We start from the raw sequence: 287,552 nt of genomic DNA, 5'->3' as shown, positions 1-287,552 counted from the left end.
TCTAGCCTCCAGTGTGCCATGTAGTCAGGCCCTGATCTTCTGATCCTCTTGCCTCTCTCTCTCTCTAGTGCTTGGACTACAGGTGTGTTTTGTTACCCCTGATCATATGTTTTACTAGGGATCTGGGATTGTTAAGTGCTATTGTGAAGTTGATCCAATTAGGAATCAAGACAATGGCCTCTCGGGCAGGTCTGTAAAGTTGTTGAGGGAGGAAGCCCTTCCTCCAGAGGGGGAGGCCCTCCCCATGGTGGGTTATTTATAAAGGAGCACTGAGAGAACACAGACCCCTTCCGCCTGCCTGCCTTCTCTTTTCATTCGTACATGTATCCACCCTGTTTTCACTATCTTCTGCGGATTCTGGAACCGAATTTCCCCAGCTTTCCAACGTGGACTGAAGGCCAGAAACTCCCTAGGAATCCTCCAGGCATTCAGTGACAGATTGCAAATGCCGAGGCCTCCAGCTTTGTGAGCTGAGCTCCTAGTGGGTTCCCCGATGCCCAAGGCTGTGGATGGCCATTGTTGGGCTGCTCAGCTCACTCTCTTGCTGCAGCGGCTGTGGCAAGGAGGGATGCCCTACCTCTGCTCTGCCATGCTTTCCTGCCATGACGAAGCTTCCTCTCAAGACTGAAAGCCACTACCAACCCTTTCCTCCCAACAGCTGCTTTTGGCCAGTGGTTTGTCCCAGCCACATGATGCTAACTACAGTAGGATCGAGCCCAGGGCTTCATGCATGCTAGGTAGGGACCCATTGAGCCACATCCCTGCCAGCATCATCATTTTTATATATTGGTCTAGTTTCTCCAGAGGTCCCTGCATAAGGATATCTATGGGCCAATTACTGTAAACATGTGGAATATGCCTTAATGGATTTATGCTACCCAGTTGGTTTGCACACTTGCACGGAGCTAGTGTGAGCATACCAAACTGAGTTCATGGGGGGATGGTAAACTCATTGAGAATCAAATACAGAATAAGCCAGTTATACATAGCTGTGATCATTCACAGGCGCTGTGAGAAGTCAAGGTTGATTTACACTTACTACCAGGTGGTGTGGCCCCTCTGGCTAAACCATCTATTAATATCCTGTCTGTGGCTCTCCAGGAGTAAAAGGAGGAGGCCTTTCATCAGATGGGTCTAAGATCATCATTTGCTTTCCCCTCACATCCAGTAGCTGATGACAACCCTATTCTTCCAAGACTGCCAGAGTGCTGTGTGCCCTCCCTCAGAGCCATGCGTATTGTACAAGAGTCGGGTTTGGCTGAGACAAACCCTCACCCCACTTATTGCTCCTAGGAGTCTGCATCAGTCCACACCTCAGGTGGGGGGCTTCTCTCCTACATCACCCCCCTTCGGTTGGTGGTAAAGATTACCCTGGAATTGCTAAGTTTAGCTATTCCTTCCTGAGGCTGTCACCTTGTTATGAGCAGAGATGTAAGCTGGCTTGGACTAAGAAAGCTGACTGCAGAGTTGATGTATTTAGCTGTTCAATCAAATACCTTATATGCGGCAAATGTCATTACACCTGAAATAATACACGAGGCTTCAAGGTCTGAAGAGGGCACGCTATATCCTTAGACATCTGCCAGCACCTGTAAATTGGTAGAAATGCTGGGTAAGTCAACTATTTGAGCACGGGGTCAAGACTCAATTGATTTTCATGAACAAAGAAAATAAGATCACTGGCAAGATCCAAGTGATGGATGTTGGTCCTGGTGCCTGAGCCCACTGGTACCCTCTGCTAATGATATTTCCAGGTGGCGAGATGTGAGGCATCAGTGCCTTCAGAACACCCGAGTCCTCCAGTGTCTCCCTATTTGTAACTGGTATCAATCTATTTCCTTGACCTATGGGCTCTTGGGTCCATTTCAAATTGGTTTATAAATTCACCATGTTCCTTCTGGAAGAAAAGCAACAAATCCATGCCAAATTGTATGGTTAAACACTGGATGGGTTGATAGATCTGATATCTTTTCTTAAACTACATATCAATTGTATGGATATATCAATTTTATCAAAAGTGACATATCATTTTTTGTTTTTGTTCCTACCAACTCAGGACTCAGGTGCAAAACCAGAACAAAGGCCCCTGCTCAAGTCCACGCATTTTCTCCATTGGCCAGAACCCCAGAGCCACTCATTACTATTCTGTCTGCTCTTAATTTACCATGGTTCTAACAAAAGTGGTATCTGGCTTCTAAGTCCGCAGCAGACGAAGGAAGCTGAGTGAAGGGACCAGACAGTGCCTGTTGGCAGAAGAACTAAGGGAATTTGACAGCCTGTCAGATGGGCACTGGACCAGAGGAACGGATCACTTTCAGAGCATACTTCAAGGAGGCAGGAAGGTATTGTACTTAGGAAAATCCTTTATTTGCTCTAAATGATACAGCATAAAATAGTTCTCCATAAGCTGCCAGATGCATGAAGCATTGCCGACTTTGATACAGGATAATTATGCATTCATAGCTTTGAAAGTTTTTTTGTGTATTCACTTATTGAAATATTCTGCCACTGGAATATTTTTAATAAACTAGTCATCGACGAGGTCCGTGAATGAGTTACTTTCTCATTGCTGTTAAGAGACACCTAGCCAGAAGCAACTTAAGGAAGGAAAGGGTTCACTTTAGCTTACACCTTGAAGGGATATAGTCCAGTTACCGTCTCATTGCTAGGACAACACACCCATCCAGAAGGAACTTGTGAGAAGAAAGGCTTAATTTTCTCTCACAGTCTCAAGGGGAAATTTCATATTGGTGGAGAAAGCATGGCAGAGCAGAGGCTGGACATCACATCTTGTCACAGGAGCTGAGAGGTAGCAGCAAGAGTGACTGAGCTGGCCGATACCCGGTGTTATGACTAATAACCCTCAAGGTCTGACCCCAGGGAGGATGGCGCCACTTCCCAAATTGCCACCAGCTGGGGACCACGCGTTCAGATCACTCGAGGCCACGGAGGACATTTTTCACTCAGACTGCCACAGGCAGGGAGCAGACAGCGGGTCAGCTTGGCGCGTTGCAGCCAGAATCAGGAAGCAGAGGGCAGACAGGAGGCGAAGCCAAGCTGTCTAAAACCACAAGGACGGCGCTTACTGACCCATTTCTTCCAGCAAGGCCCAGCTTCCTAAACGTGCCACAACCTTTTCAAATAAGCACCTGCATCTGGTGTCAGTGTGTTCGAACACATAAATCTACAGGGGGGCATTTTACATCCAAGTCACCACAGTCTACAAGTGAAGTCTTTTATAATTCTGGGCCATGGCAGATGAGCATGATCCCACGTTCCCATTCATGACTCTCAGATGACAACGCGCTGGCCACACATGAGGCAGAGGCATGTGTCACCGAGCTGGGTCCATCTGAGAGAGCCCGCCTGGCTTCCGGTGGTCAGCATTGCCCTCCTATGTCTCTCTTATGTCACTTTCACTGCCCCGCAGTCCACGCCTCACTAGGGAAAATCCGAGATAACCTACTGTGCTTGGCTGACTCCTCCTCCCCATTGTCCTCAAAGCAAGTACTGGAGGTCAGAAAGCAGAGCCGTCTCCCCTTCCCGACCTCCCCGCCTCCTTCCCTGTCACTCCACCGCATGGAAGGAGCAGGAGTGTGGGACAGGCAGGCTGGACGAGGGTCAGGGTGAAGGTCTGGAAGGTGGACACCAGCCATTCTGCAAAACAACACAAAAATAAATGGAGTGCAAGCATCAGGAAACCCCAAAGTTTGTCTCTTCCTCCAGACCTCCAAACAGTACATCATAATGCTCTCCACTCTTGCCTGTAAAATTTTAGGGGAAAAAAAAAAAAAAACACTCTTGTACAAGAAAAGGACTTTCTTCTTCTTTCCTTATTTCATGGTTTGTATAAAAACTCAGCCATCAAAAAGAACCTTCTAGATTCCAGATGGTGCCCAGAGCAGGCCAGTCAGTGCTGAATGTAAATAGCACTGGTTTCCTGCTATCACCATGCTGGGAAAAATGATTTTAGCCTCCAGGATGTTCAATCTGATGTTTCTCCAAGGAAATGTATGTATTTATAATAGGAAAAAAAAAGGAGAGAGCACGCGGTGGGGCTTGAATGAGGAAAAGCAGGCTGGCTCCCAGGCTTCGGGAGGCGTGGGCTGAAGGCTGAGCTCCCAGGAAGCTATAGAAAGAAGACATGCTGGGGTCTCTGGCCTCAGATCCTCAGTTAATATCTCCTTCCCAGTGTCCCGAAGACAGGCAGGAACAAAATCCAACAAGACTGAAAGCAAGAAAGGTCTCTGGAGGAACATTCTAGCTATGTGACATTGGATCTCGGTTTATTCATTTGTAAAATGGATCCCAGAATGCCTACATCACGGGGTCATTATGAAGATTAAATATTGCCAGCATGCTGCATAAATGAAGCCCCACTTCCCCCCTTCAGGCAGTACAAGTATTTTATGACTCTTGGTATTTATTTTTATTTTCATCTTGAACGTGATCACTCTCCGGAAACACCGGAGGCTTAGCATTATAGTTTCCTGTCCCTCTGCATTCCCTCTCTGAGTGTATCAAACCACAGTCCTGTGTACGGCCACAGGGGCTGCTCCAGTCTCCAATACAGGGACTCAGCTTCAGGACTGCAGAGAAAGCATCTGTCTGCATATTAAAATACCTTTTGAGTTCAACAGAGAAGGACTTGGCCTTCTGCTCAGCTGTATCTCAGACATAGGTTCTTTCCACATCGCCCTGGTCATCAACCAGTGCATTTCTGGGTAGTAGACCAGTCCGATCTGGGATTCTGAACACTGACTAATAATTGCTCCAGAAACGGCTGGGCAGGCAGCAGTCCCCTAGAACTGGCCTGACTTAATACTGGAAAACCACGGCAAGAAATGCAGTGTGGAATGCAGTGGGTCTCCTCCTGGTGTCACGACAGCACCCTGCCTGCACTGGCTGCTGGTGAGCTCGGCTGGAGGGTGTGCACAGTGTTCTGCAAGCCAGGAAATGCTCACGCCGCTTGGACAATGAATGCTCATCCCATCCACGGGTCCCTCCATCAGCTATCCAAATGCTCGTTGGCCCATTTGAAGATGTTTATCATGCATGTGCCATAGGTGAGGCACGTGGTAGGCTCTGGTAGAGCTCAGTTTACTGAGTGACAGATGATCGACAGGTGGTGTGACCGAGGGACTCAGAGGGCCAGGGGTGCTTCGTACAAGACGATGATGAGTGGGCTTGAAATGAAGAGGCAACAGATAAGAAAATAAAGGTAGAACGATGTTCCGGGCTGAGAGTACCAAGTCCTGGCCCAAAAGACGTGAAAACAAGCGTCAGAATGCTGCTTGGAAAACAAGTGGCTCGGAGGGGCCGGCACTTTACGCTGTCGCGAGGGACAGCACTCTGGACTGGAATGCTCGGCCAGGAGGGGCTGGCCTCCACACCCTCTGTCACAGCCCTGGGGCTCTGCTCAGCAGCCACAAAATTTGCAGGGCACAGGCTGAACTGTGGCAGATTCCTGCCTTGCCCTTGCTTCAGGGGTCTCTGGTCCAATAATTCATCCTCTCTGACCTCATAGGGCATCCATGAAGTCTACAGGGCAACGTCTGTAAGCAGTTCTGGCATTTGACACTTAACTGTGAGCTGCACCCATGTACCTGCAGGAGGGCACCTGCCGCTCCGCAGGCCAATACCAAACGCTGGGTGGCGCTCTGTCTCCACACAAAGGCTCCAGGAATTTGACAGCCGAGGACAGCTTCAGAGAGACCAATGGGGGGAAAGTCTGCCAGCCTGACTCAGTCCTTAGAAGGCTAGCTTCAGTCTGCAGGGACTCACTCTCCTGGCCTCACCTCTTTTCTTTTTTTTCTGCTTAGTTTTTACTTGATGCTTTACCTTGCATTTGTGTCTGGAGAAGAGCAAGCCACTTACTCAAGGGTTCATTCTAGATACACCCACTAGGTATGCCAGGTCCTCCTTGAGTGCTTAGTGCACATTCAGTATTTATGAGTTTAATATATTAAAGGGTTTAAAAGAAATTCAGGTGGATCCTATCATTTTAGAAGCCAGGCTCTGTTCAGATTACTAATGGAAAATATCAATATGTAAGATTTACTTAAGAAGGGCTGGAGAGATAACTCAGTCGCTAAAGTGCTTGCCTTGCAAGTATAAGGACCTGAATTTGATTCTCAAACCTCCACTTTATAAAAAATAAGGGCACAGGGGCACCTGCTTGTAATCAGCCCTGGGGAGGCAGAGACAATGGAATCTGTGGGCCTCCGTGGACAGGCCAGTGTAGCCTACTTGGCGAGTTCTTGACCAGAGTGAGACCTCAAAACAAACAAAGAAACAAACCAAAAGGTGAACAATTCCTGAGGAAAACATGCAAGGTTGTCTTCTGGCGTCCATACGTACATGTGCACAGACACCCAATGCGCACGAGCGTGTGCTCACATGGAACATTTACTTGAGGAGGCAACAACGTCTCTCTGCAAAGCTCCCTCTCATGGGGTTGCAGTAGAGCTGCGTGCCATTTTGAAGCCAGAATCAGGCCCCTTAGAGACTAACGATGTTCAGCATCATTCAAGACACTGGGCATCATTTGCTCTTACACACCCTGAATTGTTAGGAGGATTGACCACTTGGGTCAAGCTCCAGAGCCTTTTGTTTTGTTTTGTTTTGTTGAGGTACATTCTTACTCTAGCTAGCCCAGGCTGACCTGGAATTCACTATGTAGTCTCAGGGTGGCCTCGAACTCATGGAGATCCTCCTACCTCTGCCTCCCGAGTGCTGGGATTAAAGGCTTGTGCCACCCCACTTGGCTAAGTTCCAGAGCCTTTTTGCTTTTAGGTTGCAAGTCAGAGTGGACATGTGGCCTACTGGGCCACACCCAGGTGGAGGCGAGGCGCTTGTCCAGCTATGGGGACCCATGTATTCATCTGAGACAACCCAGCCAGCAGCAGCTTATGCTCAGGTGACCCAGTGATGTGGGTTGTGAGACCCTGGCTTAGTCCCCTTCCATGGGTTCACTTGGCATTGCTCACACTCAGAACAAATGGGCCTGGGTCCTGCCATGCTAAGGCCATTTTATGTACTGAAACAGGACCCATTTTGTGCAGCTCCTGGCTCTCTGGGCGGGTCCTTGAAGATCGTTCCTAACTGGCGCTGGTTTCCTTGATGAGTAAGGACACGGAAACATTGAGAGGACCAGGTTTTCACGCCGAGGGGCCCGGGCCTGTGGGGCAGACAGTACTCTCCTCACATCGCCCCACTCTCCTTTGGCCACGGCGGGTGAGCTGCTGCAGGGGCTTTGCTCAGAAGAACCTTCCGCGGTCTCTTGCCGTGGACGAAGGACCATGCAGTGGGGCTCAAAGGACGGCTTGGAAATGAACTTTGAGACTCTGCAGACATGTTGATGGAAGCAAGGCTTTTCTCTGTGAGGGGTGATGTGCTCACGCAGTGGTGCGTGCGTGTGTACGTGGGCATGAGAGCGTGTGTGCATTCCACGCTGAAAACTAGGTCTCCAGCGGCGATGGCGACTTCCGAGGCCTGAATTCTGTGAGAGTCGGAGGTCCTCAGGGAGTGGACATGACCCAGGGCAGGGCCTGTGAAAGAAGAAACACAGTGACCCGAAGATGAATGCCTGTGTCCCTTGTGCCACTATGGGGTGGATGGCCATGGCCCTAGGGTCACTTAACCGCTGAGTCCAGGGTTACTCATCCTATGTTGGGAGGTTGATTCTTGCCTCACAGGAGGGCAAAGATGCAATGAGGTTATAAGGGGGGGAAGACATTTGCAAGTTGTAGGGGAGGGTGAGGACTAAGGGGTAGTGTTCTGAGAGATAGATCTGGAACAATATGCTTTTGAGAAAATATTTATGTATTTTCAAGTAGAGAGAGATAAAGAGAAGAGAGACAGACAGAATGGGCACACCTGGGCCTCCAGCCACCGCAGGTCAATTCCAGAAGCATGCGCCCCCTGTGTGCATCTGGCTTTATGTGGGTAAGGGGAGTTGAACCTAGGTTGTTAGGCTTTGCAGGCAAGTACCTTAACTGCTGAGCTGTCTCTCCAGCACTGAATAAGCGTTTGCTGAATGTTAAGTTCTCTAGGAACTAAGATAAACAAATAAGGGCAGTTAAAGCTGAGTATAGAAGCAAGTGGCTGTGAGACCTGGGTAACGGAAGGGAAACCCATATGAGAGACCTGCATAATGGAAGTGAAGCCCAGATGTGTGACTGCAGATAAAGCAGGATGAAGGAGCTGAAGAGTCGCTGAATATTCATGATCCACACTAAATATACATGAGGCGCAAGAGGCACAAAATATTCATGACACGCCAACCATTCGCGAAATGCATGAAGTACTCAATATTTAATTAGCCTCTCAGAGAGGATGCTAGGGTGGTCCTGCTTCAGCCTCTAGAATGCAGATAAATCCCCATGGCCTTTAGGAGACTAGCTCATAAGCTAAATAGGAGCAAGATTCTCTATGATGGAGAGCATATAGGATTGGACCTGAGGCAGCACCTTCTGCCATTTGGGCCCCTTGGCAAGTTTTACCTTAGGGCTCATGACCACAGCAGCGGCAGGAAGGTTTGCGAGGGACAGGACACCAGAGCAACATGTGCCCTGAGAGTCATAGATCACTCTTCCATATTCTCACAATACTGGGGGCAGGTTCCCTACACTATTTCTTTATACAAATATTTTATTTTTACTTATTTGAGAGAGATAGAGACAGAGGAAGAGGGAGGGAGGGAGGGAGGGAGGGAGAGAGAGAGGGAGGGAGGGAGGGAGGGAGGGAGGGAGGGAGGGAGGGAGGGAAAATGAATATGTCAGGGCATTCAGCTGCTGCAAATCAACTCCAGATGCATGTACCACCTTGTGTATCTGGCTTATGCGGGTCCTGGGGAATCAAACCTGAGTCCTATGGCTTTGCAGGCAGGTGCCTTAACCACTAAGCTATTTCTCCAGCTCCTTAAAAGTAGTTTATTTTTATTTATTAGAGATATAGAAAGAGGCAGAGAGAGGGAAAGAGAGAGAGAGAATGGGCCACTCTGTCTCTTTTGCCTTGGTTCTTGTTGTTTCTGAGTGGACTTAATCAGCTGTGCCATCTGAGCCCCTTACCTTGGTCCGTAAATCACTAGCAGTGGTTCAGATGCTGCCATTACAGCCAGATGATTTCCTTCAGCACATTTGGGCTAGAAAAACAGAGCCAGAAATAGAGCAGAGGCTTAGACCCCGGCGTATCGGTGCAGCATCTGTGGGGGGATTAGGGGCGCACCATGCTGACCCTCAGACGCCTCTCTGTCAGTCCTCCTCAAAGTGGACCAAATTCCAGGCAGAAAACTGAGCAGTGTTTCTGTTTCTGATCACATGCCATAGGCAGTTTCTTAGGGCTCCTGGTCCCACTTCCTGGTCCTACAGGCACAGGGTAAGGATAGTTCAGCAGGCGCCCAGCAGACTGACACTTGCCTGGTTCAAGAGCATTTTCATTATCACTTTCCTGTGGCCCTCCAAATAGCATCCATGGGAGACCAATGTCAGAGTGTCACCTATTAAGTATGTAACTTAAGCAAGTCACTAAGGTGCCTTAATAGTACACATTTATTGGATAAGGTCAAAGGAAGTTTTTATTTTTTTCTCTCCTTCTTGTTTCATTCATATATATAGATATAGATAGATAGATAGACATGCATATATATACATATACATACATATATATGCATATCTATCTATCTATATACATACATATATACATATATATATATATGCATGTCTGTCTATCTATCTATCTATCTATCTATCTATCTATCTATCTATCTATCTATCTATCTATCACTGGACTATATCCTAATGCTGGAAATGAAAATCCAGTTCTTCAGGTCATAGAGGTCTGGTTGGAGAAAAAGATAACACAAGCAGCTAGGGAAAGAAAGCGGAAAGAGTGTGGGAAACCGTAGGTGGCAGGACATATCAGGACATCGACAACTGATTCTGAAGACATGTGGCTATCTATGGCCAGGAGATGGGGTACTTGGGAGACATTGTTCTGGGAGTTTAGTAAGGGGAAATGTTGGCAGACAGAGAAATGGGAGGAAACTCAGGGGATGTAAGTGACCCCTTATAGGAAGTGACAGGCCCTCGTGCTTCACTCGTGGTCCCTCTCCTGAGGCTTGCTGGAACGCAGAGGGCCTTGAAAGGTGTCTTTCTTGCCATGTCTCCACCCCTTATGGCTGCACATCCCACCTCACGTCATCAGGGACCCAGACAAAGCCCGTACTGAGAGAGGGACGGGGGCAGGACAGCTCGAGGACAGGCGCAGGCGGAGGCCGGCCTCCCCAGGCCACTTCCTGGCTTCGGGCACTTGTGCTCAGGGCCCAGGAGAGGAAGGCGGAGAGGAGAGGGAAGAGGGGGCTTGCTTATCAACTTCAAAGCAGCTGCTCAGCCCCAGCTGGTCCCCACTCAGCTGCTAAGGCGTTTTCGTTCCGCCCGTCTTGTGAGAAGAGCCAGAGAGGAGGATAACAGAGCCAGCCAAAGAAATAACTGGAGCGTTCAAAGACCCAGACAGGCTGCTTCTTCGACTCACTCGATTCAAGATCAGGGCTCTGGACAGGGGCTTAGACCCCACCCCCGTTTAATTTCTTTTTTTTAATTTAGAGGGAGAGAGAGTGTGACAGAGAGAAAGAATTGGTGTGCCAGGGCCTCAGCCACTGTAATCAAACTCCGGATGCTTGCTCCACCTAGTGGGCATGTGCAACCTTGCACTTGCCTCACCTTTGTGCGTCTGGCTTACGTGGGATCTAGAGACTAGAACATGGGTCCTTAGGCTTCACAGGCAAGCACCTTAACCACTAAGCCATCCACCCAGCCCTAAGAAAGCCCCTTTGCTGCCATGAGATTTTAATGAAATTTTAGTAGGCTTGTTGAACAGGATGGGGTGGTTTTGGAAGCTCCTTTTAGAGGGAGCCATCTCTATCTTAATAGAGTTTCTATCAGGGGCAAGACACCATACAGGAAGTTGAATAGGGAAGTTTCATACAAATGTCTGTAAATTACAATAGGACATTGGAGTAGAGAAGGTGTCAGTAGTAAGAACTAGACAATATGAGAGCATTTATAAGGGCATCGGTGCCCAGGGGTACTGAGGTAGAATGACCCAAGGAAAGCCTCCCTCTCTCCACCCAGCATGGTCCTGACCTTATTGGAGAGGTCACTGCTGTGGCTCATATGTGGCCGAGAAGTCACTGTGGCGCCATGCTGCAGTGGTTGCTTGAAGTCCCCCCGGGGCACCCGGTGAAGCTGCTCACGGGAGCGCTTCTTATCAGAGGCTTTCTGATAATAGGTGGCTCACTTTCTAAAGTGCAATTCCCTCAGAAAATGGTGAAAATACATGTATTCACGGGTTGAGATTTAATAAAATTAATCACTTTTACTGCTTCATTGAAGACATTCTTAAACGAAATTGGCTCTTTCTTCTTTTTCTTACTGTGAGTAATATGGTAATAAAGCACTTGGGTGGCTTAGTAGCTGGGCTGGGTGTCACTGCCTTGATTCACGCTGAGGATCCCACAGTTTTGCCCACCACAGCTTTTGCACTCTCAACATAAACGTCAACACTAGAAGAAAGGAAAGTAATACCTTAGACCTTTTATTAAGATAGCTTTGATAGTGCTGCTCCCCCCGGGTTCTGCACATCTCTAAGACGGCTGTGGTTTTAATGACCTGCCCAAATTCCTAGACTAGGAAGCGAAAAGAAAAATGAGAACTCAGACACTGGACTCCTAGCTTCAAACTCTGCGACTTTCCCACCAAACCTGTTGCAGTCACCAATAAATAGCTCATCCCTTCCTTGTCCACATTACGTAAGTTGAAGCAGAGTTCTAAATGTCACTTTTACTTGTGATGGGGATGAGGCTGGAGGTTGGAACATTAGGTCTGCTAATCAAGTGGGCTCAATAATGCCACACTGACCTGGAAGAGGATTGGAATAGGTGAAGGGGGAGCATTGCCCCCCATAGAGGTGGAACAGAACTGGGGTCTCTATTGCATGTGACCCCACAAGGAGGGAGGGCGGAGCCAAGCATGACCAGAGTTACTCCTATCCTGTCCTGTTTTGCTTTCACGAAGTAAAGGAGAAAACGCAGGCAGAGTAGTGACTCTGAGACTGCCACGTTCTCAAACTCCATACTTGACATCTTTTCCCTCCACCTCACCTCTGTGTCCTTAGGTTGCCCTGACAAAGTGACCTCCAAAGTGAGTTTCCAGGCATTTCTTCGACTTGTTCAGCATTTCCCTTCTCGTTCCTTGGCAGCTTTCCACCTCAGCAGCCAGTGGTCCTCCCAAGTGTGCTGGGACAGGTAAGCAAGCTGGAAGGCCACCATGACCCCACCTTGATTATAGTGGACAGTTTCAGCATTGCTGGGGACGGACATCCAACCAGACACAGCTTTGTGGGAGGAAAGCGTTTATTTCAGGTTTCCAGATCCAGGGGAGTTCCACGAATGGTGGCAGAAGCTGGTTCCCTTTCACAAACCTCAGCAGAGAGAGAAACCACCAGCCAGCAAACACTGAAAGTGGAAAGCAGGACCCCGGAGCTGAGGCCTCTCTGCTCACCTTTGGACTAGAATTCAGATCGGGACTCCAGTGGCACCTTAAGGCTCCACCTCCAGTGACGCCTCCTCCAGTCGGGCGGCTGGAGGTCCAAGTTGCAAGTTTAATTTTCACACCTGACTCAGTGGGGGTTGCACATTCAAACTACCACACTTACTAAGGGGTAGAGGTGAGGTGGGCAAGAGGAGAGGCCAGAGCCAGCGTTCACTCAGGCCTCTGCAAGACCATCCTGAGACAAGGCTCTTGGCTCAGCTAGTCAGAAATGCCCGGGGTCTCTGAAACTGGATCCCTTTTTCAGTCCCCTTCATGTCTTTGCAATGTATCCTGGGAATTCAATCCATGCCCGTGGAGGGTGCCTTTTTTACAGTGACCAGAAATTTAAATCTGTTGGCTTGGAAGGACCACCTCTGGACACTCGGAGAAGCACACAGATGATTAGATGGCTGGACAGACTCAGCCTGTGGTACCTGGTCAGACCTGATCCGCTGCCGAATAGGGTCACTGTGGTGACTGAATATTGATGCTGCCAGATGGGTACTGCCCCCGTCCCCAGGGCAGCCCTCTGCCAGCAGCCGCCTCAGACCCACAGCGGCTGTCAGCTGCCAGGGCTTCCCAGCCGTCTGCTTCTGCTTGTCGCGGCGTCGCCTTCTTTGCCCTTACATGCGGCCACGCTCTCCAGACGTGCACATCGTTTTTTGAGTGGCTGCTTCCTGGGGAATTTTTTCCCCCCTTGGTTTCTCTCACAGCCCGGTTTACCCCTGGGAAGGTCTCCATTGAGACGGTTAATCCCCATCAGGAGTGTGTCTTCCCATGAGGCCTGATCAAAGAGCTTCCCACAACCTGCCCTTCCCTGAAAATGCCACATGTGTGGATTTCTGTAACGAACAATAGCTGCCTTGAATGTTGCTAGGAGCTCATGGGAGTTTTATAAATATCCTTTAAGTCAAAACCAACAGATAGCATGTAGGGGACTTAAGGAGTGCTAATCCTCAGAATTTGAGAGTTTGGGATTTTGAAATTGAAATCTTTTTCCATCCCTTTAAAAACAAAGAATTTTTTTTTAAAGATAAGCAAACAATTAAATGGTATGAATAGGCATTTAAAAGCTAATCTTCAGAAGAAACAAAGTTTTAAAAACCCATATATATACTTCCTATATATGGTCCCTGTCGTAAATTCTCACATTTGAGAAGCTTTCTTTGGAGATCATTTACCTGACCCTTGTAAGCTCGGTGCCTGGTTGGTAGGAACTTTCACTATAAAACCCCGCTCCTAAAGCAAGTGGCCTTTGAAGGGGACAGGCTGCTTTGAAAAAGGTGGTTTAGTCCCGTTTTATAGGATCCTGGATCCCTCCTAAATCCCCTGGCAGGGTGCTTAGAGCTGGACCACCCGCGTATTAGTCGCTGTGGCCTCAGCCATGACCAAACACCTGCGCGAGCCGCCGCTCAAAGGAGGCAGTTTGCTCTAGCTAATGGTTATGGACGGTTCTGGTTCAATTCACGGTCTCTCGACCCCGAGAGCTTGGGCAGGACATGACCGTGGCAGGAGTGAGCGGAGAGGAAAGCTCTTCACCTCCTGCCCAGCCGGAAGCAGAACAAGTGGGGAGCATATTTGCTTATGGGTATAGCCCCCAAAGGCACACCCGTTGGCAGCCAGTTTCTTCTAACTAGGGCCCACCTCCCCAGCTTCCTGCAGCTTCCCAAGGTAGCACCCCAATGCTTGGGAACCAGGTGTTCACTACACCAGCCTGTGCAGGACATTTCATACCCATGCCAGGTGTTACCTGGGAAGGTTTTGAACTTAGTTTCTGGCCACAGGGAGCTTTCACAGCAAGGGACAGTCCTGGAGCTTGACGGATGATTTTGTGTTGTTCCATTTCATAGCCACCTGCTCCCTGGCTGTGCAGAGGGGCGTCTTAATCACAGGAACTCCTCCAGTGGTTCTGACCTGTGCACACACCAACGCTTCGGAAGATCCCAGTTTTTTTAAAGCACTTTTTGTTATTTCCATCTCTCCTCAAAATGGGTCCCAGTCATACTTTCCATATCATGCCAGGCTTCTTAAAGGCACCTATCAGATGGGCATGGGCAACGTTCACCCCTCGGAATAATAGAAAACATCAAGCAGTTTGTACACTTCTGTATTCTTCCCCCAACTTTACCCTTTGACACTGTCTCTTTCTACAGGGTCCCTCCAAATCCTGAAACAGGATCTGAAGATGCCAAGTTTGACGGGGGGTGGGGGTCAACATGTGGGTGGTATGGAGAAGTGAGTAAAAGAATGTTTGCTTTACAGTGCTTGTATATCTGCGTTAACTTCAGGCTCTTCATCTGTTTTGGTAGAAAAGTCACAAACATTTCCATGAATAACCACGTCTGTTATGCAAATTGATTTCCTGTCTGCTGGTCTGTTGAGAATAATCTTCCATAATTACAGCAGTTATTTACTTATGGGCAAATCAGCTTTCTTACCACCTTCTCTATTCAAGGGAGACTTCCACCTGCTGCAGGAGCCCACGGGTCTGGAGGGCCTGCGGGCTGGCTGGACCAGTCTGCGGGCCAGGATAGGGGGGTCTGCGGTAGCCTCGGGCCGTGGGCAGAGATCAGCTGGCAGTGCACTCCACAGCAAGGTGTCTAGGACACAGTCCTCCAGGGCTTCACAGCTAGTTGAGGAAACAAGTCACATGGAACAAATGGAAGATAATTAAACTCTCAAATGTCTTGTTGTACTTAGGGTCGAGTGCAGTGAACACAAGGCAGTGGCTGGAAGGATCCTTAGATGTCTTTCTGGAGGGATCTTGCCCTGAGTTTATGAGGAGGGGAAAGATTCCTGGAGAGGCCTCCGTTGGGAAGTCCCACAGCCGAACTGGACTGGCAGAAGGAATTAGTTTAATAACACCTGTCTGGTCCAAGGCGGGTAGGAATTCAGGGCTGGACTGACCTAGGCAAGCCAGCTACACATAGTTATCTGCTCACAAGAGTGAGGCATGCAGAAAAGCCAAGGCAAGGATGGGTTAAAGCAGATTGCCCAAGGTAACAAAACCAGAAAGGTTGAGACTCCATGTTGGAAACGGCATCCAAAGCAGAAGACAACAGAAGTTTAGGAATCAAGAGCAAGTACAGTCAGCCCGCTGCCTCTGCGGGCTCTGCATCTGCAGAGGCAGCAAGCGGACCAAAATGCTCAAAAAGAAATTCATCTGGGAGCTAGAGAGATGGTTCAGTGGTTAAAGGTGCTTGCTCGCAAGGCCTGATGGCCTGGATTTGATTCCCTAGTACACACGTAAAGCCAGATACACAAAGGGCTTCATGCATTTGGGGTTTGCTTGCAGTGGCAAGAGGTCCTGGTATGCCTATTCCCTCTTTCTTTCATTGTCTCTCTGCTTGAAAATAAATAAATAAAAATATTTTAAAAAAAACAAATGTTGTATATGTCCGGTATTCATCTGAAGTGACAAGAGACCCTAAGGAGCTCATATGCATGCATGCGTATGCATGCACACACACACACACACACACACACACAACGGAATAAATACACAAATAGATAAATAAATAAGAGGTTTAAAAACAAAACCAATCAACCAAACAAAAAAATTTATCTGAACCAAATATATATATGTATATATATATATGGAGAGAGAGAGAGACTTTTTTCATCATTAATTACTAAGAATAATGCAGTGTAACAACTATATTATGCATTATAAGTAATTAAAAAGTACTTAATTATGTAGGAGAAAGTATACAAGTACACAGGTTATATACAATGCAACACCATTTTATTTCTAGGTCTTGAGCATCTATGGATTTTGGCATCCACGGGGGAATCCTGAAACCAGTTTTCCCTGGGTCAGCTGTACGCGGGACATGACCGTAGGAGCTTTCTCTGTGGTAACATGAACTGTGATGAGAGGAGGAACCAGATAAGAGGTGTGGAGGTGGGGGAGGGAGCTGAGCTTTCTCTTCTGGATCTTTCAACTTCTCTCCCTAGATGTGATCTTATTCCTTTGATTTTTGCAAATTGAATTCCATAACAATGTCACCAATAGAACAGGACAGAGCTCATTTTTCTTATTTTACAGAAAAGGAGAACGAGACCAATAAAACTGCATCATTAGTCATCTGATTGGGTCACGAGGGGCTCACTTTCTTGGGATGTGATCTGTCACTCTTAGTTGTAATTGGCAGTCGTATTGATAATGCAGGAAACTAGAGGTTTCTACTGGAGGTAGAGAGTGGAGCATCCCTGTCTTGTGGGGAGGAGATGCCAAGGGTTATCTGGGAGATCCATGTTGACCCTAGGAATCTGAGGAACAGGAGGTGGCTTGATGGCAGGAAGAAAGACTTGAAGATGGTATGCACTTGACCTTGAAAATGGAGGGGAGTCCCAGAAAAAAAGAACCCCAAGTTGGAAGAGGCAGGACGCAGATCTCCCTGGGAGCCTTCAGAAGCCTCCTTCCTCCTGAAACTGATTTCGCCCTGCAAGACTCATCTTGGAGTTCCAACTTCCAGAATTTTTGGAGAAAACAGTTGTAGATAGGCCTCTGAATGTCAGTAAATTGTTATAGCAGCACTAGGAAACTAATATATGTAGGGATTAAATAAGATAATGCGCTAGAAGATGCCCGGAAAACACAAAGCCTGCAATCATAAGCCGATGGCTTGTTTATTCTCTTTCTGCACAGCGCTGTGTGAGCTCGACTCCCACAAGAAGAAGACATGCTTGAATAATCGCCTGCGCCCCGAGGAAGGGCACTTTTTCCTGGTTTACAATTGCTGGTGAGCTTGAAAACCCTCTAGGTCTTATAGTTCTTAATTACATTCTCATGCATGTGAGTCAATTACCCACATGTTCCTACCTAGCTTGTTACCACAAAAAAGAAACTTAAACATATATATTTGGGAAGGTTTCCTCTGCATGCATCTCCCACTGAAAATATCCTATGAAATAGCTCCCCCCGTCCCCCACAATCATCTACTCCAGTTGGGACTTGCTCACCAACCTCCACTAGCACGACACAATTACGCTTCCTTTTTCATCTTATCTAGGCCTAGTACCGGTTTATTCGACCTGGCATTTTCCTCTTTATGGCTCCCACATTGGAGACGAGGCCATGTGTGCTTTGCTGAGTCTGACCTGCAATCCAAGAAGGACCAGCGACTGTCTGACTCAGGAGTTGGTATTTTAATGACAGTGGAAGAAGGAACCGGTGTTGACATCTTTGCTCCCTGTCTGTCCCTGTTAGGAGTGGTTTTTGTCTGGTCTGTCCTTCTGGTCCTCTGAATTTCTCTTAGTGCTAGAGAAGCAGTGTTACCAGCAAGTCATGACTGTGCCCGCTGAGAGCATGTGAATTTCTCACGTGGCCCTTCTGGTGACTTTCAGTCCCTGTGTGGCTCCGTTTATCTGGAAGGCCATCGTCTCCTGTCTGTTCCTGACCTGCTGTAGAGGGGGTTGTGGGAGCTCAACCTCTGGCTTGTGTTGGGGAAATGATGGTCATACTTCACGATGGCTTCTTCCTCAAAGAGACCAATGTTGCTCTTCTGGGTAACTGTGTGGTCACACCTAAGGTTTTGCATGTAAACCTGGATTTTAAAAATTTCAGGGCTGGGGAGATGGCGCGCAGATTCCCGAGTTTGGATCCCCAGCACCCATATAAAACCCAGGCATCCCAGCACTTGGGAGAAGACAGAGAGTCCTGGGGCTTGCTGGCTGGCCAGTCTACCCAAATCATGAGCTCCAGGTGCAGTGAGAGCCCCTGATTCAAAACCTCAGGTGGATAGTGACACACACACACACACACACACACACACACACACACGCACGCACGCACACATACACAGGGAGAGAGAGAGGGAGGGAGAGAGAGAGGGAGGGAGAGAGAGAGAGAGAGAGAGAGAGAGAGAGAGAGAGACAGACAGAGAGAGAGAGAGAGAAAATATCTTTTATGAAAGAAGAGATTCCTCCTTTGGAAACTCCACTGTATTATTAGGTGAATCCTGAAACTTGTGGTTAGGCAAAATGGATACAATAATATCAGCATGAAATCATGAAGATTGGTGCATTCATCTGAACCGTCACTCTGAACTTCCCCTTCCTCCAACCTTCATGCATGAGGGGGCCTCTGTACCCCCTGATGTGTTTCCTTTAAAGAGAATCAGAATCCAATCTCAGGAGAGGTCCGGCTGGACGCGCTTGTGAACAAGCTGCCTGTGTGACATTGACACCAGGGCTTATCACATTCTACTCTGAGCACTGGCCCCCTGGGCTCTGAAGATGGCGATCTGTCTTTGGGCATCCCCTCTGTGACATTACCTGTGTATATTCACAGTGTCTGTTGCAGAAGACACACAAATACATCTTGGCCAATGTCAAGTGAGTACCTCTGTGCACTTTCAGCACTGCCTGGCTAATGTACACCTTTGTGTCTTACCAGGCAGCTAGAAGACTATGTCTAATGACTTTGTGGCGTAACCAACCCAGCGTCTGAACCTTGATGCAACTTCCAGTGGGAATTCAAAGTTTCTACTCCTCTGTTCCAGAAGGTCCAAACCTAACTGTCTTTCAGCAAGACCCAGCAAATGCCATGTTCCACATGAAGCCTTTCCCACGTAGAGCTGGCAGTGCCTTCTTCTCTGACCCAATCCTCTGAGTCACTAAACCCTCTTATGCTTGTGAACTAACTCTGAGCAGCATGCCATCTCCTGATGGCCTTCCTTTAGTATCTTACAAATCCATTCCCTTTTCTCATCTCAGCCACGGTTGGGCCAGTCCCACCTCCATTTTGTACTTCCTATACGAAACTTATTTTTTTATTTTTTGGTCTGCCCACACCATTCTTGTCTCATCCAGAAAATTACCCCCCACCCCACATAAGGTAGACAACAGGAACAGAAGAGTGTGCCAAACAATGGCATGGGGAAACTGGCTATAACACCCATAAGCACGCCCCCAACAATACACTGTCTCTAGCAGGCATGAATTCCCAAATCTCCATCAGCTGGGAACCTGGCATTTAGAACACCTAAGTTTATGGGGGACACCTGAATCAAACTACCACATTCCACCCCTGGCCCCCATAAACTGATAAGCATACATGATGTAAAATACAATGCACTCAGTTCAACTTTAAAAGTCCCCATGGTTTTTATCAGTTCCTGTTGCAGTCCGGTTCGCATTGCTGGTAGAAATCACCCAACCAAGAGCAGCTTCTGGGAAAAAGAGGTTTATTTGGCTTACAGGCTCGAGGGGAAGCTCCACGATGTCAGCGGAAAACGATGGCATGAGCAGAGGGTGGACATCACCCCCTGGCCAACATAAGGTGGACTACAGCAACAGGAGGGTGTGCCAAACACTGGCATGGGGAAACTGGCTATAAAGCCCTTAAGCCTGCCCCCAACAATACACTCCCTCCAGGAGACATTAATTCCCAAATATCCATCAGCTGGGAACCTAGCATTCAGAACACCTAAGTTTATGGGGGACACCTGAATCAAACCACCACATTCCGCCCCTGGCCCCCATAAACTGATATCCATACATGATGTAAAATACAATGCATTCAGTCTGACTTTAAAAGTCCCCATAGTTTTTATCAATCCCAATGATGTTCATACATCCCCATAGTTCAAGATCTTTTAACTGAGCCATAATACCAAAATATAACCTCAAAAAACCCAGAATGGCACAGAATAAATATTCACACTGCAATAGATGGCATTGGGCATAGCAAAGAAACATTCAACCAATACAAGATTTAAAACAACCAGGGCAAACATCAAACTCTGTAGCTTCAAGTCCAGCAGCTCAAACCAGTGACAAATCTTCAAGTCCGATAATTCTAACCAGCAACAAGTCTCTGGCATTCCAATTCCGCCCCTCCAGCTAGGCTACTCACAGTCCTGGAAAACTTCATCGGGGCCGGCAGCTCCTTGGCAGCCATCTCATGGTCCCGGCATCTCCACTGGGTCTCCACTGCAAGCCACGGTTCATCCTCATGGCCCCATGGGGTCTCTATGCAGGCAACCAGCAAACCCGCTTCACACTGCCCATGGCCATTTCCAAAACACAAGACCGTGTTGCAAACTCAATGACCCTCTTTCCAGCATTTCTTATACTCCACGATACCAGGTAGGGTGCCAATTTGTTAATCCAGGGGGGAATAAAGCAGACTTTGAAGAACAGGACTCCTTGAGCACTCAGGCCCTTTCAAAAGAGTTGACATTCTTCTTATTGCCCCAGCGCAGGTCAGCTAGCCCAGTCTCAAAGGTTGTAATCTCTCAGTTGCAGCTGAACGGGCAGCAGTTCACCCAAAGATTTTTCTTTCTGTGCCATATCCCTCTGCACACACCAGTTCATTTCTACGCAAAGCAACCCTGCAGAACTTCTCAGGACATGGGCATAAGAGCAAGCTTCTCACACAAACTGCTAGCCCAGTCCAAGCAAAGCTCTTTCTCACCCTCATGAGCCAAACCTCACAGTCCATAGTTCTTACTGCATTCAGGTCTTTCAGCTCTGACCGGGATAGACCATCAAGCTGTACTTACAGCACTGCAAGGCATCTCTTAGGCCAAGGTTCAACTCCTTCCACATTCCTCTTGAAATTCAGCTACAAAAGGCTGAAGCCACATAGTCAGGTGTCTAGCAGCAACCCCACTCCTCGGTACCACTTTACTGTTGCAGTCCGGTTCGCATTGCTGGTAGAAATCACCCAATCAAGAGCAGCTTCTGGGAAAAAGAGGTTTATTTGGCTTACAGGCTCGAGGGGAAGCTCCACGATGGCAGGGGAAAACGATGGCATGAGCAGAGGGTGGACATCACCCCCTGGCCAACATAAGGTGGACTACAGCAACAGGAGGGTGTGCCAAACACTGGCATGGGGAAACTGGCTATAAAGCCCTTAAGCCTGCCCCCAACAATACACTCCCTCCAGGAGGCGCTAATTCCCAAATCTCCATCAGCTGGGAACCTAGCATTCAGAACACCTAAGTTTATGGGGGACACCTGAATCAAACCACCACAGTTCCAATGATGTTGATACATCCCCATAGCACAAGATCTTCCAACTGAGCCATAATACCTAAAAATCCCCCCAAACCCATAATGGCACAGAATAAATACTCAAACTGAAAAAGATGGCACTGGGCATAGCAAAGAAATATTCAACCAATATAAGATTTAAACATCAAAGTCTAACTCCAATTCCAACAACTCTAGCCAGTGACAAACCTCCAAGTCCAATAATTCTAACCAGCAACAAGTCTCTGGAGTTTCAATTCTGCCCCTCCAGCTAGGCTACTCACAGTCCTGGAAAACTTCATCTGGGGCTGGAAGCTCTCTTTGGCAGCCATATTGTGATCCCAGCTTCTCCACTGGGTCTCCACTGTAACCCATGGTTGGTTCATCCTCATGGCCCATGGGGTCTCCATGCAGGCATCCAGGAAACCTGCTTTACACTGCCCATGGCCATTTCCAAAACACAAGACCATGTTGCAAAGTCAATGACCCTCTCTTTCCTGAAATTCTTATACTCCACAATACCAGGTAGGGTGCAAATTTGTCAATCCATAGGGGAATAAAACACACTTTGAAGAACAGGGCAGTCCTTGAACACTCAGGCCCCTTCAAAAGAGTCTACATTCTTCCTGTTGCCCCAGTGCAGGTCAGCTGGCCCAATCTCAAAGATTGTAATCTCTCAATTGCAGATGAACAGGCAGCAGTTCACTCAAAGATTTTTCTTTCTGTGCCATATTCCTCTGCTCACACCAGTTCATTTCTACACAAAGCAACCCTGCACAACTTCTCAGGACATGGGTATAATAGCAAGCTTCCCACACAAACTGCTAGCCCAGTCCAGGCAAAGCTCTTTTTCACCCTCATTAGCCAAACCTCACAGTCCATAGTTCTTACTGCATTCAGGTCTTTCAACTCTGACCAGAATAGTCCATCAAGCTGTACTTACAGCACTGCAAGGCATCTCTTAGGCCAAGGTTAAAATCCTTCCACATTCCTCTTGGGAATCAGCTCCAAAAGGCCAAAGCCACATAGGATGTCTAGCAGCAATCCCACTCCTCGGTACCATTTTACTGTTGCAGTCTGGTTCACATTGCTGGTAGAAATGACCCAACCAAGAGCAGCTCGTGGGAAAAAGAGGTTTATTTTGGCTTACAGGCTCAAGGGGAAGCCCCACAATGGCAAGGGAAAACGATGGCATGAGCAGAGGGTGGACATCACCCTCTGGCCCACATAAGGTGGACAACAGGATCAGGAGAGTGCGCCAAAAACTGGCATGGGGAAACTGGCTATAACACCCATAAGCCCACCCCCAATAATACACTGCCTCCTGGAGGTGTTAATTCCCAAATGTCCATCAGCTGGGAACCTAGCATTCAGAACACCTAAGTTTATGGGGGACACCTGAATCGAAGCACCACAGAAGCAGATTCTCCAATGGACAGTGAAGTCAGCACCAGTTAAATGGGGTAACCTTTATTAATTTAGAGAGAACTTATAGGGTGTAGACCCTCTAATAGCCCAAGGTTAGTGAGAGCTTGACAATGGAAAGCAGAGTCATTATCTGGATATGAGTCTGACTTGTTTCCCATTTCCAGATATGGTTTCTTTTCCACTGAGCAGATCTATTAGCCAATTCAAGAGCATTTGGTTGCCCCCCATGGGTGTGTGACACTATTGCACTTGTGTGAGCATCAGGTTGTTTGCTTCTGAGTTGCTTAGATTTTGAGTTGCTCAGATAGATGTTGGCCACTTTTCCCCAGCAGCTCACGGAGCGACTTCCAGCACTGGATGAAAGTTCATAATTTTTACCATCTCCTCAAGAGTCGGTGGCACCTGCTATTCTCGCTTGTGTCTCCTCTGTATTATGACCCCTTTCTCAGGTCTATTTGCAGTTCTACAAATGTAACATACCTCTTATGGCCATTGGACTTTTGCTTATGCCTGGAATTATTTTCCCATCCTATCTCATTAACCTGGATAGCTTTGTATTCTGCACTGAGTAAAAAAAAAGAAAAAAAAAACATCATTTCTTCCACAAAGTCCCCTCTTGGGCCTCCAGGTCTAGTTTATATTTCTTTGTCACATGGTCTCCCAAGTTCTGACTTGCCCTCATTGTCCTTGTCTAGCTTTATAATTCTTTACAAATGACACAAGAACTTGATTAAGGTTGTTTAGTCACCCTGTGATTCCTCCTGCACCTTAGCTAGTGAGAACACTTAACACATACCAGACACTCAGGGTATGTTTGGTGAATGAAGGAGTAGATGTATGTTGTTTTCTTTGAGTTGGGACTGTTTTTTATTTCTGAGAGAGACTGAGAGAGAAAGAGGGAGAGAGAGAGAGAAAGAGAGAGAGAGAGAGAGAGAGAGAGAGAGAGGGTGCACCAAGGCCTTTCAGCAGATGTGAATGAACTCCAGACATGTGTGTCCCGTTGTGTGCATGTGAGACATTGCACACTTGTGTCACCATGCATCTGGCTTATGTGGGACCTGGAGATTGGAACATGCATTCTTAGTCTTGGCAGGCAAGCACCTTAACCGCTAAGCCATCTCTCCATCCCTGAGTTGGAACTTTTGAACCCACCTAGAAAACACCTGGATTCACTAAACTCTGGGAATCAGAATTAGGCCATTGGTCCCTAATTAATAAGTTGGAACTGAAATTTTTGTGAAAACCATTGAAAATAGCTTAACTTGGACTTGGGAGCTACTCAGGTTAATTATGGTATGACAATCTTCATTAGGCTCAAGTTCTCAGAGTTCTCTAAGGAAGTAGATTTTACTAACTAAATGATTTATAGAGCATTATTAGACTGATTGTTATAGTATCCTAGGTCAATGTGAATTTTGGAGAGAATTGTTTTAAAATGAGCAATAAGGTGATGGTTGTGATTAAGTAAATACAGCAGGGTAGGTGAAACAGGGAGACTGGGAGGATATGAAATCTCTGGATTGAGACCACATAGCCTCCACCCAACCCAGACATGTAGCAATTGAATTCAAAGGTAGATAAGGCCAGGGTGGGGCATGGGAGAATAAAGGACACGGGAGAGGATGCTTCACAGGGTATATAACAGTGGAGAAGGCCAAGACAATGTATTGTCTGAAGAGCTGCAGTGCACAGAAGCTGCAGAATGAAAAGGCTCCGGAAACTCTGGTGATGGAAGCTGATGACTGGGGTGCCTGGCCCCTGCTCCCAAAGTTTCCTCTGAGGAGGTTGGCCAAGATTGTCTAAGGCATTTGCCACGGGAGCCTGCTCTCCTCCTTGGCTCCTCATACCACTATTTGGTCTTAAGCAGGTTCCTAAGCAAAGCTGAGCCAATCAGGTCCTTTTCTTAAAACCTGGAATGAGTAACCATTTATGACAGCTCCCAAGACTGGAGTTCAAGTCGGGCCTCTGTGTTCTTCAGAGGAGGCAGCTGGAGTCAACAGCTGGGAGAAGAACGATCTAGGCTTTTTGTCTCTCCCCCTAGAGGTAATCTAGTCAAGCAAGACTTGCAGACGTCTCTGGTTTTCTAGATTCTTGCTTTTCTTTTTGAGAGAGAGAGAGAGAGAGAGAGAGACAGAGAGAGAGAGAGAGAGAGAGAGAGAGGGAGGGAGAGAATGGGCATCCCAGGGTCTTCAGCCACCGCAACTGAACTCCAGATGTGTGCGCCCCCTTGTGCACAGGTGGCACTGCATGCTTGTGGCACTGTGTGTCTGGCTCACATGGGATCTGGAGATTCGAACATGAGTTCTTAGGCTTCATAGGCAAACACCGTGACCACTAAGTCATCTCTCCAGTCCTTTTTATTTATTTATTTATTTATTTATTTATTTATTTATTTATTTATTGAGAGAGAGGAGGCATAGGTTCTTTCTGGGACGTTGGTGTTATACTGCTCTTATAGAGTCTCATGGGCTGCCAGTTCCCCTTGGATAGGGTCTCAGCCCCCAGCTACATGCCTTCAGATGCCCAAGGGTGCAGATTCAGCATTCACCTCACTGGCCTCACCGAGCACGCCCTGGGTACTTGTTTCCGAGGCGGGTTTTCTGTGCATGAGGCCCGTGCGTGTGAAGGGAACAGTTAATTGACTGCTCCGTGTGCTGCTCTGTTGGAAGGGCCCAGCTGCTTTGGTGGGTATTGCCGGGGCAACCACACCACAAGTTCAGCCACTAATTAATGCTGCAGAGACTGCACCCAGCCTTCACAGAACAGAAGAGGAAACAGGTTGCAATGATTTTCTCCTCGGTGAGGGGAGGGTCAAAGAGAAACATAGTTGAAGAGGCTTGATCTCATTTTAAAGCTACCCAAAGAGGACATGGAGAAAAAAAAAGAACCTGATGTGGAGAAGAGATACAGGAGAAAACAGCTCACCTCATAACCAAGCAGACAGCCGGTAGCACTGGGGTTGGATATTTTCTTAGGGCAGAGGGAAAACACAGCACCAATGGTCCATCTAGGGCAAAGCTTAATTGGTGAGCTAGGGCCCAGGTTCATGGGAAGATTGGCTGTCTAATAAGGGCTCCAAAGAAGACCTGCATAGAAGGACTTTTATAAAGGCAGCTGGGAAATCATGAGCTAAAGCATGCATGTGTGATCTCTAATTCTTGATTGTTGTTGTGTGTGCGTTGCCCTTGGGGGTCATGAGATACCCTGCTATAAACGTAATGAATTCTCCCTTTTTTTTTTTTTTTTTTTGCTTAAGCAAGTTTAACATTCTTTCCCTTTGCACTTAATGGATTTCATTTCTCAATCCACAAGGCGTATCTTAAACAGTTATGAGCTACCCAGAATGCCAGTCAAGGCTTTCCTCTGTGCCTCTGGCTCCCTACCGCCACCTAGTGGTACTCCTCTTAAGTTGCAGGGCCCTTCACAAGGCAAACGCCAGGGTGGGAGGAAGATGTCAAAAGCCTGGTGAACTCTGCACACTGTCTCTTCTTCCAGCTCCCCCACATTTTGAAGTTGGAAAGAATTATTTTTCTTGAAAGCGGTAAAGAACATTTGTTTGTTCCAAGTCTACTCCATTCCAGCTACAGGGCTCAGGGAAATTTGGAAAAACGAGTTGTGATTTCTTGACTCAAGAGCCAGGATTGGTCTTGTCCTGGCTTCACAATATCCCGATCACTCTGATGGTTCTGAGGACTCCACCTGCCGTCCCAGGGAAGGATTTATTCTAGCCCTTTTTAGCTCCCTCTGGCCAAAAATCAACAAATAAAATAGGATCTTACCAGAACTGAATGAATCCTTGAGGCACACAAAGACTCAAACATAGTCCAGGAGTACAAAGAACCCTGTAACTTGAGGCTGTGAGTATTGATGGGTTTGTGTTTGAGGGAACCAATATTTATTGAGCACCTGGTGTCAGTCACTTGACATGCATTGTATCCTTCTACACCCAATGTAATGAGTTTCATTCTAAAGATTATAAAACAGAACCATAAGGGAGATTAAATACCTTTTTGTTTATTTGGGTATAGGTGGAGGGTGAGCACGTGCCATGATGCATGTATGCACATGTCAGGGTGTCTGAATTCTTTTGCCTTCTTTCAGACAGGGTCTCTTGCTGTTCAAACAAATGCCAGCCAGGCTGGTCCATGAGCTTCTGATTCTCCTGGCTTTGCCTCCCACTACAGGGGTGTTGGGATCGCAGATGCATGCACCATTTGTGCATCCAGCTTTATATGGGTCCTGGAGAGGATAAACTTCTTGGTAGGCTATGCAAACAAGTGCCTTTAACCACTGAGCAATTTCCCCCACCCCGGGATTAAATACTTTTGAAGGATCAAAATAATTCTGAATTGCAAGATACTGAAGATTAGTCTGGTGATAGATGAAAAAGGACTCACGTAGGATCAGGGATAAACTTCCAGAGGCAATCCTAACACTGTGCTGTGAAACTAGTGCGTTTGGAAACCTGGTTGGCAGGTGTGGTGGTTTGGTTCAGGTGTCCTCCATAAACTCAGGTGTTCGGAATGCTAGGTTCCCAGCTGATGGAGATTTGGGAATTAACACCTCCAGGAGGCAGTGTATTATTGGGAGTGGGCTTATGGGTGTTATGGCCAGTTTTCCCATGCCAATGTTTGGCACACTCTCCTGTTCCTGTTGTCCATCTTACATGGGCCAGGGGGTAATGTCCACCCTCTGCTCATGCCACCATTTTCCCCTGTCATCGTGGAGCTTCCCCTTGAGCCTGTAAGCCAAAATAAACCTTTTTTTTTCCCACAAACTGATCTTGGTTAGGTCATTTCTATCAGCAATGCAAACCTGACTGCAACAGTAAAGTGGTACCAAGGAGTGGGATTGCTGCTAGACATTGGACTGTGTGGCTTTGGTCTTTTGGAGCTGATTTGCAAAAGGAATGTAGAAGGATTTGAAACCTTGGCCTAACAGATGCCTTGCAGTGCAGTAAGAACAGCTTGATGGACTATTCTGGTCAGAGTCAAAAGACCTGAATGCAGTAAGAACTATGGACTGTGAGGTTTGGCTTATGAGGGTGAGAAAAAGCTTTGCCTGGATGGGGCTAGCAGTTTGTGTGGGAATCTTGCTGTTATGCCTGTGTTCTGAGAAGTTGTGCAGGGTTGCCTTGTGTAGAAATGGACTGCTGTGAGCAGAGGGATATGGCACAGACAAAATAAATCTTTGGGTGAACTGCTGCCTGTTCATCTGCAACTGAGAGATTACAACCTTTGAGATTGGGCCTGCTGACCTGCACTGGGGCAAAAGGAAGAATGTAGACTCTTTTGAAGGGGTCTGAGTGCTCAAGAAGTGTTATGTTCTTCAAAGTGTGTTTTATTCCCCCCTGGATTACAAATTGGCACTCTACCTGATATTATGGAATATAAGAAATGCAGGAAAGAGAGGGTCATTGAGTTTGTCACATGGTCTTGTGTTTTGGAAATGGCCATGGGCAGTGTGAGCAGGTTTGCTGGATGCCTGCATGGAGACCCCATGGGGCCATGAGGATGAACCATGGATTGCAGTGGAGACCCAGTGGAGATGCCAGGACCATGAGATGGCTGCCAAGGAAAGCTGCAGGCACTGGATGAAGTTTCCCAGGACTGTGAGAGCCTAGCTGGAGGGGCAGAATTGGAATGCCAGAGACTTGTTGCTGGTTAGAATTATCAGACTTGGAGACTTGTCATTTACTAGAGTTGTTGGACTTGGAGCTAGAGTTTGTCCTGTTTAAATCATGTATTGCTTGAGTATTTCTTTGCTATGACCAATGCCATTGTTTGCAGCATGAATGTTTATTCTGTGCCATTATGGGTTTTTTTAAGTTATTTTTGGTATTATGGTTCAGTTAAAAGATCTTGGACTGTGGGGATATATGAACATCATTGGAGTTGATAAAAACTATGGGGACTTTTTTTTTTTTTTTTTTTTTTTTTTTGGTTTTTCAAGGTAGGGTCTCACTCTGGCTCAGGCTAACCTGGAATTCAGTATGTAGTCTCAGGATGGCCTAGAACTCACAGCGATCCTCCTACCTCTGCCTCCCAAGTGCTGGGATTAAAGGCGTGTGCCACCACACCCAGCTATGGGGACTTTTAAAGTTGAACCGAAGGCATCATATTTTACATCATGTATGAGTATCAGTTTATGGGGCCAGGGGCAGAATGTTGTGGTTTGATTCAGGTGTTCCCCATAAATTTAGGTGTTCTTAGGTGATTGAGATTTGGGAATTAACACCTTCAGGAGGCAGTGTATTGTTGGGGGTATGGTTATGGCTGTTGTAGCCTGTTTCCCCATGCCATTGTTTGGCATACTCTCCCATTCCTGTCGTCCATGTGATATTGGCCAGGAGGTGATGTTCAGCCTCTGCTCATGCCATCATTTCCCCTGCTATCATGGAGCTTCCCTTCGAGTCTTTAAGCCAAAATAAACCTCTTTTCCCCACAAGCTGCTCTTGGTTGGGTCATTTCTGCCAGCAATGCGAACCGGACTGCAATAGCAGGATAGAAAACCTGGACTCTAGCTGCAAGGGAGGCTTGAAGGAATTAGTTGACGTTCCCAACCCTGCTGGGAAAACCTGTTTCAACCCTTCATAAAAGGGTCTTGTCATGTGAAACTTTTTCCCCTGGGGAGACATAAGCACACAGGGGCTCACCCCAGATAGTGTTGCTGGTTCTGGGAGCAGCAGAGCCTTTCTTAGCTCTGCATGGATTTAGATTAGCAGGCAGACACTCAGCCATAACTAAAACTCCCCCAAGCCAGTAGCTCTTGAGTTCTTGTCTTTTGTGACCCATAAAGACTGACAAGTGGAGACACAGAAGAAGGACAGGTTAAACAAAGCTTCATTAGAGAACAGAAAGAAGAGTGAGGCGGAAAGAGAGAGTAAGGTAGAGAGCCCCAGAGCAGGGAGGAGCCTGAGCTGGCAGCCCCAGCGACTTGGACCACAGCTATCTGTACCCCTGGGGTGTACTGAAGCCTTGAGCTGGGCTAGACTGTGCTAGACAGAGGAGTGGGTGCTTGGTATGTGTGGGTCATCTGGCATTCTGGTGGTTCAGCAGAAATCAGGGCTTTTGACCTTTTAGAAGTCATAAGTTTCTGGATTTCAGTTCCCACTCTGTTCCCTTGAAAACCTGTGGTCATCGACTCTGTCAGAACAAACAGATTGTCTGTTTATTCCTTTTGTGCCTATAACTAGCTGCCTTACCCCTAATCCCTATCACTGAGGCACAATGACAGATCTAAGCCTGACTGTACCCAAGCCAATGAGTTCACAGGAGTTGCTTATAGGAGCATGGGTGACTCAAAGGCAGCTAGCTGATCACTGACAAAAGCCCATCCCAGCACAGGCGACAGCTCAGCCAGGCTTCTCTGTGGAGCTCACTGCGTGACTTGCAGGCAGCTGGGCTAGTTGGAGTCTCCCCGGCAGTTGTTCAAGGTTTCTGCACCCGTGGGGAGGGGAGGGGTCTCCTGATGTTTTAAGTTTCAGCTTTCTTAGCCTTACCTCCTGAGCCTCCCTCTGGGAGGGAATGTCTCAATTTAATGTTTTAATTGGGAGACAATTGCAACCCAACAGGTCTCCAGTGGTCAGAAGCAAAAGAGGGGAAGAAAGAGAAAAGGAGGAAGAGGAGCAAGAGGAGGTAAGATGAAGAAGAGGAGAGGACGTTAGTGTGGACATTACTCCACGTTTGTCTCTCCCACCTTCGGCCATTTTCCCAGGTGCTACCATGGCCATATAGCTTTAATTTATTAGTTTTCAAAGTGCCCTTTAATATGCACATGGTCAATATCCGAGAGGCTAAGTTATTACTGTATTGGCATCAAGTGGCCCTGTTCTTTCCGTTTTGCAAATGGAATCTCATACCACCTTCCTGTCCACGCCCCCCCCCACCCCAGCATTGCAAACTTCAGAGCCATTTCCTGCACCCTGGAGATTCCTCTGCCTCTGTGAGACCGAAAAGGAGAAAAAAAAAAAAAACCAAAAAACCATCAGCCGTCAAGGATTTTAATTATTTATTTTTAATTACACAGCAATGCTTGAGTATGCTTCAGTAGTAAAACAGTCACACAATACATATAAAGTGGAAGTCTCCCCAAGTGGTGAATTTTAAGAAGCTCTGGTCCTCAGCCTGTGAGGTCCCAGTGGACCAGGGGGCCGTTGTTCTGTGGAACAGTAGACCAGTTCTGGGGAGAGTCAGTGAACCAGGTCTGGGTCATGAAAAGTCAGGAAGGATGGGGAAACCCCTGTCATTTGGGAAATGAGATGGGGGTCTTTAAAGAACTTTGTTTAGAAGTTGATGGATTTTTGGGGTGTGTGTGTCTGGTGCTGTCTCTGAGATTAGGGGTGAGTTTGTTCCTTAGGGTGGGAACAAAGAATTGCATGCTCTGGGAACAGAACAGGAACACAGAGATTCAGAGAAATGGCAGGTAACTGGTTTGTTATGAACAAAAACAACCATAGCAATGGGAGGGGTCCCAGTGCTGAGAATTCCTCTAACCTTGCTCCTGGTAGGGAGGCTTTTATAAGGTCACCCACTTCCCTCCTTCCTCCCTTAAGGCTAATGATGGATCCAGCTCCCTGGCTTCTCAGTGGTTCCTCTTGTCAAGGATTGTCTCTCCTCTTCCTCTGGCCCAGTCTATGTTTCAGGCAGGTCTACCTGATATAGGGCGGCTTCCTTGATGCCCCCCCTCATTTCCTCCAGCACATCCAAGTCAGCTCTCTTTTCAGGCAAGTGGGCAACAGGATGCCTTTCTTCCACTCTCCCAATTTCTAGATGCCCACTAAGCCTGCCCAGAGACAGCAGGGCCATTCACCCTGGACTGCCGGGCACTGGGGCTGTGCTGCCAGGGTAGTCACTGCCATGGCCAGGGTCTCTGCGAATGATGCGTCTTGAGGGCCATGCCTTCATGGCAGACCCTCCCAGCAGGAAGCCAGCTCCAGGGCAGGGGAAGGGGGATGCTGTGCCATCTGCCTGCCTTGGGCTGAGCTGTGCTCTGGGCAGTGGAGGTGATGAGGGCATGATCGCTCCTCAGCTCCGTGGACCCTCTCAGCTTGGTCAGCAATGCGCTCTTAGAATTTGTTATTCTTGTAAAGGATCCAAGAGACAGAGGGGCACAGGCTCACAGCTCTGTGGAGACCCACCCCTCTCTCTCACCCATGCACAAGCATTCCAGGCAGATACTCTGCATTCTGACTGTGTTGGCTGTACCAAGTGGGAAGATTCTTGTCATGTTCATCTCTCTCTCTCAACATCCTAATAGTGGGTATTTACCTTATGACTCAATAAGCCCCTGGATAAATTTGCTGCGGAGCCAAATGGAGATGAATAGAAAGAGAATGAGAAAAGGAGCCATGAGTGCATTGCATGAAAGATAGAGACCGAAGGGCTCTTAGAGTCCACGGGCTCAACTTGACACTTGCAGATGGAGACATGGCCCTCCAGAGAAGTTTGGTCTTCTGACGGGAGTCACACAGCTGTGTCTGAAGCAGAGTGAAAGTGCCCGCCCCAGTGAGTGCACTGGGCTCTGGGACACCGCTGTGAGCTACCTCGAGGACATGCGCACGAGACAGTCATTCTTGCTTCCAGTTTCCTTACCACTCCTATCTATGGTAGGGGAACGTTGATAATAGCATCTTATGAATGAATGAATGCTGTATCATGCATTGGCCCAGCAATTTTCATGTACAAAAAGGTGAACTTTTAGTTATTGCAAAAATAAACATTCTCAGATCTATAGTGCTGTTTCTTAAAGCACGATCATCACTTAACTGAATAAACACATGTGCCACCTAGTGCATCTGGCTAACGTGGTTACTGGGGAATCGAACCTTGGTTCTTGGGTTTTTCAGGCAAGTGTCTTAACTGCTAAGCCATCTCTCCAGCCCTGTATCTTACCTTTTAAAAAAGTTATTTTCTTTTTTTATTTGTGTATGTATGCATGTTCCCCTGTGTGTGCGTAGGTCAGAGGACAGCTTTCACGTTGGTCTTTGCCTGTCCACGCCGTTTTGGTGTGGCATCACTCTCTGTGGGACCAGGGATCCCACACCAGCAGCTCTCAAGTCTCGTGTTCTTGTTCACCTCAACGCAGGATTGAGAAGGCAGTGTCAGAGGAGGGTAAATTACCAAATTTAACTTAGGGAGAGTAAGGAGTCACAGGGAAAGCAAAGCAGGAAAACCCAAGAAGACCCTGTTCCGATGGGGAAAGTTCTCTCTCTGGGGAAGGGGCACACACACAGGGAAAGCAAAGTAAGAAGTGCCCAAGTAAGAAGAAATTCTCACGCCCGGCTGGGAATGGGGTGGGCAGAATGAGAACGTCCTCCTCACTCCGGAAAGAAGCAAAGAAGGGCGAGGGTGAGAAGTTAAGAGGGCTGAGAAAGAGGTCAGAGAGAGAGCTAAGAGGAGTCAAGAGCTCAGACACGTGGCTCAGGCCCAATTATGTGAACCTGGCATCCAATCAGAATGAGCTTCATCACCAGATTCAGGTGTGTAAGGGAGGGACCTGACTGGTTGGTGGGCTCTAGGGGCTGCTGAGAAAGGGCCAGCCATAGTGGTTAAGCACGGGAAAATGGAGGAGGAAGCTGGACACCTATGTGAGAGCTGGTGCTGGCAATCATCTTGGATGAGACTGGATGAGGCGCGAGTTCTAGTCTTGCCAGAGCAGGCAAGGTGGCACCCATGTTTCTGGGGCCCAGTCCCTAGTTAACTTTCTACCAGAAGAAAAGCTACCTTGCTCCTAAACCGTGTTCATTTGAGGCAGTATTTCTCGTTCTAGATTCTCACTGTGCTTCTCGTGTGCACACCACGAGCTTCCAGGAAATTCTCCTTCCTTCTCGCCATCAGAGCCCATGTGGTACAATTACAGAACCCTCACCGCTTCTGGCGTTTTAGGAGTTGGGTTTGGTAGGCAGCTTGAGCAACTGCACACACTGCCTTCTTCCCAGCCCCGCGTTTTTCCTTGTCACGGCTTAGCAATTGCACGTACATTCCTGGAAATGCTGGAAAATGCCAACTGTTTTTTGTATCTAGGTTGTAGATAAATAGAGTGCATGTGTTGAGAGTACCACCCTTTTCCATAATATTTTGGATCTTTCTAACATTTTGAGAATCACTGATGTAGAGTTGTGAGCAACTGACCAACGGCAGTGAGTGAGGGTCTCTTTCTTCATAGCTGATATAATGTAAGATTGACTATGCTTCTGGTCCCAGTGAATAAAATTTTAAAAAGTCTGTTCATTTCCTTCCTTGACATCTCCTCAGAATTGAGGCCCCTCTCCTCAGCAATACTGTGAGGTTCCTTTTGCCTTATTTTAACTATCTAAGACGCCCGTCGGACCAAACTATAGAGGCAGTGGGCTGTCCTCTCCACCTCCAGGCAAACCTGCAGGTGGCACTGACTTGAAGGCATCTTTTGATGAGTGATTTGCAAACTTGGGTGTGCCTAGAAATGCCACTTATAAAATTTCAGCCAGAATATGTGAGGTAGAGGCAATTGATATTATTAATTTATTTTTAAGATCTATTTTTAAAAATTTGTTTATTTATTTATTTATTGAGAGTAAGGGAGGGAGAATGGGCACCAGGGCCTCCAGCCACTACAAACAAACTCCAGATGCATGCGCCACCATGTGCATTTGGCTTACATGGGACCTGGAGAATCGAATCTGGGTCCTTAGGCTTTGAAGTCATGCGCCTTAACCGCTAAGCCATCTGTCCAGCCGGAAGCAGTTGATTTTTAATAATTAGGTGAGTGCGTTGCAATGGGCATCTAGGTTTGAGAGCTGTTACTTTAGACCACGATGTCAACAAAGACAATCCCATGGGTTCGATTCCCAACCTAAGAGCTTTGTATGAAGAACTTTGTATGAAGTAAGGTCTGTTTTTTAGACACATCTTCTACACCTTACCCTGTGGGCCATTTCAAAAGAGGGGCCCAGGAGAGCGAAGGTGAATCAATCACCCTGTTTTGTCAGTATCCGCGAACTGTGATCAAAATGAATGATGTTTTTAATGAGAAGTACTTGATGAGCACTTACCAGGCAAATCTAAAGGAGAAATGGAAACACAGGAAGCAGGAACATCACCTGCCCCCTCCCTAATCACCAACACTTTCTGGAACCTTACACAGGGAAAGGAAGAGGTCAAGAGCCGCTCCTCGGCAGAGCGGGTTTCCGCTGCAGCGATCAGCGGGATCCTTCACTGGCGTGCCTGCCATAAAGCAGCTTCCCTTGTTCTTATGTAATACGTCTTTGCAGCTTAAACCTTTAATTAACCAGAGATGTCATCAAGAAAAGTTTGCCAAGGAAGAGGATGCCTGGTTTAATTAAAAAGATCTTTAATAGTTATTAGGGAAATCAATTTGGAATTCAGGCCTGAGAGCAGCGACGGGGAAGAAATCACTGAGAGGAACTTGCTGTCTTCTCCGGGAAATGGATTTTAACCCTGTGGTCCGCACTGCCTCCGAGTCCCCCAAGCAGGTGCCCCAGCACATGGAGAGAGATGCGTGTCACTTGTCATTTTTGAATCTGCATCACACATCCAAGAGGTAGGTGTGTCTCACACAGGAGAAGCCAAACCTTTCTGGAATTCACTTATTCCTGCCATCCAAAGGAATAGGAAGCCTTCATAAATTGAACATCTCCTACCTCATAAGTATAAGCGATTTCTTTTCCCCAAAGAGATGCCTCATTTCTCCCCGGGGATTTGTGCTGGGCTGCTCATTGCTTCTTGCCATTACTGCTCCAGCTGGCCTCTGTCGGATCAAGCCACAGAGGGGATTTGTCTCTTTGGAGCACCAGAGAAATATTATTTTTGCTTGTCTCAATGAAAATGATGACATAAAAGGTGAGATAGCCAGAGGATGGACAAAATAAATTGTCTGCATAGAGCAAACTAAAAAAGGGAAGGAGTTTTCTTTTTTAAAGCAATCTGCCAACATGGGTATGTTATTAATATCATTTTTTTTTCTGATGCAGCCCAGTTAAGTTCAAATGCTAAAAGCACTTTATAAACAACCCGTGTTTAATTAGTATTTGTACTACACTTAGCAAGGGAAATGGAAGACAGGAGCAGAGCATGGCTTCCAAAGTTATCTTCCTGTCGTGCTGTAGCTATTTCTCAGGTGGACCATGGTGCCTCTGTCTAGGAGCCCTGTGTTAACCCAATGAACACACAAGAAGAGGGACCAGGTCTCTTAACACTCAAACCCACGTTCAAATTTTTTTTAATTTAAACTTTTTTATTTATTTTTATTTATTTAAGAGTGGCAGACAGAGAGAAAGAGGAAGAGAGAAAGCGAGAGAGAGAGAGAGAGAGAGAGAGAGAAAGGGAGGGAGGGAGGGAGGGAGGGAGGGAGAGAGAGGGAGAGGGAGAGGGAGAGGGAGAGGGAGAGGGAGAGGGAGAGGGAGAGGGAGAGGGAGAGGGAGAATGGCCAGGGCCCCCAGCCATTGCAAAAGAACTCCAGACACGTGTGCCCCCTGTGCATCTGGCTAACGTGGGCCCTGGGGAATGGAGCCTTGAACAAGGGTCCTTAGGCTTCACAGGCAAGCTCTTAACCGCTAAGCCATCTTTCCAGCCCCCCATGTTCAAATTCTTAGCTCATGTTTTCTGAAATAGCTGGGGAGAGCCTTTGTATTTATTTGTATTTCTCAGAGCAAATTGCTCAGAGTGTGTGCTTACAATGTCTTTGTGGATTCTCCTACTGATTGTGTGGAACTTTCTGGGTTTTGTAGCTCTCCCTAGCCCCATCCCTGGAAATATCTCAGCTCCCAGTTCCACTGGGCCTGTGAAACCTAGGGAGGGATGTCATTTGGAAACGTGTGTGTGTTGGGGGCAGGGCAGATATGGCACAATCTAAGTGTGACCATGAACGTGTTGCCTGGTTATAGGTGGATCATGCAGTTTCTCTGGACTATGCTTTCTTCAATTACAAAATGAAGAGCATTGAACTGATTTCCATGACCTGTCCTTCGACCCTAAGGCAGTCTGCTCCATTTTCTCCTTTGTCTAGATAGGAATACCTATTCCCATGTAGCAAGTAGTATTCAGGAACATCTCAGGTTTTATTTTTATTTTTATGTGTGGTGTGCATGTGTGTATGAGTGTTCACGTGTGTGTATGTGTGTTCACATGTATGCATAGTGTCCACACTTGTGTGAGTGTTCACACACGTGTATGAGTGTTCACATGTTTGTATGATTGTTCACATGTTTGTATGATTGTTCACATGTATGTATGTGTGTGAGTTTTTGTATGTATGCATGAGTGTACACATGAGTGTATGAGTGTTCACATGTATGCATGAGTCTTCATGTGTGAGTGTTTACATGAGTGTATGAGTGCTCACATGTGTGCATGAGTCTTCATGTATGAGTATGAGTGTTCACACATGTGCATGAGTGTTCACATGTATGAGTGTTCACATGTGTGCATGAGTCTTCACGTGGGTGTATGAGTGTTCACATGTGTGCATGAGTCTTCATGTGTGAGTGTTTACATGAGTGTATGAGTGTTCACATGTATGCATGAGTCTTCATGTGTGAGTGTTTACATGAGTGTATGAGTGTTCACATGTGTGCATGAGTCTTCATGTGTGAGTGTTTACATGAGTGTATGAGTGCTCACATGTGTGCATGAGTCTTCATGTATGAGTATGAGTGTTCACACATGTGCATGAGTGTTCACATGTATGAGTGTTCACATGTGTGCATGAGTCTTCACGTGGGTGTATGAGTGTTCACATGTGTGCATGAGTCTTCATGTGTGAGTGTTTACATGAGTGTATGAGTGTTCACATGTATGCATGAGTCTTCATGTGTGAGTGTTTACATGAGTGTATGAGTGTTCACATGTGTGCATGAGTCTTCATGTGTGTGTGTTTACATGAGTGTATGAGTGTTCACGTGTATGCATGAGTCTTCATGTGTGAGTATGAATGTTCACACATGTGTATGAGTATTCACATGTATGCATGAGTCCTCACGTGTATATCAGTGTTCACATGTATGCATGAGTTCACCTGTGTGTATGAGCATTTACATGCATATATGAGTTCATACATGTGTATGAGTGTTCACGTGCATGTATCAGTGTTCACATGTGTCTCTGTGTGTTCACATGTATATGAATATTCACATGTGTCTATGCATGTTCACGTGTGTGTGTTCACATGTGTGTAGGTGCACATGTGTACAGGTGCATATGCATGTGCACATACGTGGAGTCTAGAGATTGACTTTTTGTGTCTTTATCAAGCACTTCCATCTTGTTTATTGAGATCGGGTCTCTCTCCTGAGCCCAGCATTCACTGAATAGGCTAGTCTAGCTAGCCAGCTTGCCCTGGGTACCCCCGTTCTCCACCTCCCAATCACGGGGACTATAGGTGGGCCACCATGTCCACCAGGAATTTATGTGGATGTTGGGGATTAGAACTAAGGTCCACAGCAATGACCAGGTGCCAGTGACCACAGCTACATTATGGTGAGCCCCAGCATTCCTCACTGGTCCTCTGCATGCAGGCTGAGTGTAGCTATGTTGTTCTCGCTGTTATTTTCTTCCGTTTCACCCATTCATGCAGGCATATGCATGACAGGTCAGGGTAGTTGGGAGAGTAATTCGCGTCTTCTGAGTTCAGGAACAGTTTGGCCTCTGAAGGAACCTGGCAGCTTCTAAGGACATGTGAGCTGCTGTTGAGTGAAACCTCTTCATTTGGGTGATGGGACAAAATCCATTGGCTGATGGGTGCAACACAATTATCTTACTTAAAGCCAGCTTCATCTGTCCACAACACCGCTTCTTTGAATAAATGTCTTGACTGTAATCTACTCAGGACAGTAAATGATAATGTGAATGGTTAGGGCATCTCAAACTTTGCAAGCACAGTAACAACTTAGGAAGCAAAGAGTCCCATGTGTATTCATCTAAGGGAAACAGTCTTTCTTCTAGACCCTTCACTGGAAATCTTCATGTTGACCATCTAATTTATTGTCTAAAGTAGGAATTTCTTGTGTGTGTGTGTGTGTGTGTGTGTGTGTGTGTGAACATGTATGTGCCATGACATGCTTATGAAGGCCACAGAACATCTTTAGGGTGTCTGTCCATCCTTGCCTTCCACCTTGTTCGAGGTGACGTCTCTCTTGTTTGCTGTTTCAAATGTCAGGCAGGCTGACCCATAAGCTTCTGAATTCTCCTGACTCTGCCTCCCATTCTGGCTTTATGTGGCTTCTCAGGATCCGAACTCCAGTGGTCAGTTTTGCATAGCAAGTGTTTATGACCATTGAATCATATCTTCAACCCATGAAATAGGAATTCTTGAATATGAAAGTGGACATTAGTAATTACATTAGAAAAAAAAAGAGTAGAAAACACTTTACCCAGCAAATGGAGGCCTGTGGTAATCCTACTCAATGTGCCACACTGCTAGAGACTTTATACCAAATGTGCCCTTGGCTTCCAGAGGTTGTCCTGTTTTTGTTGATGTCTTCCCCATTGGCATGTTCAAGCCCTTTCTCCTTGGAAGTTCTGGGCAAACGAGAGAGGCCACACACATCTAGTTTCTTCTCGGAGGCAACTCTACTGTCCACTTCGGCCCTTTGCTTGCTCATGGCTCCACGCTGAGGTGCAAGCCTGAAGGGCTTCCTTTGGTGCCAGAGGTGAGACGGATGCCTAGGGCGTGACATCTGTCGCTGGGTCCGCCTCTGATTGTGTCTTCCCTGTTTAGACTCCCCACCAGATAATTCAGGTTAAAGAGCTTCTGTTTTTCCTCAAGTGGAGTCACTCCTTCATGCTAGAACTTTGCATTTTCAATGAAAAGTGCCCCAGATCACAGGGCAGGACATTATCCTTGAAAATCAAGCCAGCTGCCACAGCTAGGAAAGGCCTGCCATCACGGCCATGGCTGATTTCACACGTGGCATTTGGATAAGGGACAAAGAAAGCTAGGGGGCATTTCAAAATAATGCAAAAATAAGATTTTTGAAATGCAGAGATATGAACCCCTTTTAAGAAAGCAAATTATACTGTAGTACAGAAGTAAAAAGGTGGAGAGAAGGGTTGAGAGTAATGGGAAAGGAAAATGTTTAATAGCTAGAGAAAGATCTAGAAAGGTGACTGTTAGATGCTTTACCTCTTAGATACAACCACTCATGCACTTGTCAAAGATGAGAAGAAAAGCCTGCTGGCTTTATTCTTTTGACAAAGATGTGCCCGTGTGGTGGAATGAGTGGGTATGGGGTTGGTAAAAGCTTATCCTCATTTAGCACCCAGCCTGGAGGACTGTCATTCATTGCACTCACTGCAGAAAAAGAGCCCTTGCAGGGGACCCAGGACACGTGGTTTTGACAGGATCCATGAGGGAAGAAAAGGGAGGAGAACAGAAGGAAAGGAGGCTGGTGTATTATTTACAGTTGGAGAACTTGAACGGAGCCCTTGTCAGGGGTTGGTTCAAAGCCTTGCGCCTGTAGGGCCATGAAATAGCGACAGACATCTTTGTGTTCATGCTACGGCTCTTTTTTCTTTTTCTTGTTTTTCTTTTTGTTGGGCAATCCTGCCAGGGCTGGGCCAGCGTGCGCGCGCGCCATCTCACTGGGCTGCCATCTGCCCGGCCACCGTTCACCTGCCCCTGTGGCCTGCAAGGGGTAAAGGCGTCCACAGAGGACAGTCTCGTCCCCAGGGGTGAAATTTTGTGTGGCTCTCATCAAGGGCATCTTACTGGTTGTGTGTGACAGGTCTAGTAAGTGTGCAGATGGCAAGATATGCACACACGCACACACGCCCTGAAGTCTCACAGTGGGCAGAGAGGAGGGACTTGGAGGCTCTCGCCGAGAAGGAGCAAAGGCTGCAGCTTGCGCAGTGAGCTGGGTAACAGCGACATGAGGGCACAAAGGAAGCGCAAGGCCAAGAGCGAGGAGCCGGGCACCCCCCCCCCCCCGCATCGGACTTCACCGCTTCCTCCTGCTTCCAGCTCCCATTCGCTCCATATGCTGCCGCACGCAGCCTTCCGGGCCAGAATGGGTTTTATGCCATCGTTTTTATACTAACATGAATGACTCACATCTGTTCCAGTCCCAATTTGCTCTCTAATGTCTTTGGCTGTGAGGAGAGAAACAACTTACCCAGGACTCACCAGTGATGAGAGTGGGGCAGAGTCCACAGCCAGGGACAAGGAAGGTTAGCCCGCCCCGAACGGTGTGAGCTGGGCGGGCCTTTGCAGGAACGTGACATCACACAAGGGAGAACTGAGACCCGGAGGCATGAGGAACCGGCTTACGAGTTGTGATCAGGAAGCAGACCCATTGTAGGACTGCAGGGTGGTCCTAATTCAAGCATGTTGATTCTTCCCATTTCCTGCCATGTCAAATCTTTCCTCGGAGCTTTTCCTCCCCATATTGGTGGCAATGAGGTAAGAGTGGTTTGGATTAATCACCGATGGTAGCTAATCCCCCAGGGGGATCAACCATGTTCTCTATTACTAGGCTGGTTATTAAAATTTTAAATAATTTTTCTGAGCATGGGAACCCCTAGATAGGTTGGGTCCAAGGAGAGATTTACAGGGCCGGACTTTGCATGGAGACCCAACGGCCTTCCAGATGTTTGAACACCCACCCGGAATCGATTTCAATGCTGATTACCCTTACTGGTTTGACAACCCAGGCCGACAGGCCCTTCGGCTGGTTCAGGTAATGATGCACCCCCAGATTCCCTGGACAGTTTTCATAGGCCTACAGACTCTTCCCCATGTGAGTGGAGGACAAAATTAATAATTCGAGAAGCAAGCACCTTGGAAGGAAATCTTCAGTCTCTGCCCAGCATTGCAGACCTTGCATGGCACGGCCTCACCCTGGGGCCTCGGTTTCCCCACATGCCAACCAGTCAGAACGAGGCAGCTCGGCAGCAGGCAGTGCGAGGCTGCGCCGCGTCGGATGCTTTGGCGGTGGTGTTGTGTAACTGTCTGCCATCTGTTACACAGAGGCAGCGTCACAAAGAGCTGAGCAATGGACTCGGCGCTGCAGCTCCTGCCTGGAGCTCACAGCTGCTCCGAGGCTTGCCTGGGCGGCCCCTGCGGAGCCTGCCTCAGAAACTCTGCGCAGGCCAAGGTCTGGAGGCCTGGGCGAGGCACCCTGGAGGAGGTTCAGGGAACTCAGTAGGCTGCAGGGGTGGGGACTCCTGCCACCCCATCACCCCCCTCCCATAATAGCAATCTACCTGTGCCTTTGCACACCCAGCCCAAAGCAGTGATTGGAGAACCTCAGCATCCTTTCAGCAGCTAGGAAACTACCACAGGCAAGCACGGACCACCCCCGGGAGGGCTCTGTGGTTTGCAAGCTCAATTCCATTTTGAACTGCACTGGGAAATACCCCCCCCCCCCCCCGCCAGCAGTTTGATCTCCTCAGCTGTTCCCAATCAAAATCTTTTTTTTTTTTTTTTTTTTTTTTTTTTTTTAGCTGGGTGTGGCGGCGCACGCTTTTAATCCCAGCACTGGGGAGGCAGAGGTAGGAGGATCGCTGTGAGTTCGAGGCCAGCCTGAGACTGCATAGTGAATTACAGGCCAGCCTGGGCTACAGTGAGACCCTACCTCGAAAAACAAAACAAAAAAAATCTTTTTTTTTTCTCAATTTTTATTAACATCTTCCATGATTATAAAAAATACCTCATGGTAGTACCCTCCCTCCCCCCACTTTCCCCTTTGAAATTCCATTCTCCATCATATCCCCCCCCATCTCAATCAGTCTCTCTTTTACTTTGATGTCATGATCTTTTCCTCCTCTCATGATGGTCTTGTGTAGGGAGTGTCAGGCACCGTGAGGTCATGGGTCAAGCACTCTTCAGGGCTGGGGGGGGGGGGCGCAGAGTTGTCCAGTGGCTGAAAGACAAGGCACCACACCCGGGAGGCTTTGGGTGGGAGCTTTTAATTCTGAGCTCATGCTTTGGGGGCTCCGCAGTGTTGGTGACATTTTTTTTTTACCCACCTATAGTCAGGTGTGGGAGCCTCCCCTTACTGAGCTCCGGGAGAGGAGAGGCAGGCGATGCTGGCAGCTGCAGTTCTGGTCGCATCAATGCCACCTCCACAAGAAGCTCCTAGGAACTTGCTTACATCCCTCCCACTAATGTGACCCGGGTCGCTGCTGCCCAGCTCGTGCTGGTGTTCCTGGGACCAGCACCTTGCAGTCCACGCTCTCAGCCAGTTTGCAGATGAGGAATGGAAGGTCTCGGGAAGGGACAAGGCCTGTGCTTCTGGTATAGCTGGCCCAGGTCAGGAACTGCGAAGCCACCATCCCACATCACTCAAGGCCTGAGGGAACTCCATGCAGAATTCTTTCTCGGCTCGAAATCCAAATGCAAGTAGAAGGAAGGTGCGTTTCCAAAAGGCACTCAAGAAGGGGGCTTAAAAAATATTTTTTAAAAAAATTATTTTTCGCGGTAGAGTCTCGCTCTAGCTGAGGCTGTGCGGAATTCACCCTGAGTCTCAGCGTGCCCTCGAACTCACTGCAATCCTCCTACCTCTGCCTCCTGAGTGCTGGGACTAAAGACATGCACCACCACGCCCAGCTAGAAGAAAGATCATCCTTTAGCACCCACTGTCGCCCTGACAGGAATCACTTTCCCACAGTCTCCCAGTGGTCAATCTAACTTTAGCCCCTCCTTTTGGCAAGTTCAAAGCCCTGAAACGCTTATGTGGAGAGAAAAATCCCTCAGGGAGATAATTGTGCCTTAATTTTTAAAAGGACACCTTTAAAGTTAAATTTAGACCAGCTCAGTTTTCCATTAAGCAGAGGGGAAAAAAAAGTTCCCATGCACCTGCAGGAAGGCTTAGAACCCCCCGGGGCGTTGGCTGAACACGGTGTTGGGCCTGATTAGCCAGACAAGCGAACTTCCACCCGGCCGGCTAGCTGGCGGACCCTGGTGCGCGGGCCACGTGTAGCCCCCCACCTCCTTGGGTGAGCCGAGACTCCTCCCAGCCAATGCCCCGCCCAGGGCAGGTTAGCCCTCCGGTGCCCAGCTTGCGGGTGGAGTAGAGGGCATCCCAGGCAAAGCGTTCGAGTCCTGCCGGCGCCCCAAACCAGGGATGGTCTCCGGGGTGTTCGCTTCGGCAGCACCGTGCTCCTCGGCAGCGCCCCCTCTCCGAGCACGGCTCGCTAGCACCGGGGCTCTCCGAGTCAGTCTGTCTGTCGGGCCCGCCCTCCCGAGCCTCGCCCCCCCTCCCTCCTCCCGGGGTGCCCGGCACAGCCTCGGGTTCCGCCGCCGCCGCCGCCGCCGCTCCAGCCAGTTTCCCTGGCGGTGGCGCGCGGAGCATCTCGCCGGCCGCCGCGGTCCTCCGGCCGGAGCGCGCGCCCAGCTCCGTGGGCCCCTCGCCGCCGCCCGCTTCCCGGGCGCTCCTGACGCCCTCCTCCCCTCCCCAGCCCCGGCTCGCAGCTCTCCTAAGCGGGCCGGGCATCTCTCCTGGCATCCAACGCCCGGATCCCCAGGAACAGCGCTGCCCGGAGGAGTGAAGCGTCCCGGACGACCGGAGCCCCTGGCCGCAGGGGGGTGCCCCAGGGCCGCCGCTGCGAGGAGGAGGAGGACGCGGGGGGACCATGCGGCGCCTCACTCGCCGCCTGGCTCTGCCCATCTTCGGGGTGCTGTGGATCACTGTGCTGCTCTTCTTCTGGGTCACCAAGAGGAAGTTGGAGGTGCGGTTGGGACCCGAAGTGCAGACCCCTAAGGTAGGCTGGTTGGAGGCTCGGGGCGCGCGGGAAGGCGCGCGTCCTCTTGAAGCTGGGGCGGGCGGGCGAGGGGTCTGGGTACCCGGAGCAGGTGAATGCGGCTCGCTGGGAGGGAACGGTGGGACATCCGATCGGCGCCAGGCTAAGGCTGTGGGTGGTGGGCACGCTCCTGGGCACAGCCGTGCGCCCAACTTCGGCGGGCGCGCCGGGGTCCCGCGGCCGAGGGGGCGCTGCGCACCCGCAGCCCGAAACAGCCTCGGACGGAGGGCGCCGCGTGAGGTCGCCAGCGGCGGGGCGTGTGGCACCACGGGCTGGGGAAGGGGGTGCGGGTTGGAGGTGGTGGATGTCAGAGTCTGTCACTCAGAAGTCTGGCAGCTGCCAGGCCCGAGCAGAGGATGCTGATGGCTGGCCGGGGTGCACCGAGCTCCTGAGCATCGCAGCTCCTTACAGCCTCCTGGGCGAGTGGGTGCCCTCCTGGCCTGGCTGGTCTGTTGCCATCTGGCTCTATAACCAGCCCCGTAGCCACGTTGCAGGTTGCATGTGCCCAAACACCACGCAGGAGCCCGTGGGGAGCTGAGGACACGGGAATCCAAGTGGAGTTTTCGACTCCTGTCCTGTAGGAGAGGAAGGTTTCCCCTACCGGCTCCCTTCAGATGCGGATCCCTGTGCGTCTCCTCCACAGACTTGGTCATGGGACACCGAGGGAGGCCTTTCTGGGGCAAGTTGGCAGTCAGGCCACCTTTATGAACTGGGTTTAGTCCCCCAGGGTGTGGGAGAAAGTCTGAGAAGATGTTATTGCTGGAAGGGGGAAACTGAGAAATGCCTTCAAGCAGGAGTGAGTCTCTTTAGTTAAGTATGGCAGGGATGGCCTACTATGTGCTGGGCACATAGTGGGTGGACGCATTCTTCCTATTAGTTGTATGAATTGTGGATTGGCCTTATTTTGTACACTGAGAAGCAGGTTGAGGCTCTTTAACTTGCCTTAGGTTTGAACTCAAACTTCCACACTCAGGATTTTCCTAGTAGGGTTGGTTCCCTTTTCACCACGTGCATGGGTCCTTAGGTTTTGGAATCTTGCCAGTGCTCACAACAAACATTTACTTAGCAACTGTGTGCGCACACCAGCTTGTGTGCTAGGTGCTACGGGATGTAGAAATGCAGAGCTTGTTTCCTGGGGAGGTGGATTGGCCCAGGAATGGGCCAGGATCCTCAGGGTGGAGAAGCCAGGAGGGTTGGCCACACTGGTGCCGCAGAGGCCTGGAGCTCAGGGGAGGGCAGTCCAGTTGTACCGCCCCAGCCCCAGGTAGAGGTTAAGGCAGGTTTGAAGGAGTGACACAGCGTGACATGTTGAGGCCAGAGGGATGAAGTGGTGGTGGTGGGGGGCAGCGTGTAAGGGTCCAATCAGAAGGGCTGTGGGAATCTGGGGGGGGGGGTGCGGGGGAAGCAGGGACGTGCTGGTCAGTCAGCCTTTATAGCACTAGGTCCATTTTCTCCTGCAGACCCTGACCACCGATCTCTAGGGATTTTTTTTTTCTTTCCTTTTCCCTAGGTGGTGCTGCTCCTTGTGATGCAGTTAATGATGCCTGCAGGGACACGAACTTTCTCTTTTGTGTTTTGTGTTGAATCTCATTACCTTGACCTCACTTATTCTTAGTTCGCCCCAGGGATCTAGGACAAGAGATCTGTTTCCTCGGGGTGCACCGTCTTTCCTCCTTTGCTGACTCTTCTCATCCTGGTGTGTGCTCAACACGCAGTTAGTGATGGATGTGCCAGGCTCTGTGCTGGGTTTAGGGACTGTTGTCTCTCTGCCGTGTCTCTGTCCTTTGTCTAGGTTGTGAGGACTCTGGAATTCCTTGCTGAAGCCACAGTATAAACAAATGAGTGATGTCATGTCAGGAGCCTGTCACGGAGTTGATCAGTCACCAAATGCCTCTTGCTATTTGGAAATTTTACTCCTCATTTTTTTGTATCCTTCTAAAACTATAAGTTCTAGAGATATTTTGAGATCTTGACAGGTTTTGCTATTACATTTTAAGAATGTTTTATTGATTGATTTGCATGTGTGTGCACACACACGTGTGTTTGTACAGATGCCCCAGGGCCTGTGGCAGCTGCTCACAAACACCAGCACGGGCACCACGTTTTGCCTCAGCCTTATGCAGGCACCAAAGACTACACTTTCAGGGATCATTTCTACAGTTCCTTGTGAAGGCAGCATGGGCATTGAACTTGGGCCAGCAGAATTTGCCAGCAAGTGCCTTTAACAGCCGAGCCATCTTCCCAGCCCATATATTTTGTTTCTTCTGTCAGTGTTTTTCTCCTTTGTATGACTGTATATATGTGTGTGACATGTGTGTTGTATGTACTTATGGGTGTATTCGTGTCTGGTGGCTGAATCCCTCTGTCTCTGTCTCTCTCTCTCTCTCTCTCTCTCTCTCTCTCTCTCTCTCTCTCGCTATCTCTGTGTACACTTCAGGAAAGGGGATGAAGAACAGTTTTATTTTCCATGTTTGGTATGAACAGAAATTGTAAGACACGTCTGAGGGAGTACAATGTTCCCCTGCATGCCAGGATCACCTGGAGAGCTCAGTGAACACACAGAACCTTGGGTCTGTTGTGGAGACTGGGGATTTGGGAGGTCCTTGGGCATTCTCCGTATGATTGTGAAGCAGTCTTTTGGTGGGTGGCCTTTGGGAACTAGATGAGGAATGTCAAGTCTGCTGCTGGTCTGTGGTTTGGCTGGCTAGTGTGAACATGGCCAGATGATGATGTTGTTGGTGTGTTCACAGACCTGGGTTTGTGGGAGTCTTCACACTCATACCAAGTATCAGTTATTCATGCTTTACACCTCTCAGACTTGTACACTTCATGTACACTAGCTTCACAACACACACAAGGGAGATGATATTTTTATGCAACTGAGATCGAAGAATTAGCTCTTTGGTCCAAGATAACCAGGGCCACACACAACAGCATCAGGACAAGAAGAAAATGGCCTTGTTTGGGGCACTGCCTGCCCCATGCATCTTCCTCGCTGCTCACTGTCCGATCTCCCCTTGCAGACAAGGAAGTGGGGTTGAAGGTGTGCTCGGCATGAGCTCTCCACCGACTTTACTTCCTCACCTTTGGATGACTCCCAGGGGAAGACACGTGTGATTATGGAGGTGCTAAGATAGGACCGGCATCAGAAGGAGGTCCACTCTGTCTTATGAGGGCTTCACAGGGACCCAGAAGGTTCTTTGGGTATCTGGAATGCACCAGGTGGTGAGATCTTCCTATGCGTGGTTATAACCAGTGGAAACATTTTCCAGGGCAGAGAATGTTTGCTCAACAGTAAGACTTCAGATGGGACCTGTGTCCATCGGTGGGAAAAATTGATTAAAAAAATATTTTTAAAGGGTCACATATTGATATGTGCCTTTTATCTTTATTTTTTTAAATGGTTTTGTTTATTTATTTATTTGAGAGTGACAGAGCGAGAAAGAGGCAGAGAGAGAGAAAGACACAGAGAGAATGGGCGTGCCAGGGCCTTCAGCCGCTGCAAACGAACTCCAGACGCGTGCGCCCTCTTGTGCATCTGGCTAACGTGGGTCCTGGGGATTTGAGCCTTGAACCGGGGTCCTTAGGCTTCACAGGCAAGCGCTTAACCGCTAAGCCGTCTCCTCCAGTCCCTGATTTAAAAAATTTTAAATGTATTTGTTTATTTTCAAGCAGCAACACACACACACAAGCACACACACACACACACACACACGGGGAGGGAGAGGGAGACAGAGAATATGAGAGTGGGCACAGCAGGGCCTCCAGCTGCTGCAAATGAGCTCCAGGCGCATGTGCCAGGTTGTTAGACCATTGAGCAATCTCTCCAGCCCCAAATTTGGTCTTTGAATGTGTTCATTGCATAGGTTTGTGTAGGAACTACTGAGGCACAATCACGAGTTAAGCTCTTGAGTGTATATGCAGAAGCCTGGGGGGAGTTTTCATGCTTCTGAGATTTCTTCCCAGTGAAGGCATGGAAAAAAGGTAGATGTTTTTCCCCTCCTACTCATCATAGAAGATCATAGTATATATACCTGTAACAAAAGACATGTTGCCATGAGAAAAGCAAAATAAATTCAGTTGATTATAGTTCGGTATGAGATGGGAGCCTTCGGGTTGAGGATTCGAAGACCCAGGGATAAAGAACCTGTGATAGACGTGATGGAGAATAGACAGAAACACAGCGGGATGGGCCGCTTGTCAGCATTAACTTGATTATGTATCTTTAGGTTCGTGTGTGTGTGTATGTGTGTGTTTAGGTGCACATGCATATGGATGCCAGAGATTAGCACTGGTGTCTTCTTTTTATAAAAATATTTTGTTTATTTTTGATTTATTTATTTGAGAGCAACAGACAGAGAGAGAGGGGGAGAGAGAAAGAGAGGGTGGGGGGAGAATATGGGCGCGCCAGGGCCTCCAGCCACTGCAGACAAACTCCAGACGCGTGCGCCCCCTTGTGCATCTGGCTAACGTGGGTCCTGGGGAGTCGAGCCTCGAACCGGGGTCCTTAGGCTTCCCAGGTGAGCTCTTAACCGCTAAGCCATCTCTCCAGCCCCATTAGTGTCTTCTTTAATCCCGTTCCACTGTAATACTGAGGCGGGTTCTCTCACATGCACCCAGAGCTCGCCAACCTGGCTGCTCCGGCTGGTCGCCTTGCCCTGGGCGTCCTTGTCTTTGTCTCTGGAGTGCTGGTGCACTGGGTCGCAGGTGACTGTCGCGCTCGCCTGGCACTTAGGGCGTGTGCATGTGTGCAGAGACCCTAGCTCCCGTCCTCACGTGTTGTCCACCGAGCCATCTCGCCAGCTCCTCTTTAGGCCCTTCGTACGTAGGTCCATGCACCACGCGGGGATGCGGCAGGGTCCTGTCGGGAATAAGGGTCTTATGACCATACGAGGTAGGTCAGAGGATTTTATGGCCAGCTCCAAGGCACAAAAAGTAGGGAGAATATGAAAACAACACAAATAAATAAACTTTATGGCTTGTTCAGGGGAAAGGAGTTATTCTGTGGTCTGCCTTGGAGAAGAAGAATTCTAGGCTCTTTGCCTTGCCCTTGATGGGGAAGAAAGGGGCCATGAAATGGTGCGTGTGGGGGTTCTTAGACACACTTTGCCTCTGGGGTCTTCGCTCTGGGGTATCACTTTTTGAGCTCAACAATATGGTGGAGAGGGTCAGCTTATTCTTCAGAAGTGAGAGTAGTGAGTTTCCTTCTAGTATCTTCTTCAGAGAAGTTAATAATCGTGTATATATGAGAGAGGACTGTTGGCTGGGAACCCTCCAACACTCAGACTCGGCGGGGCCAGCTGCCGCCTCTGGGGTCAGGTTCCGGTCTGCTCCTATGCTCCCGGGCCCTTGTCCTCCTTTCCTTACTGTGCTGGAAAATGTCCCCCAAACTGAGATCACCTGTGCACAATGGGTCACATCCAAGTGACGTGGACAAGGACAAGGCATGCTGCTGTCTTCTCGATTTAAGAAAAAGAACTGGGGGGCTTGGTCAGTGATTAAGATCACTTGCTGCTTAAGTCTGAGGGTCTCTCAACTGGAGACCACCAAGTTTGATTCCCCAGATCCCCGGCAAATAGCTGAGTGTGGCCATACTCATCTGTAATCCCAGTCCACAGTGGGCAGAGACCTGAGAGTCACTGGAACTCCCTGAGAGGCAGCAGCTCCAGGTTGAGGGAGAAAGCCTGTCTCCAGGAAATACAATGTTGAGTAATGAAAGGACAACTGAGGTTTCCTCTGGTCTCTGCACAGACACAGGGCACACACATCTATTCACACATGTGCATATGCCACTCATCACACAGAACATACACACATGCACACACACATACACATGCAAAGTAATTGGATTGGATTTCTTTCTTAGTTTCAAAAAGGGCTGGTTCTATTAATAGCTCAAGTAAAGATTTCTTTAAACTTGACTTTCTAATGTGGATTTGATTTTAATACAGGTTCCTCATCCTTAAATTATTCAGCAAAGCTCTGATTTCTAAATGAAAATCATGGGACACGTTTAATGTTTCAATTCAAACTGTATTTTAATAGTATAAATGCTATATCACTTAAAAGGACTGGAAAACGTTTATTTCTTTTCTTCTCACTTGTTTTCCATTTGGAAAATTATACAATAACTGACAGATTTTTTTCTTAAGTAGCAAAATTGTCTCTTATTTCTAAAAAACTAAATTCAGTGCAAGGGCTTAGTCAAAGTAAAAAGAGTTTTAGGCTTGAGGGAATTTTTAAAAACATATTTTAAATATTTTATTTATTTATTTATTGGAGAGAGAGAGAGGAAGAGGTGGGGGGGATGGGTGTGCCAGGGTCTCCAGCCACTGTAAATGAAATCCAGACACATGTGCCGCTTAGTGTATCTGGCTTACATGGGTACTGCAGAATCAAAACTGGGTCCTTAGGCTCCACAGACAAGTGCCTTAACTGCTATGCTATCTCTAGCCCCTTTAAAAATATTTTATTTTTTTATTTGAGAGAAAGGGAGAGAGAAAGAGAGAGATCAGGCAAACCATGGCCTCTAGCTACTGCAGACAAACTTTAGATACATGTGCCACCTTGTTATCTGAATTATGTGGGTACTGGGTAATCAAATCTGGGTCCTTAGGCTTTACAGGCAAGTGCCTTAACTACTAAGCCATATCTCCAGCCCTTTTAAAATGTATTATTTGTTTGTTTAAGAGAGAGAGAGAGAATAGGTGTGCCAGGGCTTCTAGCCACTGCACATGAACTCCAGACACATATGCCACCTTGTGCATCTGGATTAGGTGGGTACTGGGGAATTGAACCTGAGTACTTAGGCTTCTCAGGCAAGCACTTTAACTAACAGGCAATCTCTTCAGAACTTAAAATATATTTATTTATTTGCAAGCAGAGAGAGAGAGAGAGAGAGAGAGAGAGAGAGAGAGAGAGAGAGAGAGAGAGAGAATGGTTGTACCAGGGCCACTTGCCATTGCAAACAAACTCCAGATGCATGCGCCATTTTGTGCACCTGACTTTAAGTAGATACTGGGGAATCGAACCCAGGCCATTAGCCTTGCTGGCAAGTTTCTTAACTGCTGAACCATTTCTTCAGGCACCCTGAGGGTAGTTTTTAAGGCAGATATTAGAAATGTAAAGGCTTTGAATAAAGTGCCTCCAGCCCCTATGAATATATTGGGTTTGCGCTGAAAATATAGCAAATGCTATTAGAAAATAGCTTGTCTTCCTGTGGCATTTGCCTACCACCAATGACTTAAGTATATGACATTGTTATTTTCCATTTAGTAGAAAATTCCTCCCATTAAAGAAAATTATGAATTTTACAGAGAGCCGCTATTAATCTGGCAATTCTTGGTTCATGCACACTGGACTCTGTCCAGGGGGCTTCGACCATGGCTCCACCCACAGCAGCCCGGTAGCTATGCACATTGGCATTCCGTTTGCCACACTGGCGGCAGAGCAGGGTGTTGTGTTCATGCCCCTTCTGAGGTGAGCCTTGGAGCAGGGACCGTGGGTGGTATTACCTGCTACTTCCGAGCACTGCTTGCTTTTACAGCTGGCAGAAATGCGCATTAGGATCTTAAGGCACAGCATATAGCCTATTTTTACTTTCTGGCTATCACACATGCACACACACACCCCCAAAAGTCTTGAGCCCTCATGCCATCGGACTGACTACAGAGTTTGCCCGGGGTTGACTTTTTGGCCCACCCTGGCTTGCCCCGCTTGGTGGTCCTCAGCACCCAATCTGTGGTCACGTCACAGCTGTCTTCAACTGTCTTGGTTCCCGCTTTGCCCGGGTCCAGCAGGACGCTCTTGTCTTGCCGACTGTGTTCTTGGGGAATCTCTGAGCTAGCTTGGCAAAGGCCAGCTCACCTTAACCCTTGTTCCCTGGTGGTGTCTGGCCTTTTTTTTTTGGCGGGGGGGAGGAAGGGGATGGGGCTTATCAGGAATTCTCACCTCATACCTCCTTCCCAGAGGCAAGAGTGACATCTGCTCAGGTCAGCGAGTCAGAGGGTCAAAGCAGGCAGGTGGATGTGGGGAGGCCCTGTCCCCGTCTCTCTGTGGGCAGAGGGTGCTGCTCTTCAGGCATCTGTTTTCAGCATCCAAAGCTGCTGATGTCTGCTCGGTGGAGGTCGTTTATAATCAGAACGGGGATAGACTAATGTTGCTACTGGCTGACGTGTAAAGCCCAGGATTTCGCGCACGTCTCCATTGCTTCTCCTCCCCACCGTGCACGGGCAGGAGGCTGATCCTTTCTCAGGCTCCCAGGAACCAGTTTGGAAGAGATGTGTTCCTTGTGCTGTTGTTTGGTTTCTAATGTTTACAGTTGTGTCCTTCATCTGGAGCATCACAAAGTCCCTGATGTGTTTTTCTTTCTTTCCTTTTTTTTGTTCATTTTTATTTATTTATTTATTTGAGAGCAACAGACACAGAGAGAAAGACAGATAGAGGGAGAGAGAGAGAATGAGCGCGCCAGGGCTTCCAGCCTCTGCAAATGAACTCCAGACGCGTGCGCCCCCTTGTGCATCTGGCTAACGTGGGTCCTGGGGAACCGAGCCTTGAACCGGGGTCCTTAGGCTTCACAGGCAAGCACTTAACCGCTAAGCCATCTCTCCAGCCTGAAAGTATGCTTTATTTTTTATTTTATTATTTATTTATTTGAGAGTGATAGAGAAAGAGGGAGAGAGAGAAGGAATGAGCGTGCCAGGGCTTCCAGCCACTGCAAACGAACTCCAGACACATGTGCCCCCTTGTGCATCTGGCTAATGTGGGACCTGGGGAACCGAGCCGCGAACCGGGGTCCTTAGGCTTCACAGGCAAGCGCTTAACCGCTAAGCCATCTCTCCAGCCCTTTTTTTTTTCTTTTTTTTTTTTTAATTTAAACAATCTGAATTAAAAAGCAAGGGCAGTTCCCCAACTCTGCCCTTAGGGGCAGAGTGTGGTGATCCCCTCTATAGCTTTTGCAGGTCCCACCCTGGAGGCCTGGCATGACGGTCTGGCCATCTGTTTAGGGGAGTGAGTCTGATGTGCCCTGTGCCCTCTGTAGCCTGAAGCCGGCTCTTCCTGTGGCCTGAGCGTCCCGAGCTGGGCGGCTGGCTTGCTCCTGGGCTGGCTTGCTCCTGCCGTGTCTCTCAGGCACTCGCTGCTCTTTGGAGCCATCAGATAAGGTCTGACCCTTAGAAGCTCCTATCGTGCCAAAATCAGGTTTCACTTTACCCTCTGGCCTTCCTTATCGATGTGGCAGCCTGGGTATCTCTTTCTGCTCTCCATGGTGCCAGGGATAGCTTAGCTTCCTCTGCCCCTGGCTCAGGCTCCTCAGCTGTGAAATGGGGAGAGCGTGCTGCAGCATGGCAAGCACCCCAGAGCCTGCCTGCAGTGAGGGCCCCTTTCTGTTAGGTACGAGTGGCTCTGCAGGGAGACCTTATGGGCATAAATAATTATACCACAGATACTGGGCCTATTACTTATCTTTTAATTATTTTACGCGAAATGCTAGATTAACCAAAAAGAATAAATCATTCTCTGAGTCCTCAGATGTTGAGCTGATTAAGATAGAATCCCTTTAGGGTACTAAAGAACACACACACACACACACACACACACACACACACACGCAGAGGCACCTTGGGAGTTCTGTAATGGCTCCTGGAATTTGCTGGCTCTAGTATTTTGGTATTTTAGAATAAATGGCCTGAAATGACCTTGTGTGGCAGCAGCCTTTGCATTGGCAGCATCTGCTGCCACCGCAGGTCCTAATGAGCGCGAGAAACCTGCTGGGGGCACACAGGAGGAGAGAGCTATGGTGAGAGAAACACCGATGCCACCCAGGGTGTCTTTTTCGCTGCTACTCTTTTTTTTTTTTTTCTTGCCACTTCTGCGCTTGCTTCCGCCACGATCGTCCCCCTTTCTCCCGCTCAGCTCCTGAAACGCCAGCGGGGCTGTAGGGCCAAGAGTCCCTGGTCCTTGGTCAGGAGCTCCAAGGAGAAGTCTGGAGGGTCAGTGGTGCCTGGCCCCATGTCCTGGGCTCTGCAGGACAGAGCTTGTGCTTGCCCTGCCCAAGGTCAGGGACAGCGTGTCTCTCTGGTCCCTGGAGACACAGAACCACGCTGGACCCAAGAGCAGTTCTGTCTGAGGGCGGGAAGCTGTGCTGTGGGCAGCCGCTGTGTGCCATTCAGCCTGTGTCCGTGGGAGCCTTCTCATTGGAAATGGAGAACATCTGATCCTCTGCCTCCGGACAATGCTGAGCTCAAGTACAAAGCCTGTTCTGCATACCATTTCCTGGAGACAAGATTAGACACTTAAAAAAATAATAATCAAATTCACCTCGTGTCACTTGTCTCCCTAACTGTGAGCACTACAGAGGTCCTTCAAGGAAATGCGGGTGAGCAGAGCGCTTGCACGTGTTCCTGCCATTGGGTTGGAAAGTCGGGTGGTGACATTTGAAGCTACCTCAGCCAGCTTCTCTCTGGGGGCTTGACCCTGCAGTTCCACCCGCTCCACATCTCATTCCAGGGCAGGGGACCAGGGCGAGATGTTAATAGAGGTGGTGGGACCATTCCCAAGTTGACAAGCTCTCACAATAGAGGTCTCTTGTCTCTTGTCTCTGTCCTCCATAGTGGGTTGGACATTAAGATTTTCTTCTCTGGTTATTGGGCCCAACGATTGCTATAGTGTCTCTCACTCCTCTGAGAACATTCTAGCTATTCCTGATCCCATCTTAACCATAGAGAAACTGGTCCAATCAATATTTATGTGCCCATCCCTTGCAGCTGCGACGTGCAGGCATAATGGCTGCCAAATTCCTTGATGGCCATTGAAAAATTAACGGGTGTGTGTATTTCAAGCCCATTGTTTTTCCAGGATCTCAGGAAGATCAGACCACATGTGCATGAATTAATTAAACCACCCAGATAATTGGCTATTAATAGATAGCCAATTGATGGCTGCCAGCTGGGTGCTGAATTGACTAATGTCTTTATGGTGGGCAAGTGGTTGACAGACATTGGAAGAGAAGCTGCCTGAATGACCTGACTAAGGAGAGGCTGGATCAGAAGAAGGCAGACAAGAGCTAGCTCCTCTGCCCCACCCTGCCTAGGGCGCTTTATAGTCTACAAAGCATTTCTATGCATCAGCGCTTCATTTGGTCCTTACTGTACCCCTGTGAGGTGAATGTGACCATTCTTGTTTTCTGAAATGTGAGGAATCCGAGGTTATAGAAGGGGGGAGACTTTGGCCTGAGCTTTCTTCTAGACTACAAAGCATGTGCTATTTCTGTTACAGCCATGCTCAACCTCTGGTTAGGTTTTTTTCCCCCCAGGGGAAAATGGAAAATATGCCGTATATGTGAATATATATGTGTGTGATGTGTATATTCTCATATGGGCAAGAAGTTAGTACTTTTTTTTTTTCGGTTTTATGAGGCAGGGTCTCACTCTAGCCCAGGCTGACCTGGAATTCACTATGGAGCATCAGGGTGGCCTCAAACTCATGGTGATCCTCCTACCTCTGCCTCCCAAGTGCTGGGATTAAAGGCGTGAGCCACTACGCCCGGCAAGAAGTTAGTACTTTTGCTAAGAAATGATGCTCATCTTCTTTTTTTTTTTTTTGTTTTGAGGTAGAGTTTCCTACTAGCCCAGGCTGACCTGGAATTCACTATGTAGTCTCTGGGTGGCCTCAAACTCACAGCAATCCTCCTATCTCTGCCTCCCGAGTGCTGGGATTAAAGGCATGTGCCTCCACACCTGGCTTGATGCTCTTTTCCATGAAACACCAGCATGGCTTTTCTGCCTACTGGAGAGACCCGAGGAAGAGATCAAGGGAAATGCAGAGCTTTTTTCCAGAGCGCCATGGAGAACCAGGGGAGGTCAAGTTAAATATACCTCTGTGCTGTGGGAAGATGTGGGCTGAAGTTACAGACTTGGTGGAGTTAGGACAGGAGAGAAGGGCATGGAAACAGGCATCAGCATTAACATAGGAAGGAAGCCAGTTGGCAGGAACACTGGAACCCCTTCCCAGCAGGACAGCTTGTTAGGCATGAGGACGAACAGCTCAGGGCCTCCGGAGGCTAGAGAAGGTGGCGACGTGTAAAAGACCCAAGACCCTGAAGTCCCACCAGGATCTGGTGACGGTGGTGGCTGCGGGCCGAGAGACCGGTTACCTTTCCCATCTCTCGGGTCCATTCCCACTTCTGGGAATGGCTTCTCTTTCTTCAACTATCTCTATTTCTATCACCACCCTTGGTCTAATTATTTGTCCAGGGACACAGAAGCCTGGAAACCTCCCTGGGTGCTCTCTGGACTCAGATGCAGAAGTTGGAGAAAGGCTGTTACACCCCCAATGCCTGCCGTTCCTTTCGGGGTACGGGTCCTGTGCTCCTGCTGGGGGCCCACACTGCTCCTAGGCACCTCCTCCCCCGGTCTGTGAGATGACTAAAGGAAACAAGGCTGTGTCAGTCCTTCCCGAGGCCACCTCAGCTCAGGGCAGAGCTGTGGGGCTAAGACAGGCGCTGTTGACTTGATTCCTTTCATGATGAATCTGCTCCTTAAACCATCAGAAGCAATTCCCATCGAAGAGGGAAAATGTCATTTGAAAGAAGTTACCGCATTCTGTTTGAAGTGCAAGGCAGGTAGGTGCAGGGGGAATGACTCCAAGGGGGTCCCCTCCCACCTCCCCTTAGCTCCCGCCTTCTCTGTAGCAGAGGGCTTCTTGCATATGCCTGTTTTGCTGGTTAGTTCAGCAGGTGTGCTGGCAACCTCTCCATTCTGCCTGGCCAATGGACTGCTGGTTCTCTACCCTGTCTTGGAGGCTAGGTATGAGCAATGGGTAGGCATGAACTCTGGGAAGCACAAAGACAGAATTTTGACCACACCTTGGGTAAGCCGCGGAAGGGCTCACGGTGGTACTTTTGCCTAAATAACATGGCAGCACATGCTGTGTCCCAAGATCCTGAGCTAAAAACATGGCCTTGTCACTCTTGTCTGCTCCTCCTGAACCTGGAAACCCTCAGGGGCTCTGCATTTTTGAAAGACAGACATGGAACAAGGGTGAGCAGACATGTAAATGGAGAGGAGTCCTGTGCCCTGACCCCTCTCTGCTCAGAGGCCCTGACGCCCTGCGGGTCATTCGCGCAGTTCCTGGCCCGACGGAGCCTGCAGTTAGCTCTCCAATGTGAGGTTGCAGGATGTGTTGCCGGGCTTTGCTTTTCTCTTAAAACTGAGCATATATCTCGGGAAACTTGTCGGCAGCATCTCCCAGAGAGGAACATGTGTGCGTACCTAGCACCCTGTAATTTCCCACCCACCCGGAATGTATCTGCTCGGAAGTTCAGACTGCCATGTGCTCCTACTGGAGTTGGCACACATTTTTTTTTTTTTTTGGTCAAGGGCCAAATAATATATTTTTTAATTTTCAGGTTACATGCAATTGCTTATCCCTGAAGTTGCAGTGGGAAAGGATGCAAATAAGTTAGTGTGGCTGTGTTCCAACAAGACTATTTGCAGACACTGAAATTTGACTTTCATGTATTCTTCATAGCTTGTGAGATGTTTTCTTCTGTTGGTATTATTTTGAGATAGTCTTGAATGTATATCCCATTCTTAGTGTGTAGGATGTGCTAAGCCAGGAGGCATGCCACATTTGGCCTGAGGACTGTGGGGGTTCTACTTATTAGGGTACAACCCTGAAGGTAGTGCCCCATGTTGGACGTCACTGTCATGGTTACCCTTGGCTGGAGTTAGGCTGTAAGCAGGAAGGGAGCAGTTGGGGGACCTGAGCATGTTCAGGTTCATGACTTGGGTACAGTTACACAGGCATGTTTACTTTGTAAAAAAAAAAAAGTCATCAAACACCTATTCCTTTCTCGTTCCATGCCTATGTAAAATTGAAGAGAAAAAAAAAATTCTGAACTGTGTGGCTGGAGTGTGACTTCAGGTTTTAGCTCCTCGTTTAGAGGCTGAGCTTAGAAGTGATCGCTATTCTTTTTATAAATATTTAATTGGGGCTGGAGAGATGACATAGCGGTTTAAGGCCTTTGCCTGCAAAGCCCAAGGGATCCCGGTTCGACTCTCCAGGACCCACGTTAGCCAGATGCACAAGGGGGCGCACGCGTCTGGAGTTCATTTGCAGTGGCTGGAGACCCTAGCGCGCCCACTCTCTCTCACTGCCTCTTTCTCTCTCTCAAATAAATAAGTAAAATTAAAAAATATATTTATTTGTTTATTTATGAGAGAGAGGAAGATAAAGAGAGAAGGAGAGAGAGAGAATATAGAGATCCAAGTTCATTGTCAAGCGATTTACTGAAGGCCGGACTCCCGTAGACAATCAGGGACAGAGAATCCAGAGCAGACCCCGCTTCCCCCCCCGCCCCTCCCCCCCGATCTTCCGCTTCCCCGTCATTTCATTCTGTCGTGCTAACCTCACTCCCTGCTCTCTCACTGTGGCGTCGGTTCGAGTCTCGGGAAAGTGAGCCCTTGAACATACTTTTTTTTGGCAACCAGCCTCCAGAGCCTGCATTTGTTCTGCCCCTACCCATCACACACATCTCATTTAGCTCGGTGACACAGTCTGTGTCGGAAGCTGCCTCTTCCGGGATGGGTCATTTCAGAGCAGAAAGCTTCAAAGGGTTTCAGAGAGAGACATGTTGCGCGGTCACCACCGCCTGACATCCCCTCTGTACACATGGGCGGCAGGACGCTGGGGTGTTTCTGCTCCTCAGCTCTGAGAGGGCTAAGGTGCTCCAAGCCTATCTCAAGCGTGATTACAGAGGGGACAGTGAGGAATTTGTCAACAGGTGCTCAACATACAAAGGCTGTAGCAGACAGCTAGAGAGTTCCCCTCAGAGAGGAATCGTCCTATATCTTGCATAATAACACCAATTATTTGGTTGTTTGTGCTGAGAAGTTGAAAGCTATCATGTGCCGGGAAAATACTCAGCATGGAGCAGTAATTATAGATCAGCTGATAATAGAGGATGCCTTGGTTTGACTGCTAATTAGATTATTAGTACTCCAAACAAATACCTGCTATTAGCCATAAATAAGCTGCCTTTGTGAACCTTTCTCCTTCCTTTTACACTTATTTCTGGTGACGGTGCGCTATCTCCTTTCTCCTCTGTGTGTCGTGACTCCCCATCTTCCCATCGTAGGACGCATATCTGCGTATCGAACTGCCGTCGAACGTTTTCTGTTTCCTTTCAGTTTCAGGAGGAGGAGGAGGAGAGTGAGCGCGTGCGCACTGGTGTGTGCTGTTACATGCTGAGCCCTTGATGGACTGTGGGTCTTAGGGCCGAGGTGGGGCTAGTTGGGGGATGGACGCCAGTCTTTCCAGCATGGGTGCAGAGTCTTTGTGGGGTTTATAGGATTTTCTCTGAAATTATACTGGGGTTCATTGCCAAGGAGATGACTGGCTTGCTATCACCGTGGCACACAAGGTGTGGCCCTTGTGGACTCAAGGAGGATGGCAGTGGGTGATTGGGCTTTTCAGGGGTCTGCATTCTCCCGCTCCTCCCCACCAGCGAGAACAGCTACCAGAGGGTGCACTGCTTGTGCCTCTGCTCTGAGGGATGTTGGCACTTCCTGCCCCAGGTGAGGTGGTCTCGGGGGGGGGGGGGGGAAGGTAATCTAGAGTAGTCTGGGTTCACTGGGACTTGGGAATTCTCTGGGTGTTCTGATACTGGGAAGTACTTCTGGTGAGTCAAACTAGGTCTGAGAGATACTGAGGGACGCTCCAGCTATGTCCTCTGTAAATAGTGACTGCCAGCTGTCCGGTGTGAAACCTAAAAAGGGTACTGAAGAACCCCCCCCCCCCCACCCCGTATATGCCTGGTGTCCCTGCCCAAGGAAGAGCTCTCCAGAGGAGAGAGCCTGTGACTGTCTTCTAGAGTGCTAGGCGCTTTAACCTTGGTAGCCATTGCTTTTGACAACCCCTTCATGAGGTGGGAAGGGTGATAGTTAGCTGATGTGTGTCAAGATAGTCACTAATTACTTAAGGTTAGAACTTTCCATTAAAGCAGTGTAGGAGCCAGAAAATGTATTGGTCATCCTTATTTTTACACAGGGGCCTGAGGTTCCAGAGGGTATGGTAACTTGCCCAAAATAACACGGGTTGGCTATGACAGACCAGGCCAAGCTAGAACCCAGGGTGGACTACAACTGCGGCCTTTTTTTTTTTTTAGGTGAAAAATATCAGTGAGCTCCTTGAAAGAGCTTCCTTTACCCCACTTGGGGAAAGAGTGGGCAAATCCACCTGCACCAGCCCCTGGTTGTCAAGTTTGCCACTGCTGAGCGTGAGAGCTTGTGCAGGGTAAGGGTGGGGCGGAGGAGGGCCTGAGCCAGGGTTCTGCTCTCCTCATCCAGGGAAGGTTCCGAGGGAACACTGGAGGTGGCACCGTGGCTCTCTGCTGGTCCGTGTCCATGTCTGCCCCTAGCACTCTTTCTCCCTCTTGGACCTGGGAGGCTCTGTTGTATTACTGGAAAGAGAACTGTGTCCCAGAGATATTTTATTTATTTGTTTATTTGAGGGAGATACAGAAGGAGGAAGGAGGGGGTAGAGAGAGAGAAAGAGAGAAAACAGGCATTCAGGGCCTCTATCCACTGCAAATGAACTCCAAACTCACGCACCACCTTGTGCATCTGGCTTATGTGGGTCCTGGAGAATCAAATCTGGGTCCTTAGACTTCGCAGACAAGCATCTTAACCACTAATCCATCTCTTTACCCCCTTTTCTCTCTTTTCAGTCAAAGTGGAATATGAGGCTAAGAGGAAGGGGAGAACCTTTTCAGGTCTTCCTGGGGATAAAAGTTGGTGACGACTGCATTTGAGTTTCCTTGATGTTGCTCTGCAAGGTCGACTTTCTTCCCCTGGTCATGTCGCTCTTCTGTTTGCTGAGAAAACTGTGGTTGAAGTTTAATCTTGGCCTTAAAGCCATTGCACTAAAACAGGTGCCTGGTATTCCACGGGTCTCTTACTAGGAGAAGAAGAATTTCGGGCAGTCTTTTAAAATCATTTTAGTGACTCTTGAAGAAGCATTTGCCAGGATCCTCTTGTCCCCAGAGTGTCTGCTGTCTCAGAAGCACAGTACAGGGACAAGGGGACAGGAGCTTCAAGTCCAGGAGAGAGCACAGTGTGAGTGCACAGCCCACTCATTAGAACTGGTCTTGCCAGCCAAAGGGGCTTGACCTGGCACTGGTGCTTTTATGGGCGTCCTGGACTAGGGGCGTCCCATTAACCAAATCTAGCCCCAGTTCCTCCACTGGTTTCGTATGTCCTGTGAGCTAAGAATACTTGTTACGTTTTTTTCTTTAGCTTTTTTTATGTATTTATTTATTTAAGAGAGAGACAGACAGACACAGAGAAAGTAAGTATGGGTGTGCCAGGGCCTCCTGCCACTACTAAGGAAATCCCAGTTTACCCTCCTCCTGCCTCAGGCTTCCAGGTGCCAGGAGAGCAGCGTGGTCACTACGCCTGGAGCTCCACTTTGTTTTTGTTCTTCTCCCCTTAAGAAATTATTGATCTTTGATTGTTGATTTCACATAGGGCATTTTCTCTGTTCCATAGATGGTGAATCTCCCTCTTTTCCTTTTTTACAGCTGGTTTGCATCTAACTTTGATCTTTCATGTGTAGAAAAAGCTACCCGGGAGTATGTTTCTTAATTTCCAAGTCATTAGATTTTTGATCATTTAAAATTATTTTAGCTTTTATGAATTACATAAAGAGAATATGGACTATCAGGTTTCTATTTTTCAAGTTTCTTTTTGTTTGTTTTGTTTTTCGAGGTAGGATTTCTTTCTAGTTCTATATTTTTAGAGTTAATTGCATTATCAAGTTTAAGTGTTTTGGAGCACTTTTGTAAAGCTCCTGAATATTCTTTATTTGATAGTTATGAAATTTTCTCCCTCTTTCTCTCTCTCTCTCTCTGTACATACACACATTTTTCTGGATCCAATTTATCATTCTCTTTCTTTGTTGATGTCATTTTTTTGGTCTATTAGCTCTGTCCAGATTTAAAATCACAAACTATAATTTATGGTATCAGAATCTGCTGCCATTAGAAGTTCTGGCTTTATAACATTTTAGTGCCATGTTTTAGTTCTTAGAAACTAGTGCTTCAAATTGTACCTTCATTTTCTATCTTATATTAATATTCTGTTATGCTTTTTATTTGCATTGCTCTATCAGTCAGTCTTTATTATTTAAAATATGCTTCCAAATACATCAACCAATACCTATTTTTATTTTCCTAGTCCAATTAGTATGGACCTTGTTTTTATGATCGTATTTTATTATTATGCTTTTGTGTGTTTGGTGCCGGGGAATCCCTTTTAGGACTGCACAGTGCTTTGCAAATACTGTGCCTCCAAGCTACAGCCCAGCCCTTGTCCTTGAGTGTCAATGGGGGTGTTTCCCTTATTATGGATAGTACATAATTGACACTAAATTTGCTCTCCTCTTTTTTATTTTTCTCCATTTTATTACTTTCACTGATTTAGTCAACAACTAATTTTATGTTTTATCTTTTTGAAATTTATTTATTTGTGTGTGTGTGAGAGAGAGAGATGGGGGGGCAGAGAGAGAGAGAGAGAGAAAGGGCACTCCAGGGGCTCTAGCCACATGGAAATGAACTCCAAACACATGTGCCAACTTGTGCATTTGGCTTTACATGGTACTTGGGAATTGAACCTGGGTCCTTTGGCTTTGTCAGCAAGCACCTTCACTGCTGAGCCATCTCTCCAGCCTGGGTTCTTCCTTTTGAAGTTTGCACATCTTACTTCACTCTCTCTGCTGATGCTTTTCTTTCTTTTCACAACATTCAAATAAAGGCGCTGTTTGGAGGTAGGGTCTCACTAATGTGGACTCAGGCTGCTCTCGAACCCATGGTGATCCTCCTACCTCAGCCTCCCGAGTGCTGGGATTAAAGGCGTGCACCATGCCTGGCTCGCATTTTTTTTACACAGGTCAGATGTTATGCTCAGCCCAGGTTTTACTCATCCATCATCACCCTGCTGAGCTTCTGTTAGGAAAACTTTTCGTTCTTCCTGCTTCTTCCACTGCCAACAGATGAACCCTTCGAAGCCCTTGACTCCCTCTACCTTGGCAGCACCCAGATCTCCAGGCTTTGTTGTGGCCATTTCTGGACGTAAATGTCAAGGTTTTCGGTGTAGAATTCTCCTTGTGTTCCTCCCAGGTGTTCCCACTAGTCACTTACAATTCCCATTTCTGGTCATTTTAACACTTCCTAGCTAAACTTAACAGTGTACACTGCAAGGTTCACCACGGCTGTTTAATCTTCTCTCTCAGTTCTGGGTTTCTGTGTAGATTCATGTGTGGGGGAGGGGTTGCAACATGTTCCTCAGATGGTGTCATGCGAGTTATATGTTCTGTGAGCTCTGCTCGTGTTTCCACAAATATGTACAGACGAGGCAGGTGGACGGCACCTGCCTTGGCTGTCTAGTAGTCTGTGGGTGGTTCTCCATTGTCTCCTGGGTCCCAGATTGGCAGATAGGCTTAGAGTCTCATGACCTGTGTAAGTTACCTGTTCTCTCTGTGGGGGGCGCTGTGTGCAAAGTTTTTCTTCTGATCCTTGGAACTTTGGTTGGACCCCATGGGGTATGTCTTTGCCTGTCATTCCTGCTTGGTGTTGAATTCCAATCACAAATTCAAACCTTTCTTCTAGCCTGGGGAAATTTCTCCTTCCATTAGTCTGCCATCCCTTTTGTTTGTTCTTTTCCCTCTTTCTGGAATTACTGCCACACCCACATGTTAGATTTTCAGGATCTGTTCTCCGAAGTTCTTTTTGTCCCACCACCGCTTCTATTTCTTTGTATTTCTGTTCTTGCACTGTTTGGCTTCCGCTTGAACTTCTGAGCCACTAATTTAGGTCTCTACAGCAACTGCCCTTTCATCAGCTTGTCTGCTGTGCTCTTGCCTTTGAAAACCACGAATTACAGTCCTAGAAAGGCTTTCTGGTTCTTGAATATCACTGAACGTTGCTGCTGCTTGGAGTTCCGCGCTGTCTTCTAGAGCAGCTCCGCTCCTCCGGTGGCTTCCCCTCTTGAGTGTTTGGTTCTTTTTCTGGCGTCTCTCTCAAGAGTTTCCTTTGATCCGTGAACGGTTAATCTTGGTGGTCAATTTAACAGGATTTAGAATTGCCATGGAAACAAGTCCCTGGTCATGTCTGTGAGGGACTTTCAAGATTAGGGTCACAGAGGTGGGACGAGCCATGCATATGGGGCGGCACCGTTCCAAGGGATGAGTGTCCTGGACTGCTCAGAAAGGAGAGAGCAGCGAGAGCTCAGCACCCAGCATCCAGCACACCTGCTTCCTCTCCGTGCAGGCAGCACGGCTCCCTGTCTACAACCATGTCTGCCCCGTGGTGACCAGGTGGCCCTTCCTGCTTACGTTGCTTTGTTAAGCCCTTTGCTGCAGCGATGAGAAAGGTCGCTGACGCGGTCCATGTGACGGACCTCGAACCGTCATGGCTGCCTTGAGGTGAGAAGCACGGAGGGTGGGGGTGGCGCTGCAGCCCAGCTCCCTGTCCTGGGCCTGGGGGCGTCATAATGGTAATGTGGCAGGTGGGAGCTCTCCAAGGTGCCAGAAAGAAAGGCTGAGCTACCCTAGCTCTAGGCCCGGAAGGACTTACAGGCTCACATGGCTTCCTTCAGGCCCAGGGACAGGACATCCTCTAGAATGTTCATGTCAGCCCGAGCTGCCTTCTGCCCGTGGGGCTGTCGTCCATTCTGGGCGAAGCTGTCCCCCGATTCAGGGATATCTGCCTTTGTGAGGCTGCTCCCTGCGGCTGCTCTCGGTGCGACAGTGGACTTCTCCATCCAGCCGGCAGCTCCTCGGCTTGTCTCAACCATGTAAGCCTGCGTGTGGCCTCAGCCAGCCAGCAATCTCCTTACAGAAACGTGCAGTCAGCGCGGGGTGACTCACACAGCTTCAGTTGTCCCCGAGGCCACCTAGAAGCCACCATTGTCAGAGCTGCCTCATTGATTTCTGAGATTTCAACAGAGAATTTTCAGAAACTTCTAAGCGAACCCTTAAGAGGCTGGCAGGAAAATGACGAGGTAGAAACGCTGCATTGATGTTGGATCCTGCCACATTCTGAGAGAGAAACTTTGGTTTTAGTCGAAAGGACTTTTATTCACTGGGAAGAATTAGTATGGTGCTTTTAGAAGCTGCACTTTCTTCTGGGGTCACTTGAGGAACTTTTAGGTTCAATCCACCGCAAAGGAAGAATTCCAGAAGCATGGAGTTAGTAGACTGTAGGATTGGGAAAAGGATTTGAGAGTCATAGGGAAAAACTCTGGATCGCAAGTAGAAGGTCTAAAGTCAAGCCAGGGACAGCAGACTGCCGCGGGCCAGGGAAGGTGCACCAGGTTGTCTTCCACAGAGGAAAATGAGGGTCTGCTGGTCACAGGGTGCCAGCTACCGTGATTCACTGGGAAATTACTTGGCAACAAGCTATCTGATGTTCTTTCAAGTGAGCACAGCTGCAGTGCCACCTAGGCCAAGGGAGACCATGACCTGTGGCGGTGATTAGCTTGTGAAGAAGCCCACAGGCTCTTAATCACCTCACACGAAAGCATCTGCCAGCTGCTGAGTTGCGCAGCTCCCGTGAGGTCCCCACCCTGAATATCAGGCCGCATTTCTCACGGTTCACAAGGAGATGCTACGGCACTTCCTCCCTTTAGTGTTAATAAATACCTGGAGAATTCAGGAGCTGGTCAGGAGCCTTGCACAGATGTGAGTGTTGGACACACAGGTTCTGCTCACAGCATGCTTGGGTTCAGAAGGCATCAGAAGTTTGCTTGTCCTCCTGCTTCCTGAGGTTGGCCTCAGGCTACTGCCCAGGTAGGAGTAAGAACATGGAAGCGTGACCACTGGCCTCTCCCAGAGGACAGTCTTTTATGGCATTGGTGATTGAGATGGGATACCAGAGCTTGGACAGCTGGAGAAGATGCAAAGAATGTCAAATGCGTGGATCTGCAGAAGGAGAAGGCACCCAGCCCCACCATATGGGCCATGGCTCTATGAGAGATTTTTCTCTTGACCACACTCTATCTGATAGCCTAATCATTAAAAAAGTCAGAGAACACTCAACTCCTACCAAACCAGTTACCCAGAGACCCAGAGGCTCCCAAGATCTCACTGAAGCAGACCTAAAATGAACCCAACATGGCTCAGGGAAATTCGCGGAAGAGGGGGTGGAAAGATTGTTAGAGCCACACATTGGGTCATTATGCACAGAGACATTGTCTCTTACCCCTAACTGATGGCTACCCGCACAATGCACAACCCACATTCCCCAAGGAGGAGGGTCCCTGCAGAGGGGGGAGGACAGGGAGGAGGCTAACAATTTTATCAACATGACTGTATACACACTATGTACATAACTAATTTAAAAAGATTTCAAACAATAAAATAAATAACAATAAAAAATCAAAACACTAAAAAATATTACAAAGAAGAAAATTAGACACAATAAATGGTGAAGATCAAACTGAAATTCATAATGCACAGAAAAAATGGCTTATATCAGGTAAAGACATTTGTTTCAAAAACAAAAAGTTTGAAGCAAGTATCTATTTACTTGTAGTGTCTCACTTCATTTTCAAAGCAAAATGCCTTTATGGTGCACTTTAGACTGTCACAGTGATGAAGCCAGGATTCCCATAGGGGTTGGTTCAAGGCTGAGCCTTTGTGCAGTTTGAAGTAGTTTGTTATAGCTTATGTTTGGTTTGATGGGCTGCAGTTTGAAGTCAGGAGTAAAAGCCACATGGGGACTTATAGGAAAGGCGTCTCCTTTCAAACCAGCCTGGAGAATAAAGCAGTTAGTCCTCCTTGCCCTTGCTTTTGAGCTTTCTTGCTGTTAATAATGATTAAATTGACTTTCACAAATATTTAGAGACTAGCTTGCGTGTGTCCATCACCATACTTGACATCAGGGGAACAGAAATAGAAGCTATGCCTTTTGCTCTGAGGGGGAGGGGAGCCACCCTGATGCTTCCTGCACCGGTGTCCTTGGGGCTTGCGAATGCAGAATCCTTGGAACTTTGCCCTTGATCTATGCAGGCTTGTGCCCTGCATGCTGGGCACTTCAGTATGAGGGCATTCCCCATCTCTACCCTGGGGCTTCAGAATGGAAGCAGGCAGCCTGTGTCCTCTGCCTGAGCTGGTTTGCTGTGCTAGAGACTCCTCTAGTCTCCCAGGCTTCAGGCTCTCCGACAGGCCACTGGGACGGAGACAGTCTGATCTTGGAGATGGGGTATGTAAGTGAGGGAAGACCAAAAACGTGCTTTAGCAACCTCAGATCATTCAAGGACTTAGGGTTATAATTCATATTCCTACCTTTTCCCTAATACACCCAAGTCAGCATGAATCATATCTTTGTAAATCTGACCTTTAAGAATTCTTTTTACTTGAAGCTAATACATGAGAGTCTATAGGAATTCTTATAGAGCCAGTCTCTCATGCTCAGAGAAGAAGACGAATCAGCTTGACACGACTTCCCCAAAATTTTGGAACAGATGGTTTTTTGAGTGGTAAGGGGGAAAGTGTACGAATCTCCACAGAGTTAGCCCGACTCCCCGAGGAGCCAAGCATGCTGTGTGATCCTCAGTTCTCCTTTCCTGTACCAATTCTGCTGGGAGGCCAGGCGAAGGAGGTGGAAAGGGAAGGGAAGGCCAGTGCTGGCCACTCCCTCCGCTGAGCATGCTTCTGTTGTCCACGGTGCCAGAGGTGTCCTGGCTTTTCTCGCCACAGCCCTGTGTTTTCCCATGGTGTCTTAGTTTCTGATCCTTGGCAGTTGTGTTCTGGATCAGAGAGATGTTTCTTTGTTCCTGTGGCTTTTTAAACCTTTGGCCTATTTAATTTCCAAGATGCCTGCTACTGGGGAGACATGTTTCTTATAATGACTGTGTCTAGAGGCAGGATACACCAGGGCTGGTTACCAGTCAATAGATTGCCCAGAAGTGGAGGCTGGGAGAAATGTGTATGTCTCCGCATTCATAGAGAATGAAGGAAGTAAGAAGGTAAGAAAGGAGATGGAAAGACTTGGTATGGCTATTCGGATACCTGGAATCTTGTTTTTAGAAAAAGACGGTGCAGGAATTAAACTGGTGTTTGAAAGATGGGGCTCAAAGACAAGGAAAGAATGGATTTGTTTTTAATGATTTCAAATGGAATTGAGGCTGTTCTTGCGATTGTTGGAAGTAAAATTGGTTAGAAAATGATGTCAGCAGAATGGGGACTGTGAACCAGGAAAATAAATGAGCTCTGAAATCACCTTCTATTTTACAAATATTGTTTCTGGAGCTGAGAAAAAATTGAGATAGATTATTTCTTTTTCTCTCTCCCGAGCCATGGGCGTAAGAAGCCCAGAGAATCCCATTTGGACCTTGTGAGGAACATCTCATCTTGTTCTGGTGTGCTAAGTAGCTTTGTCTGCATTTAGATACACTCCATTTCCCTCTCAAGGACCACTATCAGCAGTAGCAATTACAAACACACCTCATAGCACATTATTGAGACACTGCACGCAAATAAGCTGGAGAGATGCTTAATGGTTGTACCGTATCATGTCCATTGTAATCTGTCCTCTGCCATAGGACAGAGAGGCCAATTTCTGGGTGAGATTTTCTGTACTTGTTTGTTTCTGTGTATTTCATTTTCGCTGCATCTTAATTATATGTAACTCAAGGCAGACCAGTTTAGACTTTCAAGAAGTAAACAGAGCATCACTTCCTGTTCTGGCAGGCCCCTTCTGAAGCTGGACACTCCTCATCTTTGATTTTCTAAAAGTATCAGGTACTATTAGCAGCAGAATTCATGGGAGAGCGAGGCTTGATGTATTCTCTGACTCCTTGGGTGGCTCCTTTGTGCTGTGTATTTCTCATGAAGAGGCAAAAGGTAGGCAGCCTGGGTGGTATGGTAGCTGATTGATCAAACGCAAGGCCTTCTCTTAGGATGTGAGCGGAATGGGATCTGGGAAGGAGATAATGGCTAGGCTCGGGGGATAAACCAGCACCCTTCCTTACTGAGGACAAAAGTCTATGGATCTGTCTGATGTATTTGCTATGAGCATGGCAGCTGCTGAGACTCGTACTGAAGAGTGCCTTGCTGGTCACTGGTAGATTCTAGCCTCTCAGTCCCTAGTCCAAGCTCTTTGCCAAGGCGAGCTTTGCTACATTTGCTTCTGTCAAATGCAAAGCTCAGTAGAGGGGCAGGAAGCTGCCAGGAGGGATGCGGGGAGCCTACTGGACCCTCGAGCCATGACAACCACCACAGAGAAGGCAAATGAGGGACATGTACAGTCCTCGTTCTCCCGGGACGCCGTTTCCCTCCACAGAGGTTTTGGACAGAGGACATTCCATTTCAAAGGATTATTTTATCAAAGGATTGATTTTACCCTTATTCTTTTAGAAAAATGGAATTCCCTGTGTTTCTTTTAGTGTGGCCTCCAGCCACTGCAAATGAACTCCAGATACCTGTACCCCCTTGTAAATCTGGCTTATGTGAGTCCTGGAGAGTTGAACTGGAATCCATTGGCTTTGCAAGCAAACGTCTTAACTGCTAAGCCATCTCTACAGCCCCTATGTTTCATTCTTATGGTTCTGGGCTTCCTGGAAGAGGAGAGAACAGACCCTTGTGTCGGCCTTTTAGTCAGGCAGAAATGTTTTCAGCCTAAGGAAAACCCGCTTGGAGCCCATTTGTGTAGTTGAGCCATGATCTGTCCAGCCTCCTAATCCTGGAAGACCTTACTGTTCATACTCCATTCATGTGCTCCATGGTCTTTGGCAAGCAGGTCTTTTTTGAAGAACTTTTTCCCCCATCTATTGCTTCTATTAGTAAAGAAAGATGATATTTGTGAGTAGGGTAGTGATGGCCAGAGTCCTGGGGACCCAGTGACCTGACATTGTCCTTCTGCAGCCTGAAACGTCAGAGTTCACATGGGGTTTGAGGAAGGAGTCTGGGCTTGGTATTCCCCAAATCATACTGCCTGTCTGAGAGAGCCTGTGTTTGCTCACAGCCGGGCAGATGGTGCCAAGAGTGGCATGCTCCACTGCTACTTTTGCAGCCAGTAGAGAAATGAGACAGGGCAGCCAACAAATTGGTATTTTGGAGAATCCGGTAAGTCTTTGTGTGTGAGCATGTGGGGTAGGCAGTGAAAGTCTGAGCCATATGATAAGATTCTTGTCCCAAGGAACCTGCTGCCCAAGCTGTAGTGATTGGCACCACAGACAGCACCAAGAGTTCTGGTAGGGTCCTTGTAGCTTACAGACAGTTTTGGCTTCGTCTCTCCCTTCTATACTCCCCTGGGATAATTTCAGAAGAAGCTGACAAGCACAGAAACTCCCTTTTACCCACTCTTCAGTGGAAGGGGGTACTGAATCTGCTTTAAGATGCAGCAATCCTGGTGGGCGAGCAAGCAGCAGCTCTGCATCATATGGCTTTTGGTACAAACAACTAATTTTTGCTTTTCTCCTCTTAGACTCTGTTACAAGAATATGAAAATAATTGCAATCCCCCTGTATTAGTTATTTTCTTGTCTCTGTGAACAAATACTTGACGAGAAGCCACTTAAGGAAGAGAAAGACTTGTTTGCAGCTGACAGTTTCAAGGGGAGGGTTCATGGCAGGGAAAACACAGTGTTTGAAGCAGGCTTGTCACACTGCAGGCAAGAAGCGGAGAATGAACAGGAATGGGGCCATGCTACAAAACCCTGGGGTCCACCCCATGTGACCCACCTCCTCCACAGCGTCCCCACCTCCCAGGGTTTCATGACCTTCCCAAAAGGTGTCATCAGCTGGGGACTAAGTGTTCCAACTCATGGTCCTGTGGGGAACATCTCACATTTAAACCACAGTGCTCCCCAAATGCCATTTTCAGTGGAATCAGATTACAAATATTATTTGTGGAATCTAACATAAATGCAAAGGCTGTGCTGAGCATCTAGGGTAGAGAGAAGCCACAAGGGGGCCAGTGGAGAGATTTAGGAGAGTGACCAATAGACCTAGGGACAGCAGAATGTTGGTCTGTGGGTGACAGGTGAGGGTGCATGTGATGCTGAAGAGATACAGCTTTGTTACCTGTCTGTGAACAACGAGCAGGAATTGGTGTGGACAGAACCGAAGGAAGGCATGTTCTGTGAACAACAAGCAGGAATTGGGGTGACCAGAACTGAAGGAAGGCATGTTCTGTGAACAACAAGCAGGAATTGGGGTGACCAGAACTGAAGGAAGGCATGTTCTGGGGCTTTAGCTTCGCAGATGCAGAGGAGTGTGCAGAGCCATGAAGGACTGTCCATCAGAGACCTGTTTACAGGAAATAACATGTTGTCAGCAAAAAGAAAGCCCCACTCCTTCCTCTTTCATTCCTCCCTAACCTTCTTTCTTCCTAAACATGTTTATTGAAGCATTAAAATGTCTCATCATGGTGAAATTTTACATATGTATACCCCATGAAGCCACCACTAGGTCATGGTGTAGAAGTTTGGAACCTTCCACATGCTCCTCCAGACATCAGTTTTCTCTGTAAAAAAAAAGTCATTCTGAGTAACAAAGGTCTTCCCTAGTCCCTTTCCCATCATAGGAACTTCATGCCAAGAGGTGCACCAAGAAAGCCTTCCCCATACAAAGCAACCGTTTGTACAAAGAAAGAGCACAGAATAGAGGCACACATTCTGGAAGGGCTGACAAGATGGCACAAGCCAGTGAAAATTGAGTTGGCAAAACTCAAAGGTGAAGGAAGAGGGAAAAGGCACATCTCTCTGAGAAGTGAGGATAAAGCTGCAAGAATCTCAAGGAAGAACAGACTCTGGAGAATGCAGTGTGAACATAGATGACCCAAATAAGAAAGGTGACTAAATGCAATTAAAATAAGGAAAGCATTAATATAGACTGGAGGGAATCTGGAAGATATAGAAAATAGGAATTGGAGCTTTAACATTAGCATAATTTTAGTTCTTGGTAGGCATAATTTTGGTTTCCAAAATAATATAGTAGAATAGAAATTTAAAATATTAATTAGGAGATGTTTCATGGAAAAGTATGCAAAGCTAAATGCTGAGAAGAAGTACATTTGGGTGTCAGGGGAAGTTATCCATACCAGCTAGCACCAACATAGCCATGAAGTTATTTTCACTAATGAAATATAGAGAAGAATCCTTTTCCTGCCCACCATACATTTCTCATGGAAGCGAGGTAGAAGAATGAATGTGGAGCTCTGACTTTTTTATGAGGAGAGAAAGAGAGAGGGGGGGGGGGGGGAGAGAATTGGCCTGTCAGGGCCTCTAGCCACTGCAATTGAACTCCAGATATGTGTGCCATCTTGTGTGCATGTACAACCTTGTACACTTTTGTCACCTTGTACATCTGACTTATGTGGGATCTGGAGAGTTAAACTTGGGTCCTTAGGCTTGGCAGATAAGCACCTTAACCCCTAAGTCATCTCTCCATCCCAGCTCTGACTTTTAACAAGGATGGGTCTGTGGTGATAATATAGGAGGAAGTTTCTTATCTCTGGGAGGCATGCACTGGGATGTATGGTGGTAAGAGGCGTCATTCCAAAAATAAAGAAATCTCTATCTGTACCAGTCTGTCTATTTGTGCATGTTTTACTCTCTGCAAAAATGGGGAAATATAGTAAAATATCACCATCTAGGGAATTGGTATCTAGGGAGTCTAAGAATTTGTACTTCTCTTGTAACTTTTCTTTGAAGTTTGAACTTACTTCAGAAGTAATAAGAAGATGCTGAAAAAGTTCAATAAATAAAAAAGAAAGAATCCACTGGGAACCCAGGCAGAGATGAAGCCACTTACAAGGAGAAACTGTCACGCTGGCCCCAGTTTCCTTCACAGTAGCAGCCAATGCCCAGAAGACAGCAGCAGAGCATCTGTAAGATAAGCAAGGAAAGAGAAGGCAGAGCAGTGATTTATATCCGTCGTGGCCATCTTCTAAGGACAAAGACAATTCGAGGCATGTGATAACTCAGGGAATATTGTTCTCCAGAGCCCTTCCTGAGCAAACGAGTAGAGGATGAGCTTCAGAAGGAGGAGCATGTGCAGGGGGTGTTTACAGCCGAAGCACTAAAGTGAACGCAGGAGTAAGAGGAAGAGAAGGGTTAGAACAACAGAGAGGGTGTCAACGTGCTAATGATGCAAAAACCACACTACCAGCGAATATTGCAGGGGCATGGAGGGAAAAGAGGAAGCTCTCCAAACGTGTGATTTTTACAACAGCAGGGAGTCGAGGGATATAACCGAGAGCTGACAGATGTGGTAATAGCAGCATAATTATATTTAACAATAAATGATGAACACTTAGAAAGATAATCTTATCAACTACAATCAGGCGGTGGGAGAGACAGCAGCATAGCCAGTCAGCGGTGCCCAGAGGCCTTGCAATGTGTCACTGCCTCCCTCTCTGCACAAGGCACCTGTCTGTCAACGTCTCTGATAACTCGTTTGTAGGGACACATGTCTCTTTTTTGTCCCATCCCAATCATGCCTTTGCCAAGCCTCTACAGAAAAGAAAGTAAAGGAGAACAAGACAAAACGCATCAGTTCATATCTTCGCTTGTATCATAGAATTGATGCCCCGTCTACAGACATAGGTTAAGATTATTATGTAGTGTGTAGTTATGAATGTAACCACTAGAATCAAAACATAAAGCTTTCTAGGAGAATCGCACAGGAGAAACAACTACAGAAACCGTAAAAATAATGTCTGAAAACCCCAGAAGACAGATTATGAAATGAGAGCTAGGAATTAGACTGTTTGCCTTATTGCTAAGCATAAATGAGTTTAACTTCTTAAAAATATGTTAAGATTGCATCACAAATCAAAGTCCAATTCCATGCTGTTTACAGACACATCCCTGAAGGAAAGCCATACAGGTTGAAAATAAAAGGGTGAGTAAAAAAATCTACCAGGTAAATGCTTAACAAGGCTAATAAAAAGTAAATGTAGTCATAAAAATGTAGTAGTCATGGACTTACATGAGACAAAGTAGAATTCAGCTGCAATGTATTAAATAAGATAAAGGATAACATTAAAGGGTACATTTCACAGTGAAAAAAATAGCAAGATTGAGAAGAACAGAAACTTCTGGAGACGTGAAAAGAAATAGACAAATGCATGCTGGAAACAGACCGCTTTAATTTACAGGGTTTGGTCTCCAGATAATTGGACAAAAGATAAAAAATCAATATTGAAGACCTAATTAACATAAGTAATAAAGTAGATCTGATGGATAAATATCAAATCCTGTAGACTAAATGAAGAAAATATATCTTTCCAAGTCCCATGAAGCATCCTCAAATATTGACCATCTATTAAGCAACAAAGATAACCTCAACAAATCCTCAAGGAGAGGAAAAATACAGGCAATATCCTCTAATTATAGTGCAATTTAATTAGAAATTAATTCTAGATCAGAAAAGACTATTGGATTGAAAGTGAAGTCAAAATAAAGTGAAATAAGCACTCAGTGCATGGCTCAAAGATGAAAATAGAAACTGAGATTGAGGCTTTTCTGGAAAATGACAATTAATGAAAACACTAAATATCAAATAGATGTGATATAGCAAAGCACTCCTCAGAGGAAAACAGATGGTTTTAAATATTTACTTGAAAAAAATGATGAAACATGAAGGAGTTCTCTACTTCAGGGAGTCGTAACAGAATGAAACAAAATTTGGCAAAGGGAAAACAGAGAGAAGAAATAGCTAAGAGTAGAAATTAACGAGGTAGAAAATACATTTCAAAGTTCTGTTTTAGGGGAAAGACAATAGATAAGCTACTAGTTAACATAATCAATAAGACATGGGCGCTTGTGCAGGGAGTAATGAAATAAATAGAAACTTAAGGAATCATGAGGCTGCTTTGCTGAGCTCTATGCAATTCCATTTGCAAACCTGATGATGTGGATTATTTCCCAAGAAAATAAATCTTCTCAAGTGATACTGAAAAAGAATCTACAGTTTTCAAGACAGAAACTTAAAAATTTTAAACAGGTTTATCTTGCTCCAAAGGTTAAAAAAAAAAACAAACAAACAAAAACCCTACAATAATACAGATTGCTTTCCAGTGAAAATTTATCAAACTTTCAAGGGATAGATAATTCTGGTATTTATCTGCTTGGTTGTTTTGTTTTTGTTGAGACAGAGTTTCATGTATTCAATTCAAGACTCATATTGGTCTTAAATTACTAATGTAGCTGTAGTTGGCCTTGAACTCCTGGTCTAACCTCCCCCACCAGCCTCCCAAGTGCTGGGATTATAGGTGTGCACTGCCATGCTCTCCTTCCCGAATGTTCTAATAAAGCAAAGAAGCAAGTTTGTTGGTTTCCAATACCTGACAAATAAAGTACAAATAGAAAACCAGCAAGTACCTTTAGTCATTTTTAAAACTAGGAAATCAGTCCATTTGAAGATGAATGGAACATGATAGAGTATCATTCCTGGGGTGCATGTGTATGTCTAGTAAGTGAGAAAGTAATGGTCTCTACGATGCCCTTTTTCAGTATTGGCGATCAAACCTAGGACCTCGTGCATGCCAGGAAAGTGGTCTACCATGGAGTTATACCTCTAGCCCTCATTTTTTGAGATGGGGAGGGGGTCTCGCCACGGAGCATACAGCTCTCAGTCCTCCAACACCAGCCTTTACTACTCAAACGTTCGGATGATAGGTGCGGCCACACGGCTTGTGGTGGCTTGAGTGTAAAATACCCGCACAGGTGCACGTGTTTGAACATCTTTGTTCCCAGTGAGTGGTGCTGTTGGGAAGGGCCTGGAACCTTTTGGAGATGGAGCCTTGCCAGAGGAAGTGGGTTGCTGGATTGTGGCCCCACTCTCTTCTTCCCCTGCTTCCTCCCTGGCCATGGTGACAAGCTGGTGCCTACCCTGTCACACCTGTCCCGCCATGATAAACTGTGCCCTCTGGAACTGTAAGCCAGGATGACCTCTCGCTGTCCTTACTTTGCTCTTGTCAGTTTTGTGTTCACAGCAATTAGAAAGTAATTGACACGGGCTCAATGGCCATTTTTAAAAACTTTTTCGATAATTTTTATTCATTTATTTGAGAGCTTGTTTGGAGATTCTAGCAGGGGAGCGCAGCTACCCGCACACTCTTGACCGAAGACCGGTCCTCCTCTATTCGGGGAAGGTCGTCCTGTTCGACCGAGCGCGCAGCTTCGGGAGGGACGCACCAGGAGCGGTGAGGGAGGAAGGGGACACCCGCCCAGCCAGCCAGCTCAGCCGAATCAACCCTGGCGATCAATGTGTTGACAGATGTCGCAGCCAGATCGTCCTCACATCCTATTTATTTATTTGAGAGAAAGAGAGAGAGAGAGAGAGAGAGAGAAAGAGGCAGAGAGAGGGAGAGAGACAGAATGGGTGCACCAGGGCCTCCAGCCACTGCAAAGGAACTCCAGATGCATGCGTCCTTGTGCATCTGGTTTACATGGGTCATGGGGAATCGAACGGAAGTCCTTTGGCTTTGCAGGCAAACACCTTAACCACTAAGCCATCTTTCCAGCCCATTTTTATTTATTGATTGATTTACTTTTAAAAATATTTATTTATGGCCACTTTTTTTTAAGAATTAAAAATACAATCAAGAAATAGGAGTAGCTAGGGTTCTTTAGTTAAGATATTTCATTGTTTGATGTGCTAAAACAGATCTATTCAGACAAAAGTCAGCATTATGGAGTGTGGAAACATGGAAGAAAGTCTCAATGAAGCCCAAGAATCAATGTTATTCATATTTGTGTTCATCCAGTGCAATGTGACAAGATAAAATAATTAGAAAAGAGAAATGGGAAGAAGGCAGTTGTTGCTATATGGAGATATTGTTGCTTCAGGGTTGGGAAGCATTAAGAGTACACTAAAAATATTTCACATAATAGAATAATCCACCAAATTTGCAAATATGTAAAATTTAGCAAGCAAGCAGAATTTGACACCTTTCATAAATATAGACAAAAAAACAAAATTTAGTACAGGAAGAAGGGTCCAAGTTGATAGTAAACTTCTCAAAAAGGCATGTAAGCTTCTATGAGGATTTAAATCCTACTGAAGAATATAAAAGGAACATAGAGAAAATGAAGAGATATATCCTGTTCATAGACAGAAAAACAATGGTATCATTGTCTTCAAGTTAACTTACAAATTTTGTACAATTGCAACAAAAGTTCTCATGAACTGAAAAAAAAAACTATGTATTTATTTTAAAATATCAAATAAAAGGAAGAATATTTAGGAAATTCTGAAACAGGAAAATATTTTGGATGGATTGGTTTTGCTAGCTATTGGAAATTATTATGATTGTTTCTTTATTAAAATTGTGCTATTGGAAAATACATAGATAGTTAAAATGAACATAATGGGAAGTTCAGAAATGATCCACATACATATGATCATTTGGCACTTGATACTTAAATCAAAAGATTCAAGAACCATACAATATATACACCAGCATCAGGTTCAAAATGAAAATACAAATATTAAATGTAGACACAAAACTTGAGCAGGGCCCAAATAAAGCACAGAGGAGAACTTTCAAACTAAGACTTAAGTCTTAAGACTTAAAATTAAATCCTGGTATATTTGACAGGATAAAATTTGGAGAAAATAATCTGGGTGGAAAAGGGCTCTTCATAAACTGGAAAGGAAGATGATGAAAGACAATCCTCTTAATAGGTAAAGAGTTCCAAAGAGCCAGTGAGAAAAATTTCCATCTAATAGGAAAAAAAAAACCCCACATAAAATGATATCACCAGGAAATTCACAAAAAGAGAAATGTTAATTCCCTTAAGTGTGCCAATAGATACACTCTAGAACAAACTACAACTGGATTGAACTATTATTGTTAGAGATAATTTCACCTATCTGCTTGCTCAGTAAAAACGTAAAGCAAGATACCGAACAGTGTATATGCTTTATGAACTTCTGTACAAAAGGTGATTAGGGACATGGGGAGGTTGTAGAACTGGAATAACCATTCATATTTATCTTTAATCATGTAAACAATTCAAGAAGGACAGACTAGGCTCGATTCCCCAGGACCCACGTTAGCCAGATGCACAGGGGGCGCACGCGTCTGGAGTTCGTTTGCAGTGGCTGGTGGCCCTGGCGCGCCCATTCTCTCTCTCTCTCTCTCTGCTTCTTTCTCTCTGTCTGTCGCTCTCAAATAAATAAATAAAAATAATTAAAAAAATAAAAGAAGGACAGAAACTAACCATGCCTTACCTGTAGAAACAATGATGTAAACTGAGGATGGGCAAGAATATAAGCCATATGATGTGTTTGGATTTTTAAAGGAATTACTATATCAATACAATTCTGATATTCCTGTCATATGATACTCATCCCTGTGTCCCCCACCTATAGATGAGTGCTTCTGTTTCTAACTAAATGTGCTTTACCCAGAGCCTTCTTCATTCACTAGTCATAAGTAATAGAGGCAGAGCGCCTCACAGTCCACTGTGAGTTTTCCCAGGTAAAATCAGCATCATCTCGAATCACTAACTTTTATTAGGCACTGGAGTGTTTGTTTGCAGAGTGGCAGTGCCTTTGCTGAGTGTGCAGTTTGCTTCTCCCGTGAGGATATGGAATGGATCCGGATCGAGCGCTAGATGCTTGTTCTGCAGGTTTGTAAATAGAGTTATACAAAGTGATTGATATAGCTCAAGACTTCTCATTCCTGATTATAGCATTGCTCTGAGAAGTTCTGTTTATATAGAAGCCTAGACATAAATTGTTGAAGGTGGAAGGGATTAAGAAGAATAACCAGTAAGCCTCCCCATTTCACCAGGGGTCATGGAGACTAACCACGGATGTCCCCATTTCACCAGGGGTCATGGAGACGAACCACGAGTGTCCCCATTTCACCAGGGGTCATGGAGAGTAACCATGAAGATCCCCACTTCACCAGGGGTCATGGAGACTAACCATAAATGTCCCCACTTCACCAGGGGTTATGGAGACTAACCATGAAGGTCCCCACTTCACCAGTGAGGACTCTCCTCAGACTGAGAAGGTCATCTGCTATTTCATGCTTAGTCCAACAACAAGCTGAGGTCCTGAGCACAAATTCTGGGTTCTTTTCTATCTGATATTTTGCCTACATAAATGATCATGGCCCACTTAATACCTTACTATTCTATCGGTAAAATGGTGTTGAGAGACTCAGCATTAGAAGCTACTTGTTTTAGGGTGTGAACACAGGAAAACTTACCCAACAGCCCTAAATAAAGTAAGAATTAGGTAACATAAGTAAAAGGTCCAGATAACAGTTTGGCTCTTACTGTGGAGTAAAATCCAAATTTTGTCTTATTTATGAGTCTTCCATGCATAAAGCATGTGCACCAAGGTACTCAACAGACACCCGTGGGAGGAGCCAGCTGTCCACACGGGAGTGGAGGGTGAACAGTGAGGCAAGCACATGGCTTGTGAGCAGCAAGAGGGATTCTTTGCCTCAATGACATAGAGATGTGACAGCTGATGTCAGTGCAAAAAGTTGGCAAATGTCCAGTCTACTGCCAAGACTTTCAAGATAGCTATGTATCTCCCTCTCCCTTCTACCCTCCTTTCTTTCTTCCCTCTCATTCATGAGAATAGTGTGTGTGTGTGTGTGTGTGTGTGCGCATGTTTTCCAAGCACACATGTACAGGTAAGAGAACGACTTTCAGGTATCGGTTCTCACCTTCCACCTTTTTTTTTTGAGGTAGGGTCTCACATTGTTCATGACCCCCGAGCTTCCAGAGGATTCTCCTGTCTCTATCTTACTTCTCATCCACAGGCGCAGTTGGGGTGACCAATACCTGCCTTGCACCAGTGTCTGGCTTTTTATGGAACGGAGTCACCCACATTTAGGGTGGGGTCTTCCCATTTTGGTTCACCTGGTATGGAAACTCTCTCACAGACATGCCCAGAAGTTTCTCTCCTAGATGATTCTAGACCCTGTGAAGCTGGCATCACAGAGCACAAGGGGTCCAACACAGAGACCCCGTGTTCCAGGCTGTCTTCAGAGACCAGCATCCACTGGTGCCAAGACACTGCACCTCAGGCAAGGTGATTTGGCTGGGTGGTGCCTCTGCTGCTGCTGCTGGTGGAGACCTTGTACCTGTGTGGACATTTGCATGGTATTCAGGAGAGGTGCTTTATCAGAAGACGATAATGGAAAACTAGAACCATGACATGCTTGTTGTGTGATCTTGGGTAAATCTCTTAACTTCTTGTCAAATTACAGTTCTGTGAAGTAGAAGTAAGTGGGAACGTATTCCTTGTATGTCTCCCAGGTTTGGTGTGGGGATCAACTATAGCAAAGCCTGGACAAGTGCTTTGAAGATTGTCATGCACAAGACAGAGTTTAAAGTGATAATGTTTTAACTCCACAAAATTGGAGATCTTAAAGGTCTTTATAGATGAAAGTTCTCCATTTCTGAGGAAGAAAGCAAAGTGACAAGACACCTGGCCTGGTGCTTAGATAGTAGAGGAAATTGTTTTTCAGCTTTTCTGAGAGAGTTGCTGTGTTACACAGAATGCCCCACCCCCGTGGACAGGTATTCATGTGCATGTTCTGGTTCCCAGAAACTATGAATGATGTCATAGGTCAGAGGGAAACAAATGGAATTAAGTTGCTAACCAACTGATCTTAAAACGAGGGGCGTCTCCTGGGTTACCCAGGTGAGTCTATTATAATCACACGAGTCCTAAGGTAGAAGAGGATGTCAGGCAGATTTGATAGGAGAAAAAGTTGACCCATTATTGCTGGCGAGAGAGAGAGAGAGAGAGAGAGAGAGAGGGAGGGAGGGAGGGAGGGAGGGAGAGAAAAGAGGCTATGAGCCAAAGAATAGGGCAGCCTTCTATAGAAGGTGGAAAATGGAGGAATGAGATTTCCCCACAGAGCCCTAGAAAACAACACAGCCCTTGACTTAGCTTAGCGGGATTCATGGTGACTTCTGGCCTACAGATCTCAAGGATAATACATGTGTGCCTGTCTAAGCTACCAGTCTAAGGGCTGGAGAGATGGCTGAGTGGTTAAGGCACTTGCCTGTAAAACTGAAGGGCCTGGGTTCTATTCCCCAGTACTCATGTAAAGCCAGATACACAAAGTGGCACATGTGTCTGAAGTACATTTGCTCTGGCGTACCCATTCTTTCTATCTGTCTCTCCCTCTCTCCTGTGGTTCCTGGTTGTCCTGGGGCCACAGCACCTTGGTGCCACAGGGGTGTCCAGGCAGCAGTAGAACAGGGTCTTGAGCAGCCGTGAGGGCAATGGGAAGAAACACCTGAGAGACAGCTTCAGAGAACAGCTTGTTTATTTGGCAGGGGTATGAGTTTATAAGTATTTGTGAATGAGCGTGAAGAGGTATGGGTAGGTACAGGCCATAAAGGGATTGGTTATTTCAAAGGTCTTGCTGATGCCTAATTAGCATGTAGGGACTTTCCGGGTGAGCGGGGAAAGGGTCACATGGCCTAAGCAGTGGTGGGAAAAGGTGCAGGGTACGGGGTGCAGGGGGATTGGTTGTGCAAAGGCTGCTGGCTGACACCTCATTAGCATATGGGGACGTGCTAGGCAAGAGGTCACAGGGCTCTGGGGAAAGTAGAACCTATGTCTTATCAGGACTCCCAGGCACCCCAGGCTGTGGGGAGGGAGCAGCCTCACTCCTGCTGCCCCTGGGGGCCCCAGGTTATCTGGGTCTAGGCTTGGTGCACCCTCCTGTAGCCCTGGGCCCTAAGCCATGCCTAGCAGCTCAGGCTCCCTATGAACCTCAGTGGCCACGGGCCCTTACCTGTGCTTGAGACACTGTCTCTCTCTGCTTGCAAATAAGTTAAGCTACCGAGTATGGCCATGTATTGTAGCAATGAGAGAAAACAAATGCAGGTACTATTGTTCCTACTTGACAGGTATGAACCCAGGCACACGGAGGTAGGAGGCCTTTTTCAGTCATAGTTCTCTCCGTTCCTGTGGAGGATTTCCTGGAGAAAGGAACTGACCTATAAAAGTGCTGAATAACTGTCCCTTGGGCCATAGCCTAGGAAAGATGATTGGGATAACTGATCTTGGAAATAAAGTTTCCTTTCTTTTTAGCTAGTCTGCATTCTCCCCAAGGGGGTCCAGCTCCTGAAAATGTTGTTTTCAGTGACTTGGTGTCAGTAATATTTGTGCTGATGAGTGGGCGGTGGCATTATCAGACCCGGGAACACCCTAGAGGAAGAGAAATGTGGGAGGCCGTGGTAGAGCTCATTTTCTGTGTCTGTGGAGATGGAGGCTGTCCTTGAATACAAGCTTGTCAAGGAAGGAGTGGCTTACGCAGAACCCATGGGGTGTTGCATACGCAGCTTGCAACTGCTCTCTTGTCAGAGAGGAGACCTGTTTAGGGGCGCAGCGGAGCAAGGTTGAAATTCATAGGCTTTGAGAGCTGGCTGGGATCCTTCCGTCCTTCAACAAGTCTCTACCAAGGTTTTCTCATCTCTGTTTTGCCATTTCTGGACTTTTGTCACCTTTCCTAGCAGATGTGACATTTACCTGGTAGGTTTTTCTCTTTTTTGGGTATCAACTCAGTCTTTTTCTGATTGCGACCTGGCTGCTCTTCCCTTGTGGCTCTGGCCTGACATCTGGACCAATCTGCTTATTAGATAGAGAGGGCTGTGGGCTTCCTATGTCACTGAGGTAGTAAAGGGTCCAGAGTCCAATTCTCCTGTCTTATCTCCCACTTGACTGTCCCCTCCCCTCCCACTGCAGTGAGTCTCCATTGAGGCAATATAGCTGGACCAGAGATAGCCCATGCCTTCCGGTCTTAGGACTAGACTCACAGTCTCTGGCAAACTTAATGATGCACTTTTATTCTCAAAAGCCAAACATAGCTGAGAAGAAGCCGAGCAACTTGCAGTGGAGAGTGAAGATTAGCATATGGAACAGACTGGAGCGAGGGCAGCCTCAGGCCGTCTTCTTGCTGGGGCAAAGCGGACCACGGAGAACATTTGTCTGCCTACTGCTCTTGTCCAGTTTCTGTGGCACTGATTAGGCTGCTGTGGTCTCCCAGTGAGGCCAGGTTAAAGCTACAGCTGGAGTGGATCTTACTGCACCAAAACATGCGAATGGCCTGGATTCATTGGCTTCCCAGCAAATCACATGCTTGAGAGAGCAAACCCTGCCCAGGGCTTTTCCCGTCTAGGACTTAAGATGAACTTGAGGGGAGTAGTCCTCTGCGTCCCCAGAGCTTTCTCCTGGCAGAAGTCTGCCAGTCTGCCAAGGTGGGTCTCAGTCCCTTTGCACTCAATGCCTGCTGGGTTCTGTGGAGATCAGGTGATGTGTACGTGATAGATAATGTGAAGAGGAAATGGAGCGCTTGTCACTTGTTGACCATGCGGTTCCTTATCTGTCACTGCGGTGGCATGACAGGGGAGACGCAGACACGGTGTGTGCTCACTGACGCGCCACACGCATGGTCCGTGCTCGGGGGGTGCTACATCCGACTCCCCAGATACTGTGTGTGGAGGGGCTGGGACCTCGCACTCGTGTGACTAATAGGCTCTTAGACCCCCAGGTTGGAAAGGCACCCAGACTACTGCCTGGCTTGTGAAGAGTTTTAGTCTCCTTCCTCCAGAACGACATTACTTAAAGGTCTCTGAGCTGTAAGCGGGAGAATCCATTTTAGGCCAGCTTCTGTAAAGTGACACTTCCTGTAGAGTGACCTTGAAGTATTGTCATGAAGCATTTGGAGCCAGAGGCTGCAAAGGCGCTGGGAGTCCAGAGAGAACTTTCTCCATCATCCCTTCTCCTCACATGCATCTGCCTTCTTCCTCTTTCCTCAGAGAAGCCGGCTCTGTCAGCTTCATTGACACATGTCAGCCTGTGTGGGCAGTAATGCTATATACGCGCAGCCACACGCAGAACGCCCTTCTCTCTCCCTTGGTTCTAAACGCTCAAGGTCTTAGACAAAGGGACTCCACGGGACCCTGCCTCAGACAGGATACACTTCTGGTCCAGCGAACCGTGCTCACGTTGGATTGTACGCACGTGGTACCCAGCACTCCTCTGCTGCGGACGCTCACGCGGGCATTTGCAAGATGAGTCATCTCCTAACAGATACCCACCTCACTGCCTCTGCCAACCAGTCTTCTGGTACCTGATCCCACAGTTCATCCTGTAGCTCTCCCTCCTTTGCATATCCGTAACGACAGGCACCTCCTCTCTTGTGACAGCGCAGGCAGTCAGGGTGCTTCTTTCTGTTGGGCAGGTTCTCAGTTCATGGCATCCTTACGCTTCCTCATTACGATGACTGTTTTTTTTAATTAATTAATTAATTTATTTATTTGAGAGTGACAGACACAGAGAGAAAGACAGATAGAGGGAGAGAGAGAGAATGGATGTGCCAGGGCTTCCAGCCTCTGCAAACGAACTCCAGACGCGTGCGCCCCCTTGTGCATCTGGCTAACGTGGGACCTGGGGAACCGAGCCTCGAACCGGGGTCCTTAGGCTTCACAGGCAAGCGCTTAACCGCTACGCCATCTCTCCAGCCCATGATGACTGTTTTGATCACTGAAGGCACCCACCCCCGACCTGTCTTGTTTCACCAGTAACACACGTCCGTCCGAGTCTCAGCATATTTCTGGCTCTCCTCTCGAGTGCGATCCTTGCCAGCGCCCTACTGCTATTGATTGTTTGTTTCCCACCACCAAGATCATGTATGGAAATCCTAAGTGCCAGTGGGATGGTACCCAGCAGGTGAGGTCTTTGATGTGATTGGAGCATGAGAGTAGAGCCATTAGAACTCATGAATGGATTAGTGCTGTTGCAAAGCCCTGGAGAGCCTCCTCACCCTTCCATCCTGTGAGAAGAGGGTGCTGTAGGAACAAGCAGATCTGTGAAGCGATGTCACAGAGTCCGTGATTGTGAAGGATACATTTTTGCTGTTTTCTGGCTCCCTAGTTATGTTATTCTGTGATAGCAGCCCAGCGGACTAAGGCGTCCTCTTCAGGAGGGACTGGGAGACACAGATCTGGATTCACTCAAGGTCTTTTCCCAGGAGTAATCTTAGGACAAGTGAAGAGATGGTCCATATCGGAGATTGGCTTTTTTTTTTTTTTTTTTTCATGGAAGAACCAGGGAAACACCTTTGGTTTTCCAGGTCTATAGTCTCCGTGCAATGGTTTAGCTCTGCTGGTACAGTAGTCAGTATGTGGAAAAAGTGAGTATGGCTGTGTTTCAATAAAGCTTTACTTATGGACACTGTAGTTTGAATTTTATATAATTTTTATGTGTCAAAATATTCTTCAGATGATTTTTTTTCCCCAACCATTTAAGAATGTTAAAACAACTCTCTGCTCATATGTCGCACAAAGCCAGGTGGTGGCTTGGGTTTGGAATGCGGGTCATGGTTTGCTGACCCCTGGCTAGTCTTCCGTAGTTAAGAGCCAGGAGCATGTGTCTGAGTCCAAACAGATGTGGCTACTTTTGCCAGGCCTGGGACACCTTCACTGCTGAAGGTGGAGGACAATGCCCCCGCAGAGAGGGAAGGAAGAAGCTGTAGGATCTGTTCATAATACTTTTGGGAGAGGTATTGTGGTCTTTAAAATTTAGATCTGAATTAGCACTGACTTTCTTATCTTTCTAAAATACTTGACAGGTTGTAAAGCATACATGTTTTAATTTCATTCTTTTTTTCTAAATTTTTAAAATATTGTATTTATTTATTTGAGAGAGGGGAGAGAGAGAGATAGATAGGTAGATATTTATATATATATATATATATATATATATATATATATATATATATATATATAGAGAGAGAGAGAGAGAGAGAGAGAGAGAGAGAGAGAGAGAGAATGGGCAGTTCAGGTCCCCTAGCCACTGCAAATAATCTCCAGACACATGCCACCTTGTGCTTCTGGCTTGTGTGGGTCCTGGGGAATCAAACCTGAGTCCTTAGGCTTCACAGATTTAATACTGTAGCAGACAGCTTCAGGTGCACTGAGATGAACTTTCATAGCAGCCACAGTTATGAAGGGAGGGATTTATTGAAGCTTACAGATCCAGGGGAAGTTCCATAATGGCAGAAGAAGCTGGCCTGCCTTCACAGGCCCAAGAAGACAGAGAGAGAGAAGCACAAGCCAAAAGCCACAGCACACTTCAGGAACTCCAGCTGGGCACACTTTGCATATCTTTAGATTGAAATCTGAAACCCACCACCACAATTTAAGATCACCCAGTGACATTGCCTCCAGCAGGTGGCTACAGATGCAAACTACAAACAAACAACTGAATATATTGGGGGCCATCTATTCTATTCAAACCACCACAAATACTTTAACAGCTAAGTCATCTGACCAGCCCTTCATTTCGTTCTTGTAGCACTGGGAGGTAGGTTCTCTTTATAGGTGAAGAGAACATTCCTAGGGGCTGAGGCACAGTGTGAGGGCTCACTGTTTTGGAAGAGCTGGCATCTTCCCAGGTGGACCCTAGGCTCTGTGTACTTGTGCCATTTGAGTATAGAACCAATTGTTGGGAGGGCCACATGTGCCCAGCATGCTGCTGCAGAAAAAAAGAAATGCAGGGAATGAGATGCAGCCCCAAGTTCAGGGAGCCCAGAGGCCAGTGAGGGAAATACCAAAGGAGAATGTCTTCTTGGCTAGAATAAGAGAGTAAGGTGCTTCCAGGAGCTAGACAATGAACCTTATTCCACACGGCCCATGGGCTAGGTGGTCTATTGTGGGGTGCTTGGAGAAGGAGGTGCAGGTGTGATACTTTTTATTGGAGGCAAACCCAGCGGACTGGACTTTCTTAATGAGAAAGCAAGAGTGAGAGTGAGCGAGAGAGCGAGAGAAAGAGAGAAAGAGAGGGAGAGAGAATTATATTGTCAGCGCCTCCAGCCACTGTAATTGAACTCCAGATGCATGTACCACCTTGTACCTATGTCACCTTGTGCATCGGGCTTACGTGGGATCTGGGGAGGTGAACCGGGGTCCTTAGGCTTTGCCAGTAGAAGCCATTTCTCCAGCCCCCAGGTGTGATATTTCTGGTGACTAACTGACGGGAACTTGGGACAGGGAACCTGATCCTTTGAGGGGTGGAGGACTGGGTGACCTCACCTGCTTCACTGGTCTGCCTGCTGTGGCCCTGTTGCCAGGCAACAGTGTTCTCTGTACCAGCCCTGTTTCCTCTGCTTAGAACTGTGTTGGGTGTTGGAGATGGTGACTCAAGAGGAACTGTCGGCTGAGTCTGCAAGGTCCACCCAGCTGCCTCGACTCAGGCTGGCAGAGCCCTGGAGGACACATTCTCTTTGCTCACTCAAGCATCAATCAGACCTGCAGAGTCGGAGTGGAATGAACGCACCAACTGCTTGTTATTTCTGGGACCCCTTGCATGAAATAAATACAGGCTGCCTAGCATCGCCTGTCAGATAGGGTGCTTTTTGTTTCATTAAAAATAAAACAGAAAAACCCTTTGAGCAATGGCATTAAAGAACATCTGGAAAATAACCCTTCTGCCTTTCCAGGGAGGGTGTCAGTATGTCCAAGGCAGAATTGATGAAAGAATTTTCTGAGGCAGTCAAGAAAAGGAAATGGATCAGGCTTCAGGGAAGTTGGCATAAGCAGTGAGAAGAAAAAAAAAAAATATAACCACTTCAAACCAAAAAGACAAAAAAAAAAAAGTCTGCTTTCAGAAACTATAGTTCTGATGGCTAAGTCTTAACAGCTGGTTTTGAGTGATTTGGTCCAACTCCGCCACTCTACAGGAGGAAATGGTGACTTTAACTTCTTGAGCCACTTAACAAGTAATTTTTAAGCCTCCTCTGTGTGACCATCACGGTGTCGTCGGTGGTGTGGGGGACTCCAAGGAAGCAAATGACGACTCCCATATGTCTCAAGCTCCAATCCAGTGGGAGTGCAAGGCATTGAACAAGCACTGGGCTGGGAGATGACAGATGCCATCCATAAGGGAGGCATCCTGGTCGACTGTCTTAGTAGGAGACGCTTTCTAGGAGGAGGAGGTGGAGGAGGAGGAGAGCTCAGAATCTGCATGAGCAGACCCTTAGAGAGACATTTAGGGACCGGCAAGCAGCCGGCAGCGAGCCCCCCCTCACCACTGCTGGCAGACAGCCCCCATTGAGGATCTCGCTTCACTGTTCTGTTCATTGAGAAGGAGGAGTCTACCTAACCTGAATTACTTCTCTTTGCTCTACTAAACCTTCAAACTTCTGGCATTCCCACACAACTCTCTCTCTCTTTCGTTTGATGGAGACAAAACACTTCTCTTACTTCTCACCTCGAGCCACCCCTCCCTTCCTCCCTAGAGCCTCATTCTGTTTTGTTTTTCTCATGGGCGTCACCCTTCCACAGATGTCTCCCCTCCCCCAGGCCTCCCGTGCTCTTGTCCTTCAGTGCACCGTTCTCACTCACATGTAACTGTACCCCAGTGTCACCCCTTCTCAGATAACCCATCCTGGTGGCTTGCTTCCCAGTATAGGTCAGCTCTTTTCACAGTAATGCTTTGTACCGAGCAGCCACTGTCTCTCAGTGGTGTCTGGTGAGCATTTGCGGGGTTCTGCTGGGTTTGTTGGCTAAGATTCCACAGCCCGAAGTAGGGTTGAAGTTGTGAGTTGCAGATACAGCTGCTTCTTTGTGCACAGGCTACCCAAAATTGGTTCTTCTCACAGAGAAATGTGTAACAAGGAGGGCAAACACAGTCGGGTGAGCAGTTTTAAGCTCTGTTCGGGAATATCTGCACTGCCATGAAGTTAGATGGAGTTCCTGAGCCCAACCTGATATTGGGGGTGGGAAATACGGTCTCCCTGTGGAGCTTGAGGAGTCCTTGCTGGATAATAACTGGGTCACATTTTTCACTCCTATGCCCCTTTTCTGTTTCTCTTGATAGCCAGCTTCCAGAAAGGATTCCCCTCACATGATGCCCCTTATTCTTCACCCCTCAATCTCTGTTCATCCCATTCCAGTGGTTTCTGTACCAACTATGCCTGGACCAGACTTTTATCCCTCTTTGTCTGCTCAGGCTCCTGTAAGAGAGCACCACGGAGCAGGCGTTGGGATGTGACCGTTCTCTTACAGCACCGAAGGCTGGGAAACGCATGATCAAGGCACCAGTGGATTCAGTGTTGGTGAGGCCTTACCTTCTCACTGTATCCTCACATGGTGGAGGAGATGAGAAATGGAGGGTTAGCTTTCAGTGTAATGTTTAGGGGGCTGGGAGTGGTGGCACATGCCTGTGATGCCAGCCTTTGGGAGGCCGAGGCAGGTGATCACCCACAAGCTCAAAACCAGTCAGAGTTTTGGAGTAAGTTCCAGGAAAGCTTGGAATACAGTCTGAGACTCTATCTCAATAAAACTCCCAGGACAACAAAAGTAATTTGGGGGTGCAATGCAGTCTCCAGCGTCATCTGTGTTGTCCACGCAGTTGCTGGGTCCTCCCTAACCCCACCTTGTCCATTTCTCAGAATATTCCAGAGCTCCTCCTGACTCCTGGGGTTAGTGTAGATTTTATTTTATTTCTCAGTAATATTCTAGAGCTCCTCCTGACTCCTGGGGTTAGTGTAGATTTTATTTTATTTCTCAGTAATATTTCAGAGCTCCTCCTAACTCCTGGGGTTATTCTAGATTTTATACCCTGGTTTTCCCCTGTCCTACCATGACCATGCATACTTTTCTGCTTTCTGAAGAAAACTCCCCTGGTACTGCCTAGGAGCCTTTGGGAAGGTTGTCTCTGCTTCCTGGAGAGTTTCTTTCTTTCTTTTTTTTTTTTTGAAGGGGCTTTCAACCCACCCCACCTCCTTCCCATGATTGGTGCCTTGTCATCTTCCACGTGATAGGCTCAGATTCTGTTGCCCCAGAGATGGCATTCCCCACGCTGCCTCATCCTTTACATATCTGACCATTCTTTTATTCTCTTGGACTTTACCCACCTTCCAACTAGTATGTGACCTTCCCAGCAGGTTCTCAGTGCGGCTTGGTTGAATTAAGACCTTGGATGTCTGGGGAGGTTGTCCGGTGGGCCCATGAGGGACCGTGTCACTTCTACCTTGGATCCAAGAGTCCACAGTGCACCAGTCATTGTTTGGAAGGAGAAATAAATCCCACCCTGTGTACCATAGGCCTCACGTTTTCTGTGGTTCTGGAGACTTGCTATGGGATCATTTGTACTCTAGGTAAGCTCTCTCACAGAGCTATATCCCCGACCTAACTAGCCTCTTTTATCTACACTGATACATTCCAAGATTCCCCCAATAGGTGCATGAACTCTTGAGTAGTTCTGCTATCATTTAACTTATATATTGGGTCCAATAAGAAATCAACAACAAGTGTTTACTTATGGATCTTAACCACCTCAATACATAATGCTTTTCTTTAACAACTTGTACCTTTTCACTTAAAGACACCCCCTTTTCAGAGCCTTTCTTTGGCATATTAGAATTGCCAGCACATGGTCCATTATTGACTGAAATAAGAGTTCTGAAAACAAACACTGTAATCCCAGGGCAGCCCAGCCACGTAACTGCAGTGCTGGCTACTCACTCTCTAGCAGGCAGAAGACTCATATGTGCTGGTGCTCTGGATGAAGGAGTGGCATGCAGCAGAATGCCACAAGATGCTATTGTGCCACACAGAACAGCACACAGTTTAAAACTTACAAATTTATTTATTATTTGCAAGCAATGAAAGATAGACAGAACGACAGAAAATGGGCCCGCCAGGACTCTAACCACTGCAAATGAACTCCAGATGCATGCGTGCCACTCTGTGCATCTGGCTCTATGTGCATGCTGGGGAACTGAACCCAAGTCGGCAGTCTTTGCAAGCAAGAGCCTTTAGCCATTGGATATCTCCCCAGCCCTACAACTTGTAAGTTCCTTATGTCTTAACTTTTCCATCTAATGTTTTCAGAACTTACATTAGCTACTTTTCTTGTTGCTGTGATAAGATATCTGACACAAAGCAACTTGAGTGAGGGTTTATTTTGGCATAGAGGTTAAGAATCAATATAGTCCAGCCTGAAGAGATGGCTCAGCAATCAATGTACTTGTCTGCAAAGCCTAATGTCCTGGGTTTGATTCCTCAGTACCCATGTAAAGCCAGATACACAAAGTGGCACATGCATCTGGAGTTTATTTGTGGTGGCTGGAGGTCTGTTCTTTTTTTAAAACAATTTTTTGGTTTATTTTTATTTATTTATTTTAAAGTGACAGAAAGAGAGGGAGAGAGAGAGAGAGAGAGAGAGAGAGAGAGAGAGAGAGGGAGAGAATGGGCGTGCCAGGGCCTCCAGCCACTGCAAACAAACTCCAGATGCATGCGCCCCCTTGTGCATCTGGCTAACGTGGGTCCTGGGGAATCGAGCCTCAAACCGGGGTCCTTAGGCTTCACAGGCAAGCGCTTAACTGCTAGGCCATCTCCCCAGCCTCTGTCTGTTCATAAAAATAAATATATAAATAAATTTTTTTAAAGAAGAGATACAGTCCATGATAGCAGTGAAGGTGTGACCACAGGAGGTTGAGGCAGTTGGTCCCATTGTGTCCACAGTGAGGAAGCAGTGGTCTGGCCAGAAGTTGATCCAGGCTCTAAAACTCCAAAGCCAGCTCTGCTCTTAGTGACCCACTTCCTCAAGTGAGGCTCTGCCTCCTGAAGGTTCCACAGCCGTCAAAATTATTTAGGGACCAAGTATTTAATCATATGAGGCCATGAGGGACATTTTCCATTCAACAAAAAGCCTTTACCGGTAGGGGCAACTTGAAGCGCAGGACATGACAGTTAATAAGGCGGGTTCTCCCGGGTTAGCGCTTTTCACATGACGTTAGAAACAAAACAGATTCATTTGAAAGCATGACTCCATGCAAAGTACCTTTTGATTTTCATTTATTGTCCTGGTTAAGATAGGTAAAAGTTTGCTCTACATATATTTTTTTTTCTACATTCAAAGGTGCTAACACAATTCACACAGCTCCTCTGTTTATGGCTGTTAAGGCTGAGGTTGGGAGGGCTGAGGTCACACGCTCAAGGCCACGTCCTCAAGGTATGCAAGGGCCTGGGGAGACAGGAAGAAAGAGATCAGGTAGAGAGCTAAGTCACATGTTGATGAGAGCCATGGCTGTGAGGCCACCACAGGGATTTGGGCAACGGGGGCTTCCTGGCCATGGGTGTTCCTTGACCATGGACCTGGGCTGATTGTCATGGGTAAAAAGCAGTGATTTCCTGAGCCATGCCAAGCCTGTGGGCAGTCTGATTTAGTGGTGAGATCTCTGTAGGCTCTGGACTTTTGCTCTGATAGGTTTTGCTTGATCACTGTGTCTGCCACCATCACCCTGGAGCTGGGTGTCAGGCGAGCAGTAACAGCAGCGTTCATGGCAGGGCTTCCACTGTGATTTCAGCTGGGCCCCAGCAGATGTGGAAGAGGTGGCACGTCTGGAACCATACCATGAGCTTTCTCGGGTCTCTAGTTGGCTGACTGTAGATGTGGGGTTTTCTCAGTCTTCACAACGTTGAGCCAATTAGTTATAATAAATAAATCCCTGTCTTTCACTGTAAAAAGAAGAAGGAGGAGGAGGAGGAGAAGAGGAAGAAATCCAGTGATTTCTGAGAAGGTAGCACTTGAAAATCAACGTCTACCCTGAGGGAGTGTGCTTCCAGTCCAAGACCCTGGGTTGTAGGGAAAGCCTGATGGCCATGTGAGGGTGACGGTGGTGGAGCCGTTGTCATGCGTGGGCAGGAAGTGAGTGTTTCAACTAGAGAAACAAGGGAAGGGAGAGGAGCTGTCCAGGGAACCCTTTTCTGCCCGTCTCCTCCTCCGCAGAGCTTGGATTACAAGTGCTGCTACCACTCCTGGCTAAAAACAAACAAACAAAGATTCTGGGGCTTGAACTCAGGTCCTTATGCTTGCAAGTACTTTGCTGACTGCGGTAACTGCCAGGCCCTCCCTTGCTTCTTGGGTGCATTTTGGGGGGGGGAGTTAGGAGTTAGGCTTCAATACTGGCTCCTTTCTGCTTTGGGCTCCTCTTCACTGTCCTGTTAGCCCTTAGGATGTCTGCTGCCCCTTGGATCTGCAGTGTTGAGGTGGTCCTGGCTCAGCTTTCCAGATGCCTAGGAGACATGGGAGACAGTGAGGCCTGGAGCCCTGGGGTCAAATCCCTTGTTAGGCAAATTAGTCTGCCCTGACCGCGTGGCACAGGAAGGGGAGCATGGCATCTGCGTAGCTGGGCTTCTGACGGACGAGCACATGTTGACTTGAATAATGTCCCTAGTTTCATCCTAGACGGCTGGACGTGGAGGGCTCTTCAACCCTGAGGGTCCTTGTTTTTGCACCAGCCTTCAGTCAGTGTGTGTTCTCACTCCACACCCTGACCCACATCTACGCGGTTTAATCGTTTCCTATTTTGTGAACCTATTGGTTCACAGCCAATGCGCTGGCCTTGTACATTACTGCTGTCTTGTCTTGAACCCTCATCAACTCCGTCCACCTCAGTTCTTCCTCTTGCAGACTCTTTTCTCTTGCCGTAGGATGGGAGTCAAACAATGCCGATGGCTGACTTTCTGTTGAGAATCAAATGGGCTCCGCATATGAGGATGCACCTTGTGCAACGACCCGTCCTAGGGCTTATGCAACATTCGCCACCTGTGAATTTCTCCAATGGCTGAGGCGAGAGAAACATCCGGTTTCTTTCTCCTGTGCTCTGCTACATGTGAATAGCCTTTAGAAATCATGTTCCTAACTGCATCCCGGAATCTCCAAGGAGCTCCAAGCCACTTTCCCAAACCTCCAAGTATTTTCAGTGTCCTCTTGCTTTCTCTGTCTTGAGGTTCTCCAGCTTGTGTGGTAGAGGCACAAAGTGCGCAACTGCTCAGCATTCAGGTGACCCGTGGGAAGTGGGGTGACCCAGCCTGGAGAGCAGTGCCTGCCCACGAACCAGGCTGCATGACGGTGGTTCCTCGCCAGGCCCCTCGCCTCCCCATGTATGCCAAGGCAGGCAGCAAACTGGCTCTGTCATACCCGCGTGCAGTGCATGTGGACGGAGTCCCCAGCTCATGCTGGGCTCACTGTACGATGCTGAGCAGAGATGAGACCTGGGGGGAACATGAGCTCAGCTGAGCCCCTGTGACCTCAACCCCAGCAACCCCATCTCCTCACCATCTTCCCATTCCCCGTATGTTTTCTTTAACTGGATCTGACAGCAGGAAGTGATTACACCAGGCAGCTTGTTAGTGATCATCGATTGCCTATGTTCCCATCATCAGGTGCCTTGAAGGGAAAAGGCAGCCCATGAGGCCCATAGAGAAGCACTCAGCTTTCCCTCCAAGGACGTATGGTGCCTGGCTCTCTGCCTTTCCTGGCTACTCATCTTCATGGCTGAAGGCACTTAAGCCTGCCTGTGGGTTCTATCCCACCCATGCCATGATGAGGCTGGATACACAGGCCGGAGTAAGACAGACAACCGTCTCCGGCAGCCGGGCCTTTTCCAGAGTTATCACCGAATATTCTGCACTCTCTGGTCCCGGGCAGGCTGTTAGCTCTCCTCGTCTTCCTTCTCCCTCTTCATTTGACTTTTCCTCATCCTTCCTTAGACTTCCATATGCGGAGATATTTGCCACACACTTCAATCTTCATGAAGCAGATCAGACCCTCCATGAGGCGGAGGCAGAAAGCTGACTTGGTAGATCAGTCTCATGCCAGGGCTGCCTTAATCGCCTGGTTCTAGAAGCTGGCTTCCTTCAAGCCTCTACTTGATCCTGGTCTCTGGCTTTAGCTCCTTCTGGGATGGGGACTCACTGAACTTCAAAGCCCTGGGTGATTGAGGCCAGCCTTGTTCATAACCTCTTTCATGCCAGAATTCTTCAAAAGCCTGGAGTATTGAACTTGACTTCCTGCCACTGAGGCTCAGCCTTGACGTGTGCCCTCTGAATCCCATGATGCCACAGCGACCGCTCCATGCTGTCTGTAACCCAGTGCCACTTTGTGGCACATTCCCCTCCAGACAACAAGCGTTCCTTATCCCCTCTGCTTAGATCTTCTGCAGTTTCCTGCCTGCCCAGAAACTTGTCTGATCCCAGGGCCTGGCATCCCCAGGACTGCTGGTCTCTTATTAATTACTGTTGATGCTTGATGGCCTTATCAAAACTGCCTGCAACTGGTCTAAGTTTACAGAACTCTTTGCTCCCTGCCCAGCTACCATGACACAGGTTGTACAACCTTTTCCATATCAGTTGGGGCATCTGATAGCTGGCAAGTCAGATAGACCATTGAGAATGACATCTTGCACACTGAAGGCGTGTATAAATGACTTTTGGATAGGGTGGGCTTGATTAAAATCAAATTGATTCGAATCAAGATTTGAATCACTAGTCAGAAAGAGTCGATTAAATCAATACTTTCCCTTCAGAAATGCATTCGTTTTTGATATAATTTTAATGCACAGACTTCATAACTCTGACAGAGATAGATGCAGTTTTCATTTTTAGAAGTCACATACCATGCATTTTTAAGCTCTGATTTATTTTGACATTTCATTGAATCAATTTTGCAGCCACATCTGAGTCTTGAGTGATGACTTGGTTATTTTATTTACCAAAGCTAATCAAACAAATGTGTATAATTTTCCCAACAAAATAAGCATGTGCATTTTTTGAATGTTTAACTGCTTTTTGCTGTAAATGTAAAAATGTGTTTCTGCTGAGATAAATTAGACTGTTTCAGGCAGATCCAACCCCAAACACTTGCACTGGTGTATTTTGGGAGTTAACTCAGTTGCTACTGTCCTGTGCTGCTTTTTCACAAGTTAGGAAGTTTTTCCTCTCTACTTGTTTTCCCAAGCCATTTTTAAGTGTAGACTAAATTGCAGCAGTCTTGTATGGAGAAGAAATAGCTGTCATTGCAAACCGGGCATTCATCTTAATCATTGCTGGACACCCATGTGCTTGACTTCTGCCAGCTCCTGGAGTGGCCTTCCTGCAGCGGTATCCACGTGTCCTCTGACTAACTGGGCCTCACCATGTCGCAGGCAAATTTTTCTTCACTGGGATGAGTTGACTTTTATTTTTGGAAAGTATTTTTACAATAGCCCCAAATATTTGGACTCAGATTGGGTCTTAGGTAGGGCAGTGCCCCTAACGGGGGTGCTTCTCCTCCATTACGTCACAGACAGGCTGTTGGAGGGGCTTCCCTCTGCACCCCAGGCCTCTCTCTCCACCGTCCAGGTCTTGGCGCAACAGTGCCCAGAGATGAGGTCTGTGCAGTGAGTTTTCAAAGGGCCCTGAACTTGCCATCCAGGTCCAGGACTCCTGCTGTCCAGGAGCCCAGTTTAGCTAAGTGTCCAGTGCCTGACGCCCCCGCACCCCGCCGGCGTTCCACCCCATGCCGCCGTTCCTCAAGCTTGTGGCCTCCCATGTTGGCCTCCAACCTGAGGCCTCACCAGGTTGTCTGGCCTACATGTTCCCTCTTCTGTCCCAAGTAGGCAGTTTAGCCTCCAGGACCCAAGAGCCCCTGTCTCGGCGCTCCTCCAAGGCAGATCCTCAGAAAGCCTCTACCAAACAGCCTAGTACCGGGGGAATAGGACTGGCTGATCATCCGGAAGGCAGGGAAAAAGAAACCTTCTATAGGCTGAATCCACAGAAGATCTCTCTCTCTCCCTCCACCCCCCTTCTTTTTGCTTTTTGAGGTAGAGTCTCCCACTAGCCCAGGCTGAATTCACTATGTAGTCTCAGGGTGGCCTTGAACTCACAGTGAGCCACCTACCTCTGCCTCCCGAGTGCTGGGATTAAAGGCGTGTGCCACCATGCCCGGCTCAGACTTTCATCTTTTAATATAATGCTTTAACTCTAAACAGTTTCCATATAACCTTCTTTAATGAGGAAAAGGCTCATTAATCAGAAGGTGGGGCCAGGCCAGGTGAGTTTTGGATTGTCTACTATTATCAGACCTAATTACCATTTCCCAAGTCTTTCTGGAATGCTAAAAGTTGTCCATGAGGATCATTCCATCCACGCCTTCTCTTCCTAATGAGCCTGAACTTTCCCCACCACAGCTTAAGCCAGGTACTTTTTACTGTGGTCCCTGTCCATTAATGTCCATAATTGGTCCTGGGCTTTTTTCCAACCTCCTTGATTCAAAACCAGCACTATCTTCAGGGGAGCCAGTCCTTTCTCAAAAACAACCTGCCCTTTGCTTCTCTCCAGTGTTTTTGCCTCGCTCTTACCTGGAGCTGTTTTCCTCTGTGGCTCTAGGCTCTGCCGGCCCAGCTCTCCCTCCTGTGAGGATTGGGCTGCACAGCTCCGCAGGGAACCTGAGACCTGGTTGACAGTATGAGGTAAATCTTGATCAGGGGCCTCACCAGCCCACAACTGCCCTTGAACTTTGACTGTAACTGGGGAGCTGTATGTTTGCGACAGGCACTAGGGAAGGCTAGGACTGCCCTGCTAATCATGGGGTGAAACCCAAAGGCAACAGCATTGAGTGAGAAATGTGCGTATTTGCTTGTGCTCAGGGAAAAAGCTGTTTAATTAGAGATCAATAAGGAGGCAAAGGAGGAATTCTGGCTGCTGAAAGGAGACTTCTGGGCATTATCAATGTCATTATTGGGTGATAGAACTGTTTATCATGAATTTGAGTGTACAACTTGGGCTTTCACTTGATAGTGGGATCCTTTGACTTTGGAGGTTGGGAACAAGAGTGGAGACGGGGAATAACATTCAAGGGAAGAGAAGAATATGTTCTGAGATAATAAAAAGGACAAGAAAGACAGAGACCGGAGAGGGAGATGGATGACAAAATGGACAGAGAAACTGATACGGCCAGAGACAAGCTGGGCAGCTGGGTGTCATCAAAATGGGAGGATATGGGCTAAAGAAACATTGAGGAGATCCATGGCTAATAACCAAGATAAGGCTCTTTAGAATTGTAGAGTCCTAGGTTGGAATCTTGATTCTTTTGGCGTTGAACATCTCACTTAGCCAAACTCTTTGTACCCATTTCACTCATCTGTAAAATGGACGAAGTGAGGGTGTGTCTGTCATGGTGAGAACCAAGCAAGATGATGTCTGTAATGCCCTTGCACATTTTCTGCAGTGTCCAATAACCAATAACCAGATGCTGTCATGACAGAGGATCATGACTACATGAATAGAAATAACAATAGTGACCCACCATTCGTGTTCCTTAGAACTTCTGGAATTCATGCGGTTGTCACACGGGATGCAGTGACATTGTGAAACTTTCAGCATACACATTGGACACTCAAAAGCTGAGTGTGAGTGATGTTGTCTGGGTTTGTGGCCCTGCAGCCACAGTGGGCTGGACTCCTGGTTCATCTATGCCAACTTCAGTTTACACCTGCTGCTCCAGGGCACGGCTGCTCTTCAGACTTAGACGTGTTCCTATTTGGATGGTAAGCCATGCCATTCCTTCACTGTCTAAATCAGTGCGACACTATTACACCGCTATTCATGGTTTCTCAAATAGATTATGAATTTGTCGATGCCACTATAGATGTGTGTGCACACGTGGATGTAAGCGTGTGAGCACTCCGTCCGCCTCACACTCCTTTTGCTTAGGTAAACAGTGCTTCAACACACTTCATCACAAAAATGTTTGTGGCCTTTTCCTATAGAGGTCATCTTTGTGTTATCTGTCCCCTGCCACTGTTTGCTGAGGGGTGGGCCTTGCGCAGGAAAGAGAGGGGGTCTCCTGTGCCAGTGAATGAAAGAAGCAGAGACTGTGTCGTGGGAGCAGAGCTGGCTCTGAGGCATGGTGCTGCGGCTCAGCCTGGCCGAGACTTGCTTGCACACGACTTAGCTACCTGCATACCGGAGCAGTCCCAGAATTCTGAGCTGCGTTCTTCTCATGCAGAAAAAGTGGCTGATAAGATAGGCACTGCAGTGAAGGAGACACTGAGGACACTCAACACCTACCGAACCAGAGAACCAGAGCCTCCTAAGTGCCCATCACTGAAGTAGACTTAAAATGCTCCCAGCATGGCTCAGGGAGTTTTGTGGAAGAAGGGACAGAAAGATTGTTAGAGCCACAAGTTGGGACATTTTGCACAGAGACATTGCCTGTCCCCCAAAACCAACTGCTGCCCCCACAATGCATGACCCATAGTCCCCATGGGGTTGACCTGCACCCCCAACGAGACAGGCCTCTTCAGAAAAGGGGCAGGGAGGAGGAAAAGGATGGTAACAACGTGGGTTGCTTACATACTAAATATGTCAATATCTAATAAATGTTTTTTAAAAATTATAAAAAAAGATTATAAAATTATTTTAAAAAGGTGCTAAAGACTGCCTGGTAAGATTTCATTGCATCTAAGGAGTTTGGGAAATGCTGTCTCAAAACACAATGCTTATGTATGTTGATTGCTTTTGATCAAGGGCATGCCAGTCCGGGACAACAGGTGTGGGTGGTGGCTTACTCAGAGCCCCCGACCTGCCTAAATGGATTCCCCCCAAAGGGACCCAGCCATCACTGGGATCGACACACTGCTCAGACCCATGATGCTGAGGCTCTCCTTACCTCTTCCCACATCATATTCAACTCTAAATTTTCTACTTTCAACTTTGTCTCTCTCCTAGAAAGTGAGTGGATGACCTTCTAGATCTTTCTGACTTTTTCTGGACGTTCACTATTTACGTCTTCATGTAGCAGTTGTGCATAAGACACATTCACCTGTTCTTTTCCAGTGGACCTGCCAAGTGTCAAGTTTATTTCATGTGCATGCAAACATGCATACATACATTAGGTCATACACACACACACACACACAAGATTTCTTTCCCTAACTCACTCAAATGTCTACAGAACCTGCCAGAATCGCAGAGACCAGCATTGTGGAAGGGCCTGTGTGGGTGTGGTGCTGGGAATTAAACAAACTAAGGGCCTTTTGCATGCCAAGCAAACACTACCACTGAGCTATGTCTGTAGCCCTATTGTGGGCTTGGGACTTCTGGCTGCTTTGAAGTGAAAACACGTTATTCAAACAGAATATTTGTGATTCAATAACGAGTGCAAGAGCGAAAGGGAATGGTGAGGCCTGTCCTTCCTGGAGGAGGGAGTCACCAGGAGGAGCAGCGTCCCCTAAGAGCTCTCGAAACGTGCTCTGTGCTCTCGTTCTCAGGACTGGCCCGGCCAGCCCAGCCTCTCCTGTCTCCTCTCTGACTTCTCAGAAGTGAGGCTCTATCCGGCTGTGACATGCATTCTGCATCAATCAAGAGATACTTTTCAGGGCTGGAGAGATGGCTTAGCGGTTAAGCGCTTGCCTATGAAGCCTAAGGACCCTGGCCCAAGGCTCAATTCCCCAGGACCCACGTTAGCCAGATGCACAAGGGGGCTCACGCGTCTGGAGTTCGTTTGCAGTGGCTCAGGCCCTGGCACGACCATTCTCTCTCTCTATCTGCCTCTTTCTCTTTCTGTCTGTCAATAAATAAATAAAAATAATGAAAAAGAGAGATACTTTTCAGTCTTTGATGATTGTCCTGAGACACCTGGGAGGAGTCTGATGGCCTGTCCTGAGACAGCTGGACATGAAGGCTCTGACCCAATGGACGGTCATAGTACACTGATGGATTCTAAATTTTCGTTCACTATGGAGAGGCTGTAAAACTGCAAAGTGGAGCCTCACTGGAGGAAGCAGAATGCTGAGGGAATGAATTTAAGAGTATGCCTTAGCCAGATGTGGTGGCGCAAGCCTTTAATCTCATTACTCTCGGGAGGAAGGGGTAGGAAGGTCTCCATGAGTTCGAGGCCACCCTGAGACTGCATAGCGAGTTTCCGGTCAGCCTGGGCTAGAGCAAAACTCTACCTCCAAAAATAAAAAATAAATAGACTTTCTAAGGCCCTAGTCTCCAAGACCCAGAGATCCTGCCTGATTGTTTCCAGATCAATTAACAAACCTTTTAAGAGGCTTCTGGGTGGCTGGCCACTCTAAGATGCCTGAGGTGCATTTGCATATGAAGAGGCATGGTGACAGTCAGTGGAGTCACCCCTGGTGTGCTCAGGCTACCCCGTGCCTGTTGCCAGTGTCCCCTGCATCTGTTCCTTGTTAGCTCCCCAAGGTCAAAGGCCACACAGCTTAGAGGGGGTGGGAGGCTGACTGTGGTGCTGCTAGGGGAAAACATCCTCCCCTGCAGCGAGCTCCAAGGTCCTACATGACCTACTTCCCCTTCAGGCCAGGGTCATTCCTTCTCTACCTTGATCTCCACCAGGTCCCCATCCTGTGAGCAGCTTGCTGTGTGGAGCCTAACTGATAGTTAGCACGTGCCGAGGACCTGGGCCCCAGTCAAATGCAGGTAGATAAGTAGCCACGCAACAACAAAGCCAAAGTGTGGTGGTTGGTGTGTGTGTGTGTGGGAAGCTGAAAGACTGAGAGGCAATGGAAAGCCCTTCAAAGTCACTGTCATCTCCCCCACCTGCCCCGAGCTGTCCCAGGGGTGTAACTGGTATCCAGTCTTTCTTTTGGCCATAAACACCACTGATGCTTTACCATGTGACTCAGATCAAATCTACTTCACAGCCCTGCAGTGGCTGGAGAATAACATGCATGGTCCTCCAGGGCCACACAGGCTGGTCCCTCTCGCCTGCCCTCCCTCCCTCTCCCCACTCACTTCGTCTCTTTTTTCCTTTCTCACTCTTGACTGCATATTCCAGTTTTCCCATTCTGTAGATCACTTTCATGATGGCTTCATGTGTATTACACATCTCTTTCAGTGCTAGTTTATCCTTCCGACATGTATTTTCTTTACTGACAATTTTTATTTATGTATATAATGTATGCATGTATAAATTTATGTATATTATTGCCTCCGATTGCCTTCTTTTGTTCCCTGTCCCCCTTCTGGTGATCCCCCTTTTATCCCAAATAGTCTCTCTTTGATTTTGTTTTGGGGTGTGTGGGGGGGGCCCTCACTGAGTTTAATTAGGGTTGCTGTGGGAGGGGGATTATTTACCAGAACATGTGCATTTGATCAGTGGCTACTTTTCCCAGCAGCCACTAGCTGCCAGTTACTCCTCTAGGTGTGAGACCCTCTCCACCATCCGTGACCGAAGCTGATGGACCCACATTTTGCCAGTTGGGTGTAGATAATGACGGTTGCTGTGAGGTCACATGACGACGTAATGCCCGGAAGACAAAGGCTAGAAAGTGAATGAAGAGAGGAGAGGCCAGGAAACCAGAGGGAGATGAAGACACAAAGAGACGAAAGTAACAAAGGAACCACAAAGAAATGAGAGGGCGAGAGAGAGAGAGAGAGAGAGAGAGAGAGAAAGGCTTCAGGAGGAAAAATAGTTGATGTATATATGCATTTATGTATGCATGCATGCATGTATGTATGTTTGTGGTGGATAGGGGGCTGCAAAAATAACCACGGGAGAGGAAAGTGCTTAGAAGAGAGGGAGAAGAAGAGGGATGGAGGGAGGTGAATTACTGCTCCCTGAAGTGGGGTTCACAACTACGCCTTCCCCCTTCCACTTTGGGCAATCCATGCTTTTGTGTTCATCCACATGTCTCTACCACTTCCCTTTTTAGCTTGCTCCCACTGTACCTGGGCACTGTCCCCACCTGTGGCGGGCTGGCACCCCGACAGTGCGGCCATGCCGTGACCCAGGGGCTGCTCTTGAGTTCACGCTGCACTCTTGCGTCTGGAAATGTTTCATGAGTTTGGAACAGATAGCTTGCATTTTCACTTTGTACCGTTCCCTGTAAATTCTGTCACTAGTCCTGCCCCAGAGCCCAGAATCTCTCTGCAGGAGAGCAAAAGGAAGGGAGGGGTAGACAAGGGAGGCATGTTGGGAACCTTGGGGCACACTCCTGGAAGCAGGCGACCCAGGTAACTAAGCAAGGCAGAAGCAGGCCAGGGGCACCCAGTGTCATGGGGGTCTGGCTGCGTGACAGTTCCTTCTCTCCTGGGAGCTGAACAGTGGAGGAGAGGATGGCACTTACGCCAGCTTGCAGATGAAGCTTCTCAATCCATCTTTGAGTTCAGATCCAAATCGCCCTCCTCCAAGCCCCTGGCTCTCCTTCATCCTTTGGATGGTCTGGTGTCCTCTGGACTTCGTTCAAGAACCAGCTGGAAAAGGTCACATCCAGGGAGGACACAGACTGATGGTGGGCATATCCTTAGTTGACCCTGGTTCTAATTCCATCTTTTTTTTCAAGTTCAAGGAGGCCCCTGGTAGATCTCTGCTAATAAAGACGCACGGCTCTCACTGCTCTTACAAGCACAGTGGCTGTGCCCACATTGCGCCAGGCACTGCTTGGCTACAAAATCCCACACCTTTAATCCCAGCACTCAGGAGGCAGAGGTAGGAGGATCACTGTGAGTTTGGGGCCACCCTGAGACTACATAGTGAATCCCAGGTCAGCCTGGGCTAGGGTAAGACCCTACCTCGAAAAACCAAAAAAAAAAAAAAAAAAAAAAAAAAAAAAAAAACCCAAAAAACACTATCCAAACTTCTGAGTTTGCATTTTCGCAATTAGACAAGAGCTCCTGGATCATCCCATTGCCTCTGAGATTTGGCATTTGCTCAGGCATCAATATTTGGATGAACCTGAAAAGAACTCAGCCTGTAGCATGCAGGGTTTCAAATTACAACTGCAAGTTCGATTCTCAGCCCTGTCCTTGCTTGCCTGGGCTGCGGACTGGGGCTCACGCTGTCCGCTTAGCTGCCTCTTCCCTGGCGCTGATGGATTGCTGCGGAGTCGTAGAAAATGGATGAGTCCCAGGGCTTTTTTGGAGCCTAGCTGCCAGCTTGTTTGCATTCAAGGTAAAATGGGCAGGTGGCAGAAGCTGTCCTTCCCATCAAGAGCTTGCCCAGGGGCCATGAGCATCTCTGTGTCAGAGGACGGGCCGGCCTGGCCTGGTCCAAGACTGGATGACGCTGCAAGTCTAAGTTCCTTGCAGGAGGACGGTGGCACCTGCGTGGTCCCTTTCCCAACTCCCAGACTGACCTTGCGGGTTTGTTTATTGGCTCCTTTGGAAGCCTGACGGGTGCGGTGCTCTGTCCTGACTTCCTAACAGGCACCTGGTGAGTGAGCCCCGGTGGAACAGCCCAGGTGAAGCCAGGGAGAGGGCTGTGCTGGTAGGGTTCAAATGTACCCCTGCAGCGGCATGGTGCGGCTTCCCTAGGGCTTCCAGCTCAGCTCTTCCCTGTCCGAGGGGCCAGGAAGCTGCTCTGCTGGGCTCTGAGGAGAAGGAGGACTGGGAAGTACAACTGCTGGCGGATCAAGCTGTTTTGGACCAGTCTGTGGGTTTCTCTCCCTTCCTGTCACCGTGCTGGCTTCTCACCAGGCCAGACAGTCTGTCACCCCGTCGGGATGGAGGAGACAATGACAGCAGTAACGCAGACTGGGCAGGATTAGATGAAACCAAAGAGCCGTCTCACACGGACGTGGACAGTCATTTAAAAGGAAATCCATCTTGCTGCTGCTCAGGGTCTCCCCCGAAGAAAAAGCCATCTTCCTGTTGGGAGTTTGGCTGCTCCTACTGGGTACTAGGCTCCAGGGAGCGTGGGCCCTGCTGTGGAAGGGGTCATGACTCTGGATGCGTTCAAGTGAGTTCTGCCAGCCAAGGTCAGGGGTGAGAGGATGACTCTGGAGGCTGGTCACCCACATACAGACCCCGGTGCAGCGCTCACCATCTGCTCACCTGCCTCCTGGCCAGCCATGTTTAACTTCTCCGTTTCCTCCTGTGTTAAAGGGACATAATGATAGCATCTGCTTCACAGGGCTGCTGTAGAAAATGAAGAAGGAAATACAGGCCCAGTGCTCGGGACACAACTGGGGTGCAGCACACAGCCAATGTGAGGGTTATGGGGCAGCCTCACGCTATCCAGTGTGTCTGATGACCAACGCACCCCCCAAAACATAGCTCTCATCACCTTCCCTGTGTGGCCTGGCAGAGAGCATGGAGAAAGTTTAATGATATTTCTGAGACATTAACCTTCTCCTAGTCCTCTCTAGAAAGAAAGATAAGGACAATGGTCCATTGCATTGTCTTATTTTTCTTGATTTTCTTTTCTTTTTTAAAAAAATTATTGACAACTCCATAATTATAGACAATAAACCATGGCAATTCCCTCCCCCCAAACTTTCCTCTTCACAACTCCACTCTCCATCATATCCCCTTTCCCTGTCAATCAGTCTCACTTTTATTTTGATGTCATATTTTCCTCCTGTTATACTGGTCTTGTGTAGGCAGTACCAGGCACTGTGAGGTCATGGATATCCAGGCCATTTTGTGTCTGGAAGATTGCATTATAAGGAGTCCTACCCTTCCTTTGGCTCTTACATTCTTTCCGCCACCTCTTCTGCAATGGACCTTGAGCCTTGGAAGCTGTGGTAGAGATATTTCAGTGCTGAGCGCTCCTCTGTCACTTCTTCTCAGCACCGTGGTGCTTTCTGAGTCATTCCAAGGTCACTGCCATCTGAAAGGAGAAGCTTCTCTAACCAAAAGTGAGAGTAGCATTAATATATGGGTGTGAACCTGAAGAGAAGTGCTCACTGGGAACTTTGGTGAGCACAGTACATGCATTTGCAAGACACCAGCAGACGTTACACCTGTAGGACTCATGACTATCCTGTCGCAGGTTTTCAGTATTGGGCATGTATTCCCTTCTGTGGAGCAGGCCTCCGGCTGAGATACCCAATCATGATCCACCCATACGAAACTTCCATGTTGGTGGGTTTAGTGTGCTCACACGCCTGAGCAAGCATTGACATAATTTAGTTTTAGGGCCTCGTGGTCTCTCCCAAATGAACCCCACCTCCATTAGCACCCACTCCTCGGGTTTGTTACAGCTGCTGTGGACAGCCAGTGATCTACATTCTGTCCCCATAACTTGGCCTCTTCGGAACTCCTCACCTAGGTGGAATCATGTTGTATGTGGCTTTTGACTGGCTTCTCTTGCTTTGCATGGTGCTTTCAAGGCTCACCTCTGTCATAGCAGGACCTGACACTCCATCATATTTATTTTCTTTTTGGCTGGTAAATAGTATTCCACTGTATGGGCATCCACTTTTACACATCACTTCCCCAGGAGATGGACATTTATTTAGGTCATCCAGGGAGCACAGCTGGCTGGCCTCGAGGAAGCTTGGCCAGGTTCAAGGTTGAAAGGAGGTCCTGGAGACAAGCTGCCCGAAGGGAGACTCCAGGGCAGCACTTCCAGGCCAGGTGCAGTTCACTTCTCCATCTCCTCATCTGTAAAGGGGACGTAATGAAAAAAAAATACCACTTTATTATGAATAATGCAGGATCTTCTGAAACACTCAGGGCACTCAGCGGCTGTGTTCTGGAATGTTCTCCCTGGGTCTGTTGGGTACTTTGAGGATAGAACATCTCACCCCCGGACCTTTTGTTACCATTCAGAGTGAACTGGCCATTATCTACGGATTGTTCTTTGTGCATAGCCTGTCTTCTCTCAGAAGCATCCAGAATGTGTAGGCTGCTGGGCAGAACCCATGGGACCTCATCGTAGCTTCTGGTTTGGAGAGTAGACTTGGAGTTCCTTTCCAGGCCAGGCAAGATGTGGATACATCTGGAGGCAGGGGAAAGTGGAGGCTTCGGAGCTTTGTTTTGGGCACAGAAAGGCAGCTCTGCTCTGTGGGAAGGTTGAACAGATGGGAGAGTTGTGGGGTTCTGTCCTCTGTCCTTCTGCCTGTTTCTCCCCAGTTACGTACATCTCAGGGGCGATGATAGTGTGCTGTCCCACATTGCCTGATTTCCCACAGCCTCAAGTGACACTGAACAATGCTCTAGGCACCTCCGAGCCTTAAGGAGTCCTTGTCTGAAGAAGGCAGTGAGACACGCCCATCTCACGAAACTTGAAGGACCCGTGAACGAGTTGAGAGTAATGGACGCAGAGCACCTCGTCCCCACAAAGAGTCAGTTCTGTGCACAAGTAGGCCCGGATACCCGAGTCTTCCTTTGCTGAAGAGATACGTGTCTCTGTCTTTGAAACTGGGTAAACTGAGGCATGGAAAGCAACCTTGGAGGCAGAGCCTGGGACCCCTCCCAGTTTCACAACAGACTCAGGCCCCTGAGTCTGAGTGGCCTGCTGTTCTGAGTGTGTGTCGTGTGTGTGTGTGTGTGTGTGTGTGTGTGTGTGTGTGTGCCTGTCCGAAACCTGGCCCAGGAAATGAGCTCATGGATCTGTATTCTATGTGAAGGCCTGGATGTCACATGGCAGCCTGTCAGCGCGATCCCTGCCCCTGTGCACCCTTTATGACGTGCTTGGTTTCTTGGGGCTCCTTCAGGGTTCGGGAGCCTGTTACCTGCTGTGACTCCTAAGGACATGTCCTCACTCCTGGTTGGACATTCCTGTGTTTCTCCCTGCCCTCAGTACCAAGCAATGAGTCTAAAGGGCATCTGCCCAGATGTTCTGTCTACTCTGCCTTCTTCCAGGTGACATACAAAGGTGCCCAGGCCAGGTGAGAGAGCCAGTCAGCAGGAGAAACAGCAGATAACATTGTTGCTGAAGGGTGGTCTTACCAGGCGTGTTGGGCCCAGGAAAGGGCTCCTGCAAGGAGGGGCAAGCCATCACTAGTCTACCGAGTCATGGGCGTTACTGACGACCAGGAGGTGGCATCCATTTCTCTGGGCAGCTAATTGGTAAAGTGGGTCTGGCCCAGTCTGGGGCAGCCTCTCATTCTGATGAGACTGTCCCTGTGTTTTCGGAGGGTATCTCAGCCGGGAAGCTGATGCTGTGTGGCACCGAGTGGGCAGCCAAGTCTCTGGAGGACCCGGCCTGGCCGTCACAGCCCTGTGATCTGCAGCCCAGCCTTCGGGCCGCTCGGTGTTGGCTCTTCACGGAAACCAATATTTGCAGGCGGGTTCATGTTTCCGCTGGGAGCCTCTGGATAATGATGTTTTGGCCAAGGTGCACTTCATGTCCAACTCCTGTCAGTGTTTCTGGAGGGAAAAGCTCTCATTAAAGGCTTCCCTGCTTGCTCAGCCCAAGTGACATAAATAAGCCCCTTGTTTCTCTTTCACAAGCAACCTGAGACCCTCACAGGGGGCCGGACAGGACCTCCCCGTCTCCCTCCACCGTGCTTCCTCCGGGCCCGAAGCCAGCTCAGCTGAGGATCCGACGTGCATCAGGCAACAGTGGACCTGTGCCGCAACCTCCATGTAACCGAGCAGGGAAACTGGGTCGTGGGAAGGAGCCCTGGTACTGGAGGCAGCAATCTGAACCCTACCTGTCGACCTCTGTTCCCCTCCCTCCCTCCTTCCCCCTCCCCCCGCCTTCCTCTTTTCTTTGCACGCGCGTGTGTGTGGCATGTGTACATTCATGTCTGACCACACTCATTTGTGTGGCTGTGAGCGCCAGCGCGTGGATGGGGGCCAGAGGTTGACACTGGGTGTCTCTGTCGCCGTGCGCTGTATTTTCTGAGACAGACTCCAGCACTAACCCTACAGCTCAGCTATTTGGTGAGCCAAGCAACCCCTCTAGCCCCGGAGTCCATCTGTTTCCACAAGCCAAGCCCTGGCATGGCAGGTGTGTACCACCATGCCCGGCGTTTATTTATGTGGGCATTGGAGACCCGAACTTAGGTGTTCACGCTTGTGTGGCAGCCGAGTCGTGGCCTGTCTCCGCAGCCCAGGGCTGCGCTCTTCTTTCCCATACCGTAGCTTGCGATCTTGAGGGTCTGCAGAGGTGCTTCGGGAGGGCTCACTGCTCGGAGATACTGAGGCCCGAGGCTGCTTCCTAACTCTGCCTGGCTTCTCAACTTTCCTGAGCACCCATGGAGACTGCGTCAGGTACCCAGGGCTTACCGAACACCCACTAGAAATTGTAAGGGTCCATCACACTCTTGTTTAAGGCGTGATGCTCCCCAGAACAGTTTGGATGTTATTCCTTCCGTCACGCATCAACGCACACCTAAGTTTTGGGGTATGATATGGTGAGCGGGGGCCGTAGCTCTGACACCCCGGGGGGCCCTCATCAAGTTAGCTGGGCAGGCATGTGCATAGCAGCTTTCACTCACCCCAACCCTTCTCCTGGCCCCTTACTGATCCTCCCTGGCTCGGGGCCATCACTCCTGCTTCTGTTTATTTATTTATCTTTCTTTGCCAGGCACTGAACTGTGTGGTATTGTTCCCTCCCCCCGCCATTGTACCCGCTGTAGTTCTTACTATCTGAAAAGTGTTCATCTCATTTTCCCGATGCACAAAATGGGACTCAGACTGTCAGTGACTCCGCTAAGTTCACACAGCAGTGACACGGGGGGACCCACACCAATGCTGTCCCTGCTGTCATCCGAGCTGCCTGCCGGGAGGGGAGGAGAGGAGCAGGGGAGGCTGAGGAGCGCCTGTAGAACATCAGATGCCTCTGCCCTCCGAGCTCCGGGGATTCACGGCATCTCTTGTAGTTGGAATACTAAATGAAAGTGTGGGGAATAATGGGCCAGCGTGAATGCACGGGCTGTCTGCTGCTGGGAGGCCTCTAGAAAGGAGAAGTGTATCTGGGGCTTGCTTCCAGACCCCCCTTCACCCACTTTCTATCTCTTAAGAAGCTCAGCCAACTGTGAGCGCTTAATCTGCCGGCAGTGGAGGAGGAGACAAATCACCCTGAACATGCCGATGGTCTCCCCCACTCTGCCTTCTCAGCCTTGTTTATCCTCAGATCCATACAGATGAAGGAAAAGTCACTCCCCGGGTAGAACCTGGCTATGTACCTGTGAAAAATACGCTACTTCCCCAGTGCCCCTTGCCTTTCCCCACATTTATTTATAGTAGAGCCAGTTTTTTAAAGCATTGTCTTTATTTATCTATGAGAGAGAGAGAGAGAGACAGACAGACAGACAGAGAAAGAGGCTGATAGAGAGAATGGGTTGCCAGGGCCTCCATCCACTGCAAACGAACTCCAGATGCGTGTGCCCCCTTGTGTATCTGGCTTATGTGGGTCCTGGGGAATCAAGCCTTGAACCAGGGTCCTTAGGCTTCACAGGCAAGCACTTAACCACTGAGCCATCTCTTCAGCCCCTAAAGCCAGTTTTGAGAAGCACTAGAGGCAGAGGTATGCACAGGGGAGCTCAGGCTGCCTGGCCCTCCCCGCTGATGACCTTCAGGCGTGGGCATATTTGGTGAAGTCCAGGGCGAGGTGAATGGAAATCTGAGTCCTTTGTGTACAGAGTTTTGTACACGTGCGTGTCTGAGGTCTGCTATCACATACGTCAGCGGGAGAACCTGAAGGAAGCAGGATAGACGACATTGTCAGTGCTGCCTCTTAGTAGACCCGTTAAGCTCACCTTAGTTCCCAGAGAGGATCGAGATGAAAATGGAGGACCTCTGGTTTGCAGTGACAGTGGGGTTCAGGGGAGAACCAAAGTTTGGAACAGGGTTGAAGACCCACACTGTATGTCAGTCTCCTCTCTGCACCCACAAAGAAGGTCGGGCCTCCTCCAAAGCACTTGTGAAAATAGGCAAAAGCAAAGCATCAATGCAGCTGACCCTGGAGGTTGTTTCTAGTTCCGATACTATAGAAATTTTTCATCTTAACTTACCATCTTCTTGTTTTTTTTTTTTTTTTAACCTGTGACTAGATTCTTCAGGGAGCCAGTGAAAGCGGTGGGGGTAGACGTGGGGGCAGACATGCTCTCTCCCACGTGATAGTTTTCCTCACACATGCTAGGAACGCATCTCCCACTTGATGGTTCTCCTCACACACAGTAGGAACACATCTCCCACTTGATGGCTCTCCTCACACACAGTAGGAGTGCATCTCCTACTTGATGGTTCTCCTCACACACAGTAGGGACACATCTCCCACTTGATGGTTCTCCTCACACACAGTAGGAGGACATCTCCCACTTGATGGCTCTCCTCACACACAGTCGGAGCACATCCCCTACTTGATGGCTCTCCTCACACACAGTAGGAGCACATCCCCTACTTGACGGTTCTCTTCACACACAGTAGGAACACATATCCCACTTGATGGCTCTCCTCACACACAGTAGGAGGACATCTCCCACTTGATGGTTCTCCTCACACACAGTAGGAACACAAGGCACATTGAAAGCCCATTGATTTCCATTCTTTGTTCCCAGTTGGTCTGGAGGAGCTGCTGCCCACCATTCTAACTAAATGTGACTCTGGTCCCAGTTCTTGTAAAGCTGGGTGTGAACCTTGTCATTTCTTCTTCCTTGCCCCCTGGCAAAGAAGCTCTTTGCTGCCCCCCTACCCCAGTGAGGAGGGTAAAATCTTCACTTTAGACATAGCCTCCCTTAGCTTCTTCTAGAATCTTTTCCATCTGGGCAAAATCATAATTCAGTTCCATCAGGTAAGAATCCAAATCATTTTCCAGAGATTATTACAACCACGTTATTTAGGAGTGGTAATAAATGCTGGGATATGGATAAATGAAACCCTCCTACCTCCCAGGACTATGCAATGCCGATTGTGGTGGGAGAAACTCAGGGGCAAGTGGCCAGGTCATAAGGCATAGGATGATTCACAGAAAAGAAACCGACACAGGGTGGGTCACAATGTCGGTACCAGGGATATGGGCTTCAAGGACAAGGAATAAAGACAATCCTGTTCTGGGAAAGAGGAATAGCAGGGGTCAACACTGGTAGGTGTGTCACATCTGCCTATTTTCTGACTGAAGGCTGGGTTGGGATACCTCAAGTAACTGGGTTTGCTGGGGTAATAGTGGCTGGAAGCGAGGTGAGGCAGAGAATTTGGGGCCCAAGTGGGATAGGACTGTGGGCCACAAGGTGAAATTTGTTTTTAGAAAGGGAGTGGCCATCACATAGGATTAGGAAAACCCCACAGTGGTATTTTAGAGCATGCATTTTGCAGCAGTCATAAAGGGAATCCAGTTATCCTTGAGTGAAATGGTGAGGGCTCAAATTAAGGTGGGATGGTTTCATCTAACTTGGGAGAAAGGAAGGGGGTGGATATCAGAAATGTTTGGAAGTAGGATCAATTACCTCAACACAGATACGATGATTGAGACAACCATTAAGGAAAAGGCTATTTCTGGTTTAAGAGGCTGGACCAGAGAGAAACTTGCTATTGAAATTGGGCATGGGAGATGACGATGAGGTTGCAGATGTATCAAGTTTGAGTGGTCCATGGACCATCCACACGGGATGTCTAGTAGAGACAAGGTGCTGAGGAAAGAGGTCCAGTTTAGGGTGCTTTCTGCTACCTGGGTGTGGATGAGCAACCAGGGCTATCTTGAGGCATAGAAGAGAAACAGCAACCATTAAAAAGGAAAGAAACAGGAAGGCCAAGAGGAAGTCCCGCCTGTTCATATAAGGAACTTCTGCAGTTCGTCAAGAGCGTCCTTGTCAGTTCTGTCACAACAGAACAGATTACCCTGGAACCTGGGCCTGCCCTAGTAATATTGGGGCTGGGTGGAGGGCAAGGTAAAACGCAGGGCCACAGGGCAGAGGTAGGTGGCTCGACAGAATGGGCTGTCTCCATTGCGGCTCGCCGTCTTCCCTTGGAGAGAGGTGGCCTGCTGGGCCCCAAGCACTGGAACTAATCAAGAGAGCTGTGTAGTTAAACACATCTCCCCAGCTGTTCTGTGGCCGGGCCCCAGGTGTCAACGTTGACAGCAGCCAGCCCATTAAAGGTGCAGCTAGACTGGTGAGGCACAGTTCAGAAGAGCTGCTATTAACAGCATTTAATAGCAGGACTGTAGTTAATGGTTAGCAAATGTTTTATGAACAGGTTCCTCTTACTCTGAGAAGGCTGATTCAATTTATTCAGAATGGATTTGCTTTCCCCTATTAGCTCCAGAGTGTATAATCAGGTCCTTCTCTTGGCTGAAGGGGCTTGTCTCTGATAGGGGTGGGACCTGGGTCACCTAATGCTACTTAGGTTAACCCGTGGTGGTGTGTATGTCCAGAAGTGGAGTTTTGGCAAAGCAGGGACTGAACTGAATTTTTGTGGTCAGAGAAAACCATGAAAAGCTGTATACCTTGAAAATTCTACCCAGTACAGTGATGAAAACCCTGGCCCAGGATGACTTTGGATCCAGCGCTGGCTGGAACCGTGATCTCCTCCTCACCCTTCCTCACACTGCTTAACCTTTTTGCCTCCGGTCCCTTCACCTGTGAAGTGCAGCTAATAGCATCCGCTAATGAGGGCACGTAGGAAGTAATGTCCACGAAGCATTCAAAGGGCTGAGAAGGGAGAGGCTTGGGGCAGTGTCAACATTAAGTGTTTACAACGAGTCAGGAATGCCCATTTCAGAGGCGGGGGCGGTGGCGGTGGGGGGGGGATGTAATCTAATATTGTTTTAGTAGAGCATTCTAGCTAATACCAATACATACCATAAAGTGGGTGGCTTATAAGCAACAGAAGTTTATTTCTCACAGTTTTGGAGGCTGAAAAGTTCAAGATCAAGGAGTATCTGCTAACAGCCCCCTGTCTGGCTTATACGAGGCTTCTTGCTGTGTCCTCACATGGTGGGTGGGGCTCCAGGTTTCTCTAGGGAATCTGTTAGAAGGGCACCAACACCATTTGTACGACATTTAGCCCTGTGCTTTAGGCACCTTCAAAACCCTACACCTCCCGAAACATCACATTGGAGGTTAGGGTTTCTATGTATGAATTCTGAAGGGACATAAACACTTAGACTATACAGAGAATTATCCATAAATCACATATTAAATTGAATCTCAGGTAGTATTTATTCAGGACAGGTAACATTTGAGGACAAGTTCAAAAAGCAGTAGGCTTTCTGATAAGAGTAGAAACAGGCCATGTTTTCTGTTTTAAACCCAAGAAGAACTAAGTGTGTGCATGTGTGTTTATGTGCGCACTTCTTTTCTTTTTCAATTAATGCCAGATGGATGAAGAACAATACATTTCCCCAGACTGTCTACTTTCCCCTTTAAAACAGAAATTAAGAAAATTTTTGTTTCTCCCTGGGAAATAAAGAAGCCTCCCAACTTGTACTTAAACATAAGATATTTCTTTTATATCTATGTTTTTTTAAAAAAATATTTATTTATTTATTTGCACAAAACACAGACTATGGGCATATCAGGGCCTCCAGCCACTGCAAACAAACTCCAGATACATGTGCCACTTTGTCCATCTGGCTTTTCATGGGTACTGGGTAATCAAACTTAGGACGTTAAGCTTTGCAGGCAAACACCTCAAATGTTACCTGTCCTGAATAATCTCTGTGGCCTGTCTATGTGTTTTTAACTGAATTTATTTCCACTAAGTGACAGTTAGGCCACATGTATCTGGTGACTTCTAGATAACTGTGCATCACCTTCAGTGATCTACTGGTTTTCAGTGGAAGGACTTCTCTTTATAGCCCCAAACTCTTGGCAATCAGGGTTTTTGTTGGATCATTTCTACCTTCTATCTCAGGTCTTTTGTTGGGAAATGATTTATTATTGCCTAGAACAGCAGAAAAGTAGAGTCAGTTGTGGTATTTAGCAGACATATGACTTTGGACAAGTCTGCTAATATCTCTGAACCTTCTCTCATCCCCAAAACTGAGTTATGTCGTATGATCAACTTCATAATGTTATGGAGACCCAGTGGGATGTTGGGCATTTGGGTCTGAAAACTGGCTGTGTGTCCAATGTTGGTTTATATCATTAAGGTGGGAAGGCAGTGAGTGCAGAGGGAAGGAATCCACATGATCTCCTCCCTTCCTGGGGCCCATCCAACCTCCTTTTTCGTTGGAGAATGGATCACCGGTTGCTGAGCATTTCTATATGGGTTACAGGATCCTTCATATCAGCAAAAGGCCTTCTTTTGATTGTGGTCAAGAACAAGCTTCAGAACTGGCAGGGCATGGGGTGGGGGCTTCAGCCAGTAAAGTGATTGCCTTTCAAGCATGAAGACCAGAGTTCAATCCCCAGTAGCCACATAAATACTGGGTGTGGTGCAGTGTGCTCATAATCCCAGTGGTGGGATGCAGAGACAGGAGGATCCTGGGGCTCATGGGACAGCCAGTTAGCATCATTGGTAAGCTCTGGGCTAGTGAGAGGTCTTGTCTCAAGAAAGGTAGATGGCATTCCTGAAGAACAATGCTCCAGGTTGTCCTCTGGCCAATACATACCTGCACACATATATGCCCACATACACACACAACCACACATGCATGCACATGCACACACACACGCACAAGAAAAACAAGCAAAACAACAGGTGGCAGGGTCACTCTAGTGACCAGTGACTCACCAAGAGCTCACCTTTGGACAGGTACCCTATCCAATGAGCTGTGGGTGCCCTTTCGGATCTGGGTGGAGGTGACTTGCTGAAGTTCATGTGGCTAGTGAGTGGTTAGTGATCGTATCTGTGGCAAGAGAGCTGCACATGTACAAGACATGGCTGAGGACAGAATGGCAAAGGGCTCTTAATATGTGCATGTGTGTGTTCACACATGTGCAGGTACATGTGTGTGTTTGTATGCATGCATGTGGAAGCCAGAGGACAGCTTTGAGGGTTGTTATATGGGAACACCATCGACCTTCTTTGAGACATGGTCTTTGGTTGGCCTCGATTTCACCAATTAGACCAGCCTGACTAGTGAGCCCCAGGGCTCAGCCTGTCTCGGCCTACCCAGCACCGGGGTTGCAGCCACATACCGCCACGTCTTACATGGGTTCTGGGGCTCAAACTCAGGTCCTCATGTTTGTGAGGCAATCACTTTTCTGACTGAGAGATCTCCCGAGACATGAAGGGGCTTTTGAAAGGTCTGTGGTCAGGGAAAGGAAGCCCTCAGAGGCCAGCCACGCCAGGAAGCAGGTGGCATCTGGGACTGGCAGGGCAGGGCAGGGACTAGCAAAATAAACTGAAGAATGAATTCGCCTTGGATCTTAACAGAAGGATCTAGGGCTGCCGGAAAGATGCAGGGACTAAACAACCCCAGGCTTTCTCTGCCTCACCCCTAGGTCTTCTGCCAGGGCCTCCAATTATCTGAAGCAAAAGCCTACTAAATTGGAGAGCAGGGAATCCAGGCATGGCTTTATAGTGGCCAGCTTTGGGGACACAGCCCTGGTGAAGACATGTATCTAGGGTGGAAGAGAGCCAAGACACCTAAGTAGGCTGCCAACTCAGAGGTACTGGGGTCAGGGCCCCACCCATGCCCCAAGCTGACCCGAGCCTCACGCTCTCAGGCGGAGTGCGGTGCTGTGGGGGACGCGAGGCTCAGGAAGCGAGCAAAGCGAGGCGCTTTTTGATCCTTCTCCCTGGGGACTGTGGACAGGGCCATTGCCTCTTGCTTGCTCCCGGAGCCAGGCTCAGTGCCTCAGCAGCGAAGCCAGCGGCCCAGGCTTGGCCCTTGCAGAGTCACACTGTGGCTGTTCTGGTTGTTTCAGTGAACTAAAAGACAGGCTAGCTAGGTCTCATTAGCCATTTTGAAGTCATATGCAACTTCATTTCACTGCATTTGCAGTGGTAGGGATGAATCCAGGCCCCTGCACACGCTCAGAAACGACTTTACCACTAAGCCACCCTGCAGCTGTTTTCGGGGTGTTATTTCTTTACCTTCATCTTGTCACTACCTTGAAATTGCAGCAGTTATCAGATCCACCGCTAGATCTTGTGTGCTTATTAATGAAGAAACACCACCCACCACTATTAGGACATATTTAAAATGTTTTTTTAAAAAAGCCGGCTGTGGTGGCACACACCTTTAATCCCAGCACTCGGGAGGCAGAGGTAGGGGCACTGCCGTGAGTTCGAGGCCACCCTGAGACTACATAGTGAATTCTAGGTCAGCCTGGGATAAAGGGAGACCCTATTGCAAAAACAAACAAATGCACAATAACAACAAAAAAATATTTTGCAAAACCTCATTTCAATATTGTGAGTTTCTTTTGTAGGACTGCATGTCATGTGATGCATTTATGAGGATTATCCTGAGGAGGGACACAGGGGCTTCTCTTGCATATCATGTGTGTACACGAAAGGCTAAGAACCTGCCCTGGATGGTCTGCGGTCCTCCACATGTATGTTGACGTGCAGTGCCTAAGTGCCAGGATGTGATAGAGAGGCCTCAAAGGCTGGGCCAGAGGGCCGATGGGTGGCTCTGGGACCCGAGGTCAAGGTCCTGAAGCTAAGATCCTAAGACTATCACCACAATGGTTTAGGCTCATTCTGACCTAACACTGATCCTTTCTCATGATCACCTTTCTGGGACAAGCGTCCTGAGAAGGGAGTTTTGGAACCGTAAGCCCGAAGCTACCTAATAGTCAGAGATAAAACACAGCCTTCAACTGCTGCTTCCTCACGTGGGAAGCCACGTGTAGACGCCTCCACCTCAGCCTCAGGCGTGCAGAATCATAATCTGAGGATCAGGGCTTAGAGGTCTGAATGCTCGAGGTGTCTCGGGTTATCTGGGGTACAGTGAATCTCTGTTTTAGATTGTCCGTGTCCCCAGAGGCTTCTCACCTGACCTCAAGTTCAAATTTTTAATTGAAGTTTCAACAGCTCATCTAAGTTCTAAGCCAAGTAACCCTGTGGTCAGATTGAAGGGATTTAAGTGAGGAGCACCAAGGCCAGGTCTCTCTCGTGCCTGGCCAGCAGAAATAGAAGCCTGAGGGTCAGGCTGGACAAAGGCGCTTGCTGCCCTCCCTGTCTGGTCCTTTTTCCCTCTTTCCATTATGGTGTGTGCCTGTATGTAGGTGTGTTCATATACGAATGGTGCACATGTGTGAGCGTGCATGTAGAGGCCAGAGGTCGATGTTGGGTGTCTTCCTCAGTCAGGTGTGGTACCTGGAATGTACCGATTCGCTAGGCTAGCCAGCAAGCTGCCCCCAGGCATTCCTACAGCCCTGGGCCTCTTTCCGTAAGAGAAATAAAGCTGCCAGTGGCATGAACAGGGTTTTTCTCCTGCTTTCTTGGAAGACAGAAGTATCGGAGCCACTGTTCTGTCCCCTTCAGGTGGCCACCCTAGGGACCAGCTGGCAGGAAGCCTGACCCTTTTGCACCAGGCCTGCTCAAAGCCCTCTTGTTATTATGGGAGGCCCCGGTGGCCTTTGCGGATCAGTGGTTCAGACACTTGCTGGCAGGGCCACGCCAGGGCTCAGAGATCAGATAATGGCATAATAGCCCCTTTGGCCTTGGCAGCTGGAGTCCAAGCTAGCCCGAGCTGTTCTGTTGTGACCCTGAGGTTTTACATTGCAAAGGCCAGTCATTCGATCAAGTGGAATGACAAGACTGGGTGTTTATGTGGCACCTTTAATTCTGGCTTGTAAAGTGCTGTCCAAAGGTCAGAGCTTCCGAAGGGATAAGTGGTCATGTCATTTATGTCTTTTAACTTTCTGGAATAAATGGAATGCTGGTGCTTTGTTGAGAGGTCTGTACTTTCCTAATTTTCATTAGCCCTTCTGAAGATCAGCAGTGTTGGGGGCCTGGTCTCTGTGATAGCAGTAAGCCTGGAGATACACAGTATCTGTGCTGTGAATAATAATTTCAGTTTCATTGAAATTACTCTATTTCCAGAACTTGGTTTCTTTATGAGCAATATATTTTTTTTTTTTTCATGGCCGAGACTCATCCTCTGCTGTATAGACAGTTCATGAAGCTAAACTCTGGATTTCTTGCTCAGATGTTGGAACATGGCTGTTGTTAGGGGATCGAGGGGCTCAAGTCTCATCCTGGCCACCCAGAAGAGCTATGATCTTGCAGGAAGAGTCACTCGTACATCATATTTGACTCCATGGCTTCTCGTCTTACACGCTCTTGCCCACCAGATAAACAGCCCTGATGTCATGATACTTTAGTTTTACTTTTAGTAGCCCATGTTTGCTTACTAATTAGAGATTTTTGCTTTTGTTGTTTTTATCAGCACAGGAACCAGTAGCCCTCAGCCGATGCCACTCCAAGCCAAAGCAAGGCAACGCGACATTTTAAATCTCCTCTGGGGCTTTAACAAGGGTCAGCAAACAAATGGACTCTGTTAGGCTCCGGGCTATATTGAGCAGAGCTCGCGGTGCTTTGGTCTGACATTCACGGGTCCCCGGAGGGTGGAAGCCCCCGCCTTGGCATTCTTTCTGATCGTTCATTTGTGCGGCAAGCTTGGTGGAGTAGGGCTGGGCGCCGGGCGCCGGGGGTGTGGCGTCACAGGAGACACATGCACACAGAAGAGAAGGCCTGGCATCAGTAAAGGCCATGGTGACAGTAAGGCAGGATGAAGGGGTGGGGATTGGCAGGGCCACGTTAGATCAAGACACTGGGGAGAGCTTCTCAGAGGAGGGGGCATTCCAACAAGACTAGAATGACAAGGAGGAGCCAGCCATGCTAAGGCTATCTTTAGTCACGTTGACAGAATGACCAGAATAAGGCCACGCATATGTTAAATGTGACTTTAGTCTCATATCAAACAGTATTTTAAGTGAATCCGTCCATGACTGGGAAGCTGGCTTAGTTGGTAAAGTGTTTGCCTCCCAACCCGAGGATCTGAGTTTGATCCCCAGAGCCCATGGAAAATGTCAGGTGTGGTAGCAAGTGCTTGTAATCCCAGCTCTGGGGAGGCGAGGACAGGTAGATCTCCCTGGGGCTTCCTGGCCAACCATTCTAGCCTAATTGGTGAACTTCAGGCCAAGACACACACACACACACACACACACACACCCCAAAAAACTCAGTTCAGCTATTAGGCAGACAACTTGCTCAAGGTGATCAAAATATTTATCACATTTTATCGATGTGGACAATTTGCTTATCATTCTTGAATAAATGATCTCCCTGCAGGCAAAGTGACTGAATTCCTCTCCCCAGAGCCACAGCAACTAACGCAATGTCAGTCACACACTGGGATGTGCCCGGCAGTCAGTTCACTGGGTCAATGAATAAAGTGTGTAGATTTTCACTTTCCTTGGGGCATCACATGACCACACTGTGGTGAGGTATCTTCCAAAAAAAAAAAAAAAAAAAAAGGCAAGTGCTTAAGAGAAGAATTACCAGTTTTCATCAGATTTGCTAGTCCAAGAATACTGTAGCCTAGAAGCCAGCAGGAGGAGAAAAGATTTAGGTCTTAGTAAAATATTCATGCCCGGGTCTCTCTCTTGTCAGCAAGCATGGGCGCCAGTCAGAAACCCAAGTGCTCTGGACTTGAGCTACTGGGAAACAGCACTGCCTCCAGGGAAGGCCGGTACCGGTACGGGAAGAGCACGGCTCCCAGTGTGCTGGGTGGACCTGGATTCGGGCCACACATGAAGCAGGTGCCTTGGGGGAGTGGCGGGATTTGTGGCATGGTATAGTCCCCAGCTGTGTTTCTGCGAGTCTTCTTTGAAAGGGCGAACCTTGCTTTAAGAATAGGGTCTGTATCTCATCTGACCTCTGACCCAGGGTTATCCAAGTGGCAAGGAGGAGACCAAGACAGGAGGCCAGGGCCAGTGGGAAAGGCATGTTCCAGAAAAGCCCCGCTCACTTGGGTGGAAAGCACCCTCAGTTGTAGGTGCTAATGGATGAATGACACCTGCAAAAAAAAAAAAAAGAAAGAAAGAAAGAAAAGAAAAACAAGCCCCACAGCATTCAGAAGTCACAGTTGCCTTCAATCTCAGACACATCAGGCTAGTGCTACTTGAGAGGAAGTGGCTAACCACCCTGGCTGTCAGGGTCTCTCATGATCATACTGAGGTGTGAGCAGTGACCTTGAGAAAAATGTGCGTGTGTGTGTGTGTGTGTGTTGCAGCCAGGTTCTCATTGCTGGCAGAAATCACCTTACCAAGACCAGCTTGTGGAAAAATAAAGGTTTATTTTGGCTTACAGTCTCGAGGTGAAGCTCCACGTTGGCAAGGGAAAATGATGGCATGAGCAGAGGGTGGTCATCACCCCTTGGCCAATATCAGGTGGTGGACAAGAGCAACAGGACAGTGTGCCAAACACTGGCATGGGGAAACTGGCTACAATACCCATAAGCTCACCCCCAACTATGCACACTGCCTCCAGGAGGCGTTAATTCCCAAATCTCCATCAGCTGGGAACCTAGCATTTAGAACACCTAAGTTTATGGGGGACACCTGAATCAAACCACCACTCTGTGTGTGTGTGTGTGTGTTCATTTGTCTATAAGTGGACATACGTATGGGCACAGAGACCAGAGGACAATCTTGGGTGTCATCCCATGGAATGCTGTCCACTTCCTTTGAGACAGGGTCTTTCATTTGCCCAGAGATCACCAACTACGCTAAAGTTGCTGGCCAGCAAGCCCAAGGACCTTCCTGTCTCCACCTCCCAAGTGCTGGGAGTACAAGTGTGCACCACCATGCCCAGCCTTCTGCACAGGCTCTGGGCTGAGCTTGGGTTGTCATGCATGTGAGGCAAGCACTTTACCAACTGAGCCATCTCTCTGGTCCCTCAGGACTTTGGGCAAGGTATTCTTCTCGTTCCTGTGACAAAAATACCTGACAAAAGCAACTTAAGGAAGAAAGGGCTTCTTTTGCCTCGTAGGTTGAGAGGGGATGCAGCCCACAGGGCAGGAATGTGCAGTGCAGCAGCAGCCGTGGCTGTGGCAGTGGGAACACGAGGTAGCTGGTCACATGATGCCCTGAGTCAGGAGGCAGAGAGGTGAATGCAGGTGCTCAGCTCTTTCTCCCTTCTACATTCCAGCCCTGGGACACTTCGCTGACATTCAAGGTAGATCTTCCCTCCTCACCTCAACCGCTTTGGAAACACCATCATAGCCACTCCCAGAGGTGTGTTTCCTAAATAACTCTAGCCCAGTGAATGAAGATTAAATCTCACAGACCTGATACTGCTACCAGGCATGTCCCCAGGTCACACAGGTGTTCAGTGGAACCCCAAGCACAGACATGCATGTGTAAGGAGTGGTGTGCCTGACCAGATGCAGGTGGGGGCCAGATGGGAATGCTGGGGCTGCATGCTGGTGAGAGTATGGTGCTGGTAAACCCCTCTGCCTCAGCTTGGGCGGGGCTCGGGCTAAGTGAGTGGTCCCAGCTGGGAGGACCCAGGACCAGCTGCCAGGAGACAAGTGACAAGCAAGGCTCTCCTTCCTCCTCAGGCAGCAGAGATGCCAGGGAAGATAAGGGACCCAATTATATATGAATTTCAGAGAAACTATGAGTGATTTATTTTTATTTATTTATTTTGAGAGAGAGGGAATTGGCGTGCTAGGGTCTCAGCCACTACAATTGAATGCCAGATGCTTGCGCCACCTAGTGGGTATGTGTGACCTTGTGCTTGCCTCCCCTTTGTGCATTTGGCCAACGTGGGATCTGGGGAGTAGAACATGGGTCCTTAGGCTTCGCAGGCAAGCGCCCTTAACCACTAAGTCATCTCTCCAGCCCCTGCCCTGTATTTTTACTTGCTGAATCTGGCAACTGTAATTTGGAGGCAGGTCAATACAGAAGCTTCTAAAGAGGCCCTGGCTGGTCTGGAAGCTGCCGTTTTCTCTTCCACCTACCTGAGAAAGACCATTCTGGGTCAGCGTGGAGTGGACAGGAGCGTGTCAGGACTGATGCTGGGGAAGGAAGGTCCCGGCTGAGTGCAGGGAGATGCTCCAAGCCTGCCAAGAGGCCAGGCTTCATAGAAAGTGAGCTGCTATATTCTTCGATCCGTCTCCTTAAAAAGGCACCCATGGTGTGGGTGACTGAAACTCCTGGGTACTGCCCAAGTTCCCTCTGTTGCTTGACTTCTAGAGTGTTCCTCCTGGAGGTCCTAACAAGTTGTCTGTGCACGTGAAGGGTCACTGACGGTGTTTCTGTTAAGGGAAGGACCCCTGTTTTGCAGAGGAGGGAAGCAGAGCTCACAGAAGCTCAGGGAGGTGAGTGCCCCAGTGTTGCGTTTGGCACTAAGGTGGGGACTCAGGTCTCTGGCCTCCTGGGTCACCTTAAAGCCCATTGGGCCCAGGGTGGATTTACCGCTACGGTTCTTGAAATGCTCGAGAGGGACCAGTCTGTCCCAGGGAGGTGCCAGGTCAGTCAGCTCACATCAAGGGCACCTCCTTGGCAGCTGGCACATTTGTTCTCATCACCAAGGAAATTCTGTCAGCTCGGGGCACACGTGTCTGAGGATGGGAGGCAGGAGGTTGAGTGATGTGATGTTATTTTTGAGTTGAAAATGAGAGACAGTGAGGGGGATGTCCACTAAGCTGTTTCTGAAATCTTTGTCACTTAACTGTCACTTTTCAGCACAGGGAAAGACATCCTTTTAAGACAATCGATATGAAGTCTTTGTTTTGGTGACCGGGCGTGAGGAGGTAGCAGGGGAAGGTATCACAGTCTCTGAGCCCAGAGGAATGTCAGCAGAGGAACAGATGAAGCAGGGCTTCCGACCGCTTCCTTGGACCTTTGGACTTCCAGGCCATTTATGTCAGCCAGAGAGGAAAAGAGGTCAGAACAGGAGCGACTGATTTAAAGTACGGACTTGCACAACTGTGGGAACTGGGGAATGTGAACCCCATGGGGGCTGGTAGCCCAGGCATGGTTATGTATTCTGCATCAGTCGAGGCAGTCTTCCTTTGTTAGGAAAGCTGTCTTTGCTCTTAAGGCCTTGAGCTGATTGGGTAAAGTCTACCTGTGTTGTGGAGGATAATCTGCTCGGCGTGGGAGCCACTGATTCAGATATGAATGGTGTCTTACAAAGTCCTTCCAAGTAACATCCAGATGGGTTGACTAGACAACCAGGCTCCACAGCCAAGACCAGTTGCCACATAACCTTCACCAACACATCTTCCCTTAGCACCATCTCCATCCACTGAGCCCGTTCTTCCCTGACCGCAGGAACACCACGCTGTGGCCCCGGAGGAGAAGAGAGCCATGTCAGGAGAAGGGCATTTGCAATGTTGGAGCCGGCCAGATGGTTTCTGCCCTGCTCCTTCCGTTGCCTTCATCCAGAAGACCGCTTACCAAGGTTAGCTCACTAAGAGATGTGGTATCCATGCCCCAGCTCTTCCTTCACAACTCCTTGGAAATGAGCTTCCCAGCTAGAGCTCCTTGCGGCTGGGCTCCTCTTCAGTTGCCCTGCCTGGGACTTGCGGGCTCCCTCTAGGTCAGGTTGATGCAGGGAAAGGCCCTGATGATTTAGGGCTCCCCTTGAAGCCCCATCAGCTACCCATAGACAATCCTCTCCCCTCTTCAACAAGGCTGCACCTTTGCTCTTTTTAAACATTACAGGTTTGGTGCAGACCAATTTGGGGTTTTCAGAGAAGAAGCTCAGTGCCTGCTTACGCTCAGCCGGTTTCCTTGGGTTAGCATCGGATGTTACTGTTGTGGACTGGGCTCAAGTGAGAAACAGGACCGCACGTGCACCACTGTTCAGCCTGCACGTCCTTTGGATTTTCACCAGTTTCCCACTGATGTTTCTTTTGCTGTTCTGGGCTCTCGGGAAGGGTTCCGCTGTGAATTTGGTGCCCGGAGCTTCTTAGGCAGGGCTTGTCTTTGTGCCAGTTGCTCCTGCTTACGGGATCCCGCTCCGTTCCCCTCCAGTGTGTCCGTCTCGGCAGAGCAGGTACTGACGGGGAGCTCTCGGTAAGGCTGCTGTCTTTAAGGATTCTCATCGCCAGCCTTTCTTCCCTCATGCATGCTGACAAGAAGGCAGTACCCTTGCATGCTTGGTAAATATTTTACAACATCTAATGGAATCAGGTTGTTTACTCTGCAGGAAATAGAAAAGGCATTAGTTAGGAAAAGTAACAAGCTGGCTGGTTGCTGACACCTCAAGTTTGGTGAGAGGCCTAGGAGCTTGAATGATTTCTACTTAAGGTGCTGTGATGCTGGCCTGCATGTAGAACCTTCCCCAAAGTGAGTTCTTACTGCATTTTCTTAGGGGTAGGCCTCTGAAGACCAAAGTTCCTAGCGACCAGGATGTGGAACCAGCATCTGACTCACCAGGATCTTGCTAGGTCCATCCACTTAATGCACCCATGCAAACCTTGCTGCCCGAGATTTCATCCCCATTTCTTCCTCCTCAGCTCGATGCTCCCGGCTGCTCCCTCTAGGCCGGACTCAGCTGCCTATGGGTGCCCAGGGAGCTGGGCCCTTCAGCACAGCTGCCCTCACCCGCTAAGTCTGTGTCTTTCTGGAAGGATTGTGCTCAACACATGGCCCAGAGAGTTGAGGCAGGGCTTCCTGGGGTGGTTGGAGTGAGGAATCGCATGCCCATATTGCTGCCAATTCTGTTTCCCGTTCCTTCTGTCCTGCCTCCCATATCGCTTAGACCCACACACTCCCAGACTTCTCCCCCGCCCCCTCCCCACAGAGCTTCATTTTGCAGAAGAGTGAAATAAAAATGTTTATTATTTAAACCAAGGCATATAAAGGCTGTCGTAAATGGTTTTGATGCCGTTTACAAGCTGTGCGTTGTAGTAAAGTTTAATGTGAAATCAGAAGGGAATCCGGAACAGTCTGAGCAGAATCCCAAATGAAGGGGAAATGTGTTTTATGGACCCACAGGTATGGATCTTGGGCCTTTCTTCTAACCCTGGCTGTTTGTCTGCCACTCCAAGAAGTACCCTGTCTGCTCTGCTGAGGTCCTTCCTGCCCTCTAGCTTCCAGACTCTTCCCTGCCTGAGCTCCAACAGTGTACCCCTCTCCATGAGTTCTCAGGTTCTCCATGAAGCGGTGTCGAAAGGAACTGTCATTGTTGGTCAGCGGTGTTCTGGCCCAAAAGCCATGTGCCTGACCGCCTTGCTGGTAACTTGGCCCAGCAGCCAGGCCTGTTCCACTCTGGCTCACAGCTTCATCCACCCTTGACTGGACCTTGGGGATCTACAAGGAGCCTTGGGACCACTTTCCTGGCTGGACTTGAATAACAATGATCACCTTATGAAACATTTAATAAGTGCCAGTTTGTGTGTGACATCTTAGAATGGGCCGAAGATACAGACTGTCTCTGAGAAGGGGGTACCCAACACAGATGATGCTGAAATGGACAGACGGGTGCCACACCCAGAGTAGAGCTAGTGCTGACATGTGTTACCCCAAAGAGAGCCAGACGGATCTAATGCTTGCTATGGGATCTCCAGTGGTTCGCAAGCATAGAAAGGGAGGCTTCCTTTTGCCTGTCCTCTCTCCGTTCTCCTTTGGGAGGACAGGGTCGCTTCCCTGGGTGAGGGCAAAACAAGGAAAGGAAGGAGGGTGCGCTTGTGGGCTGGGGACATATAAGTGGCATTTGACCAGAGCAAGGCCCCTGGCAAGAATGAGCAGGACAGGCAGCAGTTTTGTCATAAACCCTGGCGGGTGACAGGGAGGACATGTAGGATTTCTCTGGGGCAGGGATTTGGCTGGGTGTGAGATGAAGGAGTGGTGTCGGCAAGTTATCGTTTACATATATCGTTTACTTAGAGCTCTCGGCAGATCGCGATCGCGTGGGCTGGTGAGAGAGGATGAGCCCGCGCTGCCTTGGAGGAGCCGTGGCGGAGTCAGCACAGGGTTCAGAGGCTGACAGGGAGGCGCGCGAGGCAGGGGTGGCGGTGGGAAAGCTGACACAGGGCCTGGTCTTCTCTGACATTTTGATTCGGATCCTAAGAATGTTTTGAAATATTTTTATTGATTACTTATTTGCAAGGAGAGAGAGAGAGAGAAGGAGAGAAAGAGAGAGAGAGAGAGAGAATGAATGTATGCCTCAGGGCATCCTGCCCCTGGAAATGAACTCATTTTGGCCACTTCTGTGTTCCTTAGTCAAAACCAGTGAGCCAGCAGGGTCCCAATCCTATGGATTCTATTCTAACAGAAAGTATAAACACTGACATGGGTTCCTTGTGGGCAACACACATCTCCTTGGAGCTTGAGCCATCTCCGACTCTGTCTTCCCCCTCTGAGCTTGGGTCAGATGATCTCATGGCCCTTGTGTGACCCATCTCTCCCAGAGAGCTGGGATCTGGCTCTCAGGTGTGTGGAGGCATCTCCCGTGCTCAGCAGCTTTGGATTAAGATGTTCCAAATCCACCTACAATGGACCCTTAGCCTCAAGGGGACGATGGCTGGCCGTGAGCCAGTTCTACTTGCCTTCGGTTGTATAGGGACACTGAACGGGAGCTGGAGAGGGAGGTGGCCGAGCAGGCTGCCGTGCCCACGGGGGGCTCGGTAATGCCCCTCTTCTGGTGGAGGGGAAGAGGTCACTCTTACAGCTGACACCTCCTCACTGCATGAGGCTCATCTGTAGAGCTGGCAGATCTGCCACGCACAGGGGTTCCTGTGTAAGCTAGTGACTCCCATGGCTGAGGTAGGACCCTGGGAATCTGCATCTTTGGAAAGGCTCCCAGCGTGATCCAGATTTGGCTCCACATCCATCTCTTCTAAAACCGACTCTTTCAAGGCCACTGGCTCGGGCGTGCATGAGTTCAGCTGCTGGGGGAAGCTTTGAGAGATGCCCTGTCACTGTAAAAGGTAAGATGTGTATGTCACCTGTCACCTGCAGCACTCCAGAGGACAGAGAATGTAGAAAGCCCAATTCTGAAGGCCAGCCCTCAAAATGAGTGATCTCAGAAGGCAGTTCTGGGCATTAGGATGCATTATTTTTTTACGTTACTAGGAACAGGAGGGCAGCATCCTAAGAAAGGTTGGGGTTCTTAGGTTTAGAAATAATCCAGATTTTTCCGGCCAGCAGAATAACAGATTCCTACAAGGATGATGGACCTTTGGTCAGGTCTCCGTCATGTTCTTTCCTTCCTTATCTTACTGGTGCCTGACCGGGGCAAGGGTGACCGTGGGTGCAAGGTGAGATCCTTTGGCTCCATCTTTCAGCTCCTTCTGAGGCTGGGCCCTGCTCTCATCACTCCAGAAGAGCGTTCACTCTGCAGTCAATGGCCGATGTGGGCAGCCAGTTTTCTTCCGACACTCAGGGAAGGAAGGAGATCTATGCCATGAGGTCGTGCTTCTCCCAACAATGCAGGAAGCCTGGATGGCATCTGCTAGCCAGGGGCACTTCATGGTATCTGAACCTAGGTGAGAACCTTCCAGGGCCTTAATCTTGTCTGTTTCCTTATAGGCCAAATGAACGGATGGATGTGAAAATATATTAAAATCCTCTAAAGCCAGCCTCATGACTTGACATGAGCAGCAGTAATTAATGAGCTATGCTGTGAAGAACAATGGAAAATGTAGAGAAATGATGAACAAATTAGATTTGATGAACAAACAAACAAAAACCCCAAAACAAAACAAAACCAAAACAAACAAACAAACAAAACACACCAGAGAGTTAGATGCTCATATCCCTGGGTCACATTTGGCCTGCAGGTCAGTGTGGTAGTTTGAATGGATGTCCCCATTAGGTTCAGTTTTATTGAAGCTTCTTGGGGTTTCCAGCTGCCTGAGTGGATGAGGCATCACTGTGGGTGGATCCTAGGGTCTAGCCCTAAGGTGTGTTTGGGGCGGGTCTGGAACTTCAGTCTAAGGCAGCAGAGAGAGAGCAATAACAGCTCTGCCAGGCCTTCCTGCTGTGTGCTTGCTATTGGGGCTGGCGTGGATTTTCTCTCTGGTGAACCTGTGACATGGAGCCAGCGTCTTCTTCTGCCATTATAGAACATCCCCTGCACGTGTAAGCCTGAAAGAACTCCCATTCCTCCCATAAGCTGTGTCTGGTTCGGAGGTTCATCCAGCCACGTGAAGCTGACTATGACAATCAGCAATCAAAATGCATTGCTCAGGAGCCATGTACTTGTCACAATTTCTGTATCCCATTCAACTATAAGCGAAGTTCCAACCAAAATCCTATGTGGTATTTTGTGCGGGATATGTGTGTAGGGTCCCAGTCTGCCTCCAGCCTGGATTCAAACCCTGGCTCTGGTAGCTGGACACAGTAGTTTCCTCTCATGGTCTTTTTTCCCCATGTGCAGTGTGAAGACAGCAGAGTCACCTTGGAGAATTAAATGAGATAATCCATGAAAAGTGGTTAAAACAATGACTGCTCACAACTTAACCTGATCAATAGAAGTTTAATTGCCGTTATTACTGTCATAGTTATTCTTGGCTTTGTTCCACGGAGGAACAGCAATGCAGCAGTGACTCCAGGATGGCAGTGAAGTGCACCAGGCACAGGGAAAGGAACAGGAACCTCAGGGCAGGCGAACTTGTCCTCAAGGGTCTCACATAAGTCCTGCTGTAAAACTTGACATTTTGCTTCGCACTTCCTGATCACCCCCAGGGAACAAGGAAATAGGCTTCTTATCCAAGAAAAGAAGTTAAGAAAGACCATCTTGGTTAACGGGCTGTGAATGTCCCTGGGCCATTTGGGGCATTACAAGTTGGGGAATCAGCATTTCCTCATTGATTGACATCACAGTGGTTACTCAATCTCAGATGGCTCCTTGGGGTGCTGGTGCTCAGGGTTCGGGCCAGTTTCTTTGTCCTCCTGAAGGTCCTGGATCATGTTAATTCATCAGATACTCCAGTAGCCCCACGCTGGCTTGCACCTTGTACCCGACCTTTCTTTCCCTGAGCAATTTAGCAACTTGGTCATTGGTCTCTTCCCAGCATGCACCTGGCTTCGGAGGTTTCTTTCTATACCTCCCATTTTGACCTTCTTTCTGAAGATTCCAGAAATAGTGCTTTCCTATGAGCTTATCTGGCTCAAATCTCAATGCCTGGAATGTTGGACACCCCATACCTCTGACCACCTAAGTGCACTCGGGAAGGAGTACAGCTCGTGTGCAATTTCTGTAAGAGTCATTTCTGGTCAGTGCATTGTTCATATGAAGTATTGAAGTGCTGGTTCCTAGAGTGAAGAGACCACACATCTGTTTATCTCTCTCTGAATTACATCCTAAGCACAAAAGGACACTTAATAAATCAATGTCCCGAAGAAGAGGGTTTTGTTGCCAGTAAATGATAATAATCGGGAATGTAAGAAGAAAATATTGCTTGCTTTGAATGTGAACCTTGGTTCTCATGAAAAGGAAAGCGCTACCCAGTGTGTTTATTTTAAGAGTGCAGCGTGTTGAGTTTTGTAAGCACAATGCAACGGCTGGATGAAGTGAGTGGTATATTATTTTACTGCCGAGGCCTTCCAAATATTTCTGGGGACTCTGATGGGTCAGGACAAAAGGCTTGTCTTTTTATAACAACTAGTGGCTTTATAAAGGATGACTAATGGGAGTATGAAGAAATAATCACATGGGAGAAGAAGCGATCTCTGGGTGATTAAAGGGTCTTATAATGAAATAAAGTTGCTAGCCCTTCAATGTGTTGTGGAGTACGGTGCGTGAGGCTGACAGTCGGTAAGTGTGGCGGTGGAGCAGAGGGTGGGCCTTCCTGGGGCAAGCTTCCAGGGTACAGAGAATTGCTCTTCAGCCTTGCAGGGCCAGTTTTCCTTCCCGACCCCCCCCCCCCCGCTGCTGCCCCCATTCTTGTATCTGTGATTTCAGCGCACCGAGGGTAGGTGAGGCAAGTGGTGGATTCTTTTAATGCCAATTCAATTGACTTCTGTTGTGTCACAATCCTTTGCTTGCTGGTTGATCCTTCTGGACTGTGGGGACGAGAGCAACGTGGTGTGGTATTTCACACATCTTTTTATGCACAGCACCTAGTACGTAGTAATCCCTCAATATTCACTGGATGAATTAAATAATTTATGGGAAAGCACTGAAAAGTTAGCAAGTCCACCTCTCCCTGGTAATGTGGGGGTGCCAGCGAGTAGTCTGAGCCCTGCCTGCCACAGGGACTGGATCCCCGACCCTCATCTTCAGAGGCCACGTTTTTCATGAGAGTTGTTCCGCTGTGGGTTTCCGTGTTTTTATTTACATGGCTTGTCACTCATTGACTCGTTCCTACATTATTTATTAAACAGCTATTAATGGCTAGTCCAAAATAAAACGGAGAACCCTACTAGCTTTTATTTTAACAGGGGAAAATAACTAATAAATAATAAGCATAATCAATAAAGTAAGTCAAAAAGAAGAAAATGCTATGTAAAAAAGAAAAATGAGAATCAGATGTGGGTAGAAATATTACAGAGAGGCAGGTAGTGGTGGAGGAAAAACAGGAGAAAGATAGCTTTTCAAATATTTTTATTTTTAGTTTTGTTTTTTATGAAAGGGAGTGAGAGAGAGCAAGGGGGTGGAAATTTGGCAGGCCAGGGCCTCCAGAGGCTGCAATCAAACTCCAGTCACATGTGCCACCTTGTGCACATGGCCAACCTTGCTCTTGTGCCACCGTGTACGTCTGGCTTATGTGGTACCTGGGGAGTCAAACGTGGGCCTTGCAGGCAAGTGCTTTAACCACTGAGCCATCTCTCCAGCCCAGAAAGATAGCTTTTTATAGTCAGCCAGGCCCAAGGAGATCACGGATCCACGTAGACCAGAAACCAGTCTCATCCACGATGGCTTCAAGCAATTCCTTGGCAACAGCTGCCTGCTTTTGCTTCCAATTTTCCCAAGCCTGGCACACTTAGGTGGTCTGGCCCCTCCTGAATCAGCCCCTTGGGTCCACCCACCGATCAGCTGTCTCCCTTATGCACCTGAGTCTGATGGCCAGGCTCATCCTAATTGCATATCTGACCCATAGAAGTGGGCCTGATGTGTGTATAATTCTTGGCTGCTCATTTCCGGCACAGAGCTCTCCTGGTTTCTGCTTTAATCAGCTGTCCCTCTTCCAAGCCTGGCTGGGAAGGGGAGTGAAGAATTCCTTCCTGACCAGGCTCACCCCTGCCTTGTTTGGGTTGGCTGCCTTGCTGGTTACACGCATCCTCTCTCCCTTTTCTTCACCTTGCCCCTTCATCCTGTGGTTTCACCTGAGCATAGGTGTGTAAGTCTCCCCCACACTGGGAAGTGGGGACACTTCCTTTTGCCTGCGTATTTCACTGCTTGTTCCTACATGGGTTTAGTTCTGGGGGGAGGGGTCGTTCCTGCTTGTCACACGAGCCATCTCTGTGAGTCCTGAGTCCTTTGCTCTCCAACCGATGGTTCTTTTGGTTTTCAGACCCTACGTGAGTGTGAAGGTGAAGGGGGGCTTTGGGTCTCATGTGTTACTCCCCCCTCTATGGTGTGTGTGCAGGATGTGTGTGTGTGTGGTGTGTGTATGTGTGTAGTGTGTGTGTGTGTATGTGTGTATGTATGTGTGTGAGTGTGTGTGGTATGTGCGGTGTGTGTGTGTATGTGTATGTGTGATGTGTGTGTATGTGTATGTGTGTATATATGGTGTGTGTGTGTGGTGTATGTGGTATTTGTGTAGTATGTGTGTGGTGTGTGTGTGTGTGTGGTGTGTGCACACACACTCATGCTTTTTCCAGGGGCTTTTTCCTGGGAGCATTCTCTGTGGAGGAGAGTCTCTGCATTCTCCTCTCCCCATTTCCAGCTGGGCAACGAGGAGAATTCCCTTCTGGCTGGAGCTTTTTTTTCCCTTCTGGCTGGAGCTTTTTTTTTGCCTCTGAATTCTATTTCTCCCTAAAATCAACCTCATAATTCATAATTTATCCTCCTTGGAATCTGTTTTTTTTTTTTTTTTTCAGTTCATTGCTAAATTGGATAAGCCTGGGATTTTCTGTATCTTTATGAAATCCCCTCCTGGATCCAGAATCCAGAATCTGTGGGTTGTAATAACACACTGAATGGAACAAGAAAGTGACAGTTAAGCAAAGGTTTGGTAGGGGTGAGGGACTTGGTTTTAAGAGGTCTAGGGAGGCATATTTGAGGCAGAAGGAAGAACTGAGGTAAAAGCTGTGACTGAGGTAGGCATGTGTGGTGGTTTGAATACAAAACGTCCTCCATAGGTGAATGTGTTTGAACACTTGGTTCCCAGGTATTTGGCAAGGTTGTGGAACCCTCAGGATGTGAGGATGGGCCTTGAGACATCACAGTTGACCCTGCTTGCTTCTCTCTCTCCCTCTCTCTCTGTCTCCCCCACTTCTTCCCTGATGATGTGATGATATGATGCTAGCTTCCAGTCCACACCATGCTTTCTCAACTGCACTGGACTCTACTGTCTGGAACAATAAGTCAAATTAAACCCTTTCCTTCCATAAGCTGTTTCTTGTTGGGCGTTTTGTCCCAGCAACAGGAAAGTGCCTGACAGCGAGCGTTGATGGCAGCAGTGGGGTTGTTGCTGTAATAAATCCTCTGTCTGTTGGAACTGGTTTGTGGGAGAAATGTGGAAGGCTTTGGAAGTTTGGACTATAGAAGTCTTACAATGCTGTAAGCAGAGCTCAATGCACCACTCTAGTGGGAATTTAGAAGACCAGAAAGCAGAGAGAACAGTGGGGTCTTCAGCTAGGCTCGTCATGAAGTTTTATAGGGGAGCAAGGACTGCACCAGGAAGTGGGCCAGAGGGCTAGAGGTAGCTCATGTCACATCCTGCAAAGAAACCTGGCTGCATCCATGCTCATGTCCTGCAGGGAGTGAATTTAAAAGCAATACACTAATGTGTTTGGTGAAGGAAATTTCTAGACAGAACAGCATTGATTCTGTGGCATGGCATTCCTTAGCTACTCTGACTCATATATAGAATAAAACAGAGCAAGATGCAGAGCAGAAAGATGGGGGAAGTGTGAAAATTAGAAAGAAGTAAGAGCGAGTTTAAAGCTCTAGCCACAGGAGCGATATCTGCTTCAGACTTAATTATCGGACATTCACCCCAGAAGGAGGAAGCACAACAGAGGACATGACCCAACCCACTGGTGGCTTTTGCTAGTAATAATGTGAATTGTTTTGAAAGTGAGAGGCTTGAGGAAAGAACACCGAAGGGTTCCTTTGATCCCCAGAGGATGCCACAGCTGTGTTCTCTGGGCACCAGGCTCCAGCCCAATCTGACAGCAAGAGCTTGGAAGCATTGCCCATGTGGCACTGAATCTGAAGGATGAAAAGGACACGATGCATGGGGTCGGGGAGTACTGTCCCCTAAGAGCCGGTGAGACTAATCAGTGTGAGGCAGGGTCAGAGTCCCTGCACAGAGGCCATGAGAGGTGACCATGTGAGGCTGTGGAGGTGAGCCCCAAGTTGCAGTGGGAACCTCAAGAGACTGGAGATGCCAGGATGGTGGACATCCACCAAGGGACTCAAGGTGGATCCTGCCCTGGTTAGGTAGTTTGAATAGATGGCCCCCCCGAATATATTCAGCATTTTATTAGTTTGTAATCTGCATCTGCAACTACCCAGCTGGAGGTGGTGTCAGTGGGCGGATCTTAGGGTCTGGTCCTAAGGTGTGGTGGAGGGTTTAAAATTCCAATCTAAAGATATGCAAAGTGCCTCGTTACTCCTGGAGTTCCTGAGGTGTACTGTGTGGCTTTTGGCTTCTCTCTCTCTTTCTCTGCTTGGACCTGTGAAAGCAGGCTAGCTTCCTCTGTCGTTATGGAACTTCCCCTGGATCTGTAAGCTTCCATAAACATCCCTTCCTCCATAACTGTGCCTGGTCTGGAAGTTCATCTCAGCGAACCTGAAGCTGTCTGCTCCACCAGGGCAGAGGCCACGGGCGGCCCAGCTGTGCAGGCAGGGATACCCCAGCCTTTTGGAGCCCAGATGATTTTACCATGAGTCCCAGATATTGTTCTTGGATCGTTAGGAACTGATGGTCATCCCATTGGGTTTTGGTCTCATCTTTCCTTACCATGTCACCATTCTACCTTCTTGGAGTGGGAATGCCATTCTTTGACATTCTGTGTAGTAGGAATGTCACTGCCACATTGCCCCACCAGTCTGGACTTGACCTCCTGGAACTTAAAGCTGAGTTAAACCCCTTTCCTTCCGCAGGCTGCTTCTGATTGGGTATTTTCTCCCAGCAACAAGCAAGTAACTGACATAGCATGTACTTGGAGGGTTTAAAGAACAGAAAAAGGGATGGTGTAGTTGGGGTGGAGTGAGCTAGGATGGTAAAGGACATAGCAAGTGGGGCCTGGTAAGGCCTGAAAAAAGCTTTAGCTTAGATTCAGAGGATGTGGGGAGCTACTAGCAGGGAATACACACACACACACACACACACACATATGTAATATATATCTATATCTATATCATATATATATATATATTTGTGAGAGAAAAAGAAACAAAGAGGTGGTGGGGGGGGGAGAGAATGGGCATACCAGGACTTCCAGCCACTGCAAACGAACTCCAAATTCATGCACCCCCTTGTGCATCTGGCTTATGTGGGTCCTGGAGAATCAAACCAGGATCCGTTGGCTTTGCAGGCAAGTACCTTAGCTGCTAAGCCATCTCTCCAGCCACTATCAGGCTTTAAGGGAAGGAGCAGTATTACCTGACTTGTTTTAGAAGGCGCTATTCTCATTGCTGCATTGCAGATGGGCATGGGAGGGCAAAGAGACCCATCAGGCTATTCAGATAACTCAGGCCAGAGATGGTGGCGACTCAGGCAGGTGGCAGAGGCAGGGGAGGTGGCGAGAAGACGCCACTACTGGATCTACTTGGAAGTGAGAGCTCGTAAAATTTCTGAGGGACTGGCCAAGGATTGCAACAGGGGAAGGGAAGGAAGGTTTTTCACCTCAACAGAGGGAGGGTTGGAGGTAGCACCAAGATGGGTGAGGCCCACTGGGCCACCGACTGCCTTGGTTCCAGTCTTGGGAAGAAGAGGAGTGGGAAGCCTTTGGGAATCTATCCATCTCTAGGATACTGCAGACTATTTTGAGCCCTTGGTTTTTTTTTTTTTTTTTTTTTTCCTTGTAATAGTTTAAATGTCCACTTGTGGTACTGTCTTTAAGATTCATCACTTTCTTCATGATATCTACCTTGATTAATGTTTCCTGGCTCAGGCCTCTCAGTTCATTCCATATTCATATGTAGATATGCTTTACTTAACACAATAGATGAGTTTTTGAAAAGAGAGGTGTAAGTCACCTTTTAAAAAAATATTAAAGGCGATTTTATATCCACCAGGGGAGTTAACTATTTCAAGTGCCCTATTATTAATGCTTTTGTGAGGTGAAGAATGCCTTTGGCTAGATGATCGGTCTCCACCGATTTCTCTTGAAACATTGCATTGTCATGTGTAAAAGTGAGTGTACCCTTGGATAATACGTGAGTATTCTTGAGGCAACTGCTGCGCATTTCATCAGAGTGGCTCATTGGGACATCAGGCTCACTGTACCTTCATTTGACCTCAGTATTTTTCCTGCTAACCCTCCTCTCTTCTCTACCCTCAGCCTCCCCCCTGCAAGCTTGGATCCTCTGGATGATCTCCTAAAACGTGACTTCTTCATTCCTACCCCACTACCCCTTTCTTCATATGAGTGAATTCCCTTATATCTATCTGCCTCATCCTCCCTGTGGCCAGCTCAGGTGTCCAGGACATAGCAGTGGACTCCTTAGCTTTTCTCTCTACCCATCTCTCATGCATTGTTCCTCATTTGACCATGTAAGCCAGGGATCGAGAGCAGCATGCTTATCACGGCCCTTCTCTGTCGAATGGTCTGCAATCTCCTTATCACCTCATGTGTACCGTGTGATGTGCACAACTAAGTGTGGCCACCCTCCACAGTCAATCCCGTGTGCCACCATGTATCCACCCAGCATCATGCGTTGTGGGGCCTGTCCATGAAGCAGCGCGTCATCTACAGCCAGCATGAGCAGGTAGGGCCACACCTTCCCTTGCTCTCACTGAAAGGTCCCTTCAAAGCCTCTCATTCTGCTTCAGTCTAACCACCTCACTTTGAAAAGCCTGCCCTTTGTGCAATTACGGCCTCTCTATCTGATGCCCGTCACTGCTGTGGGCACGTGTCAGTCCTGTGGTATAGTGTGATTCCCTCCTCTCATATCTTCCTCAGCAACTTGTGTGCTTCCTGCCTGCAGCATGCTGCCTCACTGCTCTGCTTTGCCCTTTTGCCTGGTAGTGGGTATGTAAAGTGCTTAAGAAAAGTCATCTGAGGGGGCTGGGGAGATGGACCAGCGAGTAAAGTGCTTGCTGCTGTTACTTTTGTGTGGCTGGGACAAAACACCTGGCTAGAGGTAGCTGACGGAAGGAAGGGTCTTATTTTGGTTTACAGTCTCTAGGGGAAGCTCCATGATGGCAGGGGAAAGGATGGCATGAGCAGAGGCCAGACATAACAGTAGGTAGACAACAGGCAGAAGAGCCTGAGCCAAAACGCACATGGGCAAGGCAAGGGCTGATCAACCTCGAGGTCACCCCCTGATCCCCAGCAGCACACTGCCTCCAGCAAGTTTCCACTTGCAAAATCACTACCACGTGCTGAGCAAACGTTCAGAACACGTGAGTTTATGGGAGACGCTTACTTCAAACCAACCCCCTGCTCAAGCATGAGAATCTGAGTTTGGGCTCCCAGCAGATACCAGACGTTGGTGGTGTGTGCCTACAACCCCAGTGCTGGGGCGGCGAAGACAGAAAACCCCTGGGGCTCACTGGAGAGCCCTCCTCGCCATGAACCGATGAGCTCAGGGTTCATCAAGAGACTCTACAGAGCAACAATAATAAAATCAAGGGAAAGTAACTGAGCTGGACAGTTGATGTCAGCCTCTCGCCTCCACCCGTGCACATACCCCACATGCACACACGTATGCCCCAAAGTAAACTGATGCCTGTATGGCTGTTCTTTTCATCACTCATGTTTTATTGCTGACCTGCTGCTGCATTAAGTTGTTAGCTTTGTGAAGCCTGGTGTACTCTGGCCTTTTTACCTCCCCCCCTTCCCACACAGCCCCCACAGATGGTGTGTATTGTACCAGTGCTGAATTCTCTGCTAGCCCCCGTGCGTTCAAGGTTGCAAGACCCTGATGGTGGATGCATAGCAACTCGGGAATGCATCCTCGGTTATCTGGCCTCAGGTTTGTTTATTTATTCATTTATTTATATCCCATGCGGTGGATATGAATTTCAGGCCATAACAGTAGGGTGCAAGAAATGTCACATTTCTGTATTTCACTAAATCAAATTCAAAGGATGCCAAACTCCTACCTGCTGAGCTGGCAGGAAATGCCACCTGTCTTCTGAGAGAGAGTCCTTCTCTCTCCCCACTTGGAGGACTCCACAAAAGCATTAGCATTCTTGTCACTTCTGCAGCTGGGGAAAGGCTCTCTGGCTCATGTCATTCCTGGGCCAGTGTGCTCTTTGCTTCCACAAGGGGAGAGCTCAAGAGCCCCGAGGAACACTCGTCCCTTCTGGGATCTTCCCATACTCATAGGGCACTGCACCTACAAAGCTGGCTTTGTCCCAGTCTCAGGGAGCACTTCCCAAATTGTCCCCCTCACGGAACTAGCCTACTGCCCTGTAGGACTGGGCAAGACTGTCCTCTTACTATCCAGCAGCCTGTGCCTTCACACACAATTGTCATGAAGGATTTTTGGGTCCAGGGAAGGATTATGCAGGAGATCCAAGGCCTGCAAACCACAACTTTTGGGTCCTTAGCTGATTTAGTAAAGAATTGAAAAGTAACGACAAAAACCAACCAACCAACCAACAACAACAACAAAAACCAGAGCCAGGCGTGGTGACACGCCTTTAATCCCAGCCCTCGGGAGACAGAGGTAGGCAGATCACTGTGAGCTCAAGGCCACCCTGAGACTCCATAGTAAATTCCAGGTGAGCTTGAGCTAGAGTGAGACCCTAACAAAAAAAAAAAAGTAAAACAAGAAACAAAACAAAACAACAACAAAAATCAGATTCTAAGAATGGTAAATTATGAGTTATAAGGTTATTTTAGACCAATTCAACTGCAGGGAGAAGGCTAGCTGGAAGACTCAAGCCAAAGGGAATTCTCCTGGTTGCCCAGCTGGAAAGAGAAAGGGGAAGTAAGGAAAATGTCCTTCACTGAGAAATCTGCTGGGAAAACACACACAGACAGCAAGGCGTGAGACCCCAAAGATCCTCTTCTCTTAAGAGACTAGAGAGGATGAATAGTGAAGGACTAGAGATTAAAGAAAGATCATAGCAAAATGAGACAGCACCAACAAAAGAGAAAGAAAGGAAGGAATGAAGGAAGAAAGGAAGGAAGGGAGGGAGGGAGGGAGGAAGAAAGGAAGGAAGAAAGGAAGGAAGGAAGGAAGGAAGGAAGGAAGGAAGGAAGGAAGGAAGGAAGGAAGGAAGGAAGAGAAAGAAAGACAGGGAAGTGTCCAGACAAGAAGAAATCCCACTCTGGGAAGGGGAGAGCTTACCAAAACAAAGACCAGGAGATTCAGATGCCAGGAGAAAAAGGATCAAGAGAAACCTACACACTTGCCAGGCCCATTTTTATTGGTTAAATATCCAGTTAGGTTGAGCCTTGCCATCAGGTTCAGGAGTGTAAGGAAGAGACCTGATTGGCTGGTAGACTCAAGGACTCAAGGGGCGGGGGTGGGGTGGGGTGGGGTGGGGTCCAGCCCATCCAGGTGCACTGACCTGAGGCAGAAGCAGGAAGTTGCTGCCAAGGAGTGTTGCCCGCAGCCATCTTGGATGAGATTGGATCTGACCGTAGTTCTGATCTTGCCAGGATAGGCAAGGTGGCACCCACGTTCCTTTGGGCCTTTGTGCCTGGCTGAGTGCCTATTAAAAGAAAAAAAGCTATCTTTCTCCTGTTTCTCCTTCAAAAGCAAATTCTAAAGCAAGGAGACACGCAGTTGTTTAAACAAGGGAAAACATCTCTTGTTCCTTTTTTTCTCTTTCAGGGTTCTCCCACCTGCCAAAAAATCCAAACAAATATAAATGCATCACATTATCCGAGTTTTCTGCTATGCATCTTAAGAAAATGATGTGTACTGCGTTCACTTGAGCTGCATAGGTGGCTCCGTGGTGGAGTGCTGGCCCAGTCTGCACAGGGCCCTGGGTTCCAACCCCTAGACCATAAAGAGCCCCAGTACCCATGTAAAGCCAGATGTACAAAGTGGGGTGTGCATCTGGAGTTTGTCTGCAATGGCGGAGGTGCTGTGGCTCCCATTCTTTCCAGGTATCTTCTCTCCATCTCTCTCTCTCCCTCCTTGCAAATAAATAAATAAATAAGTAAATAAATACAGTGCTCTTTGTGCTTGAGAGATAGCACTTAAGGCACTTGCCTACGAAGCCTCAGGACCCAGGTTCAAGTTCCCAGGGAGAAACAATCCACTTCTCAAGAAAAGCAACGCTTTTTCCAATTTGTTAGTTCTAAATCAAATTTCTCATGTAAGGTTTTATGACGTTTTTATAAAGTGCATAAAAGCAAAGAGTCAATTCTTGGAGCATTGCATTTAGATTTTTGCTTCTTGCAACGTCCTGTTCTTGACACCAACAGAGGAAGGCGGGCGGTGGGCTTGCGTGTAGACGCGTTGCCCGCCAGCGCGAGCGGAGCCTAAACAAGGGCTGCTGCTGCTGCTGCCCCGCCCCCACAGCCTTAGCGGAATGGAGAGTGAGTGAGGCAAGCTTCTGCTAAAGGCACGTGAGTCATGTGCGCATGACCACACCGGCAGGTAGACCAGGATTCCAGTAGTCCTTTTGCCTCTGGATGGCCTTCGATTCCTTTCTCCCAGTGAGCTCTCATTTCGCACAGTGACCTAGATTCTAGATCTATCACTAAATTACCAGTGCCAAGCACAGTCCCTGATATTTATCTGTCAGATGCCAAATGAGTCACTATTAAATTAACATGTGTTTTTGTCCTTTTATTTTATATCTGTAAAATGATCCTTTAAGTTACCCTTCTATGACTTAGGAATGATATGGAGCTGAGAACATATTTATTCTAAGATAGATGTTTGAACTTTTAAAAAAATATATTTATTTAAGAGAGAGAGAGAGCAGATGGAAAGAGAGAATGGGCATACCAGGGCCTCCAACTGCTGAAAACAAACTTCAGATGCATGTGCCGCCTTGTGTGTCTGGCTTATGTGGATCCTGGGGAATTGAACCTGGATTCTTTGGCTTTGCAGGCAAGCTCCATAACTGCTAAGTCATCTCTTCAGCCCAACTTTTCTTGATAGACTTATGATGGTTTACATAGATTGCCAACTTGACAAGACCTAAAATCACTGGTGAGGTATTGTCTATATAACAGAGGTGGGAAGATGCACGCATCCTAACCGTGGGTGGCGCATTTCATGGGCTGTGGTCCTGGGCTGTATAAAAAGGTGAGGGTTGGCTGAGCACCAGTGTTCATCACTCTACTCTGCTCGTCCCTGGGGACTGAATGTGACCAGGTGCCTCAAGCTCCTATGAGCATGCTGTCCCAACCATGATGGACTGTAACTTGGAACTATAAAACCCCTTCCTCCTCCCTTAAACTAATTTTTTTTCAGGTATTTTGCCCCAGCAATGAGAAAGTAACTGACACAGCTTGAGTTGCTATCAGTGAACAAGGGAATAGATATATATTCCTATATACACACATACCTATATTTGAATATAAATAATACGAACACACAAAACAACACCATGGTGCGCTCAGTGATCATACTTAAGGGCAAATAAAGAGGTTATGTGTAAATATAGAGGTATGTGTGAGATTGTTAAGCAGAAACTATTATTCATGTCTGTTATAGTTGCCTTCTGTTTCTAGGACAAAACTTTTGGCCCAAAGTGGCTTATGGTAGGAATGGATTTATTTCGGGCTTACAGGCTTGAGAGGAAACTACTGTAGTGGAGAAAAGTAGCCGGCTTACAGCATCACACATCTGCAGCGGAGAGGACAGCCGGTGTGTTCTGGTGAGCTGGCTGCAAATGCACGGCAGGCTAGACTTACCAAGCCCAAGACTGACCTGGGAAGCACACCTCTTCTGGCGGGACTCCACCTCACAAGAGCTCTAGCTGCTGGGGACTAATTAGGAAGATTAATCACAAACACCTGACGCTATGGGGGACATTTACATTCAAACCTACTCTAACAGTACTTATTTGAAATCCAAAGGCCCTCTGTAAACTGAGTGCTGCCAAAGGAACTGTGGGTTTATGGCCACTTGTTGTGAGGATCAAGCATTCCAGGCAAGGAAACCTCACGAAAGGACCCTTCACGATCAGAAAGAACAAACCGTATTCAAAAGCCCGTAACTGAAACCCTCCCAAAATGGCAGGTGAGTTCCCTCCACGAAAACCCTACTTCTTTAGGTAAGCAATGAGAACACAAGTAGAACCAAAGACTTTGAACAATCTGAGGAGTGTCTGTTCAAGAGAAATAGTTGAGTTTTTCTTGAAAAAGTTGACAGTGAACTTTGAGGTATTTTTACTTGCCCCATTGCAGTTTGTTTTAACAGCCAACACCCTCTCAGTAGCTGTGGAGACCAGCAGCTTAGTGGCCACTAGAGGGGGCAGTACGGATTAGTGCTTCTCTCAACACTCCATCTCCGATGAGTTACCTCTGTGAATTGTCTGGTGATACCCTGATACTCTGGATATGACCCCCCCACACACACACCAGCACCCAGATCTTGTCTTTGAGCAGACTCAGCTATCTTGTCACCTTGTCAAAAACCAATCAATTGCTGGGCGTGGTGGCGCACATCTTTAATCCCAGAACTTGGGAGGCAGAGGTAGGAGGATAGCCATGAGTTTGAGGCCACCCTGAGACTACATAGTGAATTCCAGGTCAGCCTGAGCTAGAGTGAAACCCTACCTTGAAAGAAAACCAAACAATCAATGATAAGTGTTTAGCATAACTGCTACGTAAGGCAGTGATAATAGTTGGGGCAAATAAGAAACCAACCAAAGTAGATTAAAGGAAAACTGGAAGAATAAGATGTCTGCGAAAGCACTGAGAGCTCAGGCATGTGGAGGACTGTGTGCATACCCAGGAAAAACCCAAGAAGGCCTCAACCGCTCACTTCTGGCTGATTTTTGAGGCTCTGTGTCAGCAGAAGTAAAAACAACTAAGGCAGAACTGTAAGCAGCTGGAGTGCTGCAGGCATGCCCAGCATCCACACAGGCCCAGTCAGCAAAGGCTGGAGAACTTACACCACCCTGATGTACTTAAGGCATCTTTTTTCAATCAGGACTTTAGTGACTGCACAGAATCCAGACCACGCAGAATTGGTGATGAAAACTCACCAGAGAAACAGATAGCATCAACAGAAGTAGAAAAAAATAAAGAATACACACAAACCCTTGGAGAAGGTTTCTCAATATATTTAAATGTATCCAATATCCACGTTATTTATTTTTATATTTATTTATTTGACAAAGAAAAAGAGAGAATGGGCACTCCAGGGCTTCCAGCCACTGCAAATGAACTCCAGACGCTTGTGCCCCCTTATGCATCTGGCTAACGTGGGCTCTGGGGAATTGAACCTGGGTCCTTTGGCTTTGCAAGCAAATGCCTTAACCACTAAGCAACCCCTCCAGCCCCCAATATCCAATTTATGAGAAATGCAGTGGCACAAGAAAATATAACCTATACATGGGGGAGAGGGGTGGAGCTTGTCACTCTATGAGGCAACCGAGACCTATGACATGGTCTTTAATCTGGTGTTATAGATATGTTCAAAGAATTAAAGGAAAACATGTCTAGATTTAGAGATACTATGAGAACACTGCTTTGCTAATTAGAAAACACTAATAAGTAGTTATAAATTATTTTTTTAAGCTGAATAGATATTCAGGAATTGAAAAGTATAATGAAATGAAAAGTTCACTAGAGATGCTAAAAAGCAGATTTGAGTTGGCAGACAAAACAATGAATTTGAAAAGCGTTCAGTTGAAATGATGGCATTGGAGAATAAGAGAAAAATAAGAATAAAATGGATAGACCATTAGGGCGCCATGGAGCCTACTTGCCTGTTTAAATAGGAGAACTAGGAGGAAAGAAGAGGTAGAGGGAAGAAGCTGGAAAAAAAACTGAGGAAGCAATATCCAGACATTCCCCCAAGTTATGACAAGTAATTGACATGTCCAAGACACTCAGCAGACTCCCAAACAGGATAAAGTGAGAGGAATTGTCCTTTGGATGCATACATCATAGTCAAACTTTCTAGGGTTAAAAACAAAAACCCAAATGTTGAAAGCAGCAAGAGAATTTGTCACATGTGAGAGATTCTCAATTAGACTGACAGCTGACTTCCGATCAGAAACCTTGGAAGCCAGAAAGCAGTGTTATGACATACTCAAAATGCTGAAAGAAAAAGACTGTCAACTAAAATTTTTATATGCAGTAAAAGCTGCCCTTCAAAAAATGAAGGATAAATTAAAATATTCTCAATTCAATAAAAACAGAGAGAAATTGTTTTTAGAAGACCTGTTCTGCATGAAACATCTAGGAGAGTTTTCCACATTGAAATCCAAGAGCACCAGACAGTAGCTCAAGTCCACAGAAAGATACGAATACACTGGGGAAGGTTAGCTGCATAAAGAAACTTAAAAGATAATATAAATGGATTTTTCTCTTTTTTTCTTTCCCTATCTGACCTAAGACACAACTACCTAAAGCAATAATTACAAGCTGATAACGCATAAAATGTAATTTTACAGCAACTCTCTACACAAAGTACCGAGGAATGAACAGAGCTTTGTGAGAGCAAGACTTTTTCATGGACAATTAAAATTAAGTTGGTATTATCCAAACTAGATTGTTATTAATATGTTAATTATAATCTAGGTAGGCTACAATGAAAATTACTCAAAAAGGCTGGAGAGATGGCTTAGCAGTTAAGGCGCTTGCCTACAAAGCCAAAGGACCAAGATTCAATTCGCAAGTACCCATGTAAGCTAGATGCACAAGGGGGCGCATGCATCTGAGTTCGTGTGCAGTGGCTGGAGACCATGGTATTCCATTCTCTCCCTATCTGCCTCTCTCTCTCTCTCTTAAATAAATAAATAAATAAAATAGTACAATAGAAACCAACCACTTGACATAAAAGAAGGCATTGATAGAGGAACAAAAAAATATAAGATCTAAAAAAAATAGCAAAATGGCAGGCATAAATTTTGTTACTGATTATATTAAATGTAACTAAATTGTACACTTCAAACCCAAACAAAAACTGCCAAAATGAATTTAAAATTCTGAAGTCCTAGGTGTATGCTGTCTGTAAGAGACACGTTTTAGTTTCGAAAACACAAATAGGTAGGAGGGAAAAGGGTGGCTAAAGATAGAGCAGGCACATAGCAACCAAAGAAAATTGTACTAAAAAGTCTGTAAACAAAATAGACTTTAAAACAAAGCTTTCACCAGAGATAGGAATGTTTTACAATAATAAAAGGATCAATCTGCTTGAATGACATAACAAATATGAACATGCATGTACCCAACAGTGACCCTCAAAATAACGAAGCAGACACTGCCAAAATTAAAGGGAAAATACACAATTCATTGATGATAAAGACCTTAGCATCCTAGTTTCAGTAATGTAGAAACAAGAGGACAGAAGACACAAGAAGAAATAAAAGATTTGAACACTGCAGACTAACTAGATCTAATAGATGTCTGCAGAATACTCCACTCGTCAAGAGCAGAATACATCTTCTTCTCACGTGTACCTGGAACACTCATGCAGGACACATGTCAGGCCACAACATGACTTTATTAAGTGCAAAAAGATTAAAATCACATGAAATAGATTATTCTAGCTCCATGAAGTTGCACTGAGGTTCAATAGCAGAAAGTGATTTAATAACCCACCAGTATGTGGAAGGTAAACAGCATACTTAAACAGCTAATGGGTAAGACAAGAAGAAATCACGAGGAACATTAAAAAAATACATTGAGCTGAATAAAAATAAAAACACAACTTGGGAAAACGTAGGGGTACTGCTGAAGCTTTGCTTAAAGAGAAATGTATGTCTGTTCATGCTTTGATTTAAGAAGAGGATTTGAAACCAGTAACTTAAAGTTTAAGAAATTAGAAGAGGCCAACTAAACATAAAACAACATAAGAAAGGAAATAAAGATTGAAGCAGACATTATGAGAAGCAGTAAGTAATCAAAGACTAGAAAAAGAACTAAAGTTGGCACCTAGCATAGTCACAAGTAGCCCAAGAGGGCCAGCAAAGTAGAGCTGACAAGGGTGGTGAGGGGGGCATTCTGTGGAGGGCAGAGTTCTCCCAGAAGGGAGTTCCAGTGCCTCATGCTTCCGACCTCGGCAGTGACCAAGATGCTTTTCAGGTGGCTTAGGAATAAAATCAATCAGACAAAGCAAGAAGCCACTGTCAGCAGTGAGGGGGACAAGGCGTAGCCCCACATTGTCACCCTCAACAGTTGAGGAGTTCCCTTCATCTTCTAGGGACCTTAACTCCGGCAAGCCCAGGATTCAGGGCATCAAGGGAGAAAAGAATTTCAGTGCCAGCCAGTATGAGGCAGAGTTAGGGTTTTTGTGATTATATCCTAGTAGAGATTTTAAGTAGGAGGGGAGAGAGAGGGAGAGAGAAAGATGCTCAGAAGAGAAGTAAGACCCTCCCTGGAGAGTGGGTGTGGCTTTCTCAAAGATGGGACATGCTTCTCTGTCTTTACAAGTCACATAGAGGATTTTGAAGTTATCATCTTCAAAGGATTATTAAGAAACCTAAATGAGATCACAGAATGTCTCCTGTGGGACATCTGACAAAATTCCAGTGGATACTAGAAGGTAGGATATCTTTTCTATACACAAAGTTAATAGACTGGTTTTAGGTTCCCAGAAAATGTCCAGGAAAAGGAGTGAGACCCTGTCCAAGGTCATATATACATTCAGGCCATGAGTATGGCTCATTACTGTTTTAACCTTAAACATCTATACAGGAAAGAAATAGTTTTATCTCTGCAACCTTCCTAGCAAATGCTGTTAAAATGTGCAGAATTCTCAGCTGGCAAAAAGCTTTGACCTGACTCCTGGGAACGGGGCTCCTTCCCGTGCTCCATAATTTCCCCAGTCTCTGTCCTGTCTTAACCACTCTCATAGCCAAGGCAGCTAGCGACAGTAGAAAAGCCAGGGTCAAGTTAACAAGGACTAGGAAGAAAAGAAAGGAGCTGCCACAGGCATTGATAGCTGTGTGGATCTTTGAGGAGTAAGAAAGGGGGAAACAGTTTGGTCCTAGTTCCGTAAGTTTCTGCTTTTTGATCTAAAATCGTTCCTCTGAGCCCTAGTTCCTTCACCTGTGAAATGAGAATAGCAATGCTTGCCTGGCCTACATCACAGGATGTCTGTGTGACTTAAGAGGAATAATGTGTACAAAGTAGGTATAAAAGCCAATTGTAAACTCTCAAACTCTTGATAAATGTGTTTATTTGCAGTTACTGGAATGAGTGCAATTTCTGACCAGTTTTTGATAGTAAGAACATCCAAGTAGAACCTTCTGATTCTGGAGAGACATCAGTACCAAAATTAATATTTGGACAACACATCTATCTCAGGAAGAGAAGTAGAGCAGGATAGAGGGACATATGGACAAGAATCTAGCCATGTAGATGTCTATTGTCCAAACCCACAATGGCTAGAGGCAGAGCTTGATAGGTTGGCAGCAACCCAGAGCTGAGATCAGGCCACTAGGGTCCCTGAGATGTGAGATGTGGAGGAGAACACAAGTTTTGTAGATGAAGAGATGTCTGGGGACACAGAAGTCTTTTCAGAAAACAAAGGAGGTAAAAAATAGCTGTAAGATTTTAGCTAGAGATTCACAAGTAAGAAAAGATAAGCAACGGGGTAGTCTGCTCATGTCAAACAACAGGCTTTGAGAGAGAGAATTGGGACACTTTCAGAAACATCTGTAAAGATTTTTAAAAATTTTTGTTTATCTTTATTTATTTGAGAGGGACAGGCAGAGATAGAAAGAGGGAGAGAGAGAGAGAGAGAAAATGGGTACATCAGGGCATCCCTGTGCTTCTGGTTAATGTGGGTTCTGGGGAATAGAGCCTCGAACCAGGGTCCCTGGGCTTCACAGGCAAGCGCTTAACCACTAAACCATCTCTTCAGCCCAAGATCTTTTTCTTTTAAAGAAGAAATTCTGTTGTGGACTTGCTGTTAGTAGAAGTGCCAGGGTCATGAGAAAGGTCCCTGGGGAGGATAAGTACCCCAATCTTGTCCTTGCCTCTGGTGCTTCCGGTTTTGCAAGGATGAGGCGCGTGTGGTGTGATGGGTAGGTGGAGGAGCCTCTGCTCAGGGAAGGGGAAGCAGCAGGGGGCCACCTGGACAACCAGGTACCCAAAGCTTCACAGGTCGACTGCTTTTCAGTGACTTGAAGGGGAGCATCCAGAGGAAGCTGCTCAGCCAGCAGAGCTCGTGCGGAGATGCAAGCCTGCTACTGATCCCTCCTTACCTGCAGTGCGGGCCGCGGTACGCCGTGCTTACTTCCTGGCCCTGGGCTCCTCTCCTGGCCTCAGCATGGCACCGAAAGGTGGCCGAGTGTGCTGCAGATACTCCAGATGGGGTCGCTTCGAGAGCTGGCAGATCTAGAAAGCCCTTATGTGGAGGGCAGGGCATGCAGCTCCACATTGCTTCTGCACAGTCCAGCTGTGTCTCTGACACGGAGCCAAGTGCGGCCAGAAGTAGGGGTTTATAGCTTCTGAGCGCAAGACACAAGCTGCTCCTCATGGTGACCCGCGGGGAGCTGGCACGATCATCCAGCAACGCCGTGGTGACAGAGGGGGAGCTTCCTGGGCTGGGAAAGGGACAGCATTCTGCAGAAAGATTGCAGAATCAGGCTGCTGCCGTGAACCTCGGGGTGGCTGTGGTCATTTCATGGCCTCGGGATGCCTCTTAATATGTTCGACTGTGGAAAGTACTGGAAAAGCAAAGGCAGCAAACAATGGAGCCAGCTCTCCTCAACTGCCTGCTTCATCTGTTTCTTGAAGCCCGGAAATGAAATGAAATTTCCTCATTCCGGGGACAGTCAGGAGAACCATGGTGTGGTCCTTGGAGTCACCTGTGCTCTCTGCAACCACCCCACCTTTCCCATTCCTAACAGGGGGCTCTGGGATGTCAGGAGCTGGGAGGGGTCTTGAGTGAGTGAACCCTCAACAAGACGCCATTAGTTGACCCTGGCACTTGCGGAGAAAAGACGTTCTTGCAGGCTAGGACTTTGGCCTTGAGAGCTGTGATTGGTGCCTTACCTTAGAGAACCTGAAAAGTTCCTTTTGCACCCATGAGAGTCTGCACCTAAATATCCCTCTCAGAGCCTCACTGTGGTTCCCTGGCTTTCCAGAACAGAGTACAGGTCTCTGCAAGGCGTTCCAGGGGAGTGGGAGGGAGGAGCAGGGCACAGCTCAGCCAAACCAGAGCCAGGTTTAGAATAGGTCACCCACTAGCGAGAGGCCATTTGACTTCAGGGTTGCAGGCCCCCTCCCCCCACCAAGGCCCCAGCTCCTCTGTGCGACTATGAAGGACCATCAAGGAAGTCTGTTCCTTACCTTTGAAGGTTAAAAAAAAAAAAAAAACAGAATCCTGTCCCCAAAGCCACATCTCATATCTTCCAGGAATCTAGGAGTAATTACTGTCACTCTTCCCCCTGGGGCCTTGTTTGTTTGGATCCTGTTGTGTGAACATGTACCAACCAGCCGAGACCATTTGGGGACTGGGTTTCTTCAGCTTAGGGCGTGAAAGCAGAAGGAAGTAGAAAGAAGAAGGGAAAAGTAGGGAAGGTGCTGGTGGCTTTAGAAGAGGAGAGAGAGCAAATTATTCTCAGAGCAAGGCAAAGCCATTCTGGACCAAAAGATGAAATGTGATTGTAATCACTTCGTTGGGTCTCATTAGCCTGTGATGTTACGATCATATGTAATAGCAATTGTTTGAGAAGGACAAGCAAGTAACCTCCGAGTGAAATGTACCCGAGCCATATGGATCCTCTTGTCCGGTGTCCCTACCCACCCGAGACCATGCGAGGCCAGGGAGCAGGAGGACAGGCTCCCCTGCTTTTGGTGTGGCCTGCACCTGAGTGTCCCCTGACAAGACTCCTGAGACTGCCGGGGGCTTACCTCCTTCGTGATCTCATGATTCCAAAGCAGGAATTGGGATGTCAACAATTTTGAGAAATGACAGACAGTCGTTTAAAGGTTATGACTATAATTCTCTGAGCACAGAGTTTTTATCATCACCAGAAGCCTATTTCTATTGGTATTGTGTAGTAGAGCAGGAAACCCATTACTTGGTATGCTAAGTAAAATAAATAATAATAATAATAAAGCATTGTATAATAGGAGCTAGGGGTGTGTGTGTGTGTGTGTGTGTGTGTGTGTGTGTGTGTGTGTGTGTAGGTGGCTTGGTGCACATAAGTAATTCAGAGCACTTCAGGGCATCAAGCTTCTCCTTCCATCTTTTCTGAGGACAGGGTCAAACTCTCGAGTTTTGGGATTCTTCTGACTCTAATTCCCATTAGCCACAGCAATGTTAGAATTGTAGGCGCATGTGCCACTTTGTACACATTATATATTAGGTGCTGGGCATCAAGCTCAGGTCTGCAGACTTGCAGAGCCAAGTGCCTTTCTTTAATCACTGGCCCATATCCCCAGCCATGCTTTCTTCTTTCTTTTCCCTAAAGAGCAATTGTTTTTATATGTTTTTGTGTAGTTTGCATGCATGCATGTGAATGCACCTGTGTCTGCAGGTGCATATTGTGTGTGGTGTGTGTGTGTGTGTGTGTGTGTACATGTGGAGACAAGAGATCAACATCAGGTGTCTTTCTCAGTCACTCTCTATTTTCTTGTGACAACGTCTCACACTAAACCCAGAGCTCACTGATAGGCTGGATTAGCTGGGCAGCTCTCCCTAGGGATCATCCCACTTCTGCTTTCCCAGAGCTGGTTTCGCAGGTGCTCACCTGCCTTCACGCTCAGCTTCTACACGGGTGCCGGGGGTCTGAACTCAGGTCCTCATGTCTGCATCAGGCATGTTACCCGCTGAGCCATCCCAGCCAGCCCCACGTTCACACTTTCTCATGATTCTTGAATATGAATGCTTTCCCAGCCTAAGCGTGGGAATGCCGAGAGCCTTCAGCTGCCAATAAATACAACACACATGTAAATAACTATCTCAAGAAAAAGAAGTGCGGAGGGATTGAAGCTTAAACCCATATGGCAGTTTCCTTTTCATTGCTGAGACAAAACTTCTGAGAGGAAGCAGCTTATGGGAGGACAGGGCTTACAGTTTTTTTTTTTTTAAATTATTTTAGAGAAAATGAGTGAGACACAGAGAGAGAGAAAGAGAGAGGGAGGGACCGAGACAGTGTTGGTGCGCCAGGGCCTCAGCCACTACAGTTGAACTCCAGACACTTGTGCCACCTAGTGGACATGTGAGACCTTGCACTTGTCTCATCTTTGTGTGTCTGGCTAATGTGGGATCTGGAGAATTGAACATGGGTCTGTAGGGTTTGCAGGCAAGCACCCTAACCACTAAGCCATCTCTCCAGCCCTGGCTTACGGTTTTGAGAGGAAGATTTATCATGGTAGGGAAAGCATGACAGGTCTGAGAAGGAAGCCTGGTTAACTTCTGCACATCAGCAGGAGGGAAGTAGCTTGAGTGAACTGACCCTGAATACCCAGTAGCTGGACTAACACACCTCAATGTAACCCTCAGCAGTGCACCTCCTCCATAACCTTCCCTAATTGCCACCAGATGGAGTCCAAATACTTAAAGCACATGAGCCAGTGGGGAACATTTCATCCAAACCATTACAAACTACATCTACTTCCAGGCCAGTGGTCATTGACTGCTGGTACACAGTGCCATCTCTGTGTTTGGCTGTCTTTTGTATTTCAGATGATAGAAGCCTGCAGACATTTGTCAGCATCCCTCAATGTAAACAGCCTGCCACTAGGAAGCATTTACCTGAGGTCTGAAAGTTATGGAAGAAGTGGAGGCCATGATCGCTATAGCAGCTTGATGGAAAGGCTCGTGGGCCTTAGCAGCTGGCAGAGATAACGCTTTGCCAGAGCTTCCGGGTGTCTTTCTACAAAGGTGTCAGAAATGGCACCCGTTTCTGTGCTATGGGGTGCAGAGAGCATTACTGACATTTTACCCACAATTCCTCTGTTTTGGGATGTCTGGAACAGGAATGGTGAATTTCTTGACTTTTGCTCCATTAGTCTTTTGAATAATTTCATTAACCTCTGAGTGCCTCCATCAGTCCTTTTGATTCACACACCTAATGTAATGGTTTGAATGGATGGCCCCATAGACTCAGGGGTTTTTGATTAAGATTGAACTTGCAACTTGAGTCACCAGTGTGCGGAGCCCCTCTGGGGAAAAGTTATGTCCCTGGGGTAGATCTGGTAGCCCAGCCCTGAGGTGTGTAAAGGGTAGTTGCAGCTCTGGCTGTTCTTGGTTGATGCTTGCTGATGCTTCTTTGCTATGATCTATGGAAGTGAGGCAGTTTCTGTCACCATTGATGGTGTTTCACCTGAAAGTCTGAAATAAACCCTTTCTTCCCATAAGCTGCTCTTTGGGTGTTTGTCTAACAATACAAAGGTAATGGTAACACCTAGAGTGGAAGCTGGCATAAATGCTTGGATTTCTCTCCTGATCCATTCCATACTTATACTGGCAGTTAGTAATGCACCAGGCCCTGCAGATCTTGTTGGTTTTATCCCTAGCATGTCAATTAAATACTAAAGGCCTCACTGTTTCTCTGTGCACTTCTCTGAAAGTTCAAAGTGGTCAGGCTATCCCATACATGATTGTTCATGAGACAACTCTGCCATAATGAGGACTCTTGAGATGTCCTGGGATACCCTGATAGGGAATTAATATATTCACTGAATTGTGATTTTGTGAGCATCTATGAAATGCTTTTTTTTTTAGCATTTAGTACTACAAGTCTTTTAGAAGAAGAACTCCTGGTACTTACCCAGGAGTGACCTACAAGAGGAAATATAAAAACATGATCTTAGACAAGCAAAGTTAATACTAAGCAATCTCACAGGATAAACTCTGACTGAAGATGGGCATAGCTGAAAGGGGAGCTTATCTGTTAGTAGGGAAATTACACCTGTTTACTTCCAAGGTTATAGGTAAAAAGGTCAAGGAGTAGGTAACTGATTAATTAAGGAATTTAAGGAGAGTACATCTGGGGATAATCTATAAAAGCTAATCATCAAATGCATTTACACTTGAAAGACTGTATGGACTTATGGGAAAGAGCAGAGAGAAGTTGAGTTGCTTACATCATGTGCAGTTTTGGCAGAATGAGGCCTACCGATAAGGTGGTTGACATGTTAGCTTTAAAAAGAGTAGAACAGCAGAGAAAATGCAAAAAGAGCATATATAAGATGTGTGAACTGTATCTACCACTGGTGGTTAGCGCCATGCCGATAAGGCTGGTGTGAAGTGGGTTGAAATTTTCAACTTTCAATCCCAACACAGATCGAAGAAGACTCAATTTTCCAAGTACTCAGTCTTGAAGGCACAAGGGTAATACTTTTTTGTTTCATGTGACAAATACTATCTTAGAGATGAGGTGCTTGGCTTCAGAGAGCAGAGAGGGATTCAGGACCTCCTGAAGGAAGACAGAAAGTATATCAGTTAGTATACAGGCAAACTTGTTCTAATATAGATGTCAAAAATTATAGTGATTGAGCCAAGATATGTGCTAATGCTTCTATCTCTGAATAGCCCAGGATATCCCAGGGGGCATAGCACTCTGCAGCACGGGGCCCTGTGACCGCTGAAGGGATGAATGCTCCTCTGTGTCTGATTTGTTACGCTTGTCCACGTGGCTCATCGAGACTTGCTATTAGCATCACATCCATGCCCTGGCACAGGAGGAAGTGAAAGAAGGGTAGAGAGCAGTCAATTTCCATTTGTACATATATAAGTCTTTGCTCCCCTTCCATTAGTGATTTGTTTCATTGGGCCACAAGGGAAACTGTCACTAGCTGGGAGGTCACGCCAAGCTAAAATTCAAGAGTTCTGTTATCAAATGGATGAAATGGGAGAGGATTCCAGGAGATGGTTCTCAGTCTCTGAACAGCGGGTTTTCCTGAGAGAGGGCAGCAGAACTCCTGGGTCTTCACATGATGCCGACTCTGCAGGACTGGGGGCCAGATGGTGGTGAGGACGGTCAGTGGGAAGATGACCACGGTGGAGGTGATGTAGATGTAACTGCAGAGGTGACACAGTGACCCTTGGGACAATGAACACGGAGATGGAAGAGTGGTCAGTGTGAATAGTCAGGCTGGCTCGTCCTGATTTGGGCTCTTTGTATTCCCCAGCTTTAAGAAATGACTTTCCTTGTACAAATGAGTGTATAGATCGAGAGAGAGGAAGTGACTTGCCCAGGGTGACACAGCTAGTGACCTGTTGAAAGAATGCTTGGTTCCAGTCCTTTTTCCCCGGGCCAGCCTCTGCTCTCTAGTCACACGAAAGTCGACTGGGTAGGAAGTTTGAGGAAGGATGGTTCCAGAGCAGCTGGGAGTGGCTAAGAGCCCTGGGAACCAGGAATAAACACCCCCCGCCCCCGTCCTCACCCCAAGCCTTCGTTCTGGAAAATAGCATGCTTCCCAGTTTGTAACGTGGCTGATCACTCACCCTGAAGCCACTCTCAGCAGTGGCTATTTAGCATGTGAGCCGTCCTTCCCTTCTCCTCACCTTCTCTTCCCCACCAGACAGCGTGGCAATGAAATACCACCTTGGCGGAATCATAGAATTTGTCATTTTTACATCTCCACATCCTAGTGTCTTCTGTTCCCAGTGACAAATAAATCCCTAGGCTGATGGCTGGCCCCGGCCATTCATTAAGCAAATAAAGCCCTAGTGTGGGAGTCAGAGGCTCATAAATAATCCCTGGTGTTTTATTCCCCCTAACCCGCTGCCTCCCAAGCTTTGCATATTTATGCTAAAGGAGCGGTATTTCTGACACTGACTATTATGTGTGGAAGAGCATAGGGAAGATAAGGCAGGGCGGCAGCCTTGCTCTGCAGAGAGGGTCGGCTCACTGGGCCTGGAAGAAGAAAGTGATTGCGAGGCTCCGAATGGTGGCAGAATCCTCTGTCCAGCAACCTGGACTGGGGACTCTGCCTTGGTCCCATGCAGGGCCTGGATCCCAAGTGAGCTCCAGTTCAGCTCTTGAGCTCGGTTGGAGAAGAGGGAGTCCTGGGTGTCCCTGCCTAGCTTGTGGGTGTGGAGGTTTGATCCCATGCTAATGAGATTTAACACTGAAGGCGGGTTAGGGTTATAATACTCCTCACTACCTGTGCCCATTAGCAGTGAGTGAGCACACACTCTTCACTGGATGGGGTACCACTGACATAGTGGCCGCACCCACAACACCCAGGGGCACACGCATGCCTACACAAGCACACATGCGGCACACCACGGCCTTTGAGTGTGCCACGTTCTCCCGCCAGCAATGGCTGCCTGCAGCCTGTCAGAGACCAAAGTCCTGTTGATAGCAGCGTGCAATCCACACAAGTGCACTTAGCAGGTGGGAGCTGAATTGAGCCCTATTTCACCGCACAGGGTGGAGAATGCGACTTGGTGATAAACAGAAACACAAATAATGGGGAAATAATACTATATACCAACCTTGATAGGAATGCGTGGGGAATACTGATCTGAACCACCAGGCTCCACATCCCAGGCTTCTTCCTATAGATGCCAAGGCTGGCCCATCTTGTCTAGGCTCCCTTACCCCTAGAGAAGACCTTCGGGGTAAAGGTTTTGCTTCTGACCAAGTTCCCTATCCCCACTTCGGCCTTCTAGAATAATAAAATGCTGAGGACAAACATTGATCCCTGTGTTCAATGCCTAGGTAAAAGCATGTGTCCCACCTTCTTTTTTGAGAGATCAAGACAGAGGGGGGGGGGGCCAGGGAGAGGGAGAAAGGAGAAGAGGAGGAGGAGGAGAGGAGAAGAGAGGAGAGATAGAAAATTGGTGTGCCAGTGCCTCAGCCGCTGCAATAAAACTGCAGGAGCCTGCGCCACCTAGTGGGCATGTGTGTCCTTGCACTTGCCTCACCTTTGTGCATCTGGGCAATGTGGTATCTGGGGAGTAGAACATGGGTCCTTAGGCTTCACAGGCAAACGCCCCAACCGCTAAGCTATCTCTCCAGGCCCCTCCAACTCTTAATTATGCCTAAATAAATATTCTGCCAAATGGACCTGATTTTTTTAAATGGGTTATGATACATAGGTGATTGTTTTTATTTTTTAAATATGACATTTATTTATTAAAGAGAGAATGACAGAGAGAGAGAAGAGAATGCGTATGGGTATGCAAGGGCTCCTGCCACTGCAAACAAACTCCAGACACATGCACCAAGTTGTGCAGCTGGCTTTGGGTATGTACTGGGGAATCGAACCCAGCCCATTAGAAACAAGCAGCCTTAACTGCTGAGCCATTTTTCTAGCCCCAGTGATTGTGTTTAAAGGCTTGAGACAGAAGAAAACAGTACAAGTAAAAAGAGAGTTTTATTCATAAAATGTCAATCTCACTGTGTAAGTATCCGTTCTCTCTCTCTCTCTCTCTCTCTGTGTGTGTGTGTGTGTGTGTGTGTTACACAGTAAAATTGACATTTTCTCTCTCTCTCTCACTGTGTGTATGTGTGTTGGTTGTAAGGTGAAATATATTTCTTAGCTTGGGTTGTACTAAGAAAGAAAGAAAGGAAAGAAAGAAAGAAAGAAAAGAAAGAAAGGAAGGAAAGAAAGAAAGAAGAAAGAAAGAAAGATAAAAAGAAAGAAAGAAAGGAAAAAGGAAAGAGAGAGAGAGAGAAAGGGAGGACTCTGGACTTGTGGCCTTGGAGCAAGGACCTTTGGTTTAAGTCCCAAGCATGCCCTTTATGTCTTTAGGTACATAGTGCAAACTTGTCACAAGTGAGGTGTCTTTACTTGCACTTGAGTGTGATGTAAACAACATGCCTGGAGAACATTAAGGCTGGGAGAAACCTGTGGAGTAGCCAGGCTAGGGGAACAAAAGGGCAGAGATCCGAAAGGCTGGCCACAGTCACCAGCACATTAGAAGAAGATGCAGGACGAGACTGCTTTGTTCCTAGGGGGCAGACCCGCTCAGGTAAACGATGGGCACGAGGAACTCAGGAATCCCCACTCAAGCATTTGTCTTCATGTGGAGTCAGAATGATCCAGCTTCCCCAGCTCTAATCCTCATTCATCTCTGAGCCCGGCCAGGTGACCACTTCAGCCATTACAGGCCATGTGTCAGCATCGGTCTAGGGAGAGACGACAAGGCGTTGCATCCAACTAAAAGCAACAGGAGGTATAAGGGCGACAGAAAGTAATTCTCTTTCTTGGAAGCCAGCCAGAGTGTCCTCATGCCAAGATTAGCAAGGGTAATAACAACAGACATGATAGTGGAATGAAAAGGCTTCTTCAAGGCCTAGGAGACTTGGCAAGGGAATACGAGAAACGGGGAACTCAGAATGGATACTCTGACCTTTGCAAAAGCTCGTGGCCCCACCCCCGTCTGGAAGAAAAGGCCTCCTGAAAAGGCCTGCCACTCCACTGGGGTGTCTGGCTGCCCGGCCTGTTCTGTGTCTGGGGATAAGCTTCACCGTGATGGCCACTGGCATATGTTACCGCCACGAGCCCGTGGAACCTGGTTGTTTGCCCAAACACCAGTCAGCTGTCAAGATATTTGTATATGTGTTTAACATTTAATAATCAGTAGGCCTGGAGTAAAGATTAATCATCCAATCAGTAGATTCTGAGTAAAGATTAACCTTCCAGAATCCACTGTTGTTGGAGCAGGGGTTTTGTCCTCTGTGGTGAGGGCCAGGCTCCCTCCCACCCCCAAATGAATTTCTTCAAGACTATGTGTACCACAGAAGCCCTGCCTGAGCCGCCATCCTTCCTTCCTCCCCAAGATTGAACATCCACACTGTCGCCCGAGTTTCCACCTGGCTGCCCTGTCCAGATTTTGGACTTGTCATTTCCTACAAATAAGCATGAGTCAGTTCCAGTCTCTGCCTGCGTCCATGCACAGACACACGCCCTGCTGGTTTGCTTTCTCTGGAGAAGTCTGACTGTTAGACTCACGAGTTCATTTTCGCTTGTTTCCCGTCTTTGCAAAGCCATCTGTTCACCCAGGACAAGGTTCTCCTGCTGACCTGGACTCTGGTCTCCTCTGCTTCCTTCTCCTTTCTCCAGTTGGCCAGGAACTGTCCATGTTTGTCTTGCCACCTGTCTCACGTCCAGTGTGCCTTGTCATTCTCCAGTCCTCCCTTTTAATCTCATTCTGGGCAACTGCTGTGGCCTCTTCAGCTTCCTGACTCTGTCTCCATCTGTCTCCCCGGGTCTCACGCTAGGATTTTAGTGGTGCTGGGGGAGGGTGCATTGCTCATTATGAGAGCCACGGCTGTTCGTGGGCAAGCAGAATGAGGTATTGTGGCGGCGGCGGGGGACACAGAGCCTGGAATCATACCTTCTGCTTTGGGATCTGGCCAGTCTCCCAGCATAAGTAGAAATCTTGGTGCCTCATGTCTGAACTAAGTATAATAGTAACACCTACGTTTTACAGTTATGGAAAGGATTAAATGAGATGCTTTTTGCAAAATGCTTAACGCAACACGAGTATGCAAGTTAATCATCTTAAGTGATTTCATTATATCATGGCATTTTCTAAAACGATGGTCCAAAGTGATGAAGTGATCGGCTTGTGTGCTCCGCGGCCACGTGCAGGCAGGCTGACTTCTTCTTTTTTTTTTTTTTTAAATATATATATATATGTGTGTGTGTGTGTGTGTGTGTGTGTGTGTGTGTGTGTGTGTGTTTTTAATTTTTATTTATTTATTTATTTGAGAGTGACAGATACAGAGAGAAAGACAGGTAGAGGGAGAGAGAGAGAATGGGCGCGCCAGGGCCTCCAGCCTCTGCAAACGAACTCCAGACGCGTGCGCCCCCTTGTGCATCTGGCTAACATGGGACCTGGGGAACTGAGCCTCGAACCGGGGTCCTTAGGCTTCACAGGCAAGCGCTTAACCGCTAAGCCATCTCTCCAGCCCGGCAGGCTGACTTCTGCTTGGGCTCCTTGTCTACTGCTTCTCTGTCCTGCCGCCACTGTCACGTGCGTTGCTCCAGAGCCCCACTGTGTGGACTCGTTTCAGAGTTTTCCAGTTGTTCCCCATGCTTCCTTCAAAGAAAACCCATACTTTGGGGCTAACATTTATTCAGCAAATATTTACTAAGCAGGACATGTGCCAGGTTCTGGAATGGATATTAGGGATGACTGGTGGATTTCCTGCTCTGTGAGATTTCCATTCTAATGCGAGGACGTCAGAGAGCAAACCAATGTATAAGCTGTATCATGGTGGCGAGGCTACGAAGAAGCACTAAGCAGAAAGGGGGAGGGCACGGGGCGCACCCCGTAAAGCAGGGGGGAGTGACCGTGACCGCATAGCGTCTGTGGTGACACGTTCCAAGCAGATAGGGAAGCAAGTGGGTGGGAGCTTGTCTGCCGTGGTGGAGAGGTAGCCAGGGGCTGAGCACCCTTTGAGCGGGCAGAGTGGGGGAGGACAGTGACCGTGGTGGGTGAGAACATGTGGGGCCTTAGGCCACTCACTATAAGGGCTTCACCCGCGAGTGAGATGCTCAGATGGCGGAAGATTGCAAGCCGAATAGGGACTGGATGTGACGCTCATTGGTTGCTGGGTGCTGAATAATCTCTGAGGGTAAAGAGGAAGGCAAGGGGGAGTTCAGATGGGAGCTGTTGTTGGCTTGAGCTCAAGTGACCTGATGTTCCTTGGGACGCTTATTTCAAGGAAGAACCCACAGGTATTTTGGCAGAATGGCTGAGGCATCACACACACACACACACACACACACACACCACACACAGAGTAACCCAGGGCAATAGCTACTTGTAGGCTCCAGAAATGGGAGGAACGAATAACCCTGTTTAAGATGTTTAAGACAGCTTAGCGGTTAATACGCTTGCCTACAAAGCCTAAGGATCCAGGTTTGATCCTCCAGGTCCCACATGAGCCAGTTGCACAAGGTGGTACATGCATCTGGAGTTCATTTGCACTGGCTAGAGGCCCTGATGCACCCATTCTGTCTCTCTCTCTCTCTCTCTCATAAATAAAAATAAATCTTTTTTTAAAAAGTGTGGAAATTTGGAAAAGTCAGTGGGAGGGAAAACTGGGAGTCTGAAGGGATGCGTGTACTCTGTGTGTGCTGTGGGCCTTAGCTGGGAGACGTAGAATAAACAGGGAGAGATGACAGGAGGAAACGCTGGGGGCAGAGCTGCAACTCTTGGAGTCATCTGTGTCTAAATCTGTGGGACTACACAGAGGCTGTGCAGGACACAGGGAAGATGAGGGCTGGGTGCAGAATAGGGCAACCGAACCACCTCAACGCTTAGTGTGGAGTACATCAAGAAAGGGCTGTTAGAGAACAGGGAGGCCAAGCAAGAGTGGTGTCCCAGCTGCCGAAGGAAGACAGTGTCCCGGGGTGTGTTGGGGCCAACTGTGTCCATACTACTGGTTGCTAACCATGCAGAAGTCATAGGTGACCTGTATATTGGTCATTTTTCTTACCTGAAGTGATTTAAGGGAGGGGGGGTTATCTTGGCCTACAGTTGAGGGGACAGCCCATCATGGCAGGAAGGCCTGGCGGCAGGGGCTTGAGGCAGCTGCTCACATGTGTCCACGGGCAAGTAGCACAGAGAGATGGGCGCATGCTCAGCTCACTCCCCCCACCTTTTTTTCATCATATTTGATTTTATTTAACATTTTTTTTAAAATTAAGAACATACTTTGGCTAGGCATGGTGACACACACCTTTTATCCCAGCTCTTGGGAGGCAGAGTTTGAGGCCACTCTGAGACTCCATAGTGAATTCCAGGTCAACCTGAGTTAGAGGGAGACTCTACTAATATCTCAATTTCCTTCAGTTGTGTATGTTTCCTTGCGACTCTGAGGTCTGAAGATGGAAATTAAGTGTCACAAGCTTCATCGTGGTCAGTTTGGCAGGCCAGGACTGGAAAGAGAATGGGAACCCTCTAATGAGAGGGTCCAGGGGGACATGGAGGGTGTGCCACAGAGGGACATACATGTGCACACTGGTGGGGTGCCCATCAGAAAAGGGAGCTGGTGGCTGGAGAGATGGCTTAGCAGGTAAGGCGTTTGCCTGAGAAGCCTAAGGACTTGTTCGATTCCCCAGGACCCATATAAGCCAGACGCACAAGGTGGTGCATGCATCCGGAGTTTGTTTGCAGTGGCTGGAGGCCCTAGCATACCCATTCTCTCTCTCTCTCTGTTCCTTAAAATAAAGAAATAATTTTTTAAAAAAAAGAAAATAAAAGGGAGATTGGAGGATGTCAGAAAGAGGAAAGAATTCTTGAAGAGGCAAGAGGGGCCAAACCAAGCTCCAAATAATCCAACTGGTAGTTAAGGCCACCTATGCTCTGACCTTAACCCACCTCCTGACTAGTGTATGTTTTCATCTTCCAGAACTTCACTGCAGCAAAATTGAAATAATCGTCATTCCTTCAAGCTCACCTCATCTTTTCCCTCTCTGTGTCTTCCTGGGGTGAACCATTCAACAGTCTCAAAAACTTTCTCCCACATCTCAGTCTGTGGAGATGTTAGTGACTCTTCAAGACCTCCTTGAGTGTGCATCTATTTTTTTTTTAAACTTTTTGAGGTAGGGTGTCACTCTAGTTCAGGCTGACCTGGAATTCACATGTAACCTCAGGGTGGCCTTGAACTCACGGCGATCCTCCTGCCTCTGCCTCCCGAGTGCCGGGACTGAGGGCACGTGCTGCTGCGCCTGGCCCAAGCACACATCTCTACAGTCTTCCTGGCATTTGTCCCCACCCAGGGGCACCGCAGGCCTCCTCTCAGTCAGCACAGTGCTTGACCACAGCCGGGGTCAGTGGGGACACTAGTGCCCGTGCCACATAAGAGAACGAATTCAGCTCCAGTGAGCCTGGCCATACTGTTGGTACTAGAAAAGCTACAGAGAAATTCTGTCCATTTCACTGCACACTTTAATATCACACCATTTGTACTTGAAGGTATGGGAGGGGACTAGCGGAATTTTGTCTGTTTTCAGGGCTCCCAAACAAACCCCTCTGCTGCTGCTTCTCCACGAGTCCTGTGTTCCTTGGGTCACTCTCCTCTCTCTCTCTCTCTCTCTCTCTCTCTCTCTCTCTCTCTCTCTCTCTCGGGCTCAGGGCCTAGGGAGTACCTCACACCTGCCGGCTGGGGAGCAGTGGGTCTTTAGAAGCGTTAAGTGGCAGTGCCCCCCCCCCCCCCCGTGTTGGATGGCACTCTGACTCTGGGGATAGGAGAGTGCTGGTTCAAATTGGCTTACTTCCACAACTGGGAATAGAGGGAAAGGATGGACGGAGTGGCGGACCATTGCCTTGATGTTCAGCTCAAGGAGTGGCTGACCCCCAAACCAGACATCAAGGTGGGAGGCAGGGCCCAGTATCCCGCCATCCACCACTGACAGGACCCTGAGGGGCTCTGAGGCCATTATGTTGAGAACTGTAACATCACTATTGAAATGAAAGAAAACAGGGCAGGGCGGAGGCGACGGCTCAGTGGCCAGAGCCCTCGCTGCACAAGCATGAAGATCCAAGTTTGGAGCCCTGGCCCCCACATAAAATTCGGGCTTGGTGGTGCACGCCTGCAATCCCAGTACTGGGGCTTGCTGGCTGGCCAGTCTACCGGATAGGTGACTCCAGCTTCAGTGAGAAGCTGTCTCAGAAAATTAAGGTGGAGAGTGATTAACATTGACCTCTAGCTTCCACATGCATGTGCACACATATGCAACACACGTGTACCTACCCATGTACCCACACACATAGGAACATGTATACATACCACATGCACTTACGCACATACAAGAAAAGGCAGCCTTGCTGAAGAACAGCTCTCTGTGTTTTCCCCTCTCTTGACCCACATACCCCGTCCATATGCACCAGATTTGAAAGACACTCGTAGGGACTCTGAAAATATTCTAGAGCCTGTGAGGAACAGAAGGGCAGGATGTGATGACACGTCCCAGAGGCGCAGGGAAAGGAGACACTGTCCTCATCCACTTAGTTCCTTCCTGATGCATTTATCTCTGAGGCCACTGCTGCATAGATGGCTTGTCTCATTTTATTCATTATGGTAACCCCGTGAGGTAGATATAGATCCTTACTTTATAAATGAGAAATGATTGTCTCGAGAGAAAGTCCAAGAACTTACCCAAGGCCACACTACCACAGGAGGATCGAGAAGACATTCGATCTCATCTTCAGGCTTCAGCCTCTGGGACCAGTGTTCTAGCAGGGTCAGAAGACTTTCCCCTCAAAGGGCCAGAGAGTATCTAATTGATGTTTTCCAGCCAGATGGCCTGCAGAGTAGTTGGCACACCTCACTTCTGCCCCTTGTTACCAGAAAGTGGTCAGAGACAGTATGTAGGCAAAAGGACATAGGCTAATGTTTCCATAAAACTTTATTCATAAAAGTGAGTGGCAGGTGGATTGGTAAGACTCTAGACCTCCTTCAAAACTGCCTCTTACCTTCATCCCTTTTGGGACCGTAGTTGTACCCAGCCCTGGAAGTGTTCATCCCTTCCATGCATCCAAAATGGCCCATCTGCGCAGCGTCCACCAGCAATTCTGGCTCTGTGTGGATCTCTCTTTGGCTCCATGGAAGGCATCTGCACTCCAAGCCATTGGCAGGTGATTAAGAGCCCAGCTCTACATTTCTGACAGCAGTGGCTGGAGGAAGGGCCCGCCTGGCTGAGACAAGCCAGTGTGTGCTGGGGAAGGGGGCTGGCCACGTGGGAGGCGGACTTCATTCCTGGAGAGGAGTAATAACCATGTAATTGGCTTTTCAGAGATGTGCAAGCTTCCGGAAACAGATTTCTCCCATTTACCATACTCTCTTCGGAGCCTTTGAGGCTGGCTCACGGAGGCGGCGTGAGCTAGGTGCATTCTCCATTAGCAGATGGTGGCCCATTCGTCCTGAGCGATCTCTGAGAGCTATGTGATATGTGGGAATGAGAGATAGCTTTGGGCAAGGTAGGAGGGTAACACCAGCCACTCGTGGCCTTAGCCGAGGGGGCAGCGAGCTGGATCTCAGGGGCCAGTGCTAAGCCCAGCATGAGTTGAAGAGCAGAATATCAAATAGCTTCCTTGGGTGACAGGTGCCTTGGGGTTTATAGATAAGACAGGGCTTCTATGATGCTTTGAAGTTCAGACAAGATTCTGGGTTGAATCCTCCCAGATCTAGCTCTGTGCTGCCCAGAGAGAGTGCGGCTAGGTTTTGGGGGAGATCAGGGCTTGTTTGAGGTTGCTTGTTCTAAATCTCTCTGTTCTAAGTGGTGTCACTGACTCCCATGATTAATATATAGCAGGTATCCCTCTTGGTCCTTCAAAGCCAGCTCTCCCTTGTCCCTGACATGAGACCCAGCAATACTGGGACCTCCTGTGTGGCCGCTTGCACCCCAAGGCTTTTGTCCTTTCACACCCCTTGCTTCTCAGGAGAACCATCTCTCCCGGGGCTGGGACGTGCTCAGTGGTCAGCCTTGGCCTCCATCAGGAAATGAAAGCAGCGTTGCTCCCAGGGCCGAAGGTCCATGGTGAGAGTCATTTTATTCTTGTCGCTATAACTACAGATGCCCTTATTACTCACACGGATGTCTCACCCGTGTTTAACAACATATTAAACCATTAGTCTCCATGCCAGTGGGTTCATCTAGTTCACTGTGGCAAAAAGCTGATCACTAAATCCCACTTTCCTGCTTAATCTCTTTTAAATTGGTTGCCTTTTAATTCCATCAAGCACCTCTTTCTCAAGCCATCCACTGCGCCCCAGTTGATGTGAACGCACCCCTGGGTCAGAGGAACTGGACTTCCTGGGTCTTCCCGGGTTATCTCCACAGGCTGCACACCTTGGAGCCGAGGCTCAAGGTCGTCTCCTTGCAGAGTGGGAGAAGGGGTAGCTTTTGTTCCGGTCCTGTTCTACTGGTGCTCAGTACATTGAGCATGAAGCTGGTCACACCCAAGTGTGGTGCAACTATCTGGCATTCTGTGCATGCACACACACATACAAATAATAAATTTTTTAAAAAAGTAGAATCTGGTTTCTCAGTAGGAAATTTGAATATTTATAGAATAGATACTAATGTATATGCATTACTTGCAGTAAATTCAAATAGCTTTAAGGTTGTAATAGGGTTGGGTAGATTCATATTGTCAGAAACCACTGGCAGTGTGCGTGGTGAGCAAGGGGACAGGAGACGTTAGTGGCTACTGGAGATGTCCCAGCATGCAGCGAGCCAGGGGCAAGTCAGAGATGTGAATCTTGATGTCAGCCCGGCTGGATTTAGAGGCACCCTTGGGCATGTCTTCGAAGGCCTTTCCACAGAGGCTTAACTGGGGTGGGAAGACCAATCCTGAATGGGAATGAGCCAAAATTAACCCTTCCTTCCTTCCTTAAGTTGCTTTTTTAAATCAGGTGTTGTGTCACAGCAACAATAAGAAAAGTATACACTTGCTGTATAATGTAAGGATGGGGAGGCATTAGAGTCTTGGGAACCTTTGTGAAAACGTGGGGGCTGAATTTATTTGTGGAAAGGAAGTGGCATTGACAAATGGAGCGCTGGGTCAGATCCTGCGGTTCAAATTACCAGCCTGCCACGGCTGGCTCCGAGGCTCACCCACCCAGAGCTCCTCACCCTACTGTCCCGCTGGGACTTAGGTGAAGAGTGGATTCAGTGCACCTACCACACACGGCACAGGGGCGGTCATGAGAGCTGCCATCTAGTGACGGTCGCTACGTGCGGCCACTAGCCGAAGCTCTATCAGTGGGTCTTTGGGGCTTAGGTCAGATTCCTTAGACGCAGACCTTTGAACAGGCAGCCACATGTGGCACTCCCAGGGGATGGCGGAAGTGAGACAGAGGAGAGGGAGGCGCTATGCAAGGGTGTGGACTTGGTTGCATGCTGGGCTTTGGATTGGTCTCTATCCTGTCCCTGGTACTGCTCACGCTCAGAGTGGATCATGTTGCTTTCTGGGAGAGGCAGGTCTCTACAAAAGAAGAGATGTAAGGGCTCAGAAGTTAAGGCTGTTGCCCTGCAAAGCCTGACTACACGGGTTCAATTACTCAGTACCCAAAGGCACCAACTGGCGCATGCATCTGGAATTTGTTTGCAGTGGCTGGAGGCCCTGGAGGGACCATGTTCTCTCTCTCTCTCTCTGCAAATAAATAAATAAAAGTATTTTTCAAGGAGGAGCTGTGAAAAGGCAGTAGGCAAGGCTCTCGGAAGCTGAGGGATGGACATGCAGACTCCAGGGGAGTGATATGAGAGGGTCACAGCTTCTCCCACTCTGGTGCACCCTCCATCTGGAACAGTCTGTTTTCTACCCACTTACAGCTTCCCTGGAATTCTGGTCAGAGTCTATTTCTAGGGAAGCTTGGAGGTCAAGGCATTATGAACTGGCTTGTGTCCTCCTCAAATTCATATGTTGAAGCCCAACCCCCACCGTGACTGTCTGTGGAACTATGGCCTGTGAGGAGGTAATTAAGGTTGGTATCACACAATCTGACTGGCATCCTGACAAGAAGAGATCAGGAATAGGGAGAAGAATGTTAGGAATGGATACACACCAGGGACAAGGCTACATGAGGACATAGGGAGAAGGCGGCCATCTGCAAGCCAAGGAGAGAGGCTTCAGTGATTAAAAAAAAAAAAAAAATCCCTGCTGGCACTTTGATCTTATCCTTCTAGCCTGAAGAAGTGTAAGAAAAGACATTTCTCTTGTTTAAGCCACTGGGTCTGTGGGATTTAGTGACAGCTGCCCTGGCGTGCTGATACAGGATGGCCATGAACAAATTGATGACCCTGTTCTGCATCTTTTCCTGAGGCAGAGCCTGGAGCTCAACATTGCCTTCTACTTCCCACCCTAGAGTCACCCTGGCCTGCACTGAGGTCTCTCCTTAATTGGGTGCATCTGATGTCTCCTCCCCATTAGATTGTTAAGTGATTTCTTATAAAAAAATACTAGATATGAAGTTGAACCCTTCTTAGCAGATCATTTTTGGGGCATACCTTTTATCCATGTCTTAGTGATATCTTATCACTTGGCTAAAGTAGTGCCTGCCATGTCTCTTAATAAAATTATTATTTTTCCTTTATAGTTAATAAATACCTTGACAGTGTTAGGATATCCTGATTCTTCTTAAGTACTAGCCCATGGATTTGTAGGGTAGATGGATACATCTTTTCCTAGATGTTCTTTATAAAGGGATAGAAGGTCAAAGTCCCTTACCTGCATCATCATTGCTCCCCTCTGGGCATGGATTTGGGGTGCTCTTCAGAAGTTGGGGGTCTCTTACCCAGCTCTTCCTAGCAGGAAGTAAGCTGCTCCTCCCTTCCTCCCTCCTTTCACCCACCCTTCCTTCCTTCCTTCCTTCCTTCCTTCCTTCCTTCCTTCCTTCCTTCCTTCCTTCCTTCCTTCCTTCCTTCCTTTCTTTCTTTCTTTCTTTCATTTTAGAGACATACACAGAGAAAGAGAGAGAGAGAATTGGCAGGCCAGGGCCTCAGCTACTACGGTTGAACTCCAGATGCTTGTGCCACCTAGTGGGCATGTGCAACACTGAGCTTGCCTCACCTTTGTGTGTTTGGCTTATGCGGGATCTGGAGAGTCAAATCCGGGTCCTTAGGCTTCACAGGCAAACGCCTTAACCATTAAGCCATTTCTCCTGCCTGAGCCGCTACTTCTTTAAGGCCATATCTGTGATAGGTGTCCAAACTTCCACCTTTCCCTGCTTCCTTTGCTTGTCCCCTCACCTCTGAACTTCCAGTTCAATCTCTCATTTCCCGGCCCCCATCTTCTTTTTTTTTTTTTTTTTTTTTTTTTTTTTTCGAGGTAGGGTCTCACTCTGGTCCAGGCTGACCTGGAATTAACTCTGTAGTCTCAGGGTGGCCTTGAACTCATGGCAATCCTCCTACCTCTGCCTCCCGAGTGCTGGGATTAAAGGCGTGCGCCACCATGCCTGGCTTTCTTTCTCCTGCTTCGCTTCTTGAATTAGTTATGGCAAAAAAAGACCTGTGCAGGGACACAAGTGACTCATAAATGTCCATTGACTTGGGAGATGCAGAGGCCACCATAGACCTTTGATTCTCACCCTCTTATTCCACTGATGAGGAGGAAAGAAACGTGGCAAGCTTCACTGACTTGCTCAAAGTCAAGCTGCTAGGGAATGGGATTGACTCTACACTTTCAGACCACCACGTGAGCTGCATCCCAGCAAGCCCCAGGGGTGCACATTGCAGAGACTCGATCTGGACCTTAAGGACGAGAGAACCACTGGCAAGCAGCCAGTGGGGACAGGGATTTGCTTTCTGCCTGATTGGCAACAGAAGAACAAATGCATTCCCCTGGAGAGAGCTTCCCTTTGCTCTGGCCTAGAACACTGGGGATGGGGACTTCTGTGTGCCCAGAGTGCTCCAGAACCTGTGGTCCTTCCTCAGCACAGAGAGAGAGAGCCATTTTTATCTTCATCTTTATACTTACCTGGTCATTCTTGCCCTTTAGTGAATGGCCATTGTGCAAGGAAACAGAGGGGAAGGGAGGGAGAGAATGGGCACACAGGGCCTCTTGCTATTGCAAATGAACTCCATACTTTTGCATCACTTTTTCTTTTGGCTTTACATGGATACTGGGGAACCAAACCCAGGCCAATAGGTTTTGCAAGCAAACACCTAAACTGCTGAGCCATCTCTCCAGCCCAAGTCTCTGCTTTTCACATATGTTTGTCTTTACTTCCTAGACTTCTGTAAGATTCTTTAATTCTCCCCATTTGACAGATGAGGGAACTGGGCTCAATAAGTCACACAGCTTACTGCAGATCACATAAATTAAGTGATAGAGCCCATGTGTCAGAGTCCAGGCCTTGAGAATACTAGAGTTATTTATTTTCATTATTAGGAGCTTTTGAGACACTTAAAAGGATAGAAGGGCAAAGTCCCTTGTCTGCATCATCATTACTTTTAGGTTTCAGAATAGATACTATTTCCATAGTGTTTCATGACCTTTCCCAAAGCTGCTTACTTTGCATTTCTTAATTAAATAGATTTACTAGTTTTCTCATTTATCCTCATCTTTTCATTGACTGGTTGTTATCATCTGGAAGATTCTTCCAAGTAAGCATAATAGTTCTTGCTATAGATTCTGTCTGGAATATTCCCTAAATTCACTTGTGTTGAAGGCTTGATCCTCAACCCACAGGACAATTGTTAGGTTCTGGTAACCTTTAAGAGGTAGGGCCCAGCAGAAAGAATATAAGAGCCACAAGACATGGAGGAGCCCTGTAGAATGGCATCTTCTGGGCATGAAGTGCCTGTTGGACTCATGACCTTACAGTGGCTGTCACTACCTACACAAGGTCTGCACAATATTGAGCTCATCATCAACATTCCACCATGGATGGTAGAGGAGGTAAAGCAAGCAAAGAAACAGACATCAAAGTAGAAGAGGGACTGCTTGGAAGAAGAAGGGGTTCAATAGAAGGGAGATGGGGAAAGAGAGATACAAGAAGGTAACAGAGGGGATTATGAACAAAATGCATTATATAGGCATATGAAAATTGTCAATTAAAAAGTTTGAAAAGCTGGGTTTGGTAGCGATAATCCCAGTACATGGGAGGCAGAGGTAGGAGGATGGCTGTGAGTTCAAGGCCACCCTGAGATGACATAGTAAATTCCAGGTCAGCCTGAGCCAGAGCAAAACCCTACCTGGGGGGAAAAAAAAGTTTGAACAAAGAGGAGGTAGGGCCTAGTAGAAGCCTCCATGAGGTGGTCCCAGATGCCCTACCATTTATTTGCCCACTGCCATGCTGCATGGCCTCATAACAAGTACAAAGCATCAGCCTCAAGTCACCATAGGCTGAAATCAATGAACCTGTTTGTCAAAATATGCCTTTTCTGTTTATTCCCTCAGGAATGTTGTCCCAGTGATGGAAATTTGACTTACATGGTACTGTAACTCCAGTGCTCTCAAGGTGGTGGGAGGGCCAGGTTCTTGCTTCCCATGCTCAACAATCAGCCCAGCAGGTTCAAGGGCTAGACTCACACCTTCACCCCTCCTTTGTGGGTGTGGCCTCTTTGTCTTCTGACTCTGAATGCTAGATGGGGTGGGAAGGAAGTGCGTGAAGTCAGCTCTATACTTTGCCTTTGTTTATTTGTTTGTTTGTTTTTGAGGCAGAGTGTCACTGTAACCCAGACTGGCCTCAAACTCACAGCAATCCTCCTACCTTGGCCTCCTAGTGCTGAGATTAAAGTCCTGCTCCACCATGCCAGGCCCACTTTGCCTTTTGCAGGTGATCTGTTGGCTTTGCCTGGATGTTTGCTTATTTCCCAAACCAGGACATGACTTCATGTCAATTATTTATACCAATTTTTCCCAGAAACCATCTTGTTCTACTAATGTGAAGATTTAGTTCTTTATTTAAAAAAAACACTTTAACAAGAAAATGAATAGTTTTACGTGCTTCATTTCTCTGCTCAATTCATCACTTCTCCAATGTCAGATCACCTTTGCTTATTTTTCAGTTTTTCTCACCCCTGTTTTGGCTTTTATAGCTTCAGCCTTTCTCGTCTAGAGTCACAGTGACTTGCCCAAGGTTCCACTGCTTGTGGGTGGCAGAGCCAGGCCTGGAACCCTTCCACTGGTATCAGTAACGAGATTTCTTGCAGGTATGCTGTTTGCTGGAGCTGCTGTGCTGATTCACAGGCTCTGGGAAAGAACTTTGTGGTGCTTCATTTTCAATTCTTTATTTCATTGCTTTGTGTCAGCATCTAATTTTTTGGCTCTTTATTTATGTTCTCTAGCATTCTTATTGTGTGAAGTATGTTTGAATAATTTCCTTATGCTCCACACTGGAGGGAGGGTGTGTGTGTGTGTGTGTGTGTGTGTGTGTGTGTGTGTGCGCTCACTTTCATACAGCTCATTTGTTTTTGAAGTTTATTTATTTATTTATTTATTTGCAGAGCAACAGAGAGAGAGAGAGAGAATGAATGAACGAATGAATGAATGGGTGTGCCCGGGCCTGCTGATGCTGCAAACAAACTCAAAATGCATGCGCCTGTGCCTCTGGCTTTATGTGTGTACTGGGGGAGTTGAACCCCGGGGTCATCAGGTTTTGCAAGCAAGCAATTTTAACCACTGAGCCATCTCTCCAGCTCCACAGTTCATTTTTGATCTTGCTTGACTCACTGGCCCTGACATATGATGCAGTGAATCTTGGCCCCTTTCCCACCATGCCTGAGTCTGTTCATGTCCTGCATGAGGTAGAGATGGTGGTCTGGCAGTGTCAGTGTCTGTTCACTTTCTTTGGCCAGTGTGGAGGTTAGAGGGGGGAGAGCTGGCCTGAGGCTGTGAGCAGTTTTCATTAGGAAACCCAGCTTCTCTCCTGGGTACCTGGGATTCAGACAGAAACCCTCACTCCTGCTTCCAAGGCGTGTGATTTGGAGGAAGAGGGCCGAATCTTTAAAATAAGTTATCAGTTAAACTGTCATAGGAGGAAGGGACACTTTTAGGTGTAGGGACCACATTTTCTTGGCTTACTCTGAACTATAATGGTGGCAGTTTCATGCAGAATACTCCTATGTGAGTACCAGTACTAAGCCAGGGATGCACCAAAGCGTAGCACAGGACTTACAGGCCACGGTAAAGAACTTGGCCTCTATTTTATTGATCAGACCCAGCTGTATCTTAAATAAGTCATTCTAGCAGCAGTGAGAAAAATTAAATACAGGTCCAACGACATAAATCCTGAGCACATATTGATGCTGGTCAGCTCTGCAAAGCAATGGAAAATAGTTTCTGTACTCGGTGGCTTGGGTAGCAAGGGGTAGAGGGTTTCCCCCAAACGAGCTGACACCCCAGCCCTTCTTCACCCCACCTTAAATACCTTCAGCTTCCAGGCAACAGCTTTTGCTCTTGCTAGTGGTTGCTAGTGGGCCCAGATGGCGTGTCAGGGCATCGCATCTTGGAGTTGCTGTTTTTTTTCTGAGCACAGGCAGAGCAGGGACCAATTAGAAGGTCCCAGTGCACAGCAGTCTTCATTAATGTGCTCAGCATGGGCCGGGGGAGGCTGGCAGAGCTGGGGAGCTGGCTTCGACTCCCTGAGGGGCAGTGGGGATAGAGAAAGGAGACCATCATTAATTTCTCTGCAGCCCCGGTGGGTCTCCCCATGTGAGCTCCTTTTAGGGGTCCTAACACCTTTCTGCTGAGGAGGTCACCATCCCACCCCGTGGGCGCATAGTGTGGTCCTTACTTTGTTAACATGTGTCATAGCTATTTGCTTTTGGGGTGTTTTAAGTATGCACAGCATGGTGCTGCGGACTTGTATTAATCCCCTGTATCCCCGAAACCATGTCACAAGATTGTGGAACAGAACCTTGACACATTTTTTTTTACTGCGGGGGAGAGAGTATCCATCACTTGTTCCCCTCTCTCCTCCTTTTCTTCCTCCTTCCTCTCCTTCCTCACTTCTTTCCTCTCTTTCTCAGTCTAGTCCTAATCTTGCTTTCTTCCAGAACCTCTCCTTATTAAGTCTCTTCTCCCCATTCTGAATAGAGTTTGTTGTTTCCAGACTGCTGGTCCTGGTTCTAGCCCTGTCGTTTTTCTGCTGTCTAACCTAGGGAACTTGTATTTTTCCTCCTCTGGCCTTTTTGTATATGTGACATGAGAATAATGATACCCAAATCCTGAGACTTTTGAGAGGAAATAACTACTGTCTATCAGGAAGATATTTGAGAGGCTACAGCATACTAGGAGTGATGCCAATGACAATTGTGAGACAGGCATGTTGCTGCCTGTAAGAAGACTGTGCCCTGGTCAGGAGGCAGGCATGAGACATATCCTGTTGATGCAAACAACACAGCTCCCACCCCAAAGGGAATGAGAGGTAGGTTATTCTTGAGCTAAATACAAGTGGCCATGGCCCAGGAATATAGATTCAAGTTACCCTAAATACCATGTTCCAACATTGGAAACAGTCTCATGAAGATTTTATAGTAAGAGAACAAAGAGAGCCATAAACCAAGGAACTTTTCAAATGCATTGGTGAAAACATCAGGCAGCCCTAGCTGATTGGACTTCGGTGTGAGAGTAGGAAGAAAACTCAGTAGCAGAGGCCAGGAAGCCAGAAAGGAGATATAAAGGGAATTGCAAGGGGGGGTGCTTAATATGATGGTATTGCATATATGTAAGTAGAAGAACAGATTAATGGGGGTGTAAAGGCCTAAATGAGGTCAGGGGAAGAGATCGAGTAAAGGAAAGGTGGATGGAGGGCTAATCAAAATCTAAGAGGATATAAATAAGTCATATGGAAACTTACTTTTTGGACAATGAAACCCTCAGGAGTCATATGTTGTGACTAGAAAATTTTCAGTGCCAGGGATGAGATACTTCTCAGTGAGTTGTTGGCCAGGGGGGTCCCTGATGCCCCCGAAAACATTACAGACCATAGCCAAGGCCCTTGGTTTCCCACCAGAAATAGATGGTAAGACCCTATTGCTGAAGACTCCACATACTTGGGCTTCAAGGTCACTGAGAAATCCTGCTGGAGCTGAGATGAAAACCTCCTCCATGTAGACCAGCTGACAGAAAGCTGGAAAAAGCCATGCTGCATGCATTTCAATGGCAGAAAGAGAAATCACCAGTGAAGATACTCAACAGTAGACACTGCAAGCCTTATATTTGGCCAGTCAGGCCAAATGAGCCAATGGGTGCAATAGTGGTTTGCCTGTTATGGGGGAAACCAACTGCTCTCCAATTTGACTGGAGGCTGTCCTGGGAGGGAAAACATCCCTGCTACTGAAAACCTACAACAGGAGTAGTCATGAGCCCTAGGGGTATAACATCTGCTGCTGTCTGGCTAAATGTATATACTATGCTCACCAAACTTCCCAGTAAGTACTTTTCTTAATGTGCATACCCTAATATTAATGCTACTCTCACTTTTGGTTAGAGAACCTCTTTTCAGATGGTGTGATTCAGAAGGCACCATGGCACTGAGAAGAAGTGACAGAGGAGTGCTCAGCACTGAAAATTCTCTATCACAACTTCCAAAGCTCAGGGTCCATTGCGGAAGAGGTGGTGGAGAGAATGTAAGAGCCAAAGGAAGGGTAGGACTCCTTACAAGGTGCTCCTCCAGACACAAAATGGCCTGAATATCCATGACCTCATAGTGCCTGACACTACCTACACAAGACCATCATAAGAGGAGGAAAAGATCATGACATCCAAATAAAAGAGAGACTGATTGAGAGGGGGAGGGGATATGATGGAGAATGGAGTTTCAAAGGGGAAAGTTGGGGAGGGAGGGATTACCATGGGATATTGTTTACAATCATGGAAGTTGTTAATAAAAAAATATTTAAAAAAATATCAGCTGGGTGTGTGGTGCACGCCTTTAATCCCAGCACTCAGGAGGCAGAGGTAGGAAGATTGCTGTGAATTCAAGGCCACCCTGAGACTACATAGTGAATTGCATGTCAGCCTGGGCTTGAGTGGAACACTACCTTGAAAAACCAATATATCCATATATATATATATATATATATATATATATATATATATATATATATATACATACATACATACACACACACACACACACACATATATATATTTTATATATATATATATATATATATATATATATATATATCAGGCAGCTGGGTTACAACAAAACCGGGAAATCTCTGTTACAGTCCTCAGATGCTATCTGATGATGTTCTTAGCTTTTGAGTTGGTGGAAGCTAGGGGTATGTTTGTACATTCTAAGAGGATTTGCCTAATAGTCACCAGGATTTAGGTCAAACACAGAGACAGGCAATAATGATAGTTTTGGGGGTTAAGATATCCCAAGATGATTTGGCTCCCCAGTGTGTGACATTCCACATCTTCACAAGCATATAAGTTCTTTAATGAGCCCATCAGCATTGTAGAGTGCTTCACACAGGTGTGGAGTTCTACTTGGAATTTCAGTTCACCTGCATCAGCTAGCGACTCTGCGGAGTGTAACTGGCAGCCCTGTGAAGTGTGGGTGAGGATTCTAGGAAAGCCTTGAAGGTTGATGGGAGGCCTCCTAAAAGATGGAGCACGTCGTTTCAGATATGGTGAACGAGGAGGGGCTGGGGAATCTTCCAGGTGGAGTGCCTAGCAGGCTTGGAGGCCTGATATGGGGGAGCTGACTTTGCTTGACAAACAGAGGGACCCAGTACACCTGGAGTGTACGGGACTACATGGGAGGCAGAGGGGATGAGACTGGAGAGTTCACAGACCCAGGTCAGGCAGGGCCTTGGAGGCCACGGCAGCGAGTGTGGATATCATTCTGAAGGCAGTGGGAACCGCTGGGGGAACAGTGTTTGAGCCACAAAGGGCATGGTGGGTTTGGATGTCATTTTTGAGAAAGTGTGTTTGGAAAACAAGTGGGAGAGACCTAAAGTGGAAGTATAGAGTTGGGCCCTATTGTATCCATGGCGGCAGCATGGGCTCAGCGATTGGAGACTAGATAGAGGGATTGGGTCATGTGTGGGGGGTCACATTGGCAGAACAGGATGGTGGGTGTGGTTTGAGTGGATGGACTCAGGTGCTTTATGAACATTGAGTTGGCAGCTTCAGTCTCTAGCAGGCAGACCCCTGCTTGGGGAGGGGAGGTTGTCAGTGTACGCCGAGCTGAATCCCAGCCTGAAGGTTTGCAGAGAGGTTCTGAGCTCTGCCTGTGCTTGCCTGGGGTGCCGGCTCTTTTGGTGGTGTCTCTCTGCTTGGATTTATGAATGGGAGCCAGCTTCTTCTGCCACTTGATGGAACTTCCCCTGGACTTGTAAGCTGGAAATAAATCCCTTCCTCCTACAAACTGTCTGGTTTGGATGTTTGTCCCAGTCACGAGGAGCAATAAAGGGCGAGCATGCGTGTGCGGTTCCAGCAAGCACAGTGACGCGGGCAGTGAGGGAGAAAGGCATGCCCGCATGCCCATGATGACTGGCACTTGGGTTCCTGGTGTGGGCTGCCGCATGCCTGCCAATGCTGGCTGCCCTTGAGAATGTGTAGAGGAGGCTGGCACTGGTGTGCAAGTCATGGGTCCAGGTGACGTGACTGTGAGAGTCGTGGGAGGGGTCTGTCGAGTACATGTTGAATACAGACCCGTGGGGTGTAGCAGAGATCTTGGCTAGAACTATGTTTGCAACCTTCACCTGTATAAACCACCGTTATCAAAGAGGGCAGGGGAGGGGGAGGAACAAAGGAGGCTGAGAAGAGGCTAGAAGAGGAAGAGGAATCAGAAGAGAGGGAGCCAGGAGCCAGGAACGTTTTGAGGGGCCTTTACCTGGAGAGTCAGTGCTGCTCAGAGGCCAAGGAAGACGGGTGAGCCAGTTTGCAGCTCAGTGCTGGGCAGGTAGCAGGCGCTTGATCCACATTAATCCCCTTTCCTTGCCATTCCCCATTCTTCTGAATGTCCCTAGGCCTTTTGTCTCTAATGACAGTAAAAACTCTAGAAATGAAGGACAAATGAATGGACACATGTGTGTGAAAAGTGAAGGAATGTGTGAAGGCAAGTGTAGCCCTTACTGGTAAGCTCTGAGATGAGGCTGCTACAGCCCAGGGCATTGGTTTTGTCCCAGGGCTATACCACATGGAAGCTTCCAAGCACCCAATGCCTCTTGTCTAGCAGAGGACCACTTCTCTTGCGTGTTAGGCTTCCTGGCCTGGGCAGAGCTGGATGGGTCCCTTGGCCACCCATGAAGGAGCTACCTCCCTCGGCAGGTTGCTGAAATCCCTATGCCTTCCTTCTTGAGTGGTGTCAGCTACACTGTAATCACACAATTATGATGCCATTAAAATGTCACATTTGAAGAAATCTGTATAAACAGAGCATTAACAACCGCTTGGAAATTGTAGTCTTTACCACTAATGACCTACTTTCTCTATGCATCACGCCGTCCCGCCACCTCCACTCTGAGGCCTCTTTCCCCAGCCTTGATTTCAGAGGCTGGGAGAAACTGTAGCCGTCTCTTCTGCCTGCAAAGCTTTAATGTTTCGTGTGGTGGGAGAGGCTCTTAGGCAGGGCAGGAGAGTATCAGGTCCTGGGGAACCCAGTGTTGAGTGGTTCACAGAAGGAGCCACTTCTGGGAAGGATTCCACACCAGGACAGACATGAGATTTTGAAAGAAAAGGCCTGGGGGAAAAGCTGGTCCAAGGCAAACTGAAGAGCAGAGTGCCAAGCTAATGGTGTTGGAAAAATCTGAGGGTCAGGTCCATCCCGTTGGGATGAGAGATGGAACTTGAGGGCCAGTAGTCACTTTTCTTTTTTTTTAAATTTTTTTGGTTTATTTTTATTTACTTATTTGAGAGCGACAAAGAGGCAGAGAGAGAGAGAGAGAGAGAGAGAGGGAGAGAATGGGCACGCCAGGGCCTCCAGCCACTGAAGACGAATTCCAGATGTGTGCGCCTCCTTGTGCATCTGGCTAACACGGGCCCTGGGGAATAGAGCCTCAAACCGGGGTCCTTAGGCTTCACAGGCAAGTGCTTAACCGCTAAGCCATCTCTCCAGCCCCAGTAGTCACTTTTCTAGAACAGCAAAGTTGCAGGACGGACATGTCCCACTCAGAGGCCAGTGAGCTTTGTCTCCCTGGTGCTGTGAGCCCAGGGTAAAGGACAAAGGAGGGCGGAGAGAGACAAGGGGTGATAGGGCTTTTGGTAGTTGTGACATCGTTTTCCGTAACACTACTGCAGAAAAGTTGTTTGGATGGTGAAATTGTTTTGTCTTCGGAATCTAACGTTAATGCACCAAAGAAATGTATTACTTAAAGGAATCTTGAACTGAGTTCTTTTATAAAAATAAAGTGTAAACCAGATATGACATCCCTGCAGTGGCTCAAGATGGGCCTGTAGAAGGGATCACACAGGTGCCTTGGACAAAGATGGGTGGGGACAAGCATGCTCCTTGGAGAACGATCGTGGGCACTGCCCAAGGTGAAGGAAACGCCCGTGAGCGTTGTTTATACACACAAGTGCATCTCATGTCCTCTCTTGACAGTTCATGTAAAATGGCCTGAAGAGGTTCCTGCTGTGCTGTGGAGAAGCTCAATACTTTGGACAAGTTCATAAGGATTTCTCAAGTTTTTTTTTTTTTCAATTTTGATTTTTCAGCTCACTGTTATCACTTACAGCGTCACCTGCAGCACTATGATTTGCCTGTGTCTGAGATAAGCACCCCGCCCCCCTCCAGATTCAGCAGGTGTGCAGTCTGGGAACTCTGGGCTGCTTTGGACATAAAAGGGCCCCTTATGTGAAAAGCTCGCCAGCAGCCCTCTTGGAGTACTGTGAGATAAAGTCACGTCAAAGTCATTTGCCGCAGCCCGCGCCTCCACATTCAGTGGCTGACCCAGTTTTGAGGGAGCCTGCATCTGGATGTCACCTTGCTTACAGAGCAGACAGAAAAGGCGCTAAGCTCTGGGCACTGCCGCACAGGGTATCTCGGGATCTATCCTTCACTTTGGAGCCACAGAGAAAGTAAACAAACTCTGTTCCAACGGGAGCTGAAGGCTTCTGGCTAATGTCACCTTTGGGGAATGAGTGACAGGGCTTAGGGAACACTTAACTTTGAAACTCTCTTTTTTTAGCTGTATTCCGGTGGAGCAAACTTTGGCCTGTGGCTGAGGGAAGGTGTTTCCAGGACAACCTTGGCTGAAAGTGTAGAATTGAGCTTTAGGCCAGTGACGCCTCTTTCCACTTTCCTTTGTTCATTTCTAAGCACTAAGCAGGTGCTAAGCTAGGAAACTCCCTTGCATGGGAGACCCTAGCCCTGGGTAGTCCTAGAGTCCTCATTTACTTGCTGTGTGGTCTAGACCAAGTCCTTTTAGCTCCAGGAAGCTCAGTTTTCTCTTCATTAAAATGGAGAACTACAGCTACCCAGGTCGGTTTGAATATTAAAGGAGGAACATTTTTAGACAGAGCCGAGCATGCAGGAAATGCCGTCTAATGGTTGTTTGTAGCGTAGTCATCATCGTTGCTGTGGGTGATTGCGTAAGCTGTCACCTTTGCAAGCCATTCCGTTCGCCTGGCTTCCCACAAACTGCTCATCTTGATTCCTCCAAATGGAGCAATCTCGGGGAGTGAAAGCCTGTAATACCAGATGCTCCTTAGGAGGTTGAAGCAGGACAATACCATGTTCAAAGCCAGCCTGCGCTGCAGCATGAAGCCCTGTCTCAAATTGAAAAAGAGGGAGAGACAGAGCCGGGGGGCAGGGGGTTTGTAGGTAGTAGAATATTTGCCTAGCATGCATGAGATCCCAGGCTCAACCTCCTAAGGCAGACAGACAGACAGACAGACACACACACACACACACACACACACGCCCACCCTTCCTTACCTGAGAACTTAGAGGCAGATTTGAGCAGACTGCAAGCTTTGCTAACCATGCTTTTGTTTTCCAACTACAGCTATAACCTGTTCCTCGGAAGCCCTGCGGAGCATGCTCAGGGGCACTATGCAAGTCCCTTGGGCCTCACAGGGCCCTAGGGAGGGAAGGGACAGAACGCTGGCAGAGAGGACTATCTCGGCTCCTTGGCCCTTCTGTCACCTGGGTGTCTCGGGCGGCTCCTGGCTCTGATCCTGTCCCAGTCTATCCTCAGAATTGCCCAGCACAGCCTCGCTTGTATGTACATAAAAAGACTCAATGCAAAGCTCAATTTCTAGCCTTCTAAGCTGATAATCACCTCTTGTATTATGTTTCTTAAAATAGTTTCTCGTCTTATCATTTACATAGCACTCTGCTCAAACCCAAGTTTTAGAGAGAGAATTGGGGTAGGAAAAACTTACCGAGCCGCAGGAAGTATTCACATTGACAGTTACGGCTTCCGTAGCTGGCCAGCAAGGTGCGGTGTCTGGTTGTCTGCGGATGTTGTCAGCGACCCCATTTCTGCCACAGGGAAGGAGAAACAGTCAGTCAAGTTGGCTGACTATAAACTTCATTTTCTCTCCATTAGCATCCGGTCCCCAGAAGACATGACAGGAACCACAGCCGTGTGGATGGTTATCATGTGTTATGTAGGCATTACGTCTTGCCAAGGGATTTTTTCATATAGTATCTTAACTTCTGAGATCTGATTTGGGCCTGGAAAGAGGGGTTGAGGGAGACTAGTTTTACCCTTGGGATGGAGGAAGAAACTGGTTGTAAGGGAATTAAAGAGAAGGTGTTTTTCCAGGCTAATCATGGAGAAAGCAGAACACGAGGCAAAGCTAAGCTCACGGTCTGGGTTTTTGGAGCCATAGGGTCACCTCAGGGCCATGCATTCTGCTGCTGTGTCCTCCTCTGACACCCACACTCTTGCCTTCATTTCTACCCAGAAAGATTGGGTCGAAGCAAACAAGGGGGCTCTTGAAGGAGAAAAGAAGTCATAAACATAATGTTCATGCAATCCACTCTTCTGTTTGGTTCTTCCCACTTGAAGGCGTTCTCGAACCTTCTCCTTCGACTCCAGTAATGATAGAATCTAGAGGCCTAAAGGTTAAATATTGCTCATGAGCATGTTTTGTTTCATACAAAGGGAGGTTTAAAGCAATGTGCTATGCAGTACCTCTGAGACCCCCCTTCTCATTCATACTTCTGTTCTCAACGACCCCAGCCCTGACATTCATGACCTCTACCAGATGCCTTGGTCCAGCCGGTCCCCTGGAAAACTACCTGGCTCCAGAAGCTGTTCCCTGCAGTTGATGCCTTAGGGGATCCCCCAGGCCTCCCGAACAAACTGTGGAGCGAGACCACTCTCACTTTTTTTTTTTTTAACCAAGAAAACCAAATTTTCTTTCTATTTAAATTTGTTTCCTTCTTGAAGTGATTTTCAAGAGGGTGGGCCACTGCCTATGAGGCCCCATCTCTGTCCTGCTGATGGCCACTCTGGAAGAATCTGTCCCCTCCCCTCACACCTGTACCCCTGGGAGACAGCTGCAGCATCAAGCTTGCAGGCATGTCTTCAGCCTGACGGGGCCGCTCTGCTCAAGCCAGCTCAGCTGGGAACCCCAGAGACTCGTGTTTTGGCATCTGGTACCCTCCAGTTGGAGAGGACCCTTCTGAGCCCCTTCTTGCTCTTGCCCTACATGCAGCCCCTCCTTGGTTTCTCCAAGGTGCTGGTTCCTCCCTCTACCGAGTGTTCTTCTCTAGTACGAGCCTCCGGTGAGGTACAGAGCTATCTCCCTGGGCCACCATCCTGTCCATAAACCTTTCTCCTAGGGCCCATATACCTAACCCCTTCCACCCTCGATCTCCTACTCTCTCAGTATCAGGGCTTAAAGGTTCAGAGATGTCCAGCGTCCCATCAACCAGCTTACTTTTCTAGTTTCTGAACACAAAGAGAAGAGATGTAGAGATAATCAGTGTGAGCAGGGCCAACACTATCTGATGTCCATCAGCAACTGAGACGTAGTCTTAAGTCAGGTGACAAGCGTTATCAATGCTGGGTTTAGTCTCTGGTGGTATTTACAGCTGCTGGTGGGCAGGGAGCCGACCCATCAGCGTTAGCACACATGCATCCTGGCACGTGCCAGGAACCAGCCCTCAGTTGCCATGTGGACTCTCACTTCCCTGGCACCTCCTTCTCATACTAATTAGTAACCAAATTAATCTCTGCATAGGGTCGACATTGTACGAGGATTGTTCAAGGATTTTTTTTCCCCCTGTTCTAGAAACAAAAGCTAGGCTTCTATCCATTCAGCTAATCATATCATATTTCACAGTTGGAGTTCTCAGGCAATTATAATAATTATTGGAAGTTTTCTACTTCCTGAAAGCTGGAAGCTTCCCCCAAAGTTGTTTTAGCATCTGACATGCAGCTGAAATGTGGGTGGTGGGTGCATCTAGGGGGACAACGGTGGGGAGGGGAGTGGTTGCTCTTGTTGTCACTGATGAAATGCAACCAAAATCAGGTGGAGAAAAAGCATTAGCGAGGGGTCTAGACTGGGTGTCTTAGCTGACTTCTCCCTGACAGCTGAGCCACCACCACAGAGCATCTCCCAGCACATGCATTTTCTAGAAGCAGCTGATGAGGCCTGCGAAGGACAGTGGGGGAGGGGAGGGCAGCCTGGAAGAGTCAGCCCGTCCCTGCTGAAGTGTGTGCGACCTCACCTGCTCTGAGAATCAGCCCTTTCCTCCTCTAGCATATGTCCGTCCTATCAAACTCGTTAAGGAGTGATGCTCCTACAATTAATACTAACCATTAAACTAAAGCATTGAAGGAGCAATTGACTAATTCTGAAGAAAATTTAAATTTATGACCAGCACCTGAGATGAAATGAATACTAAAGGGAAGGAGAGAAAACCCCGTGGAAGATAAATAGAAAACCAAGTGGGATATTGACTTGATCCTTCTCCAGTGCAGGGTAATTTGGCTTCTAAAGTGAGTTAGATCATAATAAATTAAATTTAGATTTCTACACATCAGTTAAATAACTCCCCAGATAGAATTCCAGTCAGAAGCAAAGGTGATAATACATGGAGAAAATATTAAAATGAAGATCAGCTCTAATAACCTATAATTGATGTGCTGTCCCTCGGTGAAGGAAACGGATCTTCCAGCTTGGTCCTTTGTCACGAGCTAGCTTGCCCCTCCTTGGTTGGGAACTTGTCCTGTTCATTGGGGCATTGGGGCGGGTCTGCTACCAGCCAAGCCACATGGGTCACGCATACTGGGATTTACATCAACAGTGTTGGAGCCATGAGGAATCTTCCCTTTGTTAGCTGCCCTTGGAAAAGCAAGGTCACTCCTGCTGGCTGGACAATAGAGGACCAGGATGAGATAATACTTGCATACTTTTTGTGACTAAGTGGCAGTGAGAGAGAAGGACCCAGGGCTTAATGGCACATCTGGTGATATGGAAGGAACACCAACCCCAGTAGAAAATAGCTATATTAGAGGCAACTTGTATCGGGTTGTAAAAGTCCCCAACAGGCCAGGATGACCCACAAAGAGAAACCAGAGAAAAGAGCTAAACCCCTACAGGAATTCCCACAACACAACGTTGGGGTCAGAAGTGCCAGGTGAGGGGCCAGGGAGATGACTCAGTGGAAAAAAAAATGCTTGTCATGTGAGCATGCGTACTTGAATTTGGATCCCTAGAAACAACATTAAAAAATAAATAAATAAAAGAGCTGGATCCTGGAGGCTGTGGTGGCCTTGTATAACCCTACCTTACCTAGGGTGGGAAGGAGAGACAGGAGAATCCCAGAAGTTTTCAGGCCACTTACCCTGGTGAATGCAGTGGGTGGAGGAGAGAGACCCTCCCTCAAACAAGGTTAGGACTGACATCCAAGGCTGTCCTCTGACCTCCACGTACATACTATGGAACACGTGTGCCCTCACTCAAACACATCAAGATGTACATGCCACACACACAAAGTTCTAGGTGAGGGGCACCAAGGCTCTGGGCTCAACTCCAGACGCCCCTCTCCCCCAAACGCACACACCCACAAAATACTAAATGAGACTCAGCTGTGAATTCTGCCCACGTGCACTTGAGGAAAGCTCCTCACCTCCTTGACCCTCCGTTTTCTTATCTGTGATATGAGAATCATCCACCAGGCTGGCCTGCTTCCGAGGAGCGATAGCAATGGCCCAGCCGTTTCTCTATGATCTGTGTGACTGACTACCGTGTGGTGCACTTTCCATTTCTAAAGGTTCCACTTGGTCCTTTTCCAAATCTGTTTCGCCATTTATTTCGTCTGCCTCTCGTTCTTTGTTCATTTGTATTCCCGTTTTTCCGCAGCATTTTCTCTACAGGTAGGCTTTGTTCTATGTCCAAGGCCACTGAAGGATCTCAGCATGTTCATAGTTTTCCACTGGTTCCCGCCAGTGGTGGTTCATTTCTACGTGTGGGATTTCACGTTTTGAGGAACCTTGTAGTCCTGGGGTCTAAATTGAAGACGTTTTCCTCCAGATAGGATGCACATTTGGGCACCTTCATCCCCTTCTTGGCCTTAGTTATTTCTGGCTCAGGTACAGTTCCCTATCTTTTGGGGGTCAGGGCTCAATGTCTCAGGCAGCCTCACGTTTTGTCTTGGTTCAGCATTCCCCACGCCAGCTCCAGTTGCAGCACTCTGTATGTCCCACGGCCTCACCCTCACTGCATGCTGAAGACCTTCCTTCTAGAAAGCCCTGCAATGTATCCGAAACCCGACTGGGGCTAGCTTACATAGGATGCCCGTTAGCAGGAGGCTCTGCTGGCAGAGTCGGGCCTGCGTGATTCCAGGAGCAGAAGCTCCGCACTGGCAGGAAGGGGCGCTTCCGTCCTGGAGGGTGACTGGGCATGAATGAGCAGGTGAGGTTCCAGTGGCTTAGAAATGGGGTCTGTTGGGAAGCTTGTGTGTAGAGCGGCTGGGTCAGGAGCGGAGAAGTCACCCCTTGTGCGAATTTGAGCAGATTAGTCCTCCTCACGCCTCAGTCTCTTCATTTGAAAACCAAGGCAACATTCTCCCACTGAATCTTAGGTTTGTGAGAGTGTGAAGTGACTTGAGGCACTCCTCACTCGCTGCGCCCCTCTGAGGTTGTGATAAGGGGACCCAGGGTGGTTAATTTTGTCTGCAGCTGGCAAGGCCATGGTGCCTTGATACTTGGTCAAACACAATTCTGGATGTTTTTCTAACTGATCTTTTTTTTTTTTTTTTGGATGACGTTAACATTTAAATTGGTGGGCTTTGAGTAAAGCCCATTATACTTCATAATGCAGGTGGATTTATCCAGTCAGGTGGAGGCCTCAGGGCAAAGACTGACCTCCATGCGAGAAGACGTGCTGCCTGGAGAGATTGCCTTTGGCTTAGGCTGCAAGTTACAACCCATAAGCCATCTCCCTAAAATAAGTCATTTTCCCTCCCCCGCTCCCCTTGCCTGGACAACTCTGACCAGTATTCAGGAAAACACCCAAGAACGATAGGAAACAATATTATTCATTAATATCATGAATTGGGGCAAACCAGGCTTTTCCAGCATTTAGGCAGAGCCATAGCAAAAACTGCTCTGGAGGAGATGACATTCCCCAGGAGGAAGCAGAGTTCCCTACTTCCCCATCTGGACTCTAGACCCAGCAGCTGGCCTGCTTCAAGATGGCTTTCGGGGAAAATGGTAGCAAAACCTTCCCAGTGGGCTTATCCAAAGCCCTACAAGAGACAGAGATGGGATAGAAGGCGCACTAGAGGCAACTCTGTCATGTGACAATCATACGTACACCCTACTGTGCTGGGACAGGGAGGCAAGACAGAGGGACAGGCCATGGCCTACGACCAGTCATCCATGCGCTGTCTCAGCTGGTGACGTTAGCCTTGCCTCTGTTGGCGAGGGACGGAAATAAACTGGAAGTATTCGCAGCCTCAAAGCACTGTTCGGATGGGATGAAACCCCTCTCTCCACTGGCCTCTAGCTAGGTTCTGTGCCAAGCATTATTCTCTTAGAGGCGAACCCTTCCATGGAGACGTGGTGGAGCAGAGAGAGAAAGGCAGACGTAAGACAAGGTATTTTGCTAGGTGGCAAACATTGTTCAGGGAATGGCATTTCACAGCTCAAGTGAGCTTGAAGTGGAAGTTAGGCTCCATGGGTGGGTGATACCCAATGCCTAAGGGTTTCCACAGGGTACGAGCCCTTGAACTCACCTTACTTCAGCTGGTCTGGACCAAGTTGGCCCTTTGGTATGTGTTTTATCCCTCTGGTTGTCATTGTTTATGGTGGTAGCTCTGCAGGAAGATTAAGTCAGTAGATCCATCCTTCACTGACTGATGAGAATGGGGAAACCACCTCCCTAACCCCTTAAAGCCAACTCCCCCACTGTACAAATGGAGGTAACGTGAGAAAATCTGTGGTCATCCATGTGTACATAGATAATGTGAAATGTTAGTGTCATCGTTTTAAACACGCCTCCACGGTTATATAACACATTCAGATGTCACTGTGGGCAAGGCCAGCTCCCAGCGCAGCCTGTCCTCCCTCAAGGGATCTTAGTGCAGCCGATTGAATAAACTCTACGTGTGTGACAACCTAACGGGGACAGTTCCCTCCCAGGTCACCTCCGACTATTCATATGATTTCTCTTGCCAGCTAGCTGATGCTCTGGTTTTCTGGGACCAGAATTCCAGCTGAGTTCTCAGAGCACTTTCTCCAAAAAGGCAGTGTCAGCCAGGAGTGCTCATCCGCCCCGTGGGTGAAGGCAGCTAGTCAGAGCAGCTACTGGTTCCCTTGTCCCTGTCCCTCTGTTTGATGTCAATGGAGAGTAAGGGGATAAAATAAGGCCCAAAGGGTGGGTGTCATACCCTCTCCCCAGCCTCTTGTTGTCATGGATATGTTGGCTTCCACCTGCATGCCCAACAGCAGAGCATCACTGCAGGCATCTGTGTAGGCTATCAAGACGCCCAGAGACATTTTCTCATGACCTACTTTTCTTAAAAAAAAAAAATTATTTATTTATTTGAGAGAAAAAGAGAGAGATACAGATAGAGGGAGAGAGAATGGGGCACCGGGACCTCTAGCCACTGCAAACGAACTCCAGACACATGTGCCACCTTGTGCATCTGGCTTATGTGGGAATTGAGCCTGGGTCTTTAGGCTTCACATGTAAGTGTCTTAACAGCTAAGCCATCTATCCAGCCCCCCAAAGTCAACTTCTTACACACATTCCTCCCCAGAGGTGTAGCATGTTTGGGAAAATCACCCCCTGGAAAACTGAAGTCTTGATTTAGCAGTAATTGGCTCCCTTTGCAGGCCTTTGCTTTGAACTTAGAGCTCACCGATTCATCTAGACTAGCTGGCCAGCAACTCCCAGATGTCCTCCACCTCCCCAGCACGGGGATGACAGGCGCCCATCCCCTCAGCCAGCGTGTTTGCATAGGGCCTGGGGATCTGAACTCAGGTCTTCACGCTTTAGTGGCCAGAACTTTACCCACTGAGCCACCTCTCCAGCCCCTTCTGCTCTCCACTCACAGCCTAGGGCCAAATCCTGTCTGCCTCCATAGCCTGTTCCAGCATCATGACCTACTCTTAACACTCTTCTTTATTCACGTCCTCAGTGCACGCACATGCAGCTCCCATCTTGGAACAGATTCTCTGCCTCTGTACTTTCTGCCTGTGCTGGTTAAGTTTATACCAACCTGACTGGGGAAACAGGGTGACCAGGCATTTGGTCAAGCACTGTTTTGTCTGTGGGTGAGGTTAACCTTGAAATAGGGACACTAAGTCCAGCAGGTTGTCCCCTCATTGTGGGCGACTCCATCCAGTCCGCTGGAGGCCCAGATGGAACAAGGCAGGTAAGAGGGAGCATCTCCTACTGTCTTTAAATTGGGACATTGTTTTTCATTTTATTCTGTTCTTCTTGACTTTGTACCTGAACAGGAAAGTTAATTCTTTCTGGTATGACCAACACAGATCTGGCCAAGCTCTATAACCGCATGAACAAATTCCTTATAATCTCTAAACTTACTTATTTTTTTCCAGCCCTGGGAATTGAATCTAGGGCCTTACACATATATGTTCAGGAAGCCTCGTAAGTGGCTGGTCTTTGCAAACTTGCGTGTCCATACACACTGCTGGCTCTGGCATTCTAGGCCACACTGATGAACGACTGCCATTTTCATTACACACTCCCTACGCATCTCTCGGGATCTGATTTCTCTAACCTTCATGTGAGGAGCTATCCCACCCACATTTTCCTTACTCCATGCTTTCGTGGCATTGCCATTGAGCTTTTGTGCTTTGAACCCTCTTTGTCGCATGGCATAGGTGTCTCCGTGTACCTCTCTGTGACACTACAGCCGCCCCTCCAGAGCAGAGACCATCGTCTCCTTCTTCCTCCTCTAGCTCGAAACACTGTGAGGACAGCATGGTTAGAGAATTGCAGTGAATTCTAATGGCAACCAGCCAGTGGGAGATGGTTCCCAATGATCTTTCCCATGGGAATGGGATGTGAGGGTCGCCTTCAGGTGTTATTTCACCCACAGGTCACACCTGTCAGGCTGTGACATTGTATAGTGCCAGCTCTAGGTTTCACAGTGTGTCTGAATTCCCTCTAGCATGTTCTGTTGCAGCAGCAGTATCATGTGACGCTAATAAAATCAATTATTGGATAAAAATCGCAGGTTTTCAGAGCGTCGTCTTGTGCTATTAGTTGGAGAATGCTGTTTCAAAAGAAGATAAGAGAGAAAGCAGGAGAGAGAGAGGGAGAGAGAGAGAGAGAGATTGAGAGACCAATTACCAGATAAGATCATGTGGTGCTTGAAATGAACATGCACACTGGTGCAGTCACCTTTACCTGCCATGGGCCCAAATGCCTGTGCAGCTGTCTGCTGAGCCTGCCCTGGTCTTTCCTGTTTAAGTGCCCATGTGCCACAAGCGTAGGAAGTCTGTGATAGGGTGGCCACTCTCTTCTTGCGTAAGACCCCAACAGTGTGAGGCGCTCGCCTGACAAATAGGGTGGTACCACATGAATGAGCAGCTCATGTCTGGTCAGGTGGCCGGCCCCAGGACACCAGCTCTCCAGGAGCCACACCATCACGTCCTTGCTAGAATTATAGCATCCACAGTAGACTTGAAAGTTTTGAGCTTTTTTTTTGCAGGGGTATGTATTGTTGTTGCTTGGCATGAGAGGGGTAACATTCCTCCAGAAGTGGCTGCCAAACTCAAAGATCTTGTAAGGGCGACAATGCCAGGATGCTCCATTCTGATGGCTGACAGAGCTGGCGCAGGTGGAGTGGGTAAGGTGGTCTGGGCTCTAGTGGAGAGGTGGTCCCTCACCTCCTCAGGAAGATAAGAAGCTCTGCCACTTGCTAGTGTCTGGCCTCATACGCACCCGTGACCTTTCTAGAGTCTCGTCTTGCCTACCTCGGCCAGAAGATTTATAGGAATGGGGTGATGAATAAGAAGCCACCTTCCGCATTCTGAAGTTCTAAACCTACATACGTACTCAGCAAAGCTCTGCTTACTCTTCCTCTGCGATTTCCTCTTAAAAGTCATTACACGTTCTTGGTTAGAGGAAGAGAAGTTCAGGGCGTCTGCTGGGTCACACAGCATTGTAGACAGATCACTTGCTTCTATCGCTACTTTTCTGTAGGAGACTATAGGAGATCGTGTTAGCTGTGGCTCACCCAGTCTGCGCCAGCCACTGCGCCAGGCGTTCTCATATCGCTTTGGAGAGATGGCATCTCAGGTCAGCAATACTAGAATTCAAGTGCAAGCGCTGTTGCTTCTTGGCTGTGTCTCTTGGGCAAGAGACTTATCTGTAAGGCGATCTTCTCGTCTGTGTGATGGGAATATGAGCAAGTCTCTGAGAAGTGCATGAGATCATGAAAGTCAAGGTCACGGGACAGTGTCTGGCGTGGAGCACTTAGTCAGTGGAGGACGCCTTTGTGGGCACTGTTCTCCGGGTGAATGTTTTTGCTGATAGGTTTGTTGATGTGCTGGCCCTGGTCTCATCTTTGAATTCAACGAGCCTCATTCATCTCGGGCTGGGTGTTGACAGATGGACCGAGGGCCAGCAGAGGGCAGGGGCCCTTCTCACAGACTCTGCATTCCTGTCACACAGCCTTCCGACGCTGACTGGGAGGACCTGTGGGAGCAGTTTGATGAGCGGCGGTATCTGAACGCCAACAAGTGGCGTGTTGGTGACGACCCCTACAAGCTGTATGCTTTCAACCAGCGGGAGAGCGAGCGGATCCCCAGCAACCGGGCTGTCCCAGACACGCGGCACAAGAGGTAACTCCTCCCCCTTCCGTGTGGGTACCCCAGCCCTCCCTCCAGTCAGGACAGATCCACAGCAGGCTCCATTTGGAGGCCACTGTGTGCAGTGCCCAGTGCCAAGCACTGGAACAGGTGGGCTATCTGCTACCATTGGGCACTGAAGGGGCAGTGATGGAGTTATATGCCTATATGCCGGTATGAGTCACCCCAAAGCCCCCACTTTCCAAAGGGAGATTGGAGAGGGTTGGGAGGCCCTCTGGAGAGGTTGTGCCCCCTCCCCACAACAATTTTCTTTGGTTAACACCATGAACTCACAGAGCACTAAAAGCACTTGGCTAAACATGACTTTCCCTGGCCCAAGTCCCACGGCCCAAGCCAGCTTTCTGAGTGCGGGAGGGAGGCTTGGATGGGTACACCTGAGGAAAGACAGCTTCCTGTTTTTACTGTCAGCTTCCTGTGACAGCTCAAGGACATTTCAACACCTGAGAGAAGCAGGAAGTCCTTTTCACTTGCACGGGTTCTCTGTCTTCCTTAGACTCTGAGCTCTCTCTGTGTTTGGGTCTGGCTGTATTCACATCGTGGAGATGGGGGTTCCACACAGAGATGCAAGAAGTTTTCTGGTTTGTGAAGCCAATCACCCTGGTCCTTTGTAAGCTGGTACTGCGTGAAGGCATTCAGGCTCAGTGACCCCCAGCTAGGCTGCACAACTGGGCAACTTTGTCTTATAAACATGTATCCTGTGGGCACATTGCGCTAGGGATGTCAGTCACCAGCATCGCTACGCGGAGCTGGATGCAGTCTTGGTTTTCTGATGAGAACAAAGGAAAAGAACTGGATATTCTGGCTTCTTGTAACTCTTTCTGTGAATTGGACTCTCCATGGAAGTTACCAAGAAACTCTCCCTTAGCAGCTATGCCTGGCATCCCCCTCTACAGCCAGAAGCCCAGGGCATGAGCCATTCCTCCTCCTTCCTGCAGGCCTGAAAGCTTCTTAGAGTCCATTGAAATTCATATTACTGTGGCTATTTAAGTTCCCCAGCCCTTATCTTATTACTCGCTTTCTGAGGGAATTTTAAATATCAGGCTATTATATTTCCCTGGGTAGAAACCACAAGCAGGAGAGCAGGCAAGAGGGAAGAGTCTGAGAAGCCCCACCAGGTCCCAGGCAGGTCGTCCTAGGCCAGTTCCAATGCCAGGCCCTCAGGAAGAACAGAGGGGCATGTCCTAGGCTGGAGAGCTGCTGGCATGTCTGGCAAGAGCCCTCCAAGGGACGCCTGCAACTGTTTTCTCCTACAGCAATGAAACGCTAGGAACCCAGCAAGCAGAAAAGCACATGGGGATACCCGCAGCAGGGTGATTTCCACACTTGCACGTTCCTCTGCTCCCTAGGGCATGTGTGAAGCTTTGACCAAGGCCAGAATTGTGGTGGTTTGCGGTGAAGAGCTGAGCTTATGTCCAGGGAGTCTAGTCTACCAGCCAGCTGTGGGCTCTGCATGCATCCAGGGTCCTCTCTGTGAGGAGAGCTCCTAGGATGGCAGAAAGGGCAGAGAGGACTGAGAAAGAACTCATACTCCCTTCGGGAGGAGAAAAATGGAAACCATATTAGCCATACGTCTGTCTCAGGGCAGGAGCTGGGGGTGTGTCACTCTGAGAATTCCAGATCAGGGAACTGAGAAGAGGGTGCTGAGCATCAGGATAGGAGCTTGGGACCAGCAGTCATCTCGGGAACCTCGAACACTGACTGAGTGCAGAGTTCTAGGCTGGCACCATGAGAGGTGCCAGTTACCAGCCAGCCCCAGGCTGAGTTTGGTGGCATGCTGTGTTATCCCTGTCACCATAAGAGCTCCAGAGGCAGCCAGCCTCGAGAGGCACCTTCAGGTGGCATCTGTCCAGCAAGAGGGTCTTCCTGTCATAGCCTTGCTTCTGGAAAAAAAAAGTCATTGCTGTGAGGTTGGTGGCACCAGCGAAAACCTGATGCAAGTCTAGTCTCCCTGCTGGGTCTCCACTCCACTCCAGCATGACATGGCCCTTGAGACTTGTCTTCCTGAGCCGTCAGAACCGGGGCTGGGGAGCAGCCTGCTTCCACTTGGACCACCTGTAGCTGACGATGACTGACACCCAGCAGTCCAGGGAGTCTCAACAGGAGCACTGGTGATGCTTGGGGCTGGGCAATACTCTGCTGTGGGGGCGCCCTGTGCATCGTAGGATTCCGGCAGCTTCTGTGGCTGCTTCGTACGAGCTGCCAGTGGCACCCCCTCCCTCACACATATATCGAGTTGTGACAACCCAAAATATCTTCAGACTTTGCCATATGGCCCCCGGAGAACAAATTTGCAATGGGACCACGGCTGTAAATCTGGCTTTCCTTTTTATCTAAAGTCTCAAAACTAAAATGAAAAGATATGCCACCAGCCCCTCCACCAGCGATAGGTCAGGCCAAATCTTTCTATAATGCCAAATTGAGCACAAGGCAGAATAGCCTAGAGAATCAGAAAGAGGGCTATAAGACCTGACTGTCATTTCGAGGCCTGGCTGTGTTGCTGGCAAGGCACTTAGTAACCTTCCTGAATCTTCTCCATACCTGTCTCTTCTTTAAAATTAAAAAAAAAAAAAAATGGGAGATTAAAAAAAGTAAGAGTGAGGGCTGGAGAGATGGCTTAGCGGTTAAACGCTTGCCTGTGAAGCCTAAGGACCCCAGTTCGAGGCTTTGTTCCCCAGGTCCCACGTTAGCCAGATGCACAAGGGGGTGCACGCGTCTGGAGTTCGTTTGCAGAGGCTGGAAGCCCTGGCGCGCCCATTCTCTCTCTCTCCCTCAATCTGTCCTTCTCTCTGTGTCTGTCACTCTCAAATAAATAAATAAATAAAAATTAAAAAAAAAATAGTAAGAGTGAGTCTACCTAATTTGGTTTTTGTAAGGATCAAATAAAATCTGTATAACGTCCTGGCCAGTTGTGCTGACCAAGCGTGGGGCAGGCTGAGGGTGCGGAGGCCTGAGTGAGGAGAGCTCTCTGCTAGAAAACCAGAGACGCTAGGACATGAGGTGCATCCGAGCCCTGAACTGAGGAAACACCAGTGTCCCAGAACCAGAAAGAGCCATGGCAATCGCCACGTTGTCAGATGGGGCTAGACAAGAATTGAGGTGGGGTTCAAGGTCAGGCTCCAGGCCAGAGAAATGCAAAGAGAATCAGCACCAGGACCGGAGCATTGGTCCTTAGTGGTTCCCAATCCATGACAGGCTCTTGGGGGGGGGGGCTTGTCAAAATGTTGATCCTTGGTCTCCAGTCAGCTGAAGTGTACCCTTTCCAAGCTCCCCAAGGGACTCTAATGAGTGGCTGTTCTAGGTAAGTGCGTCTCAGACCTACACACACGAACCATCTGCTTCTGGGATGAGGCCCAAGAGTCTGCATCTATTTTCTTTGTGTGTGTGTGTGTACGCACGCGTGTACATGGCGTATGAACCTATGTGCTCCTTATGTGCACACGTGCACAGGACATGCGGTGTCCTCCTTTTTAGGTCGGGACAAAATGGAGTCACTGAGGACAGCAGGATGGTGACAGATACCAGGGAGGTCATCCACACTCCTCAAGGAACCACCCAGCCATCATCCCTTCCTTGCCTAACAACGCCCCAGGTCTCGGTTTCCTGCCCCCTTAACACCCAGGTCCCCTGCTCACTGTTCTGGTCTCACACCCTAGCGATTGGAAATGGCTGATGTCAAGAAAAGAGGAGTTCTTTTCCCCTCCTCACCTTCCCCCCACTGAAGAGCCCTGCAAAGCCCACTGTCTGGAATCTCAGGGGGGCTGTGCCCCGCTCTTGAGAGTCAGTCCTGGCAGCTCGTGTTTTCCCTGAATAAAAGCTTCCCTCTTCGCCTCAGAGCGGTCTCCGTGGTCTCGGTCACCCCCGGACCTGGCACTCCGCTGTCGCTCCTCTGCGTTACTCTGCTGAGGCGGTCTCCCACTGAACCTGAGCTGCTGTGTTTTGTCAAGACTGGCTGGCCTGTGAGCTTCTCCGATCACTCTTTCTCCACCTCCATCAGCACGAGGCTTACAGACACCATGCCTGGCTTTAAACATTTTTGTAAACTATTTTATTTTTATTTATTTATTTACTTAAGAGGGAGAGAGAATGAGATGAACGCACCGGATCCTCCAGCCACTGCAAATGAATTTGAGATGCATGCACTACCTTGTGCACCTGGCTTATGTGGGTACTGAGGAATAGAACCTGGGTCCTTTGGTTTTGCAGGCAAGCATCTTAACTGCTAAGTCATCCCTCCAGCCCCCATGCCAGGCTTTTTATGTTGGCACTGGGGACTGACTTGTGGTCCTCTTTTTTTTTTTTTTTTGTACCAAAAGTGCTCTTACCCACAGAGCTGCCTCTCCAGCCCAGCCCAGGAGCCTGCATTTCTAATGTGCTTCTTAGTAACATCAATGCCAGCGATCCACAGATCACGCTTTGAGTAGCAAGGACTCAGAGGAATGCCTTTCAAACTCGGGTACTCTAGACCCAAGGAGCAGCAGCATGAGCATCGCTGGGGAACTTGTTAGAGGTGTAGATACAGTCTCGGATCTCCTCGTAAGAGGGAGCTCTGAGGCAGAACCAGGAAGCCATGGTGGCTCTGCAGCCTGTTCTCTTAGAAGCTACAGAACGTGGGCTTGCCCCTGCAGCTCGCTTTTGCAGGTCCACCCATGCGTGAGTCACTCCACTGGAAAGGTCAGCTTATGAGCAGCCAGTGCAGCCCTGGGGTGGTCCTCACACTGCATCCGTCTGTCCAGGTGTCGCCACTTCCATCTCTGGTCTGTGGAGACTGGCCTCACTTGTGCCTTTGTCCACAAGATCCACATCCTGCCACCTTCCTGGCAGCTGGCATCATTTCAACTAAGAAGCTCCCATATCAAAGCCACCCATGGCCCAGGGGCACTGAGCTACGTCCGCTTCCTGGCCCATTCACGACATTCAACCCCGCGGACACAGGCGTTGCTCTCGCTGAGCCCCTTTGCATCCCCACCCTCCCTTGCAGCAGGAGGACCTACCAGCTATGATATCGAGCATGCTTCAGGGTGAGGGCCGGGGTGGGCATCTACTACAGTGCCTTCTGTGAGATGAGAATTCAATAACTGCTTGCAGAATAAATGAAAGGGAGAGACAGATTGAAAAGTCCATAACCACCCTCTTCCTCCTGCCTCCCATGCAGAGAGGAAGAGAGCTTAAAGAAAGCCCTTCTCGATATTCTTCACCCCTCAGGGGCCTCGTATGAGGGATGGAGAAAGCAGACACAGAGTTAAAGGAAAAGGGCTTTTCCCCTTAAAGAGTCCTCATTACTGCCAAGAGAAGAGGGAAGAAATGGCGTGTGGGAGGGGGCTGAGCTTATTAAATTTGCTTCCAATTTTCTTACCACAGTAATTGGATTCTGATTTATAGGATGCGTTTGGACAGTGCCTCAAACAGAGAACTATTAGCTGAGCATTAGAGCAAGAGCTGGCAAGCGGGTGGCATTGGGGCCAGCTGCCGGTGAGTCCGGAGAGGGCACGTGGTGGAGAGGACTGGGGGGGGGGGGGGAAGAAGGCCGTCTTCACCCTTCAAGCCACTGCGCTGATGAATCGCCAAAACCCTGGGCACCCTCCTGGGTTCAGGTGGTAATAGGAGCCCAGCGGCTTAATTTCTCTGTGTAGGCTAGAGCGGGATGACCACTTTCTCTAGGCTCTGGATTGCAAGGAGTCGATAGCATGTCTGGCTAATCTGAGGTGAGGAATGAAGAGATACTACTGGAGAAGGCTTTGAGTTCTCTTTCCTACAGCGAAGAGGCTCCATGGAGAGGGCGATGATGATACCATAGCCAGAATGGCGCAGAGTTAGTTCTGAGGGACCCCTCACACACTCACTGCAAGGTTGGCAACCTTCTCTTGCCCGCTCTGCCCCTTGTACTCATTCACGTGTCTCTCACAGTTTGAGACTAGGCCTTAGACGTGCGTGCCTCTGCTCAGGCCCGGAGGAGGGGTGAGGGGCACTCAGTGGCACTCGTGGCTCCTCTCTTTGCTTCATCTTCTTGGTAAAGTAGGGTGTTGGTCTGGATAACCTCACTGTGTTACCGTTTCGTGAGTCACCACGTGCTTGTGTGTCGTGTGACCACCTGTAGTTGGTCTTCTAGGTGTGGATACGTCCACATGTCCCACAACCCTTGTCCACCTCCACTGAACGGAACAATGGGCACCCTCATTCCAGTGTCCTCCCTCAGGCCTATAGTTCTGTTAACACCAACGAGAGCCTCAGTGTCTAGGTAACTGCCTGGGGCAATAATGAATAAGGCGCGGCTGCTTTTATATAACTCAGGGAGTGGGAGAGAGAGAGCGCTAGCTATGTTGAGTGAGTTCAGAACTAACCAGAGCTCTTCTGTTCACAATGCACTGACCAGTCCACGACATAATCCTTGTTTTCCTGCCGTCCCAACCCAGCCCTGTCACCGCATTGTAATGACAACAGCTGGATCTGTCATTATCCCAGTAGCACATGAAATAACTGGTAAACAAGAAGCCATCAAATGGAAACACACTCCTCAAGTCGGGGATTCTGAGATAGCAAACGGGTAGTTTTGCTGTTGCCTAGCAATGCCTATGATGGGGTTGCTTGTATTGTAGGGGAGCAGGTGGCAGGGCGGGCGGCGCAGGGTTGAAGCTGGAGTCTCCTCCCCGGCCTGGCTGGGTCTGATCACTCCCCTCCAGCACATTCTCCCAGGCTCTCGTCCAGTCCCGCGTGGTGCTAAATGGTTGGAACAGTGGGACACCCATCACTTGCCTGGAGGGAAAATTCCACATTTGGATACATCTCACCAGGAAGACATTTTTCCTTCGCTGCTTTTCATCCTGGGAAGAGAAGGGGCCGCGGCCTGGCCTCCAAGCGCCGCTCTCCCTCCTTGTTTGCTCGGTTGGAGTAGCTGCCAAAGACCATCATCATTTCTCTCCCCGTGCTCATCACTTAGTGGTAATAGGATAAAAATCTTTACGGCTGGAACGACTAGGCGTAAAAAATGTTCATATTCCCTCAGAGTCAAGGCTATTCCACTAGCTCAGCGCAGTGTTAGTGATTCTGCACCAAGGCTGAGGGGAGGGGAGGGGACCATCGCAGACACTGGGCTCTTGCGGACAAGTCATCCCCTTCTGCGATGTTCTTGTCCACCCGTGCACAGGACGTGAGCTCATTGGTGGTGGCTCTGGGAGCGCATGACTCTGAGCATCCCAGGGTCCAGGTTACTCTGGCAAAGGAAGGGAATTGGGGGAGGAGGTTCACAATATCCTGGAGGTGAGTGTGTGGTAGAACGGAGTTAGCAGACCCGGGGACCTACTTGCAGCAACACCAACGATGCTATGACGGTTAAACTTCATGGTCAACTTTAACTAGATTTGAAATCATGTAGGAGACACACGTTTCTGAGCGAGTCTGTGAGGGTGTTTCCAGAGAGGCTAAGTGAAGAGAGAGAAAGAGAGAGAATTGGCATGCCAGCGTCTCAGCCACTGTAATGGAACTCTAGACATGTGCAACCTTGCGCTGGCCTAACCTTTGTGTGTCTGGCTTATGTGGGATCTGGAGAGTTGAACATGGGCCCTTAGGCTCATCAGGCAAGCACTTTAACCACTAAGCCATCTTTCCAGCCCTGGAAGAGTCATCTTGAATGTGGGCCATTGCATGGGCTTGGATCTTAGACTGAATAAAAAGGGAAGAAAGAGCCAGGTGTGGTGATCCATACCCCATAATCCCAGCATTTAAGCAATGGAGGCAGGAAGATCAATCCAAGTCAATCTGCATCTATGCAGCATGTTTGAGACTGACCTGCGTATTCGAAGCCCTGACTCAGAACACACGCAAATAGACGACAGCCGGGCGTGGCGGCACTCGCCTCTAATCCCAGCACTCGGGAGGCAGAGGTAGGAGGATCGCCGTGAGTTCGAGGCCACCCTGAGAATACGAAATGGATTCCAGGTCAGCCTGGGCTAGAGTGAGACCCTACCTCGAAAAAAAAAAAAAAAAAAGACAAACAAATGAATAAAAGTAAAATAATAAATAAATAAATAAATATAAATGGAGAAAGCCTGGTGAGCACCCGCTCTCTGCTTCCTGTTTCATGGAGATCTGAGGGAGCGAGGACTCAGGCTGAGAACCACTTCTGCCGGCTTCCCTGCTCTGAGGGACTGTCCAAGCCTCAGACTGTTAGCCAACATAGACCCTTCCTTCAGCCGCTCCTTGTTACAGGGATGGGAACATTCACTAATACAAGGGCCTCAGGATGGATTCTCTCTAGGCGAGAGGGAAAGGCAGGCCACAGGGCCTGGGGTAACCTGTAGCTCTTTGTCAGGATTCCTTTCTGTTCCTGTCTCTTGATTCCTTGAATCCTGAGCTAATATCCCTCCTCTACCCCCATCTCTCACCCCCACATCCTGGCATGACTTGCTCTGAGTTTCAGGGAGAATTCCCAAAGGAGCAATTCCTTAGTCTTCAAAAGGAAATCAGGCAGTAATACTTGCTGATGAGAATTTGTCTGAATAAATGGTCTTAGCTGATTTGTTTACTCATACCTGGCTTCCCAGCAAATTCCATCAAATTTGGCCATGCATTGATGTGGAGGGACTGGCAAGGTAGTGGAAATGAGGCCTGTCTTTCATCCCCAAAACAACTATTCACTTTCGGACCGAGTAACCAGAGTGGGCTGTGGGGACCTGGGCATAACAGCCAAATGAACCACACACTTAGGTGAGGAGTGCCAGGCTCAAATTGGTTAAGGGGATTGTTCAAGGTCACACCCTTAATCGATTCTTGGCTGAAACTTAAAATCGGGTTTGTAGGTTTTCACTCTGTTGCCAATGTAAACTCCTAGACCCACGTTCAGGGTGTGCGCACGCGTGTGACTTGTGCTTTGGGACAGAATTGAAACGTGGAATCTTGGTTTCCTAGCTAAGATAGTTTGATCATTATATTTAGCCTGGTCAGGAGGTACCAGAATAGCATATTTCATCATTTGATGCAATAAAACATGCCATCTGGTGTTCAGTCACCTGGGCCAGATCATAATGGGGCATAAAGGTGACCAGGGAAGAGCCTGTGTGGCTTTGAAAGGCACTGAATGGCCTTGGCTCTGGAGGTAGATGTCCCTGTCTCCTCCCTGGAGTTTCCTCTGGCATTTGCACCATCTGAGGAATGAAGCAAAGGGGAGAAGTGTAGAAAGAGATGTAGACATATGTTCAGTGCCAGGATGGGAAACTGATTTGGATTAATTATTTTCCATGAGGAATTTAGACAACAAATTACTGAGTAAAAGGGAGGTATCAGTAAAAAGGCTAATGTACAAAATGAAAGTTTTGCCCTCATGAACACTGCTTCTCCCCAAGAGCAAATCATCGTGGTTGTTAAGTGGGGACGCCCTCAGTGCCCTCCCGCAGCTGCTGGCACAACCCTGCCACTTTGGATGGAAGGCACGTTCTTTGAAGCCAGCCTAAAAGCTCGGGGTTTCAGTAACGCCGAGGAGAATGTACTGCCTGTGTCCTGTGTTTTGAATTCTCTTCATTACAAAGCTGGTTTCCAGATGTATACTTTTTGATGGCAGAGGAGGGGCTGGGGGGGGTCGGTACCCTGCATTCTGCAGTGCCCACTCCCTGGGGTGGAGAAGGCAGTCTTGCTGGGCTTGGCTGCACGCTCACCTCTTCCTTGAGCTTCGTCATGCCCTCCCAGTTCCATGAAGTCTTCCCACTTGGCCTCGGGACCCGAATTCTTCATCTTTGCTTAAGTAACTTCTGTGCTGAAGTATAACACACAGAAAACGCATGCTTTCTAAGTGTGCTGCTTAAAGAATGTCTCGGAAAAGGGCGTTCTTATGTTCCCATGTCAAGCAGAGCATGGCCTGCCACAAGAGGCCATCTTGTGCTTTGCCCTGCCAGTGCTCCAAGAGTAAAACCATCCTGGGGGCTGGAGAGATGGCTCAGTGGTCAAGGGCACTTGCTTGCAAAGCCTGATGGTCTGGGCTCAATTCCTCAGTACCCATGTAAAGCCAGAGGCACAAAGGAGCCATGAGCCTGGAGTTTGTTTGCTGTGGCATGAGGTCCTTGGCATATCCATACTCACTCTCTCTGTATCTCAAATAAATAAAAATATTTTTAAAACATCCATCCTAGCTTCAAATGCCAGAGGTTAACATTCATTGTTTTTTGAACTTTATATAAATGAAATCACATACTCTGTTCTCATATGTGTCTGAGTGAGTTTAAGTGACATTTTGGGGCACGATTTTCAATTCTAATTCCTATATAGCATTCGTATATTGTATGACTATATTACCATTCATATATCTATTCAACTGTTGGTGCTTACTGGGGAGATACCTGGTTTGGGGTTCTTATAACCAGAGTTCCTCTGACTAATGTTATTCTTTTGGCAAATATACATATGAGTTTCTACATGGTGTACATGCCAGAAGGGTTTGTGCATATAGTCCTGCATTTATTTATTCTTATTTATTTTTCCCTGGGGGCCCTCCTCAGTGGTGTTATGGTATTCACTGTGGGGTCACAAACGTCTCATCAGTCTCTGGGGGGTGGAGCCATGTTTCAGGGTATTCCTACCCACTCTGTGGCTCACACAATCTTTTCACCCCTTCTTTAGAAATGTTCCCTGCATCTTGGTGAGCTTATTAGAGATCTGATTTAGTGTTAAGTTCTCTGCGGCCTCTGGATTTCTGCTTTGATGGGTTTTGATTGACTACTATGTGTCTGTCATCCTGAAGCTGGCTGTCAGTCTAGCAGTGAGAGAAGTACCCATGTCGCTGCTTCCTCCACAATTGCTCCTCAGCCCTGACAGATTTGGTAGAAGAGGCACATCACGAGGTGGGTAGCTGTCTATCTTTTCTTGTACTGATGGATCTTGGTTCTGCTCTGTTTTCTCTGTCATCTGTAAGATTAAAGATGTTTCCAACCAAGAGGGAAAACAGCTTGAGTTAAAGGGGATAGGCATAGGTATTTGAGAGACTTTTTGGTGTGCAAGCCCACTCTTCTTATCCAGAGAACAGTGGGGGGGGGGCTTCTCTCTGGAGTCTTGAGTTTGTCCATGGGATTCTGACTTGATTCCGGTTGCCCACAAAGGCTGTGTGCCGCTATCGCACAGGTGTCTACTTCTTGCCTTGCTGGTTGATTTCATAGCTTGCAGGGTCCTATTAGCCCACATTTAATGAAGTGATTGTGTCAGAATTCCACTGGCTCCACTGTTGTTACTCGTTGAGTGCTATTGCGTACCTTTTCCATTTTAGCCTTTCTGGAGGCCAAGTGGTGGAAGACGCTGGGTGGTGGTTTGCTTTACCTACCTTCCTTCCTTCCTTCCTTCCTTCCTTCCTTCCTTCCTTCCTTCTCCCCCTCTGTCCCATCCTTCCTTCCTTCCTTTCCTTCCTTCTTTCTCTCTCTCTGTCTCTCTCTTTCTCGCTCACTCTCTCTTTTTTTCTTTTGAGACAGGGTCTCATGTAGACCAGGCTGGCGTGGAACTACTGATCCTCCTGCCTCTGCGTCTTGAGTGCTGGGATTATTATTATAGCTGTATACCATAACAGTCAGTGGCGGTGGCATTGTGTTTAATATCTGCCTCTCCCTAGTGACCCATGAGGTTGAGCATCTTTTCATACGTCCATTGACCATCTGGACACTATAACTGATGTATTCTCATTGCTGGGACAAAACACCCACCCAGGAGCAGCTTCTGGGAGGGCTGATTTCAGCTCACAGTCCCGAGGGGTGGTTTTGTCACGGCAAGAGAAGCATGGCGAGAATAGAGATGACATCATGACTTGTCAAGTCAACTGCACAGAAACAGAGTGAGCTGGATAGCTAGCCCTGGACTACAAAGCAAGCCTACCTGTCCTCAGTGACAACCTCGCCCAGCAAGGCTTCACCTCCCAGAGGCCCCACGACATTCCCAGACTGCCATGAGCTAGGGACCAAATATTCAAAATGCATGAGCCTGTGGGGGGCATTACATTCCAACTACCCCTTTGCCATCTGCCCGTGCCTGTGAGCCAGAAGCAAGCCCAGGCTGGGTTCTTGGCCCTTCCTCAGTAACCTATTTCTGTCCTGGTTACCTTTTAGCATGTTTCCTAACATTTGAAGGCAGCGTCATAAAATAAGGAGGGCAATAACTAGGCCGAGAGTGAGAACGCATGGTTCCTAAGAGAATGTCCATAAGCCCTGGCTGTTTATTTCTGCATACACACCATTAGTAAGTAATTCAGAGGTGGGTATTCAGGTCACATCCAGCTCTGTCTGTGGGTTTTACACACTTCTGCCAGTAACACTGTGAAGGAACTGACTTAAGCTATTTCCAGAAACATGACGCCCTCCTGCTCAGCAACCTCTCCCTCCCCCAGTGCCCTGGATTAATCCTTCCCCTCACACACTCCTTTCATAACAAGACTCAAGGGCCCTCCAGAACCATTAGCACTATCCTTTCATATTGCCACCTTGTCCATTTCCTCTACCCAGCCTTCCCCACTGGTCACGTCTTTCACACCCTGGAGACCATACCCCTCCCAACCTGAGACACAAGCCCGGGCTGATCAGACCTGCCTTTTCACTTATCTGAGAGCATTGGATCCATTAGCGCAACAGCGTAAGGGCCTTTTGCTACCGGAGCTGGCACAGCTCATGGGCAGCAGCTTGGTATCACTTAGTAGTCACCTGCCTGCATCTTCGTATGTAGAACAGGGAGCTAGAACATGCAGGCTTCTCCCCTTTCACACACAGAACACCACTGCGTGCCAGCTCAGGTCCCCTCAGGGCTATCAAGAATGACTGGCTGCTCTTACACAAGGTGTGAGCCTCTGATGCTAGAAGAAACGGGGCTAGAATTGGCTCGAAGAAATCCTACAATACTCAGGGCTGGTGGTCTGGGGCAGGGGTACCCCGAGGCTGTTCCTAAATAGAAGGGCTGCTGTTCCAAGTCCTTCCAACAAGGCTATGTGCGCTCTGTATGCACGTAGCACTTCACGAAGTCTCTTTCACATGATGCCCTCAGTGGTCATGCGTGAAAGAGTCGTGACCATTTCAGGGAAGGAACCCGAGGCGCAGGCAACGGACGTGGTAGACTGAATCGCTGTGTGACTTTTGAGAAAAAACATCCTGCTATTTCCTAGCTGGTCCTTAATTGAGTTACTCAAGCTCCTTGAGGTTGCATTTCTTCCTCTATCACATGGAGGTAATAATGATCTCAGGATGAGGTGAAATGCTTTCATCAAGTGCCGAGCATCATCGTTAGCCTCTAGTGAGTGCTTGGGGACCACTGGTTGCCAACAATCAGATTAGTTCTCGCATCAGGACCACCGTTGGCCTGGGCCCCACGACCTTGCTGCTTCTTTGCCCAGGCGGAAGGCAACCTGTCAGGGAGGCAGGCAGAGAGGAGGTAGATCTACACGTAGAAGCGGGGATCACAGGCTCACAGCCTGCTCCCTGCTTTTTGAGTTGGGATGCTCATGTGAATTGGGCTGAACTGAGCAGTAGGCGGAACTGGTAGAAGGCATGTTGGCCGGGCAGTTCTTGGAAAGCTCCTTGCCCAGCCCCAGCTCCTGACTCATCCTTAGCTTCTGGTACTGAGTGTCTATTCGCCTGAATGTCAAACTTACTTTAAAAACTGGAGAGTAAAATAAGCGATGAGGCAATCGCGACAGCGTGTCTGGTGAAGTTTGTGTTGGAGAAATGCTGAAGAGAGAAGCCAGGGCCGGCAGAAGGAGTGATTTAGGGCCCGGGGCCAGCAAGTACAAAATGTGTTTGACAAGAGATGAAAAGAGCAGGAGAGGAGATGACAGCTGTGGGTGGGAGAAGTTTTGGGAAGGAGACCAAGCCCGGCGTGGTGACAGACAGTGGGATGGTGTGAGGGGAGCCCCGCGAGTCCTGAGGTGCCTGGAGAGCCAGGGCGGGCAGGGTAGGAGGGCCACAGAGCACTGAGCCAGCTAGGCTGCTCCACGCTAGTGAGGGCAAGGACTATAAGTGCCCTTGGTGGTCATCCTGTGTGTCCCCGAGGCCACAACAGGAAGCCACTGTCTGTGGGTGGGGGGAGGGGTCTGTCACAGTCACACTGCTCTCATCACTGGCATGGTGTGTCCTGCTGGATCCCTGAGCAGGCCACGTGGACGTGGCCCTTACTCCTTCCTCAAGCCTGCCTGAGCCGGCCTCCAGCCCCTGGAGAAAGAGAGCCCTCCTTTCACTGGAGATCTGCTCCCCTACTGTTGAACCTCGGGCCAGGTCCATGGACTCGGCCCCTTCTCTCGCCCTCCTTTTATCTAGCCTGCTGCCCGGAAACCTTCAGGCACCTGCATGCCCCTCAGTTCTGTGAGCCCCTCAGCTCTTCCCCCTCACCTGGATGGCTGTAGCAGTGCCAGCTGCCCTCTCTTTGGCTCTGGGCACACTTATCCACGGGCATTCCCCCCTAACCAAGATTTCTCCAAATGCAGACCCACAGCTCTGCCTCTGATACCCTTCGCCGACACCCTGCGGGGCTGACAGTTCAGACTTGCCCGTTTCCATCCCCCATCGGAAGGCAGGCCGCGGCTTGTTCTCGGCTCGGCAGTGGAGACAGGCTTCCTTATTCTTTTCTGCTCTCTGTGTTCAGGGCTCTCCAATATTTTTTGGAAATCTAGATGGAGGGTCCCCTTTCTGGGAAGACCTTAGCCTAAAATCCAGCACCTCTCTCACCACCCCATGCCACATGCATCATTCTGCGTCCTTTCTCCCTCTCAAGCCTTGAGGGACATGGGCCGGGAATGCTGACTTCTCTTTATGTTTCTGGAGCCCGATAAACACACTGTGTTCATCAACAGAAGCCTTGTGAATAGGGGGATTCAAAGAGCACCCTAAATTCATTCCGACCTGTCTTCTGAAAACAGTTCCAGGAGTGAGAAAATCAAATCATGGGAAATTTAAAACCGCCTTCACTCCACAAAAGGTTCTTGTGTTCTTCCATAAATCCAGGACCGTAATCGGCAAGCACTTATTGATCATACCGCTCTCTCCATGTACTGGGCGCCTGATGCAAGTTCTCTCCGCTAAGCCTCATAGCTTTGCTAGGATCCTGGATTTAGAGGTGAGGAAATTGACTCCTCTAGGGAGAGTAACCTGCCCACAAGAATATCACGGAGTGTGGAGGAGAGGAAGAGGTGGAAGGCGGGTTAATTAAAATTTAAGATTTATGAATATGGAAACCTACTTCTTCACTAGTTGATAATATTTATGTTAAAAAGAGAGAGTTTGGACACAGGAATCTTGTGGTGGTGGATAATGTTGTGCCCAGAAGCCATGGATTGTTATTTTAAAAATGTCAGTACCAGATATGGAATATCTTCCAATGATTTGTTGGCCAGGGAGTCCCCTGATGCTCCCAAATCATTATAGGTTATTGCCAAGGCTCTTGATTGCCCACCAGAACTAAATGGTAAGACCTTATTGCTGAAGGCTCCACATGCCTGGGCTGCAGGTCCCCAAGAAATCAAGCTGGAGCTGAGCTGGAAGCCTCCTCTCTGGTGACTAGCTGTCAGGAGGCTGGAAAGACCTGTGCAGCCTATTGGAGAGAAGAGTCATCTCTTTAACCATCAGCTTAACCAGCAGTGGACCCTGCAAGCTACATGGCCAGCCAGGCAAAATACCTACTAGTGTAATGGTAGCTTGTCTATTATGAGGGAAATCAATTGTTCTCTGATTGGACTTGAGGCCCGCTCCACAGGAGGGAATTCCTGCCTGATACTGAAACCCTAATGAAAAGCCTACAGCTTAGAGGTCATAGGACTTAGGGGGCACAAATTCTACTGCTGTCTGGCTAAATGGATATGTGATGCCTACTAAAGTGCCTCCAGAATATTCATGTTTCTGTCCACATGTCAATGCTACTCTCACGTTTGGTTAGAGAAACTTCTCTTTTCAGACAGGGGTGACCACTGTGGGGACTCAACACTCACCAAAGGGCAGAGAAGTGATAGTAGAGTGTTCAGCACTAAATGAGACATCCCTATCACACCCTCCACGGCTGTGGAAGAGCTGGCAGCAAGAATGTAAGAGCCAGAGGAAGGGGAGGAGTGCTGACAACACCGCCTTTCAGACACAGAACGGCTGCCACCGCCACGACCTCGCCGTGGCTGGTGCCGCCTACACCAGGCCCGCGTAACATGAGAGAAAGAGTTAGGGCTTCAGTGGGCGGTGGGGGGTGGAGAAGGAAAAAGGAGAGTGGTGGGAGGGGATTACGATCATGGTGTATGGTTTATACTTATGAAAGTTGTTAATAAAGAAAGTTTTAGTTAGGGCTGGGGAGATGGCTTAGTAGTTTAGGCACTTGCCTGCGAAGCCTAAGGACCGAGGTTCAATTCCCCAGAACCCACATAAGCCAGATGCACAAGGTGGCACATGCATCTGGAGGTTTTGTAGTGGCTAGAGGCTGTGGTACATCCATTCTCTCTCTCTGTGGTGATTTGATTCAGGTGTCCCCCATAAACTTAGGTGTTTTGAATGCTAGGTTCCCAGCTGATGGAGATTTGGGAATTAATGCCTCCTGGAGGGAGTGTATTGTTGGGGGCGGGCTAAAGGGTTTTATAGCCAGTTTTCCCATGCCCGTGTTTGGCATACCCTCCTGTTGCTGTGGTCCATCTTATGTTGGCAGAGGGTGATGTCCACCTTCTGCTCATGCCATTGATTTCCCCTGCCATCGTGAAGCTTCCCCTCGAGCCTGTAAGCCAAAATAAATCTCTTTTTCCCAGAAACTACTCTTGGTTGGGTGATTTCTACCAGCAATGTGAACCAGAATGCAACACTCTCTCTCTGTGTCTCATAAATAAATAAAATAATTTCAGTTTTCATTAAGCAGCAGTAGACAAGTGGCCTTGCCTTCAAAACATCAGTCTCCCCAGGAAGATTGGCAGCTGGGTGGAGCGGAGAAGCCCATGAGAACTGTGGTGAAGGAAGGGTCCTGGATTGAGTGAAGTTTAGTACTTACACCTGGGCGACTTCGGGTGAGGGGACATGGTGGGACTGTGCAGGGGTGGAGAGGTCCTGAACAGGACATGACCAATGGGAGTCTCTCCAGCGTGAGAGAAGGGTCGGCATCCGCCTCCAGAACCACTGTGCACATTCGGAGCTGCGGGGACAGCACCCGAGCCAGCGAGTGTGCAGCGGGCGTGTCTGTTACGACTACCGTGCGCCGCCACTCAAGCATGCTGTGGGACGCGATGGGGCCTGCCCGACCTCCAGACATCAAAGAACTTTTGCCAGGAAGCCTTCAAAAATAAGTCTCAGCCCATTCCCGCACTCGCTGGGACCAGTTAGGTCCTGTACCTGTGGAAACCTTGGAGACCACTCTCATGTGCACACACACGGGCGTGCACACGCACAGCTACCATCTGGGTGGTGTGTTTACCAACTGACCTGGGCCCTGACACCACCCCACGAGGGCTCCCTTTGCAGCTTCCCAGAAGCTGTCCGTCTTCCTGGGGAGAACCCCCATCCCCATAGCTTCCATCCGGTCTTAGCCTCCCGAGGGGCTTGCCAACAGCAGGGACCAAATCTCGCTTTCTGGAAGAACACAGTGAGCCCGGCGCATCGTGGAGCCATTTCCCAAGGTGCAGTGCAGCCAAGGTGGCCGCTCTGAGCTGAGGTGGCACCTGTAGACACGGGCGGCAGAGGTGCTCCAAGGAGCTAAGCCAGGCTCAGGGGTGAGGAGACTGGAAAGACTACCCCGGACTCACAGGCGGCAGTGGCATGACGACGGTGGGCACATGCCCTTCCCATCTTCCGTGTTGGGGTCTGCTCTGTCTGCTCGGGATGGGCAGCTAGCTGAAAGTGCATTATGATTTAATGCAACAAGCCCTTCGACTCTGCCATTATTTTTGGGGAGAAATTAGTGCATGTGTGATCCACAGAACTAGGGGAGAAGAGAAACAGTGGGGGGGCTTTCCTTAAGGCTATATTTCACAGTTGAAAAGGCAATTAATTAGTCTGCGATGGTGGCCTTTTCTGGCATTTCAACTCCTTTTCTTTTGTGAAATGATGACGACAGAGGACGGGACTTAAACACATATATTCTTTCCCACAAAATGTTGAAAACCCAATAATGGTTTCTCTAATGTTTTTTTTTTAAAATCTTATTTTACTCATAAAAAAGAATCCAACACTTGGACACTATTACCTGATATTGATGTTGAAATTTTAAATCGGGTTACTTACAAATTAAAGTTCAATAACCACTTAGGGAAACAATGCCCAACAGAAACAGAAGTGAGCCACATCTATAATTTAAAATTTTCTAGTGGTCATTTTTTAAAGGAAAAAAAAAAAGTAAAAGAAGAAGGTGAAATTAGTTTTAATAGTACATTTATTTACTGCAACTAATAGAAATATTATCATTTCAACGCCCTGGCAAAATGTCTTCACATTCTTTGAAGTCCTGTGTGTTTTGCACTGACAGCCCACCTCCATTCAGAGCAGGACAGTCCGCAGGCTTGGCAGCTGCATGTTGCCAGCGGCTACCATCCTGGACGCTGCCTCGCTAGAAGAGAGTATCTGGTTCATAATCCATGCGCGTCAGTCCCTTCCTCTCACTGGGGAAAGTTTTGTCAACCTTTCCTGGGACCTTGATGAACTTGAGCATTCTGGCCTTTTAAACCCAGGTGGGTACTGCTGAAAACAGAGGACACTCCAGGCCACCTCAGCCCAGCTGTTCTCCCTAAGGCCCCGCACTGGAGCCTCTGCCCTCCTTGGTTTGGCTGGCTTTGGTTCCCGCCGGCTGCATTCCTGACCTTGGCCCCAGCTCTTGTAGCTCCCTTGTGCTGGCGCCGTTCATAACCTGCCCAAGGACGCTTTACTCTTTGTCTTTGACCCCATGGAAGCCTCCTCCCTTGCTGTGCCTCCACTTGTTCATCCACTCGTTCTTCAGACATGGGGGGTCTGCCTACTGTGTCTAGTGACCACACCAGGCATGGGATGGTGACCACAAGTCCTTGCTGTCCCTGTCACAGTAGTTGGCAGGGGCACAGAAAAGTGAGTGGGTTCGCAGTGGGGCGAATGGAATGCATGGTACTAGAATGGCAGCGAGGTTTAGTAATCCTCCCAAGACAAGGCTAGAAGAGATGACAAAAAACAGCCAGGCCTTGGGAGAGAAAAGAGCATATTTCAGATGTCTGGGAGAGAGATGGCTCCTGTAGAGATGTAGAGGGTACAAAGAGCAGGCCAGGCAGAGGGTATGGCTGGAACGCTGTGGGTCAGGCAGGCAGGGGAAGAAGATCCGTGGAGGACTGAGAGCTGCGGGCGGGAGTCTCCGCCACATTGTGAGAGCAGTTAGGTGACAGTGAGCAGTGAAAGGTAAGGGTCGCGGTGTAAGGGAAGGACGCGGTGTAAGGGAAGGACGCGGTGTAAGGGAAGGACGCGGTGTAAGGGAAGGACGCAGTGTAAGGGAAGGGATGCGGTGTAAGGGAAGGGATGCGGTGTAAGGGAAGGGATGCGGTGTAAGGGAAGGGATGCGGTGTAAGGGAAGGACGCGGTGTAAGGGAAGGACGCGGTGTAAGGGAAGGACGCGGTGTAAGGGAAGGACATGGTGTAAGGGAAGGGACGCGGTGTAAGGGAAGGGACGCGGCGTAAGGGAAGGACGCGGCGTAAGGGAGGGACGCGGTGTAAGGGAAGGGACGCGGTGTAAGGGAAGGGACGCGGTGTAAGGGAGGGACGCGGTGTAAGGGAGGGACGCGGTGTAAGGGAGGGACGCGGTGTAAGGGAGGGACGCGGTGTAAGGGAAGGGACGCGGTGTAAGGGAAGGGACGCGGTGTAAGGGAAGGGACGCGGTGTAAGGGAAGGGACGCGGTGTAAGGGAAGGACGCGGTGTAAGGGAAGGGACGTGGTGTAAGGGAAGGACGCGGTGTAAGGGAAGGACGCGGTGTAAGGGAAGGACGCGGTGTAAGGGAAGGACGCGGTGTAAGGGAAGGGACGCGGTGTAAGGGAGGGACGCGGTGTAAGGGAGGGACGCGGTGTAAGGGAGGGACGCGGTGTAAGGGAAGGACACGGTGTAAGGGAAGGACGCGGTGTAAGGGAAGGATGTGGTGTAAGGGAAGGGACGCGGTGTAAGGGAGGGACGCGGTGTAAGGGAGGGACGCGGTGTAAGGGAGGGACGCGGTGTAAGGGAAGGACGCGGTGTAAGGGAAGGACGCGGTGTAAGGGAAGGACGTGGTGTAAGGGAAGGGACGCGGTGTAAGGGAAGGACGCGGTGTAAGGGAAGGGACGCGGTGCAAGGGAAGGGACGCGGTGTAAGGGAAGGATGCGGTGTAAGGGAAGGACGCGGTGTAAGGGAAGGACGCGGTGTAAGGGAAGGGACGCGGTGTAAGGGAAGGGATGCGGTGTAAGGGAAGGACGCGGTGTAAGGGAAGGACCCGGTGTAAGGGAGGGACGCGGTGTAAGGGAGGGACGCGGTGTAAGGGAGGGATGCGGTGTAAGGGAAGGGACGTGGTGTAAGGGAAGGACGCGGTGTAAGGGAAGGACGCGGTGTAAGGGAAGGACGCGTTGTAAGGGAAGGACGCGGTGTAAGGGAAGGACGCGGTGTAAGGGATGGACGCGGTGTAAGGGATGGACGCGGTGTAAGGGAAGGACGCGGTGTAAGGGAAGGGACGTGTTGTAAGGGAAGGACGCGGTGTAAGGGAAGGACGCGGTGTAAGGGAAGGACATGGTGTAAGGGAAGGACGCGGTGTAAGGTAAGGGTCGCGGTGTAATGTAGGGGACGCGGTTTAAGGCAAGGGATGCAGCTACGGGAGGAATATTCCAGCTGTAGCATCCTGAAGAGGTTGGAAAGCTAGAAAGCTAGCCAGGAAGCTGCTGCCATCATTTAGAACAGACCCAGTGAAAAGTTCGAGAAACAGCCAGTGGAGAGATTGGAAGACCAATTGACAAGCTGAGGTTGAGCAGTGTGGATGTGAGGGTCAGGGAAGAAAGGTTAGAGCATTTCTCCTGAGCGTGGGCACATACCTGCTGGTGAGCCTGGGGCACACGGAGTCGGAGCTCTTGGCAAGAGAGGGAAGCCCAGGGAAAGTGAGGGAGTCGTTCACAAGGACACCTGGGCGCAGGTGCTATCGGGACGCAAGGTAGAACTGGGGCCGCAGCAGACAGTTGACGCCTGGAGGCAGCTGAGCTGGCCCACGCAGGAGGAAGACCGAGAAGAGAGAGAACGGCCTGGAAGAAAACCTTTTGAGAACACCAAACTGTGAGATGAGGGAGGAACAAAGGAACGCCTAGAGGCTTCAGCCAGCGAAGAGGGTACTCATGTTAGTGACATCTCACCGGGGTCGAGGGCAGAGACCCAACCAAGCACTTAATACGATGACAAGAAAGACAAGGCTGTCGTGTTGCCGCTTGATGTAGCGTCACAGACAAGTGATGGGAACCTTGCTGGGAACATTCTGTGGAAGAGAGGGTGGGGCACTAGGGACAGAGGTGGCTGAGGGCATCATGTGGACTGGGGCCTCTGTGCCATCTGGTGAGGCTTGCCAAGCCTGAGTGCCCTAAGGAAACTTAGAACTTTCCATTGCTAAGGACTAGGAAAGCTTAGCTCCACCATGCAAGGGTCACCATGGGCACCGTTATGGGCCTCAATTTCCTCATTTGTGATAAAGAAAGTAGCTGAATCCAATGTTTCCTAAGCTGATGAATGCCTTGTGAAATTAGGTTGAATAGGATATATATATATATATATATATATATATATATATATATATGTATATGTATATGTATATGTATATGTATATGTATATGTATATGTATATGTATATGTATATGTATATGTATATATGTATATGTATATATATATGTATATAAAGTCTCCAGTTAGCATTTAAGCTCCACAGAATAGGATGGATTGTGTGCTGGGAGAAAGTACAAAAGTACAGATAGGGGCTGGAGAGATGGCTTAGTGGTTAAGCACTTGCCTGTGAAGCCTAAGGACCCTGGTTCGAGGCTCGATTCCAGGACCCACATTAGCCAGATGCACAAAGGCGCACATGCGTCTGGAGTTCATTTGCAGTGGCTGGAGGCCTGGTGCGCCCATTCTCTCTCTCTGCCTCTTTCTCTCTGTGTCTGTCACTCTTAAATAAATAAATAAACAAAAATTTTTTAAAGTGCAGATACAACAGGTTTTGAGATAGAAGCAAAACTCACAGAACTTTTAACAGGTTGATGTGTGAGATACCAAAATAAATACTTTGAAAAGGTAATCTAAAGTTAGAGTCATAAAGTGTTTCCCTTACAAACATGAGGAGCTGAATTTGTTCCCCAGTACCCACCTAAATGTTGGATCTGGTACTGTGCTTCTAAAACCCCAGCTCAGGGAGAGCAGGGTCAAATGACTCCCTGAAGCTCACTGGCTAGCCAGTCTCTAACCTAACTGGTGAGCTCCAGTCCAATGGGAGAGACCCGGCCGTGGGGTGGAGAGATGGCTCCGAGGTAAAGGCGCTTGCCTGAGAGACTGCCTTAAAGGAGGTGGGCAGCATTCTTGTGTATGACACTGGATATTGTCCCCTGGCTTCCACATACACACACAAGTGTACACACATGTATGCCCATGTACACACACACACACCACATACATGCAAACAAACCAGAAAGATAGTCTTCAGCTCATATTTGTCATTCGCTAAATCTACTTGACTCTGCCCACTTTATTCACCAAGCATACAGATATCTCCTGGAAATACTGTCCAAAAGTTTACCACAAAGGGACCACTTCAATAGTTGATCATCAAAGCCCCTTCTGATCCAGTATTGCAGACCACGGCCAAAGACAGAAAGGTCTTTGGGTCTTCCCGGTTCGTTAGCTCAGATGCGGAGACAGTGAACACGTTCTTAAGAGGGTCTGGACATTATGGCCTCTTGTCCTGCTCCCTCTCCATCCCGAGCGAGCCTCTGGTTTGTCAGAGCAGGCCCCGTGCGACAGTCTCACCTGGTCAGGGCACTGGACATGCAGAGCTAATTCTGGGGTCGGTATTCCGATCTACAGCCTGCTCTTCATTACCCAGTGGAAGTGCCCTAGACGTGTCCAGGAAAATCTGGTGCACTGGAAGTAGATGGATAAGAAATGAAGAAGCTGTTCTCCAAGGAGTAAGAAATAAAGATCTGAGTGGACCTGGCAGAGAGACTCTTCCAAGAATAGGGTGGTAGCCAGATGTATGGGAATGCACGTAGTGATCTAAACAGGCCTGCTCCGAGACCAGGTACCCACACTACTAATAGCCTGATGCCCTGGAAATGAGGGAATGTCAGTGTGATAATACCCAACACAGTCTTGCTGATGAATTCTGTGAAAGCAAATAGCCTTGGCACCTAGGACATCTATTGTGTGAAAGAAGTTGCCGTGCATCACAGAACATCTCAGGGAGGAGCAAGGAAATAATCATGCAAGGCTGTGTGCAGCTTTAAAGTCCGGTGCATGGAAGGCTAAGACAGAAGAATCATGAATTTGAGGCCGGCCTTAGTGAGACAATCTCATCAAAAGGAAAGAGAAGGAAGGAAGAAAAGGAAGGAAGGAATGAAGAAAGAGTAAATCGTCATTCAAATAACCTGGATGTAGAAGCCCCAAGGCCTCCGTTGCCTGACACCATCTGGGGATGGAGGGTGGTTAAAGCATAAACAAAGGGTGTGTGGGATCTCTGGGGTCACCGAGTGTTGGGAGTCGAGAAAACAGGATGCAATTCCATGGCTCCAGCTACCCAAGGGAGTTTGTACTTCACCAGGGGAGCTTGACTAATTTTTTCTTTCTTTTGTAGCTAACAGTGCCTATCTCTGTTTGCTACTGCTATGTGACAGCTACTCCAAACCGGAGTGTCTCCAGGGACATTTGCCAGCCTACAGTGTGTGGGTAGGGACTTGTGGCATGGGGTGAGTGAGTGCTGTATTTCCATGTCCCTGCCCGGCTGCTGTCCCGGGGTCATCTGGCACCGTCGTCATCCCACAGCTCGGTGAGGGGAGGTCCTCTTTCAAGCTCCTTCACGTGGCTGTTGGTAGGACTGGGTGAACTCCAGCCATGTGAGATTCGCCAGTACAGCAACTAGCTTTACCAAAGCACGCAAGCCAGTCCCTTGCAACCCAGTCACAAAGGTGGTATCATAGTAGCCATTTTCTGCTCCTTGGAAGCAAGTCACCATGTTTAGGCCACACTGAAGAGAAGGTTTATACAAGGAGGTGAGGATTGAGGGGCCATCTTTAAAGCTGCCTCCAACAGTGCCTAGCCAAGCTCCTAAGCAGCTCACCTCTCTACTCTGGCCTGCCTTTTCCCTTCCCCGTGTGCTTCAATTTAATAATACACCAAGCAATTAAAATGTGGCATAATAGCATAGCAAGTCTCAACATCATTTGAAGTGTCTTACGAGACGTGCGACTTCTCTCACACTAAGGGAGGGTGGTTGTTGAGGCAAGAAGTAGCAGCAGTATGTGTTTATGGGGATGAACAAGTTAATCTGCATGTGAAATCCCAGTGAAATTGACATGAAATAAAAATTTCATGCCTTCCAGTGTATCAGTGTTGCCCATGAAATGAGATTAAAAGGAATTTCTGATTTTACACTTGTCATACTTTTTATGCTGCATGCGTTTTTCTCTTCTAACGACTTGGGTATGAACTTAGAGGTCAGCCACAGAGTTGGCATTTCATATTTTATGTTCATCTTGCCTTTCCTCCTGAGAGCAGATGTCCTTACATAGAACCGAGCTGGGGATGGATTAGCTGTTCTCAGTTCTGAAAACAAAATCAGATTCCAAAAGCCAGTCGCAGGCTCACTGTCCCCTCTCTTGAGAGAACGGACATGCCACAAGGTCACTGGGTTAAGAGCCCCTCCCTAGCCCGCGTTCTTTCACCCTTCCTCATGCATAGCAATGAGTCGAGTTCTGGTGTCAAGGAAGGAAGGGTGAGAGGGATTTGTCCCCGGTGCTTTTCCCGGACTAGAGTGCGTGATGGAGATGAGATGGGGAGGGAGGCTGTCCGCCATCTCATCTACACATAGAGTTCTTCTCCTTTGGAGATACACAACTCTCTTCAAGGAATTTAGTCACCTACTAAACATCCCTTTTATCCTTTATTTTTATTTTGTTTATAAGAGAGAGAGAGAGAATTGGCACACCAGGGCCTCTAGCCATTGCAATCAAACTCCTTATGCGTACACCACCTTGTGCGCATGTGAAACCTTGTGTGAGCATCACCTTGTACATCTGTCTTATGTGGGATCTGGAGAGTCAAACATGGGTCCTAAGGCTTCGCAGGCAAGCGCCTTAACCCCCAAGCCATCTCTCCAGCCCACTACTGAACAATTCCAGTCCTGTGCTTCCTCTTGCCTCTCTGGCTATAGAACTAGGGAAATGGAGCGTGCAGAGGTACAGAGTATACCCGAGTAACAACTGGTTCCCTTCTGCTATGAGGCTCTTGAATGGGACGAGCCCAGCAGGCCTGGGTTCCAGTGCCCCGCCTGGCATCAGTGAGTGACCCAGCCTCTCTGTGCGTCCATCTGCGGAGTAATGGCGGCACCTTCTTTGTCATTGGCAGAGGTGGCTCAGAGGAGGACAGGATTGTCTTGGCTCACGGTTTCTGAGGGTTCAGCCCATCAAGGCAGAGAGGATGTGGTAGAGCAGACTAGAAACGGTGGAGGAGTAGAGTGGGGGCCTGGCCTAACCTCCAAAAGCACGCCTTCAGTAACCTGCTTCCCCCAGCTGAACCCTACCACCTAAAGTTTCCACAACCTCCCAAATAGCACCACCAGTTTGAGGGGGCAGGGCAGCAAGTGCTTAAAACATGAGGCAGGGTGCGGGAGCCTTCCATATGCAGCCCATGCCAGCAGTGAGTCTATAAAACTATAGCCGCTCCCTAGGGCTATTGTGAATGTGAACTACCTGAGATGCTCCAAACCATACCAGGTGGTAAAGATTCCACCAGCAGTCATTTCAACACATTCCATGAGGTGTATATTGTTGCCACCATAAACCAGGGACTAAAGTTTAGACCAGGTGAGTCATTGCTGAGTCCTCAAGCAACGAAGGTTTAACCTAAGAACTCACCACCTGGCCTGAGTAATCCCCATTACATCATGCTTTGTATTGGGTGACCTTTCCCCTCAGTCACTGTCCTCCAGCTACAGCCTCCTGTCCAGGCTGACAGCCATCATCAATTCTTGAGGAGCCAACATCACAGTATTAATAACTGTGCGCTCCTCTGTCTCAAAGTCAGCCTGTCTGCCTCTCCTCCACTCCCTCTGGTTTTTATGCTCAAAATAAAATCCTGAAGGGTTGTAATTCACGATCCAGTCTTTCCTTCCACCGAGGCAGCATGTGGTGAGAGGAAGACCTTGTGTCCCGGAGTCGGAGAGCCTGGTCTCAGCCCCAGCAGGTGAAACATGGTACCAGCTACCAGGAGCCCTTGCCACACCCTGTTAGAACGGGACTTCGTGTGGTGCTCATCATCGCCTCCTGAACAGGCTACTGCCGTATCTATGATCACGTGGCATGGGATGGAAGATGCTCTGCCCACCACTGCATTACTGCAATAATTGACAGCGACACTCACGGAGCACGTTTCTGAGGTACCCAGATCGTCATATGCTCAGGTGCAGTGGGTGGGTAGGAAGTAACGATTGACAGCGGGGTGAGAGACAAGGGGGGCCTGCTCCTCCCCGTGCTCTGGAACTGGCATTTCAGAATACTTCCTTGGAAGCATGTCCAGCCAATAGATGACCTTGAGCCCAAAACACCCGACCCAAAGCAGCGTGTGGGAGGACAGGATTTATTTTGGCTTGCTGACTCGGGCGGAAGCTCCATGATGGCAGGGGAAAGGTGGGGGGCATGAGCAGAGGCCGGACATCACCTCGTGGCTGACGTTGGGTGGACAACAGATGGTATCTGAAGAATGACACGTGAGGCTATCCTCCGGCCTCCCATGCATGGGCACCCTACACAGGGCACATAGCCATGTATGTACACACAGTACACGTGACAGGAGAAAGAAAGGGAGGGAGAGAGGGAAGGAGGGAGGAAGGGAGGGAAGAGAGAAAGAGAGAGGGGGAAGAAAGGGAGGAAGGAAAGAAGGAAGGGAGAGAAAAAGAAAAGAACAAGAACTGTACTAATCACGACTGGGAAGAGGACGTTTCTCAGATCATAAATACTGCAGTAGCCTATTCAGGAGGCAATGATGAGCACCACACGAAGTCCCGTTCTAACAGGGTGTGGCAAGGGCTCCTGTGGCAACTGAGACCAACCTACATACACGTGCACACATGCGCACACGCACACTCCGCTCAGTGAACTCCCTGCGCCCCTCTCCTCCTGGTTCCAGATGAGTTTGGCACCCCATCCCCAGCCCGTCATCCCTGCTTAGCAGCTCCTCTCTCCAGTAACCTCTGCCCCTGAATCGTTAATAAATTATCAACATGCTTCCTCCTCCATCCGCCGGCCCCACCCAGTGTTGGATGTTCTCTCCGTTTCTCCTCATGCCCCCGAGGGACCTCGTTGTTTGATTCATGTTTTCGAACCCTCTCACAGAAAGCCAACTCGCTGTCAGAGCTGATTGTCCTCCGGGTGTCCCGCTTTAGGAATTTCTAGTCCTACCGTCCATTTCTGAGCAGGCTGCCAGGCAGTCCTTGCTCGACAGGTGACTCACAGGGTGCTGGTCTTGAACTAGGGGAGCTAACACTGAGACACTAGGCATGCCCAGGCCTTGGAGTCATAGGACCAGGGCTCCCCTCATCTCCTTCATGAACCATATGCATTACCTTGGGGGAGTTCTGAGCCTCGGTTTACCTCTCTACAGAAAGGGTGCTGTGAGGGTCAAATAAGCAATGGGTGAACCCTAAGCCCTATGAGCCACAGCCAGGGTCAGGCCAGCCCCTGACCTGTGAACCTGAGAGTGTGAGACACCTCTTGCCACCTGCCCCCTTGGGTCCATGCGCTCCAGCAAAGCTCACAGACGTCCTGGCCACCCCCATGCGAAGCCTGTGTCCTTCCCCTTTGAACACAGAGGCTGCAGGGCCAGGAGAAAATCATCCGAGCTCCCAGCTGATGCTTGCTGTACCACCTGTTCTGCGGGCCATCTGCAGTGTGCCCCTGCTTCCTACCCTGTGAGCTTATGACACTCTCGTTGATATACACCGTGCATTATGGGACGGTGGGCTCAGCGGCTCTCTCCTGTATTATCGATTCTAGCTTCCACTGCCTTGGCCGCTGCTGAACCACAGGGTGTGTGTGTGTGTGTGTGCGTGTGTGTGTGTGTGCGTGTGTGTGTGTGTTTGTTATTCTAAGTATCTCAAGAAGTTCAGTATGCAAAATTCACCTACATGCTACCAGTGACAGTACCGAAACATACAGCAGGTAAATGGCATGTCTAAGGGCTCTTGGCAGATCCAGATTCGAATCTAGGCATCAGGGCAGCCTTGACACTGCAATCCTTGAACTCTGACCCTCCTCCAGCTTCTTCTTTTTCTAAAAAATTTATTTACTTTCAAGAAGAGAGTGATAGAGTAAAGGAAGACAGAGAGAATGATCACTCTAGGGCCACCTGCCACTGCAATCGAACTCCAGATGCCTGTGCCACTTTGTGCATCTGGCTGCACGTGGGTCCTGCGGAAGCAAATCCAGATCGTTAGGCTTTGCAGGCAAGTGCCTTAGTCACTGAGCCATCTCTCCAGCCCCCTTTCCAGCTGCCCACTTCCCCCTCATCCACTGTCAGGACCAGGTAGAATCGTTACTACACTTCATGCGTCTGTTGCCACCTCCAATGCTGCTCATGGAGGAAGAGCATCTGCCTGTGGAGAGTTCTTATCTCCATTTCCCAGGGGAGGAGTCGACAGCAAAGGCGGGAAAGAGCAGAGTCACCGATGACCCTGGGACTTAGTTGAAGCTCATCTTCAAAGTGGAGTTTGCAACGTTCTGCCCAAATGTACCATGCTTACCGAAGGGCAGCTACACCCAGGGCTTCTGCTTATCCCACTGTGAGCCCTTCAGTGGGAGAGCTCTGGGCGGACCCCGCTTCACAGACGAGCACACAGGAGCCTGGAGGGGTGTGGGTTATCTGCTCGAGGTCCTGTGCTGGAGCCAGAGCTGCTGCAGTCTAACTGCTGTGCGTCCTCATCTGTCCTGTCCCGTCCTGACTGTGTGAGATCCAGCACCTTCCCCACCGTGGGGCCTGGCTCTCCACCCCACGTGTGCGCAGGCATCTGCAGTCCTGTGCGCTGGTGGGCTGCCTCCCTAGCCGGTGCCTCTGATGCGGGAACCTTGGCCTTTTTCTACCGGTAGCAGCCAGGAGAAGTCTTGGCCGCGATGGCCTTCTAAGCCTTCATGCTCAGGGTCTCTGCTCCCCCTGTCTCTGAGGGCGATCGGGAGGCTCCACTGCACTTTCTGACTCTACTCCCCTTTCCTGGACAGACAGTTGCCTCAACCTCTCTCTTGCATCCAGCTCATTACCCTCGGGGCGCTCATGCTGCCCCTCCCCCTGCCTGTGCTTCTCTAGGCCCTTCCAGGCCCCCAAGGCTCCTGCAGATGAGACACAGCCCTGTCCCCTCTCCTTCCTCTCCCAGTGCTCCTCATACAGTCAGGGCTGTGTCCAAAGATATGCAAGTCCAAGGCCTACGCTTGCTAGAGGCTCTTTCCAGCATTTTCTCTGCCTTTTTATATTAGTCTCTAAAGCACAACAAATCAACTCTGATTAAACTGAGTGGCTTAAAACAACAAAAGCCATGGACCGTCTTCATCACATCTGCGGGGCAGGAATTGCGGGCGTCTTGGCTCTGGGCACTGCTGGCTTAGCATCCCTCATTAGGCTGCAGTTAATGGTGTGCCATGGCTGCTGGCATCGGAAGGTTTGGCTGGTGCAGGTAGACCCACTTCTGAGGTGGCCCACTTACGTGATTGGCTAGCTGCTGGTGGTGGTGTAGGCAAGGGTCCTGGGCATCTCTTCATGAAGATGCCTCTCTGTAGCACTACCTGATTGTCCTTACAGCATGCCAGCCAGCTTCCCTCCACGTGGCTAAGGCAGAGGCCTTGTATAAAGCCACGCATTGCCATGTCCACGTGTCCCACTGTTAATATGAACAGTATGAACAGCTCTAATTTAGGGAGTGAGGGGACAAGAGCATGGAGACCTGAGGGTGAAGCCCCCCAAGATCCATCTGAGGGGTTTTCGTACTTCTGAAAACCATAAAGGGCTGAGTTTCTTGCTGACCTGGGCATGAAGTTCCTGATTGTCTCCTTTCTCTGTAAGAGGAAATACATGAATCCCACTGTGAGGCTGTAGAAACAGACAAAGCCATGGTCCTTTCCTGGAGGACCTCAGTCAAGGTGGGGTGACAGTGTCCCCTCATCACAAAGTGCTAGCTAAGAGATACACATGGAATTACTGGAGCGCAGACAAGAGCCCCACTGCCCAGCGGGGAAGGCGGAATGCTCTCACAGAAGAGGGGACATTTGTTCTGGTCCTGGAGGGATGAATAGGAGCTCAGGCGGAGAAGAAAAGAGAAGCTCTGCTTTGTGTAGCATGAGCAGGGGCTGCACAGGAGACTGCAATTGTTTAAAGGCCTTAGGGAGAAGGACTGTGTACATCAAGAGCCACTGGAGAGCTTTAAGCCAGAGGAAAGGCGGGCAGAGCCATCTTGTGGGGGACAGGACCAGCAGGGACACTGAGAAGGAGGGTCCGCAGCAGGCTAAGAGGGAGCAAATCTGCTGGTGCTGGGGAGCAAGCCTCAGAGGTAGGCTGGCCAGTTTCCCTCACCTCATAACTCACCTCTCGCATCACCTCTTCTCCCGTCCCCCTTCCCTAACTCGTGGCCCAGGTCCTAGGCACAGCAGCCCAGCTTCCTCTGTGCCTACACATTGAGCCTATAGTGTTTGAGTGTTTGTTCCCACAGAACCCCCCACCCCCACCCCATACAGCATTGCCAGGGTGGCCAGAAGATATCAGGACTGCTGACCTAGCACTGGGGATCTTGAGTGTTCCAAACCACAGACTGCTTTAAGAATCAATGAGTGTGATCCGGACAGGTGCGGGGCCAGTGTGAATCTTCTCCCTTGCACTTGGCACGCAGTCCACACCATGCACCACTGGGATCCGGAGCAGCCGGGGGCCTGTGTGAATCCTCTCTCCTTCATGTCCCTTGGGAGCACAATGCAGCATTGGGATCGAGTCCCGTGTTCAAGTTCCAGCACTTGGAATCTCTTTAGGAATCCTCCTAACCTCACCTCATGGGTGCAGATGACTGGGCAACAGGGAGACACTGTGCACTGCGTGTCAGCACCATGTGCTGCTCTGCGGGGCCCTCCTCTCTCCACACTGCAGCGGCACTGATGGCCTCCCATGTGTGTGGACACCCACGTGTAAGCTTAATCCTAGCTGCAGCCACATTGAGACCACCCATGTGGCAGTACCAAGTACCCCAAACAGAACTCCCAGCATCATGAAGCAGAGCAAAGAGCAGTGAACACAAAGAAGTGTCAAGAGTGGTTTTCAGGTTAAGTTAAGTCGTTTCCACTTGAAACACGCGAGCCAGAAAGAACCTGAGCAACACACTGTCTTCATATGCGTAAGCCTCAACGTAACGCAGCAAACTAGGCCAATATGTCTCCTGCAAGAAATACCAAGCCCATAGCAGGGGACTCCCCCTGGGAACTACATGGAGGAAACTCCATACAAAATGCTCAAAAGAATGATTATAAATGTGCACAAAGAACTCAAAAGAGACATGGATAAATGTATGAATGAAATCCTGAATAAATGCATAGGGATGCCAACAAACAGCTGGAATGATGAAATGAGGAAGGCTAACCAGTTCAATTTATGAAAATATAACTCAATAAAGGAATAGAAATCCTGAAGACAAGCCAAGCCAAAATGAAGTTGGAGATGAAAAATATAGTGAAAAGCTCCATGGAACCTCAGCAATAGAATGGATTAAGTGGAAGGCAGGCTATCAGGTGTTAAAGACAAAAATTGGATCACTAGTCAAAATCTATGAGAAGTTTAAAAACTAGGAACAGAACATGAAGGAAATATATGACGCCCTGAGAAGATCAGATGTCCTCATTGTGAGCACACAAGGAGGAAAATGTCAGGGCCTGCTCGTCCCCAGTGTCAAGCACTCCATTCAGGATCTTCTGTAGAATTGCCTTTGTGCTCATAAACTCCTTTAGCTTATGTTTAACCTGAAATGTTTTTTTAAAAATATTTTTATTTATTTATTTTCAAGTAGAGGAGGGAGATAAAGCATGGGCATGCCAGGGTGTTTAGCCACTTCAAATGATCACCAGACACATGCTCTATTCGCGATAGCTAGGAAATGGAACCAGCCTAGATGACCGTCAACTGATAAGTAGATAATGAAGACGTGGCACATGCACACAATGGAATTTTATTCAACTCTAACGAAAAATAAAAATTATGACATTTGCATGAAAATGGGTGGACCTGGAACTTGTTATCTGTTAGGTATCCCAGGTACAGAACAACACATGCTACATCTTTTCTCTCATATGTGGATCCTGCCATTGAATTTTTAGATTTGTATGTAAGTTGAAGGAAGATTCAGAGGCAAAGGAGCTGGAGGAGAGGAGAGATGGGTCGAGGCTTAAGGGAAGGGGTAGCAGATACGTCAGTAGAGGGACACAGTACTGGGAGTGTAAGATGATCAGTGAGGGGCTGGAGAGATGGCTTAGCGGTTAAGCGCTTGCCTGTGAAGCCTAAGGACCCTGGTTCGAGACTCGGTTCCCCAGGTCCCACGTTAGCCAGATGCACAAGGGGGCGCACGCGTCTGAAGTTCGTTTGCAGAGGCTGGAAGCCCTGGCGCACCCATTCTCTCCCTCTCCCTCTATCTGTCTTTCTCACTGTGTCTGTCGCTCTTAAACAAATAAATAAAAACTTAAAAAAAAAAAAGATGATCAGTGAGGAGGGATGGAAGAAAGGAGTGGGTAGAGGAAGGTTTAACGAAAACTAAAAATTATGTGAAAAAGCCATATGGAAGCCGACCTCTTTGTTGGGGGAGAAAAGTCATCAACAGTTTTAAATGGCAGTGGAGCCTGTGAGCTACAACTGACCAGCCCAGCAGGATGAGCCAGGGGTGCAGTGGTGGTATGACCCTGGGGTAACCAACTGCTCTGTGGCTGGACTTGGAGACTGCTCCACTGGAAGGAATCCATGCCTCGTACTTTATGGAAACCTATGCAAAGCCTGTGGCTTGGAAGGTCATGGGCCCTAGGGGGAGGCTGCTGCTATTGTTTAACAAAGTGGATATGCCTGTCAAAATGCCCTCTAAATTCTTAGGCTTATTCTCACACGGTAGTGCTGATCTCACTTTTGATCAGAGAAACTGCTTCGCATAGATGGCAGACACTCAAAACTCGTCAAAAGTGTGGAGAGGAAGTGACAGTTAAACAAACATTGAGCATTATGAGCATTAGATAAAAATGCTTTATCACAAACACCGAGATTCAGGGAACATTGCTGGAGAGGCGGTGGGAGGAATGCCAGAGCCGGAGGGTGGGGAGGAGTGCTGTGGAATACCGTCCCCCGGACAAGAGGTGACCAGTGCCTTCGTGACCGGACAGCCCCTGCCTTTACCTGCACAACACTGGGCTCCTCACCATGTTGTCATGGATAATGAAGGAAAGAAACGAAAAGAAAGACTTCAAAACAGAAGAGAGACGGGATGTATGGAGGAAGGGGTTCCGTAGAAGGGGAAGAGAAAATAATGAGAGGGGATTATGGTCAAAATAGATCATGTGCATATATTAAAACTCATCACCAAAATAATTTAAAAGAATCAGTGAAAACTGAACCATCTCCCTCCAAATCAGAAATGCACATTTGCAAAAATGCATATTTGCACAGGTAGTTTACAGACAACCTCAGAAGACTCGGCGTCCTCAAAGCCCGTCCCTGCTTTTCTGGGTCCCTAGTTAAAAGCCTGGAGCGGGGGGGATGGGAAATTGAACACCTCACTTTCCACACATCTGTTATTTACTTCCACGTTCAGTGCCTCCCACTTCGCCCATCATAGGAGCACCCCTGAAATGGTGATGAGAAGACAGAAGACAGGTGACGGCCCCCAGGAGCCGCAGCCTTGCTGGGCTGATCTGTTTCCATTATCATAGCAACTTTTGGGCTGCGGGCTGCGGTTCACACTTGGGTAAGGTATTAAATTGAAATCACTCCAGATGTAATTGTTATGCAGGATAATCTGGGTCGCGTGGAGAGGAACGCTTTCTCAGGGTGGGGCTTCGTTACCTACGCTGGTGCTTGAAGGCTCTGCTTTTCCAGACATAACCAGGTTCAAGTATGTGGCCACTGCATTACCTACGCATTGCTGGCACCCAGCACCTGACCTGGGGTCAGAAAGGCTCGCAGACTTGAGGGGAGGCTCCATGATGGCAGCCGAAAAGGATGGCATGAGCAGGGGCTGGGTATCACCTCTGCCACAGCAGGCGGACCACTGCAGCGGACAGTGTGCTGAACACTGGCAAGGGGAAGCTGGCCATCACACCCTTTAGCCTCCTCCAGGAGGCTCCATTTCCTGAATGGCCACCAGCTGGAGATCTAGCATTGAGAACACAGAGTTTATGGGGACACCTAATTCAAACCACCCCAGTGGCAAAAAGGGTCGGGGGTCAGCTGCCACACCCCCCTGGAGCTGCTGCCTGAACACAAGCAGGTTCATCCTCTGCTGCCTGGGGTCTGTCTGCTAGTCAGTGGCATAGGTAGGGGGGCTAGAAGGGCACAGAGCCTAAGACTTGGCGTTGGGTTTCCAATGCTTCTAGCAATTGTTGCTGTGCATTGTCTCCAGGAGGCGTCAATGACCATATTGTTTTCTGGATGTGAATCTAGTTTGACTCTAAGCCTGTGTTCCTCCTAGGTGGTAGAAACCCCACTTCGGTCATTCCGGGATACCAGACGGCCCTCCATACTGGCCACCAGCCGCATGCTGGCAGTCCCCGCTCCTACTGTCTGCTCTGCTCCAAAGGTCTTATTGTCTTTTGGCTTTTCCTTGCCAGGTGCGCATTGCTGGTGTACTGCACCGACCTTCCTCCCACCAGCATCATCATCACCTTCCACAACGAGGCGCGCTCCACCCTGCTCAGGACCGTCCGCAGGTAAGACTGTGCAGGGGTCCCGCGTCGGGCCCGGCTCTTGGAGAGTCATGGTTGGTTGGATCTTTGGGCTCAGAGGGTGTTTCTAACGGTGTGTCCCTGACACCGCTCTCCACATCACGGCCTCCCGTGCGGCTGCCCCTCACACCCTGAGGAAGGCCGGTCATCGTCCCGATCTAAGGAGAAAGACAGAGGCCCGCGCTGACCTGCAGACGTTCAGAGAACAAGTGACTAACGCTGCCCACAGAGCTCGCGCCAGACCACGCAGCGAGCATGGCTTCCCACTTCGTAACCGGGAAGACGTAAGGACAGAGCGGCTGAAGACAGGTCCCATCCCTCCAGAACGCAGAGCTGTCCCCTGGAAGCCCTGCCTGGGAACTGGGCTTCCAAACTGTCCAAGACAGTGGCTGCTTCGCTGCTCTTCCCTCCCTGCATGCCTCCTTCATCTCCCCTTCTTTGCTCTCTGCATGCCAGCTGTCCCAGATACCCAGCAGCAGGGCCCCGGCCCTCACTAGTGGCCTGCTTATCTGCGGACAGACCCGGGCCCCTGCCCTCAGCTGGGGACCCCGGGAGGTCATGGCTGTGCCCGCTTTACGACTGAGGAAACCGAGACTTGGAGGCACAAAAATGAGACCTAGGGTCGAGTAGCCTGAGAGTGGGCCTGAAGCCCTTGAGCTGACCGGGGATCGTTGAACAACCAGAGCAGGCCAGCCCAGGGAAGGTGCGTGGGCCAGAGGGTCACATAAGCCCGCACAGCCAGCGCCCTGTCCACGGAAGTGCCTGTGAGGGCTTCGTGCCCCCGGGACACATGGGCTGTCTGAGCACCTCGACCTGCTAGACAGCACATAGGATGGTGGCCTAGCGTGGGAAGAGATGTGACTAAACACGGCCCAGAGAAAGTGCCCAGCACAGCAGACCTTCCTTTGGTCATCTCCATCGGGCAGGCTGCACCGTCCCCCTCTTCCCATGCTTGGTGTGTCATGGCAGTGGGAATTTCTGGGTGCAGAGAAGAAGTTCATCATCAGACTCACCCCCCCCCCACCCCCGGGACTAAGTACGTCTTCAGTTTACTTCAATGCCCAATATGTAGGGCCAGAGCCAGGGCCTCCCTCCAAAACATAGGGAGAGACCCGCTCAAGTGTGCAAAAAGGCAGCCCATATACCCTTGGCACCTGATGACCGGCCACCAACTCCGTCCTGGCTTCCACTTTTACCCCACAAGCTGCCCAACTTAGATGTGCTTTTCTAACAAGGTAGTAGTTCTTGACACAAAACTGTACTGGGTCACTGCCAGGTCTCGCTGTAGATTGATGAAGTGCCTTGCTGACTTGCAAACCAGTCAGTGTGTGCATGTGGTGGGGGGGGGGGCAGGAAAAAGGGGTAGGCTGCTAGAACCAGGTGCCCTCAGGTGAGAAGAGGAGGGAGTTTTGGACTTTCGCAGCCAAGCAGAGGTAGCTGATTGTAAAGGGCCACTCAGTCTTGCCAGCAGCCTGGTCACAGGGACACCAACCAGCTGCATGCAGCCTCTGCCTTCCCCAAGCCTGGGTGACTACCCCACAGCTCACATCTGGGAAGGTCTGCCAGATCTTCCTATGAGGATCCTGTTAGCATTCCACAGGGGTTATCGCTTCCCAGCCGGCAGCAGAAAGGCGCATGTGGCGGTGGTGTGATGGGATGGGTGGCAGTGAGAGAGAGTTGAAACCTTGATGTACTAGGGACTTTTTCAAGGAGCAGGACGGCCATGAAGAATAGCTCGTCCTGTCCTGTGTGGCAACAAGTCTTTGCAGGGTATGTAGGAGACGTGGGCTGTTCTCTTCCCCCCTAGAGTCACCTTCAGCCTGGCCTGCCCTGGGGGCTCGGGAGCGTGCATCCTCCCTTACTGTATACCTTGGCCCTTCTCGCTGTTCTCAGTGTGAATCTCCTAGACCAAGACTTTTCTGGGTAAAGCTGACTAAGTATTGTGACTCTGGGAACGGATTTGCCTAGCTCTGCCTGTCATAGCTGTGTAACTGAACCAATTGGTTAACCTCTGTGCCTCAGTTTCCTTTTCTGCCAGTTGAAGATGATGAGTACTACCCCCCCCCCCGGCACGATTGTGGAGGAGATAGGCTTAATATCTGGGCTTCCTTAGAGGAGCGTAGCCAATGGTACCCATCATTACCAAAGGGGACACGCTAGATCGACATAGAAGAGCAGAGGCTGGGTGGTCTAACGGTGGCCATCTTCAAGCCAGAGAACCAGGGACGCCTGCAGCTGCTAAGTCCAGGAAGCCTTAGACAACAGGGGACACTGAGGTCACACCAGACCATAGCTGAAGGTCCACAGCTCCTGGAGAGTTGCTGGTATGGGCTCATGTTCCCAGACGGAAGAGGCTGGACTCTGCTGTCCACGGGCAAGGCCAGCAATGGAAGGTGGTCAAGAGGAAACACCCTGGTGAGCTTCTCTTTTCAGTCTTACACATTGCGTGCTGGCCGGGGCCCCAGCCTGTCGCGCGGTACAGCAGGTCTTCCCTCCCCAGCGTGCTGACCGCACGTCCACTGTCTCTGGAAACACCTCACCCACACACGCAGGACCACTTTATCCATCTCCTGGGCATCTCTCAGCTCAGCAGCCAAGATCAGCCACTCTAACAGAGGTAGGCCTGGGGGTGGTGGCTGGCACCGGGAGCCTGCTCAGGTGGCGGCAGGTGTGACCGCGAGCCTCCATCCCAATGGATAGCAGCATTGTGACGCGGCTCTCCAATGCGAGCAGGTGCCAGTCTCCTAGAGTGCTTGCCAGGACGTGGTCACCTGGGCTCCCAGCCGCAGAGATTCTGACTCAGTGCGTCTGGAGCGGAGCCTGAGAGTTTGCATCTCTGACAAGTCCTCAGGTGACGGCAAGGCCGCTGGCTCGAGGCTCACACGCTGAGAATCACAGCTACGTGTCACACCCATTGCTGGTAGTGGTTTCGGGAGTCGTATTATCAGTGCCCACGCTGCAGGAGCGGCCGTCCGGTGCCAGGCACGGTGCCAAGCGCTTCTCTCGCAGCCGAGGAAACTGTGATGCTGGAAGGACCGGCGCTGGCTGGAGCCATCCTGTTGACAAGTGGAGGCTGAACAGCTAGAAATGCGCTTGAACCCACATTTGCCTCATTCCAGAGACTCGACTCAGCTGTGAGCTGGCCGCAGGTCTTCATTCAACTGGTATTTATGTCGCACTTGATAAAACCTATCTGCATATAGCACTGTGGAGTTCACGAAGCAATTTCAAATACATTTCCTCATTTCAAACGCACAAAAGCCTGTAAAGTAGGTCAAGTATTAATATCGCCTGCTTTTACAAGAGCAAGGTAATTACAGGAGGAATGGAGGCTGGGAGCCGAACGGTTCAGAGCCGCGCAGATAGCAGGTGGCCAGGCCTGGCTGGCCTACGGGCCCCTGTGTCCCATGGTACCCTGCCATGTCTTGGGGGTCCACAGGGAGCCCTCAGTTAGGGTGTACCAGACAGACAGCAGAAGGCGTACGTGCTGGCTGTGTGGATTTTGCCTGTAAAACTTCACAAAGGAAACAGATCCAAAAGGGTGCCAGGGACAGTGTGGGAATCGCTCCTTCCCCTGTTGAGGTCACGTGGGAAGACCGCGAGAGAGCCGGAGTGGAGACAGGTGGGGTGTGGCTGATATAAACCTAAACCTGGTCGGTTGGACCCTGGGGAAATGGAGGGTTTGTTGTGCCAAAGGGATGCTGGTGAGGAGTGTGGGTAGAACCTGAGTGAGGGAGCGAGGAGGGGAGACCACTGCAACCCACGTTGAAATGGTGGGAATGAGGGATGTGTGCAGAGAGACATCATTCAGGCCAAGTCAGGCACACCCTGGGCTGCACTTCCAGCCACCTCGGATGCCCGGAGCACATGCCCATCGCTGGCCTTTCCAGCCCTGAGCCAGTTTTCTGGAGACCTCACCATCACTTCAATTGCTGTGATTAGAGGAGCAAAAACAAGCCAGGTGTTACCAGGAAATGTTCTAATTAGCTCTTGCTGCTGACAATTTCTTTTTTTTTCTTTCTTTCTTTTTTTTTTTTTCTGTTTTAAACCCTGGACATTTTTTATTCACTAATCATCTCTCAGTTCAACCAGCACAGTGCTACATGTGATTTACCTTTTGATGTTCATAGACGAGAACTCTTGAATTTCAAAGAGCCGGCAGGGATTTGGGGGACTCGAATGCAGTAGCTGCAGCCGTAATCAAGCTCATTAGCGGTTATTCTTCAAGCGGGTTTCCTTTTCTGCCTCCCTCTCCCCTCCTGCCCTGATTAGATGGCTGGTGGTTGGGTTTGCTATATTTTCACTGGGACAATCGTAGTGAGTGATCTCCACCTGCACCTTCTGCGTCTACCTTCTCTCACCCTTCCCCAGAGCATGATAGTGGGGCCCAGGGCTATGTGTCAGGGTTCCTCTCTCCACCACACACTAGTTTCCATGGTGAGAATTAAAGCTTAGTAATAAAGGTAGCTCCGGGTAGGATTCCCTTCCAAGACAGTTCGCTTCCTGCATAGAAAAGGGGCTGCGCACACAAAACAGCCCAGGCAGACCTATAGAGAGGGTTGCTCACAACGTCCCCACCAACACCCACTCTGCACTCCTGCCCCAACATCCGCAGGGCTCTGGGTATCTTGCAATGGCTGGTGTGGACCAGAAATATTTTTTTGAGAAACTTTGAGGTTTGGGGATATTCAAGGGAATTCTGAGGCCCGGAGTTAACACTGAAAACCAGCTTGTGCCCCTAGGGTAGAAATCCACAGCTCTGGAGGGTAACTGAAGTCAATTCAATTAAAAAAGTAATTATTAATGGCACACAACATAGGAAGAATTACTACCACTTGCCATCACCTAGTGTCGTGTGGTATGCTAAGTGCAATCTCCTGTAATTCTCTCAATAGCCGCTTGAGGTCGCTACTCCTATAATTGCTCCCAGTTAAGTAACTTGTCCAAGATAACACAGTCTGTTAGTGTGGGGCCCAATTCTCCTCCCTCAGTCCCCAGTGCCCAGCACATAGCGGGTGGACACTAAACATCCCTCCAGAAAAGAGCCCTGGCCCTGGACTCTGCAATACAGAGGGACCTTGACAAGGCTTCTGCCCTGGGATGTCACTGTAAGAAACAATGTACACTCACATCTCCACATGGCCTTAAGCCAATAGCAAGTGTCTTTCAGGAAGTTTTTTCTGGGAGGTGGGGGCGTGAGGAGGAGAGATGCTTGAAACAAACTTCCAGAAAGCAGTTCGGGCAACCTTTGTCTCAGAGACAAAGTTAGTCTTGGCCTGTATCTAAAACCCTGAAATGGGTAATAGTTACTCCATTCAAAAAGATAGTCCATTGGCCTTCCTCATAAAAAAAAAAAAAAAATCTTTAAAAAAAATGGGCTTAAAGTCAGATATGAAAACTCTTATACAACTTTCCACTCAGATCAGGCCTCAGCATATTATTCTAAATAGTCAAAATCAAAATTCTTGCCCAGAATTTGGGACATTTGACCCCACAATCCTGCAGGATCTTGAAAACAGTCTTCGGAACAGTGACAAGTAGTTGGAAATCCCATACCTCGGAGCCTTTTTCTACTGCTGAGCCCATTCCTCCTCAATGTCTGCTTATCACGTTCTTTAAGTTAAAGTCCCATCATCAAGCTTCCCCAAGCGCCTTTTCCATACTGAACTTTCCTTTCCCCTCCTAGTCCCTCAGAGCCATCTCCTCCCTCCACCCCCACCTCCACCTCTCCCCTCACAGCCAGACCCACAAGCCTCCCCTCCGCCTTCATGCTCTCCCTCTGCTGCCTCACTTCGGTCCCAACACCCACGACATCCCCCAAACCTCTTTCTTTCACCCCAGTCCCAGCTTCTTTATGCAGGTTCTCTCCAACCCCCAAATCCCTAAGACCTACCTGCCCTTGCCTCCTTATTCTACCCCAATCTCAATACCTTCCTCCTTCTTGTTCTCACCGCCCAACCCTGTTCCCCTCTCCTTTGCATTCCCTCTGGGAGAGGTTCAAGAACAGATGATCCATTGCAAGTGTATGCTCCCTTTTCCATGATAGACTTGCCTCAGATTGAGGAACTATTGGGCAGTTTGTTTGTTTGTTTTTTCAGAAAATCCCTCCAAATTTATAAAAGAATTTTTAGTGAATTTCTGGAAGTGAGGGTGATCTGTCTGCGACATCTGTCACCCCATTGATAGCCAGGGTTGATTCAGCTGATCTGGCTGGCTGGGCGGGTGTCCCCTTCCTCCCTCACCACTCCCTGTGTGTCCCTCCTGGAGCTGCGAGCTCGGTTAAAGAGGACGACCTTCCCAGAAGAGAGGAGGAGCTGTCTTCGGTCAAGGGTGTACAAGGAACTGTGATCCCCTGCTAGAACCGCCAAACAAGCAACCAAGAATTTTTACTGAAGTTTTCCTTAAAGAGGTCTGCTAACTCCTTCAGTCACCATCTATGGGAAGCTTTATGGGGCACTTAGGACCATTAACCCATTGAAATACTGTCCCTGTTTTCTGAAAGAAATTAAAACAGAGATTAGCAAAGGGAGGTAGATTTAGTTGGACCAAACAAGAAGGAAAGAAAATTTTAATATCATCTCCACTGTGCCTATGACCATCCTCCACCTTATTTTTAAATTTAATTTATTTATTTTTATTGACTATTTCCATAATTATAGAAAATAACCTATGGTAATACCCTCCCTCTCCCCACTTTCCTCTTTGAAACTCCATTCTCCATCATGTCCCCTCCCCCTCTCAATCAGTCTCTCTTGTATGTTGATGTCATGATCTTTTCCTCCTCTTATGATGGTCTTGTGTGGGTAGTGTCAGGCACTGTGAGGTCATGGATACCCAGGCCATTTTGTGTCTGGAGGAGCATGTTGTAAGGAGTCCTACCATTCCTTTGGCTCTTACATTCTTTCTGCCACCTCTTCCACAATGGACCCTGAGCCTTGGAAGGTGTGATAGAGATATTGCAGTGCTGAGCACTCCTCTGTCACCGTGGTGCCTTCTGAGTCATTCCAAGGTCACTGCCATCTGAAAAGAGAAGGTTCTTTAACCAAAAGTGAGAGTAGCATTAATATATGAGTATGAACATTATGAGAAGTGCTTACTTGGATGTTTGGTGAGCATAGTATATACTTTTAGCCAGACAGCAGCAGATGTTACACCCCTAGGGCTCATGACTACCCCTGTTGGAGGTTTTCAGTATCAGGGATGTATTCCCTCCCATGTAGTGGGCCGCCAGTCAAATTAGAGGGCAGTTGGTTTCCCCCATGACAGACATGCCACTATTGCACCAGTTGGCTCATTTGGCCTGGCTGGCAAAACACAAGGCTTGCAGTGTCCACTGTTGAATATCTTCACTGGTGACTTCTCTCTGTCTCCCATTAAACTACATGCAGTGTAGCTTTTCTAGCTTTCTGTCAGCTGGTCTATATAGATGAGGTTTTCAGCTGGTGATTTCTCTCTCTCCCATTGAGCTTCATGCAGAATGGCTTCTTCTAGCTTTCTGTCAGCTGGTCTACATGAAGGAGGTTTTCAGCTTAGTTCCAGCGGGATTTCTCAGTGGCCTTGCTGCCCAAGTATGTGGAGTCTTCAGCAATAGGGTCTTACCATCTATTCCTGGTGGGAAACCAAGGGCCTCGGCAATGGCCTGTAATGTTTTCAAAGTATCAGTGGCCTCCCTGGCCAACAACTCACTGGAAGATATCCCATCCCTGGCACTGAAAATTTTTCTATCTTATTTTTAATAGCTAGGAAACAAAGGCCAGAGCATAGTGTGAATTCAGCTTTCAGACAGGTTAACCAGTACTTTCCTTGGGAACAAGGAACTTGGGTTGGTTGCATTGTCTCAGGTTCTCTGCTACAGAGAGGTTTTTATTCAAGTCCAGGCTGAGGAGAATGGGATAGACAATCTGTCTTAAAGATCCACCAAGTTTAAAAAGAGAAAGCAGGTTCAGGGGTTTTGTGGGATGATGAAGGTAAGGTCCCCTCCTTTCCTTCCCCAACAGAGCTCCTTGTCCCCAAGTCTACTCTTTCGGTAGGTGTAGGCAGTCCTTTGAGTATTTTTTCTTTTACAGTCAGCTTGAAGCCTAGATTCCTGCATGTCTACTAAACATACCAGTTTTGCAAGTGATAAAAGGCGATTGTCTGGAAACTAAAGGGAGGTCACAGGTGTCTTTCTTTAGAATATTTTCTCTCACTGGGCTACAGCATGAGATCAGGGCTACAATGACAGTAGGGCTGGTGAGGCACAAAACCCACGGCCAGGGTCAGGAAGTGATAAATGCTGTAGGAAGCTCCAGCTAAAACTGCTAAGGAATCCCATGGGAGGCAGCAACTCTTTCCTTATGAGTAGGCTGGAAAGCTGTTAGAGAAGAGGTGACATTTGAACTGGTTCTCCTGGGCAGTGCTGGGCCATTTCAAGCCATCCAAGAAGAGGCGTTTAGTTGTGAATAAACAGGACATGTTTGGATGACAATTCTGGGCATGCACAGCTATGGAAAATGTAGGAGGCATGGGGTGTATTAACTATTTTTCTCATGGCTGTGGAAAAAAAAATACCTGACAGAAGCTACTTAAGGAAGAAAGTGTTTATTCTGGCTCATAGTCTGGTGAATACAGTCCACCCTGGCTGGGCAGGCATGGTGGAGAAGGTGGCCACATTGCCTCCAGAGGAAGGCAGTCCAGAGCTACGAGTGCTGGTCTTCAGTCTGGGGTCCTAGCTCAGGGAACGGTGTCACTCAGAGTTAGGGCGGGTCTTCCCACCTCAGTTAACCTGAATCTAGTAAACCCATCACAGACATGCCCAGATATTTGCCTCCACGGTGATTCCAATTCTGTTCAAGCTGAGAGTCATCACTATCAGCACCACAAGGTGTGAAAGTGGTTTTTGTGACTGCTCTCAGAACCACTGTTCTCTTTCACTGATGAGATTGGGGCTTAGGGAGAGGGTGGCTTGTTGGGAATGCTGCCTGGATTCCTGTCTGCTTGAGAATATTCACTGAGATGGAGAAGGTGCAAAGACAGCCCGTTGGTTTCCAGAGGAGCAGTGTGACTGGACAAGTCCTTTGTGGTCTGGGAGTTTCCTGCATTCCTCCCGTGCAGTGATTTTTATTTTACACCGAGAGTGATACATGTGTTTTGCCACTAGAAGATGTAATGATTTTTTCTTCTTCCCACAGCATATTGAACCGCACGCCCATACATCTGATCCAGGAAATCATATTAGTGGATGACTTCAGCAATGACCGTAAGTAATACTCCTCACAGGCAATTGAGGCACAGAGGTATAGTCCCAGGGCCCTGGAACATGTGGAGGGAAGCCCACCGATTTCCCAGTGATGGAGGAAAGCCAGCATCGGTAAAAGATGTGGAAGATGTTGAGTGCCCATGCCTGAACTCTAAAGGGTGTTGAATCTTAAACTCGAGGAACAATGTCATATGTTCATGTGTATATGAAGTACATGTGCTATGCATGTGTGTGTACAGGTGTGTGAATATGTGGCATGCACATGTACATGTGTCGCTGTCCATGAACTTACATTCCTGGACAAGGGAAGAGACATCAATCCTCAAAGAATCATCTCTGGGACCCCAGACCCAAGTCATGCCCACCGCCAGAGATTCCTGGTTCAGGTGCTGCGTTAATGTTCCAGCCTAAGCCAAGGCTGCTAGGACCTGCCCCTTTCAGTCGCTGGACATCTGAGTGGGTCTTGTCTTTGAGATTCACCACCACCTGGATGTAATACAGTCAGAAGCTTCTCTTGAACCTTTTGACACACTGGTTACCCCTATTTCCTGCCTCATATCTCCCTAATCACCCTATGAAAGGCCTTCGTTCCCACTCAGATTTGTACCCCATGATGTACTCTTTCTGTTTGTGTTCATGTGTGTGTGTTTGTGTGCATATATGTGCCAGAGAACAGTCTAGGCTGACATTTCTCCAGTGTTCTCCACCGTTTTTGAGACAGAGTCTTTCATTGCCCCGACGCTCACCACGCAGGCTACGCTGGCTGGCCAGTGAGCCCAGGTACTCACCTATGTCTACCTCCCCAGCCTTGGGTCATAAGTACACATGCACCACACATAGCTTTCTCTTTCTCCACATGTTTTGTGGGGTTCAAACTCAGGTCTTCATGATTGTAGTGCAAGCATTTAGCAACTCAGCTCCAAAATCCACTTTTCCCAGGAGAAATTTGTGTGCTCCATCAGAAAGGCACAATAATTATATAAGCTTCATCCCAACTCAGGTACTGGTAACACTAAGCCCTCTTCCAGAGCCATGGCCTAGCAGCCTGGGTGCTGTTCCTTGAAGTCAATGACCTTCAGGCAGAAAAGCCTCTTCCCAGTGGAGAGCCAGAGGAAGGGGGTTGGCTCCCAGGGACAGCTGCAAGCCTCAGGACTGTGACATCGGTGGCCTCCAGCACAAGTGCAAGTAGGCCCAGGGAGCCTTGTCCACACGGGGTCCTGCCCTACAAGCACAGACACCCACAACTGTGACAGCCTCTCTGCACTCGTCACGCAGACATGGGCCGTGCATGGGGCTCCAGGTGCTAAGATCTGGAGCTCAGTGATCCGCTCTTGCCTCCCCACTGAAGAACTGGGTGGTGGGAGATGCTGCTCTTCTGGGCCAGCTTGGTACTGAGGAGGAGAAGAAGGCATTGCAGGATTCTCTGGCAGCAGACCATCCCAGGGGCAAGAGCCTGGACTCAGGAGCCAGGCTCCCTGGACTCCAGTCCTAGACCTGGACCGTCTTCACTTGCTAGCCACGTGCTTTGAGAAAATCACTGACCTCGTTGTGTCTATGACACAGACATGGTGGTAATCATACGTGTGGTCGATATGGGCTCATGCATTGACATACATAAAGTACTTAGAATAAGCTCTGGCCCAGAGGAAGTGTACAGGAGGATCTAGAAGTCCCTGTTGCTCCTTAGAGTTCAGAGCCAGAGAGGTCAAGGCCAGTAGGCAAGCCAAGCACCAACAGAAGGCCGAGACAAAGATGGGCAGTTCTGGCCCAGGGTACTGCTGAGCTTTGGGAGGTGTTAAGACTGAGGGCTACTTCAAAGGTGGCTGGGCAGGAGGTGGGAAGAAGGAGATCTTGCCTAACAGTCACATTGTCCTGTGGGCTGGAAATCATCTACTATTATCTTGGGTATGTGATGGAAGGTCCGATGACAAATCCCTTCTTAAAGAGAGCTGTGATCTGAAAATAAAGCCAACAGTGCTGGTCTCCAGTAGTTTTATCAGACCCACACAGTCACCTCCCTGACCCTCACTCTCATATCTGCGTGCTCACCTCCACACAGTCACCTCCCCGACCCTCACTCTCATGTCTGTGTGCTCACTCCACACAGTCACCTCCCCGACCCTCACTCTCATATCTGCATGCTCACCTCCACACAGTCACCTCCCTGAACCTCACTCTCATGTCTGTGTGCTCACCTCCACACAGTCACCTCCACGACCCTCACTCTCATGTCTGTGTGCTCACCTCCACAGTCACCTCCCCGACCCTCACTCTCATGTCTGTGTGCTCACCTCCACACAGTCACCTCCCCGACCCTCACTCTCATATCTGTGTGCTCACCTCCACACAGTCACCTCCCCGACCCTCACTCTCATATCTGTGTGCTCACCTCCACACAGTCACCTCCCCGACCCTCACTCTCATGTCTGCGTGCTCACCTCCACACAGTCACCTCCCCGACCCTCACTCTCATGTCTGTGTGCTCACTCCACACAGTCACCTCCCCAACCCTCACTCTCATATCTGTGTGCTCACCTCCACACAGTCACCTCCCCGACCCTCACTCTCATATCTGCATGCTCACCTCCACACAGTCACCTCCCCGACCCTCACTCTCATGTCTGTGTGCTCACCTCCACACAGTCACCTCCACGACCCTCACTCTCATGTCTGTGTGCTCACCTCCACACAGTCACCTCCCCGACCCTCACTCTCATGTCTGTGTGCTCACCTCCACTCAGTCACCTCCCCGACTCTCACTCTCATATCTGTGTGCTCACTCCACACAGTCACCTCCCCGACCCTCACTCTCATGTCTGCGTGCTCACCTCCACACAGTCACCTCCCTGACCCTCACTCTCATATCTGTGTGCTCACCTCCACACAGTCAACTCCCCGACCCTCACTCTCACATTTGCGATTGCAGCCGAAGACTGCAAGCAACTCCTCAAGCTGCCCAAGGTGAAGTGCTTACGCAACAATGAGCGGCAAGGTAGGCTCTGCCATGGGCCGTGTGAGTCAGGGACAGGGATGCTTGGGCGTGTGTTTGGTTGTTCAAGGGAATGCTGGGAGGCTCCTCTGCATTCTGATCAGACAATGCAGTGATAGTCGCATCCACCTGTTTGTCCTTGATGCAGGTCTGGTCCGGTCCCGGATGCGGGGTGCTGATATCGCTCAGGGGACCACTCTGACTTTCTTGGACAGCCACTGCGAGGTCAACAGGGACTGGCTTCAGCCCCTGCTGCACAGGGTCAAAGAGGTGAGTCCTGAACAGCTCAGCTAGGTTTCCCACCTCCCACTTCTTCCAGGGTCTCTCACACTTGTTACTTCACAGGTACCCCACTCCTCCGGGGGACGGGTGGAACAGCTAACCCTGGCTCAGTAGATGCAGGACTAAAGTAGCCTGCACAAGGTCACATAGCAGTCAGTGGGTGACAAACCCGTGGTCATGCGAATGAAGATGACCAGTGGCATATTGGGCCGGAAACTAGGAAGTACATTGGGTCTGGAGATAGAAACATGTTAGTGTCTGTTACAATGAACAGTCATTCATCAAACTTTTCGAGGAACCATAGGTCTAAGGTGAAAGGTTTTGGCAACTTGGAGAGGTTCTTGTTTCTGGGGGCAGCAGACTGGAGTCGCCTTACCAGTTATCCTCCGCCACCTTAGTGTCCCCAGCATCTGCAGACACGACTGGGCTGTGCTCCCCACCTTGCCAGTGAGGCATCCCTGGCAGGATTTTTCTGTCCCTGGACACCCTTCCCTCCTCTCCACAAACCCTACCTCTTCCCAGGACCTCGTCTGGGTCCCATCTCCTCCAGGAATCCTGTCTGGAGTGTAAGACCAGCTAGGATCACTCCAGAGAGTCATTTCTCACTTAGCCCACCATTTCTTATTTTGGGTCCAGTTCTCACTCTCCCCTAATGGATGACAAATGCAGTGAGAGCGCCAGGCCCCTCCTGGAGCCACCCTAACTAATGTCGAATGGGAGCCCAGGCTCTGAAACAACCCCAGAAGCCAGATGCATCGGAGTGGGGATATGGTTGAAATTGAGAGGTAGGTAGACACACTTTCTACCCCTGAACTAGTTAGCAGACACTTATTGAGTACCTTGTAGGGCTCTGGGTATCAAATGGGCTATGTGACTATTTAGTCTATACTTACTTGTAAGTTCCCCACAGTTCCTGAGTTCTGGCCCTGCACTGGATCTTCAGGAAAGGGGCTGACACGCAGTGCGTGACCGTGGGGAGAAGTGAGGCAAAAACTCTTTTTTTTTCCCAATGTAGGGTGTCTCTCTAGCCCAGGCTGACCTGGAATTCACTATGCAGTCTCAGAGTGGCCTCAAACTCACAGTGATCCTCCTACCTCTGCCTCCTACATGCTGGGATTAAAGGTGTGTGCCACCATACTCAGTGAGGCAAAAACTCTTAATGAAGAGGAAATTCTTTGTTTAAAACAATCTATATTTATTTATTTATAAGCAGAGAGAGATAGAAAAGGAGAGGGGGGGTGATGAAGAGAGAGAGAGAATGGGCAGGCCAGGGCCTCCAGCCACTGCAAACTAACTCTAGACATATGTGCCACCTTGTGCATCTGGCTTTTATACGGTACAGAGGAATCAATCTCAGGTTGTTAGGCTTTGTAGACAAATGTCTTAACTATTGAGCAATCTCTTCGGCCCATTTTTTTTTTTTAATATTTATTTGCAAACAGAGAAAGAGAAAGAGAGAGAGAGATGAGAGACACTGAGAGATAGAGAATGAAGAGGAAATTCTTGGTGAGGAAAAAGTATGGACAACCTGTGTGTGCTTCTCACATACCACACAGAAAAGGCAAGGGGTGTGGGCACATAGCCACAAAGACAGAGGAGACAGAGCTCTCCACTGAAGCTGACATGACAGAGGTGCACTTTGGGCCCAGAAGTGTGGTGTAAAGGAAATCTGGAAGCCCAGAGGGGACAGGGGACCAGGGCCTCTTATTTTCCATCACAAAAGTAACCCATAGCCATTGTAGATAGACGCTGTAGAAAATAGAGAATAATATCATGGAAGCTAATCAACCAGACTTCTACCATGTGAAGACAATCACTCTCATTTCTTCCCATTTAGAATCATTTTCTCTTTTCAGATGGTGTCTTTTTACGTCGTTGTAATCATCCTATATTTGCACAACTTTCTATTCTGCTTCTTTTCTCTTACCCATAAGCATTTTCCAGTGTTCTCTAAGGTAATCTGCCCCTGGGCAGAGTGGAAGATGTGTTGTAATGAACCCTGATGACCAGGAATTTTATCTCTAAGGAAGCTGTGAGGGGCTGGCGTTCAGAGCATGGACATTAGGCCCACGTTGCCGGCAACTCCTCACTCTGCTTCCCCCTCAAGGATCTCCTGCTGCTAATTTCCCTTTCACCCTCTCAATTTGCTGTCCCGAGCCCTATGACTGAAGGTCACAGATCACAGGGCCCAGGGATTCATGACATGTTGGGGACTGCTGGGCTGCGGCATAGTCAGTGGCTCAGAGCTTTCCCACACCAGCACTGTGCCCAACCCTCTCTCAGGGACATCTAGGACAGCTGTGGACTTGACCCCACCGCCTCTGCCTCTGTGTTGATTCTGTGTGTGTGTGTGTGTGTGTGTGTGTGTAAAATACTTACAACCAAATTTATCATTTTAACCATTTCAAAGTCTTCAGTTCACAGGATTGTATAATCACTACAATCTAATTTTAAAACACATTCATCATCCCAGAGGAAAACCTCTCACCCACTAGCAGTCATTCTTTACTTGCCCCTTAGCCCTGGCCCTGGCAGCCACTGGTCTGCTCTCACTCTGTGGAATTGCGTGTTCTGCATGTTTCATATACTTGGAAGCGTGTGACATGTGGCCTTTCCACTCTGGCTTCTTTCACTCAACACATATTTGAGCTTCACGCATATTGTAGCATAGATCAATATTCTTTTTCATGGCCAGATAATCATTCCATGGTATATAAGGACCATGTTTTGTTTCCACATTCATCTGTTAATGGATATTTGTGTCTCCACATTTGAGCGGCAGGAATGACGCTGCTTCCAACATTCGTGTACAAGTCGGTGTTGAGTGCCTGGTTTCAGATCTTTGGGGGTATTTGTTAAGGAATGGAACTGCTGGGTCACTTGGGTACTAGATGCTTCTCTTGCAGGGACCTCAGGCTGATCTGTCTTTCTAGGGTACTCGAAGGGAGTTGTCTGAGAAGTCCCTTCCACCCCAGTGGTTCTGAGTCCATCTCAGAAAGCCCCCTTAGAAATGCTTTTGCCTGGCATCTGTAGCCAGCTTATGTGAAGGCTGGCACAGTCTTCATTGCCCTCACAAGCGAGAGCCCCGTCTGCCTCCCACTGCCAAGCTCTTCTCTGGGAATCATTAAGTCCGAAGATGGAGCTCAGCTCCGTGGTCCCCGTTCACTGTCTGAGCTCAGGTTTTCACAGCCGAGGGATTCGTCGCATGGGCTCCAGGTCGGAGCTAACAGAGTCCTCTGCAGACTGCTGAGATCACCACATTGGGCCATGCCTCTTGGTACTGTGAGACAGTTCCCCTGGCACAGCCCCTTGGGCATAGGGAGTGTGTTGGGGGGAGCATGTCAGCATTTCTTTGCATGTGCCTGTTTGCACACAGAACACGGTTTGATCTTATGAGTGGAAGTTGAAATTTTTAAGCTGTAATTGGAGTTTGGGATTTTCAAATATAGAGTAAGATAAGGAAGAGGCTGGGCTGGAGCTGTCCTAAGCCATCCTCAGCTGGAGTTTTCCCACATTGAAAGCCTCTTAATTTTCCTCCACTTCCCTTCAATTACACGCTGATACTGAAAACGCTCACCAAGTCGAGTTTTGTTTTGTTTTTGTTTTTTTTTTTAACATGGGCTTCTTTCCCCCACCACTTCACTTTCCCTACATGTTTCTTGGGTAGCAAAAAAAAAAAAAAAAAGATTACAAGAAATCTCAGTTCCTTTAGCATTCAGTAGATTTATATAACTAAGAGTTCGTACTTTTTTATACAACACTTTAACCTGTGCTTTCCTCTCTTTTTCTTCACAAGGACCCTGTAAAAAAAAAAAAAAAAAGGCAGGGTCATTTTGCAAATAATAACCTGTCTTACAAAACCGAATCCCACAGAGTGAACCAATCTACTAAGGTCACGTGTCTATCCAGGTGACAGAGCCAGAATGGAAATGCAGATATCCTGTCCATGTGTCCCTGCCCTACACCATTGCCTCCTTGAGGACCCCTGCCAGCTCCTTGCGTGTCACAGTTTGGATGTTAATTGGTCCACACAGGCTCTTGTACTTGGCCCCAGGTGATGGTGCTGTTTGTGGGAGGTTATGGGACCTTTGTGGGGGCAGATCCTAGTGGGAGGAGGTGGGTCATTGAGACTCCGGGGGTGGGGTACCTGTCTCCATTTTAGGTCGATCTCTCTGTCTCTGTCTCTGTCTCTGTCCCTGTGTGTGTGTGTGTGTGTGTGTGTGTGTTTCCTGAGCCATGGAGATATACACAAGCAGCCTCACACTTCTGTTTATCACAGCCATCAGCTGCTCCCAACACCGTGTCTTCCACCACCATGATGAACTTTATCCCCTTAAACAGCCAAAATAAATCCTGCGCTTAGATTGTTTCTTGTCAGGTATTTGGTTAGAAGGAGGGAAGAAGTAACTAATATACTACACTTTCTCCAGGCCAGCTAGAAACCCCCAAGCAGTTTCTGTACCCCATAGTCGTCTTTGGAATCCATCTTCTGCTTGCTCACACTCCCTCCGCTGTGAAGTCTCACTCACCTTGGACCCACCACAATTCCTGCTCCAGAGCAGGTCTCAGGAACGCTGGAAACTGGGATGCCTCCATGACTTTAAAAAAAAAAACAAAAAACAACTTTATTTTTAGTTATTTATTTGAAAGAAGAAAAGAGAGAGGGAGAGGGAGAGAGAGAGAGAGAATGAGGGCACCAGAGCTTCTAGCCACTGCAAACGAACTCCAGATGCATGTGTCACATTGTGCATCTGGATTATGTGGGTACTGAGGAATCGAACTGAGGTCCTTTGACTTTGCAGGCAAGTGCCTTAACCGCTAAGCCATCTCGCCAGCCCCTCCATGACTTTTGAATGCCCATTCACAACATGGTTTTAACGATGTCCATCAGGCAGGGAACAAGAGATATGACAGCAGGGCTGTTGGATGACTTCGGCCTGATGTGTTCAGCCTCTTCGCTCCTGGTAGGGGCCAGGGTGGGAGTGGGCTTGAATTTTCATCTGAGGGTGCTCCAAAAAGGGAATAGCCCGGAATCAGTCAGGGGTTTCATCAGCCGCTGGCTTATGCCCCCACCTGGGCTTAGTTCTCTGGAGGTGGCCTTCAGTGTCACACAGGGACCTCTGCTAGGTCTGGGCATTAGTATGGAGAGTTTCTTGGTCTCTGAGCCTCCAGCAGGAGAAGGCGGCCTGTCCAGCAGTGAGTCACCCCCCGCCCCCACAGCTTACTGCCAGCCCTGGCACAGTGTCCACAGAGGGAGCTAATAGCCTCTCTCTTCTATCAAGTGTGCTGGAATACTGCAGCCCAGCAGGCTCTGGGCTGGGCCAAGAGACATACCTGCAGAGCAGGTACTGATCCTCAACCTCAGACAGCTTGTGCTCCGGCTCTCTTGGTTCATTTATGGCCTCTTGCAGCCCTTTTCCAAGGTCATGACCCCAGTAGCACTTGACCCTAGACAGCCTTCACTGTCTGCCTCTTCATGACTCCGAGCCAGGTAGATGCCACAGCTGAAGTATGACAAGAGTGATTCATAGGACAGAAGCCCTCTGAATAGTAGAGAAGGTTTGGGCACCTTTCACAGCTTTAGGGCAATATCCATGGGTGGGTCGGAGGAAGCCTGTAGTTCAGGAGAATGATCTGTACTTTATTTTGCACTTTGTTGTTTCGTAATTTAATTTTTTTTAATTTATTTATTTGAGAGCAACAGACAGAGAGAGAGAGAGAATGGGCACTCCAGGGCTTTTAGCCGCTGCAAACGAACTCCAGACGCGTGTGCCCCCTTGTGCATCTGGCTAACGTGGGTCCTGGGGAATTGAGCCTCGAACTGGGGTCCTTAGGCTTCACAGGCAAGCGCTTAACTGCTAAGCCATCTCTCCAGTCCTTAATTTAATTTTTAGTATTTGATTTTTACTTATTTATTTGAAAGAGAAAGGGAAGAGAGAGAGAGAGAAAAAATGGGTGCACCAGGGCCTGCAGCCACTGCAAACGAACTCCAGATGCATGTGCCTCCTTGTGCATCTGGCTAATGTGGGTCCTGGGGAATCGAACCTGGGTCCTTTGGCTTTAACTGCTAAGTCATGTCTCCAGCCCTATTTTGCATTTTGGTTTCTATATAGAGAAGGGATATTATTTTTTAAATAATTAATTAATTTAAACAAAACAGAATTGTAGTTTGAGGATCCCTAAGACTACCCTTGGGCTCTACAACTTGTTAGGAGGAACCAAAAATAAGCAAGGCCAATCCAGTAATGGTTATAGTCCATCACGTCAAAGTATGCAGATTAAGATCAGCAGCAGGGGAGGGTGTCTGCAGGAAGTTCCTGCATGAGCTTCCAACGGTGGCGGTGGTGGTGCTTTGAAAGTGAAATGCCCCCCTCAGCCTTGTGTGTCTATGGCTGAGCCTCATCCTTGATCCCCAGCGGGTGGAGCCTTGGGGAGGCAGAGTCTCGCTAGAGGAGGTGTATTGCTGGGGACGGACCTTGGAGTGCTATTCCCTAGCTCCGTATGCCTTTTTGCTGTTAGTTCACTCGCTCTACTTCCTTCTTGCTGCTGTGGAGATGTGCCATTCATCTGTCTGTCCCTGCCATACTTTCCCGACCATGATGTAGCTTACCCCTTGAAACTTTAAGCCTGAGATAAACACTTCATTTCCATAAGGTGCTTCTAGTTGGGCGTTTTGTGCCAGGATTGAGAACGTAGCTGCTGCAGCTGTCTTCTCCTGGGAGGGTTATACAAACACTTAACTTCTCCCAGCAAAAATGTGTTGGCAGCATAGGAGGAGTCCTACGAACCAGGGAAGCTAACCCATTCCTTGGTATCCAGGGCTCCTGTTGGGGGTCAGTCCCATAGACCTGCCTCCCTCATGGCCCCCATACTACTTCAGAAGTCAGGGCCAAGGCCTCCACCACCAACCACACATGGCACAGACTACCCAAGTGTGGCTGAAGCATCCCAGGAGAGCAAGGACTGTCTTCTAGGGAGGACGGCCAAGGACTTAGAGGTTATCCCTAGCAGCTGAACACAGGCCTGACATACCTGTAAGGAACAAGGACGTATTTTTTATGACATGAGAAGGACTAGGAGCACCTGCAGAGGAACCAGTGAGCTTAGAATGAGCAAAGCCAGAATGAAGATGTGGTCAGGCTTGCAGAAGGTGTCCCTGAACACCTGAGGGTTTTCAGACTTCAAGTGGCAAGAATGGATGCCTGGGCGGGTATGTGCGTGCGCACACGCAGCTGGCAGGCACACATAGACACACAATGACAGTGGCTGGAGGAGAGCCCCCAGGGCCTGAGGCTCCCCGGCAGGTGTGGCGCTGAAGGTGACTGGAGCATCTGTGTGTGACACTCCGGCGGCAGAGGCAATGCCTTAGCAATCAGCGTCACTTCCCACCTGGGCCAATTGGTTTTCAGAGGCACCTTGTTACTGTCGGAATGAGTTGCATGTGGGGAGGCCAGGGTCAAATTAAGTCTGTGAACTCAGAATCAAGCACTCGGTTGAATCTGTAGTTTAAAAAATAAGAAGACAGCTTCATTTGGGGGAAAGCTTGAATCAGGAAATTAAATGGCTTCAAGGAGAAGCAGAGTTTTGTGCTCGCGCTGGCCCAAGGGTAGTGGGTGAAGGCAAGGGTAGGGCAGTCCACCAGCTCCCTCAGAACTGCCGCTCTCCCGGGCTGCGGGTCCCGACCACTCGAGCGCGTTTCCCCTCTCGGGTAAGACTAGCTAGACCCCAAGAACTATGGACCCCGGCATGTTTTGAAAGTATCCTCTAACTAATTCCAGTGACCCAGACAGGGGGGCTGGAGAAAGCACCAGGTGACAAAATTGGAAAGCAAGACGAAAGCCTGCTTTTATTTTTTAATGGACACAATCATTGTGCATATTCATGGGAAAGTGGGTGACATTTCAATATATGTATACAATGAGTAATGATCAAATCAGGGCAGTTAACATTTTTGTCACCCCAAACATTTATCACCTCTTTGTATGGGGGACATATAACATCTTCTCTTAACATTTTTGAAACGAATAATAAATCATAATAAACTGTATGCATCCTATAGTACTAGAGAACACTTGTATATATTCCTCTTTTCTAATTAAGTTTAGGTGACCATCATCCCTCCTCTCTCTATCTTCCCTCTCCACTACCCTTCCTAGCTTCTAGTAACCTCTGTTCTTCTCAGAACAACGCCTCGTGTCCTCGCTCATGGAGAAGCCGATTTTCATAGTCCTATGTGCCATTCCAATGATTGGGCCCTTGTTTTAGAAGTGATGGTGGCTTTGGGCGACTGAGTAGCGCAGTCAGGTTTGCATGTCGGGTGACCGCAGAAGGGAAGGAGAGGACCTGTGGGCAAGGCGGGGCTCAGGGTCCACCGCAGCTCAGACCAGAAGCACTGGGTCGGGGGTGGGGTGAACTCAGAGAGCTATTTAAGAGTCAGAACTGTCAGAGCCTGAGCTGCTCAATGTGCTGATTGAGTCTTAATTAGTGCCGGGGGGAAGGGGATACGGGGAGTGATCAGTCAACAGAAGTGAGAACTTGGGGATGGAGCATGTGTAAGGATGACGAAACCACCATTGGAAGAGTTGGGAGGATGTGGATGCAGGTGACCAGTGGCATATTTGGCTGAAAACTAGGAAGGACACTGGGACTGGAGACAGAGAGGGTGGTATCTGCCCAAGTGGCAGCTGCTCATCAACTTGCCCAAGAACCACAGGTCTGGAACGAAAGGGTTTGGCACCTTGGAGATGTTCTTGCTTCTTGGGACTGGAGACCCCTCAAGCCCCACTGATGGTGACAGGCTTCTAGAGCCCTTTCTTGTGAGTTTCCCCTCTCCCCGATATGGTATTCCCCAATCAGCCTCTGCCATGTATCCGTCACTGTCATATGATTGCCGTGGCTGGTATGGGACAACAGGAAGGCCTAAGTAGAGCCTGCCCATGCTCGTGGCATTTAGGCCTCAAAACCAGAGCGGTCTCAGTGCCCAGTGCCCCATTCTATAGGTGATTAAAGTGCCACCCAACGATGAAACGCTTTTGTCAGGCCCTCTCAGGGAAAGGTGTCCCAAGCCCCCTGACTCCAAGCCAGTCTCTTCCCTGCAAACTGAGTGTGGGTCACTGTCTTACAGGATTACACCCGAGTGGTATGTCCCGTGATCGACATCATTAACTTAGATACCTTCAACTACATCGAATCTGCCTCAGAACTCAGAGGAGGTGAGTGGAGTTGATGCTGCTCCCCAGGGAAGATCTTGGGGTATGGGCAGAACACCCCAGCTACAGAACTCTAGAGCTAAGCTGGGGTTCATCCTAGACCTGAGGGTGTGGGAGAAGCCAGGAGTTGCTGGTTACATGGGACCTGACTTCCTTTTTTCTGAAATCCTGCATTAGCCTCACTCCCAGAGCTACCCACCCACCTCCAAGCTCTCTGCCCAGAGCCCAGTGTTGCTCAAGATAAACTCCAGGGTGGGGTTCAGTGGGTCTGCACATCTCTCAAAAGCCCCTGATCCCACCTTCCCGAGACTCCGGGCCAGGACCTACACTCTGCACCTGTCCACCCTGTCACCCGGGCACCTTGCACCTGAGCCCTTCCCTTCACTTTATGTCCTAACTCAGTTTAGCAGGGAAGCTCCAGAGAGGCCATGCGAGGCAGAGTGAGAGAAAGAAGCTGAAAGGGAACTTGGCAGCCCCGGCTGCTGCTCAGCCCAGGGAAGACCTGCCTCCCAGGGTCTGGCTTCCCGGGGGCTTAAGCATGTGCGTGAGCTGCTGGGAAAGCACGGGACGAGAACGTGCTGCAGGTTCCTTGAGAAAGCAAACCCAGTTCGTGCTGTGCTATAGGGTTTGACTGGAGCCTGCACTTCCAATGGGAGCAGCTCTCCCCAGAGCAGAAGGCTCGGCGTCTGGACCCCACTGAGCCCATCCGGTGAGTAGGAAGGGTTGGTGCCATAGGGGGGTGGGCAAGCAAAGCTCTGCCTGACCGCTCCTGCTCTATCATCTTCCAGAGAGGTGTGCTGAAAGTACTGGGCAAACAATCCTATGCCAGACCATCTCTATTTCTGCCCTTGTCCTAGAAGCTTTCCATCTTCATAGAGATTTCTATGTCAGGTAGAAACCTGTGATGGGGAATAACAGCCAGTACCACCATAGCTTTATGCTTCAGCTAACCACATGGAAGGGTCTGAGATCATCCCATTTAGGCCTTTGGTGGGGGAAGAGAACTACGGCCAGGTTTTGGCTAAGAGGATTCAGCCCAGGAAGATCAAGCCCATGAAGACTGTGAACACTGATGTCAAAATATACCCACTGCTGTGTATTAACAACACCTCTGTTCTTCCCTGAGAGAGAACGTGGTAGCCTGAACTCTGGGCTGCTTGGCCATAGCTGTGAATGGCCTTGTCCTGCCCCACATCCTCTTTTCCAGCCCCATGGTCACCATAGCCCATGCTGGCAAGCTATCTTCCTGGGGGTTCAGGATCTATGGGAGAGGGCTTGGCAGTGAATAGAGCATTTATCCCATGGAAGAACCTGTGGTTTCAGTGCCAAGATATGCCTGGTTACCCTAACTGAGGCTGAAGAGCAAGCTGGTCCCAGGCCTTTTGGGAACTTCCAAGCTCAAACATTTGTGCCTTAGGGACGGCAGGAGGATCTTAAGTGCTTACAGAACTGCAGAAGCCACTGAGCTCGAATTTCTCCGTCTGGTGACTTAGGGATGCCCAGGGCCTGTGCTTCTCAGAGCCTCCCTCATTATCAAGGCTTGCTCATTTTCACTGAACTGACTTCAGTTGAAGTGAGGACCATAGAGCCTGTGTAGAGCCATTGTTGTGTGTGGGAACTTGGAGCTCCACTGTAGAGTGGGCCCTCCGTCTCACAGATCTGGTGGCCTTCCTTCCTTCCATCCTTTTATGTCTACAGTGAAGCCAAAAGCGAGAGCAGCGCTACACGGAGCTCTGGACTATGGTCTTTAATCCTAATGGGATAGGACTATCTCTCACTGGGCTTGAAATAAGGTGTTAGGGGATTCATGAATATCCTTGAGCCCCAAACCCTTGGTTCATACTTGCATTTAACCAGAGAAATGGGCAAATCTAACTGAGAAGGATAATTATTAAATCATTATATTTATTGAGGGAAGTGCAGAACCAAGGGAAGGAAAATGACTACACCCATGCGGTCTGAGAGCCCACGTAGTAGGCCTGGAAGAAACGTAAAAAGAGAGTTAGAGAGCAAAGGAAAGAAACTACAAAGAGCTCTTGCCATGTGGACATCAGGAGGGTTTTGCAAAGAGCCCATGTGGGAAGTAGGGATCAGAGAGTTCTCCCTGCGTCTCAGCTGGTCTGAGAAAAGAGGAAACTCACCAGAGCCTGGAGGTTCGTGAGTGATGAATGGGTCACCAAGAGAGGTGGCCCTCCCCTGGCTAGTGTATTCACAACCTTATGGTGGTGGGCCCTACCTTCAGGCTCGGGTGAGCCAGAGACAGCCAATTGGTCCGGGCTAGAGGCTGTTTTATGAAGAGACCAGCCATGACACTGAGTTCTGGGAGTTGAATTTGGTAGGATTGGATTTAAATCCTAGGGAAGATCTCCCTCTCTGGAAGCATCCTGGCTGCTTGTGAAAAAAACAAATCTAGGCAAGAGATAAGAAGTCCTTTGATTTCTAACAAAGTGGAGGCCGCAAGCAGAGATGCCCAAAGACGCTCACTCCTGCTTCTTACTTTCAGGGGCACAGACACCCTCACTGCCTCACAAAGCTGCCTGACTCCCTCTCAGGCCGAGCGAGGTGCTGAGTCCCAGCTCCTTGATGGCAGTGTGTAGAGCAGGCTTGGTCATGGGAAGAGTGTGGCCTGGGTAGGGACCATAAGGAACTGGAGACTAAGCCAAGGACAAAGGTTGTTGCATCTGCCTGGTTTCTCCTGTTTCTGCCCCAGTAGAGGATCTTGGGATAGGTTCTCATGCCCCAAGACTGTGCTCATCAGAAAGGGAGTAGTATTTTTAGCAGGATAAAGCACACGTGAGCTCCTGTCTGTCATACCCTCTACGTACGTACGACGTAGAGACAAAACTCCCTTTACCTTCTGGATCCACTAAAGAGGGACCAGGATGCAGAAGCCTCACAGCCTCCCTTAGCCACCGAGTTTACAAAGCCACATCCTTATCCTTATGGAACGATTTTATGGGATTCTGCTACTCCTGCCTGCGTGACTCTTGGAATCTTCCCCTTTGTGAGATGCTTCACTAGTATCTCCCTTAGCAATCCAGAGCGAGGGTACACCCAGGGTGGTGCCCTCAAAAACGAGAACGAAGAGGATGTGTTAGTTCATATCAAGGGCTCGGGCCTTACGTAGCGGGAATTATTGCATCACAGTTCTGAAAGTAGGTGAGGAGGCAGCAGGGATGACGTCTTCTGACAGACATTCTAGGCCTCTCTCCTCCTCCTCCCTCCTCCTCCCTCCTCCTCCTCGGCACCCAGATGGCCATTTTCTCTCTGATCTCCATGCCCTCTTCATTGTTTGCATATGCACATTTCCCCTTTTTATAATGACCTTAATCATGCTGAATTAGGGGCCCTCCTAAGCACCCCATTCTAACTTGGTTCCCTCCGTTCAAACACTGTCACCAAATAAGGTCACATTCTGAGATATATTAGGAATCAGGATTTCAGCATCTTTTTTCCCCCCGCTTGGTGGTGAGGATACTTAAGGGATAAAGACTCAAAAAAGGGAACAAGGGACCAAGTCTGGTTCAGAGCACGGACACACTCCCGACAAGTGCCAGCCAGTCTCTGCCTGGCCAGCCGTCTGCTGTGTCTATTCCTAATAATAGAGCTACTCTGAGCAGAAGATAAACTGACAGATAAACTTGCCTGTCTTCAGAGTCAGGAGATTTACAAGGAGAGGGAAAAATTGTAGAGCGGGTCCTTGTTTTAGATACCCACAAAATAGATGGGCTCTTCTGAAGAAGGCAGAAATGAGAAGAAAGTGAACGTGAGACTCCCAAGGCAAATGGGTCTGAGTGTCCCTCCTTGTCTAACGGATACCTCTCCCCTCTTCCTTCCCAATACACAGGACTCCGGTCATAGCTGGCGGGCTCTTCGTGATTGACAAAGCCTGGTTTGACTCCCTGGGGAAGTATGACGTGGACATGGACATCTGGGGTGGGGAGAACTTTGGTGAGTTCCCGTCCTGTGCGTGTGGACCCATGGGGCCTGGGGACAGGCAGCTCTGTGTCTTTAGGACCAGCATCAACCTGAATGGTCACTATAGTCCCTGGCATGAGGGTGTGGGACATTGCCAGTTACTCCTCTGGGCACAGACAGGACCCAGAGCAGTACCTGTGGAAAGGCAGTCACACAGGAGCATTTCTCCATGAGGTGAGCTAAGAGCCAGGAAACATGCCCAGGCAGGCTCTTGAGGGACAGGCGAGTGTCATATCCAAGAGAACCAAGAGTGAGCACCAAGGGCAAGGGCCACCCACAGACAGACTTGCGCTAAGAGCCCTCAACTTGAGAATCTGGAGTTAGGGGGCTGTGCAGGAAGATAATGAGACGCAGGCTGAGTGGCTGTGACATCACTCCACACCAGACACGTCGTTGGGATGCTGTGAGCATAGCACGCACTACTGGTTTAATGGAAGGGTCTGAGCTAATTCACAGAAACTCTGGATGTACTTTGCCCTTATTTTCCAGTGGCAGAAGGAGGGGAGGGAGACGGACAGGTTACTGGACAATAAAACTATGCTCATAGGTGGCCAGGTCTGCCACAATGTCACATAGCTGCAGTTTTTAGCTACAACAGAAGTTATACAGTTAGAAAGTCCCCTTTCATCTAGCTAGTGACACGGAGTGACCTTCATTTCCGTGGTGGATCAAAGGCGAAACTTTGAGATAATTTCCCTCTTTCTTGGGGGTGCTGTGAACATCTAGTGAGGTAAGTAGGGGAAAACCATGGCATTGTGTGGGCGTGTGTATCTCCTTCCAGCAGGTTGAGAAGTGAGAGGGCTTGAGAATTCAAGCTGGATGGGGGCTGTGTCGTCCCTGGCTGTCTCTAGCCTGCAGCGTGCACAGCACCTGCCGCTCAGGAAGGTGGTAGGAACTGTTGAACAAATAAGTCACGGTAGACTCAGAGGGAGGATCCGGAAGGGAGGGCCCTTCTCCTGTGCGGACACTCAGGAGCGGGCTGGCGTGGGCCCTGGGAGCGGTGCACGGGCCAGGAGGGTGATCCATGGGCACCCAGGCAGTTAGTATTCATCCCAGCATTGTCCACTGCATTGTCGTCTCCTGTCCCTGTACCCCCCACACACACACCCTGGAGTGGTTTATAGCTTTCTTCCTCAGTCACTAAGAATTCTTCCCTTGAAATTTATGGCTTCTGTCTTGACCCTCAGCATCTGTTCTCCCAAACTGGGCAGCGTGGAGAAGAAATTCATCAAGAAATTTGGCTTCCTGCCAGGTGGGGGCCAGGCTAGAAGCACAGGAAACAAAACAGGGAAGCCCGCATCTATTACGCTAGCCAGCACTGACTCCCCTCCTGAGACTCAGTCCGAGAGGGCCCCGTGGGATGGAGTAGGGTTTGTTGCTGTGGTATTCAAGGCTACATTTGCCTATGCCAACGCGGGGCATCTTGGAGCCAGGTAGACCCCGTGTTCTTACTACATCAGGCTTTTCTCTCTTACTGAAGAGACCCATTTGCTTGCACGAGCTGACACCACTCACACTACCCCGTACTTAGTGAGGAGCGCCGGCCCTCCACCCCAACAGCAAATAGATGTCCCCTGCAGTCCTTCTGATAGACGGCAGTCGCTTAGCCTCTGCCCCAGTGCTGCTTCTAACGACACAGTCACCATTTCACAGCTCGGCACATTCCATATTAAGGATTTGTTTGTGTGGAATTCATCGACATTGCAGCCCAACTCCCTCCGGATTGCCTGCCGGGGTTCATCCCACCCCCTTAAACTGCTCACTGTGAGGATGGCTCCTCTTCTGTGTGCCAGTCGTGTTCGAATGCAAACAGCATGCCATTTTCAACGATGGCACCTTCTGGCCTGACTTACCCGCACCTTTCCTTTATAGCAATGTTAACACACATCTGCTCAAATCAAGAAGCAATCTCATCTAGGCAGCTTCCGAGTCGTTTGGCATTAACAAGGGCTGATTTGAATAGAGACGTTGGGAAAGGGTCCCGGGGAGGTGTGGGAGAGACATTTTATAATCCATCACAAAATCTTTGAAATCACGGATAAGCATTGTAGACAGCCATCACACGAAACACTTTGTTTTCCTGCACCCCAACATCCCATTATGCTGCAGAAGACAGCTTACAATACTTTGAAAACTACTTCTGGATTTTTTTTTAACATGCCAGAAAACACAGCACTTTTCCAAGGGCAGATATAACAGGAGGGCAGATAACAAGCATACGCAGGTGGGCATTAGAAAATGGGCCATGGGATTGAGGATCAGGGATTTGGATGAAGTGTATGAACAATTCTTGGGTTCCAAAGAGGCACAGTGCCAAGGGGTACAGGAAGCTAGCTGTCAGAGTAAAGGAACCCTATCTGTAGGGTGTCAGGAGGGCCGTCTGCTTCTCCCTAAGTTCCCAAGTCCTAAACATCCATTTCCATTGACGTCACCCACCTCTGTTTACCCCTGTCAAATCTGCCCTCCCGTTCTGGTTAAAGTCTTTTTTTTGAGACACAAACCTCCCGGGACTGATTCCTTACTTCTCTGAGTTCCCTCTCATGGCCTTCCCTACTTCAAATGATTGTTTGTTTATTTTATTTTTATGTGTTTATTTGAGAGAGTGAAAGAAGAGAGAGGCCTCTAGCTATTGCAAAGGAACTCCAGATGCATGTGCCCCCTTGTGCATTTGGCTTACATGGGTCCTTGGGAATTGAACCTGGGTCCTTTGGCTTTGAAGGCAAACACCTTAACTGTTAAGCCATCCCTACAGCCCGGCCTTCCCTACTTCAATAGTCACCAGGCTACTCCCGCCACTTGAGCCTTCTGCATTTCTCAGAATGACTGAACCCCATATACCAACTGGTACAGGTGGTGTCCATGGTGGCCTCCTCTAGGACTGGATACCTTCCTTCCAGCCCCTCCCCCTGTGTCCTCGACAAGGGGGTTCTTTACACTGTCACTGCTTTGACCCACTCATGCATTTTGTTTAATTATCTGTGTCTGCCACCCCTCCCAGTCTCCCGATAAACCTGGAGCTCCTTAAAGACAAAAACAGAACATTCACCCAACTTCTGGTTCTCAAGGTCAAGGACAGTGGGACTGTTCACTAAGTGTATGTGTGTGTGCACGCACGTGTATGTGCATGCGTGTGCGTGTGTGAAAAGTGAGAGACTCCGTAGGAAGGGATTTCAGGGTGGAAAGGCCACGTAGCTACAGATGTGTCTTAGCATGTTTGTGGGGGGATTGGTTCCAGGAGCATGCACACACACTAAGATCTGAGAAACTTCAATCCCTTATATAAAATGATGTAGAATTTGCATGTAACCTATGTACAACCTCTTGGATGCTTTAAAGCACCTCTTACTTACTTATAATAGACCTAGTACAATGTAAATGCTTACATAAGTCGTTGTTAGACTACATGGTTTAGGGGGAAATGACAAGGAAAAAGAGACCATAATGTATGTTCAGGACAGACACAATTTCTTTTCCTATTTTTGAAAAAATAATAAACCATGGTTGGTTGAGTTCAGGGATAAGGATAGAGGGCTGCCTATACAGTAGACGAGACATCATTTAAGACAGCTCTCATTGCATTCAGAGGAACCATGTTCAAGGGTTCTCTTTAATCATGGGAGCAGTAACGGCAGGCAGAAATGTCTCTCCTTTCTGGGGTGTGTTTGCCTATGTAGTGCTGACTGTATCTCACAGCCTGAAAGCACACAGATCACTGACGAGGGTGACTATGACCTGACTCAATCCGCACTGCCCTCAACCTGCCCCATTTCCCTCCTCGTCCCTTAGAAGCAGCTGCTGACGGATTGGTGAAAGGGCCACGAGAAAGTCCCTCAGTGATGCCCCCTGCCCTGTCCATGTCCACGTGAAAGACACACAGTGATGCCCCTGCCCACGTGAAAGCCACACAGTGATGCCCCTCTGCCCACGTGAAAGCCACACAGTGATGCCCCTCTGCCCACGTGAAAGCCACACAGTGATGCCTCCACGCCCACGTGAAAGCCACACAGTGACACCCCTGCCCACATGAAAGCCACACAGTGAAGTCCCCCCCCCCCACCTGCTCTCCCCCAACTCCCTGACCCTGGTACTTCATTCCCACCAAGTGTTTCTAAGATGAGCTGAACACTTTTGATAATTATATCCACACTTTAGAATATGAGCAGGCTTTAGGGAAATGTGGCTTTTAGACAGCTTTTTTTTTCCAGAAGTAGATTTGCATTAAAATTGGGTACTTAAACTCCAATTTACATAACACAGGATACATGTAATATATCTACTTACTCTGAGTTGCATCTTCCTTTTAGCTTTTGGTCTTTAGAGGAAGAACGAATCTGTTGCCAATAATGTGTGTGTGTGTGTGTGTGTGTGTGTGTGGTGTATTGAGGGTGGGAGTGCACATTTACAAAAAAGCAGGCCTTGGCACACGCACAAGGGAAAATATGGGAGACCTGAATTTAGAATGGGGGATTTCCAAATCGCAAGCAGGCGCAAAGGACAGTGCTGAAAAGAGAGATGAGGTGGCGCCCAGAAAAGACTCGCCACCACCCACCAGCCCCAGAATGGAGTCTGGGATGCCAGGCTATTCCAGGATCAGAGGATCTGTGTTTTCGGAAGAACACAGGCTGTGGAATCAGACAGACGTAAGTTTGAATGGTGCAGTTACCACTAAGTGCCCTTGGGAAAGTCACCTCCTCTCTTGGAGCCTGTTTCCAAGTCTGGGAAGTAAGAACAGTGATTCCCCGGGACAAGGAGGACAAGGAGAATGGCCCCCAGAGATACCCATGCCCCAAGGCCTGGAACCTGCCTGGATGTTCTATATTACGTAGCACAAGAGACTGAGCAGGTGGAAGGCGGTCACTGCTCACCGACCTGAAGCTAGGGGACCGACCAGGCAAGCGGACATCTAAGAGTCAAGCGCACTCAGGTTAGAGGTAGCAGAGATGCGACAGAAGTCAGAGAGCGGTGCCATCTTCCAGAGGCTCGTGCTGGTTTGCAGATGGAAGGACCAAATGCAATCAGCCAGGCCCATAGCCCATATGAAAAAGGGACCCCTCTCAGAGCCTGTCAGCCCCAAGGAGCAGGGTCTGCAAACAGCCTAGATGAACTTGAGGGCAAGCTCACCAGAGCCTTTGACTTCAGCCATGGGCGGCCTTGAGCGGAGGACCCACCGAGACCCACTAAGTTGAGGGTGAGTCATGACAGCGGCCCAAGGGAGCCGCCGCATGCCCGTGTCGCAGGGCTGCACGAAGATGAGCACCTGAAGCAGGTCCTCTCCAGTGGCACCGGCTGCCCGTCCCCTCAGGCTGCCTGTAAGCGGTGTCTGCTAAAGGAGATTGCGCCTGGCTGCTGGCACTCTCCGGTCCTTCCACTTTCTCCGTGGGCCTCACCCTCTCTGCGTTCGGTGGCTCACGAGGAGGGAAATGGTGTCATCTCGGAAGAACACTCACATCTGATGACGTCCTCATCTTGTCCCCAGATGGAGCGGGAGTGGAAGCGGCGGGCCACCCTGCCCCTTGTGTGGGCTGTTTTGCTAAGAGCCTGAGCCCGTGGGCGATCCCACCAGCCACTGTGCATGGCTGCTCCTGAACATGCCAGGTCTCATGGAATTCCATCAGAGAGAGCAACGGTTGTTCATTTTCCAACAGAGTTTGGAAAGATAGCACCATGTCGACATTTGCAGTGACCTCGTCGTAGGTGAGCAAGGCATGCCTGCACATCCCGAAACGGGTGCCTGGACTCAGCTGCTGTCGTCCCCGATGTGACTGGAATGCTTTTGCTCACAGACTGAAGGCTGTCTTTTGTGAGCCGATGAGATATCTCTGGCCAGGTCCATGAATCCATTCGAGAACAATAACAGAGGAGCTTAGCCCATTTTATGCTGCCGTAACAGAATGCCGCAGATGGTGATTTATAAAGAATGGAAATTTATTTCTTACCTTTCCAGAGGCTGGAACTTCCAGGTTGAAGGGACCTTATCTGGTGAGGGTTTTCCTGCTATCATCCCATGGCAAAACACAGAAGCAAAAGAGTAGGGTTGTGGGGAAAACCTCATCCTTTGTAACCAGAGCCCACTACGGCAGCAACTACCAGATGACAGCATGAACCCATTCAGGAGAGCAGAGCTCAGAGCACTGTGCCTATGGGGATTAAGTTGGTATCACTTGAACTACATGGAATGCGTTCTAACCCTAGCACGGGTCTCACCTCCTGGCATAGAAAGCCATGAGAACTTAAAACCGACTGGACAGTCAGGTCCCTGCCACACAAGTAAGGGCGAGCCTGTGAATTTCACCACGTACATCTATCTCTTTCTGCCCAGCACTGACTCCTCTATTCCCTTTGTCCCTAAACGGGTTCAAGCTTGACTTGAGCTTGAATGGATAATAAAATCACATGCGTCACAATATGTACATGCAGACGCTATACTCGGCTGCATTTAAAACAAGGCCCGTTCTATGCGCTGGGCACTGGTTCCCACATGGAATGGTGCCTTTTGCCTTTGAGCAGGGGCGGGTGGACAGCTGGGGTTGCTTCCTAAGGAAGGGTGGGCTCACTCGCCCTGTCTTCCTGCCCAGCCTTCATGGGCTCCTCAGATGGGTGTTGACTCTATTGAAGGGTGAAGGCCCTAGGAGGGCGGTGAAGACAGCGGATGGGCTGACAAGACAGTGGAAGACAAGAGATGAGATCGGAGGGCAGGAGGGCAATTTACTCTCGAATATTAATCTGAAGTTCAAAGGAAGGGAGACCGCGAGGAGAGAGTAATTATATAGCTAGCTCCCTGACTGGAGTGCAGAGAGGACCTGGGTCTGCGTGACATTCATCGCCAGGGAGATGAGGCAGGCGCTGACTCAGTGACAGCCCCTAGAGCGTCCCCACACCCCGCCCTTGGCTTCCTCCTCCTTCACTGAAGAAATAAGACCGTGGGAGTGTACATGCGCTACTGGGCAAGGTGCTAGGGGTGCCTGCAGAGCCACCACCCCACACCTCAGAATGCGGGGTTCGGATGGCACTAGTCCATGCCCGCTGTGGGAGACCGAGGCTCTAAGTCTGCAGACCTTCCAACCAGCACACCTGTGTGCGGGCATGAGAGCATGTGCGTTGTCCTCAGCCAGTGGTACGGATGAGGGTGAGGTAGCCAGTTGCTCTGGCTTTTAAGTGTTCCACAACGAAGTGCCTACAAACCATTGCACTCATGCAAAAGATGGTCCACACTGTGTCCCCTAAACAGCCTCTTGACTCTGACGGCAACGCGGGGACATCCTTCTGTAAGCTCTCTCAGCCTCCCAAACTCTAGTTGCAACAGGCTGCGCTCCAAAGTAGAAAACGTCAGCTGCCTCCAAGCTGCAGACTCCTCTGGGTAGAGCAGCTGGCCTCAAGGAGAGGACTAAGGTGTGTGACTGGACTGGATGTGTGTCTCGGTAAGGTATAAACGGGACAGCTCGCTATGTCATCATTACACGTGTTGAAGTCTCTCTTTCTTTCTCTCTCCCAGGACAACCTTGGGAGTAATCCTCAGAAATGTCATCCATCTTTTTTTGTTTGGTTTTTCGAGGTGGGGTCTCACTCTAGCCCAGGCTGACCTGGAATTCACTCTGTAGCCTCAAAGTGACCTCGAACTCATGACGATCCTCCTACCTCTGCCTCCTGAGTGCTGGGATCAAAGGCGTGCACCACCATCTCTTTTGAGACAGAGTGTCTTATTGGCTTGGATCTCTATTAGGCTAGAGTGGCTGGCCAGGAGGCATCCTCCTCTCCCCAACTTTCTTTTTTTTCTTCAATATTTTATTTTTAATTTAACAGAGAGAGAGAGAGAGAGAGAGAGAATGGGCGCTCCAGGGCCTTGAGCCACTGCGAACAAACTCCAGATGCGTGCCCCACCTTGTGCATTTGGCTAATGTGGGTCCTAGAGACTCAAACCTGGGTCCTTTGGCTTTGCAGGCAAACGCGTTAACCGCTAAGCCATCCCTGCGGCCCTGTTCCCACCTCTTTAGCTGGGATTATAGGTGCGTGCTACCCACCCAGCCGTCTTTACGCGGACTCCGGGGATTTAACTCCGCTCTTCAAGCTTAGGTGGCAAGCGCTTCACCAGCTGAGCATCGCCCTGTCCTGACGAGGGCGTCTTTATCTCTCCGGATGCGCTGGCCAGTGGCCGAGGCTCGGTGTGGAGGGAGGGTGGTATCGAGGCAACAGCTTGAATTATGGAGTTGGGAGCAGGTTCTCAGTTTCAAGTTACATCGTATCAGTTGCCCCAGCAGAGACGCTACATCTGCCCAAGGACGTAAGAACGTCAGTAAACTCCTGGACAGGCCGTGAGGAGCCTGAGCAAGCCACTGCCTGAGGAAGAGCTAACACAGCCCGGGCCAGAAGTCCTGGGAGCGCCTTGCTCTCAGGGCTCCCGTCGGCGGAACTGTCACGGTTTGAAGTTTTGCAGGGACACGGCCGACGTGGGAAAACGGTGGGACTGAGAGATGAATGAGAGGAGGCAGGAGGGCAGCAGGCCATGGGAAGATGGCAAGAGGTGCGGGGGAGGTGGGCGGATGTGGGGGTGGCTGGCTGAGGCTTCGGGAAGTCACATCGGCCATCCTGAGAGTGGCCGCTGGCCCGGGGCAGAGCCGGGCTGCTGGGCTGCAGGGGACTCGTGGCGTCGCTGAACTGCCCATGCAAGAAAAGAGGAGCTTTCGGACACCTTTGCATGGAGGGGGGGGGAGATGGAGACGGACTCGGGGAGGCAGTGGCGCTGCCTAAGACAGGGGCCTGTGCAGGACTGTGACAGCTGGCGAGGCCAGTGGACTCAGAGAGAAAAGGTGGGGAGAAGGAGCACCACGTGTTGGGGTGCTAGAATTGACAATGGATGGATTTACTTCACAAATGAGGGGATACGTGTCCTTTGAATGCGCAGAAAGGAAGAGCTTATCTCTACAGGAAAATTGGCACCAAGTATGTAGGTTATATCTCATAAGCAAGGCCACCATCTCTTGTGTTGGGAGATAAGATGGGGGAGGGCTTCTTTGACAAGAAGTGGGGTGGGCCCTGCTTGAAGCCCCTGGAGAGGAATTGATAGGTGCACAGACACGTGAGAAAGACCCGAGACTGAGTCACACATGGACGGTCACAGTTCCATGTCCAAGCTCCGAGGCCCCTCAGTTGGTGCCTGCTGGAGACATGGGTTGCAGGCAGCTGGCTGAGCTGCTAATTGCTTAGTGGCTCACCCAAACACCGGGCGGAAGGGCTCCAGCCAGCACCCCACCCACTCCCGCTTCTATACCCATTGGCACCCTCCCACAACCTGCTGACGCCCGCCCCCTCGCCCCTCGGAGCTCATCTTCCCACCCCTCGTTCCCCTGTGTCTGTAGTCTTAGTGCAAAACTTCAGTCAGTGCCTCAACTCCCTGTGTGTGAAGAGTCAAACATCTCAGATGTTAAGTCTCCAAGTTCAGGAGATGATGGGAAGAAGGAGGGAACTGGAGCTGGTCTGAGAATTTAGAAGTCTGCACAGGTGGGCAGCACACCTCAGTGCCCCAGGTTCCCAGGAGCCTGGCCTCCGAAGGGTGTCCTGTTCTTGTTGCTGTGCTCCTTCCCACTCAGTCATTCTCAGCATTCTTTCATCCGATGCCCTGCTGAGCATTTTTGCACTCTCATGCGGGAATCAGACGCAGCAGGCCGAAGCCCGCTTTCCGAGGATGCATCCAGCAGGTTCCTGCAGGTTCCTCAGCGCGTGAAGCCTGCTTCTGCTTGTCTCTGGTGTCCGAGGGTGCGGCCTGCTCAGAAGGGCACCAGCGGGCAGGCGAGGGGCAGGTGCGGAGCTGCTGGGGAGGCTACGTGTGAAGGGAGTCTCGCTTGCAACTCAGTGCAGTCTTTGCAAAGGGGCACGGGAAGAGGCAGAAAGGGGGCAGGGAAGGTGGCAGAGGACATGTGAGAGCAGGGAAGTGCCAGGAGGAATGCCAGCCCGCGCACGTGCTGGCGGAGTTGGCATGGAAGCAAGCAGCAGGAAGCGGAGGTGAAGCAGATGAGAGACTTTAAGGCAAAGGTGTCGAAGTGGGGTGTGGGCAGCTGGGGGGGGGGGACAAGTCAGGCATGTGATGGAAGGGCACTGGAGTGCCGGCACCCTGCTTCCCACTCCTGGACGCCAGGCCTGCTTCTCTGTGGCTCGTGGGAGGGTCAGCCACCCATGGGCGCGGGGTTTTCCCAAACGAGCCTGTCTCTACACGTGAGGTGCCCTGCCGAAGCACGGGCCAGGCGGGAGCTCCCACAAGTCAGAAGCTGCCTTTTCCCTGGCCGACCAGTGGCGTAGCCAGTGAAGGGGTGGGCATTTGGTTGCAGTGAGGGCTGTGTCATGTCTGAAGAATGGTAAAGCAACTGTGCAACTATCTTCCCAGCCTGCTTTTTAGTACCACCACGCACTGATAGTTATAAACACCCACAGTGAAGCAAGAACTCATTTGTCCCACTGTCCCCAAGCAACTCTGGCTGTGGCCAGGAACATCCCAGCAGAGCCCCTGGCCCCGCCGTCTTCTGAATGTGCCCCCCATTTGTCGTGGATGACCTCGAGCCATCCTCCAGTGCTGGGGCTGTCACCTCGAGTTTTGGGTGCACTTCCAGCTGATGCAGCCCACAGTCTGGGCTGGGGTGTTTATTCCTAGACGCCCGCGGAACCATGGGCCTGGTGCCTCGAAGCTAGCCGAGTAGCCCTGGCAAGTAAGGGGGACATGTGGGTGTCTTTCAGAGATCTCCTTCCGGGTGTGGATGTGCGGGGGCAGCCTGGAGATCATCCCATGCAGCCGGGTGGGGCACGTCTTCCGGAAGAGGCACCCTTACGTTTTCCCCGATGGGAATGCCAACACATACATAAAGTAAGTGCCATTCCCGGCCTGGAGCAGCACATCTGCTCCTTGGGCTCTGCCAGGGCAACCAGGTTTAGGGTCGAGGCTTCTCTGATGCATCCCTGACATTTTCTGAGCAACGCCCAGGCACCCCACCTCCACTTTGCCCCTGGATTTGGCATCATTGTTCGGGGCTCTGGCTCTTGGTATTGAGCCTAGGTTGTGGGTGGGGACATCCCTTTTCCAGCTGGGTCACAAGGGAAAGGCCCTTGAGAAGAAGCAGATTATGGGAACTGCAGGAGGATACGGCCTGCTGCCTGCTCCAGGGCCTCTGAGCACAGAGCACTTCCTGAGAGCCTGGCAACTGCCCAGGACTTCCCGTGTCTGACCTGGGGGCAGCCCTGGGTACCCGGACGCACTAGCTGTCTGCATCGCCCACCCTGCTGCCCTGTCTCCTCGCTCAAAACACCCTTTCCCATCACGTCTGCGGTTTCACGTTCCTCTTTCTGCAGAATTTCGTGGGTGTCAATCTTCTCATTTTCTCCTCAGCTTCTCTCCCTCTCCTTAATCCTCTTTTCCTTGGCATGTGATTACTTCGCTCGTCCACCCAAACCCTTCCCTTTTTTGCTGTTGTTTGCCCCTCTTCTTCCCCCTCTGTCACTCTCCCTCTCCCTCTCTCCATCCTTCTCTCCCTCTGTCCCTGTCTCCCTCTCTCTCTCTGTCTCTCCCTCTCTTGCTCACTGTCTCTCTCTCTCCCTCTTTCCTTCTGTCCCTCTGTCTCTTCATCCCTCTCTCTGAGATCTGTGGGATCAGAATCAGAGCAGGTAGGTATCAGATACCAAGCCTCATGCCCTAGCCAAGTGCTGAAAGAGATGGCTTGTTGCTGATGACTTACATTTACCCCACAGCTGAGCCTGTGAGGCGCTGGCCTTCCTTGTGGAGAGCGAGGGCCTCAGCGTGTCCTTTCCAGTAAAGCAAAGGACCCTGGCATGAGAGCCCAACCCCGGGCTGGCCAGAGTGAGATGGCATGTGGGAGCCCTGTCACCGTCCTCTGCTGGCGGGCACCGCATCAAAGTGCCCCTTTTCTATTTCTTTGAGAGCCACACAAGTTGAGCTTCTGGCGTGACTTTTCTGATACGTACCTTTAGGGAGAGGTTAGTTGATACCACTGAGGTGCTACGCCCTGGAGTGCCTTTGCAGGTGGGGGACTCTGGAGTCGGGTCAGTGTTCTGGGATAGCGGACTGACTGTCATGATCCTGGGAGTCGCTGTCTGGATTATGCTGCCAACTTCGTGTGTGTTTCAAGTGGGCACAACGCAGCACCATGGCCTGCCCCCTCCTCATGCCCATCGTCTCCCCAGGAACACCAAGAGGACCGCTGAAGTGTGGATGGACGAGTACAAACAATACTACTATGCCGCCCGGCCCTTTGCCCTGGAGAGGCCCTTTGGGAAGTAAGTGTGCCTGCTGCTGAGGAGGGCAGAGGGGGGCACAGGAGGGCCTTCCGCTCACAGGCCCGTCAGCTTTACGGTCTCCTGAGCCCCTCAGTGCCCTCCGGCCTGGAGCTGCATGGGTCCTTCTTTCAGACCTCTTTGAGCTCTGCTCACGGTGGGGGTGCAGGGCTTTTGACAGCTCGCAGGCACTGACCCCCGGCCCCTGTTCAATAGAGGAAGCTATTCAATAAAAAGCAGGTCAATGAAGAGAGCCGAGCATGGCCTTGCATACTGGACTGCCATCACCAGCTCTTTGTAGAAAGGCAGGATGGGAGACTGGTCCCTCCAGGTCTGAGCTCCTTCCTCTCCTCTCAATCCCCACCCAGGCCTGAGCTCTGTCCCTTCTTTTTTTTTTTTTTTTTTTTTTATTTATTTGAAAGCGACAGACACAGAGAGATAGAGGGAGAGAGAGAGACTGGGTGCGCCAGGGCTTCCAGCCTCTGCAAATGAACTCCAGACGCGTGCGCCCCCTTGTGCATCTGGCTAACATGGGACCTGGGGAACCGAGCCTCGAACCAGGGTCCTTAGGCTTCACAGGCAAGCGCTTAACCGCTAAGCCATCTCTCCAGCCCCTCTTTCCCTTCTTTGGAGGACTATGCATGTAGATGTTCCCTCTGGCAACGGTCTTCCTGGGACAAGAGGACAGGGAATGGAGTGTTTGCTGAAAGTTAGAGACCTGTGGCAGTTAACTTCTTAATGCAGGGACAAAACACCCAACCAGAAATAGCTTACGAAAGGAAAGGGTTGATTTTCAGCTTACTGTTTTGAGGGGAAGTTGATAGCTGGACTTCACCCCTCACCAGCAGAGAGAAAGGAGGGACAGCAAGCTCATCGCAGCTTGCAGGGCTCAGCTATAACATTCCGAGGTCTACCCCACCCCGCAACACGCCTCCTTCATCAAGGCTCCGCCTTTCAAAGACTCCACCATTTGGGGATTAGGTATGTGGCTGTGGGGGACACTTTACATTCAAGACTACAATACCATTACAGGAGGTATCTCCGTAATCTTCCCCACACTCTCAGATCCAGAGTTAGCCCACTCTGTTTATCAGGCCGGAGGGAGATGGATGCTTATGCCAATGGAGGGACTTGCCCTAGGTCACAGGCTACAGGGAGGGTGGAGGCTCTGACCACACCTGCCTGGTTCCGAATCCATTATGACTTCATTCCCCAGCCCTGCGCTGGTGCAGTAAAGAAGATCAACTTCGTTTAGTTATCACTCGTTGTTTCTCCGGGGGAGGGTCAGCACGGCTTTCAGTCCTACTTGTGTCAGTCACTGTATCACGAGACTGTTGAGAAGGTGGATTTTTGAACCCGAAGTTTCATAGGTTGAGTCCGTCTTAGCCCAGGAGGGTTAAGTTAGCCGGCTAAGTACCCTCACCCCACCTCTACCCCGAGGCGCAGGACCCTGTCCTCATCAGAACAGCCCCGGGTCCTCTGACAGGTGCCTTCCATCTCCTTTCTCCACCTACTTGCCCCTCTGCGTTGGATTCCACTCTTGCTTCTGCGGAGATCTCAAACGGTCTCGTCTTAGATACTGTGAGCTGTTGTCCAGCCAACAGCATTACCACCCCCGCCGCGTCCACACCCAAGAGTTTTCTCAGTCCTGAATGAACCCGGCTTTGCTCCTCTGCCTCTCCTGCACACAACCCGCACAGTGCTGGGGCGTTTCAGCCGATGCTGCCCGTGGGACTTCGTGGGGCTGCAGGATGCCTGCCTGCTCCCTTTCCCAGCTAGCCGCTCACCCCCTCCATCTTTAGTAAGCCTCTGGACTCCCCTCCCCCACCCCCTGCCCACCACCTCCTTCTTGTGCATGGATGACATGTTTTATAGATGAAATAGACATCATCGATTTCCCAAGACAAACCAACCCATTAGCTTGGCCACAACTACACCATCCTTCTCGGCCTCTTCTGTCTCAAGGGACAGATGTGCTTCCTGCGCTGGTAGGCCAGCTCTCTCTTGGATGCACCATTCAAGCCGACACTCATTCATAAATCAACATTTATCGAGTTCCCACAGTGTGGATTCATATCCTCCTGCCTCTTGGTGCAGGGCCTCTCAAACTTTAATGTGCACACAGATCTCTCAGGGACCACATTAAAACATGAAATCGAATTCCTCAGGCCTGGGTTTCTAATAAACTCCTCTGCTGCTCCCCGAGGACCTGAATGAGAGGAACAAGGTTCCAGTGGGGAGGTCCCCAAACCATCCGGGCAGTGGGACCCCCTGGGGAGCTTCCAGGACCCTGATGCCTGGGCTCCTCCTCCACAGAGCAGATTTGCTTGGCCGGAGCGTAGCTGGGCTTTAGAAAGGCGCCGTGTGCAGCCAGGAGCAGGTGAGAACGCACGCTTGTCTCCGCGTGGCCCGGCTCTCCCTGCTGCATCATTCTCTTTCATGTCCACATTTATTCTGTGTCTGAGAAAGCAGGGGAAGAAAGAAGAAAAGCCCTTCCTAACCTTCCTTCGAGCCAGCATCGCTCCACCTGCCTTTCCGGCCTGTCTAGCACCCACGTCACGACGTGGTGGTCATCTTTGGTGCCATCCGCATCTCGTGGAGCTGCTCCGGCCGCTCCTGCAGCCCTTGCTCTCATCCACGCTGCCGCCTCAGCACCTCCTCTCCCATTCCCTCTGTTCTGGTGTGCCTCCAGCCCCTAGGCAACCTGGGCTCTGCAGTCGTCGTTTGTACTGCCCACTGCTCCTGCGTTCTGCCTTTTCCATTTCATTTGTAGGCTTGGTTTCCACTTCCCACCTGTGGCCTCTAAGGCCGGCCCGAGAGCTCTCTTCTTCCTTCACATTTACCGTGGCACCACGGCCACGTCTATGCTGCCTGTAGTCACACCCCTGTTTCTAACTGAGACCTCTACTTTGGTCCTTAGCCCCTTACAGCTAAGTGCCTCTGGCCACCTCAACCAGAATTTCTTCCAGACACCTTCAACCCCGAGCTCTTGAATCTGCCCCTTATTCCATATTTCCTGTCCATATAAACAGCCTTCCTCCCGGCCATTCAGCCACTATCACAAGTCTCCATTTCACCCTTGCCTTCCCTTTTCTGACGTCTCCTGTGTGATCTCCAGGCCCCTCTCATGTTGCCTCAGCCATGCACGGAGCAACAGGTCCTTCCTGGACGCCGAGCACATTGAAAACCCGACCACCACACATCTCAGCTCTTCAGAGACAGGTTCTAATGGGCTCAGTTTTCAGCATCGCAGGGCATGGTGATCACGTGTAAGAACTTCTGGGTGAGGGTATAGCTCGGTGGTAGAGCACTTGCCCAGTATGCGCGAGGTCCTGGGTTTGAGGAGAAGGAGGAGAAATAAGGAGCCAACTGTATTTTGTCGGCTGTCCATGGGAGACGAGGTGTGAGTAGAACTTAGGTGGAACTTGGGGCAAATGGAGAGAAGTTACGAGGTTGCTCTGCCCATTTCTCCTCACCCTTCCTGAAAGGAAGCCCAGTGGCACCTAGGCTTCCACACCTGCCCCCTACTTGCCCTCCTGTGTCCCCCATCTTCTCCATCCAGCCCATTCCAGAACCAGCAGTGAGGCAGCGTCACCCTGTCATGTCCCACGTAGGGCCCACCGATTTCACCGCAGTGCTCTTGACATAAAAGTGCAGGCTGTTCAGCGGTGCTTCACATGGCCTGTTGTGGACTGCCACCCCGTCATCCCCTCTGCTCTCCCACTCCCCTGCACAGCGGGTCAGGGTCCTGGCAGCCAGCGCCGCCTGTGAAGCACTTCTTTCCTCCTTCACAGTGCTGATCTCTCTACTTCCTCCTCACCCCACACCCCGCCTGCAGGGACCCCCTGTCTCATCAACTGCCCCGGCTTTTCCCAGTGGTGCTTCTCTTCCTCCTGTGCACCGGCATCAACCACCAATTCCACCTTGAGTACCACAGACCTGATCAGCAAGGCTTCACCTCCACAGTGTCTCCACCCCGCTCCTTGGCCCACGGCATGGGCTGTGATGCTTGAGTCACTCTCCTGTGTTACTGTCCCAAAGCTTTCCCTTGATATGCGCAATGGTCGTCACATAGAGACGCTCAGTGAAGACCCAATGAGCAGATGAACCCCAGCACCAGCCAGGGAAGAGGTTTCCCTGAGGCCAGGGAAGTAGAGGGATGTAAATTCAATCGAAGAATCCCTGGTGGGTAGGGCAGACCTGGCAACCCAGCGGTGAATTAGTGACATGTCCAGGGCTCTTGTAGCTGTGTCTTTAATGAGACTGACAGGCGCCCCACCTTCCATTTCCAGGTAAAAGCGTAAGTCCTTGGTGTCATTACCTCCTGAGGTATTTCAAGGTGTTCCCATAGCTCGGTCTGGAGGTAGAAAAATCTCTGCTTCATTTTCTAGCACCAGGTACAGGACACGGCCGCTGGTGAGGGTGAGTCACCGCTGTGGGTACTGCCTCTGAAAACAGTGCTTTGCCTTTGTGCCCCACCCCTACCACCCCCATTTCCCTAGCGTCGAGAACAGGCTGAACCTGAGGAGGAATCTGCACTGTCAGAGCTTCGAGTGGTACCTGGAGAATGTCTACCCCGAACTCAGGTAACCCTGCTGGAAGAGCCATAGCTGGAGAGACCTTGGCTGGCCTGGACTAGAGGTGACATAGCCTATTGGATGAAGGATTTTGTTGTTGTCTTAATTTTTATTTATGTGCATGTGTTTGGCACGCTAGGGCCTCTTGCCTTTCCAAACAAATGCCAGACATTTGTGCTGCTTTTTTTTTTCTTTTTTCTTTGTTTTTTGCATCTGACTTACATAGGCAGCTTGGGAAGTAAATCTGGGCTGCCAGGTTTTACAAGCAAACACTCTTAACCACTGAAACCTTCATTCCCATCCCTAAATGAAGGTTTTTAAGTCTATGGTGAACTCACACAGACCAGTTAGCCTCACTTATCCCTCACATAGCAGGAAGAAACATCAAATCAGCACATGAGGAACTGAGGCTAGTTGTAGTAGCAGAAATTTTCAGCTGCTGGGTTTTGCACCTAAGAGCAGAAGCTCAGTGACACAGACGCCTTCCCAAGGATCTGCCCACCATGTGGCTCACGTGTCTCCTGCTTCTCTGAGCACTGCCAGTCTTTTGTAGCAGCCCAGGGGGATATAGCTGTGCCATGATTAAAACACCCCCAGCCCCACAACCTCTCCAGCTGCTAATGACACACTGGTACTGGCAGGTTCTCATCTCTTCTTGTGGCTTTCTTCCAGGGTCCCCTCTGACTCCTCCATCCAGAAGGGCAACATCCGGCAGAGGCAGAAGTGCCTTGAGTCGCAAAAGCACAAAAACCAAGAGACCCCACATATAAGGCTGAGCTCCTGTATCAAAGTTAAAGGCGAGGAGGCAAAGTCTCAGGTAAAGTACCTCGTTGGGGACACACACAGCACCACGTGCCTGGGAAGAGAGCCTCCGTCAGCTGCTCTTGTGTGACGTCAGGGATCCAGTCCTCCTCAGAGATCAGCAGCAGAGCACAAGAAGGGACAGAAAACCAACACCCCACCACTGGGTTTTCTCCATTCAGCTTCCAAATGCATGGGATCTTTGTGAAAGATGGTTCCCAGACACCATCTCTCCATAGGAAGTGGTCCAGTCACCTAGCAGGAGCCAAGGGGCTCTGTTATTGGTGTCCGATCTGCTGGCAGTAAACGTGGGCTGGCTCAGGTAAGACAGGTCACACAACGACCCCTTAGACATGACAGACAAAGGGAGTAAAGCTGGCTGTGGGGCATTTCCTCTGAGACCAAATGCCTTCTTGGTGAATCTTCCAGCTGGCGTCCAGGGTCTCACATCGGATGTGGTAAAACCATCGTTACCCGCTGCTCTTTTTGGAGCAGTGCCCTCATGCCCCTCCTGATGCCAACATTCCTCAAGGCCACTGTGAGCCCTTCCAAGAAAACTTTCTGCGTGCTCTCTTGATTTGTCACCCGTGTGGGTCCCTGGATCCTCAGAACCACAGTTCCCTAACGGCGTCCAGGCAACCGTGGAGAGCAGGGTCTTGAGCGGCCATGAGCATGACAAAAGAACCGCTTTCAGGAGGCGGTCTCAGGGAACAGCTTGTATGTTGTCAAGGAAATGGTTGTATAAGCAGTTGAGAGCGGAGAGAGGGTCCTAAGGGGGTTGGTGGGGTCAAAGATTGCTAGCCAATGCCTAGGAACATTCATTCCAGCACATAGGGAGTCAGGTGATCTCCGTGGCTGCGGGAAGAGGGTCACGGGGGGATGGGCTGTGTGGAGGCTGCTGGCTGATAAGGAGTTTCCTAGGCAACTGGCCAAAGGTCACAGGGCAAAACCTAAGTTCAGGTGTATAGGGCATGGAGACGGAGCGGCCTTCTGTAGCCCAGGGGTCCTTAGCTGGGCCTGGCAGCTCAGGCCCGTCTCCTGAAGGCTCCAGCCTGTGCCTGGATGTGCCCAACAACCAGAGGACATTCTACCCTGGGCCCAGGTTTTACCTGTGTTACCTCTGCCAAGGAGAGCTCTGGTCTTTCCAAGGTCACTGGCAAATCTACCACCTGATGCAACTTCTGTAGCCCTTTGCCAAGCACAGACATCGGAAGACTCCCCTCTCAGCCCTGTGATTCCACAGGGCCCATCTTCTCCTGTACTTTCGTCCTCCTATCTGATTTCATTTTTTTTTTAATTTTTTTTTGTTCATTTTTTATTTATTTATTTGAGAGCGACAGACACAGAGAGAAAGACAGATAGAGGGAGAGGGAGAGAATGGGCATGCCAGGGCTTCCAGCCTCTGCAAACGAACTCCAGACGTGTGCGCCCCCTTGTGCATCTGGCTAACGTGGGACCTGGGGAACCGAGCCTCGAACCGGGGTCCTTAGGCTTCACAGGCAAGCGCTTAACCGCTAAGCCATCTCTCCAGCCCTGATTTCATTTTTTAATTCTTCTTTTTAAAAGTATTTTTATTCATCTATTTGTAAGGAGAGAGAGAGACAGAGAGAAAGGATGGATGTCATAAAAGCTCTTCAAGTGCAACCAAATGCACCACTTTGTGCATCTGGCTTTATGTGGGTACTGGGAAATTGAACCCAGGCTGTCAGGCTTTGAAAAAAAGCTCCTTTGTGGATGAGCCATCTCTCCAGCCCATCTGATTTCTCAGTTGGCCCCTCTGCCCACCCTCAGGCCCCCATGCTGGGTGTTCACCAAGGTTCTGAGGTCGTTATTCTTTTCTTTATAAACTCTTTCTTTCCTGGAGATTAGTTCCATATTTTCAGCTTTGACAGTCAAATCAATTTATTGATTTACAAATTCTGTGCCTTCATCTACCATCCATCTGTTCATTTAGCAGACTCTCAGCTAACTGTGAAATGCAGAGATGAAGGGCTAAGTTGCAGGAAAATATATAAGCAGCCATTATGACCGAATCTCTGTCCCAAAAGCTTGCCTCAAGCCCTATAGAAGCCCAGAGATGGCATCCGAGTGACGCGTGGGGACAGGGAATCTGTTCCGGGGACTTGAACATAAGCTGCATTTTGAGGCACTGGTGACAACAGGCAGGAAGTGGCGAGAGGATGCCCTGGGGACTCTAGCATATGCCAAGACCTGGGGTCTAGTGTAAGGATGGGCTGACCCCACATGCCCTGAGGACTTTAAGAGACTGGGTCCCGGTTTGGAATGCAGGAGCACAGTGGATGTTGAGGCTGGAAAGAAACAGAACAGGAGCCTCATGCTTGCCCATGGCTGTGAGTACCTATGGGCTTTTGCTTCTCTGCCTCCCACAGCAGGAAGGTCTGCTGGGATGACCTCATCCTCCAGCTAGGAGCTTGAGCTGCTCTCTCTGGAGTGAAACCCTGCAAGGTCCCAGGAGAGGACTCTGGGGACAGAAAGCTCACAGCGCAGCACCCCCACTTAGGCTGTTCCTTAAACACGGACTGAGTGATTCAAACTGAATCTTGTTCAGCTCAACACATGGCCATGAGTACCCATTAAACACCCAGGCCACTCCCCCTCGCCCCCAACACACCCATACTTTCCTTGGTCCCCTTTATCTTGGTGCCGCAGTTCCAATCCTGCCAAACATGGGGGAGGGCACCTCTTTCTCTGCAGCCCCATGTCTTCAGCTGACCAGGTTCTCCTCCACGGGTGCACGTCTCTTCCCTGACGTGCTGTCCCTTCTTGCTAGGTGTGGGTCCCCACCCTGAGCTCTGCCGACTGTTAGGAATACAAAATGGCTCCAGATGTTACCAAGCACCCCTAAGAACAAAGGCTCCCTGCTGAAAACCCGTGTTGGGTCACGGCCTCGGACCCGGGGTGTGCCTCTGGCACTCGATTGTCCCCACCTCAACAAAGCCCCCCATTGTTCCCCATCTCCCACCACAAACATGTCCACTCTGGAACCTGGCTGTGGCTTGCAGCGACTTTTCCAGGTGCTCTCTCTACTCTGGCAGGACGGGGGGGGGGGGGCAGGGGGGCGATGTGGGAGGTGGGTAGAACAGGAGAAGAAAAGCAACAAGGGTGTACATTTTGCTTCAGGTGTGGCTGCCTGGCTGACAGTGACACAGTTTGCTCAAGTGGCACTTTGTAAAACGTTGTGAGTAGGTGACATGCTTGTCTCTGAATCTGAGTGTGGGTGGCGCTTCTGGGAATCCTGACATCCAGAGTGTCTTGTGCCTCCTTCCCTGGGACAGACCTGGCTTGGTGTGTCTCTAGCAGAGCCTCACTTTTCAGGAACTTGCTGTCTTTGGTCATGAAAAGAGGCGGGAGGGAAGGCCACTCATTCTCGGGGACTCATCGTGGCTCTTCTAATGCCTAGCTCTGGGAGAGGCTTCAGGCTTGTGTGGAGAGTCATGCCATCCCAGCAGACCTTCCTGCTGTGAGAGGCAGAGAAGCAAGAGCCCGCAGGTACTCAGAGCCATGGGTAAGGCCTGGAGATACGCAGAGCTCTCCCTGGCATTCAGTGCTGGGCTGCAGCCTGCTCTACCTTGAGTGATCAGATAGGTTTATGTAGAGACCCTGTGACTTTAGAATCCTAGGCTTCCCTGGGGCATGGCACGAGGGTCAGTCCACTTCGGCAGAGCGGACTGTGACGCCCTGGCTGTCATGCTATCAGCTGTGGAGGTGAGGTGACATCATTCAAGATAAGATATAGCCGCCATTCTCTAGGGGCCCCTGGACTCAGTTTTTAATCAACATCTTTCTGTTTACTTTTATTTATTTATTTGAGAGAGACAGACAGAGAGAAAGCGGGGAGAGAGAGAGAGAGAGAGAGAGAGAATGGGCACACCATGGCCTCCAGCTACTCCAGATGCATACACCACCTTGTGCATCTGGCTTACGTGGGTCCTGGGGAATCAAGCCTTGAACTGCAGTCCTTAGGCTTCACGGGCAAGCGCTTAACCTCTAGGCCATCTCTCCAGAACCCCTCCCCCTGAACTCTTGCAGCCTTTCTTCCTGTAGTCTCTGTGAGGCCAGGGACTCCGAAAGGTCTGGAGTGAGGGTTTGGTTGGCATTTTCTTGTATGCCCACTTTACAGATGGAGAAGCCAGGGTCCACAGTGGTTATCCAGTGTCACTGGCCGGCGGTGGTCCCCACTCCGCTCTCTTCAGCATCTCTCCGCTGCTGCCGCTGGTCCTACATTCACGTTGGAAGAAGACACAAATCCCCGAGATTCCGCTTTGTACTTGTAACTACTGATGCCAGAGATCAGCTCCATCTTGACAAGAGAGCTGGAAAGCCAACTCTTACTGATCCCTGTGCCAGGGCCTGGGGAGGGCAAGCCAAAGAGGGGTCCCCTGTGTAACATTCCTGGGAGTTTGGGGGAGGGGCTCTTGTTTCACAGATCCCACACCAGGCACCTGAGACACATGCAGCCCCATCTGTGACCTCCTTTCCCCCAGCTCTTCTTCTAATTCTGGCTCTGCCTTATACTGTGAACGCTCAACTTGTATATTCAAGCGTGTTCAGGCCCCTAGGAGTGTGCATTAGGACACAGTGCTTCCTCAGAGAACAGACTAGGTCATGAGAACTACACAGGTCATTGGGTTGCTGCTTTCAGGGCTCGGGCTAGGAGGATGGGGACAGGGAGACTAAGTTCTGTCGGCAGCACCTGCTCGCTCATCAGGTAGTTGAATCCCGGGCACTGGGCTGTCCTCATTGCTACAGTGAGTGAAGAGACTAGCTATCTTGTTCTAAGTTTTTTGTTCTTGTTGGCAGAGCTAGGGTTCAAACCCACGGTGTTGTGTGTAATAGGCAAGCATTCTCCCGCCACGCCACATCCCCAGTACAGAGACCGACTCATCCTCCAGCTCATTCCCCGCCCCACGTCAGTCTCTCCATCCCTCACTCTGCGTCCATCACCCACCTTCCTCCCTGTTGCCTTGCATCTTCCAGAGCAAAATGTTGAGTTCAGATATTTCAAAGATGCCATCAACTGCTGCCCTGCAGAAATGCAAGAGAAATACATCAGGCATCTGAAACGCTGAGAAGCCCAAGAATTCTCCAGGCTAACAAGTTTCCTCTTAACTCGACTGGCTTCTCTGGAGGATGAGGCCAGGGCTCTCGGCTCCTATATGATTGGCGTTAAGACCAGATTGCTTTATGTTGCGAGATGGGTCTTGCGCACCAGATGCCCAGAGTGCCCAGTCTTAATAATCCAAAGAGTGTCTACTGACTTGGGGTGAGGCTCTGTTGGTTGAGTGCTTACCTAGCAAGCAGGAAGCCCCAGGTTCAATTCCCAGCATGACATAAACTGGGAGTCCTGGCATTGACTTGTAACTGACCACTTGGGAGGAGGAGGCAGAGGGACCAGAAGTCCGAGGCCAAGCTTGGTTACATAGCCAGTTTGAGGCCAGCCTGGACTACATGAGACCCTGCCTCAAAAACAAAAATGTGAGGCTAGAGAGATGGCTCAGTAGTTAAGGTGCTTGCCTACAAAGCCTAACAACCCAGGTTCTATTGCCCAATGCTGACATAGCGCCGAATGCTTGTTTCCTGTCTTAGCGGGTGGAGCTTTAGACCAGCCCCTCTGCCGAGTCTCATCCCCAGATGTAGTTATTGCATCTTAAGAAAACCTTCCCTCCTTCATTCTTCACCCAGCGCAAGACGGTCCCAGGCTGGTGCAGTGGGTTCTTGGCATCCCAGCTTTCATACCTTTAGCCAGAGGAGCATTTGCTAGAGAAAGGATATTCTCCCTGCTGTGAGGCCACTCCTTGCTCTGAGCAGAGCAATCAGTTTGATTTAAGGGACTGGCAAAGGGGTTGGAGCATCGGAACTTAACCCTCTCTTGACCCCTGGCTAGCCCAACCAAAGCCCCTCATACCAGCCTCAGGATTATTCTCCCTGGGGACAAAGGTGGAGAGGGACATCCATTACAGCCAACTCTTTCTTCCAGTCCCCAGATGGAGCCATCAGCAGAGGGCCCAGCACTCACTGATTGAGGTCAGGCTCGCCTGAGCACCCCTGCTGCCGTGGGGGTCCATTTATAACTAAGATTCACTTAGTAACCCCGCTCAGCATGGGCCCCCACGGGAAGGATGAGGGTGTAGAGTGGGACACGGACCACCTTTGCCCTACTTTGCCCCCCGTCTCCTCTCACCTTGCTCCCTTTCTTCTCCCCTCTTGCAGATGGGACCACAGTTCAGTCCGCCTGTGTGAGACCAAAAAGGCAGGAAGGCCCCCAGGGAGCAGAAAATGTCCTTGTTTAAGGGCTTTGGTGGTGTGTGTTGACAAGCTCCCTCTGGGGCCTGAAGTGGCTTCCTCAGACCCTAACCCAGGCGATGGTCTGGAGATGGGTGTTCCTACCCCATGTAGGATTTCTGAGTCAGGATCCTCAGCTCTCGGGAGATCCCACCTTGGCACTTCTAGGCCCCTAGGGCATTAAAAAGGAAGAAATGACACATTGACTTTTGTTTTTCATCCATTAGTACTTTTCATACAGAAGTATAATGCTACCATACTGTGGAGATCATAAGATAATGGCAGAATTTATTTTTGAAATGTTAATGTGTGTTTCCCTGGGGGCTGAAGAGCAGGAAATAGCAGAGAGAAACAAACTCATCTTTTTTCTTTTTTAATGTTTTTTTTTGTCGACAGCTTCCATAATGATACATGATAAATCGTGATAATTCTATCCTATCCCCCATTTATCCCTCACAAGTCCACTCTCCATCATATCCTTCCCCTCTCTCAATCACTTTCTCTTTTATTTTGACATCATCATCTTTTCCTCCTATTACAAGAGTCTTGAGTAGGTAGTGTCAGGCACTTCGAGGTCATGGATCCCCAGACCAATTTCTGTCTGGATGATTGCGTTGTAAGCAGTCCTATCCTTCCTTTGGCTTTTACGTTCTTTTTTCCACCCTTCTGCAATGGATCCTGAGCTTTGGAAGGTGTGATAGAGATGTTTCAGTGCTGAACACTCCTCTGTCACTTCTCAGCACCGTGGTGCCTTTTGAGTCATCCTGGTGGTCACTGCCATCTGAAAAGAGCAGCTTCTCTAACTAAAAATAGCAGTAGCATTAATGTATGGCTCTGAATGTTAAGAAGAGTGTTTTGGGGGCTGTTTGGTGAACATACTATATGCATATAGCCAGACGAGAGCACGTGTCACACTCCGAAGGCTCATGACATCCCCCACTCTAGGATTTTTGATTAGGTTTTCAGTACTAGACAGTACTATTCCCTCCCATGGAGTGGGCCTTCAGTCCAGTTAGATAGCAATTGGTTTGCACCATAACAGACATGCCACTATTGCATCAATTAGTTCATTGGGCTTGGCTGGCCAAACTTAAGACTTGCAGTGTCCATTGTCGTTTATTTCCACAGATGGCTTCTGTCCATAGGGATGCATACAGTGCATCTTTTTTCAGCTTTCTGTCAGCTGGTCTACAGGGAGAAGGTTTTCAGCTCAGCTCCACCTTGACTTCTCAGTGACTGCAGCCAAAGCATGTGGAGTCTTTAGCAATAGAGTCTTACCACCTATTTCTGTTGGGAAACCAAGAGCCTTGGCAATGGCCTGCAATGTTTTGGGGGTATCAGGGAACTTCTTGGCTAATAACTCACTGGAAGATAACTTATCCCTGGAACTGAAATTTTTCTAGTAATAGCCTATGGCTTCTGGGTGCACCATTATCCAAAAAAAGTAGGTTCCTATATAGATTATTCACAACATCTTGAATTTTGATTAACCCTCCCCCACCCTTCCCACGACCTCCTTAGGTCATTGCACACCCATTAATCTGTTCATCTACTTACACATATATAATACCATCCCCTAAGTCCTTTCCTCCTCCCTCCCTTATGTCCCCTTTCTAGCTTGCTGGCCTCTGCTATTGAGTTTTATTCCAACTCACATACAAGTCCAAATAGTTCTAGCTAGGATCCACATGTGGGAGAGAACATGTAACATTTGGCTTTCTGGACATGGTTATCTCACTTAGCATAATCATTTCTAGATCCATCCATTTCCCTGCAAATTTAATAAGTTCACTTTACTGATGAATAGAACCCTATTATATAAATGTACCACATCTTCATTATCTATTTATTAGTTGAGAGCCATGTAGGCTGGTTCTATTTCCTAGCTGTTGTGAATAGAGCAGCAATAAACATAATTGAGCAAGTATCTCTAAGGTAGTGAGACGATTCCTTAGGATATATGCTTAGGAGTGGTATAGCTGGGTAATATAGTAAATCTGTTTTTAGCTGTCTCAGGAATCTCCACACGTATTTCCACAGTGGCTGTACCAGATTGCATTCCCACCAACAGTGTAGAAGGGTTCCTCTTTTTTTTTTTTTACATCCTTGCCAACATTTGTCATTTGTTTTATTGAAGGTAGCCAATCTGACAGGAGTGAGATGGAATCTCAAAGTAGTTTTAATTTGCATTTTCCGCTAAGGATGTAGAAACATTTTTTAGATGTTTCATTGTAGAGATCCTTCACTTCCTTGGTTAGGTTTATTTCAAGGTAATTTATTTATTTATTTATTTTTGAAGCAAATTGTGAATGGGAGTGATTGCCTGATTTAGTCCTCAGCATGTTTTTGTTAGTATATAAGAAGATTACTGGTTTCTGTGTGTTTATTTTATATCCTGCTACATTTTAAAAGTGCTTATCAGCTCTAACATTTTCCTGGTAGAGTCTTTAGGGTCCTTTATGTGTAGAATCATATCATTGGCAAATAATGATAATTTGATTTCTTCCTTCCTAATTTGTATCCCTTTTATGTGTGTCTCTTGCCTTATTGCTATAGATAAGACCTCTAATACTATATTAAATAAAAGTGGGGTCACCCTTATCTTGCTGCTGGTTTTAGTGGAAAAGCTTCAAGTTTTTCCCCATTTATCATGACTACAGGTTTTTCATAAATAGCCTTTATTATGTTGAGGTATATTCTTTCTAGTCCCAGTTTCTTTAGGACTTTTATCATGAAGTGATGTTGGATTTTTTTCAAATACTTTTTCTGCATCTATTGAGATGATCATGTGATTTTGTCCTTCAGTCCATTTATAAAGTATATTACATTTATCAATTTGTATATGTTGAACAATCCCTGCATCTCTGAGATAAAGCCTACTTGGCTGGGGTGAATGATCTTGATCTATTCTTGTATTGTTTGCCAATATTTTATTGGGAATTGTTGTATCTATATTCATGAGAGACATTGGTCTGTAATTTCCCTTTTTGTTCTTTCTTTGTCTAGTTTGGTATCAGGATAGTAGCTTAAGGTGCCAGGTGTGGCTCTTATGTTACTCCCATGGGCAAATTCTAAAATTCAACTGAGCAACATATACACTCAATCAAAACCAGCATGGAGTATTTATGTAAGAGCAGGGATTAAAACAAACAGATCCTCTAACAAATTTGGTCAGTCCCTACGGGTGTGCGTTGACCCACACCCTTAATCTTGTCAACTGGGAGGCTGAGATTTCAGGTTTGTAAAGGGTTCCAGATCAGGCTGGGGCCGAGTGAGCTGCCACCCCTGAGGATGACAGAAGGAAACAAAGACACTATAAATCAGGAAGCAACAAAGACCTACCCCCAAATACAGCTTATTTAAGAATGGCAAAGCCGGCCCTCAATCAAATCTAACGCATAACCTGCCCTGACATGGAAGGTGTAACTAGCACTTCCAATGAAGGCAGAGGGGCAGGAAGTGACCCGGTAAGTAGCTCCTGTTTCCTGTTGGGACGGCTTCAGTCTCACCTATGCTATGTGCCCACTTGGGTCCCTCTTTACTGTGCTATGGGCTGGGCTAGGCTGGCTGGGTCAGTGGGTTCGCTGCTCTGATCGCCTGTGCTGGGTGCTCTGTGGCTGAGTTCCCTTCCCCAGGTCTCCAGTGGTTTCCAGAACTAGTGGTTGGGGAGGGGGCAGGCCAAAGAGGTGCTTAAAGTTGACCCAGAGCTGAGTAGCTGGTCCCCGTGATCCTCTTCCTCGTGAGCCACTCAGCTGGCCCCTGCTGCCTTCCCCTTCGGGGTTTCAACTTTGTGAGGAAGCTGGTTTGAGTGGGGAGCCCCTCCACCTGGGTATCTGCTCCTGCAGTTCAGGTGTGTAGCCCTTTCCGGAGACCAGTGCTGTAACAGGAGCTGATCCTGGCTGGTGGTCGGCTTGCAGGAAGCTCTGGGTCTCTTCTGCTTCTCTGCTGTGGCTGGTAATTCCTTATACACCTTCACTTTTTGGTAGAAGAGTATATTATGATGTTTTTCTGCTTATTTCTCCCTAGGCTGCTTTGGAATGGCTGTTATGCAGCCATCTTAACTGGAAGCCTCTTAATTTTTTGTTTTATTTTCAAGCAGATTAAAAGAGAGGGAGAGAATAGGTACACCGAGGCCTCCAGCCACTATAAACAAACTCCAGATGCATTTGTCACCTTACGCATCTGGCTTTACATGGGTACTGAGGAATCAAACATGGGTTGTTAAGCTTTGCGGACAAGCACCTTAAACACTAAGCCATCTCTCCAGGACCACCCCCCAACCTTTTAATTATTTTTTTGAAATTTATTTATTCCTTTCTCAACATCAGTGACTTCTGCCTCAATTGCAGGGGATGGCAAGAGTCTAAAATTTAGCCAGTTGTCCTGTGAGCCTAGACAAATGACTGCTTGATTTGGCCCTTGGGTCTTTCTTTACCCAATACCTCAAGACAAAGAATGTTTTGGGCCCAAATGCAAGGCATGGGTCTCGTGCCTAGAGTTTTTCTCTCAAGTGGGCTGCATCACTCATACACTTCTAGGCCCCAGTGGGGACCACTGAGAGGCAGAAATCATGCTTAGACGTGCAGACTAAAGGTGGGAATAAAAGGGGACGGGCACAGTCTGGAAGCCAGTGTTACCTGCGTCCCCATGGCCTGCTGGACAGCCATGGAGCCTGGGCCTCCATCACGGGTTTGCCCCAGCTCCCTTGGGTGTTAGGGACAGAGCTACTCTCTGGCCTGCCCACTTCAGACCCACCCTGGTTTACATTATGGCCAGCAGATGGATGAGGAGACATCCAAACCTGTAGCAAGGGCGCTGCACCCAGCCGGCGTACGCGCGGCCTGATGTGAGGGCGGGGCAGGGGGAGGAGAGAGTGCCCTTGGCAGGGTCCCTTCCCCAGCTTCCCTTAGAGGAGCCAGCCAGGAGTCATCCTTCCCTACACTGAGGGCCAGAAGCAGACGTGAACCTGGGGGAAAACCTCTTCACAGTCCGTCTCACAGCCGCTCGGTCAGTGCTGGCTGCCTCTCACCTGGAGAACTGGGGAGCGCTCCAACTCCCCAAGTGGTGGTTGCTGTGGGGGCCTCTGGCACTTTGGAGGAAATGTGTGAGCACTGCTCCTCAGCCCCCTCTGCTTCCCCACAAATGCCCCTCTTCCCTACCCTGTCAGGAGCTCGGGCGCCAAATTGTCTCCTATACTGGTGGTTAGAATGCATGGACTTCCTGAAAATAATTTCATCTCTCCTAACTTTCCTTCCTTCTCGGCTCTTCTCCTATCTCTTCTCTCCAATGCTTCCCCATTTGTTTCACCCCTCCATCTGCCTCTTGTCATAGCTCTGACGTTCTCTAGACACTGACTTGGAATCCCTTCAGGGAACAGGGGACATTCTAAGGATGATTGGGTGGGTGGGGCTATCATGCGCTTGCTTGGAGTGTCAGGTGTGGGGAGCACACCGAGATACTACAGACCTCACAGCCTGTTAGGGTGCTGTTGAGGTTTCTGCCTGCAGCCCAGAAATGTCCAGCAACTTTCAGAGTTTACCCGAACGGCTCAGGCTCCGGCCCCATCGCAAGATACGGGGACTGAGACTTAGTGATACTGTGATCTCAAACACATGTCCCTCGGTCCTTGTCATCGCTCTGGAAGTCGGTGTATATTGTGCAAGACACCCCTCTCTGTGGGCTCTTGGGAGCTGACGCCCTTGGAAGACATACCTTTCCCCTCTTGCTGTCCCCTTGGCCTCTGCCTTGTGATGGTCAGTGCCTGCTGGCATAGGAGTCAGCGTGCATAGGCTTGGCGGTGGCCTGCAGTGGTCGCTCCCCAACTCTTGAGCGAACCCCTCTTGGTCTCCTCAGGTGTGGGCCCTCACGTACACCCAGCAGATCGTCCAGGAGGACCTGTGCTTGTCTGTTGTCACCCTGTTCCCCGGAGCCCCGGTGGTTCTCGCTCTGTGCAAGAATGGAGACGACAAGCAGGTGAGTGCTCAGCGGCCCCCGATAGGGGTGCGGGTGCCTGCCTTCCACGCTGTGGCGGGGCAGAGGAAGGCTCATGGATAGGGGTGCAGGTGCCTGCCTTCCACGCTGTGGCGGGGCAGAGGAAGGCTCATGGATAGGGGTGCGGGTGCCTGCCTTCCACGCTGTGGCGGGGCAGAGGAAGGCTCATGGATAGGGGTGCGGGTGTCTGCCTTCCATGCTGTGGCGGGGCAGAGGAAGGCTCATGGATGGGGAAGGAGAGGAGCTGCTGGATGAGGAAAGGTTAACAAGCAGGAGGTCCGTGTGGTCAGCCCTAGGCAAGGGACACCCTCAGGGGTGCCAGCGGCAATAACTGTATTGACCCCACTGGTCAGTTCACACACGAGAGCCCACATACCTCTGCCAACCTTGCCAGACCCGCTCACCGTGTGCACAGCTGTCACTTGTCCGTTTTCCATCTGGGATCCTGCACACGGATCTCAGATAACAATAGCCATTACCACTGGACACTTTGCCTTCAGGACCTTGGGCTCTGGCCAAGGTCACCCTGTCCCGGATGCATCCTGTTCTTCTAGAAGCAGGTGTTGGCCCTGCTGCACGTCTGGTCACTGGCTCCTGTTGGAGAGGCTGAGGTCCAAGAGGTCATTTCGTGGCGCGCTGCACGGAGAGCCACTGGAGCCTCCCTCTCCTCCGCTCCGCAGTAGGGCCGATGCGACCTGAAGCAGCCATCTACAGTGGTCTCTGCACATGAAGCAGGGAGCTCCACCCGCTCAGGGCGGTCCCCAGTCCACATCCATCCTGCTGCCCTTGTGAATGAGGAGGTCGTGGAACAGGGCATGAACCCCTGTCCTGTGAGCCCTCAGAGGCAGGTGTGAAGAAGTCCCCTGCCCCTCTTGCTGGCACACTCAGTGCCCCCACCCCCTCTTTCCCTCACACGGACGTGGAGTGCAGATTAATTTTGTAACTAACAGTTCATATTTTCTGGCCTATTGCTTTGCGAGTTATTGCCTCCTGATGAGTTTTCTAACAAACAGATTGATTTAAATTTGATTTTTTAAATTCAATTAAAAAAATACCTGTCAGAGCAACTAGTGGCATTTTTCTTCCTCAAATGAGATCCTGGAATCAGCTCTCTGGCTAACCCTAAACACAAGTTGTCTCACCTTTTCTGATGACGCGCAGGTCCCCACATTATCCATGAGACCCAGGGCTTAAAGTCAGCAAAGCCCCACTTGCCCTCTCTCCTCTCTGTCTTCTCAGCAATGGACCAAGACCGGTGCCCGCATCGAGCACATAGCGTCCCGCCTCTGCCTGGACACGGACATGTTTGGTGACAGTACTGAGGATGGCAAGGAGGTTGTGGTCAACCCGTGTGAGTCCTCACTCATGAGCCAGCACTGGGACATTGTGAGCTCATGAGGACCCTGCATGGATCTATCCGTGGGATAGGGGTGTAACTTCCCAGACCAGAATAAACTGGAACCCAGTCTGTGAACAGCCCATGACTTCACCAGATGCCCTTGACTGGAGGTGAGACAGACTCACCACCCCCTCCAGGACAGGAGCAACTGTCTCAGGGAGGATGGAGGGGAAGGTCACAAGCCAATGGAGTTCAGCGTCCAACCCCTCACGTGTGTGCAATGTTGTGAAGTTTTAGTCTCAGTCGGGTCTTCCTCTGACTGGGACCTGGAGACAGAGATCCAGTGGAAAGTGTCTGCTGTTCTGTCTTGACAAAAAAAAAAAAAAAAGACACCATGAAGGCCAGGGAGAAATGTTCTCCTCATTGTCAACATGCTAGAAGTAAATGGAGAGGTCAGGACGGAGGTGGTTTCCTGAACAAATAAAATTATCGTTAAAAGTCATCCAGTAATTGATGCTGTTGGTTCTGCCACTGGCTCAGCAATAAACTGGATTCTCCCTTGACTGTGGGTGAAGGTGTGGCATGCTGTGGCAGAGTGGGTGAAGAAGACAGGCAGCTGGACACTTGTGTCCTCATTTTAGGTTGTCACCAACCAGCTGTGTGGCACACACACTTCACTTCTGCGGCCTTCCATTCCCTACTGTGTCCACAGTGGGACCAGATCACTGATGGCGACAGATACTCATCGGTGTCGTCAGAGGGTCTAGTTCCCTGTGGAGATCTTGTTGGGTGGATATGGCGTGGAAGCTGTTCTCTGTGATCATTCAGGGCCCCCCCCCCCCATTTCAAACACTATCATACAATCCCTGGGTGCATGAGGTGGACATCTAAGCCTGTTACGGTTACGGTGTTAATAAACCCTGTGGACTAGTGTGCTCTGGGATGGTTACAGTAACTATCTATTCTTATTCACTAGCATTTATAAGAAGAAACAAGCTATGCTGTGTAAAAGTTTTCAGGTTATGCCAGAAGGGAAGTGTGATTCAGTCGCTGCCTTTGTTACCTGCTGCTGTGGGACAATGACCCCGAACCTTAGCAGCTTAACTAACAACCCATTTACTGCTTCACAGTTTGTGTGGGTCAGTCATCCAGGCCCAGCTTAACTGATCCCACTGCTTCTGGAGACTTCCAAGGCTGCAGCAGAGTCGCTGGCCAGGGCCGCAGTCAGCTCCACAGGGCTGGGAGTGATCCAGGCTCATTCAGGGCTTTGGTCCCTCGAAGGCTGCGCGTGGCTCAGAGGCTGCCTCAGTTCTCGCTGTGCAAATACCTTTGGCAGCTCACGTCCCCGTAGCAAGCCAACCAAGAAGGCAAGAGGACCGACATCCCAGACTTCTGCAAACAGATCTCACAACTCATTCCCATCAGTTGCACCACATTCTGTTTGGCAGAATCAGTTAGCCGGGTATGGCCAGCGCTCAAGGGCAGGGGTGGGGGCTCTCAGGAGAGTGATAGCCAGAAGGCAGCCAGGAAGGCCACCAGACTGCCCCCCAGTGACTATTAGTTCCTAAGCAGGTACCCATCTTCCTTCACCCAGGAAGCTCCGCAGTGCTGGGAGGCTGTCCAGGCTCCTTACAAAACCCACCGCTCCACACTCCCACAGCCACGGTACCTCAGGGTACTCAAAGACAGGCATGTATACTGAGGCGACAAGTAGTCAGACCCAATGGGGTCTCCTGCCCTTCTTTATTGCCAGCACTGGGCCAGGCACGGGGAGTTCTCTGTGGACGTCTTCTTAAGCAGGTGGTTGACAAGCTATTCTTTCATCTAAGATGAAGTGGCTTTACTTACATGTTACACTGATCCCCACACAGTTACACAACGGGGGTGGCCGTAGGTCTCTCTGGCACTTAAAGGAGGAGGAAAGGAGAATGTTGACTTGTGCCCAGTGGGGCACGTAACTTCTCACCTAATCTCTTCCCTGTGACAGCAGAGGTGGCCCTCAGCTCACTGCCAACCCTGCTCTTGACAGTGAAGAACTTGGAGAGGATAACAAAGAGTCACGTGGAAGGGCCAGGTGGGTACCCTGCTGATGGAGACGCAGACGTTCTCCTGCGAATGGTGTTCAGGGCATGCTTCCCAAGGCCTCCTTAGTGGAGGATGGAGGTTCAGCATGGACCATGCGAGGAGGAAGGACTTACTCCAACCGTGCAAGGTCTGAAGCACTCTCTCCACTGTCCTCACACTGACACAGTCCAAGCAAAGGGCTGGTGGTTTAAAGCAAGCATGACACGGGGCTGGGGAGATAGCTCTGTGGGTAACAAGGTGCTTGCCTTATAAGCTTGACCTGAGCTCAGCTTGTAGTACCCCTGTAAACTAAAGCTGGCATATGAGTCAGCAAATACCTGTAGCCCCAGCACTGGAGAAGCAGAGATAAGAGGGCCCCTGGGCTCACTGACTAGCCAGTCTAGGTCAGATCCAGGCCAGTAAGAGACCCTGTCTCCAAAAGAGGTAGATGGGGCTAGAGAGGGGGGCTTAGCAGCTAAGACACTTGCCTGTGAAGCCTAAGGACTCATGTTTGGCTCTCCAGGTCCCACATAAAGCCAGACACACAGTGACGCCAGCGCCCCATGCTGCACACGCACACAAGGGGGCACACGCATCTGGAGTTTGACGGCAGTGGCTGGAGACCCTGGTGTGCCATTTCTCTCTCTCCACTTAAAAAATAAAAAGTGGGCGCTGGAGAGATGGCTTAGTGGTTAAGCGCTTGCGCACTGTGAAGCCTAAGGACCCCGGTTCGAGGCTCGGTTCCCCAGGTCCCACGTTAGCCAGATGCACAAGGGGGCGCACGCGTCTGGAGTTCGCTTGCAGAGTCTGGAAGCCCTGGCGCACCCATTCTCTCTCTCCCTCTATCTGTCTTTCTCTCTGTGTCTGTTGCTCTCAAATAAATAAATAAAAAACCTTAAAAAAAAATAAAAATAAATAAAAAATAAAAAGTGGGCCAGAGAGGTGGCCGTAGGGGTTAAGCGCTTGCCTGTGAAGCCTAAGGACCCCAGTTTGAAGCTCTGTTCACCAGGACCTATGTAAGCCAGACGCACAAGGTAACACATGCATATCTGGAGCTTGTTTGCAGTGGCTGGAGGTCCTGGTTCACCCATTCTCTCCCTCTCTCTCTCTCTCTCTCTCTCTTAAATAAATAAAAATGTTAAAGTAAAGAGAGGTGGATAGCTTTCCTGAGTATGACAACAGAGGTTATTTCTAGCAGGCATGTGTGTGTGTGCACACGCGCACACACACACACACACATGCACATGGTGGCAGTTCCTTTCTCTAAGCTGTCACCAAGCATTTGGTCAGCAGCAGCTTATGGAATCACAGGGGTTATTTGAATTTACTGTTTCAAGGGGACGTTTCATCACATCAGGGAAGCAGGGTGCTAGGCTTGAACAGGAAGCCTGGCTCACATCTCCAGATCAGCAGGAAACTGATTTCCCACACCAGCTGGGAGGAAGAAGCATGAGCAAGCTAGTTACCTCATCTGGTGGGACTGGACTACTTAATCTTAGGGCTCATTCCCCAGGGACATGTCTCCTTCAGCGGGGCTCCCCCTTCCAAAGGCTCCACCAGCTGGGCCTCAGAAATGAAGCTTCAGCCAAACACGTGAGACTATGGGGGCCATTTTACACCCAAGCCACTGCATCAGTGAGCACATAAAGCAAGCAGACATACCAGCAGTTTCCAGCCTCTGCCAATCCCAGAGAGCTCCCTGCTGGACAGGCGCTGCGGCAGTGTTAAGCTGCCCAGGGCTGCATGCACACGGCAGTGTGAGCGTGCTCGGGCCTCACCTGGTCATCAGGCTCTTGAGTGGACGTTGACGTGGAGTCTGTGGTCCTCTCTGAGAAGGACCTCACTGACTTTGAATGCTGGACTCTAATAACCTGAAAGAGTTAACTTAGTAGGTTGCCTGTAGTTGTGAAAGTTTGTTAAATGAGATTGGTCCACGAAAACAAAGAAGACCTTGAAAGCATCGGAAGGTCCCCCAAAATTTAGACTTTGAACCATGCTTAGAAGACCACCTCCCTGGAGCAGTCTGACCACACTATCAGAAGAGGAGATGCCAGGATTACCTCTGACTAGTGGCTTAAGAAGAATCAAGTGTCTTCCAGAAAGTATTAAATACAAAGAAACAAGTGTGTGTGTGTGTGCATTTATGTATACAGTCAACCTTTCATATCACTAAGTTTTACATTTTCCAGATTCAACCAGCCACAGATTGAAAACATGCAAGGGGGAAAAAATACATTTCTACTGATCATGGACAACCACTTACATAGCAATTACATTATGCCAGCTCTTTAATATGTAGTTCATTTAAAGTATGAAAGAGAACAAGCTTAGGCTATATGCAAACCCAGTGCCACTTTATATGAAGGATTCGCCCATCCCGGGATTTAGGCATCTGTGGGGAAGAGGGGCTGCACGAACACATCCCCCACTGAGGCACAGCTGTGTATCCTCATTAACTGGGAAAAAAGATAGGCAGCAGTTTCAGGCACCGTGGGGTCTGAATGAGAGGTGCGGGTGGGCTGGTACCGGGTGAATTGGAAGACATGGGTGTTTCTAGGAAAATCTGAGCTCTACATGGCTGGTGGAGGCTGTCATATCGGATCTGAGGCATACTTTTCCCATGGTTTATTTTCTTTTGTGATCTGTACCTTCTACTGTGAGCTCACCCTCAGTGGGCATCTTTCTTCTGGGCACCCCGAGATCCTGGTTGTGGAGGCATGCCTGGGAGAGGGTTAAACTTGCCCCTGCTTGGTCCCATTGGATTGCTTTTGATTTCAGACCAATTTCTGCATTGATTTCTCTGGTGGTGGTTTTCACACTGTGAGAAATGAGAATTTTGATCCCATCTCTCTACTTGGTACAATCTTGGATTTTGATCATTTATAGATAGATTGCTTTTTCTCTCCACCCCCCATTTTAGTTCTGTTTCCCTGCCATTGTGGCTCACCCATCTGGTGGGTGGGGCTTATCTAGCTCTTCCAGACCCCTGGTCACATGGGCGACTCCATTTCCAGCTTCTGCTCCAAGGGGCTATGGGACTTCTGCATGTGTCTGCTTGCACATGAAGCCCAGCCCTGGTGACGTTTCAGCTTCACTTCCTGTCCAGCTCTCAGTCACCAGGATCACTTTGAATTCCCACTTGATTTTGGTATTTGGACTCTCTCCCTTCTTCCTTACAAATGCAGCTGTGGTTTCAAATTGTTTTATCCAATATTTATATGGGCACGGGGGCGGAGCTTCCTGTGCTGCTCAGAGCAGAATTCCTGAGTGCTGTGATCAGCTGTCATCATTGTCTCTCACACTGGCTGGGGACCATCTCGCATTGTAGACACTCAATCAATTTCCATGAATGAGTGAGAGAATAAACTTGTGA

The 287,552-nt window shown here is 48.9% G+C and overlaps 1 protein-coding gene across 4 annotated transcripts; it reads left to right on the top strand.

The window, feature by feature from the left end:
• Nucleotides 1-44,359: 44,359 nt before the first annotated feature.
• On the top strand, nucleotides 44,360-282,615 carry Galnt14 (polypeptide N-acetylgalactosaminyltransferase 14). Of its 4 annotated transcripts, none has more exons than XM_004654516.2 (15): nucleotides 44,360-44,695; nucleotides 189,843-190,012; nucleotides 225,025-225,123; nucleotides 234,309-234,376; nucleotides 237,303-237,368; nucleotides 237,514-237,635; nucleotides 246,772-246,859; nucleotides 247,481-247,565; nucleotides 250,704-250,807; nucleotides 261,557-261,683; nucleotides 263,015-263,107; nucleotides 267,607-267,690; nucleotides 268,354-268,498; nucleotides 280,639-280,758; nucleotides 282,016-282,615. In XM_004654516.2, the coding sequence occupies exons 1-15, from the start codon at nucleotides 44,567-44,569 to the stop codon at nucleotides 282,172-282,174; spliced, it is 1,659 nt and encodes a 552-aa protein (XP_004654573.1). In that variant the 5' UTR covers nucleotides 44,360-44,566; the 3' UTR covers nucleotides 282,175-282,615. The 4 variants fall into 4 exon arrangements, with proteins under 4 accessions (XP_004654573.1, XP_045005769.1, XP_045005768.1 ...); XM_045149834.1 differs by lacking the exon at nucleotides 282,016-282,615 and adding an exon at nucleotides 281,067-281,788; XM_045149833.1 differs by lacking the exon at nucleotides 282,016-282,615 and adding an exon at nucleotides 280,848-280,910 and having other exon boundaries at nucleotides 280,639-280,791.
• The last annotated feature ends 4,937 nt before the right edge of the window (nucleotides 282,616-287,552 follow it).

The sequence above is a fragment of the Jaculus jaculus genome, chromosome 5 (assembly GCF_020740685.1).
Source record: "Jaculus jaculus isolate mJacJac1 chromosome 5, mJacJac1.mat.Y.cur, whole genome shotgun sequence".
NCBI classification, from domain to species: Eukaryota; Metazoa; Chordata; class Mammalia; order Rodentia; family Dipodidae; genus Jaculus; species Jaculus jaculus.
This window is presented reverse-complemented; position numbering and strand designations above follow the sequence as displayed.

Excerpts from the sequence above, each read along its gene's own strand:
- Galnt14 (XM_004654516.2), top strand. The coding sequence starts at position 44,567 with ATGCGGCGCCTCACTCGCCGCCTGGCTCTGCCCATCTTCGGGGTGCTG. Across the intron at positions 44,696-189,842 it reads CCGAAGTGCAGACCCCTAAG|CCTTCCGACGCTGACTGGGA; the intron begins GTAGGCTGGTTG and ends CCTGTCACACAG. Across the intron at positions 247,566-250,703 it reads GACCCCACTGAGCCCATCCG|GACTCCGGTCATAGCTGGCG; the intron begins GTGAGTAGGAAG and ends CCCAATACACAG.